Raw genomic sequence first — 238,459 nt, 5'->3', positions numbered from 1 at the left:
AAAATATTAACTTTAAATGCTCATTGGTTCTTGTTATTATGATAGTGTATATAAATCAAAGGTCTGACAGTACTTGTGTGACGATGCTTTTGAAAAGGATTGATATAAAAGCATCTATTTAAGTTTATCTACATCACCACAATTGTGTGAGTACGAAAATTTATAATTGAGCACGAAAATTTCGGATACAAAAAATATGCTAAAAAAATGCCTACGAAAAAAGATTTGGTTACGAAAAAAAATTGGGTAAGAAAAAAAATTGGGTATGAACAAAAATTTGGTAACAAGCAAAAATTAAGGTACGAAAAAAAATTGGGTACGGAAAAAATTGGGTACGAAAAATGTAGGGTACGAAAAAAAATGGGGGTACGGGGAAGTAGTACCCGTGGGGAGCTTGATCCATTCCACTATACCTGTGAGGCAGGTTACATTTTCGATTAAATATAACAAGAAATATCTTTAAAAAGATAATCGAAGTGTATTTTCTGTACCACTTATCTTTGAAAATGTTCTGTTACAGTAAAACGTTTGTGGTTTATAACATTACGTTTCAGCATATAAATTCAAAACTTGACATGCTCTTTAATTACACCATGCTCTTTAATTTCACATGTATATCATACCAAACTTTATATTTCGTTGTTTCCTTTCCTAAGTTAATGATGCTATGTGTACGGACGTGATTTCACATGCCCATGTGCATGAAATATAATTTTTCTCTTTTGATTATTTTTTTCTCTAATTCAATAAGCTTAGACATGTTTGTTCGTTAAGTATGGCAATAATTTCATGATGATTCCCGAAAGGAGAATACTTGAGTTCGCCCATGAACACATGGTAAGGTTAACTAAATCTCCGCGATATGACCTAATATGTGTTTATAACAGCAAACAATATCCAACAAACGAATGAATTATCAAACATAGTAAGTGCACTGATGTGGCTCTGTAATTTCTATTTGAAAAGTTTATTAAATATGCAAAATGAGAAAGCATGCATAAGTGCGAGTTTCACAGATATGTTACTGCTATTATGTTGTTTATATACCATAGTCGCTACAAGGTTTACAAATGGCAGGTTCAAAATAATTTGTTTTCTTTACACTCATGATCGCGTTGAAAATTAATAATTCACGTTTTAATTTGCAATTTATTTGCTGAATCTCGACAAATGTCAAATACAATAAAGAAATTGCATAGTTGTTTCATTGATCTATAAACATAAAATAGATTGAATATAGCTGATTTAAAATTAACGTTTTCAAACTATTATTAAATCTTTTTCCCAGAATATGCTGTCCTATTTATAGCTGAGCTTCTTATACCTTTATGAATGATAATCAGCGAGGTATGCTGATTGGAAAAATCGAGCTATCTCAATCGGACTGGCTCGGTCTTTTACATAGGTCGCCATTGTGAAGCATTTTTTCATGGTATGATAACTTAAACGATGCTTTGCAGCATCGTCAAAAAGGACAAGATTTCGTTTTATCATTTAATAAACATAAATTTGAGACATTGGACTTAAATAATGATATCCATTCTTTCATCTCCAACACAACCATAACATACATAAAACACAGGTTATCTTACAATACAAATACACTCAATGTGTACAAATCTTAAACGGTGTCTAGTAGTGAAATAAAATCTGGGATTTCCAATAAAACAATATCACAGTGTTCTGTTAAATACAACAAACAAGTCTAATACTGGTTGCCAAGGTGAATTACAACAACTATTCATACAATACTTATTCTGTATTCTTATGCAATAATGGATGTGACAAACACCAAGAAGTATATCAAAAGCTGTCTGTTTAAAATGCATAATAAATTTAAAAAAGGTTGGATACACTTTTCTACATATTGTAATGCGTTGGTGAGACACAAGTAAAGATGTATGTGAAGTAATCACATATATTAACCAGAACAAAGAAAATGGAATGTTAAAGCCTATATTACACCCAAACTGAAAATAGCATGCTCAATAATGATTATGTAATAAGAAAAGAGAACAAGTGTTTTCAAATCTACAGTCCTGGAAATCTGTGGCGACAACGATGCTAAACTGTAATTGAATAACAACCCCTAAAAACATTTATATAGAAGCTTTGCAAAAATATGCACTTCCTAATTTATATTATAATCTAACTTTAGTCTGAGGAGGAAACCTAATAAAACCAAAATGTCTGAAATGTACATCCATAACAAACTTAAAGACTGAGGCAATGACCATAAAAACCATGAACTGACTTTAATTACTTAGTTGCCTGTAAAGTGTTCTAGCTAGTTATGTCTTTTCTGTGGCCACAAATATGTAATATAAATACATACTATGTGAGATTAACAGCAGTTTGACATAAACCAATGAAATTACATATATGTATTAAGTTCAAAATGCAATATAAATGCATGTTGATAATAGTGAAACAAAAAAGTAAATTTGCTGCAGTAAAAGAATTACAAAATTTCAGGGACAACCAAAGGGTGTTTGCATGCACCCACTGGGGGCCCTGTTCTTAAGTAACTCGTTAATCACAGATAGAGTGAACCAATTATGGGTTAATATTTTAGCTATAACACTTGATTGCTTACTCCAGTCAATTTACTTAAAATCCCTTGTCAAATATCCTTGCAAAAAATAAAGGATATTCTCAAAAAAAATTTGCAGCTGGTTGACATTTTTTCAGTTTTTTCATGTTCCAAAACATTTGTCAGAATTTATGCAAATGCATGATTGGTTATGATGTTCTCATGAAACTAATATGGCTTCTCAGTACTAAAAAAGTTAATTAAGAAATAAAGTATAGTCAAAATGAATGCCAGAATCCCCTGGCTTTGAAAGAATGATAGATGTTCTTTGAATTGCACTTTCATGAGTTTTAAATAAATAACAAGACATGGTTGCCCTGACATTCCATTTGAGTCTCATTACTCTACTAGACTCATCTTCTGATGGTACTTATCCTTGCCAAGTCATTTCAAAATCCGGTACCCATCCTTGCCAAGTCATTTCAAAATCCATCATTACATGGACCTTGCTCTGAGGTTAACCCTTTGCATGCTGGGAAATTTGTAGTCTGCTAAAATGTTGTCTGCTGAATTTCTAAAATTAGCATTTTCTTCGATTTTTTTTCAAAGAATACTATCAGAATAGCAAACAGTTTGGATCATGATGAGACACCACGTTCTGTGGCGTCTCATCTGGATCCAAACTGTTTGCAAAGGCCTTCAAAATCTGGTTCCAGCGCTCAAAGAGGTTAAATGCATGTGGGTAAAGTGTTGTCCCAGATTAGCCTGTCCAGTCTGCACAGGCTAAGCAGGGACAACACTTTCCTCTTTTATGTTATTTTTCTTTTAAAGAAAGTCTTGTCATCGCTTATATCCAGTTTAGGTGGAAATTGTTGTCGGTGTTTAGCCTGTGCAGACTGCACAGGCTAATCTGGGACGACACTGTACGCACATGAATTAAACCCCCTTTCACAGAGCACAGCTCATATATACCGGTATTTTAAACAGCTATATGACAATTTTTCTTTTTAAAACCTAAGTGTGACCTTGACCTTTTAAGTAGGTGGACTGGTGTTGCATCTTACACATTATCTTATGATGGTTTACATTTATCACGAGCTGTTTTAAATTCCATTAATATATGACAAATTATATATTATGACAGGTATTTACAAGAATGTTATATGACCAAAGTTTAGTTATTTAACTTTTAATGTGACCTTGACCTTTGGGGTACAGAAACTGATGTTTCTGGATGGTCAAAATTTGTGCAAACTTATTTCAAAACCAATCACTATAATTATGTCAAATATATGGCTCAGATATGAATTTCGCACCAACATCCAGACACTTTAAAAGATGAACAGTGGGACTGCTATATGCTAGTTTCTTCTTTCAAGGGGGCAGGCAAATGAGATAATTTTCTTATTGTATAACAGCAAGCGCAGATAAAATGTTGTTGCGTTCCAAAAACATATTAATAAACGGGGTGTATGTGTATTAATATGAACACCAACTTATTGCTTTGTATTGAAAATAAAATTGAAATACAAAAATAAGCAAACAAATCAAAAACAAATTAAATGTAACCTTTGCATCTAAAATGCTTTTTCTAAACACATAACATTTAAACATAATAAAAAGATAACATAAAAACCTAAAATAATTAAAAATACCAGATTGCCAATCATTTCTTGATCAATTTAAATTAAAAAAAATGCAGAATATTGCACTCTATAATTTCTTTGTTAACATATTTTTGGCAAAATAAGTTGTTTTACTGTTTTTGAAAGGTTTCCTAATATAGAACAATTGTTAAACTCAAAGACAGTTTATATTTCTTATTAAAAACACAAGAGAAAAGTCCCCATTTTAGTCAGCTACGAAATTAAAAATCAAATTCTAAGCAAATATTTACGAGTTCTCTTTTTCTGACTTTGACAAAGCATAGCTATAAACCAAATAAATGCAGCTCCATGGAAGTATGATGTTTTGTCTCCAAATGGACAAACGATACTGGGTATCTAAGACGAGATAAAACCCTAGCCACCTCACTCTGACTTCCCGGTAACCCTTTACCACTTAGATACGTATTTAACCCGTTACCACTTAGATACGTATTTAACCCTTTACCAATTAGATACCTATTTTCACGCATAAGTAGTCCCTTGGAAAGTTACATTTAATTAAAGACTTTTCTAACCAGATTCAAGTTTTTAAGGTTTCATTTCCAACCCTAAGATACTGGTGAGCAGCAAACAGCATAAAACCTGAACAGACTGCGTGTTACTAGCACACTGTTCTGGGTTTATGCTGTTTGCAAACAGCCATTTTCACTTAGCATATAAGTGGTAAATGGTTAAAACCATGCACTTACAAAGAACTTTAATACCTGCAGCTATGCAGATGTATTACTTCCACAGAGTTGACAAAGCCATATGGTCTTTCTTCTCCAAAAGCATATTACAACAAGCACATTTTCTTGTAATTTAAGTTCACAAACAATATTCTGATGCTCGTCTTAATGAATTAATATAGATTTACAATTCTTGTGCTGCATACATAAGTGTTCATACTCAATCAACTATGTGTATGTACTTCAAAATTCCTCTCCAGGTAAGTGTGCACTTTCACAAGCAAAAACTTAATTGATTAAAAATATAGAAAACAAAAAATAATTATGCTTATAGAGTTCAATGTTTTCAGATTAATTTTGCATCCTATAACAAAATACAGGTAATCCTCAATGTTACCAGTGGCATCTAAAATTATGAAATGGTCAATTAAATTCAATGAAGTTTTACCACATTTGATTCAGATTTCAAATAATCTGAGCACAATATAAACTAAATAATTGTTTCCGATGTAATAACATTAACCGTACTTAACTCCATGCAGGAAAGTGGAGAATACAGTAAGTTTAAGTATATGATAAATACAAAATTATTAAATATAAAAGTAATGACAGTACCGGTATATGCACTTTTTGTAGATATGGTATAACTTCCAGCTATTTATATAATTCATAAGACTTTTTATTTCTGTGACATTCCATTATGTTTATACATATATTTGAGCGACTATGGGCAAGACAGCATTAAATATATAAAGTTAAATATAACATATTAGAAAGCTTTTTTTTAAAAGCAATGCATGGGTACACAAAAGTACTGGGAATAATTTAAAATAATAAATTGAATTCATAAATGCGTTTAATAATCTTCAACTAAAATAATTATTTATTTTACAACAAAACATACAAACACAAACAAAACAGCACACCTTTTTTTAAACAAATAACATTATTTCCTAATAACAAAATCCTGTAAACATATGCTGGTAAAGATAATATAATAATTTATATTTAAACAACAATACACCTCTGTATCATTACAAATAATAAGAATGTAATAAATGAACCATTTGCTGACTAAGTTGACTTTTTTTAACAAAAGTTGACATTCCAAATTACCAGTAAGTGGCTAAAAATCTACAAAGCTGCAAATCAACAGCATAAATTAACCATTGACTCAAAGCTAACTTCATCACCGTTTTGGGGGTGGTTTTGCTCGTGAGTTCTTGCAGTGAGGTATATGGCGTTCAGCAGCTGTCGAGTTAAACTTGCGTGTGCAATACGGGCACTGCACATAGTCCGGGTTCTCAGAGACGGGTGGGGGAGGGAGGTCGGAGAGTTTCCCTCCCTCTTTCTCGATCTGACTGCATTTCTTCGCATAGCGGATTGCCTCGATGAAACTAGCATGCTGTGACCGCCAGTTGCCCTTCTTCTTGCCCGACTAAAGTGAGGAAAAGAATCTTCTTGAATTGATGGATATTAATTAAACCAAATACTGTAGCAGACTGTTACAAACATTTTAAAGAATGTTTTGTGCTGTTTTTACAATGCTGGACTTCTCAAACTTTTAATGTGTCTTGCTCTGTGATAAAGGGGTTTCATGCATGTGTGTAAAATGTCGTCCCAGATTTGCTTGTGCAAGCTTCACAGGCTAATCAGGGACAACACTTTCCGCTTTTATGATATTTTTTGTTTAAAGGATGTCTCTTCTTAGCAAAAAATCTAGTTTAGACGGAAAGAGTCATCCCGGAACAGCCTGTGCAGACTGCACAGACTAATCTGGGACAACACTTTACGCAAATGCATTAAACCCCCTTTTCACAGAGCACAGCTCAAATTGATATTTTGTATTTAGAATTGGGAAACTATCTACACTATAGTATCGAGTATGTTAAACAAGTTATTTTTTTATGTGAACACAAAGTCAACTTATTACACATTTCAGCATCCATTCAGGGCAAATTATATTTGGTAAGCTGATTTTTTTTTTAAATAAGGCTTCAAGGCAGTAAGTTTGTGCAAAGGTGCGGAACCTTTCAAAACCTTTAAGCAGAGGACTACTTTATCAAATTCATGTTAAATTCTTTAAAATACTAACCAAAGGATTAGGACAAAACGATGTTTAGACATATTTCTATATTTAGCCATGTCTGCTATATTGTGTATTGAAGCAGAACCATAAGCACATTTTTGCAAGAGGGACATCCTAGGAACGCTATAAAAACTTCATGAAGATTGGCCTAGATTTTTTTTTTTAAGACAGGAATACAACCACCCGAAAACCCCACCAACAGAAGTCTGCTGGGTTTTTCATTATCTATAAGGTTGAATTTTTCATTCGGAAATAACGTTAAAAAGTCAAATTTGTTTGCAGCTCACCTTTTCAGATGCTTTACTCTTGCTTGCTTTTGCAACATACTGCTCCAATTCAGTGCCTCTTGTTCGCAACTTTGATGAATCCATGACTTTCCTTTTCTTGGTAATGTTCTTACATGCCTGCTCATGTTTTTCCAACCTGTCTGCCGCGAAACTGCGACCGCAATTGTAGCATGCCTTAAGGTGACCCACATTTTCAAATGCACCTTCTAGAGCAATAGCATTATCATACAGAGAAACATCGCTCTTCGGTAATGGAGGTGGACTTGGACTATTCTTCTGAGGTTGGGCACGTTTCTGAGGTACAGATTTACGAGTGTTGGCAGGTTTAGGGTGAGGTGGGGGTGTTGGTGTGTTTTCTTCATAATCCTCCCTATGGCTGTAACTGTCTTGGTGCCTGGCTTCAATGACTGACTTATTTGTCATTCTTGACAAAGGGGGGCCTGTTTTCTTCATACGCTGTTTTTCTTCCTCAATCTTGAGTCGTTTTTCATCATCGAATTGTTCCCTCATTCTCTCCTCTTCATCCTCCCTCCTTCTTCTCGCCAAATCTTCTGCCTGCTGTTTTCTTCGTTCATCATCAACCTTTCGCCGGCGTTCTTCTTCTTTTCGTTCCTGAAAAATATTTATTAGATAATTTGCATATAATGCTATGATACATTGTGTGATAATGTAAATGATTCCATGACATACCCTAGAGTCCTGGGTTCTTGACCTTTTGTTCAATTATTTTTTTGCTTATTAATTAACATATTTGTACATGTGCACAACCTCAAACCATGTTATGTTAATGCAGGTGGTGTGTAGGACAAGAGTCACCTTATTAACCCTTATAGCGCTGGAACCCAATTTTGAAGGCCTTTGCAAACAGTTTGGATCCAGATGAGACGCCACAGAATGTGGCGTCTCATCAGGATCCAAACTGTTTGCTATTCTGATAGTATTCTTTGAAAAAAAATCAAAGAAAATGCTAATTTAAGAAATTCAGCAGACAACATTTTAGCAGACGACAAATTTCCCAGCATGCAAAGGGTTAACACTTTGCCACTTAGACACGTATTTTCACGCATTTGTAGTCCCTTCGAAAGTTAATGTAAGACCTTTCTTACTAGATTCACGTTTAAAAGGATTCATCTCCAAACCATAGACACTGATCAGCAGCAAACAGCATAAAACATGAACAGGCTTGGAGTCACTCGCAGGCTGTTCTGGTTTTATGCTGTTTTCACATAGCCATTTCCACTTTGGCTCTGAGTGGGAAAGGATAAAGACCTACAGATAATAAGAATAAAAGGAGCATTTATTTTGTAGTGTCATTCACATAAAAAATGAGAATTGCATTAATGCAAGTTCTTTATTTAGAGTTATGTACATACTGATCAAAAACAAATAGTTCCTTCAATCTATTTCTAATGAAATTATTCAGGCCCTCAAAGGAAAGATAACAGACATAAGGTAATTGATAAAAAAATGTTTCCATGAACAAATATAAGTTAACAGAAGGAAAACACAGCCATTTAAGGAAAGTCCAATCAACAATATCACAATTAGGGCTATACCTGATCAACTAATGAATAATTGAAATGCAAACGGCAGATGGACAGATATGACCGGTCAGAACCACTGATTCCCACATTGATAATGCATCCCTCAAGAGAATGTTGGTTGAAGTACCTAGGTGCGTGGGCTATGATGTTTAAATTATGAACTGGTATACTTGGGGGTAGCTATACTTACAAACATGTACATTGACAATTAACAATATTTTTGTTGTATTAGATACACCTATGAAAATAGCATTCATAACATTCCCTCAATAAAATCCTGAGCAGAGCAAGTCAAATTCTTTAATGTTTAACCACAAAGGTTAATATTAAATTATATATTTATATATATATATATATATATATATATATATATATATATATATATATATATATATATATATATATATATATATATATTTCATTTATTTTATTCATGAGTGATCAGTGATACATGTATTAACATGAACACAATTTTTCAGACACTATCAAAAGTATTGATTTTCTATGATGAAAAGTGGATAAAAATTAATAATCTACCAAAGTATAAAATAAAATACTGTAACTCAATTATCAGCTCCTCCAATGTTACCTCTATTTCAGCCTGCATCCTCTCATTCCTGAGGCGATCCAATTCCCTCTGCTGTGCCTCAATCTGGGCCAGTAACTCCTGCTGTTTCCGTTTCAACTCATCGTCACCAGAATTGGTGCTGTTGTCGTCAAATCCCTCATCATCTTCCTCGTCAGAAGGTTCATATTCAAACTGATTGCGACCATGTCTATTGTTTTTCATCAATTGTTTTTGAGGCCCGACATTCTTATTGCCCTGTTGCTGCTGCTGTAACATTTTCCGTTTCTGCTGAAGGCGTGCTAGCTGTTGGGGATTGGGCGGCGGAGTTTCGTCCTCGTAATTATTCTGTGAATGATTGAACATTTCACCAGCTGGAGCACTTTTCGGAGTGAAATGGCTAACAACATGAACATTTTCCTTATTCTGAGGAGGCATTCCTTTACCCGTGTAAGTCCTTGGTCGTACAATCTGAGGTTTCTTACCAAACGGATTGCCGTCTGCATTTTGACCTCCATTTTTCTGTATTGGTGCAAGAAGGTTCGACCTATCCCTACCAGCACTTAACTTCTGCTGTGTATTTGTCCCATACCCAAACCTATTGTTAACCCTGCCTGAACTATTTGAAAACCCTGACACTTGTGACTCACTTTTCTTCTGTTGATACAGCTGCTCCATTGTTGGTGACAAGTTGTCTGTGGGGCCCATTTTTCGCCGCTGTTCAAAGAAGTCCCGCACATGGCCGCGGCCAGAATTTACTTTTTGCAAGGCCTTTTGTTGATTCTCTTCATACATGTTGATTATCTTGTTTTCCTTTTCCTTCAATATATTTTTCTGTATTTCTTGCTGCATCATTTGTAACCTTGATGGCTTCTGACCAATATCAGGCAATGGTTCTGTCCTGTAATTTGTTGAAGCCATTGTTCCTCCTGCCCCAGCAAACCTGGGTATTCTGGATCCTCCCTGCATCACTCCATTCCTGTCCATAACTCCTTAAGAATAAGTTATACAAACGTCCTCAAAAAAAAAGTTGGCCACCCTGAAATTTACAAGAAAAATACTATAACAGTGTGACAAAAAAATATATAGTTCAACATTCCTAAGCCTTTCAGATCACATTGTTACCAAAATAATAAATTACACTATTTTTAAATAGCTTCTTAACAGTTATTACTTTTCTTAAGACATAATCAGTATCTGCTTTAAATCTGAATGTCTTTGGTTTATAATGTCCTTTTTTCTATAGCTATTACTATCAAACTGTTTGTTATTCACAACTTTGCATCACTGATTATTAATACACACTGGCAAATTCACAAAACATGCAGGAAGAAGTCACATAGGAAGATTATTGTTGATAACAGCATAACTCCAAACAAAGTATTTGAGATTAAAATATGACAAGCATGTCAAACAGAATGAATACTTTTAAATACTGCAACATTGATAGAGGATCAATTGTTCAAATCGATCCTTATTTACATGGCCCAAAGCCACTGGTCTTTTAATGCACTTACATGCACAAAGTAAAAATGTTGGAAATAGATTATTACATTACATTTTCTTTCCATCAATTTTATGTATTTCATTAATTTTTATATAAAATTACATATTCTCTGACATACAATAAAAAAATTGATATTATTATATTTTAAATTATAATCATATATTCTTAGTGATGTATCATGTTATTTAAGGAAATATAAGTTTCATTTTATTAGTTTTTGTTTGGGTTTTAAATGATAAAAATGGCTGTATTTTATAAAGATACAAGTCTGTCTTGATGTATATAATGTACATATTTCATTAATTGGTCTTGTATTGATCTGTGCACATTAAATTGATTAAATACTTAAGCCACATCAAGAGCACTTTACATTAAGATATTAATGCTTACAAGAGGAAATGATATTACTTTATTGACCAATATTTTATGTATGCATACAAAGTAATGACTTGTATTGCCATAATTGACTGAATTAAATAGTAATAAACTGGATGAGTGAAACAAAAACATGGTGATAAATATATGTTGGACATTTTAACAAATAAAAGAAATTAATCTCACTATACTGTGAGCATGGGCAACAACTTATCAAATTAACCCTTTGCATGCTGGGAAATTTGTTGTCTGCTAAAATGTCGTCTGCTGAATTTGTAAAATAAGCATTTTCTTCATTTTTTTTCAAAGAATACTATCAGAATAGCAAACAGTTTGGATCCAGATGAGACGCCACGTTCTGTGGCGTCTCATCTGGATCCAAACTGTTTGCAAAGGCCTTTAAAATTCAGCTCCAGCGCTTTAAGGGTTAAGGATGATTGTTTCATTACTAATACATTTGGCATAGTTTAATAAATTTTTATCCTAGGAAACTTAAAATGCTTATAATTTATTGATACTCAAAATTAATACACAAATTAAATTTCAATCTTTGGGAATCTCCTTATTTAAATGTAAAGTTGAATACTCAGTGATTTGTTAACCCTTAAAGCGCTGGAGCTGAATTTTAAAGGCCTTTGCAAACAGTTTGGATCCAGATGAGATGCCACAGAACGTGGCGTCTCATCAGGATCCAAACTGTTTGCTATTCTGATAGTATTCTTTGAAAAAAATCGAAGAAAATGCTAATTTTAGAAATTCAGCAGACGACATTTTAGCAGATGACAAATTTCCCAGCATGCAAAGGGTTAATTGAGTAAAACATATTACCTATTTTATAAAGAAACTATGATACAACACTGTTAAATAACTATTGATTTACGATTACCATACATACAAGTAGTTTTTAGTTACAGAAATATATCGTTTTCATTAATTTATAAAATATTGTCTGAAAATCATATAGTGCAAATAAATATTTACCTGCCCAATAATGCTCATGATTGAAAGCACTAAATCTAAAGATTTTAGTAGTTTTTTTGCAAATTTTACATAAAGTTTTAGACTCTTTTAACAGCCAGCAGGCAATTTTGTTAAAGCAACATGCCCCAACATACACATATATTATTTGTGTTTTTATTATCAAGATGCAGAGTTGTATGGTCTTTACAATCAGACCTATCATTATTAGAATATTATTTCTGCTAGATTACATTTTAAATAAAGCAAGGTAAAATTGTCCACACAGCTATTTAAACTAAATGTTAAGTGACTACTCTACAATCATTCTTATTTCACCTGTTGGCAATTGGATAACGATTCATTTGTTGTTGATCTTACATGATTTTACGAAATAAATCCACGATTGATCTCCCAATTAATCCTTAAATCACATAAGTGGTAGATTGCTGTCGTCTTACAAGTTTGTATGCACCATGTGCTGGATCAAAAGTGGTATTTATAAAATCAAAGTTCCTTGTAGTAAACTGCATATAAAATATACCTGTCTTTTATTTATAATTACTTTTTACAAATAAAATGACATGTTACTACAAAAAGGCCAGATACATGTACAATTGTACAGACATTGAAAAAGAGGTTGTAAATATGAAGGCAGAGATATGACAACTTGTGCCAGATCCTATATTTATACCAATGATGTGTAGATCTAATACTCAAGTCCCCTGATTCAAAAACACAGCTTGATTATGATAACTTGATCATCTGAAAACTGCCTAAGAGTTTGTTTCTTGATACTCTTTTACAAAAGGATCTTAGAACATGTCAAATCCTTTAAATCGGGCATAACTATAGTATTCATTTGATCCACAATAAACAGGGTCATTTTGTTTTCCTATTTACAAGTATGAAGAAACTGTATGTTCAAGTTATATCATACCATATTTTATTAAACAAGTTTAGGAGGAGCCTTTGGCGAGCTTACTAACAAATTTCCTGGACGAGTTTAATCAAATATGGTATGATATGACAACGAATGTCAGATCTTTTTTATCACATGCTTATAAATGAGCAAATTAAATAAATATTTACTCAAACATAATGATAAATCCCAAATGTTGTTTACATTTCGTGACGTCATTTGACGTTGAAAGGTCATTTCAGCAAAATAACAAAATGCGAAATCTTGGTCAATCAAACAAATACTAAGCCAATGAAAACGCTTAAAAAGTATATTACACATGACTGTGTAAAATAAAAATAATCGTAATGGTTATATTACATGGGAAACAGGGTATGGCATGTGATAAAAGCTTACTCTAAAACGTTCCATCAATATGTATGACAATAATACAATGAACTTAAAAAAATTCCAGATTTAAATTCATGTGTTTGACTTTAATTCTACTTCTTTAAGTAAATATAAATAGTTGTTGTTGTTTTTATTTGACAAAAGCTAATATTTCTCAGTTCAGGAATGTTAATCAGTCATCTTAACATTTTTAAAGATTTTTTCAGATTTTCTTAAGGAATTTTTTTTTTTTTTGCTATATACACTTTTCTAGCATAAGGCAATTCATAAATAACATTAATTTACTTACAAAATCAAATATCTGTCATATATTTCCTCACTGCCTATATTTACTTATTAGATAAATTTTAAGTATTTTAAAACATATTTATTACATTTCACAAATAATAAAGGATATAAAATGACAAGAACATTATTTAGTGGAATTAATTCCATAACTTAATTGGGGAACCAGTCATTCAGTGCTCAGACATTCTTAGAATTCCAGATTTTCAAGGAAGAAATAGATTCTGAGCTAGTTTTGTACATGTATAATTCACTAAATATATTCAGTAAAAACATAATTTGAGACATTTTTACAATACCTTTTGAAGAGGTTTTCTTTATTATAAATATTTTGTTTCTTATATTGTTAAACTAAGAGTCAAAATTAATAATTCCACCAATTCAATATTCCTCATCTGAAGAGCATCCCCACCTTTCCCCCAAAAGGGGAAATAAATACCTTTGAAAAAGATAATCAGAAAAGTACAGCAGAAACCATGAATAACAAAAATAAAAAATTGTAATTGATATCCCCACACACTTAAACTTTGCTTATGGATGGGTGAAAATCCCTTGATGTAGAATATAATAAAACAAAATGAAGTATAGGGTAATTGTTTTTATGCAAGGCAATTCTCCTAATTGATATCCATGAAGTTTCATGTTGAAATCATATCTGATATATAGCCCTAAAATGGTAAAACTGGTAACTCTTATTTAAGGCAGTGTAGGGTTATGGTTCTTTGCATGTTACTTCATTGCATTGATCTCTACACACCCAAGTTTCATGTTGAAATATTGTATCTTATCTGCAATATAGCCTTGAAAAGATACATTATACAAAAACAATAAAGGGCAATAAATCTTATTAAATTAAGTGTAGGGGTATGATTTTTAAGCATGGCTATTTTGCTAATTGATATCAAAAAATAAAAATCTTTACTCATAAGTGAGATATTCAAGTTTGAAAAGGGTTGTGTTAGAAAAGTCTCCAATACACTTGCAGGTAGCCTGCAAAATGCCAAAATGCATGGTAGCGCTCCTAAATATTCATATGCTCAATACATTTTTTTAGAATCAATTTTATGTTTTCCTGGTATAACAACCCACCTAAAATAATGAAATTTTTAGATTTTAGAATATTATCGCGTTTCACCTCTCCCAAGTGCAAAAAGATGAAACCATTATACACCACGTGCTAAAGTGCCTGATTGTCATGGATAAATGATTTTATCCATACACAAACATAATAAATAATGTTTGGTTCTGATGGTAAAATAAACACAAATTTGTGGACATATTGTCACGGAATGAACTTTGTCATATAAGAAGAGAGGTTGTGTGGCGGCCCAGTTAGCTCAGTGTCCTGGGTTCAAGTTAAGGGCCAATCGTGTGGTGCTACTTGGGTATACTCTTAGGGGCAAATGGTTAATTATATACACCAGAATCAGTGTATTTGAGGAGAAATACATATTTGAGTGGGTATGTATGTCATGGTATAAACTCGGTCATATGAGAGCTGATGTTGCTTGGCTCAGCTCAGATAGGAGAGCACTTGCCCTAATAGCAAAGTGCCCTGGGTTTGATTCATGGACTGGTTGCACAACTTTCTCGCCCTGGGACAACATTATTCATTTTTCCCTGCAATGTCTTTAAGATATCCAACAACAATTGATTTATGGCTTTAAGCACATTTATAAATATAATGAGAATCCTGGTTACTTACACTTAATTTTAGGTGCTATCAACTTGTTGTAAATTGTTATTATCGTCGAGTATCCCAACATCGTGGGAGTTCTAACATCGTGGTATCCATTATTCTCGTGACCTCTCGTCGCGTGCGTTATTTTTCCGCGTGCGACTTATGTCAAAAGTGACAGCGGTTTGTTTACACAGCGTCCGAGAAGAAATTTAACGAAAATGCGATTCAAAGAGGTAAATAAGAATAAATGTATTACCACCTTTCTAAAAAAATGATATTTTACTTTTCCATGTTCATAGCACGTGAAAAATGACCGATATAACGCCCCAAAGTGTTGCCCCCATTTTTTTCGTTTACAGAGCAAACAACGTGACCTTTCCAGGGCCGCGTATGCAAATGAGTATTTAAATTTTAGGCCAAGCAATTTTTATTTTTCGGTTTAAGTGACTTGATATTTTAGCTGTTTTCTACATTTTATCAATGGTCTGCAATAAAATAGCACTGAGTTAAATGGGTTAAAGTCTCTATTTAAACGCTCAAAATCAACGATAATTTCCTAAAGTATTTCATCAAATAAAGTTAACACCTAAACAATCAGTGTTCCTTATAGCAATAGCCACAATTTCAAAGCTAGATGTGGTATGATTACTAGATTTTTGTAGATACAAAATGCTCGTTTTTATTTATTTGTGACCACAATAAATTCCATGTTAATTTCCTGCGATTATATCTATTGATACGACACATGAACACTAAAATGGTACCATGTTGAAACCATAATTAAAAACAAGCTTTTTGTATCCACAAACATCTAGTCTACCAGACCACATCTGGTGTTGAAATTTCGACAATGACCATAAGGAACAATGATTTTTAATTGTTTAGCTTTATTTTACAAAATATTGTACGAAATTTTCATTGATTTTGAGTAGTAATGTTTTACTTTATGTAAACGCAGCTAATTATATTATGTAAGGATTGGGGATCCCTTTTACTGCATTTGGCCATTGCTGGTTCCGAGGAATAAGTTCTGTTTTAATGAGACATACGTAGAAAGTGTTTTTGTTATTTTCAGTGTTCAAAAGTTAGAACTTGTTAATCCCACATAAAAAATTCTCAGCTAAATGAAAGTTAATAAGTTAAAGTTAACAATTATTTTGATTGGCCTAATGCAAAAAAAATAACATTTTGAAACCTGAAGTTGATCAATTTTGACCTGGAAGGTTTACCACGAACCTAGGATACACAGGGACCAAGACGCTGAGCAATGGGTATGCAATGAAAAGGTAGATTATGTAATATTTTGCTGCAAGTTTTTTGTTTTATCTACCGTAGTAACATTAACCGATAACCAATGTAATATTTAAGTGTTGAACCGCCAAGATCTCTTGACAGTTTACGTCGCGCAAGGCCGACATTCTTTATTACCACGATGTTAGGATACTCGAGGATAAACAGTGTAAAATCATTTTTATACATTTTTCTTGAAGGAAATTAAGTATGATATCAATTGACTGTGTTAGCACTAAATCAACAGAATCAGATTAGTGCTACCTGTTGTTTTAAACATGTTCGTTTTGTTTTATTATTTTATAATCGAAAGTAATAATACTCACAAGCAACTACCGTTGTTAAACTTTTTTATCCGAAAATATTGTCCGAAAACAAAATTAGTTTGAAAATAAAATCATTATTATACCTGATACTACAACGGTATGCAAATCACAAGCTTAAATGTCTATAATAGTCTTATCCGATTGTCTTCCATATAAACGAATCAATGAATGAAGACCGCTATCGATGATATCAATGAGAAATCAATACTTGGACCACTTTTTCTGATCAAATCTTGTTTACATGTCGCTTGACAACAAACAGACATGGCAAAGTGCGCGCAGGGAGAAGGTAGTAGTAAACTTAAATGGATACAAACCACTATATTCCAAAGAGTTTATTTAAAGGGGCGTATCGAAAAGTTTATCTTTAAATGAGATGTGCACTAACTGCAAGTTTTAAGCTGAACAATTAGAGCATGCACCTCTGTCGCAGATTTATAGACGACCCAGCTTAAAAAAAGAAGCGCTAATTTTGCTTCGGTCAAAAAACCTAACACCTTGCCTCATGCAAGGCTTGAACAGAAAAAAAGGGTGGTGATGGTGGTTGGGGGTGAAGTATCCTATATTTGATTCAGGTTGTCTTGACTACCGTCCATCAGGCATAACTTGAAAACCATTCAGAGGTATCAACAAATACCTTTATATATAATTATATCTCAATGATCCATTGCACTGCACACAAGCCATAGCTTTTGATTCCATCTTCTTCTTCTTCTAGTAATGTACAGGTCCCCTCTGGGGCAATTTCGTACATGGTGTTTATGTACAGGGACGTGTGCACGGCGCGCAACTATATACAGTGTAGTTCTGGCTACCATAACTTTAAATGTCGCTTTTTATGATTTTTTACTGGCGCGACTTTTTACAGGTATGTCAATACTATATTAACTGTACGCTAATGTTTCTTTAGCTATATACAGTGCTGATTAAAAGGTTAAAAACATCTGTTTCTCGGGTCTACCGCTGAGCCGACAGGCCCCTCTTGAAGGCCTCTATGCTCTCAGCTATAGTGTCCGGCGATGGGTGCTGGTTCCACAGTCTGATGGCCATATTTGTAGTTATTACCCTTTGGTAACTTTTAAACATTAATTGTTTCTACTTATTTTTTTATAAGTACATATATAGAAGTGTATATCAATTTATTTGTTAATTGCATATCATTAATTAATAAAGGTTAAGGTAAAACTAATTATAAAATGATGTTTGTTTTACTATTCCATTAACCCGGTACATTGTTTACATGTACAAGACACATTTTACTCTAACTATGACATTACATGGTACTAAACATGTAATAATAAGAACTTGCATTATTTGGTTCTGGAATCGTTTTAAGTGTTGACGCCATTTCTAAAACGTTCTTTAATTGTACCCGCAGGTGTCTCAACTTACCTGTGTGCTTATTTGCGTTGTATGATATTAATACTTATTTTATTTTGCACCAGCATGTGCGTAAGACACTTCCACTATACTGCAAAAAATCACCATACTGTATATTGTTTTGACTTAACTAAGTTCATATAATCACTCTATGCATCGTTTTAATCAATTTTAAAATGCTTATCCATCGCATTTGTGTCCATTCATCTCAAATTTATCATGCTTGCATACATATTTCGAAGTGAGAAAAAGAGAAAAGTACACACATTTTGTTGCACATGGTATCGTACATGTATAAAAACACCCTTTATAGTATTTAAAACTAATACAATATTAATGCTGTCACATTTAAATTGACTTTATAAAAATGCTAGAAATTATGCTTATTTGAAATAGTTTCATTCGTCAGGAGACAATGTCTTCGTGTATGATGAAGGAGAAGTGTGCTAACCTACACGTATACAGATGACAATTATTTAGTAATGTGGCTGTATTTTCACAATGGCCTCTTTATATCATCATTTTGCATAAGGTTGTTTAGGGTTAAAAGGCATTGATATTATTATTGTATATGTGGTGTATATAGAAGTAAAAATGTAGTTAAAGGCTTTTTTCCGTAACTTTGATAAACTACAGTGCCAAAACGTTATACCTTCTTCAAAATAAACTTTATTTTATTACATTTTCTGCTTTTGAGGAATGTTTAATTTTGTCTAAGTATGGTCTCATATGAATATTTACATGTCTATTCACATCAATATCACAGGGTATAGCAAAAGTACTCAGCATGTATGAGTTTCTTTTATTTTCTTGCTTGATTCAAACAAATACACACAGGATATAAACACAAGCAGTATACTATCCACTAGTATGAAAGCAATACAATTCATACCCTGTAATAGATAGAATAGCACCTAAAAATCATAAACAATCATAATATTGCATCTGTGCATACACTGGACACATATTTATTTTGATATATATGTGATTAAATACATAGCACTTAAATAAATAAAGATAATTATTAGATATGGTTACTGTATATAATACATGGTAAAATACTGACTAGCAATTCACACAAACTACATGTCTATATATGATACAGAAGCGGATAGTACATTTTAATAAAAAGTTATAAAAATGTACAAATTTGATAAAAATGGAAAAAACAATGGTCAAATCCTAACAAATTTCTAAAGTCCTTTTTTGTATATTAACATAGTTTGAATGCATTTACTCAATTCTGAATGGAACATGTTAACACTTATTGTTGAAGTATATCATGAATAACAAGAAAATAAACAATATTTTATTTAACGCCACAAGATATGCATAATTATACTCAAGCATACACATAAACACTTTAAAAAATGATACTGAACTCATTTTGCTTAGTTCCTGTACATTTCTAACAAAATAAACATCCAAGATTTATGTGTTTTTCCATCGGCAGTCTGTAATACACAAATACATTTCAAAGGCATTAAGAACCATCAATACAAAGCTCTTTTAAATCTGTACAACATAGTTTAAATCTTTAACAATCTGCAATTCACTGGACATAATAATGGATTTCATTGACTCATTTACTAATAACTTATCACAATAGCTTCATGGCAGACCTCACAACCGCCTTCGGCCATATTGCTATGAACTCTGCATAGCTTCCAAGACTGCCTTGAGCCATATGGCTACTACCATGGCTCCGGGGTCGGGCCGGGTCAAGAGGTCAGCGTTTACGTAACTGGCTCTACCCGCGTGTGCCTTCATTGTCTTGGTACTCTCCATTCCTGCCTCGCCCGCCTGTTAGGAATTGTAAGGACAAAACAATAAGCACAGGAATGATAAAATTTGTCCCAAGAGGTTGGACAAGTCATCTGCCTTGATGGTATAATGTATATGTTCTATCAGTCACAGATATAATCACCACAAAGACATATTAAAAGTTTGTTATCTCCATTAGGCATATAGTATATGTAAACTTAAAGCTGAAGATTTATATATAAAACAAGAAATGTGACCATGCCGAGAAAATAGATGTTAAACTATTTTGTTATTAAAAAGCTCATTAAATTAAGTTTGAAAGCAAGGCATGTATGTAAGCCACCTACACATTAAATAACAGCAGAATACCTCAATCCAAACATAAGTTATTTAGCAGGAATACATTTTTTTTAAGTAACAATGAAATTGACCCAGCTGAGCCAAAAAACAATCCCTACCTGGGTCTGTATGTAAGTTACCTACAAATAGACTTAAAGCACAATGCCTTCACAAACTTAAAGCCACACAACATATTTGGCATAGTAAATTTAAGTATAAATAAGAAACATATTTTATCCATGCCTATTAGATTATATCTGGTGGTTACAATTAGGTAGAAATTCGTCTTTTTTGCGCTTTAAAACTTAAAATAATTTGTCGAAATGGACATATACGTCTAGAAATCTATTACTTTCAGTTTTAAAAGCGGTACCGTTTGAAAAATAACAAGACTATTGTCAAGCAATATGGTCCCCTACCAGTGAAACTCCACCATTTGTAACATCTGAAGTAAATACAGAGATATGTAGAAGTTGAATGCAAACTTTAACTAGAAGTTTTGGAACACAAAAATGGGCATAATTCTGATAAATTGCAGGTCAGAGTTATGGAACTTGGTCAGTGATTTTGCACAATGACCACAAACACATGTGTGATGTTTCAATTGAATGCCTGCAATCAAAACAGTGATATGGCCATGTTGCATGTTAGTCTAAAACAGAGCATAACGCCAATGCCAACATTTAAGTGATTAGTATAGCATGGACTACCATATTCAGTGAATAGTGTAGCTAAATACTGGTATACAAAAGCAGATGCAGTAGATAAGGAGTACTACTGAATATGGCTTCCTTTTAAATATTATGTTTTCAGATGAAAAATTCTTACCCGAGTGCAATAATGATGTCCTATAATTAAGGATAAACAGAGACCCTGTTAAGTGAAGTTCAATAATGAAGTTTTACCTTGACTGCCTGGGCAAAAGCTTCTACTGGTGACATTGTGTCTACATGGGCCTTGTAACTGTCTCTTGCACGAATCAGGGCATCAAGCTGGAGAATACATATTTTATACATATCAGTAGTAATTACATATAAATAATCAATACATATCAATAATCAATACATATCAATAATCAATACATATCAATAATCAATTAATCAATACATATCAATAACAGTGCATATCAATAATCATGCATACATATCAATTACAGTACATGTCTCTAATGTCAATAACAGGGGTGGCAAAAACTAAAAATTAACTTGATTGCCCACGGACATCTTAATATAAATTGTCCCTTGGGTAAATCCACTTGTCTGCATATACTTAAACCTAAATGCATTTATGCATTACACATGTACAGTATTTGAAAAATCAATATAAAAGCCAAGAAGCAGTACTATTTGTTTAATGCTTAGATGTTTAATATTGTTAATACATCCATATATTTTAAGTTTGCTCAAGATTAACACACACATATGTTACAATTAACAAATATTGCTATCATTATCATGACTTTACAACCAAAGAGGACATTATATTAAACTTAGACATTTCCTAAAAACATATAATCTTATTACTTTAGAATCAGTTTTCCAATTTAAAGAAACAATATTATCCTTTAAATCATATGGAAATTATTGACTATTACACATGTTATGCTAAAATGAGTAGCCCCAAATAGTATTAATTAGGGATGGCAACGGTTAATCGGTTAACCGGTTATCCGTTTCTTAAGGAGGTTAACCGATTACAAAATTAATATTCGGTTACTCTTGCAGAAAACGCATTTTTTTGTTGAAGGAAATTAATGCTCAAATCGTAAGTTTTGTTTTTACTTCATTTCACTGTATTGGCTAATCCGCTAATCTGATCGCAAATTATCTGCAATTACCACCCCGTGATGCCCCCCTGTGGATCAAAAGCGATTAGAGTTGTAAACCATTGTGGTGCAGCGGTATCATGAGCAGGCACACGAGCACCTTCTCTGCAGTGTGTTTGTTTAGCACTTTACAGTCTATTGTGTTACAATTATTCAAATATTGATAAATTTCAATTATAAACCGACCAATTACGCTTGTCAATTAGCACATTTCAATGCGATATGTCCTATTTTTTTAATAAATAGAACATCAACGTGAATATCCAGTATAAAGTCGGTAAAGCTTGATCAGATAGCACGTATTTAAAAAGTAAAGCGACAATCTATAATCATGCCTCTATCATCGGATGCCTGGAAATTTTTCAAACGGGCTACTGACAAGAAATCAGCTACATGCATACTATGCCCAACGACACTGTCGTTGCAGTGGGGGGGTACATCCAAGCTCCGTAATCACATGAGATTAAAACAACCCGCTGAATTTCCATGTGAGCCATCTCCAGTAAAGCTGACATCACTGGACTGCTATGTAAATACTCCGAAAAAGATGACTGGCTCAGAAAGAGAGTCAATTGCAATATTTTTTTGCATGATATGATATGTCACAATTTACACGTGCCGTGAAGTATGCCAAGACAGGCGGTTAACCGGTTAACCGCTCAAATATCAAAACAGGTTAACCGGTTACGGATTTGCTTAGGTTTGCCATCCCTAGTATAAATAAATTACTCTAAAGTCTTCAAGCTAGAGCAATTATGTCGGTGACAACACAACAGTTTTTAGCGGTAAATGCATAACATAATTATCATGTGACTTATTAGAAAGGCATTACAACTGTACCTTCTAAATGTAATCATCATACATAGGGCATGAATGAATAAGAATACTGGGGGAAATTGCAAGGGTGTGAAAAAGAAAATTGAATAAATTGTTAAATCGTAAAAGCACTAAGTTTTTGTTGACTTCATAGAGTTTCAATTAAAAAAAAAATCGGTAAATATTTGTTTATTTAAATGGTGTTGGTGGACAAGTTGATGGACAAAATAAGATTCCCTAATACCAAATGTACAACTCTGACAACTCTGCAACCTGATATGCAAACCATGTAATAATCAGTACACATCAATTATCAATAAAACTTATTAACAAGAGCTCCGCGGTCAGAAACAGATGCTTCACCAAACAGGGCCTTGACACCCATCATTCAATCCTTTGATGACATATCAAACGAAAATCAATTTAGCACTTAACCCTTTAAGTGCTGGAACCGAATTGTGAAGGCCTTTGCAAACAGTTTGGATCCAGATGAGACGCCACAGAACGTGGCGTCTCATCAGGATCCAAACTGTTTGCTATTCTGATAGTATTCTTTGAAAAAAATCGAAGAAAAAGCTAATTTTAGAAATTCAGCAGACGACATTTTAGCAGACGACAAATTTCCCAGCATGCAAAGGGTTAATGTCACAGTGATCTTGACTGTTGAACTAGTGACACCAATTTCAATAGTGTTCATCTACTGTCTGAGGTCAATGCACATGGGAAGTATCAAGCCTTGTTAAATTTGTTGACACATTATTGATTGGAATATTGATTTTCACACTTATTGTGAAAGTGACCTTGACCTTTGACCTAGTGATCCCAATTTCATTAGAGATCATCTACTGTCCAAGGTTAATGCACATGTGAAGTATCCAGCCAATCGGCCAATCTATTACGTTGGCGAGTTATTGATTGGAAACAAACTGATCTTCTGACAGACAAACCGACCCACCAATCGACATCCAGCAAAACAATATACCCCCTCTTCTTCGAAGGGGGCATAAATATGAGATAATCAAATTCAAATAAAAGATACATTAACAAATAAAAGTACAGTAAATTTTATTTCACATTTAATTAAACAACCTGAATAAATTGTTATTTTTTAATGTGCACCATTATAATTTTATTGTAAGATATCTACAAAAATAAGATCCTTTACCATAGTCCTGTCACCTTGTTCTGCACCACCGTACCTGAAAGAAAAATGAGAACATCATTTACATACATTTTAACTCAAATGTATTGTAGTATGATAATATGAGCCAGCCGTGCAAAAATGGGTCTTATGTAATATGCGGCCAGCGTAGCTCCAGACCATCTTTTGCATTTGCGATGTTTAGTAAGGAGCTACCCTGTCCACTTATGAGACCACAAAACCTTGCAAAACTTTATAGCAGACAAGGAAGCTGCAAATGGAATAAGACACATTTTCTCACACTGAAGCTCATAATTAGCAGAATTGTCCACTACATGAGTCTGTGTAGTTTCATGGGATATGTACTGCATGTCACTGCATGGAATCATGTCCACTTCTGTATGGACCATGGTGGCCATAGAAAATCTGTAGTTGAGTTCCATGATGTCCCTCCAATTTTTTCAAATACTTTACTAACTAATGCCTGCAAAAATATTACTCCTTCACCACAAATAGTTTTACCATATTTCTTTGCTTGAAAGAATGGAAAATTTACTGATTTGTAAAACATGATGTTCAGGGTCATGTTATAAGGGTGTCTTCAAAAACAAATAACTTTTACCAACTGTCTGAAAGTTGTCCTATGCAATATTTGAGTCTGCTCTGTGAAAAGGGGGTTTAATGCATGTGCGTAAAGTGTCGCCCCAGATAAGCCTGTGCAGTCCACACAGGCTAATCAGGGACAACACTTTCTGCCTAAACTGGATTTTTGCTAAAAATAGATTTTCTTTAAACAGAAATTCTTTTATCATAAAAGCGGAAAGTGTCGTCCCAGATTAGCCTGTGCAGACTGCACAGGCTAATCTGGGACGACACTTTACGCACATGCATTTAACCCCCTTTCCACAGAGCACAGCTCATTTGTCTCAACCTCTATCATTAATCCAATGACAATGGGATCATAAATGTAGCAAGCATTCTGATAATCAAATCTCTAAAGATTAAACTAGGTTTAAAAAAGAGATGTGTTTCTCAGAAACACAATGCCGCCTATTGCACCACTTTGAAATAAAATTTCAATATATCATTTGGCAGGTTTAGAAATTATCTCCCTTTTAAAGCTTATTACTTCCCTTGGATTGTATTTTTTTACTTTTGACCTTGACCTTGACCTTTCACCACTCAAAATGTGCAGCTTCATGAGATACACATGCATGCCAAATATCAAGTTGCTATCTTTAATATTGCAAAAGTTATGGCCAATGTTAAAGTTTACGGACGGACACACAGACTGACGGACTGACAGACGGACTGACGGACAGTTCAACTGCTATATGCCACCCTACCGGGGGCATAAAAAGTCTATTTATCTTTAATGGTTTAAATATGTTTGCTTTATTTAAGTTAGAGACACATACCTCTGAATTGGGGCTATACCCATAGTCATTGCATCGAGCCATGCCTTGGGTGACACCTCCTTCTGTAACCCAGCGGCTGCACCCGTGAAGAACAGACTGTAAATCTGCAAGATGTCACACAATATGTGAGTACCAGTTTTACAATATATGCAAGATGTCAGACAATATGTGAGTACCAGTTTTACAATATCTGCAAGATGTCACACAATATGTGAGTACCAGTTTTACAATATATGCAAGATGTCACACAATATTTGAGTACCAGTTTTACAATATCTGCAAGATGTCACACAATATTTGAGTACAAGTTTTAAAATATCTGCAAGATGTCACACAATATGTGAGAACCAGTTTTACAATATCTGCAAGATTTCACACAATATGTGAGTACAAGTTTTACAATATCTGCAAGATGTCACACAATATGTGAGTACCAGTTTTACAATATATGCAAGATGTCACACAATATGCGAGTACTCGTTTTACAATGATGACCAATAATACTTGACAAATACCTTTTCTTATCATTTCCTACATGCATTTCTCAAATTATATTATTATATATTGTTGCATTCACTACCATTATTTGAGTAAACATCATGAACTTGAACAGTACCATTATTAATAAAAATGCAGCAAAAAATAAAAAGGGTAATGTTCCAAATAAACAAACGGTAAAATATGTAGAAACTGTAACTGGATCAGAGACAAACTTTAAAAAAAACTTTATCTTTGTAAATTCAAGACACAAACCACAATTTTATAATAAGACATTATAGGTATACATGTATCAATTACAATCTTGTACGGTAATTCTACACGTCCAGTCATCTTGCACACTTTGCTGTTTTGCAGATTTTGAAGAATATGTGTGTATTTTACTAACATCTACAAATATGTTTATTTAAAGATTTACTTAATTCTTTAACATGCAAATTAACAATTTTTATTCCTTTTCTTTACCAATTTAATGACAAATTTCCGGTATGATTGCAGTGTGACTTGTAATTTTCAGTGCAATTAGCTAACTGATATTCTTTAATGTGATCACACTCCTCTAAAGATTAAGTGACCATTTGTGCAAAACATTCCTAAACAGATACAACAGTTCCTTCTATACCTCCCCATGATCCCCTCCCCATGATCCCCACCCCATGATCCCCTACCCTGCCAGATGATCCCTTCCCCATGATCCCCTACCCCGCCAGATGATCCCCTCCCCATGATCCCCTACCCCGCCAGATGATCCCTTCCCCATGATCCCCTACCCCGCCAGATGATCCCCTCCCCATGATCCAGTCCCCATGATCCAGTCCCCATGATCCAGTCCCCATGATCGCCTCCCATGATCCCCTCCCCATGATCTCCTCCCTATGATCACCTCCCCATGATCCCCGCCTCATCCCTCCCTATGATCCCCTCCCCATGATCCCTGCCCCATCCCTCCCCATGATCCCCTCCCCATGCTTCCCTCCCCATGATCCCCTCCCCATGGTCCTCTCCCCATGATCCCCTCCCCATGATCCCTTACCCCGCCAGATGATCCTCCCATGACAGTCTCCACTATCTGTGCCAGCTCCAAAGCCAGCTGGGACGGACAGGTCACATGCATCTGAGGGTCGTCACGGCTACCAAGCTTCCCTAGGATCTCTGCAACAGTGTAGAGAAACAAATAATTAGAGACTTGTGTTCTCATTATGGTGATAAATTGTTAAGTGATGTTTTAGCTTGTTTATACTGTTTTAATGGCCTCGTCTTGTGACCAGAGACTTACATGCAAAACAATTATTTAGAATAGTAGCTACAACTAGAAAGGATTTTTGATAAAACAAAAATTCTCATCAAAGTGGAAAGTGTCGTACCTCACCTAATAGCTCAGGCTAATCTGGGATGACAGGCTACACACAAACATTAAGCCTGGTTTTCCCAGAAAGCGGCTCGTAATGAATCACTTAAAATATGTAAAAGACTCAACAAGGGCATAAAAAACAGCTTCATTTACTTAACAAGAGCACCGCATAACGGATGCCATGCTCGGCTACGGGTGCAGTTTTGAATAAATGAAAGCTTGTCAGATTTTTTTTTTTTTTTAAAGGTCACAGTGACCTTTACCTTTCACCTAGTGACCCAAAAATGGGTGTGGCGTGTAGAACTCATCAAGGTGCATCTACATATTTAGTTTCAAAGTTGTAGGTGGAAGCAATTTTATTTTAGAGCCAATGTTCAAAACCTTAACAAAATGTTAAGGTTTTAGCACGACGCGGACGGCCGACATCGGACGACACGACGAGCTGGCTATGACAATATCTCAGGTTTTCTCCGAAAACACTTAGCTAAAGATGTTTTCATCAAACAATCTTTATAATATTTTAAATATAATAAATATTATACTTTATAATATGTAAGTACAATTAATAAAGACAGAAAACCAGGGGTTAAGACACAGGAGGGAAGTTATTCATCAAGACATTTTGACAAAAATATGTAGCAACACCCAGTTTCTTTTCGAAGCTTTGGCAAACATAAACTTAAATTTACATCAAACTGTTAAGAATCATGTGTCTACTTTTAAACTCAATGACGTCCTTGGAAAAGTATAATATGAGCCTAAATTCTGGTAAAACTGGGCCTAATTCATCCCAGTATTGCTGCTAAACTGGATTTTGGTTTAGAACAGACTTCCATTAAACACAAAAATCCATAAAAGCAGAAAGTGTTGTCCCTGATTAACCTGTGTGGACTGCACAGGCTAAACTGGGGCGACACTTTATGCAAAAGCATTAAGCCCAGTTTTTCCCAGAACACAGCTCATATAGCACTAGACTGTTGTCTATCTTACCCCGCGCTCCTCGTGCCACAGTGCTGCCGGTGTCTCCGTCCCCGCTCAGGGAGTCAAGAACGTTCAACGTGTCCTCATGTTCCAGCAGACGCTTGCACACAGTCTGTAGGACGTCATAAACCAGCTCACCGTGCCCTGTGAAACAGGCCAACAAGTAAATAATGCTCAAGTATTGTACTGGTTCGTTTTTTTACTTAATTGGCATTTTAAACAAAAACTGCAAATTAAAATATGCAGTACAATGCTAGAGACATGCTAAAGACAGCTAAAGATACATTTTTTAACAAGATTATAATTTCAACAAGAAGTTTTTTATTGTGTGTTATAAGAAAACGTAAGACCCCTCTGGTTAGTCACTTAACAGCTCTTACAGGCTTGTAGTTGCGTTTACAATTTCTTAATTAGTGTGAGGGTATTGCATGTTAAGACACCTTTACATTAAAATATAAAAAACAATATACATGGCTTAAATGATTAATATTTTATCGTTTTGCAAACTGAAAACATTTGATTTTGCAAAAACATTTTACTTTAAGTTTTAATGTCTGAAAAACTTACCAGTTAGCTAAAATTTCCCAAAGAAGCTTTGTGAATAACAACCTAGGTCACTGATACACAAGGCCTAAGTGTATCTAAAGAAAATGTAAGCTTCACCTTTGGAAACGGTGACTCCCTGGGTATGCTGTACGGTAGAGCGGGTGACCTCTGCTGGGATCATGGGCTCGGGTGTGTGCCTGTCTGTGTGTCCTGGGCTCAACAACGGGGTCTGCCAGCCTGGGGCTGTGGTCGGGGCATCTGCATGGATATAATTGGGAATACAAGAGTCTCCTTAAATAACTGGAAATACACGTGTCTCCTTAAATAATTAGGAATACAAGTGTCTCCTTAAATAATTTGGAATACAAGTGTTTCCTTAAATAATTGGGAATACAAGTGTCTCTTTAAATAATTGGGAATACAAGTGTCTCCTTAAATAACTTGGAATACATGTATCTCCTAAAATAATTGGGAATACAAGTATCTCTTTAAATAATTGGGAATACAAGTGTGTCTTTAAATAATTGGGAATACAAGTGTCTCCTTAAATAATTAGGAATACAAGTGTCTCCTTAAATAATTTGCCATACAAGTGTCTCCTTAAATAATTGGGAATACAAGTGTCTCCTTAAATAATTGGGAATACAAGTGTCTCTTTAAATAATTGGGAATACAAGTGTGTCTTTAAATAATTGGGAATACAAGTGATTCCTTAAATAATTAGGAATACAAGTGTCTCCTTAAATAATTGGTAATACAAGTTTCTCCTTAAATAATTGCTATTACAAGTGTCTCCTTTACAAAAAGCATTTGTCAAAATTTGTTTCTATTCATTAAATGAGCCTTGTTCTGGGATCACTGGGCTTTATCCATGTGTGTTAAGTATAGTCCCAGATTAGCCTGTGCAATATGCAATATGCCTGTGCAGTGCTAGCCTGTGCAATATGCACAGGTTAATCAGGGACGCCGCTTTCCACCTTAACTGGATTTTTGGTAAGAAGAGACTTTATCCCACTTTTATAGCGAAATCGGTTGATTAAAGCCCCGTTTATTAAATTTCATCTATAATCAACGGCAAGGCTATAATCAATGGCACGAAATGACGTCATCAACTGCCGAACCGGGACTACTTTTTCCCACGCACCTCGTCACCTGTGTTTGCCAAGTGCATCAATAATAAAAACAATCTCAAATGTTTGTCAATCTTAATGACCTTAAAACAAAGGAAAGTAGCAAAAAACGTGTTTTTTGTCATTTATTTTTATTAAAACCTCAAGTATTAGGTAAATTTAACACTATGCAAATAGGTTCTGTTGTTGTTGCTCCCCTTTGAAGAAGTCAGTGCGAGTTGCTCCCCTTTGACCGTAGAAAACAATCGTCTGGACCAAGAAATCCTGTGTTAATTTACAAGCTGTACTCGGATATGCATCCATCTGATTTTTCTTCAAAGCATCTTTTCTACCTGGCAATACGCACACATGACACTGCATCCCGGTGATTCTTGCGTCAACAATTGCGAATTGGGTGTCAACAAGTTAGGTCAGATGCTGAAGGCCATGGCAAAAGACTCCGGCTTTCTCAAGCACAAGAGAATAACGAACCACTCAGTTCGCAAATTCCTGGTCCAAAAATTTCGAAATACAAATATCCACCCACTGAAACCATGGCAATAACAGGGCACAAAAATGTCCAGTCCTTAACCAATTATTCCAACATATCTGTTGAACAGCTGCAAAAGTGTTCATTCTTGCTCAGTCCAGTAAATGTAACAATCCAACAGTTCCTCTTGTACACCTTCACGCACCGAAACTATGGCCGAAATGCAGCCTAGACAACCACTGTCTACCGTCGAACAAGTTGATCTTGATGTTCGCCCCACCCAGTCACTTCACGGTTCACCAGCGTTCGAACAACTTTGCCTCACAATTCTTTGGTGCCACTTTCAACATTCAAAATGTTAATGTATATAATTAGCTTAAATCCAAGTAATCTTTGTTATTTCGTCACGAAATGACCACATATTATAACAAAGAAGCAAATAATGTGCACCTCGTGATCGACTCGATAGTTTGATATCGAAAGTGAATTGTGTGTGGTGTTAGGCTACGTTGTAAACAAATGTAGTTTCTTGTATATAACAACTTAATGTCATATTGATATCATAAAACTTAAAGATTTGCAATTCAATATGATTTAAATTGTAATTAATAACGCTCGACACTTTGTTACAGAACGATATTCTGATTTAAAAAAAAATGATTATTTGATCAGCGGTTATTTTTGGAACGCGGAGTAATACACTGACCTTGGTTACACTACAGTCATTATCAAAGTACGACAAACACTCGTGAAAACTTATTTTGTTTAAATAAAAAAAGTTTACTGAATAAAAAGTGGGATAAATAGAATAATAGGTCAGTGTTGATTATAGATCAGGTTTATCATGCTCGGCACGAAAACGAAAAAGCACTCGCCAAGGCTCGTGCTTTTTGTTTTCTAAGCCTCGCATGATAAACCTGATCTATAATCAACACTAACCTATTATTCTCTATTTCTATAATAAGCAAAAATTTCCATAACCAGGCAAAGTGTTGGCCTTGCTAAGCCTGCGTGGACTGCACAGGATTATCTGTGTAGACACTTCAAGCACTGCATTAAGCCCAGTTTTAGCAGACCAAGGCTCAAATATGAAGGTTATAAACAGAGAACATCCGGTATATATGACGGCTATTTTAATACTAATTACAACCATCAACAAGTAGGCATCAGTACAGACAAGGCAGGGTAACAAATTACATGTTTTAACATGAATAAACAATATTTGTGCTCCGAACAAGTGTTTTCTTGTGCAGATTCACTTCAAGTATATAAATATTTATGTCTACTTTCATACAAGAGCACCGCCTTGCGGGTGCAGACCGCTAATCTATTTTCTTTTTAAAGGTGAAGGGACTCTCATTTTCAATCACAAAGGAGGGAGGGGTGGAGTGAAGAGCGGTGCATTGTGTGGGGGTGTGGACATTTATTACATTTTCTTCCAAAAATGCGAAAAAAAGGAAAAAAAAAATCAGGGGGGGTGGGGGGGGGGGGGATTCTTGGGTGCGATGGTTGGACGGTATTTCAAACATAAAATAATAAAAATAAATATTTGTGTTTTTTAACCGTTTCAAAAAAAAAAATGGGGGGGGGTGAGGTGGGGGGGTATAGTGTGAGGGTGTGGTGGTAATTTGTGAGATGATCTTCAAAAAAAAAAAAAAAAAAAAAAATAGGGGGGGGGATTCGGGTGGGGAGAGGGGGGGTGGGGGGGGGATTCTTGGGTGCGATGGTTGGACGGTATTTCAAACATAAAATAATCAAAATAAATAGTTTTGTTTTTTAACCGTTTAAAAAAAAAATTGGGGAGGGGGTGGGGTGGGGGGGGGGGGTATAGTGTGAGGGTGTGGTGGTCATTTGTGAGATGATCTTAAAAAAAAAAAAAAAAAAAAAAAAAAAATAGGGGGCGGTTGGGGGGGGCACGGGCGATGGTTTGGGTGGAGTCTATTGTGGTATGTCAGGTAAGAGTAGTTTTGTCAAAGTATCAATCAAATCAAATCATAAATAAAGAAGTTATGGCAATTTTAGAGAAATTTAATAATTTGACCTTGAGAGTCAAGGTCATTCAAAGGTCAAGGTAAAATTCAACTTGCCAGGTACAGTAACCTCATGATAGCATGAAAGTATTTGAAGTTTGAAAGCAATAGCCTTGATACTTAAGAAGTAAAGTGGATCGAAACACAAAATTTAACCATATATTCAAAGTTACTAAGTCAAAAAAGGGCCATAATTCCGTAAAAATGACATCCAGAGTTATGCAACTTGTCCTTTTACTGTACCCTTATGATAGTTTGCGAGTGTTCCAAGTATGATAGCAATATCTATGATACTTTAGGGGTAAAGTGGACCAAAACACAAAACTTAACCAAACTTTCAATTTTCTAAGTATAAAGGGCCCATAATTCCGTCCAAATGCCAGTCAGAGTTACATAACTTTGCCTGCACAGTCCCCTTACGGTAGTTAGTAAGTGTTGCATTGATACTTAAGGAATAAAATGGACCTTAACACAAAACTTAACAAAAATTTTCAATTTTCTAAGTATAAAAAGGGCACATAATTTTGTCAAAATGCACGCCAGAGTTATCTAACTTTGCGTGCCCAGTCCCCTCATGATAGTAAGTAAGTGTACCAAGTTTGAATGCAATAGCATTGATACTTTCTGAAAAAAGTGGACCTAAACGCAAAACTTAACCAAAATTTTCAATTTTCTAAGTATAAAAAGGGCACATAATTCAGTCAAAATGCACGCCAGAGTTATCTAACTTTGCCTGCCCAGTCCCCTCATGATAGTAAGTAAGTGTACCAAGTTTGAATGCAATAGCATCGATACTTTCTGAGAAAAGTGGACCTAAACGCAAAACTTAACCGGACGACGACGCCGACGCAGACGCCGACGCCGACGCCAAGGTGATGACAATAGCTCATAATTTTTTTTTCAAAAAATAGATGAGCTAAAAACAAAGCCTGGCTCATGTTAAAGACCCTGTATATTAAATTGTTTTATACATTCTATAAAGGCATCAGTTCAAATGTAACAAAACCTATTATTGAAAATTAGTTTGTCATAAATACATTTAATTTTGAAGCACTGTACCCTAAGAACAAACTTATTTTCAAACTGGGGTTATAAAACAACCATAGAACAATGTATATCTGTCTGTCCATAACTTACATGTTAGTTTTGATGCATGAAAGTGACACAAACAAAATAGAAGCATCATGCGAAAAATAGGCATAATGTCAAATGCGGCCAGTGTAGCTACAAACCAGCCTGCGGAGTTGAGCAAGCTACCATACGCATTTCAAGTCATACAAGGTTTCGTGATCTCATTAGCCAACAGATAAGCTTCTGACCAAACTGCGTGAATCTGCGTGCTACTCTGGAGCAACTCTGCCCTCACTTGGCATAAGACTCATTTTTGCATGATGTGGCTAAAATGCTAGTGTTTATGCATGCAAGTTCATACCTAGGCATCTTGCAAACGTATCACTGAGATGCAGCAGCGTTATGGAAACACCAGCCATCTCAAGCGAGGTAACATACGTCCCACAGTATGCTCTGTCAAGATTCAAACCCAAATCAACCTCTGAAACATGACAGCAGAACTGCAACACTATACATGAATACATGTATGCTACATGTTATCACATGTACACTGTCGGTTATCTTTACACAAATGACATATTTAGTAAAAATTTGATACTGGTTAGCAACATGTAAGGAAATGTACACTATACCATCCTCACCCCTGCATTAATTAAATAACACACAGTGGAGTAAGGTATGCTACATATAAATTGTGTTAAAAAAATCAAACACGCTAAGTAATTGTAGTATTTACCTAGATACTGAACAGTTTCCTTAGCGATAATGTTCATCTCCAGGACAGACATTCCTCCCAGGTTGTTGATCATACATGCAACTCTGTCACCTGGAACATACAAGGGAAATCTGTCACCTGGAACTAACAAGGGAAATCTGTCACCTGGAACATACAAGGGACATCTGTCACCTGGAACATACAAGGGAAATCTGTCACCTGGAACATACAAGGGAAATCTGTCACCTGGAACATACAAGGGAAATCTGTCACCTGGAACTAACAAGGGAAATCTGTCACCTGGAACATACAAGGGACATCTGTCACCTGGAACATACAAGGGAAATCTGTCACCTGGAACATACAAGGGAAATCTGTCACCTGGAACATACAAGGGAAATCTGTCACCTGGAACATACAAGGGAAATCTGTCACCTGGAACATACAATGGAAATCTGTCACCTGGAACATACAAGGGAAATCTGTCACCTGGAACATACAAGGGAAATCTGTCACCTGGAACATACAAGGGAAATCTGCCACCTGGAACATACAAGGAAAATCTGTCACCTGGAACATACAAGGGAAATCTGTCACCTGGAACATACAAGGGAAATCTGTCACCTTGAACATACAAGGGAAATCTGTCACCTGGAACATACAAGGGAAATTGTGCAGTAAAATGAACATGCTTATGTGCACTGAACAAATTCTTACAAACTAACCATTTTTTTAAATAATATAAACAAAACATATATATTTTATAATACAAGTTATAATTACAATTTGCACAAAATATAAACATTATTCAACTTTCTCTTTATGCCGTATTTGTAAGCATGTTGCATTCCCTGTAGTATCAATTAAAAGGACATCATATTGGACTTTTGATTCCTCCATTAAGCTGATGTCATTCAGTAAATTTTTATGGATAAATCGACGCCAAAGTGTTTTGTTATGCTTCTTTTCAATTCAATTCAATTCAATTTTTATTTTAAGTCGGTGCATATATGGCAGTTATGGAGTTATTACCCTTGTTCACTTTAAAGGTGTGTAGAGTTCTCTGGGTTGGTCAATGTTAAATTTAGGAGTTATTACCCTTGTTCATTTTAAAGGTGTGTAGAGTTGTCTGGAATGTTCACTGTTAAATGTAGGAGTTATTACCCTTGTTCACTTTAAGATGTGAAGTTTTGTCTGCGTTGGCCAATGTTATACTTTCACTTTAAGGTGTGTAGAGTTGTCTGGGTTGGTTAATGTTAAATGTAGAAGTTATTGCCCTTGTTCACTTTAAGGTGTGTATAGTTGTCTGGGTCTGCCAATGTTAAATGTAGGAGTAATTACCCTTGTTCACTTTAAAGGTGTGTAGAGTTGTCTGGGTTGGTCAATGTTATATGTAGGAGTTATTACCCTTGTTCACTTTCAGATGTGAAGAGTTGTCCGGGTTGGTCAATGTTATATGTAGGAGTTATTACCCTTGTTCACTTTAAGATGTGTGGAGTTGTCTGGGTTGGTCAATGTTAAATGTAGAAGTTATTACCCTTGTTTACTTTAAGATGTGAAGAGTTGTCCGGGTTGGTCAATGTTATATGTAGGAGTTATGTTGGCCAATGTTAAATGTAGGAGTTATTACCCTTGTTCACTTTAAGATGTGTAGAGTTGTCTGGGTTGGTCATGTGATCAATCATCAATTTAACTGTATCTTTGGCTGACATCAGCTGAAATACAATATTGTCTAACAAATATAGTATATAACAAAGAAACAAAGTAAGATTTGTAAAATTTCAGAAATTTTGGTTTAAAAACTGTAACATTTCATATGATATAAACAAGAGTCGCTCACCTGAGATTCAAAGGAACTGACCTGTTCTGTGCAGCCCAAGATGTCATTAGAACAACATGTTCTTACCAACTTTCATGACTGTGAACACCCTGGCAGCCATGATTTTGAACAGACCAGAACCATTTTCATACACATCCAAGATATCATTTAAACAAATATACTGACAAAGTTTCATGAAGATTCATGAAACCATATAAGGAAAAATGCCCCGCCCCCTGGTGACCATGTTTTTCAAGCATCTAGAACCATGTCGAACTTGTCCAAGATATCATTGGGACAAATCTTCTGACAAAGTTTCATGATGATTGGACAATAAATATGGCTTCTAGAGTGTTAACAAGATTTTAATATAGCTATATAAGGAAAAATGCCATGCCCCCTTGGCGACCATGTTTTTCAACCAACTGGAACCATTTTCAAAGTCATCCAAGATATCATTGGTACAAATCTTGTGACCAAGTTTCATGATGATCAGACAATAAATGTGGCCTCTAGAGTGTTAATAAGGTTTTACTAAAGCAATATATAGCCATATTAGAAAAAATGCCCTGCCCCCTCGAGGCCATGTTTTTAAAGCAACGGAAACCATTTTCGAACTCATTCAAGATATCATTGGGACAAATCTACTTACCAAGTTTCATAAAGATCAGAAAATAAATGTGGCCTCTAGAGTGTTAACAAGGTTTTACTAAAACCATATAAGGAAAAATGCCCCGCCCAATGGCGGCCATATTTTTCAACCAACAGGCATCATTTTTGAACTTGTCCAAGATATTATTAGGATGAATCTTCTTACCAAGTTTCATGAAGATCGGACAATAAATGTGGTCTAGAGTGTTAACAAGATTTCACAATAGCCATATATAGCCATATAAGGAAAAATGCCCAGCCTCCTTGGCAGCCATGTTTTCAAGCAAATGTTACCATTTTCAAACTCATCCAAGATATCATTGAGACCAATCTTCTGACCAAATTTCATGAAGATTGGACAATAAATGTGGCCTCTAGAGTGTTAACAAGGTTTTACTAACGCCATATATAGCAAAATAAGGAAAAATGCCCTGCCCCCTGGTGGCCATGTTTTTAAAGCAACCAAAACCATTTTTAACTCATCCAAGATATCATTGGGACAAATCTTCTGACCAAGTTCCATGAAGATCTGAAAATAAATGTGGCTTCTAGAGGGTTAACAAGTTTTTACTATAGCCATATAAGGAAAAATGCCCCGCCCCAGGGCGGCCATGTTTTTCAAGCAAACGTTACCATTTTCGAACTCATCCAAGACATCATTGAGACCAATGAAGATTGGACAATAAATGTGGCCTCTAGAGTGTAAACAAATTTTACAAAAGCCATATATAGCCATATAAGGAAAAATGCCCCGCCCCCTGGTTGCAATGGTTTTAAAGCAACCAAAACCATATTCGAACTCATCCAAGATATCATTGGGAAAAATCTTCTGACTAAATTTCATGAAGATCAGAAAATAGATGTGGCCTCTTGAGTATTAACAAGGTTTTACTAAAGCCATATAAGGAAAAATGCCCCGTCCCCTGGCGCCATGTTTTTCAACCAACCGGCATCATTTTTTAACTAGACCAAGATATTATTGAGATGAATCTTCTGACCAAGTTTCATGAAGATCGGAAAATAAATGTGGCCTCTAGAGCGTTAACAAGATTTTACTATAGCCATATAAGGAAATATGACCGACCCCTGGCGGCAATGTTTTTCAACCAACTTGTATCATTTTCCAACTCGTCCAAGATATTATTTGGATGAATCTTCTTACCAAGTTTAATGAAGACCTGACAATAAATGTGGCCTCTAGAGTGTTAACAACGTTTTACTATAGCCGTATATAGCCATATAAGGAAAAATGCCCCGCCCCTTGGCAGCCATGTTTTTCAAGCAAACGTAACCATTTTTATACTCATCAAAGATATCATTGAGACCAATCTTCTGACCAAATTTCATGAAGATTGAACAATACCGGTAAGTGTGGCCTCTAGAGCATTAACAAGGCAAATGTTGACAGCGCACGACGCACGAGGGACAAAAGGCGACCACAAAAGCTCACCATGAGCACATTGTGCTCAGGTGAGCTAAAAATAACGATGATGTATATTTTTAATGAGCAAAGCAAAATTAAAGTTAACAAATGACCCTTATACATGCATAAATAAAGCAGAAGCCATCATTTACAAGCCACACTTTGACTCGCTATGTAAACAAGTAAGAATGCGTAATTAACACTAATGCCCCCACAAAACATGATTGGAAAATTATTCAAAAAGTTTAATTTAAACAATCCTGTTAATCTGAATATTATTTTATATTAACCATAAATACTAAAGGTTTGCATCTTTAATTAGCACTACTTATAAATGAGCTTAATTACAGTTTTCAGATAATTGGTAAACACATGCACTTATTTTTAGTTTAATCTTCCATATTCTTTATTAATTACTCAAAGAAATGATGGTTATGGTGCAATGAATTTATTGTACACCTTGGAATTGAGAGGAACAAGCTGCACTACAACAAGACTATTCTAAAATGATGTCTGACCAAAGACCTTGTAAATTAACCTTAAAACTATAAGATGACCCTGACACTGGTAACTATTCTGGTAAACTGACCATGACCATTAAATATGAACTAGTAATATGAAATGTACACTTACAGATGACATAAGTTACTGACCTTAACTCTGGTAGATAGGCTAGTAAACTTATCATAAAATCATCATACAAATGACATAGTGAACTGACCAGGCCCTTACAACTGCCGCCACCCAGGCAAACCACTTCCCAGCTGCATCTTCACATTGACCAAATGAACTTTACACTAGTAGATGTCATAGTAATCTGACTTTGACCTTTTTGACTCTTGCCTCTCCATTCAAGCCAAATAAAAGCTTGACCTTGACCCAATAAACCTAACACGAGTATGTGACATAATAAACTTACCTTGATTTTTTTTTACCTTTTTGATTCCCACCTCTCCACGGAGGCCAAGTTAACCTTCATCTTGACATTGACCCATTAACCCTGACACTAGTAGTTACCTGATATTGACCCTTGACTCCTCCGTGTCCATTAAGACTGAGTAAAAGCTCCATATTGACCTTGACACAATGAACTTGATACTAGAGGATGAAATAATATACTAACCTTGACCCTCTTGACCCCAGCCTCTCCATGGAGACCGAGTCCCAGCTCCATTTCATCCTCGGGAACCGTGAACAAGGGCCCAGTGGAGCCTGGAGTGGAACAGGGCTTCAAGGCCAACCCAATGGTTCCTGCAAGATTATTGCATCAAACAAGATGATATCAGATTAATATTGGAGTCCTTTATTATGGTTGCATGGGTGTAATGAATACAATGTCTGCCTTGTGAAAGAGAAATTTTTAGTTATAAAAATTATGAACCGGAAAATAAATTTGAATTGACAGACTCACACAGAAGCCATCCCATTCATGTATGAACAGAGCGAACATGACATAAACTTCACAGTGTTTTTTCTCTGTTATTTGTTAAGATTATATTCCGTGTGTAAAGCAAACTGTTAGTTTTATCTACATTCATAGAATAGTTCTACCCATGTTTCTCAATAAGCCTAGGGCTTTTGATGAAATCAAGCTTAACCCTTTGCATGCTGGGAAATTTGTCGTCTGCTAAAATGTCGTCTGCTTAATTTCTAAAACTAGCATTTTCTTCGATTTTTTTTCAAAGAATACTATCAGAATAACAAACAGTTTGGATCCAGATGAGACGCCACGTTCTGTGGCGTCTCATCTGGATCCAAACTGTTTGCAAAGGCCTTCAAAATTGGGTTCCCGCAATGAAAGAGTTAAATAAATGGGTCACTTTCAACAAAAGTTACCCATGCTGCGTGCTGCAAGCTGTGCCTGTTGTGTGACTTCCTCCAGTGACTTGCCTTCCTCCGACAGGGCACCTGCTATCTGCAAGGCACACAAATAAATCAGTGTGGGCATGAAAACTGGGCCAGATGCCTGTTTGGTAGTATACAATGTAAAACATGAGGAAACAACGACACTTAATTGTTATGTATGACATTTTTTTGCTTTCATTTAAATACTTCAAATATTGTTGTTGTTGCTTTTTTAACAACAAATATTTCTTAATTTGAAGACTGTAATTATTTACTTCTTACATAAATTATTGAAAGTTATAAGGAATTAAAATCCCAAACTTTAATATAATAGTTTCTCAAGATTGTTCACCCTAGCATATATTTAAAGTACCTCTAACATGTATTTTTTAACGTAAAATTTACTTGTTTTTACATTCATCTAACAAGTTTAACACCTATAGAAGTATATATGTAAATATTGTATTACTAACTGAAGGTTGTTTTAATGCTTGCAAAATATTGCTTTGTTCAAGAAATCCAAAATAAACATAACAAGAGCTGTCTCCATAGGATGACATATGCCCCCGATAAATGCTTTGATAAAAATTATGAGCATTTTTCTTAACCTAAACGCATTTTTAAAAACCTAAACGCGGACCCTAAGTTCAAGGTCAAGATCAAAGGGGTCAAAATTTGTGTTTGTATGGAAAGGCCTTGTCCATATATACATGCATACCAAATATGAATGTTACATCTGAAGCGACATAGAAGTTATGAGCATTTTACGAAACCTAAACGCAGTGTGACGGACAGACTGACGGACAGTGCGATCACTATATGCCCTCCTGCGGGGGCATTAAAATATAACAAGAGCTGTCTCCATAGGATGACATATGCCCCCGATAAACGCTTTGATAGAAATTATTAGCATTTTTCGAAACATAAAGGCAATTTTCAAAACCTAAACGCGGACACTAAGTTCAAGGTCAAAGGGGTCTAAATTTGTGTGCGTATGGAAAGGCCTTGTCCATACACACATGCATACCAAATATTAATGGTACATCTGAAGCGACATAGAAGTTATGAGCATTTTTCGAAACCTAAACGGAAATTGTGACGGAGGGACAGATGGACAGTGCGATCACTATATGCCCTCCTTCGGGGGCATAAAAATGAGTTAAGACATGTTTATGGAAAACTCTGCTTCATGCACTTTTTTCCCAGCTTTCCACAACTGCCTGATATGTTGTCTGTGCTACATCTATCCAAACCTCACATGCTTATTTAGGGTGTCACTTTATACATTCAGTAAAATTATATGTTTGAAACAGAAAAGACCAAAAAAACAACAGACAGAGTTGTCTTAAGCAAGACTGTGAGGACTGCAAAGTCTGTTGACAAATTACAGAGATGAGTACTGCAAAGTCTTTCAAATTACAAAGATGGGTACTGCAAATTCAGTCAACAAATAACCATTTAGGGGACAAGATAGTCTGTTGCAATATTACACGTGTGGGGTCCAAAAAGTCTATTAACAAATTACAAAGATGGGTACTGCTAAGTCAGAACAAAACCATTTAGAGGATTTGAAATTCTTTTGACACATTTCACATGTGGGAACAGCAAATTCTGTCGACACATTACGCGTGTGGGGTCCCAAAAGTCTGTTGACAAATTACAAGTGTGGGTTCTGCAAAGTCTGTAGACACATTACACATGTGCCAACAAATTACACACTTTTGGAAAGTAAAGTCTGTTGACAAATTTAGCATGAGGAGACTGCAAAGTCTGTTGACATATCATGCATATGCGGACTGAAAAACCTGTTGAAAATTTATACATGTACATAAGTGACTGGTGACAATTTTTCTGGCAACAAATTATTAATGTGGGGACTGTCTGTTGAAAAATTGTGTATGTGTGTCGTGGGAGTGTAGGACATTAGCCCTCTGGGACATTAGCACCTAGGACAAAAGCCCCTAGGACATTATCCCCTTTGGACATTAGCCCCCTAGGACATTTGCCCCTTAGGACATAAGCCCCTACCTATTTTTACATTCATTTTTTAGGTATTTAATTTTATCTTTTTTTTAATTAATGGAATTAATGGGTTATTAAAAAAAACAAGCAACAGCAACACAATTTGTTTCTTATGTATCTAATTGTAAGGTAATTTCAGACTTATGTATGGTGTCAGATAGCAAAATGTTTTCAAAATAAATTGAGTCCAAAGAAAGAAATAGTTAAGAAATTGTAAACAAAACACTAAAATTTACGTGTGTGGTACAAGCTATATATTGTTTGTATTTACATATGAAATTTAAAAAATGGAATAAAAATGCTTACTTTAAAAAAAGTTTTGGACGTTTCAAAACACCTGGGGGCTTATGTCCTAGCGTGCACTTTTTTGAAGGGGCTTTTGTCCTAGGGGCTTTTGTCCTAGGGGCTAATGTCCTAGGGGCTAATGTCCTAGAGGGCTAATGTTCGTACCCCGTGTCGTGGGAATGCAAAGTATGCTGACAAATGACAGTAGCAGTAATCCTTGTTATCCACAGCACATATCATTGATTTCTTTTACAGTCTAGATTCATAAGACCAATGTTTTTATAACAAATCTTAATATACTCGTCTGAAAATAGATTCGTAAGTAATTCACACCTGATGAATATCATGACATAAACTTAAATAATTGTAAATGTACAATGCACAATATGAAACACCACTGCAAAGGATTTGGAACACACCTTCTGAACTAAAATGGTGCCTGCCAACCCCCTGCGACCAGCGGTTTTATCGTGAGAAGTTAGCGCACAATCTTCCCCGACCACAACCATCTCACATTTTAAACCCTCCGCCTTCCCTCGCTCTAGGGCCAATCCGAAGTTAATACGGTCCCCAGTGTAATTTTTAATGAGCACAAGTGCACCAGCTGTCAAAAAATTGGGAAAATCGCGCTAGAAACATGCATGAAAATTATACAAAAGGCTGGTTTATTTCTAGCATTAAGGGGATTTTGGCATGAAGGAATCGGCTACTCTGGTTACAAAGGATTTAAGGAGGCCAATGGCAATAGCATAAAATCTCCAGAAGTATCTGCTTAACAACAATACTGTTAATGTTTAATTTGTTTGATTTTATAAAATATATATAATAGTCTAGCTTCATACGATGCAACACAACCATCCACATGTACCTTGCATTAACAGTATTAAATGTATCTCAAATTTTAAGTGTTGCGAAAAAAAAATTCAAGCTCACTTTTGGAAACTTCATGCTTTTTATGACCTAATGACCCAAGTAGCAAAAGTTGTCACCTTGATAACAAGGAACATGCCACATAGCCCCCTGCGACCAGCTGACCTGTCTTTGGACTGCACAGCACAATCTTCCCCGACTGTTACCGTGGTGATTTTAAGACCCTCGCTCAGGCCGCGCTCCACACCCAACCCAAAGTTTAACCGATCGCCCGTATAGCTTGGTATTATAACCAGGCAGCCACCTTACATACCAGAATCAATCATTTAGCTATGAAGTATTATTATAATTTTGAATATTACTGCTGCAATATTCTTAATATAGGTAATTTACATCAGTTGTATCCTATATATATATTATTTATAGGCAAACACATATGATTATACTGATATGCAATGATTTATTGTGTTTAAATTTAATGAAAGTATAAATGAGTTGTGTACAATACATAATATATGATTTTCAGATGCAAACTTACCAGATAATATTCAATGATAAGTTTATTTCAAGCTTAACTATTTGTGTTTATCAATTTGACAAATATTTTTCAAGATCCTTGCTTCACATTACATTTACCCTGCTAAATGTTTGACAAACACAATGATATGTTTCTGTAAATAATTCCAATGTTTCTTTTAAAAATGATATTAACAAAAATTTAAACACACACACACATAAAACCATATTATTACCAGGTTTATGAAACCCTATTCCAGGTAAGTTCTATTTTGAGATTATTTCACATAAAATAATAACTTACAAAGGTCTTCCCTTAAATACAAGACAAGTACTTGTAACAAGAATCTCCTCATAATATTCCTGCAGTTGTACAATATACAATTAAAGTTCTAATCTAGGGCAGGATCAGTAACAGCCAACAAGGTCTCAAGCCCAAAGCCTAACCTCAACAAGGCATACCTTACTGAGAACAGAAGTCAAGTTTAAGACACACACCTGGGTTGTCCTTGGCGATGGTTCTCAGCCCAGTGAGGATTGCAGCTGGGGGCGGTGAGGCAAATATGTTACCAGCCACAGCACAACTCAACATCCCCCTTCCTACATAGCCTGCAAGTACATTTAAGCGGTGCTCTGTGAAAATGGGGCTTAACGCATGTGCGTAAGTGTCGTCCCATATTAACCTGTGCAGTCTACACCTGCTAATCTGGTACGAAAATTTCGGCCTAAACTTGATTTTTATTAAGAGACTACCTTTCATAGAAAAATATCGTAAAAGCGGACAGTGTCTTCACTGATTCCTTCAAGTTCTTTTGTCAATTAATCTATAGTGTCCAGATACATTTGATTATCTAAATTTCAATATTGCACCTGCACTGTCAAAAATATCAAATCCAGTTGACTAACATAAACCTCTTGTCAAATGATGTCTAATTAAATATCAATTAATTGATCTGAAAATAAATTCTGCCAACATACTTTGTAACTCAATCTTATATATTGAGCCATGTTCTATTCTCAAATCATATTGAGAAATAATTTAATTTGGCCGTGCTCTGTGAATAGGGGGTTTCTTCTTAGAAAAAGTCTACTTAAGGCAGAAAGTGTCGTCCCTGATTAGCTTGTGCGGACAGCACAGGCTAATCTGGGACGACACTTTGCGCACATGCATTAAACCCCTTTTTCACAGAGCATGGCCAAATTTTAATTCCTGTTACAAGTGTGTGTTGCATAATACAAACATGACTTGTGTCAAATTAAATTTGTAATCAGATACCTGCATGACCAGGTTCATGCCCTGATCCTCCGCCACACAGTACGCCAACTTTGCCCTCATTTTTCATGTCCCCAATATCCGCCCTCACCACAACATGCTGGTCTTTGATCAGCCTTAGGCCCGGGTTGATGGCAACAAGGCCCTCCAAATTGTCCTCCAAACATCTCACTGAAGAGTTGATAAGCTTCTTGCTGCTCATGTTTCTAGAAAATGAAAAGGTTTAAATAGAAAATATTTTCTTTAATATTTTAACCATAAATTACTCAAGTGACATGAGTTATGTCTGATAATACTCGATGCAAGCTTTTAACCCTCATGAAACAGTGTATGTATCAATGATTGCCAATTCTATACAGTCATGTAGAGTGACAATAATTTTAAACGTCCGGTCATCTTATGCACTTCGCTGTTTGGCATATTTGTAAGATAATTCAGATTATTTAATGACATTGAAAGACATCTTTGATCATAAATCTGTCAATAGGATGGGAAAATACATCTTAAACAAGAGCTGTCTGATGAAAGCATGCTCGACAGTTATTGTTCTGGTCATAGTCTCTGGCACTTTATTTTCTAAGCCGAACTGTGTTTTTTTACTGAACCAAACTGTTTGTATAGTAGGAGTGTTATTTTAGCTATCAAATAATTTGATATTTTTCCAATTTGGAAAATATCCTATGATACCATAATTTTTTATTTTGAGTGAACCTATTTTCTATATTTACTATAGATGACTTTTACTGTTGAAATAGGCCATATGGGAATTTTAAACACGAGTTACAAAACTTGGACTATGGGGTCATTTCAATATGGGGAATCAATATGATTAGTTTGAATAATATCCCTAGCTCTAGCCATTCCTGATAATATTTTGTATATATGCAAATTTCGAAGTATAAAAACACCCTGTATTTTGACAAATATGGCCTTAAGGTCATTTTAATAAGGGGAATAAAATTGAATGTTATAGTTTTGAATGAAATTCCTTATGCCACTTTGAGAAACTAGCTGAAATAAACTTGGGGTATAATAATCATTATTTCACTCCTTTGTAAAAAAAAGGGGGAAATTGGGATTTTTTTCATATTTTTTTTTCACCATTTTGCTTTGGGAATAGGATACACCAGGAAAAGGCCTGAAGTATAATAGCTTTTTATAAGTACATGCATAGCATATTGTTGGAATGTATATTATTAAAATCCAGTATGAAGACTGTCCTATTCATGCAAATACTAATAACTAACATTTATTTTGATTTTCTGACTTCATTTCTCTTAAGTCTTCATATCTCTAAGGTTATGAATATCAGTTCTATATAATTGATTATATTTTCCACTTAAAGAGCGATATTTTGCTTGATATACATGTAAGCCCTAGAACATAGATCATATTGTGACAGTTGACTATTTCACCTGATTTTCCAAGTCGATTTTAAATTATTGATATGCCCAATGGTTGCATATTTTTAACAGATGTAAATTCATAATAAATATTTAAAGGTATTTCATCAAATATGTTTGGTTAAACTTTTAACTTCCATATGAATTTTTTACACAGGGATGTTGTTAGGAGGTTGGCTAGACGGCTAATTTTGGACTTCAGGTTGCTGATCTTTTTCCCCACAACATATGGTAAAAACAATGTAGCAGGACTGGTTTTCACCCTTCATTCAAATTATTGCCCTTTAAATGTAAATTATTTTTATATGTATTCCCTTGAGTTAATGATGTCTCAGCAGACAGCTTTCAACATTCAGATATCTGTACACTACAAAAAGCGTTGTAAGAAAAATAATTGAAACCTGCTCTATTGTAATAGATGAACGAAAATCACAACGGAAGCACACTGGTCGGGTTTCGTTTAGGGGATATTTTTTGTGCATGCCTGTGCTTTTAATATCCCCAGAGCAGATGTCACATTTCATGGCGATGAAATTTTTTAACAACTCAATTGTTTTAGTAATACTTCACTTTTAACAAATTGCTGCTGTTAACTTCAAGAAAACAAGCATTTGTAAGTATGTGACAAAGAAATTGTGTTTAAGCGTTACAATTCACTGAATAAACGTATTGTCCAGTCAATACTGCTACCCGACAAATACTCACTAACCAGTAAACAACCTCTAACACATCAGTGCATCCAACCTTAAGTAAGATAGAGTCATTGAATCAGGTCAAGATAATAATGATAAAACCGACTCGTCGTATAAATACACTAACATTGCAGTACATTTAAACATTGCAAGCATAATAAGAAGAAGCAACGCTTAATACATAAATGTACAAAGACCCTCCAATATCAAATTAAGAAACTCAAAAATGCATGACAACGCCTGATATGTGTTGTAACACTGGAGAAATGCACCCACCTCAACGTGCTAAACGGCCGAGAAGTGATAACAAATTCAAACACGGTGACTGAAATATTTTCAAACAATAATTTTAGGCGAGGTATAAAACCCGGAACTATCCGGAAATCTTTATGGTAAAACCCGGATCCGATATAAATGGTTATAACTTCATTATTATTCGTCCGATATTAATTATAATGGTACCGTTGTAAAGAAGATCCTCTACAGATTCTAACCATATCAAAATATTTTATGGCAGGGTCGTAGTCGGCCTGTAAATCGCGGACAAAGTCGGCCTGTTTTAACGTTTTTTTTTACACACGCAAATGCCGAAAAGAAAACCCGGATCCGATATAAATGGTTATAACTTCATTATTATTCGTCCGATATTAATTATAATGGTACCGTTGTAAAGAAGATCCTCTACAGATTCTAACCATATCAAAATATTTTATGGCAGGGTCGTAGTCGGCCTGTAAATCGCGGACAAAGTCGGCCTGTTTTAACGTTTTTTTTTACACACGCAAATGCCGAAAAGAAAACCCGGATCCGATATAAATGGTTATAACTTCATTATTATTCGTCCGATATTAATTATAATGGTACCGTTGTAAAGAAGATCCTCTACAGATTCTAACCATATCAAAATATTTTATGGCAGGGTCGTAGTCGGCCTGTAAATCGCGGACAAAGTCGGCCTGTTTTAACGTTTTTTTTTACACACGCAAATGCCGAAAAGAAAACCCGGAACCGATATAAATGGTTATAACTTCATTATTATTCGTCCGATATTAATTATAATGGTACCGTTGTAAAGAAGATCCTCTACAAATTCTAACCATATCAAAATATTTTATGGCAGGGTCGTAGTCGGCCTGTAAATCGCGGACAAAGTCGGCCTGTTTTAACGTTTTTTTTTACACACGCAAATGCCGAGAAGAAAACCCGGAACCGATATAAATGGTTATGACTTCATTATTATTCGTCCGATATTAATTATAATGGTACCGTTGTAAAGAAGATCCTCTACAGATTCTAACCATATCAAAATATTGTATGGCAGGGTCGTAGTCGGCCTGTAAATCGCGGACAAAGTCGGCCTGTTTTAACGGTTTTTTTTACACACGCAAATGCCGAGAAGAAAACCCGGAACCGATATAAATGGTTATAAATGCATTATTATTCGTCCGATATTAATTATAATGGTACCGTTGTAAAGAAGATCCTCTACAGATTCTAACCATATCAAAATATTGTATGGCAGGGTCGTAGTCGGCCTGTAAATCGCGGACAAAGTCGGCCTGTTTTAACGTTTTTTTTTACACACGCAAATGCCGAGAAGAAAACCCGGAACCGATATAAATGGTTATAACTTCATTATTATTCGTCCGATATTAATTATAATGGTACCGTTGTAAAGAAGATCCTCTACAGATTCTAACCATATCAAAATATTTTATGGCAGGGTCGTAGTCGGCCTGTAAATCGCGGACAAAGTCGGCCTGTTTTAACGGTTTTTTTACACACGCAAATGCCGTAAAGAAAACCCGGAACCGATATAAATGGTTATAAATGCATTATTATTCGTCCGATATTAATTATAAATTAAAGAAGATCCTCTACAGATTCTAACCATATCAAAATATTGTATGGCAGGGTCGTAGTCGGCCTGTAAATCGCGGACAAAGTCGGCCTGTTTTAACGGTTTTTTTTACACACGCAAATCTAGATGACAATATACAATATACGCACCGTGAAGAAACTAACTCACAACTTATATACAGAAAATATTTGAATTAAATCATTAAAGGCACTTCTAGCAGAAGAACCTGGAGTTCGTAAAGACTTTTATTAAAAAGTAAGGAAATGAACTTTCAATTATTACTTTAATCAGCAATTCAACAACAAACGGGCCATATTAAAGGGTTTCATGTGACCTAATGAACTGAACTGTTAGCCCAAAAACCCCGCCCAAAACAGATTGTCATCCTATTCGTTGCCATCCTTGCAACCACAATTTACCTACGAAGGTCAGATCGGGATTCGAACCCGAAACCACCCATTAGCCATCTAAATAAGATATGATTCCGGCCTGGGATGCTCTACCAATTAAGCTATTCTGACCTTTTGAAAAATATATGGGTAAACTGCAATGCTGTTGAATAGCATGATTAACTTGCTTAGAAAAACGTTTCCAAAGAATTACATGTACATTTCATTGAAATTGTTTTATGATTTAGAACGATATATTTGCAGTTTAAAAGGTCACACGAGGCAATGTTTGAAAAGCCCACAAAAGCTTCCGTTTGTAAAATGGTGATAATTTGCCGACCGTGTAGTTCATATAAACCCTTATTTTGCACAAATCGGGAAGAAACATTTATGGATCGAAAACCAACTGCAGATAAGAGCAACATAACAGTCCTTGTAACTAAGTAACTTTTTTGTTTTAAAATCGCACAAAAGCTGCTGTTTGTAAAATAGATAAAATCACCTTATGTCTGCACTCATCTGAAGTATATATGGTTCGAATACCATCTGCGGATAAGAGCAACTAAACAGTCCGGGGCAATTGCACTTTACCGGTACGCACTATAACCCAAGCCCTTATAATTAGTGTTAAGTTGCGCAAATTTCGGAATCCATGATGGCAGCGTACCGGTAAAGTGCAATATAGCCAACATAAATAAGGAGTTAAAGCGGGACTGCACGATTTGTGTCAAATATGTTAATCAGCAATTAAACAACAAACAGGCCATATTAAACGGTTTCATGTGACTAGACGAACTGATGAACTGAACGGTTAGCCCAAAACCCCGCCGAAAACAAATTGTCACACTATCCGTTTCCAGCCTTGCAACCACAAGTTTACCTACGAAGTTCAGATCGGGATTCGAACCCGAACCCACCCATGAGCCATCTAATGATACCGGCCTGGGTTGCTCTACCAATTAAGCTATCTGACCTTTTGAAAAATATGTAGGTAAACTGCAATTCTGTATTATAGCATGAATGACTTGCTCAGCAAAAGTTTACAGTTATTCGCACATCCCTGCTCATAGCAAAACACAATTGACTAACATAAAATCTTTTTCCGTAAATTTATAAATCTTTAATCGAAACATCTTCATTCATTTTCATAAGATAATGTTTTATTAATTTTGCATTGCCTTGTAGCTTTACATTTAAATTAGGAGATTTGTGACGTATATCGTGTGTGGTCATTTCAGTGACGAAAAAAACTAGTTTAACCTCAAAATATTTAACATACAGTCCACACAGGCTAAACAGGGTCGACACTCTTCGCTGTTATGACATTTTTCGTTTAAATGAAGTCTCTTCTTAGCAAAGATACCATTAAGGCGGAAAGTGTCGTCCCTCATAAGCCTGTGCGAACTGCACAGGCTAATCTGGGACGACACTGTACGCACATGCATTATGCCCAGTTTTCTCAGAATACGACACATAGTTTAAACGCATTTTCGATAGAATTAGCGACGACATATGAACGTGGTTTGTTTTTAACAGTTAATTATTTATTCAAAGCATCATCAAATGCAAAACGTATTTAGGATTGTTTGTTTGTCATGCATTATTGTAAACTTCGATAAGATTAAAAAAAGAGCAGACATGTGTATGTGGTTAAAAAAATGTAAGATAAATTGAAAGAGAGCATAATGTGGATGTGCATTTCGTTTGACTCTCTGGATTTTAATGACAAGTCGGACGTGGCATTTTAGTTAACAGTAAAATATTTGTTAAAAATTCGAACGAGCCCAAAACGCATTTTGGATCTTGTGTTTGTCATGCATACTAGAAAACTTCCATAGGCATAAAATAACTCGCTTCTACGTGATCGCGGGTTTGTAAAAAAATGGTCAGAATGGTTAGCGTTCGAAACAAACGTTATCAATAATGGTGTGGTTTAAATTAAATTGCGAAAAAGTGACTGAAGTACAAAAATGGTTGTGCATATCATTGTAAATATACCTTTAGACTTTTTTTCGTTGTATATTCGGAGTCCAATGCAATCAATGACGATTTGTCCAGTATACTTATTGAATTATCTGTCTATTTGTAAATCCAGTATGAAATTTATCAAACCCATTTTGATACTTAAAATACTTTCAAATATATATGCATTTAAATACAAGCAAAGTTCGGATTTCAATACACATATCTATACTTAGATTCTCAAAACCATACCCATATCAGTAATTTTAGTCGAAAAACTCACCCCGTATTTTCGGCACATCCCTATATACCCGTATATAGGAAGTTATCCCCCCCCCCCCTTTTTCCGGGGCTGGATGTCGAAGGCATAAATTGCATTTTATTGGACGAGATAGATTAATTTGTTATAATGGAAATGACACCATAAAAGTAACTGTACTGGAGGATATCATTACATTATATCTAAATAGATATCATATTTATAAACATTAAGATATAATTGTTGTACCATAATCACATACCTTTATCTCAGTGCTTGTTCATCTCAAATTACCATGTGCAGTATGGACACAACCATTTTTCATCTTGGTTTGTCATTGTGTACCCAACACATCTTTTGTGAAACCATCTATTCATTTTGCATCTTTTATTGTCACATTCCACCATATCGCCAACTATATCAGGCAACTTACAAGCGCAAAAAATCTTAATAGAACAACTTTTTGCTACTTTACACGGCATTTTTGGCATTTTTTCTATTTTTGGAAATTTAGCGCATTTAAATTTCAGTTGCCTCCCTTTATTTCATGTGACAGGGAAGTTGACAAAATGTAAACAGAGAAATGTTTTAAAATGTATACACTTTTCAACCTCGTCAGGCTGATAACAGTAAAGGATGATGTCAAACCGGTGACTTTTGAGTGTTTTGCTTGGAGACAACACGGGGAAACAAGTTTGTTGTCCCTTGCTTGCTCTAATGGTATGGACTAAGACCAGTCTGCACTGCACCACTAATCTGACAGGGATATTCAATGCACAGTGTAATCACTAAGCAGTTCGCCGTGTACTCGTTAGGGATTACACTTAGCATTACATACTTCGAGTAAAAGAAGTGCCATACTTAAGAACGTGTATAATTTTGTATAGAAAATGTTTATGGCTTAAAAACCTATTTTTGATTGAAAATTGGTTCCAATTGGTGTATGCATTAATTGGTTTATACATTAATATTGATTGCCTGACTAAGCTTTAGTGCTTGAGCCTATATCGTTAAAGTACCTCTTCTCGAACCTCACCTCTTTTCGAACCCTTCATTTGTTTACATTTTATTCGCATGCGCACTACATCACCGTTTTTTGTGTATAAGTAATTTATTTACGATGACTGGTATGTAGCGGCAAATCCACGAAAATGCATCAAAAACAGTTAGAATAAGTAGAATAATCATAAAACACATAAATATCATCGTATTTCTTTATGCTTTTTACATATACAAGGACTTTCCTTTAAAAAAACATGGTCTAATTTTTGTTCTCAATTTTGCCTGACAATTAACACATTTTGGCTGCTGCAATAAGTCACGTGACCATGGCCTAAACATGTGACTAATTAATTTTTAATGGTGTACGCTGAAAGGTTCGAAAGCAGGTACTCATTGTTTTGGCGGCATTGATAGTTTTACATGATATGGATGTGCTGGAAACTTGCAAAAATCTGTTATCAAAAGAGGATTTACATAGCAATTACAGTTGCCAGCCATGTAGAAAAGAGTTATTTATCAAATAGAGTACTAATTAATATGTTTCACTATTTCCAATTTTATATTTGAGTCAAATTGACGCGTAAAAAATTAGGAGGTTCGAAAGATGGTTCGTCCATGATACAATTACTTGTAAAGACTTTCACAGACATTAAAATGCATAACTAAGCTTTTAACCCTTTGCATGCTGGGTAATTTGTCTTCTGCTAAAATGTCGTCTGCTGAATTTCTAAAATAAGCATTTTCTTCATTTTTTTTTCAAAAAATACTATCAGAATAGCAAACAGTTTGGATCCAGATGAGACGTCACGTTCTGTGGTGTCTCATCTGGATCCAAACTGTTTGCAAAGGCCTTTAAAATTCAGCTCCAGCGCTTTAAGGGTTAATTCACAAAATTACTTGCATTGATCATTGTGTTTGACTTGCGGGCTTTCTTAAAATAATGATGTTTTCATCATATGTGTTTATTTATTTTAGGGTTTATTATATTGCGATACTGCAACTCTGGTTGCACCCCTGTTGTCAAGCAGTTGCCATGGCCACAGGATCATCCAATCAAATCAATGTGCTTTGATCCAACTGTCACCTGGCTACTGGTCCTGACAGATAATGGCAATATATTCATCATTCCAGCTGTGCCAATGCTGGTAACAAATTGTTCTTATTGATATATAGCATTTTAGAAGTTAACCAAGATAGCTTGATTGTGTCATTTAACTATACACAACTAGTTATGGAGAAGTACAAAAGTGTAGTTTTATATATATATTTTGTCATGCCCCTAGATCAAATGATCAGTGGTATTTTGTTTTTGGCCTGTCTGTCTGTCATTGTTTGTGTGTGTCTGTCTGTCATTGTTCGTGTGTGTCTGTCTGTCATTGTATGTGTGTGGCTGTCCCAAAACTTTAACCTTGGTCATAACTTTTGCAATATTGAAGGTAGCAACTTGATATTTGGCATGCGTGTGTATCTCATGGAGCTGCACATTTTGAGTGGTGAAAGGTCAATGTCATTCTTCAAGGTCAAAGGTCAAATATTGAAGATAGCAACTTGATATTTGGCATGCATTTGTATCTCATGGAGCTGCTTATTTTGAGTGGTGAAAGGTAAAGGTCAAGGTCCCCCTTCAAGGTCAAGGTCAAATATATGGGTGGGGGCATTGTGTTTCACAAACACAGCTCTTGTTTATTTTAGTCTAACAGACATATTTTTCAAATAGTAACTTAATGGTTGTTTACTTCTGAAGTTAGGAAAATTCAGCTTGGTTGTTGTGTATTTGGAGAGTGATCTTTTTCTTTTAAGTGTTTTGGCTTCCAATTTCTGACAAATTGTATAAAGAAACATGACATTGTTTTCTAAGGACCCCAGCATACAAGTCAACCAGTTGTGGAGTATTGACGATGTTACCATAGTAACAGTTTGGAAGCCTCGTGGGACCCCTACACACATGGTATGGTGGCAGACACTAGACGGCCGCCATATTGCCATCATAGCTACAAAGGTAAGAATAATGTACGTAGGACTGGGGGTCTGTCTTTATTTACCTTATGAAAAGCAAATCCAATTATTGAATTCCTGATTAAAGTTGTTTTTTTTTCAGGAATTTAATATTGCGTGTAGACATTTTACCAAATTACTGAGATAAAAATTAAATATATTGTGAGCCCAGGTACTGTGTAGTGAGTTTGTACTCCATATAATCTTCAAAACAATATGGTATGACTTCATGGTACATTTTCTATACCCAGTGCTACATTCAGTGGTTTCATTAAAACACATTCCAGTTAGTATAATTTATAAGTAATTGGTATAACATCACCATTCAGTGCCAATTGACTATAAATTACACATGCGCATATATTTTTTATAAATTAATATACTGATTCTATTCCAAACTGTGTTTTTGAATTAAGTAGCGAACATAATACTTTGAAAATTTCTGATTGATGATCTTGTGACTGTTAAGTATTGTCAAAAAGTATAACGAAATAAATTTATTATTTATTTAGTATTCAAATGAATAAACCTGTAGTAACACAATTTTAAGTTGCAATCTTAAGCTAACCCTTGTCACTTTCTAAACTTTCTTTGTTCAGGCAACAACTTTTTTTCTTTTTTTTTATACCACATTTATATAGCGCCCTTTTCATACTCTATATGTGCGTTCAAAGGCGCTTTACAGTTTTTCCCTTATCACTGGGTCATAAGTCGTCCGTTAACATCTTGGCGCAGTATGCAGCCACGGCACATTGGCTTATTTCCCTCACAGGTAGGGTTGTCATAAGTAACTGAATGCCAATAAAATTCACAGTTTCAAATCATCAAACAATCAATGCATTTTTCAGACACTGTGATTGGTTATATCTCACAAATGTCTGCTATTAACCTTGACAAAGCACTTTCATAAATAAATAATCAGTCCATCACAACCTTATATATGTGACACGTTCTTTGCAGCAGAAGATCTTGTTGTAATTTTAGTTGGGCGAGTTGTGCTTCATTGACCTTGAGAGGCGTGTGAAGGTCACAGAGCGGTGTGTAGATGAGCATGTCAGCTCCACTGAACTCATCCAGGATGACCAACAAACCATCACCAGCCTTCTGGTACTATATTCTCTCGTACTTGGGTGCTATGAGCATTGGACACTGAGACCATAGTCTGGAGATTGGACCTTTCACAAACTTAGGCCGACCATTAACTGTAAAAAACATTAGTACCGCCTAACTTATGCCATAAAGAGTGTCTTTTTCTCACTAAATTGTTTACAGTATTACTTGATATTTAATCTCAATTATTCACCAATTGGTTGTGTCTGATGAATGCTCGAGTGAAGGTAAACATTCAACATCTCTGTTTCTTTGTTTCTTCTTAAAAATTCAATTGAAGCTTCACACATGTGTTTGGGTGATTGTGCATGGTTACTGGCCCAGTTACTGACCCAGTTTCATAACAATGACCTTCAGAATTATGCCCCATTCTTGATATTAACATTTGGGAAAATAAATATGCAACATAATACATATCACCTTTGAAACTATACTTATGATATTTTTGTATTAGATATTCGGTGAAGGTAAACGTAAAACATCTCCATATAAAAGGTAACTGTTTCTACTACATTTAGTAAAAGAAACTTCACATTTGTGTTTGGGGTCATTGTGTTAATACCTTATGTACCAAGTTCGATAACTCTGACCTGCAATTAAGCAAAATTATGCCCCCTCTTTAGAGTTGGAAATTTGGCTTAGATGAACTTGCGACATCTTCATCACTGTTTGTACTATAATGTGTTCCGAGTCATTGTCACTGAGCAGGTTCCACTACTCTGACCTGCAATTTAGCAATATTATGCCCCCTTGTGGTATTTAGAAAACTCTGGTTAACGCTTTGCTTGCAACTACACCATATCTCTATATTTACTACAGATAGTGAAATAAAAAATTACATTATATGTGTTCAGGGTCTTTATACACAGTCATTGACCAAGACCTATAACTTTGACATTTCTTATTGATTAATCCCCCTTTTTGTACATAGACAAGTATGGTATAGGTTGGTGTGCAAGTTAAATTTTGCATGCAACAAGTATACATCTCTGTGAATACTACAGACATTCAATTGAAACAATGTTCATGTCTTTTTGAACATCATGTGAGGTCACTGTTCAAGGCCATAACTCTGAGCAGCAATTGATCAGAATCATGCCCCTTATTGTACTTTTTGTGATTTTTAAGAAACTCCAGTAAAGTATTGCGTGCATCAACTCTACTCTCTAGCTTACATGCTGACCTGACCTGGGGCTACATTTGGGGGCAGTTGGGTCAAGGTAAAGGTCTGTTGCAAAAAATAGATAAAAAGTTTAGGCTAAATAACTTCAGTGAGGATGAGATACACGTATTATGATGAAATTGTGTGTGCAGGTCGGTCAAATGAGGGATTGCATTTGGAATCAGTGAGATCAAGTTATTATAAATATAAAAGTGTTTCTGTTTTATAAGTTTAGTTTAGATGGATGTATTGTTCTGAATTTTTGGGGTAGGTAGCATACATGCAGACCGAGCCTGGTATTGCATTTTGATCCATTTGGGTCAAGGTCATTGTTACTAAAAAATGTTGTAATGGTTTCTGTTTAATAACTTGAGTTTGAATGGAGTGTATAGTCTTGTTATTTGTTTGCTGGAGCTAAGATGCAAGTATTGCTTTCAAATATAATTAAATTCATCAAAAATGATAAGCAAATATTTGAAAGTCTACTTTTTGGCATGGTAACATTTTTTGTTTTAATTTAAAAACTTTACATATATTATATAACAATACAGATATTTAGCTGTTATAATGATGTGTATTTGTGGTCATTATATCATTTTACTGACAGAAAATGTGCACATTATGTATACAAATGTGTACATTAAACTATCAAAAACGGAAGAAAAGTCAGGCTAGGACAGCTCTTGTTAACCCTTTGCATGCTGGGAAATTTGTCGTCTGCTAAAATGTCGTCTGCTGAATTTGTAAAATAAGCATTTTCTTCATTTTTTTCAAAGAATACTATCAGAATAGCAAACAGTTTGGATCCAGATGAGACGCCACGTTCTGTGGCGTCTCATCTGGATCCAAACTGTTTGCAAAGGCCTTTAAAATCCGGTTCCCGCACTGAAAGGGTTAACTAATCTTTTTAGTTATACCTGTTTTATTTGAATAGCAGATTCTTGTTGAGATCGTCTGGGCCAAACTTTGTCTTGGTCTGTACATTAAATTACCATTTATGTTTAGTCGTCTAAAAAAATATCCAGCCAAATATTACTCTAATGCATAAACATTTCAACAAAACAGCACTTCAATGTCTACATGGTCCACTGAAAATGCTTGGAATAATGGGACTTGGATATCCATTTGTTAAATATTTAAGATTACAAATCAGAATCCAATAGTCCCTGGATCTGGTCGTATCACATTTGATATGGCACATTTTGTCTTTTGTTTTTCTTATTACTTATTAATGCTCGATTGGTCATTGTCGGCTCGGGTACTACTTACATGTACCCCGGGTACTATTAAGTATACTTACATGTACCCCGTGTACGGTAAATATACTAAAACGTACCCGGGAAATTTAAAGCTTAATCGGTCGTTGTCTGCTTCTTTTTTTTTATTAAATATATTCACATTTATGTCAATTTTCTGTAAAATGGCCTCTATATTATCGAAACTCATATTCACAAAGCATGTTGACGAAACTTTTTTAAAAAGAGAAGTTTGTTTAAGATAATCGGTAGCGCGTTTTACGACATTGGATTTTAGGCGGGAACACAACTCGGGTACAGTCTAATATCGACCGGGTACGATTAAGTATATTTACCGTACCCGGGGTACATGTTAGTATACTTAAGAGTACCCGGGGTACACGTAAGTAGTACCCGAGCCGACAATGACCAATGGAGCCTTATTAATGGTATAAACAAAATCAGGGGAGTATACTTATCTTACTTTGTTGATATCTGTTAGATTAGTGTTTTAGGTTCTCATGTTACTGACTTTGTTTCCTTGTTTGTTTGTTGTTGTTTTTCCCAAAACAAAGATGACCAATAAATACATAAATGGTACCGGGGTATGCTCTCCATGAACTTGGCACTACAATAAAAACATACTCATAGTTTATGACTTCTAAAATCAGCTTGTCTTTGCCATATATCTCACCTCCTACAAAAGTGCCCTATTCTGCCCATGGAGTATTTTCCATACACCCAGAGTAATTTTCATACTACCTGAGTAATCAAGTAGTCGGTTGAGATATAATCGTTACACCATTCGTAACTGACGGTGTATGGGATATACACCCTAAGTAATTGACTACCATACTTGAGATTCGCTCTTGTATGGTATGAAATTACTGAGGGTGTATATCCCATACACCGTCAGTTACTAATGGTGTAACAAATAATACATTTATTTATTATATGATTCAATTCTTGTGTATTTTTTTTTTCAAACAAACAATAATCCAGATAGAACTATTGTATTGCACACAGTGAATCAAAAATCAGTATCCAACAGCTATAAAAAAGCATAATTTATGTAGTTGAATATTGTATATTTCAAAACGATACCATTATAACATGACAATTTCCACTCAGAGGCAAAGTGAAAATGGCTATGTGCAAACATGTTTGCTGCTCATCAGTATCTAAGGGTTGGAAATGAAGCCTTTAAATCTTGAATCTAGTTAGAAAGGTCATTAATTAAATTCAACTTTGTATGGGACTACAAATGCATTAAAATATGTATCTAAGTGGTAAAGTGTTAATGGCATGAGGCCAGTGTTGTATGTGATGACATGTCCTTGTTTACAATCCATTCAGGTAACAGGAAAGACGGGCAAGCAGTGGAAGATGTTGCTGGAGAAGAAGTGGGCTCGGTTGTCACTCCAGGAGGCAGATATGGCCCACGAGCTCGGATATGAGAACCTTGATGGACACACAATCACCTTTATCACCATCCTTGATAAGACAGGTCAGGTGTTGAAAATGTGAGCAGCATTATGGAAAAACAGGGCTTAATGTATATGCATAAAGTTTCAGCTCAAATTAGCCTGTCCGCACAGGTCAACAAAAGACGACACTTTCAGCTTTTATTGTAATTTTGGTGAAAGGAAAACTCTTCCAAGCAAAATTTTAGGCAGAAAGATTTGTGGCTGATTGATTGATTAGACAGGTAAGGTGTAAAACATGAGCTATGCTATGTGAAGAGCGGGTTGAATGCATGTGGGTAAAGTGTCGTCCTGGATTAGGGACTACACTTTCCACTTTTATGATATTTTTCGTTTTAAGACAGTCTCTTCTTAGCAAGTTATCAAGTTAAGGAGGAAAGTGTCGTCCCCTTTGTCACAGAGCACGGCCCATTTGGAAATTGGATTCCACTTAATCTAATACTATTGTTTACAGGTTTAGTCAAATGTTTTCACTTTACAATAGCTTGTATGTGTCTTAATAAATGTGTATTAATTGAAAATGTATTCTTCAACATCTCTTTGTATACAGATAAAAACCAAAAAATTCATTGCAACATCTAATAGTCTGGCATTTATAAATTCTAGTTTTAGTTGAAAACCAAGAGGACATGTTTGCCCCCGTGTTGCTGACCCAGTTCTCACGATCTGTGACCTTGAACCCTCAGTATGCCAAGGGCAGACATCTTGTCACAGCATACTGCACAAAGAATTCAACTTATGAGGTATCCAGCAGAGGGAAAGTCGTTTGTGTTTTAAATAATATTGAGGTTTTGTAATTGTTTTGTTTTACCTTTTATGATATCTGTATTTGAAACCATGTTTGTAGTACAAATATGCAATGGACAAAAATATTATTGATGAACCATATTTAATACCAGGGTTGAAAGTAATGTAGAATTTCACATATTTAATCTTGTATTACTGATTAAAAATGTGTTGTTCAAATACTAGTAGTTATATTTAACTGTGAAAAAAAAATAATTAATTTTTAGTTGTTTTAGTAAAGTAAATGAACCAAAAATGATACCAGACTCAATAATTGTTTAATGACAGTTATAATTTTGATGTTTTGACATTTATAGTTCTCTTTTTTTTCTAGTTTAACCAATTAAAAAGGTTAAAAACTGTTGAAAAGTATTAAATAAAAAAGATGATTTGTAGAATTTGTGTTTTCCTCTGTATGTACGCTGCTTGAGAAAACTGGTTTACCTCTTCTTTCAGGTATTTGCAAGTGACATGGAGCATAGCCCTTTGTTTGTGTACAAGCTGCCTATTGGATCCCTGTTCACAACGTTCACAGACAGACTGACATTTCTGGCCAGCAAACTTGCAGGGGACCAGAAACTCACAATTGTGTCCAATCAGAGGGCAGAGGTGTCAGACAGCTCTGAACATGTGAGTCGGATAAAAGCTTTAACACCAATGTATTAAAATTGTAAAAAAAAATGTATGCAAATTATTTGTTGTATCTGGGTTATTATCCACAAACGTCTATGTAACTTCTGGTGCATTCATCTGTAGGTAATAATATGCTTTAAATTGTAGATAGAAAGAATAAGCAAATAAATGTATCGACATTGTATCAAGAGTTTTGCATACTTTATGAAACTCTCTAGGGAATCACTGAAGTTGCCTACATTTTATTAATGCACATGAGAAATGTGTTGTTATATGCTTATGCCATTTTCAAACCCTATCAAGCAATATCACAAGTTATGTGAAATAAAAATGTCAAACTGTTTACATTTTTATAGGATTTCAACAAAGATTCAGTTGTTCAACAATTTGAAATCCCTCCTGATGAAAAACTTGTATCCATTCTTGCAAAACCATTTCCATTCTACTGGCATGAGAAGCTTGAAGAGGACCACCACAAGCATCTGGCTGACACTGATGATCACAAAAATGCTGAGTCATTGCCATCAGCTTACAATATAATTCTAAACTCGCACACTGTCCTTGATGGTTGCATTGTGATTACCAACAATACAGTCTATGAATGCAGACCAAGGATTTCCCCAGAAAGGCTATTTTTAGAACTGTGTATTAGCCAGTCAGATTCAAGCTTGGTGGAACAGCTTGGAATAAGCCTCGGTTTGGATTTGAACTTCCTCTTTGAAATTGCCTCAGATTATTTACTGTCTCATGGGAACTGCAAACAAGCAACTAGACTGTTCCATTTGTCAAAAGGTAGCCCTATTTCACGAATTGCAAGCTTCTCCAAGTATGGCTATGTCCATGAAATTTTGCCTTATTTACAACAATTGCTCAGGAAAGGTAACTCTGAGCTGAACTTAGATGATCATAGAAAGTTGGTGGAGCTGGGATTGTACGGACTGGTTTACAGACTCACACTTGAACCAGACAACGAAGAACTCATAAATAACTTCAAGTAAGCATACAACTTTTGTGAAGTCTTCATGTTTACTTTGCCATCTACTGGTTTATACGATGGCTTATAAGAAGCAGATTTAATATTGTTAGAAGTTAACTTTAAAATTTGAACTGCCAAATGTTATTCTTCAAGTTTTCACCAAAGGATAAAAACTATGCAAACAATGAGCATATTTTCAATGAATGGACTTTTAAAAAATATTGAAAAAAAAGGAAAATACCATTATTGATGACATCTCTATGCTTCGTTGATACAAGTAAATGACTAAATCTATTTGCTCTTGGCTAATATAGAACATTATTTGAGCTGTGCTCTGGGAACAATATTCTTTATGCATGTGCCTAACACATTGCATGCTGGGAAATTTGTCGTCTGCCAAAATGTTGTCTGCTGAATTTCAAAAATTAGCATTTTCTTCGATTTTTTTTCTAAGAATACTATAAGAATAGCAAACAGTTTGGATCCTGATGAGACGCCACGTTCTGTGGCGTCTCATCTGGATCCAAACTGTTTGCAAAGGCCTTCAAAATCCGGTTCCAGCACTGAAAAAGCTAAAGTGTTGTTCTAGATCAGCCTCTGTAGACCGCACAGGCTGATCAGAATGTGTGGTCCCTGATTAGGCTGTGCTGACTGTTCCCAGAGCAAGGTTCAATTACGTACTTTCAGGCAGTTTCTGGTTGACTATGCTGAACATGAGGACACCCAAAAGCTGACTATTCAACTTCTGACAGAAGCTGGTCTGCTCAACATTCTAATGGAGTTCACAATGGTAGAGTTTCAGTTTTAAGGTTTCAGGTTTAAATTGTGTAAATATGAATACGTCTTGATAGGAAGTTGGGCGTTATTTTGTGTTTTAATTTCCCAAATAGCATGAAGCACAATTGTGTTTGTTTTACGTTCTCATGTGTCTTGTTTTCGCCCGTACGAAAAATCCTGGGGTAAACCAGCTGGTTTTGAGGCGTAAAATAGAATTACATGTCTTTTACGCCTGTAAAGCTGGCAGACACGTAAAACATTTGCAAATCCTGGCATAAAATTGTGCAGACTAAAGAAAAAAACAGGCGGATTTTTAAAAACCAGGTGTAAAATTGAACTTAGTCTCATTTGAGTTCTGAAATCAAGAAAAACAAGGCGTAAATTGTAATTAGACCATTTTTGGATTGACTCTTTATGAAACATTCTAAAGTGGAAAGTTAATATTTCTTAATAATTGGGCAAACAACATAAATTATACTCATTTTTGTCGGTTCTGATCTTTTAAAGGCTATAAATTTGCAGGTACTATATATTTCAAATAATCTACCAAGTAGAAATAAATAATTTCATATTTATTAAAACAATATACAATATTTAATAATATAGAAATTGCAAAATGGATACGACATACATAAGTAATTGTCAAAAAAGTAGGTTCGTTGCAGATAAAACGGCAAAAGCAACGCGTGTCATTATAGATGTTCTGTTGCTAGTATCAGATGGGACCGTTGAGCGTTTTATGCATGATTGGTGATGACCTCAAATGAAACAGCTATTCAGACAGTGATTTTGATGATACCATATAAATCAATAATTTTTTGGCATTGCTGTTAAAAAAACAACGCAATTTAGGAGATAAAAATAATATTTTTAAATAATTTTATCTATTGCTGTCTTTCACACTTTCTTTTTTTTCTTTTTCATAATACCTTTGTCTGACAGCTCTTTTGTTAGATGAACAATTATGGCATAAATTTTTATATAGTAGGAAATTATATATTTGGCATGCATGTGTATCTCATGGAGCTGCACATTTCGAGTGGTCAATCACAGTCACGGTAGTGGCTTTTAATTATTTGCTACTAAAAATAGAGATTTGTTACAGACAATTATTTTCAAGGGAAGTAATTTATATAACTATAAATCTCATATTATATATTTCCTTACCATTGAATTGAAGTTCTTTTCACAGTTACTGTACAGATTTATTATTTTTATTATTTATAACTCAAATGATTGATTTGTCAAAGGTTTTTTTTTTTAATGATATAATTATAATTTCTTTGATGTCCCCCCCCCCCCCCCCCCCCCCCCCCGGCTGGATTGGACAGAATTCAAGGGAAGTAATAAGCTTTAAAGGGAGATGATTTCTATACCTGCCAAATGATAAATAGCAATTTTATTTCAAAGCGGCGCAAAAGGGGGGGGGGTGTGTTTCTGACGAACACATCAATTGATATAATTATCATTTCTTACCTGTTGTAATTTGTGAATGCTAGTTTTCATGAAATACCAGTTGACTTATGTCCATACATACATGATGAACTCTGGCTATGATCTCTTTGATAAACCACAGGCCTTGGTTGTCAGTGATGTCTGACTTGGTCATTTTTATCTGTCTACAGACCCCCCCCCCCCCAGTTGGATTGGAAAAAATCCAAGGAAAGTAATAAAGCTTTAAAGGGAGATGGTGTCTATACCTGCCAAATGATAACTAGAAATTTTATTTCAAAGTGGCGCTGTAGGGGGCATTGTGTTTCTGACAAACACATCTCTTGTTGGGTCACTAGGTCAAAGGTCAAGGTCACTGTGACCTCTAAAAAAAAAAATTCTGACAAGCTTTCGCAGCCGAGCGTGGCACCCGTTATGCGGTGCTCTTGTTGTCAATTTAGGATTGGTGAGGAAGAATGCTGGTGGAGTCACATTTGCAATCGATGACCTTAATAATGCAGTAACACTAGAAACATTTACGCCTGGATTTTTAATTTAAGCCTGGATTAATTAATTTACGCCAGGCTGTATACGCCTGGATTTTACATAATTATGCCCGCTACTTTACGCCTGGTTTTAAAAATTGACGCCTGGTTTTAAAACCAGCTCAGTTGCATAATTCGCCATATTACGCCAGGTTTACGTGTCCTTTACGCCTGGTTTATGTGTCCTATATGCCTGGTATGCAAGTCTTTTACGCCTGGTTTTCCAATCAAAGCCAGCTAGTTTTTGCTCAATTTACGCCTTAAAACCAGGCGGCTGATTGCGTACAGGTGCCATCCTTCATTAAATTCATGCAGACCTTGTTATAGAGTATGAGCTGTACAGAATCTGGTGCAAATCTGGATAAAGTTGCTTCTTGCAATCTAGCAGATTTTGGTTAAATACATACACAAGACAGTGTTGTTTTAGTTTTTTACATAAATATATTGAAATGATTAAGTTGAAAGTTTCATAAAAATAAACAAAAGTACAAGGCTCGTTGGTGAAGAATGAAGTGTTTGTCTGCTATTACTCTATCCCGATGTTTTGTTATTCCCCCAAAGGAGGGCATAGAGTGATCGCACTGTCCGTCTTTCCGTAACACTTTGCATTTAGGTTTCGAAAAATGCTCATAACTTCTATGTCGCTTCAGATGTAACATTCATATTTGGTATGCCTGTGTATATGGACAAGGCCTTTCCATACGCACACAAATTTTGACCCCTTTGACCTTGACCATGAACTTAGGGTCCGCATTTAGGTTTTGAAAAATGCGTTTAGGTTTCGAAAAATGCTCATAACTTCTATCAAGTCATTTATTGGGGGCAAACTTCATCCTATGGAGACAGCTCTTGTTTTTTATTGAGGTCTTGTTTTATATGCACTTAAAATCGTTAGGTCATAGCAATAATAGTAAATCCTCACCCAATGTTGTTTTAAATGTAGAGGGCAACCTATGTTTTGAAGCTAAAACAATAGCCAATCATTTTAACTATTTTTTCACAACTGTTGCTTCAGTACTAGTTGATAAGCTTCCTACTGCTCCAAATCTATTTAATACAGCATCTAACATTTTTAAATCGTTTTACAAAGGCAGAAATCCTGCTCACAATTCTTTTAAACTTCATACAGTTTCTGAAGATTTTGTTTACAAAGAGTTAAGCAAATTGAATTGTTCTAAAAGTACTGGGTTAGACGAAATCCCGGCCAGATTTTTGAAAGATTCTGCTCCTTATATCAAAACTCATATTAAATTTTTGATAAATAGCTCTATTGTTAACAATGTAGTTCCCACTGATTTAAAAAGTGCTAAGGTAAAACCACTGTTTAAGAAAGACAATAGGTCCGAGGTTTCTAATTATAGACCGGTTAGTATTTTGTCCATTGTTTCAAAAATATTAGAGAGAGCTGTATACAACCAGTTGGAATCCTTTTTAGTGAAGAACGGTCTGTTGTATGAGTATCAGAGTGGATTCAGGGGGAATCACTCCACTGACTCCTGTCTTATTCACCTGTCTGATCATATACGTGGACAAACCTCTAATGGCTTGTTTACTGGTATGATTATGTTAGATCTACAGAAGGCATTCAACACTGTAGATCATGACATTCTGTGTCGGAAGCTTCGTGCGATGGGAGTGGAGTCTGTGGAGTGGTTTCGCTCGTACCTAGCTGATAGGACGCAGTCTGTACATGTTAATGCCGCTAAATCGGATTTCAAATCAGTAGTGTGTGGTGTTCCCCAAGGGAGTATACTGGGTCCTCTTTTGTTCTTGACCTACGTTAATGATATGAAAACAAGTATATCATCCAACTGTAAATTAATACTCTATGCTGATGACAGTGCTATTTTGTATTCACATAAAGATCCAAGTACCATCAGTCAAGTTTTAGGCAAAGAACTCGAGTCCTGTAGTAAATGGTTAATTGACAATAAGCTATCCCTCCATCTAGGCAAAACAGAATGTATTCTTTTTGGTTCGAAACGTAAACTCACCAAGATGGACAATTTTCATATACAATGTAATGATCATGTTATAAAATCTCAGACGTATGTAAAATATCTTGGTTCTATTCTAGATGCTGATTTGTCCGGTACTTCTATTGTAAATAATATCGTCAAGAAGGTTAACTCTAGACTTAAATTTTTATATAGACAACGTGATTTTTTAAATAAAAGTCTTAGAAAAAGCTTATGTAATTCTTTAATACAATGTCATTTAGATTATGTATCCTCTTCGTGGTATTGTGGACTCACGAAACAGCTTAAGCACAAGTTACAAATAGTCCAAAATAAAATGGTTCGTTTTATTAACAATTCCCATTGTAGGACATCACTTGTTGTATCGCATTTTGAAGAACTTGGTTTATTGAACGTTGAACAAAGATGCAAGCAACTTCGGCTTAACCACATCCATAAGATTTTCTACAATAAATGTCCAAGCTATATGAAAGACAATTTTGTCAAATGTACAGATGTCCATCAGTATGGGAATAGATCCCGATTTAATTTTTATGTACCTCAAGTTGATGGCTTTACTAGTTCTTCATTTTACTACAATGGTACTACGGATTGGAATGCATTACCCGATAATATAAAGTCCATCGAATCGAAATTTACTTTTAAGAAACTTGTTAAGACACATCTATTAAATGATATGAAGGTAGACGAGAATTCCATGTATTTTTACTTTTAGATTTGTTTTATTTTTATGTAATTCATTATTTTTATGTTTTTTATTCGTGTCAGTGTATTATCATGTCAACTTTTGAAAGATTCACTTAATTCGTAGAAGAAATCATGTGTAGGATCATGTCGATTATATATTAAGAACTGAAAAAACAATATATTTATAGTCACGTATAAGATCTGTTCGACTAAATCCAGGGACCCCGTTGGAAATAAGCTTTTTCATGTTTACATGTCTAAGCTTTACGGGTTATCCTGTGTATACATCATGTCGTAATCTTATTTGGATCTGTGATAAATGGCACCATTCATGTAATGCATGTTTCTGAATATGATAATAATGCAATCTATACGTTACTTATTGCCTTGATTGCATTGAATTGTAAATTGCTTGACATGTATGCACAAATAAAACAAACAAACAAACAAACAAAAAGTCTTTGTAAATTATTTCTCTATACCACAAGCCCATGAGTTTGTTTATAAAAGTCTATGTATAGTAACTCCATCTCACAGGCTAGTGTGTTGGTGATAGAGGCATTTATAAGTTACTACTCTATCCAACAGAGTGTTATAATTAACCTTTCCCATAGACCCATGGGTTAGTGATTGAAGCATTTAAAAGCTACTAGTCTATCCAACTGGCCTTTATTAGAACTCTAGCCCATAGACCCATGGGTTAGTGATTGAAGCATTTAAAAGCTATTAGTCTATCCAACTGGCCTTTATAAGAACTCTATCCCATAGACCCATGGGTTAGTGATTGAAGCATTTAAAAGCTGCTAGTCTATCCAACTGGCCTTTATAAGAACTCTATCCCAAAGAACCATGGTTTAGCAATTGAAGCATTTTTAAGTTATTACTCTATCCAACAGGCCTTTGTGAGAACTCTATCCCATAGACCCATGAGTTAGCGATTGAAGCATTTATAAGTTATTACTCTATCCCAAAGTCCCGTGGGTTGGTGATTGAAGCATTTATAACTTAAGTTATTTCTCTATCCAACAGACCTTTATAAGAACTCTATCCCATAGACCCATGGGTAAGTGATTGAAGCATTTATAAATAACTACTCTATCCCACAGTCTGATGTAAGTACTCTATCCCATAGACCCATTGGTTAGCAATTGAAGCATTAATAAGTTATAACTCTATCCCAGAGGCCTTTATAAGAACTCTATCCCATAGACCCGTGGGTTAGTGGTTGAAGCATTTATAAGTTATTACTCTATCCCAGAGGCCTTTATAAGAACTCTATCCCATAGACATATGGGTTAGTGATTGAAGCATTTACAAGTTACTACTCTATCCAAATGACCTTTATAAGAAATCTATCCCATAGACCCATGGGTTAGTGAGTGAAGCATTTATAGGTTGCTACTCTATCCCAGAGGCCTTTATAAGAACTCTATCCCATAGACCCGTGGGTAAGTGATTGAAGCATTTACAAGTTACTACTCTATCCAAATGACCTTTATAAGAACTCTATCCCATAGACCCATGGGTTAGTGAGTGAAGCATTTATAGGTTGCTACTCTATCCCAGAGGCCTTAATAAGAACTCTATCCCATAGACCCATGGGTTAGTGATTGAAGCATTTATAAGTTACTACTCTATCCCATAGGCCCGTGGGTTGGTGATTGAGGCACTGCAGAGTCTGACAGAGAAGTTCCAGTACACACTGCCTGATCAGACTGTAGATATGCTGATAGGGCGAGGCTTTGGGGCCCACCTTGCGCAGGTTGCTTCAGGTACAGGGGATTTCATTTGATGGTGTAGTTGTTGTTGTATGAATAAGTACACAGTCATTTTGTATCATTTTGAAGTGTGATTATCTTTACAAACATTGTATTTTGTTGAAAATCATTAATGAATGATTTATGTTTATATAGGGTACACTAACTTACTAATCACAAAAATGGTTTGTTGTTTTTTCCAATGAGAAATCAATTATTCTTAGTTATTTGTTAGAAAATCAAACACATATTTGCCAGATTACTTTTTTCTTTCACCAGGTGCGTTCTTGCATGTCTTGGAGCTTCATAAAGTGATCCAGATCTTTTGTGAACGGCCTCAGCTGGTGTCAAGATTTTCTCACTTGTTGCTTAGCAACCTATGTGACCTAGATACAAAACAGTTGCTTGACCTTGCCTGTGCCCTTGACCCCTCACAACCAATTATCAGGGGCTTCATTCAGAGGAAAATGCGTTCTAGGCAACGAACCAGTTCTGTTACATCTTTGACTGGTTCTGGAGAATTCGGAGAGTCTGTTTCCAATAGAAATACTGTTACAGTAAGTGCATAATAGATATCAAGTGTGTTGATCTTTATTAAGTTATATAAAGACTGCATAAGCTAAGTTTTCAACTTTTTGTTTATGCAACAGGTTTAATGGTACCCTGTGGAGTCTATTGCTTGAGTTTCTTATAAAAGATAACTATTTAAATGTTTCACACGTTTGAATTAATTATCTGGTAATCTTTTAAGATTTAAGATTTGAAGTGCTCATATGTTTTTTTCCTGGGTGTCTTTTAAAAATTTAATGTTAAATGCTTCAATAGTGGGGATGGAATTAAGACATTACATCCAGCTCACAAGAGGGATACCATAAGAACATGCAAACGTCCTAGCAAAAGATTAACATTCAGTTGTACACACAAGAGTATGTTTCGTGATCAGAAGAAAAAGAGAAAGACAAATATTCAGATTTTGCCAATAAGAAAAAGAGGAAAAAACATATTAAGTTTGATTATGACATTTCAAAGTATAGCATGATTAATAGTACTGCTGTTTATTGGGTATATTTTCAGGGGTCTAGAAGTATGGATGCTGTCAAAATGGTGCACACATTTCTCATGGTGGTACTACATTTAAACCAAAGAAGAACAGAAAACGGGGAACCAGTCAATACTGACCTACTTTATACAGATATCCCAACACTTCTTAAACAACTGGTGATTTTATGTTACAGAAAAGGACCATGCTCTTTGAAAAGGTGGTTAATTGCATTTGTGTAAGGTGTCATCCCAGATTAGCCTGTGCAGTCTGCACAGGCTAATCAGGGACGACACTTTCCACTTTTATGGTATATGTTGTTTACAGAAAGTCCCTTCTTAGCAAAAATCCAGTTCAGGCAAAAAGTGTAGACCCTGATCAGTCTGCACAGGCTAATCTGGGACGACACTTTACCCACATGCATTTAACCCCCTTTTCACAGAGCACGGCTCATTTAATTTTTCCATTTGTGCATATGAACGTAAGAAAATCTGTACACAATTTCAAATATTAATTTTTAAAGACTACTGGTACCAGTATAATACTTGTTAGTATCTTAAAACTTGCTTTTACATGTGTGCATTAAATTGTTTAATGATTTGATTATTAATAATTTTAGCACTTGCAACTAATAAGATGGTTGTATACATAACATAGAAATCTCTCCTTAGACTTATATTCTCAAGTACTCCTAGAGGTTGTAACCTTAAACATTCAAACTTGCATGAATTGTATCTTATGGCATGAAGTTGTGTATGTGCAATTTTAATTATCCTATAGGACCAATTTCTTTAGGTATGCCCCATATGGATGCCTTCAGAGGGGGTAAAACTCACTTCAGTGCTTAGCAGTAGCTGTAAGTTTGTGTTCATTCAGCATAGAGTAGTACGGCTGTCTTGTATGCCGTAACAACTCCAGGGTTGTCTGACTGTCTAGATATTGTACTCTGCAGTCCAGTAAAAAAATCAACAAAACATAAGAATTCATTTTAATTTTTTCCTGCTAAGGCCCAGTCTGCATGTAAGGAAAAGCAGAAAGTCTCCATCAAGCCTTTGCTTGTTGGGGCGGGACAGACGCACGCAGCCGCTGTGACCAGGCATGGGGACCTGTACACTTGGGGCAGGAACTCACTGGGAAGGTTGGTTTATCAAATGGCATGAATTATTCTTACATTGCTGTAAGAATTTTTAAACAATTCACTAGAAGCAGTTCTGTTTCCTACATCACACTTTTGTTTATCAACAATCAACAACCAATGTCACAAAAGAAGTTAATCTATATATGTGAGAGCAGTAAGAGGGATTGTTAATGACTTTTATTTCTATTATTTATGGTAATTCTGACTTGTTCCCACTCTGTCTGTAGGCTAGGACATGGTGAGCAGAAAGCATCGTCACAGACCAGTGGACCATGCAAGGTTGCAACTTTCGCGACTCTGCAGATCAAGGTGTTGTCTGTGGCCTGCGGGTTGAACCACACACTGGCCCTTACACAACAAGGGGTATGCTGACATTTTGTGTGATCTGCATTGATGTGCAAATGAGCCTTATTGTGAGAAAATTGGGCTTTTATGCATGTGCATAAATTGGTGTCCCAAATAAGCCTGTGCAGTCTGCACAGGCTATTTGGGGGACAACATTTTCTGCTTTAATGGTTTAAAGAAAGTCTCTTCTTAGTAAAATCCAGCTAAGGTAGAAAATGTTGTCCCTGATTAGCCTCTGCAGACTGCACAGGCTAATCTGGGACAACAGAATGCACAGGCTAATCTGGGACAACACTTTACGCAAAACGCACATGCATTAAACCCCATTTTCTTATGGCAATGCTAATTTACAAAAGTGTGTATGAATATCGCCAGAAATATGTCAATTAGTCTGTTTTTCCACTATGGAATTTATCGACCTTAAATGTCTGTTTTCAACTCTTCTTAAACTGCTTTGTAGATTTGCTCAAACTCTTATATGTGAATGAATTGTATGTGTAGATGATAATAAAGAAAGGAATTTTCACTGCTTATGGCAAGTTGTGCCTTGTTCTTACCCACATGTTCATATTTAGTTTGTCAGTTACTATAGTAACTCGTTGTATGGTATGATGATATATGCAGGTGTATAGCTGGGGCTCCTCTGCTTATGGCCAGGTAGGACTTGGTACCACCCATGTGTACACGCGCCCCATGCTGATAGAGGAACTCTGTGGGGTCGTCTGCTCGGCCATTGACTGCGGCCAGTATCACAGCCTGGCACTGACTGACACAGCCCAGTGAGTGCACTTAAACCAGAGACCGGTAGATTTGTATTTATTTCAGCCTCACTCTGGGAAAACATCAGCCTGTGCAGACTGCGTGGGCTAATCATGGACAAAACTTTCCCGTTTGACTTAATTTTATTTTAGAAGAGACTTTCTTAAAACCAAATTTCCATACAAGCGGAAAGTGTCCTCCCTGATAAGCCCGTGTAGCCACTGTATGCCTTTAGCCCAATTTTCCCAAAGCAGGGCTCATTTTTTGTAAGTAGATCCCTTAGTTACGCTGTTATTTTATCTTTATCTTTAGGTATACTTGTGTAACTTGATCTATAATTAGCTTTCCTGAAGAGTTGGAGGACATGTCAAATAAAATATTGGACTCAAACATACAGACATAACTTTTTATTGAAGCCATTTTACTATGTGCTAAATGGCATGGTCTATTTAATGTGTAAAGATATTAAATTGATCGCTTTTTACACTTTTAATGATATTTGATGTTATGGCAATTCCAACTTATCTTCTGTCAATTTAATTCCTTTTTTTGGAAGATGTTAATAAACAAACTAGCAGACACATATGCAAAAAGCATACATGTAGCAGATGTTTAGATTATTTTATTCAGTCAGTTTGAAAATAGATAAACATGGTCTGTTATAAAGAGTTAAAAGCAAACAATAAGTAACTGTAGGAATAAAACAGGCCAGGAATCCTACATATCCAGAAATCTCCCTTATTCTGCCACTGTGGCCCATATTTATTTGGTCATAAATTCGTCATACATTTGTTGGCTTTTGTATTAATCAATTTACGGACCTACAAAACACAAATTATTGTTGTAAAGAGAGAATACTGAAATCACTTCAATTTCTTCTTCAAGAGTGTACAGCTGGGGTTGGGGTGTTCACGGCCAGCTGGGTCATGGTGACACAGAGGAGAGACTGGTTCCCCGATGTATCACTGCACTCAGCAACCAGTCTATAGTCCAGATAGCAGGAGGGTACTGTCACACTATCGTTCTCAATAATCAGGTACCCTATACTGTGCTTAACTGTGTAGACCGCACAACCATTTATCATGTGCACCGTGTTTTTTAATGCCAACATTGAGAAAAAAAGATTTTAGACAAAAAAACAGGGAATTGGACAGAAAATAGCTGCAATTTTACTATTGCCTAATCAACTTATCAAAGTCATTCAAAAGCTTTATTTTCTATTGAAGGAATAAATTGTTTTCATGATCAAGAATATAGGTTACATAGCACTTTATTTTTTAATAATTGCATTTTTTTTATGTTCTCAAGTATTAATATGTGTCTCTTATGCCCCTTGACATCTCAAATAACAAAACAAGTAATTGCACAAATAGCTCAATTAAAGCTGTCAATAACGACGTTTAAAATGATGATAAACACCTCGCTCACGATAACCATTACCGGCAATAAAGACCTTGTTCACAACATAATTTACTTTCTATCCGTTATGTCAGCAAAAGCCCATTGAAAGCAGTCAATAAAGAAGAAGTCAAACACAGTGATATTTTGCATTTTTTTATTCAAACATTTTAATGTTTGTCCAAAATATTCCTACCCCGTCCATACCAACCATTACCAGCCATTAGTTGTTTTGACAACAGCCCTAACAGCTTGTAAAATAATAGAGTGTAGGATTTTGGGGTTCAAAAATGGGCTTTTGTGATCACCTTTTGTCTGTTGTTGGTCATAAGTTGTGCCTTGTCAATATTTGCCTTGTTAACTCTCTAGAGGCCACATTTATTGTTCATTCTTCATGAATCTTTATGAAACTTGGTCAGAACCATTTTTAGCCGGATTTTTTTCGAAAAAATCTCGGCTTATAGATTGATGTTGTCGGGCGGGCGGGGGGGGGCGGGCGGGCGGGCGGGGTGGCGGCGTGCTCGAAAATGTTAAAGTTCTTATTTCATGGTATAACTTTGGTATGCTTGGACCTAGAGTCTTCAAACTTGACATGAAGGTTGGCCAGGATTAACAGATGACCACTGGTCATTTCAAGGTCATTCATTTGAAGGTCAAGGTCACTGTGACCTTCAATATAAAAAATGTTAAAGTTGTTATAACTTTGGTATGCTTGGACCTAGAGTCTTGAAACTTGACATGAAGGTTGGCCATAACTAGTTAGTAACCACTGGTCATTTCAAGGTCATTCATTTGAAGGTCAAGGTCACTGTGACCTTGAATGTAAAAATGTTAAAGTTCTTATTTCATGGTATAACTTTGGTATGCTTGGACCTAGAGTCTTCAAACTTGACATGAAGGTTGGCCAGGATTAACAGATGACCACTGGTCATTTCAAGGTCATTCATTTGAAGGTGAAGGTCACTGTGACCTTCAATATAAAAATGTTAAAGTTGTTATAACTTTGGTATGCTTGGACCTAGAGTCTTGAAACTTGACATGAAGGTTGGCCAGAACTAGTAAGTAACCACTGGACATTTCAAGGTCATTCATTTGAAGGTCAAGGTCACTGTGACCTTGAATGTAAAAATGTTAAAGTTGTTATAACTTTGGTATGCTTGGACCTAGAGTCTTGAAACTTGACATGAAGGTTGGCCAGAACTAGTAAGTAACCACTGGACATTTCAAGGTCATTCATTTGAAGGTCAAGGTCACTGTGACCTTGAATGTAAAAATGTTAAAGTTCTTATTTCATGTTATAACTTTGGTATGCTTGTACCTAGAGTCTTCAAACTTGAAATAAAGATTGGCCAGTACTAGAAGATGACCACTGGTCATTTCAATGTCATTCATTTGAAGGTCAAGGTCACTGTGACCTTAAATGTTAAAATGTTAAAATTGTTATAACTTTATAACTTTCAAAAATCCGGCTTCAATGCGGTCATCTCCGACCGCGGAACTCTTGTTTTTCTAATTATACTTTGACTGATTTCGAAAATGGTTATAGTTTGTCGAAAAATATGGCCATCAGACGGTGGGGCATTTTACCTTATATGGTTATAGTAAATCCTTTTTAACACTCTAGAAATCACATTTTTATTTCAATCTTCATGACACTTTTGTTGTGATAATATATGGGCTGAGGTCAAAAATGGTTTTTGTCTGTTGAAAAAACATGGCCACTAGAGGGCTGGCATTTTACCTTATATGGCTATAGTAAAACCTTGTTAACTCCATAGTGTATATTTTTGCCAAGTTTGAAAATGGTTTCAGAAACATTTCAAAAGTTGCTGAGAGCACTTCAGTTCCCAGAGATGGTTAGCAACCGTGGGCCTCTTGTTTTATTGTTATCAATGATCTCATAATGATTTTTTTGCAAGTACCAGTAAGCAGCAAGGAAAGTGTTTATCAATGTATTATCCGCACCAAATATTTAAATTGAAACTTGCAGGTAAAAAACTGTGCCTATTACATGGTCACCTATGGTACATATTTTGTACTTAAGAACAATATTTTCAGGGTATTGATATTGGTTTATTTTTCATAATATAAATATTACATGCAATGCCTTGTTTTCATTGAAACAAAACCATTTTGATAGATTATCTTTCACACCTGTAAGATAACTTTTTGTTCATTTGATTGGCTACATATTCCTGGACTCATCATTGGCTTGATTTTATTTTGTCGAAATTGAGTCAGTGACACAATATGATGTCAGGACTTACCTATAAGAATTTATCTACATGTTTGGGTAAATGTGTAAGCTTTTTTGCGGCATTCAATATAGATGATATTTTTTGGTACCAGTTTAAGTTTTCATATTATAAGAGGTCATATAATACACATTTTCATGTCTGGAAAAGCAGCAAGTGAAAGTATATGTTGTATATTACCACTTATGAAATAACAATAAGATCACGCACAGAACTCAATTTTTTTTTATTTCATGCATTTGTATTATGTGTTTGTATAAAGCTCAAAATTTTATTGAGCGTCATACAATTTTTAACATGTTGATATACAATCGTGACCTTGACCTTCCGAAGGTGTGATTTATGAATATAAATAGGGCAGGCGGGGGGGGGGGGGGGTCAAATGATCAACTTGAGCAATGTTAAAACATATATCTGACAAACATATTTTGGGTGTTCGGTTATTATAGCAAAACTTTCTGTCTACTTTAAGGGAGAGGTGTACACATTTGGGTGCGGCTTCTTTGGTCAGCTGGGATTGGCCACAACCAACAAACACACCACCCCTGTCAAGGTGACTTTGATCCCAGACAAGGTCATTGCCATAGCAACCAAGTACTTCCATTCTGTAAGTATTTATAGAATGCTGCTAAACAATCGGGGTTTCAGTTTGCTAAGGGCTAGCATTTATAATACTGCCTTTTTGTACCAGATAAGTGTTACTGACTTTGGAAGACTTACCAAAGATTATTCTGACCTCTACTGCCATAACCAGTATAAATTTGTATTACAAACTTGAATCTATGTTATAATCGAAAAGAAAAACAAAATATTTTCCTTATGTGCTCATACATTATGAAAAATAGTAATGATGATGTAATTATCATTAAATGTATTATATTATGGTTACATCTGGCTTATATATTTTTTTTATGTGCTACCTTGTTTGTAGATGTATACATTAGTCATTGTCATTAATAACATACACATGTTTATGTGCAAACTATATGAGGTCATATAAGAAGACCCTAAGTCTTTATATTACTCATATTACAGGGAAGTATTTCTATTTAATTTTCCATATGAATACAAATGATTGAAGCTTTTAATATAAGTTTACAAACAAATATGAACTGTGTTTTTCCTATTAACCCTTTTCAACTGAGAAGCAAAGTGAAAATGGCTATGTGCTAACTGCATAAAACCAAAACACCCTTCGAATAACTCACAGTCTGTTCAGGTTTTATGCTTTTTGCTACTCCTCAGTATCTAAGGGTTAGAACTGAAACTGTTAAAACTTGGATCTAGTAAAAAAGGCCTTCAATAAAATGTAACTTTCTGGGGGAATACAAAAATTTAATGTGTTAAAATACGTTTCTAAGTGGTAAAAGGTTAAAAGCCAATACGACAAAATCAACTTGAAATGAAGAAAGACCACAATTAATGTAAAAGATTATTCAAAGAATTGTACAAGAAACATTGTGGATACAAAGTCATGTGATATATGAGCCTGTCTCTTGGATAAGGCATGTGCATAAAGTGTTGTTCCAGATAAGAAGACTGCACAGGCTTATCAGTGCAACACTTTTCGCTGTTAACCCTTTGCATGCTGGGAAATTTGTCGTCTGCTAAAATGTCGTCTTCTGTATTTCTAAAATTATCATTTTCTTCGAATTTTTTTCAAAGAATACTATCAGAATAGCAAACAGTTTGGATCCTGATGAGACGCCACGTTCTGTGGCATCTCATCTGGATCCAAACTGTTTGCAAATGCCTTCAAAATTCGGTTCCAGCGCTGAAAGGGTTAAGGTATTTTTGTTTTAAGGGAGTGTTTTCTTTGCTAAAATCCTGTTGAGGCGGAAAATGGCCGATTGCAAAGGCTCACATACTATCATGTTCAATAATCATTATTAACCCTTTGCATGCTGGGTAATTTGTCTTCTGCTAAAATGTCGTCTGCTGAATTTCTTAAATTAGCATTTTCTTCGATTTTTTTCAAAGAATACTATCAGAATAGCAAACAGTTTGGATCCTGATGAGACGCCACGTTCTGTGGCGTCTCATCAGGATCCAAACTGTTTGCAAAGGCCTTCAAAATTCGGTTCCCGCACTGAAAGGGTTAAAACAAGCTGATGAGATATTTAGAGTGTACCAGGCAGTTGATACCGCTGGTTGCAGGTTGCAGTTACAGCTCAGAACGTGGTATACCAGTGGGGCAGTCACCCACACGGCCTCAGACATTTTGTGCACAGTCAGCGCAGGTCACGCCAAACCGGAAATGTCACTTTTGAGCAAGTGGATGTTCATCTACGTCCAATGGTGGTGGACACTTCCTATGTACATGGACGTATAAAACAGGTGTGAAGGATTTATTCTTACGCTAAAGATCTTCAGTCCAATAGTCAAATAAGACAGAACATTATGACCGGCTCTTTCGACTCCAATTTGATATTTTTATGAGTGCTTGTGTGAATGAAAATGCTTGTACAGAAATTGTCTTCCTTTCTTGTGATGAGAATGCTATTCTCGTGATGAGAAGAAACTATCTTCTGTTATTCTTTGCTAGACTGGCGAAAAGTAAAGCCCCACAAATCACTGGCTACAGAGTTTGTGTTGTAACATCTCAGCATACATGCCATACATCCCGGATTGTCCGGGACAGTCCCGTAAATGAAGAACTTGTCCCGCTGTCCCGGAAATCTGTCAAATGTCCCGGAATTTACAAAATCCATATATACATGTACCTTATCTTAGGCTTAACTGCACCTCGAATCTGTGTAAATCTGCAGCGTCTCCATGACAATGCCTACCCGAATAGGCAGACTACGCTACGTGTCAAAATCGATCAATTAACAGGGGTCCTGTTATCATATCGATTGTCTCACGTTCGCGGTCAAACTGAAACGGCGGCATTGTTTAATGTGGTTGTTAATTGACTTAAATCTACTACGTCATTATTTCCCGCTGCGTAAGGGCAAAGGATAGTTGTTCACACATCTGAAGTCCAACATCGCTGAGTAAAAAATTAAAAGCAGTTTATGTTCGCACGTTTAACCGACAAAGAAGTTGAGTAAAAAAGTAAGCATATAAAAACGTCATCCTCACTAGGTTTATTATTGTCTTGTTCTAAACCCCCGGTGAATGAATGAATAAAGGCGTATCAACAACTACGCGTTACACACTGGTCTTAATAACAATAACGCAGTGATGTCACCATCTACGTTTAGAACACTAACACTGAAAACACGTGGCTTGTATCTAGTAACGGAAGTAGTAATGTTTAATTTGATGTTAATAGATCAAGTGTATTTCGGATAGGCTTTTGAACTTTTGCAATTAACGATGCGAAACAAAAAAAAACGTACCAAAAATGCATATGTCTATAAATATAGCTACATTTTATACATGTCCCGGAAAATCGGCAAAAGTTCCGGACAATTTAACTCAATGTCCCGGAATTGGTCTGAAAAATTATGGCATGTATGCATCTCAGTGAAGTATTGTAGCACAAGCAATTACAAAAAGAGAATATCACAAGACTGTGGGCTTGGTTGATTGTGTAATGCTGTTTGCCGCAAGCCCACGGGATGCTGTCACCCGATCGATGAGCATTTATTCCACTTGAACAAAAAGACTAAAATTATACATAATAGTAATCCATTTATTATTTACCCCATCGTGGTAAAAAAATTCCAATATATTAAACAATTTTTATTTGAAATCCGTATATGTTTTCACAAGAAACACAACTCATGAAGTGCAATCATGCGCATGAATAAATCAAATAACACAATTCACTTACATTTTCTCGTTATATCTCTTAAAATATTTTGGATGTTTCCCAATTTAATAATACAAACAAGAGGGCCAAGATGGCCCTAGTTCGCTCACCTGAGAGGAGTCGGTTCATTCAATCTTAACCTAATGTCAAACATGACCTAGATATTGACCAGACAAACATCTAGTGTAGGGAGTGTTTTCGTTTTTGTAAGATTTGAAATGGTGACCTATATTTTGAGTTGACCCCCCAAACATCAAACTTTTCTTACAAGGATTTTGTATAATATAATGAAAATTTTGACAATCTAAGGGCAATAATTATGGCATTAATTATGTGATTTTGCTCATCATCAAACTTGACTGAGATCTTTCAGCAACTTTGATAAAGAATGCTTGAGAAATGTGAATGCTAGAGTGTTTACAAACCAAATGTGGACGGACGGACAGCGGACAAAGACCAATCCTAAAACCTCACCTGAGCAATCAGGTGAGCTAAAAAGTGTGTTTCACCGACCTGAGCCATTTTCCAACTTGGCCAAGAAATCAATAAAACCAATGTATTGACTAAGTTTCACGATGATTAGGCAAAAAATGTGACTTCTATACTGTTCGATCACAAGGTTTCTCTCTATATAGTCACATAAGGAAAACTGCCCCATCCCCCTGACAGCCATGTTTATTGACCCATCGGGACCATTTGCAAACTCATCTGAGATATATATATAAAACAAATCTATTCACCAAGTTTCATGATGATTGGGCAAAAAATGTGACTTCTAGAGTGTTCACCAGCTTTTTTTTACTATATAAATATAAGAAAACTGCCCCTCCCCCCCCCCCCCCCCCCCCCCGGCAGCCATGTTATTCAACTGACCGGAACCATTTTCCAACTCAACTCTCATATCAAGGAAACAAAATAATGTTCTGACCAAATTTAATGAAAATTGGGGAAACAAAAATCACTATATACATATAGAGAAAAATGCCCCGCCCACTGGCGGCCATGTTTTTTCACTGATCTGGACTATTTTTGAACTCATCCGACTTATCCATTAAACCAATGTTTTGATTAACTTTCATGATGATTGGGCAAAAAATTGTGACTTAGAGTGTTTACAAGGTTTCTCTATAGCCATATAAGGAAAACTGCCCCGCCCACTGGCGGCCATGTTTTTCAATGGACCGGAACCACTTTTTAACTCAACCAACATATCATTAGCATAGACATATAGATTAAGTTACATGAAGATTGGGCATTAAATGTGACTTCTACAGTGTTTACAAGCTTTTTCTTTTTTTTTGACCTAGTGACCTTGTTTTTGACCCAATATGACCCAGTTTCAAACTTGATCGAGATTTTATTGGGACAAATCTTCTGACCAAGTTTCATAAAGATCGGACAATAAATGTGGCCTCTAGAGTGTTTACGAACAAATGTGGACGGATGGACGACGGACAAAGACCAGTCACAAAAGCTCACCTGAGCAGTCATATACACATGCATACCAAATATGAAGGTTACATCTCAAGGGACATAGAAGTTATGAGCATTTTTCAAAACCTAAACGCAGATTTCGAAACCTAAACGCGGACCCTAAGTTCAATGTCAAGGTCACAGGGGAAAAATATTTTGAGCGTATGGAAAGGCCTTGTCCATATACACATGCATACCAAATATGAAGGTTATATCTCAAGGGACATAGAAGTAATGAGCATTTTTCGAAACCTAAACACAGATTTTGAAACCTAAACGTGGACCCTTTTTCAAGTTCAAGGTCACAGGGGTAAAAAAAATTGTGCGTATGGAAAGGCCTTGTCCATATACACATGCATACCAAATATGAAGGTTATATCTCAAGGGACATAGAAGTTATGAGCAATTTTCGAAACCTAAACGCATTTTTAGATGGAAAGACCTTGTCCATATACACATGCATACCAAATTTGAAGGTTATATCTCAAGGGACATTGAAGTTATGAGCATTTTTCAAAACCTAAACTCAGATTTTGAAACCTAAACGCGGACCCTAAGTTCAAGGTCAAGGTCACAGGGGTAAAATTGTGTGCGTATGGAAAGGCCTTGTCCATATACACATGCATACCAAATATGAAGGTTATATCTCAAGGGACATAGAAGTAATGAGCATTTTTCGAAACCTAAACACAGATTTTGAAACCTAAACGCGGACCCTATTTCAAGGTCAAGGTCACAGGGGTAAAAAAAATTGTGCGTATGGAAATGCCTTGTCCATATACACATGCATACCAAATATGAAGGATATATCTCAAGGGACATAGAAGTTATGAGCATTTTTCGAAACCTAAACGCATTTTTAGATGGAAAGACCTTGTCCATATACACATGCATACCAAATTTGAAGGTTATATCTCAAGGGACATTGAAGTTATGAGCATTTTTCAAAACCTAAACTCAGATTTTGAAACCTAAACGCGGACCCTAAGTTCAAGGTCAAGGTCACAGGGGTAAAATTGTGTGCGTATGGAAAGGCCTTGTCCATATACACATGCATACCAAATATGAAGGTTATATCTCAAGGGACATAGAAGTTATGAGCATTTTTCGAAACCTGAACGCACATTTTGAAACCTAAACGCGGACCCTAAGTTCAAGGTCAAGGTCACAGGTGTAAAAAATTGTGTGCGTATGGAAAGGCCTTGTCGATATACACATGCATACCAAAAATGGAGGTTATATCTCAAGGGACATAGAAGTTATGAGCATTTTTGAAACCTAAATGCAAAGTGTGACGGAAAGACGGACGGACAGACAGACGGACGGATGGACAGACAGTCCGATCACTATATGCCCCCTTTTCTTCGAAAGGGGGCATAAAAACATCCAACCTGGAATAACAATTAACACATAAATGAAACACAACTACACTGTATTATTATGAAAACATTAATAATCAAAAGGGAGTAACTGCTGAATTCTTAAATGCAATATTTAGAAGAGTTGTCTCATGTGTTACATGACCTTAATTCATGATTGTTTGCAAGCCTTTTTACTGTATAAATATAAGGAAAACTGCCACGTCCCCCTGGCAACCATGTTTTTCAACAGACTGGAACCATTTTCAAACTAAAGTCACGTATCTAGGAAACAAATGTTCTGACAAAATTTCATGAAAATCGGGCCCAAAAAAAAAAAAAAGTGACTTCTAGAGTGTTGACATGTTTTCACTATATACATATAGAGAAAAATGCCCCGCCCACTAGCGGCCATGTTTTTTCACCAATCTGGACCATTTTCGAACTCGTCCGAGAAATCAATAAAACCAATGTTTAGACCAACTTTGTTTTTCAACGGACCAGAACCACTTTTGAACTCAACCAACATATCATTAAGACAAACATTTTGACAAAGTTACATGAAGATTGGGCATGAAATGTGACTTCTACAGTGTTTACAAGTTTTTTCTTTTTTTTGACCTAGTGACCTAGTTTTTGACTCGGCATGACCCAGTTTCGAACTCGACCGAGATTTAATTGGGACGAAGCTTCTGACCAAGTTTCATGAAGATCAGACAATAAATGTGGCCTCTAGAGTGTTTACGAACAAATGTTAACGGAAGGACGGACGAAGGACAAAGACCGGTCACAATGTCACATTATGAAACTTGGTGAAAAGATTGGTTTTATATATATCTCAGATGAGTTCGCAAATGGTCCCGATCGGTCAAAAAACATGGCTGCCAGGGGGGGTGGGGCAGTTTTCCTTATGTAACTAGAGAGAAACCTTGTAATCGAACACTAAAGAAGTCACATTTTTTGCCTAATCATCGTGAAACTTAGTTAATACATTGGTTTTATTGATTTCTCTGACAAGTTGTAAAATGGCTCAGATCGGTGAAACACACTTTTTAGCTCACCTGATTGCTCAGGTGAGGTTTTAGGATTAGTCTTTGTCCGCCGTCCACCAGTCCACATTTGGTTTGTAAACACTCTAGCATTCACATTTCTCAAGCATTCTTTATCAAAGTTGCTGAAAGATCTCATTCAAGTTTGATAATAAAAATCACATAATTATTGCCATAATTATTGCCCTAAGATTGTCAAAATTTTCATTATATTATACAAAATCCTTGTAAACACTCCAGAGGTCACAATTTTGTTTCAGATTTTATGAATCTTGGTCATAATATTTATTTTTGTAAGCAAAGTTTTATGTTTGGTAAAGGGGGTCAACACAAAATATAGGTCACTAGGTCAAATCTTACAAAAACACCCCATATGCCAGAGTTTTGGTTCAATAATGATGAAACTTGACCAGGATGTTTGTCTGAACAATATCTAGATCAAGTTTGACGTTTGGTTAAGATTGAATGAACCGACTCCTCTCAGGTGAGCGAACTAGGGCCATCTTGGCCCTCTTGTTACTTCACTGGCTGCCTTTGTTTGTAGATGATCAGATCAGCTTGTGTTCCCCTGAAGGCTATGGTAGCCTTTGTTTGTAATAAACAGATCAACATGTTTGTCCCCTGTAGGTTTTTTGTGGCAGCTTCCACAGCGGTGTGAGGACCAAGGACGGGGAGGTGTACACCTGGGGACGCAACATGGATGGACAACTGGGCAACGGCACCAGGAGTGAATTGGTAAATGTGAGATGTTAATGTTCACCTGGGGTCGTCACATGGACAGACAGCTGGGCAATGACACCATGAGTGGACTGGTAGGTATGAGAGGTTTATGTACACCTGGAGTTGTAACATGGACGGACAGCTGGGCAATGGCACGAGGAGTGAACTGGTAGGTATGAGAGGTTTATGTACAACTGGGGACGCAACATGGATGGACAGCTGGGCAATGGCACCAGGAGTGAACTGGTAGGTATGTGAGGTTTATGTACACCTGGGGACGCAACATGGATGGACAGCTGGGCAATGGCACCAGGAGTGAACTGGTATGTGTGAGAGGTTTATGTACACCTGGGGACGCAACATGGATGGACAGCTGGGCAATGGCACCAGGAGTGAACTGGTAGGTATGAGAGGTTTATGTACACCTGGGGACGCAACATGGACGGACAGCTGGGCAATGGCACCAGGAGTGAACTGGTAGGTATGAGAGGTTTATGTACACCTGGGGTTGTAACATGGACGGACAGCTGGGCAATGGCACCATGAGTGAACTGGTAGGTATGAGAGGTTTATGTACACCTGGGGTTGTAACATGGACGGACAGCTGGGCAATGACACCAGGAGTGAACTGGTAGGTATGAGAGGTTTATGTACACCTGGGGTTGTAACATGGACGGACAGCTGGGCAATGACACCATGAGTGAACTGGTAGGTATGAGAGGTTTATGTACACCTGGGGTTGTAACATGGACAGACAGCTGGGCAATGACACCATGAGTGAACTGGTAGGTATGGGAGGTTAATGTACACCTGGGGACGCAACATGGATGGACAGCTGGGCAATGGCACCAGGAGTGAACTGGTAGGTATGAGAGGTTTATGTACACCTGGGGTTGCAACATGAACAGACATCTGGGCAATGGCGCCAGAAGTGAAATGGTAGGCATTAGGGTTTTATGTACACCTTGGGACACAATATAGACAGCCAGCTGGGCAATGGCACCAGCAGTGAACTGGTAGGTTTGAGGGTTTATGTACATCTGGGGATGTAACATAGGTGGACAGCTGGGCAAAGGCACATGGTGTGAATTGGTATGTGTGAGGGGTTAAGGCTTAATCGATGTATGTGTGTTCAGGGTCACCTTTGGGGATTTAGGTAGGAACTTTATATTTGTATTTGAGGATAGAAGGAAACACATACAATTTGGCATGCAACATGGACAGACAGCTAGGCAACAGCAGCTCAATACAAGTGGTATGGTTGATGTGCTTGGGGTATTTCCAATCACTGAAACATAGTGGATTCTTGGGCAGTTCTAAGTCACATCAACGTAATAATGTCATTGAACTGACATTGACAGCTCTATTTAATAGAAATATTCCATTTGCTTATTTCTTATTTTGTATGTGAACATTAATTGTTTATTCTAGAAGAATTATTTTATTAGAAGCTTGCATCTTTTTTACGAGATGTATTTTAGAATTACCAGTTTTGGGAAAAAAATTATTAAAATCATAATTGTGGCATTGAAAATTTTAGAACAGGTTACTAGTATTTGTTATTAGATAAGGTGTTTTAAAGGCCTGTCTAAGTCTGGAAATTATAAATGACCTCATGCAGTTAATTCTTATTAATTGTTTATTGCTATTTACTTTTCACTTTGTTAATCACATTTTAGAGACTTCCACAGATGGTAACAACAATAAATGACCGTAATATCCGACACCTGACCTCCGGTGGAGAATTCAATGTTGCAATGGATACGGAGGGTCAGCTGTTTGTCTGGGGAAGAAATGAATTCTGCCAGGTATAACCTGCGGTGTAGGAGATTATTAGTGTTATGAGAATGTATCTTATTGCATGATGTTTTGGATTCACTTATATGAAACCAAACTAGTCTGGGTCCCTGCAAAGTCCTCTACAATAATATTATTTATCCTGTTTTTGTTGCAAACAGTGACCTACACTGTAATAAAGCAGAGACCTTATAAACTAGTTGATATCCGGCAGTAGATCATGTGACAGTGATCTACCATCAGAGTTTATTCCTACGCTCAGATTAACATGTTCTAGTATTTGACCTTTTACAAATGTACATCCCAAGTCCCTTAAAAAGCATCTGACAAAACTAAATGATTCTAAAAATAATAAATATGTTTTAAATTTTAGTAAACATGTGGCAAGAAAGTAATCAACTGTGCCTTTACATTTACTTACTAATAGTTCTCGCAGTGATCTTCATCTGCATGTCATTATTTCAATGTGTGCTTTTTTAAGATGTCCGGCCAAGCTCTGCCATGTGTTATTGTTAATATTACATATGATATCATCTTATTTTGCTTCTACACTGAAATTTATCTGAAACCATGTATTCTCTATTTCAACAGTTTTTGTAGGTTTGTGAAAATAATGTCTGAAACACTACATACAGTTATTATTGGGCTGTGCTCTGTAAACAAGGGGTTCAATGCATGTGCATAAAGTGTCGTCCCAGATTAGCCTGTGCAGTCCGCACTCCATTAATAATGCAGCATCAAACACAAAAGAACCTCACACATCTCTGAACACATATAAACACAAAACTATCAATATATTTCCTCACAGCTTGGTATGCATGCCTCAGACGTGAGGCAAACAACAAAGGTCATCAAGTTCACAGGAAGTAAAAATGTGGGTCAGGACCTCACAGAGATACTTGTCCCAGCACCACTAAGTCTGAACCCCCTGTCGCCATCAGCAACTGTTGGGTCACCATGGCACCAGACAGACAGTGGCAGCTTGATGTCGGTGAGATGATTGATTGGCTTGAAATGAGAAGTTCTTGGAGAAAAGGGGGTTTAATGCATGTGCGTAAAGTTTTGTCCTTTATTAGCCTGTGCGGAATGCTTAGGCTAATCTAGGACAACACTTTACGAACCAGCATTAAACCCTCTTTTCACAGAGCGAGACTCAAATGTTTTGCTTTGTGACCACATAAGAAACCATGTCTCTTCAGTTTGGTTTTTACTAGAGTTTATTTAAGGTAAGATCTATGGAACAGAGATTGGGAGAAAATGTTGATCGCTTTGAACAAAAATTATGTTTTTGGAATATTTTAATTTTGAGTTATGAACAACTTAAAAAGTAAATTGCTTTTCAATGTAAAATTATGTCTTAGGAATTAATTACAACAAATTGAACAATGTGTAAAAAATTATTTTCTAACTCACCTATGTCTGTGAAGCAATTATATATTCTTGCTTCACAACTATATGTTGTTTACATATTAAGAACTTAGATTATCCTAGACAAAAAATGTCAAGTGCTTTTCAAAGTTATGTCCTAATAGCTAGGATGTTTTCTCATGATTAGTGGACAGAGGAGGATGCAGAGGATGAGACCAGTCTACATATTCCCAACCTGCAGGAAGTGGGTGACAGTCAGTATGGTAGACTGGTTGTACCTGTTATACTTCAGGTATGTTATGTGGTTACCAGTCTGAATATTTCCAACCTGCAGGAAGTGGGTGACAGTCAGTATGGTAGACTGGTTGTGCCTGTTATACTTCAGGTATGCGTATGTGGTTACCAGTCTGAATATTTCCAACCTGCAGGAAGTGGGTGACAGTCAGTATGGTAGACTAATGTGCCTGTTATACTTCAGGTATGTGTATGTGGTTACCAGTCTGAATATTTCCAACCTGCAGGAAGTGGGTGACAGTCAGTATGGTAGACTAATGTGCCTGTTATACTTCAGGTATGTGTATGTGGTTACCAGTCTGAATATTTCCAACCTGCAGGAAGTGGGTGACAGTACGGTAGACTGGTTGTACTTGTTATACTTCAGGTATGTTATGTGGTTACCAGTCTGAATATTTCCAACCTGCAGGAAGTTGGTGACAGTCAGTATGGTAGACTGGTTGTACCTGTTATACTTCAGGTAGGTGTATGCGGTTACCAGTCTGAATATTCTCAAGCTGTAGGAAGTAGGTGACAGTCAGAATTGTAGACTGGTTGTGCCTGTTACACTTCAGGCATGTGTATGTGGTTTCACAAACCCAACCAAATTCTTTGTTTGTTAGATATTAGGGATTCAATGGTTTATCTCAATTTTCAGCATGACAAAGCTAGTTTTAATGTTTAATTATAATCATCATTTTATATCACCAGATATTGTTGGAACGTTAATTCCATAATCTGTTGATAATCTTTGTTGGCTGTGACTGCAATCTTTTTTCTTAGAACAGACACAAGTTGTTTTTACAGGCATGGGGCTGCCATATTGGGCATTGGTATATGTCTACCTTTGAGCTAGGAACCACCAAGAAACAAGGAAGTGCAAACATTCATGCTTTTTAATGTTTAACATCTCACATTAATATTTTAATGGTATAAGAAAGTGAATTTATACTTCACAGCACCAGGTAACTATATGTAACCTATATTACCAGTATGTAAGGGTGAACAACTTCTTTATATGACATGAAAATTATAACTTGATAAGATAATTTCATGTTTTATGAGTGGTTTAGGTGGATAAACAAAAAACATTGTATAAGGTTCCATAATACTTTTTATGCCCCCCTTCGAAGAAGAGGGGGTATATTGCTTTGCACATATCGGTTTCCGGATGATAACTCAAGAACGCATGGGCCTAGGATCATGAAACTTCATAGGTACATTGATCATGACTCGCAGATGACCCATATTGATTTTGAGGTCACTAGGTCAAAGGTCAAGGTCACAGTGACCTGAAATAGTAAAATGGTTTTTGGATGATAACTCAAGAACGCATACGCGGCAAACAGGGCAAACTCTGAACAATATTACTGAAGCAACTGTGTGTGTGTTTCAGAGTTTATTTACAGGTCCTACTGGCCTCTTCACGAGGTTACGGTAGCCCGACCTGTTGAAGCAACTGGTCTGTAATCCTAAATTTATAATTATCAGTCCAATGAAACATCATCATTTGAGTTAAATAAAGTGGATCAGTAAAAATATTATCAGAATATGAGATTTTTTGTATATTTTGTATATTAAATATTGTGTTAATGTTTAATTTTGTTGATTTATATAAATATAAGCAGGACAGGGGAGGTAATACACTATTATATCTTTCTTATATACAGGGGAAACAAATGCAATAAGTTTAAATTTCATGTTTAATAAATAGAGGATATTTGTTCATGTCAGTGTGAGATAATTTGTTATTTTTTATGATCACATTGTATTATTACTTTGACAAAACAACACTTAACCTGAATACCACAATGGATTTCACCCAAACAATACCCCACGCCCCTACCAGAATTTTGTTTTAAACATCATCTAATTAATTACCACACCCTACATTATAACCCCCTCTGACCCCACCCCCCTACCTTCCCACCCCCCCCCCCCCAAATTTTTTTTATTTTTTTTAAACATCTAATTTATTACCACACACCACATTATACCCCCCTACCCCCCCCCCCAATTTTTTTTTTTTAACATCTAATAAATTACCACATCCCACATTATACCCACCTCTCCCTCCCTCCTACCCCCACCCCACCCTCAAAAAAAACATCTAATAAATTACCACAACCCACATTATACTCCCTCTTACCCCCCACCCCCCCTACCCCACCCACCCCACCCACCCCCCCAAAAAAAAAAAAAATAACAAATTAACAACTAATAAATTACCACGCCCCACATTTTACCCCCCTCTCACTCCCCCTTGCCACCCACCCCCCCACCCCCCCCCAAAAAAAAATATATGTTTTATTTTTAAACAACTTATAAATTACCACACCCCACATTATAACCCCCTCTCACCCCCAACCCCTAACCCCCCCACCCCCCCCCCAAAAAAAAAAACAACATTTTTTTAAACATCTTAAAAAATTACCACACCCCACATTATACCCCTCTCTCAATCCCCCCTACCCCCCTCCACCCCCAATTTTATTTTTTTAAACATCTAATAATTACCGACACCCCACAGTATACCGGCCCCCTCTCACGCCCCCCTACCCCCCCCCTCCGCAAAAAAAAGCTTTTTTTTTAAACCTCTTAAATTACACCACCCAAATTTTTTTTTTAAACATCTAATAAATAACCCCACCCCACATTATACCCCCCTCTTACCCCACCCCCCTATCCCCCCATCCCCCCCCCCAATTTTTTTTAAACATCTAATAAATTACCACACCCCACATTATACCCCCCTCTTACTCCCCCCTACCCCCCCCCCCCCCCATTTTTATGCCCCCCTTCGAAGAAGAGGGGGTATATTGCTTTGCACATGTCGGTCGGTCGGTCTGTCGGTCGGTCGGTCCACCAGGTGGTTTCCGGTTGATATCTCAAGAAAGCTTGGGCCTAGGATCATGAAACTTCATAGTTACATTGATCATGACTCGCAGATGACCACTATTGATTTTGAGGTCACTAGGTCAAAGGTCAAGGTCACGGTGGCCCAAAATAGTAAAATGGTTTTCAGATGATAACTCAAGAACGCGTATGCCTAGGATAATAAAACTTCATTGGTAGATTGATCATGACTTGCAGATGACCCCTATTGATTTTCAGGTCACTAGGTCAAAGGTCAAGGTCACGGTGACCCGAAATAGTAATATAGTTTTCGGATGGTAACTCAAGAACGCATACGCCTAGGATCATGAAACTTCATAGGTAGATTGATCAGACTCGCAGATGACCCCTATTGATTTTGAGGTCACAAGGTCAAAGGTCAAGGTCACAGTGACCCGAAATAGTAAAATGATTTTTGGATGATAACTCAAGAACGCAAACGCCTAGGATCATGAAACTTCATAGGAATTGATCATGACTCGCAGATGACCCCTATTGATTTTGAGGTCACAAGGTCAAAGGTCAAGGTCATGGTGACCTGAAATAGTAAAATGGTTTCAGGATGATAACTCAAGAACGCATACGCCTAGGATCATGAAACTTCATCGTTAGATAGATCATGACTCGCAGATGACCCCTATTGATTTTGAGGTCACTAGGTCAAAGGTCAAGGTCACGGTGACCCGAAATAGTAAAATGGTTTTCGAATGATAACTCAAGAACGCTTACGCCTAGGATCATGAAACTTCAAAGGTACATTGATCATGACTTGCAGATGACCCATATTGATTTTCAGGTCACTAGGTCAAAAGTCAAGGTTACAGTGACAAATAACGTATTCACACAATGGCTGCCACTACAACGGACAGCCCATATGGGGGGCATGCATGTTTAACAAACAGCCCTTGTTTTAAACAACTTATAAATTACCACACCCCACATTATACCCCCCTCTCAACCCCCTACCCCCCTTCCCCCCCCCTACCCCCCCCCCCCCCCATCAAAAACATTTTTTTTATTCCTTTTTTTATTATTGAAAGATCGTCTAATTAATTATTAAATATTAACAATTTCCCCATGATGGCTTACGTTATACTGTCAAGCATTCAAATAGTCGAGTGCGCTGTCCTCTGACAGCTCTTGTTAGGTCACAAGGTCAAAGGTCAAGGTCACAGTGACTAGAAATAGTAAAATGGTTTCCGGATGATAACCCAAGAATGCTTACGCCTAGGATCATGAAACTTCATTGATCATGACTGGCAGATGACCCCTATTGATTTTCAGGTCACTATGTCAAAGGTCGAGGTCACAGTGATTCGAAATAGTACAATGGTTTACGGATGATAACTAACATTAGGTAAAAGGTAAAGGTCACAGTGACAAAAAAGTATTCACACTACAACTGACAGCCCATATGGGGGGCATGCATGTTTTACAAACAGCCCTTGTTTAATTTAATCTAATGTTTTATTATGCTGATAAAGACCTTATTGTCACACATAGTTTATGATAAATTATTGTAGATTACCATTTAACTGGATAGTTAAGTTAAATATATTTTGTTAACAAAAGAGAGTTAATGTATTACTACAAAACTGTATTTGTCCATATCTCATTAACAACAGCACATAGTAAAGCCCTGGTATGGAACATGTATACATTTATGATGTATTTCCTGTTTCCCAGTGTGTGCCCAGTCTGACAAACTATAGCAGCCTTCTGAGACAAGCGATAGACATGAAGGACTGGGTACTGGCTGCCAGTCTAAATGCATGCACGCAGGAATACCCACAGGTTTGTAATAGTATTTTATTTAGAGGCCTAACAGGTTTTAGACATGAATTAGACACTAAGGACTTTGTAATGGCTGCCAGTCTAACTGCATGCAAGCAGGAATACCCACAGGTTTGTAGTAGTATTTTATTTAGAGGCCCAACGTGTTATAGACATGCAGTAGACATGAAGGACTTTGTACTGGCTGCCAGTCTAACTGCATGCAGGCAGGAATACGCACAGGTTTGTAGTAGTATTTTAGAATAAACTTTATTTAGAGGCCCAACATGCTTTAGACATGCAGTAGACATGAAGGACTTTGTACTGGCTGCCAGTCTAACTGCATGTAAGCAGAAATACCCACAGGTTAATATACATGCAAACACATTAGTATCCGTACCGGTCTTTTCTATAAGATTTTATAAGTCTTAAATTTTATGTTATCTTACTTTGAAGCTATGATAGAATATTACCTTAATATTCTGCTGACTTAAGACTAAATCAACAATAATAGAAAACTGCAGATAATACTCACTTCATTGTAGAAGAAGTGTGTTCATATTTCTAACATTCTATTCCATTTAACAGAGACATAGATATCTACGACTCTGCATTTAATGACATGAACTTATTATTTAAAGCGGGTATATACGATCTTGTCAAATATTTATTAGTTAAAAAAAATGTGTAGAAAACTTATTATACATATATTTCAATATAAACTAAAATAAAAGTTAAGAAGAACATGTGTCGAAAAATGCTAAATAAGCCAGATATTTAATTATGAAATCGAAATAGGCTGTACAGCCGAATTCGCCAGCATGTATATCATGCATGTACAATGTGAATCTAAATTTAGTTTAACGGTTCATTTGAAATTAATGCAGCGATATCGATTCATACGACACACGAACACTTACTAAAAAGACGAATGCATCGGTTATTGTAGGAAAATAATTACGAATCATCTTCGTCACAATCGGCTCAGGCGCTAATTTGTATTTGCTGTATTTTATGAAATTCGTCTTAAAAGTATCATTTTTCTTGCATATTGTGTGTTATTATAACATATTTGTATCAATATTTTACAATTCAGCACATATAAAAATCGTATACACCCGCTTTAATGAACAATATTCTTTTTTATTTTTCTAACATGCATTTGTTGCAGGCTTTTGGATATCATTTGATGGCAATAAGAATGAACCAATCAGCTGCTGACCCCCAAGAGATGTTGAAATCCTGTCTAAAGGCTACCAACTATTATTACAGGTATTCTACCACGGTTTACTCCCGATTGTCCCACATTTTTATTTTAAGAGTAAAATATCGATAACGGAAAATACAGGTAAGTCGCATATCTGGGGCTCGAAAAGGGGTATTTATTTCGTGTATTTATTTGATTAAATTAACAAAACATAAACACAAAAGTGTTTCTCGATAAATATTTTACTTTTATTTTCTTCCAATAGAGGGAATATAGACATACTTTATTAACATTTTATATTTAATCACCAATCGATTTAATACCTATAAAAATGAAATATGAATGTATTAAAAAATCAAACAATCTCAGGTAATTTGTTTATTTAACAATCTCCATTTAATCTTAATATTTCGATTCAAAGCATCAATCATTCAATCCGTTATTTAATCTCCCCTCTGAATAAAGATTCTGTATACTTTAATTCGAATGGCATACTAACACTACTTAGTTATAAGTAACACTGTTATAAGATCAATGAGTATACAAGTATACATATTAAAATACAAATCTGAATCCGTCAAGCAAAATGCTCATCCCTTCGTGTTTATTAGTAAATAAATAACGTGGAATTTTGAAAAAGTGAAGTTAGGTTAATTTATTGATAACGCATGGATATATATTAATGCATGTTTGAGATGTTCAACTGTTATTTAATTATATAAAATAACAGTTTTTATTTATCTTATTTTTTTTTTTAATTTAAATTGTATTTATGTTACAGCAGACAAACAATAGATAATTATCGTTTTATACTTTGATCGAAGTTAATCATAATAAATCCTAGACATGATATTTTTTATACTTGTATTACCCATCTTACGCCTCTTCACACCTATTTGTACGGTGTATTGAATTTCTAAATGTGGGACAATCGGGACGACACCTCTACCACTACAATATAGTTGCGTAGTATTGCTACATGAGTAAGATATACATGTATAATGTTAAAAGGTTAGATATTCAGGTTTTCCCATTAGACACTGGTTATTTATTACATAAACAACATAATATCTCACATCTCTGGTATTCTCTACTGGTCAACATGTTGTATTTAAGAATTTTTACTGACAATTCAAAATACATCAAAATTTAGTGAAAGGTTTAAAATGTTGTGAAGTTATGGTAAGAGATTTTTCAGATTTCAGCATGCATGGTTGTTATGCCTTGACTAACAATTCTGCAGTTTGTATGTCAATCATCTCTCCATGGCCCACCTAAAACATCTCCAATAATTCATCCCACATCAATCGCTTCGTGTTATTTGCTTGTCAATAGGTCTTAAGTGAATCAATTTGATATTCAATCATTTATTTACAATCGAAATTTCTGTGATGAATAATTACCAAATGGTCTATTGTGTCTTTCCAAGTCATTAATACATGTATCTGGATCTGCCATAGTTTTTTTGCATACCAGGACGTATCAGATTTTGTTAAAACCATATTCAACCATAGTTCTTGTTCAAACCTGGATATACCATACTTCTTTTTAATACCATGATCTACCATGGTTCTTTTTTACAACGTGATCTTCCATGGTTCTTGCTCAAACCAGGATATACAATAGTTCTAGTTATAAACATGATCTATCATATTTCTTATTCAAACCATGATGTACCTTCGTTCTTGTTCAAACCATGACCTACCATGGTTCTTGTTCAAACCATGACCTACCTGGTTCTTGTTCAAACCAGGATCTACTTTAGTTCTTTGTTAAACCATGATCTATAGTTCTTTATCAAACCATGATCTATCATCATTTTTGTTCATTTTGCCAGACTTATTGAAGAAGCGGGGATTCAAGGCAGATCCCTGGAAGAGGACAGGAGGGAGTTTCTTTACCAGGTAACATCAGGAGTGATACATTTAGCATGAATGTTACAGCAATGCCAGTCTTGTGTATACATGTAGTTTAATTCCCTAATTATGTGAGCCACGTTCAGGAAAAACTAAAGACTTCCTTCTCAAAAAAAGTCCACACAAGCTCAAAATGGCGCCACCGATTACACTGTACAGGCCAATTTACGATGACACTTTATACACGTGCATTAAGCCCAGTTTTCTCCCAAATTAGGCTCAAGATCCTGTTTCATTGGAAATGGCAATACAAGTACTTGGTGAAAGGTGTTCAAAATGCCGCCTGACTGTGGATCAGACATAGGAAGCAGGCAGCATAAACACTTTTCCTTTGCAGTCTGTTTAAGATGTTAACCCAAGCAAGGAATATAAAATAGTAATAAGTGGTCAAGTCTGTATCTTGCTGTGTTCAGTAACTGTTAAAGGTGTGCACATTCTGCATTATGCTACATTGCTTGTTATCTAATACATTGGAAACCTTCTTAACCAGATCCTCTCTATACTGGAATCTTGAAACCGGAAAAATTGTCCGGTACCATTTTGTCCCTTATAAACCATGCCTAACATATCTCCTCAAGACCGGAATCCCCTCAATTCCGAATACCGGTCATTCTTTCGATCAAAATTGGGTCATTTCATACGTAATTGTTCCTCTTTAAACCGGTAAGGACCGGTTTATCGCACCACAAACCTATAGTCAAAAACTTGTGAAAAGCGGATTAAAGAGGCGTGATATTAATAAACGTATTACAAACTGTGCAAACTGTAAAAATCGCAAAACAATTCAAAGAGACTTACCGGTTCTTATGATGAGAGATGTTTATATTGATCAATAGAAGTGATAATACTGATTGTAATTACTGATAACAAAGGGTTCTTAAGTGTGTTTTGATATAGCAAGCCGTGCTAAATTTTAATAAGCTTAATGCTATTTAATTTTGAATTGTTTATTACAATTGCTAATTTAGTGCTATATAAAATTGTGATTTGCAGAGTTCTTTAAGCAACTGCATTTAGATATTCATTTGATTTTCAAGTTGGCAATTTAAATAACTAAAAATGTCCGAACCTCCTTCTGAGCGTAGGCGCATGCAATTGTGTCTAGAAGACAAAATCAAACTGATCAAAGATTCAGATATATTGCGTAAACCTACACTCAAGATGCTGTCAGCGAAATATGGGGTAGAAAGTCGACGATCGGGGATATCGTGCGAAAAAAGTATGTGTACATGTCTAATTGGGAAAATAACGCTTCACACAACAGAAGTCGGTTTAACAAAGTGTTGCTCTTTTATGTGAATGAAATATGTGCAATATGAATGAATGTTATACATAACGAAACTATACAAATTTGCTGAAAGTGAGTTTTTTCATTACGCTATGTAATTGACCTTAAGTAAAATAGTCAATTTCTCCTCTAAACCGAAATTCCCTTTCGGTCCCGGGGATGACCGGTTAAGAGGGTTTCTACTGTATCAAAGTGGTGCAGTAATGTATTTACCAGTAACTTACTGATTTACATGATAAAATGAGGTGTATTAAGTAAGAAATCCAGGCTAAATGTATGTTCATAAAAGCATGTCTCTCATGAGCTAATCCAAGACAACACTTTCTACCTTAATTGGATTCTTGGTTGATACAGACTTCCTTTAAACAGAAAATACCATAACATGGGAAAAGTTGGCACAGGACCAACCAGTGCAAACTGCAAGGGTTGATCCAGGAAGAACATGAACACATTGCCCTGTTAAGCCCAGTGTTGCCTGCAAGGGTTGATCCAGGAAGAACATGAACACATTGCCCCATTAAGCCCAGAGTCCCCAGCAAGGGTTGATCCAGAAAGACTCTGAACACAATTTCCCCGTTAAGCCCAGTGTTGCCAGCAAGGATTGATCCAGAAAGACTCTGAACACAATTTCCCTGTTAAGCCCAGTGTTGCCATCAAGGATTGATCCAGAAAGACACTGAACACAATTTCCCCATTAAGCCCAGTGTCCCCAGCAAGGGTTGATCCAAGAAGACACTGAACACAATTTCCCAGTTAATCCCAGTGTTGCCAGCAAGGATTGATCCAGAAAGACACTGAACACAATTTCCCCGTTAAGCCCAGTGTTGCCATCAAGGATTGATCCAGAAAGACACTGAACACAATTTCCCCATTAAGCCCAGTGTCCCCAGCAAGGGTTGATCCAAGAAGACACTGAACACAATTTCCCCGTTAATCCCAGTGTTGCCAGCAAGGATTGATCCAGAAAGACACTGAACACAATTTCCCCGTTAAGCCCAGTGTTGCCATCAAGGATTGATCCAGAAAGACACTGAACACAATTTTCCTGTTAAGCCCAGTGTTGCCAGCAAGGATTGATCCAGAAAGACACTGAACACAATTTCCCTGTTAAGCCCAGTGTTCCCAGCAAGGATTGATTCAGAAAGACATTGAACACAATTTCCCCGTTAAGCCCAGTGTCCCCAGCAAGGATTGATCCAGAAAGACACTGAACACAATTTCCCCGTTAAGCCCAGTGTTCCCAGCAGGGATTGATCCAGAAAGACACTGAACACAATTTCCCCGTTAAGCCCAGTGTCCCCAGCAAGGGTTGATCCAAGAAGACACTGAACACAATTTCACCGTTAAGCCCAGTGTTGCCAGCAAGGATTGACCCAGAAAGACACTGAACACAATTTCCCCGTTAAGCCCAGTGTCCCCAGCAAGGGTTGATCCAAGAAGACACTGAACACAATTTCACCCACAATTCCCCTGTTAAGCCCAGTGTTGCCAGCAAGGATTGATCCAGAAAGACGCTGAACACAATTTCCCTGTTAAGGCCAGTGTTCCCTCAACTCATCTGAAACAAATGAGCCTCTCTCTGGGTACACAGAGTTTAACCTTTTCCCCCATAAGACGCAAAGTAAAAATGGCTTTTGAAACCAGCATAAAACCAGTAATTCGCAGTCTGTTCAGGTTTTATGCTGTTTGCTGCTCGTCAGTATCTAAGGGTTGGAAATGAAGCCTTTAAAACTTGAATCTTGTAAGAAAGGTCTTAAATTAAATCAAACTTTCTAAGGGACTACAAACACATCAAAATACGTATTTACGTGGTGAAGGGTTAATGCATGTGCGTACAGTGTCACCCAGATTAGCCAATTCAGTCCGCTCTTATAATATTTTTAGTTTAAAGAAAGCATTTTCTTTTAAAAAATCATGTTTTAGACAAAAAGTGTCATCCCTGATCAGCCCCTGATATACTAGTATTCTGTTTCTTTTAGTTGTTCTACCATTGGGAGCAGATGTCTGATTCAGTCACAGATCTGGAGCAGTTTCTGTCTGCACACCTGGATGACCTGGCCTGTCTCCTAGCAACAATACTCTTCAGGTTGGATTAGAAAAAAAATTCTGGCTATTTGTTAGTTATTGCGATGACTGGAGTTCCAATGCCCAACTGGTTTCATAACCGTTGGTTATAACTGAAATAACCAGCACTTGCTTGTAAATAATGTCGCTCTTTTATTTTTAAAACCTGTCCACGGAAAATTATTCAATACACCTTAAAAAGAATCACTTTTTATAAAAACATCTTCTATTTCACTTTAAACTATTTTGATGGTAAGCAAGGCAATTAATATGGTTTATGTTCCAACGTGCTTGATACAAATACAATGTAAATCTTATGTACACTATAATAATTACTTGATTAACTCCTGAGGCATCACATGCTAATGTGTGTACAGAAATAATACGCGCTAAAATCTGTTTTATACTACTGTTTTCGATGTGTTTTTTATTTTGGTCAGACAGATTTTCATTTCTGCAGTTTCTTTGTTTTTCTGTGTGGACTGCAACTTTAAATATCCATGTAATGTAAAAGTTATTAAGACTAATGGGTTTTTAATTATTTTACAGTACCTCAGAATCAACTGACAGTCAAGAAAAAAAGGAGCTTTATCAGCCAAGCACAGCGTTCTTATCCAAATTTTCGGCCAGATTTAAACTACAAATTTCATCAGTCCTTCTGAAGCAGATTTCATTGATTGAAAATGCTCAGTTTGCTTCATCGTCAGCCTACCAGTCCATTCAGAAACTTGGCGGCGACGCATTTGAGACCATCCCTAATGCCATGCTAGACGGGGACAAACTTCCTTATGATCAGCTGTGGTTGGACATCCTTCAAAACCTTCAGAAAGGTCAGGACACTAGAAACTACATTTATGTTACCCACAATGAGCTGGACAGGCTTCAAGATCGTGTCTCAAGTGGGGATCAAGGCCAGATAACTAGGGCAGTGTTCTTTACTTGTGGTCATTATTACACTAAGGATTTGTTCACAAATGAAATAGAACGATTTAACCTTGAGTCTTTCATTGGTGGATTCAAATTGCCAGAGACATTGTCTGTGATAAGAGAGTATTACAGCAGAAAGGAAGCCATGCCGCTTGCCTGTCCAAGATGTGTTCTGAGTGCCTTGAATACAGCTGTATAAGTTTATATGAACATGGGGCTTAATGCATGTGCACAGTCATCCCAGATTAGCCTGTTCAGTCCGCATAGGCTTAATAGGGACGACACTTTCAGCTTTTATGTCATTGTTGTTTTAAGAAGTCTCTTCTTGACCAAAATCCCGGCTACGCAGTCTTATCTGTGACAATACTTTTTGCACATACATTAAGGCTTATTTTCCCACTGCGAGAGCCATATGAAAATGTCGGTTTTTGACATTTTTTAATGCATGAAAAACATTGGTGCTCACTGCCCAATGCAAATACAAAACAGTGGCTGTTACATATCAATTAAAGTTTAACCCTTTGCATGCTGGGAAATTTGTCGTCTGCTAAAATGTTGTCTGCAGAATTTCTAAAATTAGCATTTTCTTCTATTTTTTTCAAAGAATACTATCAGAATAGCAAACAGTTTGGATCCTGATGAGACGCCACGTTCTGTGGTGTCTCATCTGGATCCAAACTGTTTGCAAAGGCCTTTAAAATTCGGTTCCCGCACTGAAAGGGTTAAAACATATTTCCATTATTTATCAGGAACCATGCAATATTATACTTAAGTCATTAACACTTTGTATTATGTGCATTCATTCTATTTGTACGAGTTAGCATTTTGTGGATTTACACAATTAAACTTATTTGTTGCATGTTAAATTCATGGATATTTAGCTCATCTGAGCACAAAGTGAAGCCTTACAAACATTGACTGCTCAGGACATTTAAGTACCTTCAAGTCTAAGGTGAGCATCTTAGGGCCTTTGGCCTACTTGTTTATAATGTCTGAATCATAGGACAGAAACGTTTGTTTAACATTTATGTCCAGGTAGTGTAGAGCGGATCCACTCAAATCCACTTAAATCAGTGTCAAACAAATAATGTTGGTTATAACTTAAAAGCCAGATCATATAGCGCCATTGCTTAGATTACTATTTTTTCATGTTGTTTTTTCCTTAGAGATTCTTAAAATCATGATCACACATTGCTATATTCGACTTGAAGTTATTTTTTCTGATCAAAGATTTATTGATTACATGTACTTTAGTGAGCATGTGTTATATTCTTGCTAACCAGATTCATAGTTTGCATAGAAGAGAATCTGTATAGCAATGCATTGTACATTTGTTGACTGCTTAATCAAAACTGAAGTTAGTCAACAGTTTACTACTTTATAATACCTTGAATCCTTGTGCAATAACTTATAGAAATGTGTGAACTGCATAATCAATTTATTGAGCATAGCTATAAATAAATGAATGCAACTTATTTGTAACACTTATGTTTGATGTACCGTAATTACTGTTGTTGTTTTTTAATTATTATTTTATTTTAATTTTTTCCAAAAATTTAGATACCAAAAATATTCCAATAGTAGGAGTGTCTGAAAATTTAGAGACAAATATGTTATGTTTGCTTGTCAATTATTATATCGAAATAAAACCAATTAATAAATGTGCAATAATTGTATTGTGTTGTACTCTCCTTTCTCTGCTTTAAATAAAATACAACTTCACTTATTTGCAATCTCTTACCTGAAATAGTACATAAAAATGTTACAAAAAACAACCCTACTGATTCCATAGGGCATCATTTCAAATGCTGTTGGTTTGATTATTACGGGTAAAGATGGTAATCTACCCAATAATGCAGTTGTAACGTTCCATTGCCCTCTGGGCATTCTATGTGAGGTTGTATGACCTTAATCCGGTTAAAAAACTCCATGATGATATGGTCCCAGATAAGCGAAAGCAGGGCAGAAATTTAGTAAAATAGCGCTGTAAAATATATTGTCAAAAAATTTGAGTCATTAATTATGGATAAAAACCTGTATGTCCAAAAATGTTGTCACGAAAATTAAATATTTTGGCTAAAAAGGGGTGTGTTCGAAAACTTAGTGTGTCAGAAAACTTAGAGTAATAACTAATAACAGTACACGTTTTGGGGCACTTTAAATGAACAAAATTGTATGTCAGTTCAGATTATACATTCGGGGTTCAATTTCCAGCAAACTAAATGAAATATCTTTAGCTTTAATAATTCCAGGAGTCCTTTGGATTGTCAGATTTTACACTTAAAAAAATCAAAATAATGGCTAAAGCTGAAGTTTCCCACTTTAAATTTTACTTTTTTCAGTTTTAAATTCACATGTCTTCTAAGAGAGGTATTTATGAATCAGAAAATGGGCATGGGTTCAATTCCATTTATATAAAAACGTGTTGCCTTTTTTTATTTACAAAATTAGTCAAGTATAAACAATGAAAATAAGGCCTAAAAAAAACATGTTTGTTTCAGGTAACAGGCTCAATTTTTTTAAATATTTTTTTTTAATGTGGGATCCGATATAAACTGGTGGAAACAGTGTGAATCAGATATGTGTAAATAACCCCATGTCACTATCAAATGATAATTTCAGGGGTTTATTGCAGTTTTATGGCTTTGTTTTACCTACATGTACCACATTAATTGGTCCGAACAGTGTACTTCTCCGCGATAAAATCATGGCAAGTTACGTAAGAGACTGACGATAGTCAACGGGTGTCATCCTCCTGGAAATTGTGCTTTTAATGCATAATATTATCAAAACATATTTTTCGACACGTAAAGCGTTTTACCAAATCAATATTTAATTCATAACAAATATAACACAATATAAAGAAGTGAAACTGTTCTGTAAAATTCCCATATGAGAATAATAATTTGTAATCCGAAACACACTTCCAATTTTTTAATGTTAACACGACGTTTACAAATGCTCCCATTATAGACATCATGTATATTTCCCAACAAAAGAGCGCGAAAATTATGCTGCAATGTACAAGGTCAAGGAAAGCATGCGGCAGCGTGTATTGACTTTTTTTAATACAAACTTTGTAGCGCAGAGAACAATGAAATCTGTTGATTTCGGTTAATCGTTTCTTTGGTATTTTTTAACACAATTATATCGCAAATAATTTTATATTTCCTCTAAATTAATTTTAAATCAAACACGCCGTATCTTTTGTTACGGTCTTTTAGTTGAGTAATTATTGAAACAGTTATCATACTGTATACTGATTCAAGAGAACATCTGGACGGAACTGGATTAAGTGTTGGGCATTATGAAAACACACATAGCATGTCTACTGACCTATTGTGTAGACTGCTGTCTGCGGTGTTTGGACAAAAGAGATTAACATGTGTGAAATTGAATGCAACTCTGCCGATTTGGTCCATAATTAGCGGTAATACATTGTTTTGAATGTAATTATTTTAATCAATACATTTGCGCTCTAAATCGCGGCCGAATAGTGTAAAACGCTTTTTTTTTTTTGATAAATAAATTGCAGTCGGGGGTAAACTGACACGGTCGGTCAGGTAACCTGAAACAAACACATTTTTTTAGGCCTAAACATTTTAAAAACACATTACTTCTTGAACACTTTATTTTATTTTTAAGATAAAATGTATGAAAAAGACAAAATCCAGTGATTATCTTTGTTCATTCCACAATAATAACAGTTTACAGGTATCATATTATAGATGTGACCATTTCTGATAAAATTTATCATAGTTATTCCCATTGTATATTCCTTTCATCTTCTGGTATGAGCGACCAGTTTGGAGAGCGTTGGTCAGCAGCCAACCAGTTAAAGTCATCAATGTCATCCCAAGTGTTCCTATTCTTGTCCAAACCAGAGACCTTGTAATGATCAATAATGTTAGGATAAGTCCAGTTGTAAGGCCCAAAGCTCACTTTTGAACAGTCTTCAATAATAGCTCTGCTGGTAACATGAATGAAGAACTTAGTTTCAGTGGTGGAGTGTATTCTTAACTGCTGGCAAGGAACAGCGAAGACACAGTTTGTGCACTCTCGAATAAATATTGATCCGGACACTGGACCTGACAAAATAGTGCAGTTGACCAGCTTATTAACATGAATTGCAGAAGGCGCTCCAAATAACTTAACAGTACATGATTTGAGATTTGCCAAAGCAACATCCTTCATATTTATTGAGCTATCCATTATTAATGTCTCGTTTTCCTTGTCTGTAAATTTGCAGTCTGCTAATTCTACCATATCAACTGAAGGTATATCAGAATTCTTTGATTCCTCAGTTTTTTGTTGTTGTGTTCCTTTTTTCTTGGATTTGAAAGCAAACTTCTTTTTAGGTAGTAATGCATCACGTTTTTCTTGTATCAGCGCTTGAAGTTTACTGAGTGCATCCTGAGTCTGACGGACATCATATGAAGACAAAAACATGGTGGATTCTGTTAGAAACCTCTGCAGTTTTTGGTGCATTACTGACAGGTTATCAAATCTATCCACCAGTTTGTCTTTCTCGAGTGAGTCACAACCTGACAGCTCCTGTTCCAGATCATTCTTATTTTTTGAGAATGTCTCAAGAAAGAATTTCGCACTTTCTTGTGCAGTTAGGTTTTCAGATCTCTCTTCTTTCTTTTTCTCCAATTCAGCTAGGCGTTCTTCATCTCTTCTCTTTAATCTGTCTCCCACAACCTGTCTCTTTTCTTCCATTATACCACTATTTACCGTAGAAACGGGACCTGTCGCATCACAGTCTGCCATTTTCGGTGTCGCTTATGTTGTTGACTGGTTTAATAGATGTTTTGCTATCAACATAACAGTTAAAAACTAAACAAAATATTTATGTGAAATAAACGTTCATTGAAACACTTATCGCCATGAGATCGCGTTAAAATAAATGCCAATAATACGTACTAGATAAGGATGTAAGCTTTGCACAATCTTACTGTTTCGTGTGATTCGCAAAGTATGTACGGCTACAAACCACACAATTAAATCATTACCGATATATTGATGCCACCAACTGTTTATTTTTTCCTTTTTTATACAAACATAAAAATGGTCTTAAACAAACCGTTAAATGCATTAATCTGCCATAACTGAGCACTTGACCATATAGCAGTTTAATATGATTATAGGTGCTACCTAATTTACGGGCAAAAGCTTTTTAAGTTTTTTTGATAACCATGTATTTTTAATAAATATATGGACATGATTGTGTTCAAATTCAAAATATGATAATTGTTGCAATAATTGAGTAATGCATCCAAAAAAAAATCAATCTTAAAACGAGTTACATGTTCCAAGCTTAAAGATCTAGCATCTTATTTTTTTTTGTTTTCTAAATTCTAGCCACAGGAATTTATAGCTGGTTCGGTGTCTGTGGTATAGTGGATGGGGTGTCTGCTAACTGGCTTAGTCACTGGGAGGTCTCTGTATTGATCCTTTAAGTGGGAGCATTCTTTAGATAACCCTAAAGACATACTATGGCGTACCATTTGGGTTGAAAGTTAAGAAGACCTACACGTTAAACAGAGAAATGTACGTCGAAGTACAATAATTGTACGTCGACATGAATATAAAATACACTTCGAAGTATATATTTGTACGTCAAAGTACAATTTGTACTTCGACGTACATGTGTGTACTTCTACGTACACATTTTCTGAACAGCCAATCAAAACACTAGTCTCTTGAGCCGCTTTTCCTTCAGATTTATTCATAATAAATGTTTAAAATCTCTTTTTTAGTTGAGGACAAAATGAATAAAAATATCAGAATGGCAAAAAAAACACACAGAAGTTTCAAGTATTTAATGCATTGAAATAGATTATATACAAATTTGAAGAAGATTCAATTGTTACCTTTTTAAAATTAAAATTATTCAGCATATTGTGTGTATGAAATGATCATGCGGGGCTGAGTATCACGACCGTCAAGCGCATTACTGAGTAGGAAATTCCCAACGGTAACCAGTTACCAAGCATTAATGGGATAAATAATGTATTATAAACTCCCTGTTGGTCGTATTTTGTGATAACCATAACTAGCATAAGTCAGAGGTTAATTCCGCCACGCCAGGTCAATAAATACGCACAATATCTATGAGTTAGCGTTCGATAGTCGCATAATTTGGTAAAAAATATAATAATAATGTTTAATAAATACGCACAATATCTATGAGTAAGCAGTCGATAGTCGCATAATTTGGTATAAATAATAATAATGTTCAATGTCAAAAATCTCTAAAAGCAACAGACGTAAGGGGTCTTCTGATTGGCTAACACTCAAGTGTCGGTGAAAATTGTACGTAAAAGTACATTTCTCGTTCTACTCAGCAGGTTTTGTACTCTTTCGACGTCATGGTACGTCATATAGACACTAAGTACTGGTCCTACCCAAGAAACAGTTTGTTTCATCAAATGTCTCAATTCAACTTGACAGCTTGCTAAAACAGTTGCATTTAGCATACAGTACACTGATTTAACATAATCAAAATCATGTGATGTGTCAAATCAATTTTGATTGACAAATTTGACAGGATTTTTTTTAATCCAATAAGTTTTAGACTGTCAAATAAACACACACTACGTATTGAAAGCCATACCTGGAGCTTTCGTCTGTATATCACTGACTTCATCAGAAGAATGATTTCTACTGTTTGGAAACGTTAACACCACTAATTGTCTTCTTATTTATTATCAATGTATAATTATGTGTAACAGCATAACAACATACTTGATTCGCAATTAAAATATTTAATAAATACAGGTATCTTGCAGGTTTCTAATTTTCTTTCCCAAACTATTGTTGAATAGTTTAAATTTTGTCGCCACTAAAAAACTAGCCATTTTGTAGCAATTCTAAAATCACAGTCTAAACTGCATACACTTAGCTCTATAGTTACAATTTGAATGCAATTATTAGAATGCATCATGTTATATCATCCATATTTTTTTTATTGAAACATTCAAATAACACATAACACAGTACATATATAAAAAGTTATGTGGTATTGTGTGGAGATACAAAACACTTCACATCATTTATTTGCACATAAAATAATAGTTACAAAATAAGTAAAACTAAAACACTGTCATCAACCTACATTTTAAGAATATTTACGTATATGAAATTACAAAGTGGTGTTATTGTATTACCTTTTACTAAATTAACATTGCTGGTTTTGTACTAGCCATAAAACATTTATCATGGATTAACAAGTAACAACCAATTTATTAATTACACAATAGAACGGAAATCATATTAATTGCATTATGCATTTACTAAACAAGCTATTTGCTACTGTTTAGAATTACACTATCTTACTAAAAATGATCATAGGTACTTAGTGCTTTTACATACTTGTGGTAAGTTTTGTATTACTAGTTTGACAATTATCGGCAGACACTTGTTGATATACAGACAAAATTTGCATGGGAACTCTCATATTTTTTCAGCATAATTGCCTTCAAATTGTTAATTTAACAACCCTTTGATATTGTTTGCATATCTGATCTTATTATACAATAGCTGATTTTTGTTTATAGATAGACATATATAGACTTTTCAAAGTTCTATAAAAGTTCACACATGTTCCATCCAAGTAAACAAACAGAACCAATAAAGATCACCACAGATAATAAAAGTGTGTATAGCTTGGAAATTTGATAGTTCAGGAATCCCTCCTTTGTTGATTTCTGTAAACCAAAACTGTCAGTTTTGCTGAATAGAATGGCTTGTATGATGCCCAGCTCTTGCCTTCACAGAACATCTTCTAAAAACGGAAAACCAACAAATATCTTAAAATTTGATCAATAATGCAGACAATTTATAAATGTCTTGTTTTTTGTTGATTTCGAATCTGGGAGATTTTTTACGTAAGATTGTGGTACGAAAATCCACCGGTATCGGATTTTGTGGTTTTAGGCCTAAACTTATTATAGTGATATGTAACCTTTCGAGGATATCGATAAAGTGCGAGCAGACGAGGTGTAAATACGTTAAAAATTAAAGCTAAAAGACTAAAAAGTTAGATCGGAATATCTTTAAATTTTGTGAATAAATGTGTTTCTGGTGGATAACAACGACAACGTGCCAGAATATTGCTCATGATCACACGTAATACTTTATTCTGAGACATTGTTAGATTGGTTACCTCCCCTTATCTATCGTTACTCTCTATATAGTAATAAACAACGTTCCGATTGGTCTTCGCGTTATCCAATTAAAATCGCCGATACATTAGCCTGTACCTGTTGTATATTATGGGAAACACTCTTTTCCATGTTTTTGATTCCATTGGCTGTTTCGATAGGCTGTTTCGGCTATGGAAAATAGTTGTATGGCCATAGACGAGAAAGACCGGTTAGTGAAGAGAAAGACCGGTTATAGAACATTTAGTTTTAGAAAGACGTCGGAGGACTAAAAGATAAAAAGTAAATAGTAACATAAATTGCATTCTAAAATACGAATGAAATTATTTGTACTGGTACTAGTCTTCTATCTGCAATGGTCAAATATAAATGTGTATGGTGTACTACACGTATGGTTTATAAGTTTAGTGTACATCGATAAAAAATATATAATCAGGCAACTTGATAGTGCGCGTGCATGTGATGAGCGCTACTGCAAGTCGACTATGGCCACAGTAAATAACTATTAAAATGACAACATTGCTCATTTCTTCAAGTCGACTATGGCCACAGTGAATGACACTAAAAATGAAACAATTTTTCGTTACTGCAAGTCAAATATAGCTACAGTAAATGAAACTTAAAATGTCACCACTGTTCATTAATGAAAGTCGACTATGACCACAGCAAATGATTCTTAAAATGACACAATTGTTCATTACTGCAAGTAGACTATGGCCACAGTTAATCACTCTTAAAATGACACCATCGTTCATTACTGAAAGTCGACTATGGCCACAGCAAATGGCTCTTAAAATGTCCCCATCGTTCATTACTTCAAGTCGACTATGGCCACAGTAAATGACTCTTAAAAAGACACCATTTTTCAGTACTGCAAGTCGACTATGGCCACAGTAATTGACTCTTTAAATGACACCTACGTCCAATACTACAAGTCGACTATGGCCACAGTAAATGAATCTTAAAATTACACCATTGTTCATTACTGTAAGTTGACTATGGCCACAGTAAATGACTCTTAAAATGTCACCACTGTTCATTACTGCAAGTCGACTATGGCCACAGTAAATGATTCTTAAAATGACACCATCGTTCATTACTGCTAGTCAACTATGGCCGCAGTAAAAGACTCTTATAATGACACCATCGTTCATTACTAAAAGTCGTCTATGGCCACAGTAAATGACTCTTAAAATGACACCATCGTTCATTACTGCAATTCGACTATGGCCACAGTAAATGACTCTTAAAATAACACCATCGTTCATTACTGCTAGTCGACTATGGCCACAGTTAATGACTCTTAAAATGACACCACCGTTCATTACTGGAAGTCGACTATGGCCACAGTAAATGACTCTTAAAATGACACCACTGTTCATTACTGCAAGTCAACTATGGCCACAGTAAATGACTCTAAAAACGACACCATCGTACACTACTGCAAGTCGACTATGGCCACAGTAAATGACTCTTAAAATGTCACCACTGTTCATTACTGCAAGTCGACTATGGCCACAGTAAATGATTCTTAAAATGACACCATCGTTCATTACTGCTAGTCGACTATGGCCACAGTAAATGACTCTTAAAATGACACCATCGTTCATTACTGCAATTCGACTATGGCCACAGTAAATGACTCTTAAAATAACACCATCGTTCATTACTGCTAGTCGACTATGGCCACAGTTAATGACTCTTAAAATGACACCACCGTTCATTACTGGAAGTCGACTATGGCCACAGTAAATGACTCTTAAAATGTCACCACTGTTCATTACTGCAGTTCGACTATGGCCACAGTAAATGACTCTTAAAATGTCACCACTGTTTATTACTGCAAATCGACTATGGCCACAGTAAATGACTCTTAAAATGTCACCACTGTTCATTACTGCAAGTCGACTATGGTCACAGTAAATGACTCTTAAAATGACACCATCGTTCATTACTGCTAGTCGACTATGGCCACAGTAAATGCCTTTTAAAATGACACCATCGTTCATTACTAAAAGTCGACTATGGCCACAGTTAATGACTCTTAAAATGACACCATCGTTCATTACTGAAAGTCGACTATGGCCACAGTAAATGACTCTTAAAATGTCACCACTGTTCATTACTGCAAGTCGACTATGGCCACAGTAAATGATTCTTAAAATGACACCATCGTTCATAACTGCTAGTCGACTATGGACACAGTAAAAGACTCTTAAAATGACACCATCGTTCATTACTAAAAGTCGACTATGGCCACAGTAAATGACTCTTAAAATAACACCATCGTTCATTACTGCAATTCGACTATGGCCACAGGAAATGACTCTTAAAATGACACCATTGTACATTACTGCAAGTCGACTATGGCCACAGTAAATGACTCTTAAAATGACACCATTGTACATTACTGGAAGTCGACTATGGCCACAGTAAAATGACTCTTAAAATGGCACCACTGTTCATTACTGCAAGTCGACTATGGCCACAGTAAATGATTCTTAAAATGACACCATCGTTCATTACTGCTAGTCAACTATGGCCGCAGTAAAAGACTCTTAAAATGACACCATCGTTCATTACTAAAAGTCGACTATGGCCACAGTAAATGACTCTTAAAATGAGACCATCGTTCATTAGTGCAAGTCGTATATGGCCACAGTAAATGACTCTAAAAACGACACCATCGTACATTACTGCAAGTCGACTATGGCCACAGTAAATGACTCTTAAAATGTCACCTCTGTTCATTACTGCAAGTCGACTATGGCCACAGTAAATGATTCTTAAAATGACACCATCGTTCATTACTGCTAGTCGACTATTGCCACAGTTAATGACTCTTAAAATGACACCACCGTTCATTACTGGAAGTCGACTATGGCCACAGTAAATGACTCTTTAAATGTCACCACTGTTCATTACTGCAGTTCGACTATGGTCACAGTAAATGACTCTTAAAATGACACCATCGTTCATTACTGCAAGTCGACAATGGCCACAGTAAAACCATCGTTCATTACTGAAAGTCGACTATGGCCACAGTAAATGACTCTTAAAGTGAGCAATGGTATCATAGGATTTCTACACGTTTAGTGGTTACAATATTGTAAAAGAAAGTCATATATATTTTACTCTTCATTGGATCACATAAGTTCATAGGAATTTGGTCGAAGTTCTATCGCCATTTCATTCCGATCTTTTTTATATATATTTCAGTGACGTTTTGTGGTTGCTTAACCATTGCAAATGTATTACAAACGTAGACGCGGCACCAAAAAGTTCCATCGGATATGGATTTTGCGTTTTCGCGTTAGAGGTATTAATTCATACATTACTCTCCGTTGCATGCCTATTGATTATCATATTCAAATATTAATGCACAATTTCATTAACGTATTGTCATACTCTTGAAACAGTGTACATGCTAAAATCATTTGGTTCATTTTTATCAGTTTTTTCCTCATGTAATTCAGGCACTGACTGTCGTGGAGAAAAACATCCAAGATACCTTTTCAGAAAACGGGTAAGTTGTAATTGTCATAAATAAGGTAGCTTTTCTGCAATTAAATTCAATGCACTGATATACTAACTTATTCAAAATGTGCGTTAATGCTTACAAAAACTGACTTTAACAGCAGAAAAGCTTTGTAAACGGCGTAGTATTCGAACTCGGTCTTGCCACCGAAACCTATGTGTGACGGTGTTGTGGAATTGGTCTTGATGCGTCTGTTACTTGCCCAAAGTCAAGAGCTACTTCGAATTCAATGAGCTCCGAACGAAATAGATAAACTCTATATGAGAAATTCGTAAAGACCAAAGTATCGCAATGATCCAGTTGCATTACGAACAGGCACTTAGTACAGTACAATGCCTAGCAATGGCAACTGTATATTGCATAAGCGCTTGGCATTCAAAATACCAATTATATTGAAAGCTATCTGTGTTCCCTTATTTATATAACCACTTTATATTTAGGATAAGAGCAGAAATATTTTTAATCAATTAACGATAAAAGTCGAGGTTCGATTGTAAAGAAAAAATATGTGTTATTCGCTTATTCACAATTTCTCCTGACAAACGGTACCATACACAATGTAAAACTTTCCCTTTCTTTGATTTCATACAAATTTCACAAAACATGGGAAATTGATTGCTTACTTAAACTGTCAATAATGACGACATTTACAGGAACCACCCTTTGGTAAAGCTCGTAGCTAACGAAAAGCTGAAATCAGCTTTCAAGAAGAACAAAAGGTATTTCGTATTATATTTTTTTTATTGAGTATTGATTTTTTTCATGAACTATTCCAGTCAGCCATAACATAATCATTGGGCCGTTTACAATGGATTTAGAAAGTGAAAAATAAACATATTATTGCATATGACCGATTTTGTAAAGGTTAAAAATTAGTATGTGGAAATATATACATCTAAGGTCGTGCTCGATCGAGACTGCCATCAACATTTGTTAAAAACTAAACTTAAACTTATAAAAATTAAAACCAATACCATTTCTATATTAAATTACAGACTAGTTTCATCGTATACAGAATCCGTCCTCGTCAAGGAAGCGTGTTCAGTGATCATGCACGAGGTATAGGGTATGGTCTTTGATTATTTTTTGTAACAAGTATTATCTTACAATAATATATACGTTTTCAAAACATGATTTTATTTATAAGAGTGCGTAACATTTTGGTCATTTTGTGCACAACCACATTTTATTCACGAAAGTATAAACTTGCGCTGTGTTTGTGTAAATTTAATTCGTTAAATGTAAATATTTTAAATGTTAATGGGAAGAACAAAGTCTTAAAATGTACAATATCTCCATATAACATGCCTGTTAGACTGTCAATAGACATAGAATCCCGTTTTATTTTTTACGCGGTTTTTAAAGGCGAGTCCGAACAATATTAATAGTAAAAGCAAAGATTTGAAGTTATATAATTAATTGAAAAAAGTATATCGGTTTCGAATGTCATACAAAAATTATTTTCTTCTTTGGTGTCAAAGTAAACTACATATTCGAACAGAAAATATTTCACAGGACATGTATGTAAAATTTGTTAAATATTCTCATAATCGTTTGTTTCAAATCATAAAACTGCAGGCGACTGGATGTAGTTATAAAGAGGCCACAGAGGCTCTGCAACGAACGGTGGCCAAAAGTTTTTTCACAGCATATAGCCTGGCAACAACTCACCGTATGTATTGTCCATATCATTAATACTACAATGATCAGTTTTGTAAAAACATATAGCAGTCATATTAGGTTTTTCTTTTCGTATAAATGTCATAGAAATTTCATTCGGATTTACGTTTTACAAAATGGTTTAAAGAGATATCTGTAACGTGTTTTGGCATAACCAAGCCATTAATACAATTACTAGTCACAGGCAATTTATGATTAGTAAAAGTTTATCGTATCATCGAAATAAAACAATTACTTATAAGTGTCTTCGTAGCCTTTGACACTTTAAAAGTTTGACTTGTTATGTAACTTGATGTGTTTTTAGTTCATTTTCACAAATATTTTGGGTTTTTTAATGCAGGCTCGAGCATAAAAGAATATTGGTCAAGCGCCCTAGCGGATAGACGTAAGTAAAACACGGAACATAAATTTTACAGATGAAATTGTAGGTGCTCATGAAGTTTCATTTAAGACATTTTTCTGGATAGTAGATGTATATTCATGTTAAAAAGCATGTTTTCTTGTAGCTTATGTCACAACTTTCATGGTACTCAAAAACTGTGTGAGAATCCTAGTCAATATGTCTTACCAGATTGGATTTTGTTGCAATCTATTTCAAAGGTAAAGCCTGGTGAACACAAAGACGCTAACATCCTGCAGAAAAGTTCAACATGGCTGACAACACCGTACGGTCGGAAGATGTGTAAGGACAAAAGTGGGATCGTTGCATTACAGACACCGGTTTACTGTTAACTGTTGAGTTATCGATTCCTACAGAACTTAAGTGTGCACCACTGCAGTATGATGACATTTAAGTTTTATAGACTTTCATGCAATAGTTACTGTCACACAGCTCCGGACATTGAAAGTGGAAGGACGGAGAACCACACAGAAACAATATCGGCGAATGATGATGTATATTTGTTTTAAGTTTCGTGAAATAGGTACTGTGAAACAGCCCCGGACGTACAACCTTCCTGAATTTCAATCTATTAAGGGGCAATAAATTAATTACGCGTGCACCGCAGTATGATTGAACACATTCATATTAAGTTTAATGAAATTTAATAAATAATTATTGATAAACACCTCCGGACATCGCCAAAATAATATTCCTTCACTGTCTTAGAGGGGTAAAAAGCCATCATAAGGGAGGTGTCATTTTGTCTACTTACAAGAGTTGGTGCATTCGGATTAAATGCGTATTCTACATGCAATAATAAATGCATGCAAAAATAAATATCTTTCTTGCAACAAGCGAAAATCTACTGCAAATCTTAGCAAAACATTTGCAAACGTATGTGCGTGTGTATAGTGACGCAATCATACGTTTTTCCATAGATAATTTGTTTCTTAATGACAATATGTTTGTATTTGATTAATAAAATACCTGGATATTATATGAATATGTCATTTTCTGTTCCGTATCGCCACCCTGCTTCTTTCTAGCAGCACCATGTACCTTTTGGGATCAAAGATCTTACCCTGTATTATACATACGTACGTGGTCCTTTATTCATGGCAGGTGATGAATTGCCAAAACAAAACGGCACAAAACGAAACAAAATACAAAAAGAGTACAATAAAGCCGGTGTCACCGCTTTGGAACGGTCAATGTTAACTACTGGGCAGGTTAAACAGGTTAATGAGCGCTCAAACTCATACGTGAATCAGGAATATTCATTATACATACAAGTGTAAAATATAGTACTCTTACATTGTATTATATTTATGGCTATATGGTTGATAAGAGCGCCTATGTCTTTTGACTAAATCTCGTTCATATTTCAGTATTTATGGCTATATGGCGAATAAGAGCGACTATGTCTTTTGAATAAATGCTTATAATGGGATAAGAGCGCCTTTGTCTTTTCATTAAATCTCGTTCTAATTTCCGTATTTATTGCCTATATGGATGATAAAAGAGACTATTTGTTTTAACAAAATGTCGTTCATATTTCCGTATTAATGCTTATCAAGGGAAAAGAGCGCCTAGGTATATTGACTAAATCTCGTTCATATTTCCGTATTAATGGCTATATGGCGGATAAGAGCGCCTATGTGGTTTGCCTAAAACTCGTTCACAATTTTGTATTAATGCTTATAATGGCATAAGAGCGCCTTTGTCTTTATACAAAATCTCATTCACATTTTCGTATTAATGCTTAAGCATAGATAATTGGGGTTATTTACTGTGGCCATAGTCGACTTTCAGTAATGAACGATGGTGTCATTTTTAAGAGTCTTTTACTGTGTCCATAGTCGACTAGCAGTTATGAACGATGGTGTTATTTTCAAGAATCATTTACTGTGGCCATAGTCGACTTGCAGTAATGAACGATGGTGTCATTTTAAGAGTCATTTACTGTGGCCATAGTCGTCTCGACTTGCAGTAATGAACGATGGTCTTATTTTAAGAGTCATATACTGTGGCCATAGTCGACTTTTAGTATTGAACGATGGTGTCATTTTAAGAGTCATTTACTGTGGCCATAGTCGACCTTTAGTAATGAACGGTGGTGTTATTTTAAGTGTCATTTACTGTGGTCATAGTCGACTTGCAGTAATGAACGATGGTGTCATTTTAAGAGTCATTTACTGTGACCATAGTCGACTTTCAGTAAAAAAAATGATGGTGTCATTTTAAGAATCATTTACTGTGGCCATAGTCGACTTTCAGTAATGAACGATGGTGTTATTTTAAGAGTCATTTACTGTGGCCATAGTCGACGTTTAGTATGGAACGATGGTGTCATTTTAAGAGTCATTTACTGTAGCCATAGTCGACTTGTAATAATAAACGATGGGTGTCATTTTAAGAGTCATTTACTGTGGCCATAGTCGACTTTTAGTAATGAACGATGGTGTCATTTTAATAGTCATTTACTGTGGCCATAGTCGACTTTGAGTAATGAACGATGGTGTTATTTTAAGAGTCATTTACTGTGGCCATAGTTGACCTCCAGTAATGAACGATGGTGTAATTTTAAGAGTCATTAACTGTTGCCATAGTCGACTTGCAGTAATGAACGATGGTTCCATTTTAAGATTCATTTACTGTGGCCATAGTCGACTTGCAGTAATGAACGATGGTCTTATTTTAAGAGTCATTTACTGTGGCCATAGTCGACTTGCAGTAATGAGCAGTGGTGACATTATAATAATCATTTACTGTGGCCATAGTCGACTTTCAGTAATGAACGATGGTGTTATTATAAGAGTCATTTACCGTGGCCATAGTCGACTTTTAGTATTGAACGATGGTGTCATTTTAAGAGTCATTTACTGTGGCCATAGTCAACCTTTAGTAATAAACGATGGTGTTATTTTAAGAGTCATTTACTGTGGCCATAGTCGACTTGCAGTAATGAACGATAGTGTCATTTTAAGAGTCATTTACTGTGGCCATAGTCGACTTGCAGTAATGAACGATGGTGTCATTTTAAGAGTCATTTGCTGTGGCCATAGTCGACTTGCAGTAATGAACGATGGTCTTATTTTAAGAGTCATATACTGTGGCCATAGTCGACTTCCAGTTATAATCGATGGTGTCTTTTTAAGTGTCATTTACTGTGGCCATAGTCGAATTTCAGTAATGAACGATGGTGTCATTTTAATAGTCGTTTGCTGTGGCCATAGTCGACATTTATTAATGAACGATGGTGTCATTTTAAGAGTCATTTACTGTGGCCATAGTCGACTTTCAGTAATGAACGATGGTGTCATTTTAAGAGTTATTTACTCTGGCCATAGTCGACTTGCAGTAATGAACGATGGTGTTATTTTAAGAGTCATTTACTGTGGCCATAGTCGACTTTTAGTATTAAACGATGGTGTAATTTTAAGAGTCATTTACTGTGGCCATAGTCAATTTGCAGTAATGAACGATGGTCTTATTTTAAGAGTCATTTACTGTGGCCATAGTCGACTTTCAGTAATGAACGATAGTGTCATTTTAAAAGTGATTTACTGTGGCCATAGTCGACATTTAGTAATGAAGGATGGTGTCATTTTAAGAGTCATTTACTGTGGCCATAGTCGACTTTCAGTAATGAACGATGGTGTCATTTTAAGAGTCATTTACTGTGGCCATAGTCGACTTGCAGTAATAAGCAGTGGTGACATTATAATAATCATTTACTGTGGCCATAGTCGACTGCCAGTAATGAACGGTGGTGTCATTTTAAGAGTCATTTACTGTGGCCATAGTCGAATTGAAGTAATGAACGATGGTGTCATTTTAAGAGTTATTTACTGTGGCCATAGTCGACTTGCAGTAATGAACGATGGTCTTATTTTTAGAGTCATTTACTGTGGCCATAGTCGAATTTCAGTAATGAACGATAGTGTTATTATAAGAGTCATTTACCGTGGCTATAGTCGACTTTTAGTATTGAACGATGGTGTCATTTTAAGAGTCATTTACTGTGGCCATAGTCAACCTTTAGTAATAAACGATGGTGTTATTTTAAGAGTCATTTACTGTGGCCATAGTCGACTTGCAGTAATGAACGATGGTGTCATTTTAAGAGTCATTTACTGTGCCCATAGTCGACTTGCAGTAATGAACGATGGTGTCATTTGAAGAGTCATTTGCTGTGGCCATAGTCGACTTGCAGTAATGAACGATGGTCTTATTTTAAGAGTCATATACTGTGGCCATAGTCGACTTCCAGTTATAATCGATGGTGTCATTTTAAGTGTCATTTACTGTGGCCATAGTCGAATTTCAGTAATGAACGATGGTGTCATTTTAAGAGTCGTTTGCTGTGGCCATAGTCGACATTTATTAATGAACGATGGTGTCATTTTAAGAGTCATTTACTGTGGCCATAGTCGACTGCCAGTAATGAACGATGGTGTCATTTTAAGAGTTATTTACTGTGACCATAGTCGACTTGCAGTAATGAACGATGGTGTTATTTTAAAAGTCATTTACTGTGGCCATAGTCGACTTTTAGTATTAAACGATGGTGTCATTTTAAGAGTCATTTACTGTGGCCATAGTCGACCTTTAGTAATGAACGGTGAATTCATTTTAAGAGTCATTTACTGTGGCCATAGGCGACTTGCAGTAATGAACGATGGTCTTATTTTAAGAGTCATATACTGTGGCCATAGTCGACTTGCAGTAATGAACGATGGTGTCATTTTAAGTGTCATTTACTGTGGCCATAGTCTACTTTCAATAATGAACGATGGTGTCATTTTAAGAGTCATTTACTGTGTCCATAGTCGACTTGCAGTAATGAGCAGTGGTGACGTTTCAATAACCATTTACTGTGGCCATAGTCGACTGCCAGTAATGAACGGTGGTGTCATTTTAAGAGTCATTTACTGTGGCCATAGTCGACTTGTAGTAATGAACGATGGGTGTCATTTTAAGAGTCATTTACTGTGGCCATAGTCGATTTGTAGTAATTAACGATGGGTGTCATTTTAAGAGTCATTTACTGCGGCCATAGTCGACTTTTAGTAATGAACGATGGTGTCATTTTAAGAGTCATTTACTGTGGCCATAGTCGACTTTGAGTAATGAACGATGGTGTTATTTTAAGAGTCATATACTGTGGCCATAGTTGACTTGCAGTAATGAACGATGGTGTCATTTTAAGAGTCATTTACTGTGGCCATATTCGACTTGCACTAATGAACGATGGTCTCATTTTAAGAGCCATTTACTGTGGCCATAGTCGACTTTCAGAAATGAACGATGGTGCGATTTTCAGTGTTATTTACTGTGGCCATATTCGAATTTTAGTAAAGACTATAGACTATTTATAGTCAAGAACAATAATTCGATTTTAAAATAATCTTTAGTGGTTAAGGATGAGGTGTGCTAACGAATGCAATTTGAAATATTATTTTCTCACGCCGTGGCTAGACTTCTAGAAGGAAAGAACTGAAAAAATAGACTTTTTGTTTTAAATGTATTAGTCCGTCGGTACCGTACATATTACGAACAAACGTATTCGCTTTTAAATGTAACTTAAATCTTTTGAACATCATGCACAAACTATTTAGCGTTGAACTGTTTTGCTGAATAAAAAAAATGTAGCGTAATTTGGTGTTTCACTGCCTTTTTGCAGACAATGGAAAAGAGACATTTCAGACAATGGAAAAGAGACGATCCCGTATATTATAGTCAACGGTTATATTCAACGGGGAACCAGTTAAAGACATTGTGTACACACCGGTCTTACTGACAATAACGAAGTGACGTCACCATCTATGTATAGAATGCTTTCTGAGAGCGAATGGAAAATGCGACACATATTCTGACAAATAAACAGTAGGGTGTCGTTATTGAAATACCGCGAGAATACTGAAAGAATAGAGATGCCAACTATAATGTTTAAAACAAATAATTTTTTAACAACCGTTTGTGATTTGTCAAGATAATAATAACAATAAGATATCGATAATCAAAGCAAATAAATTCGACAGAAATCTGAGATTCGGCAATATATTAAAGACGGGTTATGTTCACTTAAATTGTGTTTGGTAAAGACTGTCACTATATGTAGTGAACCAGTCTTCGGCTTATACCCACTGAAGAAGAGCATTCAGGGGAGATAATTTAGTAATGACTTAATTCTGGAACGGTTGCGAAGAAAAACAAATAATGTGAGAATATTTAGTGCGATTCGCTACACAATTATGATGTCATTGATATAACTTTTCCTGAGGTATGTATTTACATGTGATTTAGCATATGTCAAAGTGTTTTTGATTTGTTCAAGGTCATAAATAGCATCGCGAAAATATATGTCGCGTGGCAAATTTTTTTGAGACGTATCCATATGTGGTATTCCTATGTAATTTTATGGCTAAATTCCCATATGTATGAACGGTCAACGCCCGCTTCGCGGTCTTTTGCCCGTAATACCTGGAAATACAAATTTTAACACGTTGGTATTCATGAAACAGTGATTGCAATCCGACTTTTTAATTGCACACGTTGAAGTAAAACATATTCTGCTTAAATGATGAATTTGTGTCTTTTCATAAATATTAAGAAAACTACATTATTATTACAAAATTAATTGTTTATAAAAAAAGATTTCATCTTGTGATATACTACATGGTAAGACTTCCGCTGCCTCCTAAAGTCCTAAAACGTATAAAGCAAAGAATCTGCAATAATTGTTTTATGTATTTAAAATAATGACCGGTGAAATATATCAAAACATAAATAAGTATAAGTTATTTTCGGAAAGGTATTATGAATGTTGAGGCTTGCTTTTGACTCAAAGGAAGCCAAAATCCAAAGGTTTAACCCTTGACATAATCAATGTGGTTTTAAGAATACATGTGAACATCTCTAATATGTATTTAACTCCGCTTTATTTCACATACACAGTTTAGAAAATACACGATGGATATAACACTCATAATTGGCTCATTTTCAATTGTAACTGACATTATTCTGTTATCTATATATTTCTTTTTCATAACGAAATAATAACCAGAGTTTAAAATAAAAAGCAAATAACGATATTCTAAAGCCGTTATATAAAACGAACTTTTATATTTCGTTCAGTCTCACAAGTCCATTGACACGACCCCTTGATATAAAAACGTTATCATTCACCACAAATCCCCTATAGTGGTTGTTGCTGCTGTTTCTATCTACGCTGTACTTCTCCCTCAGTCTTACTTCCTCCTCACTGTATTCCTTCTGTGCATACGGGTCAATAATTGGTTCCCATACTCCATTCGCGGGGACGGAACCATTTGTTTTTATGGACGTTGTAGAATCAATTGCATTTACGGTGGAACCAGTTTGCGAGTCGGGATTGGAACCTGCGCGCGCAGCTGCGCTCTTTTGTAATTTTACTCTACCATAGTTTCTGAACAACTCTGAACGGACGTTACCGATATCGGTCATCTGAGGTCGCGCGCTGACGGACACACTTCCTGGTTTACGGCGGTCCGCAAATGTGACCCGGGTCTGGTTCGTCGTGTCCGTTGTTGAATTCAAGGGGCTTTCCAGCACTACCCTGGGTTTTGTGTTACGGGACTTCATTATACCGTGACCATTACCCATATGAACAACGCCTACCAGCGCATATTTGTCACGTGGCAACGTCTATGTGGATGAGTGCTGCAACAGAGAACAGAAAACATGGTTGGGGACAGTGATTGATCAAACAGTTTTGTCCACATTTACAGTATGCGAAATAAGGTATTATATGAAATGTTAACAGCGTATTTTTCGTATAAAACTTTATATATATAGATCTATATTAGATTGACCGAAGAAACTTTATCAAAATGCTTATACATGTATATACACAATTAATATTGACAAGGAAAAAGACCGTACAAATCAGCACAAAAACACTTAAGGTAAGCTTATAAAACACAATTGTGCTTCAAAGTAACATATACATAGCCATATTGTGCTTCGTTTTGTAGTGGAGTGGTGTATTTACCGATGACTTGTTCTGTTCTGTTCTATTCTGATCGTATTGATTATATACATACAACATGATTTAGAACTTGTTAGTGATAACTACACGCGGATTGGTGTCAGATGCACTTGTACTCTTAGTCATCGTATAATTGTACATCCAAAAACATCTAACATGATAAATGTTTCGTATACGTATCATTGTACATCCAAATACTGCATCATACATGATAAATGTTTCATATACGACACAGCCCTGAGATGTATCATTGTACATCCAATTCTATCATGCATGATACATGTTTCATATATACGGCACAACATTTAGATGAATGAATCTACGTGTGTACCGATACAACGATAACATACCTGTACCTTGTATTATTATCACATAAAATGGTTTGCATTTAAATAAATGTCTTTACATTATATAAACGTTACACACTAAGTTCCAATCATTTAACATCATAACCCAACCAGAATGCAATAATCATTCCAATTTCTCAAAACAACATTCAGCTTGCACAATATTTACTGTTTACTTCAATCATTTACTACTGCCAAATTTTGTTTGATCTCTCTTCGATTCAATTCAGATGTCTTTTCATCTAACTTTCAATGGTTTTTATTTAACATCAATGCTTTTCAAACATGGTTTTGAGACTTTCAATCGAATACATCGACCTATTGGACATAACTCCTCATCAACTGACTTAATGTAAGTTGCGATCTGGGAAAACGGGCCTTAATGGACCAAGCTCTGTGCAAAAGGGGTTTAATGCATTTGCGTTAAGTGTCGTCCCTGATTAGCCAGTGCGGACTGCAAGGCTAATCTGGGACACTTTCCGCCCAAACTAGAGTTTTGCTACGAAGAGACTTTCTTTAAACAAAAAATATATTAAAAGCGGAATGTGTCGTCCCTCCTGTGCAGACTGCACAGGCTAATCTGGAATGACACTTTACACACATGCATTAAATCTTCTTTTCACATAGCACGGCTCTAACGCTTGATCGTAAAGCGCCGTCACATATTAGCCGTAGCAGTCCGCATAGGCTAATAATCAAAGACGACACTTTCCGCGTTTATGGTATTTTTAGTTTCAATGCAGCCTTTTCTTTGCAACACTAGTTAAGACTGAAAGTCTCGTCTTAGATTAGTTCGTGCGGACTGCATATGTTAAAGGGGCCTTTTCACGTTTGGGTAAATTGACAACATTGAAAAAAAAAGTTGTTTCAGATTCGCAAAATTTCGTTTTAGTTATGATATTTGTGAGGAAACAGTAATATTAAACATTAACCGTGCTCTAAAATAGCCATTATATGCATCTTTTGACTATTTAAAAACCCGAAAATTATAAAGCGTTGCAACGCGAAACGAATTAATAATTTGGAGAGTTTTGTTGTTGTCGTTATATTTTGTGAAACTACAAGGATTGCTTATGAAAAGAATAAAATACGCCTGACAATTTTTTTTTATATAAATTTATTCTTGATTTTTTACTGGAGCATTTAATATCTCATGTTTAAATATATCAATATAAAGCATTTAATGACAAACTTCAAAACATGCACAAATCTGTAAAAAGGCCCCTTTAATATTGGACGACACTTAAGGCGCCTGCATTAACCCTCGTTTTCCAAGAGGGCGGTCATTTCAATTGCTTACAGAACAGATAAATATTCTTTTGGCAATTCAAGGCATCCATATAAACTGTATTTTAAACATCGCACGTATTTTACAAATACGCACGTTAATGTTTAAGTAAAACAAATTAGAGATTTGAAGGTCATATACTTAATGTCAGCGCAAACCGATATATGTTAACGTCCGTTAGAATTAAAATTTTATAAATTTATTATAAATAAAATGTGCGATGTAGGTAAGGTAAGCAACTCTTCAGTGAACAATAATAATGTAGATAAAACGACTCACTACTTATTCGCTAATGATACTGAATAAATTACTTTTAAAAAAAATTGAATTTTTCAGGCGACGTTAAAGGGACCTTTTTGACAAAATGAAAAAAAAGAAAAACAAATGTTTCGGGTTTGCAAGCTTTCGTTGTAGTTGTGTTTTGGCCAAGACCACCACACCTCTATCTCCATCGGTGGAAGACTAATCTCCAATTTGAGAATCGCTGATGACATTTACCTCATGGGTGGCACCAGCAGTGAACTTCAAAATCTCACCAACAGACTCTATCAAAGAACAGGAGCATGCGGGATGGATCGTCAGCACGGAGAAGTCGAAGATCATGGTGAAAAGCACGACCACCACCACTGCAGACATCATCATGAACGACGAAGTTAAAAGAAGTGAATAGCTTCAAGTACTTGGGCACAACCCTTACCAAGGATGGTACCAGTACCGCTGAGGTCCGAATAAGAATTGCCATGGCGACCGCAGCAATGGCTAGACTGAGCAGGCTGTGGACAAGCAGTTCCATCAGCTTCCCCACCAAGTACAGGCTCTATAAGTCCCTAGCAGTCTCCATCCTACTCTACGGATGCGAGACCTGGACGCTTCACGCATAATACAGACATTTGAACATACATGTTTACGAAGGCTGCTCCGCATCTCCTCAAAGTAACCACTTTAACGACATAACCATTGTATGTCCTTTTTTAGTGTGACAGACAGACAGAAAGACAGACAGACAGACAGACAGACATATTCCGACTTATACAAATGCACGCCGCCTAAAAAAAGCCATGTCATCATCAAATAAAAATAAAATCAACACAATATCATCTATATTCAAACCGGAGTTAATGTTATCTTGAAGGTAAATTTCAAGGTTTTCAACAAATAAAAAATGAAATCGGCGACATTACCTCCCCTTGACGCAGTCCAGCCGCATAACTTAAATAATTTGAATAAGATTATTACAACAAAACACGAATTACATGCAAAAAAAAGTATGCATGCGCATTTTCTTGCTAACACAATGCGACGTCCAGACGAAAATGGCGCGAAAAATTGTTCCGGGAGATAACGTTGTGATTTTCGTGACGTCATAACACATTTGACGTAAACAATTAATGGCGTCTTTCATGGATTAACATACTTACGCCTAATTTTTATCATTGTATTTGTGTAGCACGTTAAAACATTTACGTAAATGCTAACAGGATGGTGTTTCCAATAACCCTATCCGAAAATGTTCGAAATAAATTAGGCGTAATAATCACCTTTTTGTGTGTGACTCTTGCGGTGGCGGGCCTTTGCCTCATATGCGCTGGGATCTACATTCAAATACATATAAACAACAAACTTATTCTGCTTGAAAGCTACAATGACGGCCTGCTTCCAAACTTTCTAATCGGCGTGGGGAGCCTTATGGTTATCATCAACGCATTAACGGCCAAGTTTGCATACGACACCGCATTCGCCGTCACGAGTGACAAGTTCCGGCTGGCGCTGATGCCAGTGGTGGTGATTATGTTCCTGTTCATATGGATCGTCCTTGCGGCGAGTATCGTCAGCTTCTCCCATAGGAAGAGCGTAAGCAAGGCGCTCCACATGGGACTTATGGACGCAATGAAGCGATATAAGAAAAATATTAAAGTTAAAGGTACAGTACCTAGTTATCAATTATTATCCATTTATGATAAATATTGCAACCCATGTGAATAGCAAGCAGTTGTTAACATTTAATATTTTCAGGGGCCACTATGGTAGAAAGTACCCGATATTCGTGTTATGTTAGATTGTAAACAGTACACGTGTTATTTTATTTTTTGATGGATAAGCCTTGAGAAATTGATTTAAAAAAATAAAAGTGTCCCGGTTAATAGGCAATTCTCCAGCATATGCATTACAACATGTAAATGGAGATGCTGGAGAGAGCTGCATGTGCAATAAATTCTATGTCTGAAAAGCACGCGTATTCGTTTTTTAGTTGCATACATATTTTAAGATAAACTGGTAACAGAGCATGAATCTGCAAATGTTGTTTACAATAACTCTGATTTTTATTTCCAAAGAAGCACTTTAAATGTTCACAATGTTTTCATGTTGTATGTATTTCGCGCAAGAACATGGATTCATACGTTTAACGAGTTTAGCGGAAGTACATATGTACACGAGTCTTGTCATGGGAAAACTGGACTTACTGCGCGTAGAGGGTCGTTCAAGATTATCCTCTCCAGTCAACATGTGCGTAGAGGGTCGTTCAAGATTATCCTCTCGCGTCAACACAGTCTTATAAGGGACTATACGTTCAGCCTTAATTGGATTTGCGTTTAGAAGAGACTAACTTTGAACAATAAATCCAATACAAGCGGAAATTGTCGTCCCATATTAGCCTCTACGGACTGCGGTTTTCTAAGAGAGATGATCATATATAAGATTAGACCTACCTGTATTTACAAATCTCACAGGGGCACGGTGTTTAATCCAAATTAAATTCATCAAGACAAAAGCTCGGTAACGCTGTTAAACCAATGTAATAATACTCCATAAAATGATCTAAACACACATACGGTACTCGTATTATATTATGTTTATATTATTGCCGATGGGCCTCTTATACCGGCAATCAGTCCAAATCTAAACTTTGAATCAATAAGAAATACATGCACCCTTTGTGATATGCTTTGTGTGTACTTTCAGAGGAGCTTGACCACGTCCAGATGATGTCGCGCTGTTGCGGAAGCAACTCGTACAAGGACTGGTTTACCGTCGGCTGGATCAACATGGACTATGTGAATAGAGCAGATCCCATGTTTTCTAGGTAAGAAACCAGTTTGACAACGTGACTTGGTATTAAGCCATATAAAAGGAACGCGATTCACTCTTTTGTAAATTTAAAACATCGGTTTTTATTTACTTTAATCATAAATAATAAGTTACACTTAAATCCTCTCTTTATTTTTATATACTAGTACGCCCATTATTGCGATATTGCTGAATATTAGAGAATAGTTAATGATAAACGATGGTTAATGGTAATTATCAGAAAAAGTATCATGCATATTGGCCCATTCTCTATTCAGATATATCAGGGATGACAACATATTTCTGGAAAGCGTGCCGTTCAGTTGTTGTGACGTCAAATCGCGTCGCCCCTGCATCACTGCTGACGTACTCAACAACGGCGCCCACAAGAATTACGACGGCGTCACGTTGTACCGCCGAGGATGCACGGAAGCTTTAATGGACAAGTTTGACAAGCGCATACTAAAACCCACCGGCTCCGTTGTGTTCATTCTTTTCTGTGCTCAGGTATAGCGTTCCTATATGAGATAAACAGTACCAGAAAACACACACACACTAATCGTGCGTTTTCACCAATATTTTCCTCTTAATATATGGATCACTTGACCAATCTTGAAAACAGTGAATACCATTTACAAGATATAAATGCTTTTGAATTAAGAAACTTCCACGTTCGCCTATGTTCTTTTGGTGTGCTGTTATCTTTTTAAATTCGATGTTGACACGTCATACAGTTTATGTCGCAGGATACCAAATCAATACTTCATTATTATATGAATTGCTCATAACTTACTCCGGGATGAAACGTAAAACCCGACTTGGAAGAAATATGTTCAGTATTCTATTTTCCGTGAATTACGCGACAATTATTACATTCCTACTGATCGGAGAGAAAATGTGTTGTTTCATTGGCCAATGAGGAACCATACCTATGAAAATTATGAACCTCGCTCTGATAAAAACGGGGTTAACTGTATGTGCGTAAAGTGTTCATGTTCCCAGATAAGGTTCGTCACTTTTCACGTTTATTGTATTTTCCGTTTAAATGAAGTCTGTTCTAAGCAAACCAAGAGCAAAAAATCACTTAAGGCGGAGAGTGGTGTCTGTGATCAGCCTCTCGGACTGCCAAGCTAATCCGGAACCCCACTTTACACACGTGCATTAAGCCCCGAGTTCCCAGAGAGATACTCGTATGCATTCGTTATTTCTTCCACACATTCCTTCAGACGTTCCTGCTGATGTTGGTGCGCTACCTGCAGACGTCCGTTCAGAGCGCCTACGAGGAGGGAGATCCCGAGGGGCCGGGCAGGGGCTACGTGCTCCCGAATATCTGCGCCGCCTGCAGTACCGGAGACCCGGATAAATACGTCAAGCAGGGCGGTAATGAACCTTGACATTTTTGTTAACCATTATGAATGAGAGCAATAAATTAATCGTGTTTTCCTTGGTATTCACATGTGCTGGTTAGATTTGTAGTTTTGTTTTGTTGTTTTATTAATAAGACACTGTGATGCATTTAAATTCTAATGCGAGATACGTATTTTAATAATTAATTTCATTAGAAACCATTTTTGCTTTTTAACTGCGACTAGATCTTTGCCCCAAATGTTAAAAACCCTCTACACAGCTTTTAACATATAAAGCATCTATTATATGACGAATTTCAATTACACAGAACAAAAATATCAATGCGCATGAAGATTTTTTTATCTGTACTTCATGGTGATGACATATTTCACGTATAAGTTCAATTCACTATGGTGACAAATATTGCTAAGTTCAGTGACACATAACACAAGAACATGTGGGTAACTTCGTATGGTGATTAATATTTCAAGTTTCAATTCAATAGCTTTTAAAATATGGAAGAGTTTCGCTCGCCAAACTTGCATGTTGTGCATAAAAAATAATTAAGTTCAAGGCGCATAACTCAGGAACGTGCGGATTACCTGTATTTGGCATTGACAATAGTTTGAAAACTGTAGAAGTATTTCGCTCCACAAGGTTATAACAGTGTATGCGGTTATACCGACACACCAACTAACTATCAATTGGTCATTGTCGGCTCGGGTACTACTTACATGTACCCCAGATACTCTTAAGTATACATACGATTAAGTATATTACCGTTCCCGGGAAATTTAAAGCTAAATCGGTCGTTGTCGGCTATTTTTTAAAGTAATTATATTCACACTTATTTCAATTTTCTGTAAAAATGGCCTCTATATTATCGAAACTCATACTCAAAAAGCATGTTAATGCAGTGTTTTTTATAAAGAAAAGTTTGTATAAGATGATCGGTAGCGCGTTTTTCGACATCGGATTTGGGACAGGAATACAACTCGGGTACAGTCTAATATCGAACGGGTTCGATTTAAGTATATTTACCGTACCCGGGGTACATGTCAGTATTCTTAAGAGTACCTAGGGTACATGTTAGTAGTATCCGAGCCGACAATGGCCAATTGAGCCCAACTAACCGACCGACCTCGTGAACCAAATATACCCCCTGCCAAACTTCGCTTACGTGGGTATAATTATCGCTTTTGTCACGTATTTTTATCTGACTCTACATTTGTGCTCGTATACTTGCATAAGTCGTACAGTCCCGAGACACGAGTACGTCTACGAGACCGTTACTCACTGCACCAATTACTGTCTTTCAGCCCTGCAGAAGATGCGCGGCGAAAAACTTCCGGGCGAGGACGCGGATGACTCCGTTGATGATACGGAGACCTCTGCCTTCAGCGGTGGCGGTGACCCATACTCCATGATGGGCCAGATGCCGCCACAGATGCCACCACAGTTCGGTGGCGATGGTGGCGGTGGTGGCGGTGGTGGCGGCGGTGGCAACGACAAAAAAGACGGAAAAGGTTCCAAGAAGAATAAAGGCGGCAAGCAAAAACAGAAATCAAAATCAAAATCGAAAAGTCCAAATAAAAAGTCAAAATCACCCAAAGGTAAATCATCCAAAGGTAAATCATCCAAAGGTAAATCATCCAAAGGTAAATCATCCAAAGGTAAATCATCCAAAGGTAACTCACCGAAAGGAAAGTCAAAATCACCCAAAAAGAGCAAGTCACCAAAAAGATCGAAATCTCCCAAGAGGAAAGGAGGCGGATTCAAAAGAAAGAGATAAACTCGTGGAATAGGGAATGATAAATGAATTATATTGGTAAAAGTTGTAGCGTTTTTTTTTGCGTTCGTCTTTACACCACGCTTGCAAAGTGTTCATAAAAAGGATAGAATGTATTTTTTGTTGTTTTATATTCGACACTCAGTTTCATTGTTAGTACACTCCTGTATGTGTTCTATTGGAAGCATGACGTCCATTTTGCTTATATAAACATTTCTTGGATTGACAAGTTTAACACATTAAGTTCGTTTATATGACGTTACCATTCATACAACATGGTATAAACTAAATGAGTAACCGAAAGGCATGTGAATTATTATTTATTATGAATCCAATATGTCACAAAAAACAATATAGAATTCCTATGATAATATCAGAATGTGTTCTAAGGTCGTAATTTTACACATGCAGCATTCTAAGTGTATTTTGTATTTTTCTAAGTGTATTTTGTATTTAATGTTCTGTTTTAGGTTCCAGTCCAGCGACAAATGTTGTCGAGCAATTTGTAGAATGATATTACAGATTTTTTTAACACACACATGATAATTTTAGATCATAAAACTAGGATTACCTGGTCTACAGTGTTTCAAAGGAAAATGTAATCACAAGCCACCTTTTGATTTTAGTGCATTTTTTTTCAGTGCGGATTAAAGATTATTGTTCATTGTACTCTTTATGGCGTATAGTTTCAGCTACAATATAACACAAAGACGAACACACAGATTAATACTCTTGAACCCGATCCAATCACAATCCTAACATTTACGTGAGCGCATCCATGTTATTGTGGCCGCCTAAATGCAAAACATACACGAGTCAACTCCACCATGAAAAAGAATTAATATAAGCTTTATGCTTGTTTTCTTATCCATGAATTTATACTTTGTAACTGTTGCATTGTTGCCAACAATGTATTGATTTGTATGATTACGAAATGAATAAATACGTTTAAACTAATACTCTTGACGAAAATAACTTTACGAACGTTCACCAAGATGATTACTATGCGTCACTACGGTGGCACTAAGGTGACATCACCGCTAAAAAAAAGAAGTCGGGAAAACTCTGTTTTCCCTTCTTCAACAAAAAAAAATAACTCGGGGAACACAAAATAGGTATGTTTTCACGAGTTATTATTTTTTTGGAGACGGGAAAACAAAACTTGTGATTTCCCGACTTCTTATTTTTGGAGCGGTAATGTCACGTTAGTGCCACCGTACGTTACTGCACTGTACCCGGTTGTAGTCTTGTTATGATATATCGACAATGGAAACACCAATAAAGATATTTGATTTAAACAAAATCGATTAATCCTATTGCCTTCGTTTCAATAATGGTCGCGAAGGGGATATGAACAACAAGTGCCTCGGGCCTTGTCGATACCTCGCGTAAAGAAGAAGACTGTTAGACTAATTATATTATAATGCGTACCACCAATAATCAATAACAACAACGCCTTACCCACTTTGTTGCGAGTGCACAATCCTTTTCTTTCTGAAATGCTAGGTTCTACCATTAAGCATAGCATTGGTCAAAAGCGTGACAATGCCAAATAGTGTATCCTTATCGACCGTTTTGTTAACCCTTTCAGTGCGGGAACCGAATTTTAAAGGCCTTTGCAAACAGTTTGGATCCAGATGAGACGCCACAGAACGTGGCGTCTCATCAGGATCCAAACTGTTTGCTATTCTGATAATATTCTTTGAAAAAAATCGAAGAAAATGCTAATTTTAGAAATTCATCAGACGACATTTTAGCACACGACAAATTTCCCAGCATGCAAAGGGTTATTTAACAAAGTTTTGTCCACTTTGACAAAATGTGCAGTTCATGGGAAGCCGCGTTCTCAATATCTGCGAGTCGCAGTTTAACCCTTTGCATGCTGGGAAATTTGTCGTCTGCTAAAATGTCGTCTGCTGAATTTCTAAAATTAGCATTTTCTTCGATTTTTTTCAAAGAATATTATCAGAATATCAAACAGTTTGGATCCTGATGAGACGCCACGGTCTGTGGCGTCTCATCTGGATCCAAACTGTTTGCAAAGGCCTTCAAAATTCGGTTCCCGCACTGAAAGGGTTAATCCCGCAAGTTCTCTGCCTATAAACATAAAATTAAGAACTGTAAATGCATGTGATATAATAATAATAATTTATAATATGTCCAATCAACTGAAATAAAGCGAGTATTTAACAAAAATACACTGTATACGAAATAAAATGGATGACCTACCAACATAAAATAAAATACAATAAATAGATAACAATTATGGACTTTCTATGCTAACAAATCGTCTTCAGTGCAATAACATGCTCGGAAAATTAAAACATCAACACCATCAATCATAAAATGTGAACAAATCACAATAATATTGCCTCAGGTTTGTTTATAGCGAACAAACAATTATCAGCAAACAAATATAAACGTAAATTGCACAAAGGGTTTGTGTATCACACTCATCCTTTAACAGGACTAAGCCGATTAACATCTCGCAGCTGACATGCAAGAGCGGGCCATTGAACTTGAAAGTTTGTCTCTGTTTGGACGTCGGGTCCAGACCTGTCAGATTGGCATTGAATTCTGACCAGTTCATACGTGCGGTATGTCGATACCCTTGATGGGATTCTCTCAGGCATATCAATGCTTGGATATATAAATCAATGGCTATATACTTATTCAAGGACATTGTGATGATTGTGCATGAGCGCGTGGATAAAAGGGATTTAATGTAAATATATGCTATGCAAATACTGTGAACAGTTTACAAGCTTATATCTAATTTACATTTTAATGCAAAATTCATAAGAGATACATAGGATTTAGAAATTGTTTCGTTTAACGTGCTTTATTAAGGCATTTCTTTGTTCAAAGGATTTGGAACAAACAATAAAATAAATTGTACAAAAAGTAAACAAAATTTCGCTTGGAAAAAAAAAGAAATCTACAACAACCACCATTGAATGTGCCCGATTTGTTTTAGTGAAATATACCGTTTCCTTTGCAAATAAAAAGCTGTCGTCTTAAACAGCGAACTGGTGCTTCTGAATGGAAAACATTGGTACGGAAAACTATGCTTTTGAAGACGAAAACGTTCAAAGGAAAATGCGACCTGATGGAACCAGATTGCACAACCAGGCGCAAGAGCATCTCAGAAATAATGATATCAATACAGACGACGGCGACGTGATACATCAACACGAAAATGACGAGGGCGCCGGGATCCGTGAACATGATCAAGCTTCGGCGGAGTGTCCACCAAACGGAAAGAGCACACGAAAGAAGAAGACACGGAAGCACCTCACTCAGGCCGACCAAAATACGGTTGGCGAAATCAGCACCGACGGGTATGAAATAGTACAACGTATTCGGAAGAAGAAATCCAGATCTAAACAGAGAAAAGAAGCGAGGAATGATCGTGGAATATTTGACTCAGACTTACCGGCACAGTTGAACAATCGGGATTTTTATCAACGCGATTTGTGGCTAGACAAGACGGCTTTAAATGGAGGTCTAGACGTTATTGAAAATTGTAGTGAATTATGTAAAGAGTTGCGTTTGAGCTTAGGAAACGGTGACGTTAATGACAAACAAAGGGAACCACCGGTTCAATTGTCTGTTGATCTCTTTGCTGGGAGTGTATTTTCCCATCAAGGTTCAGACAACTATTCCTATGAAACAAGTGCGACCCAAAGTGCCAACAATACCAAAAGTGACCATCATAAAAAAAGCAAGAGCAAGAAAGCGAATTCTAAATCGAACAAAAGCAAGCAAGAGTTGACAAAAATGAACAAAATTAAGAAACACATTAACTTAAAGCAGAGATCATCGAAGGTCTTTGTTGTAACTTCCGGTTCCTCAATACACGTAATCCGCATTTCCCGGGACCTCGAGACTTCAGCCTGGATCTCAGCCAGCAAACAGGGATTCCGAGCTCGGAAAACCGGAAGTAGAAGCAGAACAGAAGTTTCCAGAGCCTCTTCGATTCTGCAAACTCCTAGCAAGATTCCCGATACTCTGTTTTAGTAAGCCTATTTCCGATCATTTGTATTTAATTTAATAATTACGGTATGAACGATTTATTTTATAACATGGATTTTTTTCGAGTTTCTAATTCCGGACACCACGACGACTTTTTTCAAAGCTATATGTTCACTTACCTGTTTGTGATATTAATTATGCAGTCTTAGAGCATGTTTCAACAAAGCAAGGTTGACTGTTCGCCTCCGGTATTCCTGACGTGAAATCAAAACCAACAACCGTGTATTTATATAATAATTATGGTATTGCAGTCGACAATAGCGAAACAATCCACACATCACTTTAAAATGATATGTAAACATTTAGAAAACCAGCATTCTGAAAAAAAAACAGCAACATTAACACCAAGTTGACTTTCAAATCTTCCGCTGCGGAACTCAGTATATTACAAAATAAAAGGGTATTTTAATGTAATATATGTTGGTTTTGTATGTTATCTTAGTTTTACGTTTTAACTTGAATAACAGTTACATAAATTTTACTGTGACAATTAAGTGTGCATTTCTTGTTAAAACGTTCTGTAAATCTTATTGGCGAGACATTACAAGCGAAATGCATACATTATATTTATTGAGTATTAATGTTTTGTAGATAATATCGAATGAGATTTGCAAACGGTCTAATAGCTATACAGTGTCTTTTCGCATTCAATAGTTTACGTGTTCTTCATCTACAGATATTTTTGTCCAATACAAGATGGAATATTGTTTAGTATGCTTAGAACACGGTATTTTTTCATGTGCACATCTCATGCCTACATATGTGAATTTACTATTGGCATTGATCTTCTGTTGGTTATATATAAGCCGTGCTCTGTGAAATAGGGGTTTAATGCATGTGAGTAAAGTGTCGTCCCAGATTAGCCTGTGCAGTCCGTGTTATCGTATCGTTCAATATAATAATGTGACAAAACCACCAACAACATATTCTTCATATATTTTATTCCGTTTACAGCGGTGCTTACCTGTTCTCCACCTGATCGTCATTGGCATCACACTGGGCCTCGTGCTCACCGGCCATGACGTATTTCCGGCCGTGTTCGATTCACTTCCGCTATATATCTACAACAGCGACCGCCTCAAGGAGTTGTCATGGAAATCAAGACAGACGTACGAAAGATTCGTATTTCGGCCTGTTTACGGACTGTCTTTCAACACAGGTTACAGAGGACGCCTTAAAGACGCGTTCGAGGTCATATTCGAGGATCCAAATGGAAATGTATTAACCAAGGATCATCTTGAGCGGATCCACCACGCCGAGGAGCGTTTGTTCAATATTGAACGATACCAAGAGCATTTCTGCCTTTGGGACATTAATTACAACTGTATGAAGCCCCAGTCAATCATACGGCTGTTCGACGGCACATACTCACATATTGATCCTGTGTTTTCAGGTCTTAATTTTTTAAACGTATGTGATGTTATGTACAAAGCTTCCATTTACAACGAAACGCGGGAATTCATGGAGCTTTTTGTGGGAAAGGATTTTATAGCAACACAATGACACATGTGGAACAGCGATCACGAGGACTTTCTTACCACTAGGCTGGCCTTTGTACGTCATAGACGGGCGTTACGGCACGGAAGAAGACGTCAACATGTTTTTGTCTGATTTCTTGAAACCAGAAACGGAGAAAGTTCGCGATTTCACACTTATTGGTATTCTGGATTTGTATTACATCAGCAAGCTTCTGTACGAACATGACCTGGTTCAACAAGCGCTCATAGACATTAAACTTGCCATAGGGAGCTTCCTGTTTATCTTCGTGTTCATGGCGATACAAACGGGATCCATTATTGTGACGTCGCTAGGAATTCTCAGTATATTGTCCAGTTTTGTTTGCACAAATCTGTTATACCGATATGCGATGCAGTATACGTACTTCGGATACTTCCACATAATGTCGATCTTTCTTATTCTTGGCATCGGTTACAGACGACCTGTTCGTGTTCTACGACACCTGGCGGTTGACAGGACACACCGAGTACCCGGATGATTCTTACCGACTTTCCGACTGTTACCGCAAAGCGGCCAAAACGACTTTTGTAAGCTCATTTACGACAGTTATCGCTTTCCTTGTTAGCGGTCTGTCGCCTTTGCTTCCCGTGCAAACATTCGGAATATTCACGGCCATTTTAGTTGCATTTAACTATGTCTGGGTGGTCGTTTACTTCCCTACAGTCATAATGCTCCATCACACCAAGACCAAATTTATTTGGCTCAAATTAACAGCAGTTGTTGCCAACACGTTCTGCGGTGCAAAACGCAAACTCTCTGACGATATAAGACGACACAGTCTTGCGATTTCTGATTCTTTGGAAACGGAAAGCATCGATGAAACAAGTAGTTCCAAAGACCTGATACCACCTTCCAGTGATGATTCACGACGTTCAATACTAAACAACAAATCAAGACACCAGAAAATCACCCCTAGAAAGACAAGTGAAACTCTAAGTTACGCACACCACATCCCTAAACCTCTGGACCTTAAAGAAATTAAGTCTGACGCACAGCTTCAAGAGTACCTGGAACGGAAACAGGTTAAACCGAAAAAGAATTTCGAGGACCGAAATAAAGTTGTCTTATTTCTTCGGAACGGATTTTTCGACTTCATGACGAAGCGAGCGGTGAAGGTCTTGTGTCCCTTATTGTTCCTTGGCGTTGGTATATTCTTCATTTATCAGGCGACTCTGATAGAACCCGATGCTGAACAGGTAAGCACATACTATATGGGTTGTTTTTACTATGTACCTGTATTTGCGCCTTCTTGTTAAAGACATGTCAATCGCGTTATCTTGCACAACCTGCGTTACTGCTAAGGGTAAAGTTCCTTTCTTTTAAACAATATAATAAATTTATTAACATACTCCGAAGTCCGGCACTTAATTGTAACTAAAAATAGAATAGAACATCACGTTTATATCACCACATAATTCACTTCTGATCCAAAGGTTCGCATATTTCGGCCTACGCACAATTACGCAAAGGCGTACAATCGCCACTACAGCGCATTCAAACGTAACCGAGATGACGAGTATCAGAGGCTCTACCTGGTCTGGGGAATGGATGAGGCGGATATCCGGGACTGCGACCGGAAGTCGGGCGAGTACTGTTTTGGAAAGCCCACCTGGGATGATCAGTTTGACATGAACACACCGGAGTCGCAGCTGGCATTCAAGGTAGGTACATAAGATTGTGAAATAAGTTGATAACACGTATTAGTCTATCGTCCTAAAATTTACACATGTTTTTACTGCACATGGTTCCACATTTCCGCTTTAAATTACATATCATTTCGCAGTTGCTTAGTCAGTTTCGTCAAAGCCTTTAGAGAAATTTCAGCAAAAGGGTCAATCTAATTTGTTTTTAAAATTTTACATTTGTTCTGCTTCAACATGCGGAGCTTTTTTTGTAAAAACATGTGTGCGTTTGTACATTAACCATTCCGTCATGCACACGTCATTATTGATTATAGTGTATCACATTAAAAAATGGAGGATTTAACATTTTTGAAACAACTTTATGAACAATTGTTTTAGAACCTCTGCGAGCGCATGGAGAACATGGACTCGGAAATGCTCGGTAAACTCCGGATCCAAAGTGATTCGGCCACAGGAAAACCCAGAATTCACTGCTTCGCTAAAGATTTCGACAACTACTTTAAGGTTTGAACTAGCATAACGATTTGAACGTTCAAATATATTAAAAGAAAAAGCATAATAAGTAAAACAAGTAAATCAGGTCGTTGGAAAGGATTTTTTGTGTCGAAAAAGTGTTCAGTATTAGTCTTCTGCACATTTGTGAAGCAGTAATACATTATACAAGATACATGCCGTATTAATTCGAAACAGATGCTCATGTATCCATGCGGCGTCAATATCTCGTTGCATGTAAGACAGAACAGAAACAATATTTTAGATCTATATGAATCAGAATTTTTTTAATCAAACTTCCCCTCAGACTTTTGAAATGCACGTATATGCGTAAAGTGTTGTCTGATATTAGCTGGCCGTCTGCACAGGCTAATCAGGGACGACACTTTCCGCTTTTATGGATAGTTTTTTAATGAGTCTCTTCTTAAGGAAGATCCGATTTATGTGGAAGTGCAATCCACGATAAGCCTGTGAGAACTGCGCAGGCTTTTCTGAGACGAAACTTTACGAACCTGCAATTAAACTCGACTTTCCCAGATCGAGGCTCGAATGTGATATTTGTTATACTTTTCTTATACGCACACTCCCGTGCTCTCTTATTTTCCCTAACTCCGATCGAATGAGCATCTTAAATAATTCATTTGTTTATCAGGCAACCAAATATTTGCCCATCTTTCATAGTTCAATCTCAAATAGGTATTACTTGTATCATAAAGTGTTTGCTATGTCAATATTTTGGGTTTTGATAGAGCCGTAACTACATTAAAATGACAGCCTTTGTATCATCTTTCAAAAGCAACTACATGCATTTTACATAAGTATTGAAGTTTATTAGATGTTTTATGTCGTTATATGTATTTTGTGTTTTCTTTCGTTTGATGGCAATTTACTTTTTGACTTTAGATAAGACATTATTTTAAATCGTTAGATCCCATGTTGTCTCGTTTTATGGCATGTTGTTGTTGTCGTTATATCCTATGTTTTAAAATAGCGTTAGATGCCGTTCTTTTTATTTCTTTAGATGCAAAATTATATTATGTCGTTTGATGCAATGCTTCTTCTTGACGCTAGATGTCATGTTATGATGCATCGCAAGATACTTTCTGTCGTTTTAAGTCATAATGTTTACGTCGTTTTATTCCATGTTGTGCTCTATCGTTACATGTTAAGTTGCTTTATTTATTTAGATGTCATGTTTTATTATGTCGTAGGATGCCAAGGATCGTCGTTAGTTGCTGTGACGCTTCTTGTAATTACTTGCCGCGTCGCTTTCTTTCGTTATCTGCCATATTATTTTCATTCAGTCTTTAGCATAGATGTCATCACACAGAATCCTTTTGTGAATATCTTTTAAACATACCGATATCGTTTCTTCTTTTTAAGGGTGAACCTAAGATATTCAACACAAGGCACAACGTTTTCTATTACGTAAATTGTTGTCACTCCGTTGGTTGTTTCGCATGTTTTCATTAATTTACCAAGTTAAGTTACAACAAAATTGTGTAACTTTCTCTAATGTACGTTTTGGATCTTTGTTCATCCCACGCCTCAATGTTTGCAGAAACTGTTGTCCACATACTACGCCGCCAATTTGGACGTCTCACTTCCGGTCAACGAGGGAAACATATCAAATCTGATGAGCTTCGTTCCCTATGTGTACAACCAGGGGCTCCCCGGCGGCTTCAAGAACTTCTTTGAGGTGCGTTCTGTGAAGACATTAACACGATCGGAATCCATCTGAGAATATGCTCTAACATTCTCTTCTCAGAGCTTTTACTGGTTGCTTTCGAACTCTAACCAAGATGTTAACGATAGGTTATCACAGCAAAACGTTTTCTCTTTCTACGTGTTTGGTCAGACTTTGTAAAGATTGAAACGATATTGGTTATTTATACAGCTTGTCGTAATGCGTTATTGTGATTACTACTGTATGTGACTATGTTTAAACTTGTATTTACGGAACTATTTTAACAATAAAAATGTGTTATGTAAGTATTGGACTCTTAGTTCTGTTTTCCAAAAATAAACATGTTTAAATTTTCAGATCGCGAGCATGTTTTGGTTGACCAATGGTTACACTATGAATCCCACCGCGGACTACATGAAGTACAACTTTCTCCTTGCCGACGAAATCATTCCCGGCGTTACCAAGGACGCGTATTATTCGCAATCGGGTAAGAGTGATCTCACTTGCTTGAAGGCTTTTAAGCATAAAAATTGTCGCCCTTGTGATAAGAAGTACTTAGTCAATATGTGAGTGTTTGTTTATATTGTTTATTAGGTGCATTCAATCACACTGTGAATGAAACAACTTCATGAATTCGTATTTTTCATTAATCAGCCTTCAACTAAGTAGCGTTATGGTATGAACAAACATAAAACATCAAACATTACATATAACATTATTTTGAATGCAGTTCATGTTTTTATTTCTCCATCATTTTAGGACTATACTACGGGACAAAAACGAAATTCCTGGCCATCGAGATCAACACGACCATGAACGTGTTCAACCTGGGCCACACGGAAGGGTCTGCCCGTGCGCGACGAATGGGAGAAATTTATCACGAGCATTGTAAGTACATCAGTCAAAGCGCCGAGATCATAGGAGCCTTGTTCTGAGAAAACTGGGCTTAATGCATGTGCGTAAATGTCATCCCAGATTAGCCTGTGCCGTCCGCACAGGCATAATCAGGGACGACACTTTCTGCCTAACCAGGTACGTGTTAATACACATACCTGCTTAACTTTGATTTTCGGTAATGAGGGACTTCCTTGAAACTTAAAATACCATACAAGCGCAAAGTGCGGACTGCACAGGCTAATCTGGGACGACACTTAAAGCACATGCATTATGCCCAGTTTTCTCAGAACACGAGGCATATGTCTGTCATGTGAATTAAATCAATAAATTTTTAAAAGACACCAACATAAGATGGTACTCGTGATTGGCATTCAAAGAAGAAATCAATATACGTTAGGATTTTAGGATTTTTTTTTTACAATTTATTATTCAAACATAATGTCTGAACACACAATTTATTTCTTTGAACCACATTTCACCTAAAGTGTTGTCAAACGCATTCGACTTGTGTGCCATCTGAGATTGGTTGTTTTAATTTTGTGATACCGCATCCACATTACGTTACTTTTGTGTGTAAAAACGTGCGCTTCTCTTCTCATTTTCAGAACGAGGGAATGCCCCCTCCTCTTCAGCGTGGAATCCAGGTTACAGAGACACTCTGGCATTGGCTCGCAGTACAAAAGGTAGTTTAAAAACATCGACAACGGTAAATACATGATCTGATTGAAACTTAAGTTAACTTTCCCTCAGTATTATTATCATATTAAAGAAAAAAAGAAAGACACATTCACGTTAATACAGCCTCTACAATTTAAAGCATATACATATATATGAACGCGTTGCTGACCAGCACAAATATATGTCTTACAAGTGAATCAAGTATACGACGGCAGAACGCAAATCATTTTGTGTTTTTATTGTCAACACACTAACTGTAGATGCTATATACTAACACGATATACCGGTAGGTAAAAAATAGTTTTTAGAGGAAAAATACTATACAATGTTTTGTTATATTTCAGACACTCTCTGACTCTGCAATTTCCGGAATTATTGTGGGATTATTGACTACGTGGCCTATACTTATTTTGACGACTATGAACGTTGTCATCGGCACCATCGCTTGCATCATTATCGGCCTAGTTACCGCGTGTGTCGTTGGAATCATACCCCTGGTGGGGTGGAAGTTAGGGGTAGGCTTGAAATCAATTGTTCATTACTTGTATATGTGGCTCAAAAGCGGATCACCAACATGTTATAATATAATGAAGTGAGCATGGCTTTCAATTGTTGCCGCTTTACTATAATTGTTGACAGGAAAGTAACTTTAAAATATTATATTTAGATATACAACTGCCATTTTGATAAAATATGAATTTATAAATGTTATTCGTTTGATAGATGTGTCTATTCGATAAATGAATGTATTTATAGCTGATTCTCGTATTTTAGGTTCTGGAGTCCATTAACCTTAGTATGATAGTCGGCCTTGCGGTAGATCATATCGTGCACTTGGCCGAGGCGTACCAGGCTTGCCCCAGCCCCCGACGGGCCGACAGAGTTCGCTACATGCTCGAGTCAATAGGTCTATCCGTGCTGTCAGGGGCAGCGACAACGCTAGGGGCCGCCGTGTTCATGTTAGGGGCGCAGATTCAGTTTTTCTTCCAGTTCGGGATTTTCATTATAACCATCATCGGGTTAGCTTTGGTGTTTTCCATGCTCGGATTTACAGCGCTCTTGTCACTTTGTGGACCGGAAGGAAATACGGGCTACATACCCGCCATGTGTAAATGGCTAGTCAAAAAATGTGCAAGAAAAAACCCAACGAACCAACGTGACCCCGATGAGAATAAGAAACCCTCAAACCCAAATGCCTTACCGGGCATTGCTATATGATAAACGTCAATAAGCGCCCTTTCTACTCAGGCCGGTCCATACAGATATCCGAGGCAGTATTCCTAGTTGATGTTTTACTTTTGCTGAACGCATTTCTGTGATAACCGACATTACCTACATTGAAGCCTATGGTTATTCCGTGCAATATGTGTCATTGTAATGCTAAGTCCTAGTCTATTAGCCATTAGTTTTGTAATCATGATCGATCTCATACCAGCATTATGAAGGATTGCGCTTTTCTATTTATCAGACCGACAAGAAACAATTAATGTTAGTTCTTAAGAATTCCGTTCTTAAATTAAATTAAAGGACCTTAATGCTATGTATTTTCGGGAAAAATGGATTGATTACAAGTGTTAGTCGTAATTTCGTTTTTAATCCAGAATGCTTTGAATTTGTGTGATATAACGGAAAATGGAATGGTTTAATGGTGCTATTGTGTTGTTCATACGATTTCGTCTTTCATGATACTATGTACATTGTGTTGTTGTGTGGTGTAAATATTTGTTTACTTTATTTATTTTTCCGATTACTAATTTTTGTTGCACACATTAATAAAGTCATGTAAACACGACTTCGTTCTTGTATTAGAAAATTCAATTTTCCCTGTATACGCTTTTATACAAATCTGAAATTCCTCTCAGTTTTTTAAAACTGTATTCAGAAAATAATATTGATTAACTTCAGACATAAATTGGCAAAGATAAAGTAATATGGTGAGCAACGATTTAAGAAAATCAACGAAATAGGAAGTATTTCAAAATAATATGATGGTGCACAATAAAGAAAAGCACAAAAATGTTGTCTAAAAAGAAGGTCTGATATAAATGCATAGCATTGGTGTATTACTCGCGAAGCTTAGGTGAGTTAAACATCATATTAATATTGGAAAATAAAACACATGGATAGTAAATATCAACAGAGCAAGTAATGTGAGGAAATCGGAAATAAATAGAACAAGAGACTTGTTTGTCAGAAACACAATGCCCCCTAATGCGCCGCTTTGATTGTTTTACCTTTGACCTTGAAGGATGATATTGACCTTGACCTTTCACCACTAAAAATGTGCAGCTACATGAGATACACATGCATGCCAAATATCAAGTTGCTATCATCAATATTGCAAAAGTTATGACCAAGGTTAAAGTTTTGGGACACATACAACGATAGACAGACAGACACATACAATGACAGACAGACAGGCAAAAAACAATATACCGTACCCCCGATCATTCGATCCGGGGGCATAAAAGTAGTATACGAGCGTAATACTGGCTGGTGATTCTGACGATAAATAACATTATCTTTGTTGAAAAAAAAGTCGCTGTTTGACGGTCGCCGTGTCACAGTGGATATGGCGCCCAGCTTGCGACTGGGAGGTCACGGGTTCGATCCTTTGTTACTCGGGGGTGGGGATGGCAGTCCTTAAATGTATTTAAAATATACTAAGAAATAGTTCTACCCAGGAAACATTCTCGTCATCGTGTCAATAGCCTTAGGCTATCGTTGCAATCAAGCTGACATAAACGGAATATGGCCGATGACATCTTTTATTGATATTTCAGTTTCAGCGTACATTTGCGATTGTATTCGAAATTTATCATTTTCACACAACCTGTTGTTTCCAAACGTATTTAAAAATATTGTTAGTCAAGGTACATTTCTTTATTTGATAAAATGTGCTTTTTTGGTGTAGACGCAGAAGAAAAATATGGGTTCCATATTTTCAATCTGTAGAAAAAAAGAAAAGCGAGGGCAAAAGGGAAACATTAAAACGAAACCATTTTTACAAAACACGAATGCGAAAAACATAAAAATTTAATAAAAAATACATGTTTAATTTAAAGACTATTCCAAATTAAATTAATATAAGGCAAACATGTGTGAATGAATTATAAATATCAATTCATAACTTAGGATCATAAAACAGCCGGTGTCAAAGAACGATGCACAGAGGAGTTGAATATCGCATAAACTAGCATTAACAGAGAAAAGCCGATTAAAATATCACATAATGGTATTGAATATCAAGGTTTATCGATGTTTGGACGTCAGGTCCGGGCCTGTCAGATTGTCGCTGAAAGGTTTGCCGGTCATGCGTGAAGAATTCGGATTCCCTTTATTGGATTTCCACCATACGAACACCTATATATCGACAATGGTTGTTTACAAAAGCGCGTGGGTAAAGGTGATTCAATGTTAGATATAGGCTTGGCAAATTTAATCGACATCTTACAAGCTTAACTTTGGTTTAAATGTCAATGCAAATTCATAACAGATGCGTTTGAATTAGCAATCGCTTCGTTGCAAGTGTTAAATTAAGGCATTGAGCTCAAAGGAGTTTCAGAAAACAATTAAATACTAACCTTTCGCAAAAATATGTAATTACAAAATATTTTAATTTATAGATATTTGCTTTTCTTTAAGAATTTTTGGCCTGGGAAAACAATATATATACAACAGACGTCCTTAAATATGGCATTTTGTGTGCCGTGCAAGAGGCAGCATCCGTCGCAATTCAGTAAGCGGGATTCTGTTATTTCATTTTGTTAAATGGAAAACATTGTTCCGAAAAATCATGGGTTGAACATGAAAACGCTCAGAGAAGCATTTCGCCTAGAAGAAAATATATCGAGCGACCAAACGCCAAAGCATCTAAAACATAATTCAATAAATGCGGATGAAGGCGATGTGAGACATCCATGAGATCCCAATATTCGCGGAAACGACCAACCTAAGATAAAGGGTCCACCTAGCGATAAGAATAACACACGCAAGAATTAGAGCCGAACGCAGCGTTCCCAGTCTACCCACAAGAACAATTCCGACTACAGCACCGTCGTGTCTGAAATGGAACAACGAATTCTGAGAAGAAATTTAGATCTACACAAAGAACAGATTAGGGAAAAACTATGGAATATCTGACTCAGACTTACCGGCCCAATTGGACGATCGGGATTTGAACACAAGCGATCTGTCGTTTAACAAAATGGTTTGCAAACAAGTTATGGCGCTGAGAAAGTAGTGGCTATCTAATTAAGCAGTTGCAATTGAGCTTTAACAATGATGACGACATGGACATTATTAACGCAAACCAAGGGTCCAAATTTGCGGACACCGGAACATATCGTCTTTTGATCGTATCACCGCACAATCTCCACGCAGAGTTAGTCGTTCCTTGCTCCCACATAAAATCTTTGCCATCACTAGAAAATCCTACCAGATTTGGTAGGATTATATATTTTTGTTTATGTATTATATTATGAAAGTAGTATCATTTTTTTATATTTTGAAAAATAGTGTTTAAGTTAAGGTTCTGTATAACATAATTAATTACCTAAATTCAAATAAAAAGTAAAAATAACAACGGTACAATTATTGTATCACGTGGCTAGGCTATCATCACGCGGTTGGGTATGAAGGCAGGAATTTGATTCAGCTATGCTGGTTCCAGTCAAATCTATGCGCGCAGGTTGATCACCGCAAGTGAATGTTCACCACGCGCTTGTAAAAACTACCTCAAACAATTAGTGCAGTCCAAGGTGACAGTAGTACCCAATGTAACCGTTATGCAAAAAACAAGAAAAGGAAAACGAACTGTACATCTCACTAATTCGCAAAAGAGGTGGCGAAAAAGGACAATATTAAGAAAACTATTAACTTAAAGCGCCACTTATCTATGGTCTCTGTAGTTTTCGACCCGACTACAACACGACATTGCAACCCCCGAGACATCGCGGCATCACGTGAAAATAGAGCGGGCGCATATGGGCGATAAGCTTGGAAAACTGGAAGTAGAGACAGAAAAGACGTTTCCGGAGCATCTGAATCTGAAACTCATAGCTAGATTCCCGATATTCTGTTTTAGTAAGCATATTTTCGGTCCATTCTGTATTACTCGAATTGATACATGTAAATAGGATAAGACGAAAAGTTCTTGTGGTGTTAAATGTAAATTTACTTTTATCATATTTTACTTCAGCTGCGTCATTCGATAATGGATTTTTTTTTGCCGTATGCAAATTGGGTAGTCTGGTCAGGAGCTTTGCCGTCTGCTTGAAAGTCACGCAAAGGTTCATGGACACGCTAGCTCACCGGAAGTGTGCGGATTCGCAGGCAGCAACACTGCACTTGTGATCGCATATGACATATGACACATTTTCGCGTGACGCGGGTTGATTATATATGCCATATTTACCATTGAGTGAGTCGATAAATTTAACATTTTATGCTTTTACTCCTATATGTTTTTACAGTATATCTTAACATGTCAACAGTTATATGTAACCAGTAACATGTTAGTACGTGAAGGAGTTGAGAACATAAAGAATCAGTGATATTATTAACCCATTTATGCCTAGTGGACTCTCCCATCCTTCTAAATTGGATCAATTTACTTCCAAAATTAGGGATGTCTAGTATATTTATTTCTATATTCAGAATATTTCTTACAGAAATTCCTTTAAGCAAACAGCGCAGACCCAGATGAGACGCCGCATCATGCGGCGTCTCATCTGGGTCTACGCTGTTTGCAAAGGCCTTTTTTCTAGACGCTAGGCATGAATGGGTTAACACAACGCCAGTATCGAGTTCCTTCCTCATGAAGCTAATGGGTTCTTTCAAGAGTTGTTTGTGTTTATAATGCGTGAAGGTACATAAATAGAAATCAAAACAGCTAGGAGTGCATAGCAGGAAAACAATCAGCGCATATCATTATATAAATGAGTGCATAGAAGCTGACACAGTTCGATCATAAACATTAATAATGTTCATCACCTGGAGAATTAATTTAAAAAAAAATCTCGTTTAAGTCATTTCCAACTCGTCTCCGAAACAGACCATAATAGTTTTCATCGACTTCTTCCAAGCATAGAATGAAATCAAGTCGATGAATGATTTAGCGCGTAATTAGTATTGATAAAGTATACATGTATACAAATGACACCGCCACTCGAATATTGTGTTCCCTACATGATGGTATATGTACATGTATTCGTAATCAAAATGCCAGGAACTTCTTCGTGCATAAATCTACTGTTAATGTGAGTTTTACTAGAGAACTAAACATATTAGTATTTTGTTTGTTAAACAAATTTTAGTTAAGCTTTATGTTTTTTTTGAGAAGTAAATGTATAATTCATGACTAATTTACTTAAGCATACTGCCATATTAACATTGTAATTTAGCCGCGTCATGCGAAAATGGGGTTAAAACCATTTGTTGTCAGCGTAGTCCTGTTGTAGTTTTAACGGGACATTTTGCAATTTCCATAATGAACGCGACTAAACGTGTTTCCTTTAAATTCATCGATTGGTTAAGCATTTTTGTACATATGTATAATGTGCACCTAGTTATGAAATTATTTACAGTGTTTTAAGTTCTTACTCAATTGGCTTATTATTATCTCAACAAATTTTTAACAACGGTATCAAGTCTTTTAAAGTACAAGCACAGATAGACATGAACGTCTCCCTTTTGTTTATACAAAGTTTATTTTATTCTGTTTATCGCGGTTCAATATTGAACGCTGATTATAGTCCATACAAGATAGCAGTTTCTCTCTCAATTTTGTCAAAACACTGAGATTAACTGGACCAAAAAAGTGCCATTAGCGTTTTAACACGCATTTTATTGACTATTGTTGTGTTTTCTATCTAAACTTTTTTTTGTAACACTGCATCAGTCGGCGAAATGTTTGTTGTCCCAAAATGAACTTTTATACAAGAACATTATTTTGTAAATGTGAATATTCGAAGATGTGAAGTCGTGTAATTTATTTTTTATAGACAAACGTGAAACGCTTGTTTTAGGAACTCTGCAAGCGCCTAGAAAATATTGACTCGGAAACGCTCGGTAAATTTCGGATTTAGCGCGACTCGGCACCCGAAAAAACGATAATTCACTGCTTTTCTAAGGATTTCGACAACTTATTTAAAGTTGGAAGCTGTTGGTTTTGTAAAACGATGTAACAATTGTAACATTGAACTAAAAGGTGACTGCGAATGACAGAAAGACATTAATTCATGCCTTAATGCTTCTTAAATACATTACGCAGCCTGTATAACAAAAGGAAATGACGTTTTACAGTTGTTTGGATATAAACAAAGATCCATATGAATAAACTTAGTGTCAAACAAACGCCTTAAGGATTATTTAATCAACTATATTGTACGTGTGTGAAGTTAGCCTATTTAGCCTATTTAGTACATAGGTTGAAACATACATCTTATTTAGCCTATTTAGCCTATTTAACAGCCTTTTCAGCCTATATAGCCTATTTAGTACATACGGTTGAAACAAACATCCTATTTAGCCTGTTTAGCCCTTTTAACAACTTTTTCAGCCTATTTAGCCTATTTAGAAAGTTTGCTACATAGGTTTAAACATACATCCTTTTTAGCCTATTTAACAGCATTGTCAGAATATTAAGCCTATTTAGAAAGTTTAGTACATACAGTTACATCCTATTTAGCCTATTTAACAGCATTTTAAGCCTATTTAGCCCATGTAGTACATAGGTTGGAAAAAAACATCCTATTAAGCCTATTTAGCCTATTCAGCCGATTTAGCCTATTTAGAAAGTTTACTACATATGTTGACACAAACATCCTATTTAGCCTATATAACAGCCTTTCCAGCCTATTCAGCCTATCTAGAAAGTATAGTACATACAGTTTAGTACATAGGTTGAAACTTACATCCTATTTAGCCTATTTTACAGCCTTTTCAGCCTATTTAGCCTATAAAGAAAAGTTAGTAAATATGTTGAAACATACATTCTAGTTCGCCTATTTTACAACCCTTTCATGCTATTTAGCCCATTTAGCAAGCTTATTGCATTCCTATTTAACAGCCTTTTCAGCCTATTTAGCCTATATAGAAAGTTAAGTACAAAGGTTGAAACATACATCCTATTTAGCCTATTTTACAGCCTTTTCAGCCTATTCAGCCTATTTAGAAAGTTTAGTGCATAGGTTGAAACAAACATCCTATTTGGTCAATTTAGCCTTTTTAGCATATTTAGCCTATTTAGAAAGTTAAGTACATAAAGTTTAGTACGTATGTTGAAACATATATCCTATTTAGCCTATTTAGCCTATTTAACAGCCTTTTCAGCCTATTTAGCATATTTAGAAAGTTGAGTACATATGCTGAAACATACATCCTAGATAGTCTTTTTTACAACCTTTTCAGGCTAGTTAGCCAATTTAGCAAGTTTAATACATTCCTATTTAGCCTATTTAACAGCCTGTTCAGCCTTTTTAGCATTTTTAGAAAGTTTAGTGCATAGGTTGAAACATACATCATATTAAGCCTATTTAGCCTATTTAACAGCCTTTTAAGCCTATTTAGCATATTTAGAAAGTTTAGTACATAGGTTGAAACATACATCCTAGTTAGCCTATTTAACAACCTTTTCAGGCTATTTAGCACATTTACCAAGTTTAATACATTCCTATTAAGCCTATTTAACAGCCTCTTTAGCCTATTTAGAAAGTGTAGTACATATGTTGAAACATAAATCCTATTTAGCCTATTTAACCGTATATTCAGCCTATTTAAAATAGTTAGAAAGTTTAGTACATATGTTGAAACATAGTACATAGGTTGAAACATACTTCCTATTTAGCCTATTTCACAACCTTTTCAGCCTATTTAGAAAGTTTAGTACATAGGTTGAAGCATACATCCTTGTTAGCCTATTTAACAGCCTTTTCAGCCTGTTTAGCATATTTAGAAAGTTTAGCACATATGTTGAAACATACGTCTTAGTTAGCCTATTTAACAACCTTTTCAGGCTATTTAGCCCATTTAGCAAGTTTAATGCATTCCTATTTAACCTATTTAACAGCCTTTTCAGCCTATTTAGAAAAGTTTAGTACAAAGGTTGAAACATTCATCCTTGTTAGCCTATTAGGCCTATTTAACAGCCTGTTCAGCCTATTTAGCATATTTAAAAAGTTTAGTACATAGGTTGAAACATACATCCTAGTTAGCCTATTTAACAACCTATTCAGGCTGTTTAGCCAATTTAGCAAGTTTAATACATTCCTATTTAGCCTATTTAACAGCCTTTTCTGCCTATTTAGTCCAGTTAGCAAGTTTAGTTCATTCCTATTTAGCCTATTCAACAGCCTTTTCAGACTATTTGGCAAGTTTAGTAAGTAGGTTGAAATATACATGATATTAAGCCAGTATTAGCCTATTAAGCATCCATTTGAACCCCTTTAGCATATTTAATAAAAATATTGAATGGGCAGAAATGTACGTGCTATTTAGCATTTTAAGCAAGTATATAAAATGAAACCTGAAACAAACATCCCAGTGAGCATATTTAGTAGCATATTCAATCTGTTCAGCCTACTTAGCAAGTTTACTAAATAGGATGAAACATTTTCCAGTGAGTGAGTATGCACCTTTAAGGGCCTCTTTAGGACAAACAATGGTTATCCACCGAATTTTCCCACACATAGCATTATTGCATTTTTAAAAACACACTCCGATTCGAAGTACTTGTGCAAACATACAACGTATGTAGCTTCTCTATGAAGAATTACAATGTCCGCCCTATTTTTTAAACCTTCGACAATACTATAATGAACGTTTTTTGTTGATTGAATAAAAAATATACCACACATAGCTTTTCAATTCGTGTCTTTTCAAACGCGCGGTTGCACTTTTTGGAAAAAATACTAAATTAATTTTACGCAAACTTAACACAGTTGTGTATTTTGACAATGACCGGGCTCTCGTCTTTGTTTTTTTGAAAATGGTTTTGAATTAATGAAGAAATTATCAAAAACGTTACCCGAAGCGATGGTTTGTTGACATCCGATTGTCCCACACATAGCTGAAAAAGTCACGTGGTACAGGCACCTTGAAACATTGACCTAATAAAGCAGGGTCGAATAAACTAGTTGATCTCCGGCAACAGTAAGTACGTATTCCTACCCGCCGATTAGCATGTTCTAATATTTGACATTATACCAAATGTACATGCGAAGTTCCTGAGAAATGTTTTCTCAAAACAAAATGATAGTAAAAATAATAAATGCGTTTTAAATTCAAGCAAAAACGTTTGCATTGGCTTAAAGGGGCCTTTTCACAGATTTTGGCATGTATTGAAGTTTGTCATTAAAAGCTTTATATTGACAAATTAAAACATTGTACCTCAAAATCGCCAGTAATAAAACAAGTATACAATTAAAGGGATCTTTTCACGCTTTGGTAAATTGACAAAATTGAAAAAAAGTTGTTTCAGATTCGCAAATTTTCGTTTTAGTTATGATATTTTTGAGGAAACAGTAATACTGAACATTTACCATGGTCTAATATAGCCATTATATGCATCTTTTGACGATTTTAAAACCTAAAAATTATAAAGCGTTGCAACGCGAAACGATTAAATAATTTGGAGAGTTCTGTTTTTGTCGTTAAATTTTGTGAAACTACGAAGATTGCTTATATAAGGTATAAAATACGTCCAGTTGGTTACTCGGCGGAATAGCTCAGTAGGCTAAAGCGTTTTTACTTCAGGAATCTGGCAGGACTCCAGGGGTCACTGGTTCGAAACCTGGTCCGGGCAATGTTCTTTTCCTTTTTTAAATTTTATTCTTGATTTTTTACTGGAGCTTTTACGATCCAATGTTTACATTTCTCGATATAAAGCATTTAATGAATAAGTTAAAAAAATGCCAAAAACTGTGAAAAGGCCCCTTTAAAGAAAATTAATCTGGGCTCGAACCATTGACCCCTGGAGTCCTGGAGTCAAAAGTCTTCCGCTTACACCACTCGGCTATCCGTACTCATACTTTCAGTTAACGTATATTTTACCTTATATAAGCAATCGTAGTAGTTTCACAAAATATAACGACAACAGAACTCTCCAAATTATTCAATCGTTTCGCGTTGCAACGCTTTATAGTTTTCAGGTTTTTTAAATAGTCAAAAGATACATATAATGGACATTGTAGAGCATGGTAAATGTTCAGTATTTTTGTTTCCTCACATATATCACAACTACAATGAAAATTTGCGAATCTGAAACATTTTTTTTATTTTGTCAATTTACCAAAACGTGAAAAGGCCCCTTTAAAGACAACGTTGACGTTGCATATTTCATGGGAGAACATACATGTATTTAAAAGGCTGCGTTGATTGTGCGTACTTTATTGAAGAAAAAACTGAAAGGACAGCGTTAATTGTGAATATTTAATTTGAAAATTTATTTTAAAGAAAAGGTTAATTTGAATATTTTACGGAAGCGAATAATCAAAAGACAACGTTGATTTTGCGTATTTCATTGGAGATTATATTAACAAGACAACGTTGATTTTGTGTTTTTAATTGGAGCATTTGTTTAAAAGACAACGTTAATTTTGCGTATTACATCGGAGCGCATATTTACAAGACAACGTTGATTTTGCGTGTTTCATCGGAGCACATATATACAAGACAACGTTGATGTTGCATCTTCCATGGGTGCACATATTTAAAAGACGGCATAAATGTTGCGCTTATGACTGGAGAACATATTTAAAAAACAAGGTTGATTAGGCTTATTTCGATTTAGAATATATTTAAAAGGCAACCTTGATTTTTCGTTTTTAATTGTAGGACACATTTAAACAAAAGGGCATGAAAGGCCAAAAGTCGCTCAGCTGAGATACAAAGGAACTGACCTGTTCTGTGCAGCCCAAGATGTCATTAGAACAAATGTTCTGACCAACTTTCACGCAGAGTGAAGAATAAATGTATTTTTAAGAGTTTTAACAAGGTTTTATTGTAGCCATATAATAATAGATTCCCCGTCTCCTGGAGGACACGTTTTCCAAAAGACCAGAGTCATTTTCGTAATATATATAGCCATTTAAAGAAAAATGCCTGTTCACGTGGTGGCAATCTTTTTCAACAAACCGGAACCATTTTCGAATTCTTCCAAGATACCATTGGGACAAATCTTCTGACCCAATTTCATGAAGATCATACAATAAATGTGGCCTCTAGTGTGTTAACAAGGCAAATGTTGACACCGCAACACGCACGACTGACAAAAGGTGATCACAAAAACTAACCATGAGCACATTGTGCTCAGGTGAGCTAAAAACTAATTCTTTTCCGTATTTTATTTAAGCACTTATTTGATAGACAACGCTGATTTTCGTATTTCATTTGAGAATATTGTTTAAAACAGCGTTTGAAATATTACCCATGAGATAAGGGGTGCGGTGAATGGAATCGTGATGGCTGACTTGATATCCGTTCTGTTGACACTTGATGCATCTTGAAAATCGAAAGCATACTTCTAATGACTGATGAATGACGAATGAATACCGAATTTACAGCTCAAAATTTAGTTCAGAGAAACTAACTTAGAAATTAACAAGGGACAAAATTGTCACAAAACCAGGTTTTCAGTTGAAAAAAAGTCTGATAAATGGAGACAATTCAAAATGTGTATATTAACCCCCTTGTGTAAAATTGACCTTGATTTCACTTAGAAAAAACAAGAGATGTGTTCGTCAGAACCACAATGCCCCCTATTGCGCCGCTTTGGAAAAAAAAGACCTTTGACCTTGAAGGATGACCTTGACCTTGAACTTCCACCACTCAAAATGTGCAGCTTCATGAGAACGCCGCTTTGAATTTTTGTTTTGACCTTTGACCTTGAAGGATGACCTTGACCTTCCACCACTCAAAATGTGCAGCTTTATGAGAATGCCGTTTGAAATTTTTTTTTGACCTTTGACCTTGAAGGATGACCTTGACCTTGAACTTCCACCACTCAAAATGTGCAGCTTTATGAGATACACATGCATGCCAAATATCAAGTTTCTATCTTCAATAATGCAAAAGTTATGGCCAACGTTAAAGTGTTTTTTTCGGACGGACGAACAGACTGACATACACACATACTGACATACTGACGGACAGTTCAACTGTTATATGCCACCCTACCGGGAGCATAAAAAGTCTGATAAAGAGAGATACTCAAAATCAAAATGTGCATTGTTACTGATTGTTAATAGTTACATAGTTGTTTCAAAATCAATCTATTTTTAGTGTGGCGACCTTGACCTTGGAGATATTGACGTGATTCTTTCGCGCGACACACCGTCTAATGATGGTGAACAAATGTGCCAAATGATTTTAAAATTTCACAATGAACGACAAAGTTATGGTCCGGACAAGCTCATTTATGGCAATTTTTGACCTTCAAACTCAAATTGTGACCTTGACCTTGGAGATATCGACGTAATTTGGCCCGGACAAGCTTGTTCAGCCCGCCAGCCAGCCCGTCCGCCCACCGACATTCGCCTATCTAATAACCAGTTTTTTCCTTCGGAAAACCTGGTTAAAAAGCGTTATTTCTTTTTCACTACAAGTTCGTCATATCCGGAAAGGTGGCAGTGCTCCCGCGTGAAGCTTAAACCTGTGCATTCACCCAGCAGGATCTCCGCCGTCGTGTACACGTACATGTCGCCTATCACGTGACCACCGAACACGTCACCACGTGCGTCACTGAAACACGCGTGCATGTGGCCACCTGCTGACACAGTGCCAACAAGGGAGACAATCTCGCAGTTTTCTTTGTACGTCTTTATCTATTAGAAAGAAACAATTATATTGTATTGTATTTATTAACTCATAGGACAGAACTTAAAGCAAGTTTAGGCATTGATATGTTGTTATGATAGTGTGCGTTAAGTCTGACCGGAAGTACATGTAAACGAGCTGAGCAGTAGTCTGCTGATGGTAATAATAATAACAATAATAATTATTTTGTTTTGAATAATTGACCTTTGGATAACAAGCACGAGAATGCGAGGACACGATACGAAGGAGTTAAATAACGCACGTGAACGCGATTGATCCGAAAGCCAGATCGAGGTCCTATGATACAAGATTGCGAGATCGCGAAATTGATATCGCGATGTCGCATCGTAAGCGCACGAACTCGCATCGTGTTTTCGCAACTTCCTTTATTTCAACGATCGGACATGCAACAGTATTCAACGATGTTGCGAGATTGCGCTGCGAAAGTCTGTGAGTTCAATGTAATATCACGAGATCAATATGTGTAATTGCGGTAATACGATTGGTAATAGTGAGATTAATTTCGCATCCTAGCTTCGTGTTTCAGCATTTTCGACCGCTTAATTTATCCGGGCGATAATGCGAATCCACGATGCAAGGAAATGTCATTGTGATAAGTTTCGAGATTTCAAATTGTGATCTCGATATCTAATATCGTATTACGCTCCTTTGCATCTTGTTCTCGCGCTCGCAATCTAGACGTCAACACTGGCAAACAACGATCGGCTCTAACGGAATACTTTATTTAAGGGCGAATCCAGGTGAAAAATTTCTCGATACGTATTTTGGATGTATTATGTTATGTACACAGCCACCTACGCACAGAAATTTGATATCTCTCATATCCTCATTCGTAACATATAACGTGATTATTATCGATTCAATGTTATAAATAGTTTCATTTGCTTATTATCTCCACCTTTTCAGCTTTGATGCTTTCTGCGAACCACCAATAAACAGTTTTAGTTAATCTTAAACTGGCACAACCAACCGGAATAAAACAATATAATAACAATTATTTTTATATAACTGTAGGACATAGATAATTCAAAAATTATACACGCAAGTATAACAAATTTTCTTTAAGAAAATTATAAATCTTATATTAAAAGCCCTCTATATTCAATAAATACGATATATTACTGTTGTGCTGTCCGCCATTCTCAAGGTCACGCGAGACACGCTTCCCACGCATGTCAGAATGCTCACGGCCCCAAGGTTGTTGTCCTCCACAAAGCGGTGCAGGGTGGAGACGATCTCCTCCCCTGGCTTCAGTCGTAATGCGTACGTCACCATGGTAGAACCAAGGCACGGATGGGAAACAACGGCATCGCTTAACATCTAGAAAGTCCAGAGTATAGGAAATCACATTAACTTTTTCATATCATATGATCTCAAATAACCAAACTTGCTTTTGAAAATAAAAAGGAGAGAGAGGCTGGTATGATGTCAATATTGTTAATGTTCATATACCTGGTCATATTCATCTGGTTTTTAGCTTTGATTTTATTTCCCGGCTGTTTAACTATACATACAAGGCGGCGTGAGGCCATTTCGTTGTAATAAACATTGCCCCTTTAAGCGGAAAATATAGTTGACGGTTATTTCGAATAATTTGGTAAATCAAATTGCACCGTAAATTTGTAGATGAATGTAAAATTGTACCAACAGCTTAGAAACGAAATAGAACTAAGTCAAACCATTAAATGAACGTGTTTGAATAATGTCTGAACCTAAAATCCACCTAGAACGCCCTATGAGCATAGGACAAAAATCATATTCGCATAAAAGACGAGGACGGAGCCAGTGTTTTACCGACCGATATGGTGATTGTGTTAACTATCGAATTCAATGTAAGCATTTATTAGTTCGCGACTGATAAAAATATTCGCATTTACTTGGATGTTAAGAAAGGTCACTGCTGGGTTAAACAAACATATCAAAACACGTATGACACACATGACACCACGATAGCATTATCTGTGTATTTATATTACGATGTAACAAATAGAAAATATCAAAATTCCAAGTGCTGTTCTCAAAGCGATATGATCACACACAGACAACCATATAATTATGTTAAAACGTAAAATAAACACTGGATCGCACAATGAAAACATACCCAATCTTACTTGTAAAACTGTCAGTTTATAAGCAACGTGGTTTTGGAGCGATGAATATAGTACTTCCGGTGACACGATCAATGGTTAAAACAGGAGGTTAACTTCTACCTTATACGTTTTCGTCGACATTAAAATGTTACTTATTCCCATTGGATTCATAAGAGTATATAAATAATTAATGAAAATGAGAGCGTATTTTCGTGCGTGATCGCGCATATAATCCAAACAATTATCACACATGTGAGTGTGAATAAATGTTATTTGACACAATCTAATAGCAAATTGACTGAATATAAATTCATTTTTAATACATTGTATGAAAAGCAATGGAAACAAATATGCAATCTTGTATTACAAGTTATAAAGTTGTTTAGTATTGTGACAAGTGTACAAACATAAATGGAAAGCACCGAATTAAAGTATAGCACGATAACATCCGGCCTTGTGAACCTTTACTTAACCAAAACTTCGCACACGAACATAAATTGCATACACCTAAGCAATAAGTGTGAGAGAAACACAAAAGCCAACATAAAACGTGTATTTTCAAATATTTGTTTTCTTTTAACCCTTTCAGTGCGGGAACCGAATTTTAAAAGCCTTTGCAAACAGTTTGGATCCAGATGAGACTACACAGAACGTGGCGTCTCATCAGGATCCAAACTGTTTGCTATTCTGATAGTATTCTTTAAAAAAAATCGAAGAAAATGCTAATTTAAGAAATTCAGAAGACGACATTTAAGCAGACGACAAATTTACCAGCATGCAAAGGTTTAATCTGAAACGCATGTCCACACAATTTGGCAGGATTGATGGATCGACATTAAATGTTCTAATTTGTAGCGAGCATCCATAGAAGCATCCGTAATATATATCTTTATATTCTGAGTTTATATGTAGTCTTTGTCTAGATAAATAGTAAAATAAACATGTTTTCCGTCTTAGACTGACCCTGTCTCGCAGAAGACACACCGGTCTACATTCTTTCGTTCACTGATAACCCAACAAACCGACCTGCTTTAATCTGTCTGGTCAGCCACCTGACAAGGACTTGTTTAAAGAGGGGAAAACATACATGTATCTAAAAACAAAACAAAAAAAAAAAACAAACAACAACAATAGTTTCTAGTGTTTTAAAGTATTTTCCCCCCGAAAGTATTTTTTCCGTCATTTTTGTTTGTTATACTTTTAATTACGTATTCAATAGTAATTATCACCGCCACGTGCAACCCACATATGATGATAGTGCACTTATGCTATAAGTGCTCGTGTTTACAGTCCCGGATTATTCATTAGGAAACTGCCTTTGAGGCCCGCGACTTTTAGGGGCCCCATGAGACCGTGTCGAAATAATTAAATACGCAAATGTACAGGCCAGCTTGAGTGTTTTCTTAAATTCTTAATCTAATACCTATAATGTCATTACGGTATTGTAATGATATTGTATCCCTATACAAAGACATTGGCATCACAGTGTATGTATTGCCAGCCTTGGCATAAGTTTGCTCATTTAAACGAGTGAAATCGACTTAGCACTGGCGTTCTAGTAGGCACTAAGCCGTCAAGGGGCATGGGAGTGGAACCGAACTGTTTCACTGCCTATGGGCCTCTCCGTTCTTATCCGGCACTGCGTGTTAAGCACTTATCGGCCCGACCCACGCGTTCATGACGGAAAGTGCATGCTACATAAGGGTTACTTAACTTTAGTACCGAGTGTTAAAGGTCAGTGAATCGATAACATGGACGCTTATCACATTCCGGCTCACGAAAACCGATTACAACTATGTATTTAAAGTCATCTTTGGACAAACCGTAAGCAAATACCTTTTTTCGAAAACAGAAACAAATTAAAAAGTAACATTTAAAACTTTTTTCTACTAAATTCTTGAAGTGCTTGTCGTGAAAATAATGCTGTCTTACGTTACAGTTGCGTTTACCTGCTTTGCAGTAGTTAATTCATTTGTCATCCGAGGTAAAACACTTAAATTGACGTTTTGAAATTGAATATGTTGATGATTTCGTATTCGTTTGTTGTTAATTTCTCTCAATATAATTTTATATGTCCTGTCAATAATACCCGCAATGGGGAGTTAGACAGTATAAATAGATAGTTTGGTGACCGTATATTTCAGATGCGGACACGGACAGTGAAGATGCGAATTTCGGAACCTTCGATCCGAACAGTCTATATCAGACACAAGTCAAGCAAACTGAGCAGTACATGAGCTCCCAGCAGGCAGGCTCCGGCTCGTCTACTTCCGGTGGCTCTCAATCAGGCACAGGAGGCAGTTCATCCTCAGGTAGCGCGCCCCAGTCTGGTTCCGGCACCCAGGGAGGCTCCAGTAGCGCCTCGTTTGACCCTAACGCCATGTACCAATCCCAATCCCAGAATGCCATGCAGAGTATGAGCTCTTCAATGCAGGGAACCGGCTCCAACTTCAACGCTAACAATGTCAACCAATTCCAGTCTAGCTTCACAGACCCAACTAGCGCACAGCTGGGTACCAGTAATGGCGGAGGTGCAGGGTTCGACCCGGACCAGTACAACAGCATGAAGTTCAACCTCTTCCAGCCGTCCGGTCAGTCCGGATCCCCTAGTGCCACCAGCAGCCCTTAGAGTAATTCTACGACTTCCGGTATGTATATTAGTAATATGGCGTATAGTTTAAATATTGTTTTTTGTTGTTGAGTTTTTTTTAAATGTTTAGACCGATTTGGTAGTTCATTTAATAAGTTTAAGTTAATATATAAAGCACTAAAACAATAAACATTCATGTTCTGTTAAGAGAAATAGTATTATTTTCTTTTTGAGGTTTTGAAGGTAAAGTAACTGATACAGATATTTAAGAATAAAAATGCATTGTAAATTTAAAAAAAAAACCCCAGAAATTTTGTGTCTGTATATATTAAAACCAAACACAAAAAGTCAAGTTGTTTGAAACCTCTATTTGAGCCTCTGTGTGGAAAAACAGGGCTTAATGATTGTGCGTAAAGTGCGGTCCCGGATTAGCCTGTGCATTCCCTGAGCACGGCTCATTCACAGTGAGACAGATTGTAAATATAGGACAATGTTCTCATTTTACAGGAGCACACAAGATACAAGAAGGGAAAAGACTTCACCTCAACCAAGGCGTCTTTCCATGAATTAAAAGTACATTGTAAAAAAATAAAATAAAAATAGCAAACTTTCATGTTATTGTAATCATTATTATAAAACAATATTATTTGATCACTGATAACACAAACATAGGTTTTAAATATGTCATGTTTGTACAAGTTTAATGCATTGAGTACATGTAATTAAATGATTTATTTTTATACATGACTTACCAGTCATTTAAAAATGGTCACATAAACCATGTGGTTAGTTAAAACTTTTAGTGTTTATTCAAACAAAACACCCCTTTTACTTTATGCATGCTTGCGAGTACACATATGGACCATACTATGTGAAAAGGGGGTTAAATGCATGTGCATAAAGTGTTGTCCCAGATAATCCTCTGCAGTCTGCACAGGCTAATCAGGGACGACACTTTCCGTTTTTATGATATTTGTCTTACAAAGAAAGTCTCTTCTTAGCAAAAAATGCAGTTTAGGCGAAGTGTTGTTCCTGATTAGCCTGTGTGGACTGCACAGGCTGATCTAGGATAATACTTTACACACATGCATTAAACCCCATTTTCACAGAGCTCAGCTCATATAGTGATTGGCCTGTGTTGCACTTGAAAAGGCCTTGCCTCAGTGTGAGCTCCTTAGAAAATCAGAAATGTTGTACACTTCACATGATGGGGCCACAGTTTTAATCCCCATACCCTAGGTGAGCTATTATCTGTTTAACAGTGTTTTAAAGAAGCATCTTCAAATGTTATAAATTTTAAGTACCCACATAATGCTCAGACTACACTAGACTTGAAATTGAATTCAGAAGCATAAAGAGGATAAAGTAAATGAAACCAGGCCCGTAGCCAGAGTTTTGAAAAGGGGGGGCAAATTTTCCCATCAAAAATTGTCATTGAGCAACAAAGTGGCGTAACGGTAGGTGGGGGAGGGGTTGTCCCCTTCCTGTAATCGGGTGTTTGGAGGTTCCCCCGCTATAAAATTTTGAAAATGAAAAGTAAAATCCTGCATTTTGGTGGTTTTTTATCTGAATTCAGAGACTAAAGTTATAGAGCATTTTGATATGAAAATTCACATTCATTGACTATACTCAGTGACTGATCGACATGAATATAATATAACATACATGTTTTCCCCACTGCCGTTTTTCAATAACCACCTTTTTTGATCAGTCACGTAAATACATCATTTTATACCCGAAGCTAGTATGCGCGCACACACTTTGTTAACATATGCAACAACATATTGATAGAATATAAAATCAACAATAAGAAGAGTATACAATATCAATATTTATTGGATTCTTGATGTATTTTACCATTCCAAAATTCTACCATTCCTAAATCAAGCAAATTAAAAGGAAAATTTTGACTTTTTTCAAAACAACTGTTTGTCTGCTACCATGAATAGTACCCGAGGCCTAGCATTGCTCTAAACGTGCTAATAGTGTATTGTACAACAAACACTGAATAACAAAACTGGGTCTTCTCTAATCTGCATCAATACTTAACATTAATAACAAGATGCGTTTGTGAAACACAATGTCCCCCTATATGACGTTTGACCTTGGAGGATGACCTTGACCTTGTGAAGGATGACCTTGACCTTTCACCACTCAAAATGTGCAGCTCCATGAGATACACATGCATGCCAAATATCAAGTTGCTATCTTCAATATTGCAAAAGTATTCATAAAATAAGCGATTTGGGCCACATATATTTGACCTTGATGGATGACCTTGACCTTGTTCTTTCACCACTGAAAATGCGCAGCTCCATGAGATACACATGCATGCCAAATATTAAGTTGAAACCGGATATAAATACCCGTGTTTGTGTCGAATAAAGTTCAGTGCATCTAATAGTTCAACAATTTTTGATTACTCATCAAAAAACATTGGTTGCGAACGCACCCAACGCATCCCCCCTGGCTACGGGTATGGAAACCAAAAAATTTTATTTTGAAAAAACAACAACACTTTCTTAAATACAGAATAATTTATTAAAACAAACAACCCAAACATGACTTAATACCTTTTATTTCTATTACCACATATGTATATAAAAATGTAACATTGAAACATCATCTTCTAAAAATCAGTTTTATTTAAAATTAATAATACCTTTAAATAACCATATATTATCAACATAATCTAATAAAGAACTACAGTAATGTAAATTAATAAAGCATCATCAATGGCATAATGAAACATAACCTTTAGATACAGCTTTAAGCATAAACAAATTGCATTGTGTGACTTGAATATGGTATCAATTTGAAAATGTCCACATTTTCCTGTAAGACAACGTTTATGACAAGGCAGAACAATCTTGCACAAAAATATATCTGGGGTGGAATAGAAATGTACAAATATTTAATAGACTTACAAAACATTCATTAATTGACACATAATAAAGAACAAATAAACAATATATTTGAAAAATATTATATAAACATTCTAGGCACTTATAATTAATACTTTATTATAACAAGTACCCTAACACTACATTCTACAAAAGCATACCCTACATGAGTAGAGAAGAATACTATTGAATATCGTGAAAACAAGAGGGAATAGCTATCAAATGTTACCATACAAAGATCAGTTCATGAAATAACACTTATCTCATGTCAAAACTAGAGCTTTGTCACAGACATGACGAATACCCCCACATGCGGCATTGACACATAATATTTTGCATGTCGTCTTCACAAAAAACAGCGGACACCATGCTCAATTTTTTAAGCGCACTAAGTGACCTTGTTTTTTACCCAGAAAGGCCCATGTTCTAACTTGGCCTTAAGATCATCTCCATAAAACTTCTGACCAAGTTTGGTGAAGATCGGATGTAAACTACTTGAATTAGAGAGCGGACACCATGCTGAATGTTAAAAAACGCACTAAGTGACCCTGTGACCTAGTTTTAGGCCCGGAATGGCCCATGTTCAAACTTGTCCTAGAGATCATTTAGATAAAACTTGTGACCAAGTTTGGTGAGGAATGGATGAAAATGGCCAATGTTAAAGTTTTCGGACGGACAGACGCCATATATTTGACATTTGATCTCGAAGGATGACCTTGATCACCACCTTTCACTACTCAAAATGTTCAGCTCCATGCGATACACATGCATGCCAAATATCAAGTTCCTATCTTCAATATTGAAAAAGTTATGGCCAATGTAAAAGTTTTTTTCGGACGGACGAACAGACTGACTGACGGACAGTTCAACTGCTATATTCCACCCTACCGGGGGCATGATTTTTTTTGGGTGGGGTGGGGTGGGGGTAATCTAATCATAAATAAAGAAGTTATGGCAATTTTAGCAAAATTTAATAATTTGACCTTGAGAGTCAAGGTCATTCAAAGGTAAAAGTAAAATTAAACTTGCCAGGTACAGTACCCTCATGATAGCATGAAAGTATTTGAAGTTTAAAAGCAATAGCCTTGATACTTTAGAAGTAAAGTGGATCTAAACACAAAATGTAACCATATATTCAAAGTTACTAAGTCAAAAAAGGGCCATAATTCCGTTAAAATGACAACCAGAGTTATGCAACTTGTCCTTTACTGTCCACTTATGATAGTTTGCGAGTGTTCCAAGTATGAAAGCAATATCTATGATACTTTAGAGGTACAGTGGACCAAAACACAAAACTTAACCAAATTTTCAAGTATAAAGGGCCCATAATTCCGTCAAAATGCCAGTCAGAGTTACATAACTTTGCCTGCAATAGCTTTGATACTTTAGGAAAAAAGTGGACCTAAACACAAAACTTAACAAAATTTTCAATTTTCTAAGTATAAAAAGGGCACATAATTATGTCAAATTGCAAGCCAGAGCTATATAACTTTGCCTGCCTAGTCCCCTCATGATAATAAGTAAGTGTACCAAGTTTGAATGCAATAGCATTGATACTTTATGAGAAAAAAAGACCTAAACGCAAAACTTAACCGGACGCCGACGCCAAGGTGATGACAATAGCTCATAATTTTTTTCAAAAAATAGATGAGCTAATAAGAGAGAGGACACCATGCTGAATGTTAAAAAACGCACTTAGTGACCCCGTGACCTAGTTTTTGACCAGGAAAGGCCCATGTTCAAACTTGGCCTTAAGATCATCTAGATACAACTTCTGACCAAGTTTGGTGAAGATCGGATGAAAACTACTTGAATTAGAGAGCGGACACTTAATTATGGACCGACAGACAGACCGACTGACCGACAGACAAGTTCACTCCTATATACCCCCCTAAACTTTGTTTGTGGGGGCATAACAATTGCGATACAATTGCATCTCACAATTTATGTCCAAAAAGGTGACAACTAGAATATACATATTATCATATAATAGTTATATTAAAGATAGCAAGCTACAAAGCCTGTGCTGAAGATATAGCGGCGGTCTTCATGAGCTGTTGAAGTCTGTGCTCTCAGGTCAGTAAATGAGAACTATGTTTAACTAGGCTGGGCTCTAGTTCGGGACTACTTTCTACATGATAATTAAGTAGTATTACACCATCAAGATGCAGCGGCGTTCTTCATGAGCTGCTGCCGTCTGTACTCCCAGATCAGTATGGCCCCAGACACATGCACATTGAGGGACCTCACCACCCCTTGCTGGGGAATCTCCACACAGACATCCAGCAGAGATATCAGCTCTACTGGGATACCTTCCTTCTCATTCCTGCAAAGCCATGAACATTTATTTCTTTCACTCACGTCTAATTCTAGGATACTTTTACTTTTTTTACTATAAATGGCTTATCCCTTTACCACTCCGATACACACTTTTACACATTTGAAGTCCCTTAGCAAATCAAGTTAAAGTAAAAACCTTTTTTAGTAGATTCCAAAAGATTTAAAAGTTTTAAAGGCTTCATTTTCAACTCTAAGATACTGATGAGCGGAAAAAAGCATAACACCAGAACAGACTGTGAGTCACTCGCAGGCTGGTCTGGTTTTATGCTGGTTTCATACGGTCATTTTTACTCATGTAATAAAAGTAAAGAGGCGAATTATGAAAAGGGTTATTTGATTTAATAAAACAGCCAGTTGTTCCTTGTTATTTAAAAAAAAAGCAAACACTGTGTTTTATACATTTACAAAGTAATTTCCAATATACCAGTACCACGCTCTGAGAAACTAAGCTAACTCTTTCAGTGCCGGAACCGAATTTTGAAGGCCTTTGCAAACAGTTTGGATCCAGATGAGACGCCACAGAACGTGGCGTCTCATCTGGATCCAAACTGTTTGCTATTCTGATAGTATTTTTTTTTTTAATCGAAGAAATGCTAATTGTAGAAATTCAGCAGACGACATTTTAGCAGATGATATATTTCCCAGCATACAAAGGGTTAAAGTGTTGTTCCAGATTAGTCTGAGCTAAGGCTCATCAGGGAAGCAACTTTCCCCAAAAACTTGATTTTTGTTAATAAGAGGCTTTATTTCAACAGAAGATGCCACAAAAGTGGAAAGTGTTTTCCCTGATAAGCCGGAGAAGACTGCACAGGCTAATCAGGCCCCATGTTCACACAAAAATTTTGCAATCAAAAATCGATTTTGCTTGTCATTGAAAATGTATTTCCATTTTAGTTGATATGCAAAAATAAAAATCGATGTCAGTTAAAATCCATATTTGATTGCAAAATTGTTTTGTGAACACGGGGCCTGGGTACATGATACACATGAATGAAGCCTTGTTTTCCCAGAGAAAGGCTCAACAAATGTACAAACCCCAGAAGTAGAAGGGTCTTAGTGGGGAAGGTGTACTCTGTCAGACACACACTGTGTGCCGTCTGCTCAACGCCCACCAGGGTGTACCCTTCCAGTCTCTTATGCTGCAGATAGTCCGATAGCTTGTCCTCATGAACCTGGCAAATTAACAAACAAGACTATTGTCAAGCAATATAAGTCCCCTACCGGCTCCACCATTATCAGAAATTCCAGATTTTTTATATATATATTTGTTGCCATAGCAACCAATTTTTTTTATTTAGGAACAAAATGAAATGACGTGCATAATGTCCATATTGCCATCTATCCATGTTTTAAGTTTCATGAAAAAATATTAAGAACTTTAAAAGTTATTGCAGGATCCAGAAAACCACCATTTTCAGCAGTATTTCTAGTCTATTTGTTGCAATAGCAACCATAATTTTTGACGTCGGAACGCAATGAAATGACGTGCATTATGTCCATATTGCCATCTATCCATGTTTCAAGTTACATGAAAAAATATTAAGAACTTTAAAAGTTATCAGAGGATCCAGAAAAACCACCATTTTCAGCAGTATTTCTAGTCTATTTGTTGCCATAGCAACCATAACTTTTGAAGTATGAACAAAATGAAATAACGTGCATAATGTCCATATTGCCATCTATCCATGTTCCAAGTTTCATGAAAAAATATTAAGAACTTTTAAAGTTATCGCAGGATCCAGAAAAGTGTGATGGACGGACGGACAGATGGAGACAAAACCATAAGTCCCCTTCGGTGAAACCGGTAGGGGTATAATAAGGTGAACAGCTGGTATGCAGCCATGCCCTGCATTCAACAAAGTACCGTACCACACAAACTGTACAAAGACAGAAAAACTTATTCCATAATATGTAATTAACAAGAATACCAGCTTTACAAACACCACTCATAATTGTTTATGCAATTGTGTACACACTAAAAGAGTCAAATGAATGCCCTCCTCCATCATTAATGATGGGGGCGTAAACTTATTTTTAAAAAATTTACTTTCGTTCTAGAAAATCTGGGCTTAGTGCATATGTCCCAGATTAGCCTATGTATACTGCCCATGATATAATGGAAGAGCACATGCATTATGCCAAGATTTGCTCTCTACCTCTGTGATGGGTATCCATTTGTGAGCAGTGACACTGAGTCCCTGGAAAGCCTTGTCTTCTGCGTACTGAAGCTTGCCCAGCACGTACTCCGACACTCCGAAGATCTCACTGGTACGACACAGGCCTGTAACATAGATGGAGCAGAGGTGTCTGGGATTTATTTAAATCCCATTTATGCCAAGTGGACTCTCCCATCGTTCTAAATTGGATAAAATAATTTCCAAAATTAGGGATGTCTGGTATATTTATTTCTATATTTAGAATATTTCTTACAGAAATTCCCTTAAGCAAACAGCGCAGACCCTGATGAGGCGCCGCATTATGGGTCTGCGCTGTTTGCCAATGCCTTTTTTCTAGACGCTAGGCATAAATGGTTTAAGAGACGAACGCATGGTAAATCAATACGCAAACTGGGATATGAAGGGGGCCTTTTGAAAGTGAAACACAATAAAACATAGATATACAAAAATTGGTCTTATGCCATACAGTAAACAAAAGCTATGTTACAATGGGTTTTATTCCATATGAAGAGAAGCTGCAGCCCAGCCTATATATCCACATAGTCTGGTAGAAGCTACCTTTGTCTGCTTATGAGACCACAAACCCATACATGACTTTGTTACAGACAGGTTTGCTACTGACCAAAAAACATGCAGGTCCCATATGGCATAAGACCCATTTGCACTTGAAAGGGCTCATATGTCAACCAGATGAATTGGAAGCACAGGAAATTATTTGGCTTTCTATCGACACTGAACCGTGCATTTACAATACATTTAAATTAAACCTCATTTAATCAAATAACATCATAAAAGAAGACGCTGGAAGATGTATCTATATGAGCAGTGCTCTGTGAAAAGGGGGTTTAATGCAAGTGCATCAAGTGTCTTCCCAGATTAGCCTGTGCTCTTCACTTTCAGACTAAATCTAAGTTTTGCTAAAAAGAGACTTTCGTTAACGAAAAATATCAAATAAGCAGAAAGTGTCGTCCCTGATTAGCCTATGCAGACATGCATTAAAACCCATTTCAGAGCATGCCCCATATATTTTCAAGACTGCCTAGAGACAACACTTAAAGTACATGCAAGTAGTACAGTTTTCTGCCCTACGACCACATGTTTACAATCGATGTCAATGATAGTTCTGAACCCTGCATACTGTAACAAGAACTTGTAAGTGTAGCGACATATACTGTCCTTGTTTTCAATAAGCTTAAAACATAAGTGAACATTTGACAGAATTAGCTGTATCATAATAATTGACAACATAATAATTTGTCAACGATGGATTCTACTGCATCAAACCAATAAATGTAAAAGCAGATTGCACAGTTCTGCACTCAAACATTCTTAATAAGCTGCAATCTGGGAAACCTGGGCTTTATGCATGTGCATAAAGTGTAATCCCAGATAAGCCTGTACAGGCTAATCAGTGACAACACTTTCCGCCTTCACTGGATATCAGTTTACAAGATTCTTCCTTTTAACACAAAATTCCATAAAAGCAGAAAAAGTTGTCCCTGAATCGCCTGAGCAAACTGCACAGGCTAACCTGTGACAACACTTTACGCAATTGCATTAAGCTAAGTTTTACCAGAGCGCGGTTTATAGCGTGGTTCATGAGCCAGTTCACAAATTTTATCAACACCTACCACCCAGGTTTGGAACTTTATTGATTAGAGATGTGACCACGACGAGACCGGCGCCGACCGGTGGCTTGACACCATGCTCCACCTCGGCAACCACGTCCTCCTCCAGCGCCATCTGTTGCCATGGCATTATCTTTTTCTGCACGTCACCACCACCACCGCCATCTATGTCTTCCACGTCTTCAAAGTTCCTCATAGCTGTTGTTTGTTTGGAAGGACAATCCAACATCTTTTTTATTACATTCTAATCAATAACTTCTGTGTCTTACCAGTTTCGCATTGATGTCATTTGTTTAGAATTTTCATTCAACATTTTTCAAATTAAATTCTAATAAGTATATATTTATTCCATGGAGGTGTGATTGTACAATTTGCTGATTTCTGGATTATCTAGAATACTAATTGTTCAGGAGTTTATTTTAAGGTAATGGGTGTTGTTCAAAATATGTATGCAGTGAATTATTATCCAACTGTAAAGCAAGCGTATATCGTATTTATTTAACAAACATAACTAAGCAAGCCACAAAAGTTTTGGCCTGTGCAAATTCTGCAGTAAAAGTTAATTAAATGAACATTGTGTAACATAGAGTTCAAATTAATTAATCCATTAATCCATTTTAAATGGTTCTTCATCATGTCTGAAGTTGTAAATATAATGAAGTGTGCGATTGATCATGCCTCTTTAAAGATAAATTATGATTTTACATGAAATGTAGCCCTTACTAAGGTATCTCCACTGGGCAGGGTCACACTCCTTAAACTTGTTTCTTTCATTCTCGACGCCAATGAATTTTGGAGGTCCACCTTCAGTCCAGTGGGGATTTTCAAGGGTAAACAACTTTGGATGAATCCAGTCCTCTTCTGTCAATGCAGTCATCTTTGGCATGATATAGTACAGTGTCTGAAAAGTGTTCAAAACTCATCAAAACTGTCAAATTTTTCACAAATCATGAATGAGTTGCCCTCATGGAAAACCAGGCTTGATGTATGTGCATACAGTATGCTCCTAGATAAGAAAGAGCAGGCTGATCAGGGATGACACTTTTCTTTTTTATGAAAATTATTCATTACAAAAGGCATCTCTTGTAAACAAAAATACAGTCTATGCCAAAAGTGTCGTCCCTGATTACCGGTAACCTGTGCGTTCTGCAAAGACTTATCTGTATCAACACTTTATAAACGTGCATTTGGACCCCTTTTACAGAGGACTGGCTCAAATTGATCAGCATTTTAAAATATTTAAGATCAGTTAAGTATCTTTTCAGTTTTTAGTACATATAGTATAGAAACATCTAATTATAAGCCATATGGTTTCATCCATTTTGTCATATAAACAAAAACAAGCAATATCTGGGAAAGAGAGCCGACTGGGTATTTTTATTGACCTATCAATCTAACTAGTATCCTGTGTCATCATGTGTATCCTGTTTGTCAAATCAATGGTTTCCTATGTCAATACACATGCCAAAATAGCATACACATTTCAAAGAAGAAGTCATCTCATTTTACAAGATTTGCATTTTAACAGTGAAAAAAATTAAATAAATACTGTCAGCTTAAATGAAAGGTAATTACCCCCCCCCCCCAAAAAAAAAACAAACAAACAAACAACAACACTATAAGACACAAGCTAAAATACATACAAATTTAAGGTTATTTTCTTCAGAGAAATTGTACATGTTGTGCATTCAATCCAAATATAAATGGGCTTGTTTCATATATAACTTTTTGAGGTTTGTTTTTATGAAATTATTTGCATTTATCATCAAAATTTGCTTTTAAAATTGGAGCTTTTTTGTGATTACCAATATTCTGAATTGTGTGAGAAGTTGTGTACTGAGTTATCAATACAGTATACTGTTAAGTTCACACTCATTGGGGAACATGTGGAAGAATGTGTACTTTAAACCCTTTACCACTTAGATACTTATTTTAACGCATTTGTAGTCCCTTAGAAAGTTACATTTTAATTTAAAGCCTTTTTTTACTAAATTCAACTTTCAAAGGCTTTTTTTCCATCCCTTGGTTACTGATGAGCAGCAAACAGCATACAACCTTAACAGACTGCGAGTTACTCACAGGCTGTTCTGGTTTTATGCTGGTTGCAAAAGCTAATGTTCACATTGCTTCTTATGTGGGAAAGGGTCAACACAATACTTTTTCAAAAAGTGTATATATATCTCAAGTGAAAATCTTATTTTGAGCACTGAAAATAGCAGTGTACCTCTAGCATGAAGTCTTTTTTGAAGTCAAGAAACTTGAAGAAGAAACTGTCCAGAAGCCTCTTAACATTCTTGGTTGAGTTACTGAAATCATGATTTACACATTTACACAAATGATTATTTTCACATTTACAGACAAAATAATTAACACTTGCGCATATACTGAATTAATGATTTACACATATACTGAAGTAATGATTTACACATATACTGAAGTAATGATTTACACATATACTGAAGAATTGATTTAAACATATACTGAAGTAATGATTTACACATATACTGAAGTAATGATTTACACATATACTGAAGTAATGATTTACACATATACTGAAGTAATGATTTACACATATACTGAAGTAATGATTTACACATATACTGAAGTAATGATTTACACATATACTGAAGTAATTATTGATACATATACTGAGATGATGATTTACACATACACTGAAATAAGGTTTTGCACATTTCCTGAATAATAATTACAAATTTACTGGAATAAAGATTAACACATACACATTTACTAAGATGATGATTTTCACATTTACCGAAATAATGATTTACACATTTATTAAGAGTATGATTAAAACATTCTAAAATGCTGTTTAGTTTGTTTGTCCCATACATCTAGAGAATGACATTGATTAAGTATATATCTGTTGTTCTTTTCTGTTCAGTTTTAACTAACTCAGTTTGAAACACACCTCATAACAGACATTATGGTTTGCTTTCTGAGGGATAAAAACTGTCATAATGAGACAATTTGTCAAAGAAAAAAGAAAAGAAATTTCATCTTTGTGACTGCTTTGTTTTGGATGGAATCTGTTTAACACTTAACCCCACAAAAGCAAAGTGTAAATGGCTATATTCAAACAGCATAAAACCAGAACAGTAACTTGCAGGCTGTTCAGGTTTGATGCCGATTTCTGCCAGGAAATGTTTAGAAATGAACCATTTAAGACTAAGAATCTATCCAGAAAAATCGTTTGTTTACTTTCATTTTCTAAGGCACTACAAACTGGTCAAAGTGAGCATCTGAGTTTTAAAGGCTTAATGAAACTTCTACAGATTTCATTAAAAAACAAACACATTGTTTCCCTACCAGTTTGACTGGTTAAAGTCCACCATGGTCTGCAGTATGGGGTTGCGTGTGTGAATCTGGTGCAGCCCCAGCTGGGCACTCTGTTCCCACAGCTTGACCAGCACCGCCTGGCTGTAGATGCGGGTCTGGAAGTGGTGCGCCATGCACCAGGGCAGGATGTGCTGCATGGACCTGCTGTAATACTCCTCCTGCAAAACAAGAGTTGTACAGTTGAGCCTGGCAATGGGAAAACAGAGTTTAATACATCTAGGTAAAGTGTGCAGTTCTCACAGGCTTATCAGGAACAACACTTTCCACTTTAACCCTTTGCATGCTGGGAAACTTGTCGTCTGCTAAAATGTCGTCTGCTGAATTTATAAAATTCGCATTTTCTTCGAATTTTTTCAAAGAATACTATCAGAATAGCAAACAGTTTGGATCCCGATGAGACGCCACGTTCTGTGGCATCTCATCTGGATCCAAACTGTTTGCAAAGGCCTTAAAAATTCGGTTCCCGCATTGTAAGGGTTAAAGGAATTTTCTGTTTAAAAGATGTCTACTGGTATTCTTATCCTAAATCCAGTATAGATGGAAAGTGTTGTCCCTGATTGGCCTGTGAAGACAGCACAGGCTTATCTGAGAATGCACTTTACTCACATGCAATAAGCCCCAAGTCTGACTAAATTGACTCAAGGAAATATTCATGATGCAAAAAACAGATGTATGTAAGTCGGTATGAATGCAATTCACACCAAAACAAGAGATGATTGTAAGACATGTATTGCCATCCCTTCATCCAACTTATAATTACTTTTAAATTATTTCAATCCATCTCAGATAAAAATGAGCAAGAAATAAAAATTGCTATATGGCTTATGAAACAAGGTCTGTTTGTAAAACATGCATGCCCCCCTATATGGGCTATAAGTTGTAGTAGCAGCCATTGTGTGAATACGTTTTTTGTCACTGTGAATGGTGGTGGTGGTGGTGGTGGTAGCAGAAGAAATAGTAGTAGTAGTAGTAGTAGTAGTAGAAGTAGTAGTAGTAGTAGTAGTAGTAGAAGAAGTAGTAGTAGTAGTAGTAGTAGTAGTAGCAGTAGTAGTAGTAGTAGTAGTAGAGCAGTAGTAGAAGTAGTAGTAGTAGTAGTAGTAGTAGTAGTAGTAGTAAAAGTAGTAGTAGTAGTAGTAGTAGTAGTAGTAGTAGTAGTAGTAGTAGTAGTAGTAGTAGTAATAGAGTAGTAGTAGTAGTAGGTGGTGGTGGTGGTAGCAGAAGAAATAGTAGTAGTAGTAGTACTAGTAGTAGTAGTAGAAGTAGAAGTAGTAGTAGGAGTAGAAGTAGTAGTAGTACTAGTAGTAGTAGTAGTAGTAGTAGTAGTAGTAGTAGTAGTAGTAGTAGTAGTAGTAGAAGTAGAGAAGTTAGTAGTAGTAGTAGTAGTAGTAGTAGAAGTAGTAGTAGTAGTAGTAGTAGTAGTAGAAGTCGTAGTAGTAGTAGTAGTAGTAGTAGAAGTAGAGAAGTAGTAGTAGTAGTAGTAGTAGTAGAAGTAGTAGCAGTAGAAGTAGTAGTAGTAGTAGTAGTAGTAGTAGTAGTAGTAGTAGTAGTAGTAGTAGTAGTAGTAGTAGTAGTAGGTAGATTAGTAGTAGTAGTAAGAAGAAGAAGTAGTAAGTAGTAGTAGTAGTAGTAGTAGTAGTAGTAGTAGTAGTAGTAGTAGTAGTAGTAGTAGTAGTAGTAGTAGTAATAGAGTAGTAGTAGTAGGTGGTGGTGGTGGTAGCAGAAGAAATAGTAGTAGTAGTAGTAGTAGAAGTAGAAGTAGTAGTAGTAGTAGTAGTAGTAGTAGTAGGAGTAGAAGTAGTAGTAGTACTAGTAGTAGTAGTAGTAGTAGTAGTAGTAGTAGTAGTAGTAGTAGTAGTAGTAGTAGTAGTAGTAGTAGTAGAGCAGTAGTAGAAGTAGTAGTAGTAGTAGTAGTAGTAGTATCCGCTGTATTTTACTAAAAGGATGATGTTTCATTGGACTGATAATTATAGATTTAGGATTACAGACCAGTTGCTTCAGTAATTTAGTTTAGAGTGTGCCCTGTTGGCCGTGTATGCATTCTTGAATTATCATTCAAAAAACCACTTTACTATTTCGAGTCACCATGACCTTGACCTTTGACCTAGTGACCTCAAAATCAATAGGGGTCATCTGCGAGTCATGATCAATGTACCTATGAAGTTTCATGATCCTAGGCCCAAGCGTTCTTGAGTTATCGTATGACAACCACCTGGTGGACGGACCGACCGACAGACCGACATGAGCAAAGCAATATACCCCCTCTTCTTTGAAGGGGGGCATAACTATATGGATCAATTATTTTCTTTTAAAGTCATTAATAGCTGTAAGTACCATAATCTATGTAATAATCAGAGAATTGAATCATGTACAGATGGTGTCTCAAATGGTGATCACAGTATAACATCTGCTTAAGGGATGTTTTTCACTGGTATAAGCTAAGGACCGCATAGATCATCAAAGTTGGTATAAGATTATTTGCTTTTTCATTCAAGACAATATTCAAATGTTCAGATTAATTTTTTAAACAACTTGTAACTTTCCGACCTGGACACACATTTTGTATTGAAGTACCACATGTTAAATGTTTTAGTAATAACAATAAAAAATTGTGCTTTGTGATTAATTGAATATAAATAAAATATAACAATTAAAGATTAATTTTACTTAACTAGTAAATAAAAAAAAAAAAATGCCTTTAAACTGAAGAAAAATGCTCTCTATGAATATAAAAATATTGGGTTAAAAAATAAATAACAAGAGATGTTGAAGCCATAAATTTGACCTTTGACCTTGAAGGATGACCTTGACCTTTCATAACTGAAAATGTGCAGCTCCATGAGATACACATGCATGCCAAATATCAAGTTGCTATTTTCAATATTGCAAAAGTTATGGGCAATGTTAAAGTTTTCGGACGCACGCACAGACTGACAGACAGACGGACTGACAGACAGTTCAACTGCTACAGGGGGCAGACAAATTTGCTAACATGCAAATAACTTTGCAACTCTTCACAAGTCCTTTATTCATTCAAATAATTTTGCCTTCCTTATCATTAACCGTTCTGAAAATGACTACACGTTTGTACTTGATATGATATTTTTACCTTTTTAGTGTTACAAGCTCCTTTGACCTTGACCTTTAACCTCAACATTTATTAGCTTATTTCTTTCCTCCCATGTGACTATCATATCAATTTGCATGGTTGTATGTCAAAGGTTTTATAAATATGCAGAATGCAATTGTCAACGGACCGATCTACTGACAAAGACTTCAACAGACCAAAGCAAAGCCAAAGCCATAATCCTTTTCCCTTCTTTGAAGGGAGTCATAAGTCAAGAAAAGCCACCCTAACATTTGAGCTGCGACTATATATTTTCTCAGAAAACTCCTATGTCCTCTCTGCAAGAAGAGGCAAAACTTCAGAGGTCAGTAATTTTACACAAGATTACAAACCAGTCAATCATGACAGTTGCAATTCTGAAATGGTTAAACTTACAACAGGAAAATAAATATAGAATTTCATACTACGCATAGCCACAAAAGTAAATTGAAATTTTCTAATACATCCATTAAGTTTGAACTCATTCATCATTCATAGTTCAAAGATTTCTTGCAAAGCATATACATGTATATGAAATTTCTGCAGATATTCCACATATCTGTTTTGAAAAGTCAAAACAATTTTCAAAGGGATTATGTGCAATATCTTTGTCATCAAATCATTTAAATATACTATGTTGCCATAATAACCTGTTCGTCAGCAGGCAGGTGGGGACCCAGGTGGATCACAATTCCAAGCAAGGAGCACATGGTGAGGTTCTTGGTATCATGGAACTGAAATCAGAAGAGCATACTTCAATTCATTGATAATCTAGTATCCAGCATAAATCTTGAATTTCACATAAATTTTATAATAAATAAATAAATAAGTTTAATAAATAAATTTAATTAAGCTGTAGTCAAGCAACAACATCGTTTTAAAATATGTATACAACGAAGCCGTTAGATATTGTGAAAAGGGTTGTAAAAATTGGGTATATAATGTTAAAAAGATGTTGAATGATTATGGTTTTCCAGATGTATTCGAAAATGCGCATGCTTTTGATATGAAATCATTTTTGTTTGTATTTAAATGTAGAATTGTTGACTCTTTTAAACTTAAACTGTACAATGCTGGGAACGAAAGCTCTATGATGGATATGTATAGGCAGTTTAAAAAATCTCTAGTATATGAACCATATCTAAATATTCTACCTCAATCATTTAGAGCATATGTTAGTAGATTACGTTTATCTGTACACCCTTTGAGAATTCAAATGGGTAGATACGCTAGAAATGTAGATGATCTGTAAGATACTGCATGTTCTGTGATTTAAATGACATTGAGGATGAATATCATTTTATTTGTGTATGCCCTACGTATAATGATTTTAGAAAAAAATACATAAACAACAACTATTATATCCAACCATCTGTTTATAAATATTTGAATTTGTTAAAAACAGTAATAAAATGGAACTTATTAATCTGTCACTGTTTGTCAAAAACGCGCTATCTATATGATCGAGACTGATAAATGATATGTCATCATACGTTTATCTCCTGTATACTTATGATGAACGTAATATATTTCCAACTGCATTTGTAAAAATCTTATTTATAAAAACACGAGTTGTTTTGTGTGTATCTAACTCATTTTTTCTTCTTATTTATTTTTTGCTTAAAATCATGTAACAATATACTGGTATATGTGCGATTGTATATATATAGACGATGTACTTTGTATAAGTCTCGAATAAAAAAATCTGTCTGTCTGTCTGTCATAAATAATTTCCTTCCCAAAATTAATGACTAAAGTTATAAAAAATTTCTATGTGTTCATTTATAAAATAAAAAACAAAGTGTCAGAAAAAAAGAAAAACAAGAGGGCCTGAAAGGCCCAAAGTCGCTCACCTGAGAGGAAAGGAACTGACCTGTTCTGTGCAGCACAAGATGTCATTAGAACAAAATATTCTTACCAACTTTCATGACTAGTGAACACCCTGGCAGCCATGTTTTTCAACAGACCACAACCATTTTCATACACATCCAAGATATCATTTAAACAAATATTCTGAAGATTCATGAATTCATATAAGGAAAAATGCCCCGCCCCCTGGTGGCCATGTTTTTCGAGCAACTTGAACCATTTTCGACCTTGTCCAACATATCATTGGGACAAATCTTCTGACAAAGTTTCATGATGATCGGACAATAAATATGGGTTCTAGAGCGTTAACAAGGTTTTACTATAGCTATATAAGGAAAAATGCCACGCCCCCTTGGTGGCCATGTTTTTCTACCAACCGGAACCATTTTCGAACTCATCAGAGATATAATTGGTACAAATCTTGTGACAAAGTTTCATCATGATCGGACAATAAATGTGGTCTCTAGAGTGTTAATAAGGTTTTACTAAAGATATATAGCCATATAAGGAAAATGCCCGGCCCCCTGGTGACCATGTTTTTAAAGCAACTGAAACCATTTTCAAACTCATCCAAGATATCATTGGGACAAATCGTCTGACCATGTTTCATGAAGATCGGAAAATTTATGTGGCCTCTAAAGTGTTAACAAGGTTTTAGTATAGCCATAAAGGGAAAAATACCCCGCCCCCTGGCGGCCATGTTTTAACACACCTGCATCATTTTTGAACTCGTCCAAGATATTATTGGGATGAATCTTCTGACCAATTTTCAAGAAGATCGGACAATAAATGTGGACTCTAGAGTGTTAACAAGATTTTACTATAGCCATATAAGGAAAAATGCCCCGCCCCTTGGCAGCCATGTTTTTCAAGCAAACGTAACCATTTTCAAACTTATACTAGATATCATTAACACCAATCTTCTGACCAAATTTCATGAAGATTGGACAATACATGTGGCCTCTAGTGTGTTAACAAGGTTTTACTAAAGCCATATATAGCCATATAAGGAAATATGCCCCGCTCCCTGGTGGCCATGTTTTTAAAGCAACCGAAACCATTTTTGAACTCATCCAAGATATCATTGGGACAAATCTTCTGACCGAGTTTCATGAAGATCTGAAAATAAATGTGGCCTCTAGAGTGTTAACAAGGTTTTACTAAAGCTATATAAGGAAAAATGCCCCGCCCCCTGGTGGCCATGTTTTTCAACCACCGACATCATTTTTGAACTCGTCCAAAATATCATTGGGATGAATCATCTGACCAAGTTTCATGAAGATCGGACAATAAATGTGGTCTCTAGAGTGTTTACAAGATTTAACTATAGCCATATATAGCCATTTAAGGAAAAATGCCCCGCCCCCTGGTGGCCCTGTTTTAAAAGCAACCGAAACCATTTTCGAACTCATCCAAGATATCATTGGGACCATTCTTCTGACAAAATTTCATGAAGATCGAAAAATAAATGTGGCCTCTAGAGTGTTAACAAGGTTTTACTATAGCCATATAAGAAAAAATGCCCCGCCCCCTGGCGGCCATGTTTTCAACTAACCGGCACCATTTTCGAACTCCTCCAATATATTATTGGGATGAATTTTCTGACCAAGTTTCATGAAGATTGGACAATAAATGTGGCCTCTAGAGTGTTAACAAGATTTTACTATAGCCATATAAAGGAACAAGGGACAAAATTGTCACAAAACCAGGTTTTCATTGTGAAAAAAAAATCTGATAAAGGGAGAAAACTCAAACTGAACTTTTGAAATGAACAAACAAAATTAACCCAATTTTAAGTTTGTTTAAAAAAAAATCTATTTTAGTCGTGGCGACCTTGACATTGGAGATATTGGCGTGATTCTTTCGTGCGACACAATGTCCCATGATGGTGAACAAATCTGCCAAATGATTTTAAAATCTCACAATGAATGACATGGTTATGGCCAGGACAAGCTCATTTATGGCCATTTTTGACCTTTGAACTCAAAGTGTGACCTTGACCTTGGAGATATCGACGTAATTATTTCGCGCGACACACCGTCCAATGATGGTGAACAAATGTGCCAAATGATTTTAAAATCTGACAATGAACGACATAGTTATGGCCCGGACAAGCTTGTTCCGCCCGCCCGCCAGCCAGCCAGCCAGCCCGCCCGCATTCGCCAATCTAATAACCAGTTTTTTCCTTCGGAAAACCTGGTTAAAAATGATCCGCCCCTTGGCAGCCATGTTTTTCAAGCAAAGGTTACCATTTTTGAACTCATCCAAGATATCATTGGGACAAATCTTCTGAGCAAGTTTCATGAAGATCGAAAAATAAATGTGGCCTCTTGAGTGTTAACAAGGTTTTATTATAGCAATATATGGAAAAATGCCACGCCCCCTGGTGGCCATGTTTTTCAACCAATCGGCATCATTTTCGAACTCGTCCAAGATATTATTTGAATGAATCAGAACGTATAAGATATTATTGGAATGAATCTTCTGACCAAGTTTCATGAAGATCAGACAATAACTGTGGCCTCTAGAGTGTTAACAAGATTTTTCTATAGCCATATAAGGAAAAATTCCCCGCCCCTTGGCAGCCATGTTTTTCAAGCAAACATAACCATTTTCGACCTCATCCAAGATATCATTGAGACCAATCTTCTGACCAAATTTCATGAAGATTGGACAATAAATGTGGCCTCTAGAGTGTTAACAAGGCAAATGTTGACGCCGGATGACAGATGACACACGACGGACAAAAGGGGATCACAAAAGCTCACCATGAGCACGTTGTGCTCAGGTGAGCTAAAAAGTGTCATTTTGCACTAATAAGCTGTTTACCATTTAAATTTTATAAAGATACTTCATATCATTGTCAAGATACGCACTTAAATAATGTGAGCAGGAAAATTAACAAAGAGCAATGAATGCTACATGAATTCAAATTGATACTTATAGTATTGTACTTTTTTGTATATACCCAAAATAAAAAAAACAACAACCATGGACTACACTTACCGCTATTATGGAATTTTTTGTTAACAGTATTTCCTTTCTAAACAAAAATTAAATGTAGGCGGAAAGTGTTGCCCATATTGACTGCACAGGCTAATCTGGGGAGACACTTTATGCACATGCATTAAGCCCAATTTTTTCAGAACGCGGCTCCACTAATAGTCCATACCTTCTCAAAGAGGGCCCATATCTTGTGTCGGAGGTGCTTGTGTCTGTACATGGCCCACACAATGAGCCACTCCAGCATGTGTCTGATCGAGGGCTGCGTCTCAACCTCCAGGCTCGACCAGGAAAACTCCCACAGAGGCTCTACACTCTCCTGCCATGGCAACACTATATTTGATACACATTTTACAACCTCAATACAATGCTTGTGATCAGGATGTCTGTTGATTAATTTTGGGGTAAACTGATTTACTTGAATTATTTTACGGGCAATACTAGTAAGACCAAAATCATTATATGTTTTTGCAGTAATGAATAATTATAATACCGGCTGTTTTTTTATAGCAAAGAATGATTACTTGAGCTTAGTTACAAGAGTTAACAAGAGCTTGTCACAGAAGTGCCAAATCCCCGCCAAAATGTGTTTGCTTGTATGACAACATTTGTTTTAAAGAGTAGAATAATATTTGTAAAAACAAATAAAGGGAGATAATTCATTATGCTCCGGACAAAAATTGCCTTTGAAATTAAATAAAGGGATATAATTCAAACACTAAGGTAGATAGAGTTATGGTTCTTAGTCACTGCACTTCTCCTACTTGCCATCTGTTTAAGTTTGAAGCTTCAAGTAAATCCCTTCAGTAGATTTAGAGTTATGCTCCGGACAAAAATTTACTTTTAAATTATATAAAAGGGGTGAAAATAAAAAAATAAGGTAGATAGAGTTATGGTTCTTGGTCACTGCACTTCTCCTAGTTGCCATATGTTTATATTTCAAGTTTCAAGTAAATCCCTTTAGTAGATTTAGAGTTATGCTCTGGACAAAATTTACTTTAAAGTTATATGAAAGGGGATATAATTAAAAAATTAAGGTAGATAGAGTTATGGTTCTTGGTCACTGCACTTTTCCTACTTGCCATCTGTTTAAATTTCAAGTTTCAAGTAAATCCCTTTAGTAGATTTAGAGTTATGCTCCGGACAAAAATTTACTTTAAAATTATATAAAAGGGGAGATAATTAAAAAACTAAGGTAGATAGAGTTATGGTTTTTGGTCACTGCACTTCTCCTAGTTTTCATCTGTTTTTATTTCAAGTTTCAAGTAAATCCGTTCAGTAGATTTAGAGTTATGCTCCGGACAAAAAATTACTTTAAAATTATATAAAAGGGGGATAATTAAAAACTTAAGGTAGATAGAGTTGTGGTTCTTGGTCACTGCACTTCTCCTTGTTGCCATCTGTTTAAATTTCAAGTTTCAAGTAAATCCCTTTAGTAGATTTAGAGTTATGCTCCAGACAAAAATCATATAATATAGATAATTCAAAAACTAAGGTAAATAGAGTTGTGGTTCTTGGTCACTGCACTTCTCCTAGTTGCCATCTGTTTATATTTCAAGTTTCAAGTAAATCCCTTCAGTAGATTTAGAGTTATGCTCCAGACAAAAATTTACTTTAAAGTTATATAAAAGGGGAGATAATTCAAAAACTAAGGTAGATAGAGTTATGGATCTTGGTCACTGCACTTCTCCTAGTTGCCATCTGTTTATATTCTAAGTTTAAAGTAAATCCATTGAATAGATTTGGAGTTATGCTCCGGACAAAGTTTCAGCCGGACGGACAGACGGACGGACAGATGGACAGGACCAATTACTATATCCCCTCCGATTTTTTTTTCGGCGGGGATAAAAAGAGACCCCTGCACTGGTTGGATAAAGGAATTTTAAGGGAAAGACAATTCAGTCAAATGTGGTCCACTACGCATGAATACTGTGTATTGCAGACCTACACTTCAAGGTGGTGACATATTTTAAGTTTCAATTAAATCGCTTGAGAAATGTATCAAATGTTTACATTTTATGCTTCTGCCATACAAGTTACTTAGTTCAAGGGGACATAATGTGTGGATCGCTGGGCATGGAATAAGCTGTCTTGCACATCTAAACTCCGTGCTGATGACATTTGTATATATTTTGCTCCATAATCAACATAAAAACCAACCAATGGACCAACTGACAGAGTGACTCCTACATGTTCCCTTTCAAACTTAGTTTGCGGGGGTATCACACATGTTCATAATTTAAGACTCAGTTTTAAAGATCGAGATTCAAGATTATATTGAGCTTAAAAATTTCAAGTCAAAGGACCAAAGAAAACTAAATTACCATGGTAACAAGCTCTTGCAGCAGAAGCACAGTCTGGATAAGCCTATGTCTCTGTCGGTGTACAAGGCTGTTAGCAAACCGATTGGTCGACCCATCTGCAACCTTAACGTACTGGGCGCAGCACAATTGGACAACCTCAGTTGCTAGGCAACAATGGGTACTGTCCGCAGGGTCCAGGTGGCAGAGCAGTGAAGTGACCTTGATCTTCACTTGAATATCCTCATTGATAATGCTGTTGATATTGAACAAGAGTTTTTCCATGTTTTTGTGTGTTCATTTTAGAGGAAAATTCTGAACCAAATTAGTTCCTTAGTAACCAGAAAAATATAGCATTGTTAAATCTTTTTTTTAGAAAATATCACAAATATGAACTCATTTTGAACTAAAACTAGAAATTATAAACCCATGATAAGTTTTTTATGGTGAAATATTAATAAACACGTTTGATCATCATTCTTTTCGCATTCATATATATTAATATATCTTTTAAAACTTAATAATGAGAAATAAAGTACGGTAGAAGAAGCGTGTTTTCTGGACAATCCTCTCCTGCTTCTTTCAATGCAGCACAGATCTCATACACTTGTCTGCAGAGAAAAAACATACAAGCCAGGTTGTGTGAAGTGGATTGTATACGATATGCTTCCAGCGTAGCACTAGACCAGCATGTGCATTCAAACAGTCTGGCCAGGAGCTACCCTGTGAGCTTATGAGACCACTAACCTTGCATGACTTAATAGTTAACAGGGTAGCTCATGACAAGACTGCGCAAATGCGCATAAACGCGTCAACATGTGTATCATAGTGGTAAAGCGTTAACTATGCATTAACTTTTCAGCATGTAGAAAATCAACGCACCTGACACCTCTCCGGACCAAACCCCCAAACATGCAAAGATCTATGATGAGCCCTACAAACTTCCCAGCATGCCGTATCATGTCTGGTGGAAACAGTGCCCTGTAGATCTGGTTGGCCAGGACGTTCACCACACCATTCTTGTCTACACCCTGCTCTATCAGCTTATCTGCATACTGAATAGAAAACACAAACTACAGCTAGTGACAGCAGTGGCCAATACCTACCAAGCACAATAAACACAAACAACAGCAAGTAACAACAGTTCCCCGCTCCCACTGAAGATGCTCTGTGCAATATGTAGCAAATTGTAACATGGTATAGAAATTTTCAGATAAACTAGAAATTTATCACAGAGGCTGATGCCACCAGGACACATGACTGTACACAGACAAAGCCACTGTACATGTATATTCTTAAGTAGACAAATAGACAAGGGTCATAGTTCTGCCAAAACTGGTTGTCACTGGTCAACATATTTTAATTGACAATTTGATGTTTCTTTTTAAGGTAAAAATATATGGAAATCTGACGGCTTCGGCCACCTTGTAATTTGTAACCTGTCATTTTGTTGCATGCGAATGCATGAATAGCATTTAGTCTATTATTGATCTTAAAAATATTTGTAAAAATTCATTCGACCAGCTTATGATGAGAGCCCAGAAAGTAGCAATGGTTTTAAACGGAGCAATCAACATACAACATAAGACTTCAAACAAGATCAGATCACATGTCTTGCTTGTAAAAGATTTAAGGTCTCACTGTTACTTGATCTAAACCTGAATTGTATTTTCATTAAAACAATAATTTCCAGCAACTCAGTTGGTAACTATGTATACACAACAATCTTAAGGGGCATTTTAACTTGTTTACACTATTATAGTTAAAGCCTATAATTTGTTTTCATATGGGTAAACAAACAAATATCTAAGGTATATTTACTAATTTTGAACATTTTAAAATAAAGAACACAATAAATACAATATGCAATGGGTACATACATGCATATTTAATATGGTACTCACATTCCGCAGATTTTGAATGACCAGAGAATCTTTGGGAAAAGAGAGCAGACAAGGGAGGTAAGCGACCTGCACAAATGCTTCTAAAACATTCCAAAACGAGGGGATTCTGCGAGCTTCCTGCACACACGCCCAGGAGCTTTCGAGAATCTGACATAAACTTGCATCTGGACAGCTCCCTTCTGATACAACCTTCAGAAAAAAAATTCAGAAGATGAATGTGCAGAAATATCTTAAATGAAGAAATAGAGGATATTTGTTGGATTCGATGGAATATCGATTTTATTTCACGAGTGATCATATAAAATAATATTTTTGCGAGTGGCCCAGCCAAGAGTAAAAATATTTATTTTTTATGATCACTCTTTAATTAACATCGATATTCCATCAAATCCAACAAATTTTCGTTTTATTTTATGCTTTTTTCACCTTTTACTTACATTGTCAAAGAGTATAACTGGATAATTTCACTGGATTTATGACATCATTACATCGAAAAAATGACATCATTTCACAGTAAAACGGATTTTGAAAAAATATTTTTCACCGTTATTTTTAACTGTTTAAAACAGTAAAATATCAGTTTTATTTCACTGATATTTCTCTATAAACCACCAGAAAGCATAAAATAAATATTAATATAGAAACTGCTTAAGGTTATTTTCTGAATTGACTGTTCCTTGTCAGAATTACTAAAGCTGACTTCACTTTGCTTGTAATACACCAACATTAATGTTCAGTGACATGATGTTTGTAAATTATAGCTTGTAAAAATAAGAAACCATAACACTTGGTAGAGTAAATAGATTACCACTAGTTTGCTTATATACAATTCATATTTACCTTGGGTATTATCTGTATCAAACACTTTAGCACAACAATGGCTGTCTCTTCTACACCCACGGACAGTGTTTCAATGGCAAGGGGCAGTAACTCAGTCAGAGCACACCAAGGGGCTCCACCTTTAACTATGGTTACCATGACAACCTGCCACTGGTTCTGAAGAAACTGGGAGGCCAGCTTGCCCCATTCTTGCTGGCTAAGGCTGGTAAAAAGAGCACATTGATGGCTGAGTTTATAGCGTATGTATCCCATGTTTAGCAGCTAAACATTAATTTCAAACTAAACTCGCACAATTTATAAGTTTGCATGTTTTTAAGTGAAAAAGGGGAAAATAGCTCAATAAATAACAAGATATGAGTCATAGGAAACAGGTGCCCCCAAATTACAAAAACAAAAAGATGTGTTTGTGAAACACTATGTCCCTATATATTTGACCTTTGACCTTGAAGGATGACCTTGACCTTTCACCACTCAAAATGTGCAGCTCCATGAGATACACATGCATGCCAAATATCAAGTTTCTATCTTCAATATTGCAAAAGTGTACATTAAATGAGCGATTTTGACCCATATATTTGACCTTTGACCTTGAAGGATGGCCTTGACCTTGACCTTTCACCACTCAAAATGTGCAGCTCCATGAGATACACATGCATGCCAAATATGAAGTTGCTATCTTCAATTTTGCAAAAGTTATGGCAAATGTTAAAGTTTGACGCAAACAAACAAACAAGCACACGAAGCAACAAACCAACAGACAGGGCAAAAACAATATGTCCCCCACTATAGTGGTGGGGAACATACAAAACAAACAAGATATGCAACACAGAGGCCACCAAGTTCCACTTTTGACAAATAAAAGCTGTTTTATAGTGAAATTTGACTTGTGTCCTCTTAGTGTGGAATTGACTTTAAATGAAAGGAAACAGGTGTTACACGCTGCACTTATACTAGTTGACATTAGCACGTTATTTACAAATCCATCAATAAATGGCAAACTTATAGCAGAGACAGGAACTTTCACAAAGACGCAAAGACCCATGAACATTGCAACTTCTTTGAAGAGGAGCATTTTTTTGTCACTTTAATATCTTGACCTGTATTTTATGATGCATTTACTAAATATTTAAATATGCAGAGTCATTCTTAAGTTATCATAAGAATAACATGACAACCAACTGACACATAGGATCACTCCTATAACCACCCCCTTCACTTCGCTTGAAGGAGAACAGTTGAACACCACTATGTCAAACATCGCAATTTAAAATAAATAAATCTTAAAAACTTTTTTCCTACTCTCGATTTATTCCTTCCTGTGTTAAATTAAAATTTACATTGTTTCTTCCAATGTCCATCATGAAATTAATGTCCATTTTAAACCAAAACTCTGGCCCCAAGAAGGGCTATCACACCTAGTCATCAGTGTAAATTTCAAAGTTGCAAATACAATATGAACCTTCATATCTATGTAAACATTATAATGTACTAACCAATATAATATAATAACAAGCAAATTTGTTGAATTGATATCCCCCAGCAAATATATTTTGTTTATGGATGGGGTAAAATCCCTTGATTTATGTTAAAATCCTAACAAGAGGGCCTGAAAGGCCCAAAGTCGCTCACCTGAGATAACAAGATATTATTTGGACAAATCTTCTGACCAAGTTTCATGGAGATCGGAAAATAAATGTGGCCTCTAGAGTGTTAACAAGGTTTTACTCTAGCCATATAAGGAAAAAGTTCCCCGCCCCCTGGCAGCCAGGTTTTTCAACCAACCAGCATCATTTTTTAACTCTTCCAAGATATTATAGCAGGGCTCGCGCTAGGGTGCAACGTGAGTGACTAAGTCGCTTTCTTACGCCAAACGTCGCCTAAAATTTAAGAAATTGTAGATAAAAAGCGACTTCAGTCTCCCTCTTATCGGAATTTGTTTACATCCGGTTTTCTCGATGTCAAGGTCTGACTCAATTTTCCAATACACACTGTCGCAGCCCGGAGCGTGTCGCAATTGAGCGACAGGTAATTTGAGGTAAACCCCGCCCCGATTCTCCCAACCTCCGAACTTATCTACTGGTAATCGGCGATCGATATTGGTCAAGACAGCATTCAAGTCACATGGTAGCTGTCCAATCAACATTGAGTTCGCTCACACATAATATTGGGTCATTCATGCGCAGACACTGTATACTTGGAAATACACAGTTGATATTGTCGTCTGCCAACACTATAGCGGCTGTTGGCAAACGTTGTATTTTAAAGATATATAAATAAAAAGGAGCCTAACAATTAAAAAATTATTTCTAAGTTGATCACTTTACATTTCTACCGACTATCGATCTAAATTAACAAAAGGATGATAATTAAATAATTAGATCTATGTCGATGATGTTACACCTTTCTGCCAATTATCGTTTGAAATTAAAAGGTGATAATTAAGTTGTTTTTTACCCATAAACTATGCTATTGTAAAGCAATATGTCAATTAAATTATATATTAATTACGTATTTGCTAGGTTTCCGATTTTCATTTTTTTGCTGTCAAACGATATGCACAATTTGTTTCATGTGCGTAACGCGTACAATTTTTCGGACCGTCGTTTTCGGATACATTATATTTTCATCGATTATATTTTAATTTCGAAGTTCTTTAAAGAAGAAATAGAATGAAGAATACAGATGGGATGATGCCGACGGTGTGGTTTATCATATTTCGAATTGTATTCACATGAAATTGCAATTGGAAAGACTATAAAAAATAACAAATAATTATTAAATAAGCATATGTTAAATGTCATATTTCAAACATAAATATTTATCTGGTCTGACAGTTTTATTAAGCTTATGTTATCTACTGCTTCATAAACATATTATCTTTGAAATACTTTAGTCTGTATAATATGATATTTACATCAAAATGGATTGAATATAGAGCTAGTAAAATTTTAGTTATTTATCTGTCGTGTCTATTATTACTTGGTTAATTAGAACTGCTGGAAAAATAAAGATACACAAAAGAAATATAATTATGTGTACTACAGTGGTATACTTCAATAATGTGATACACATATATGTGTGTTGTAATGCCCTACATGCAAACCCTTGTGTCCGAGTCTCTCCACTTCTCCATAGAGTCTCCTCACTTCTCCCTAAATCAGTGTCCAGGGAGAAGTCACTTCTCCCTTAAATTTGAGCCCAGCGTGAGCCCTGTATAGGTATGAATCTTCTGACCAAGTTTCATGAAGATCGGACAATAAATGTGGCCTTTAGAATTGTAACAAGATTTTACTAAAGCCATATAAGGAAAAATTTCCCCGCCCCCTGGCAGCCAGGTTTTTCAACCAACCAGCATCATTTTTTAACTCTTGCAAGATATTATAGCAGGGCTTGCGCTGGGGTGCAACGTGAGTGACTAAGTCGCTTTCTTACGCCAAACGTCGCCTAAAATTTAAGAAATTGTAGATAAAAAGCGACTTCCAGTCTCCCTCTTATCGGAATTTGTTTACATCCGGTTTTCTCGATGTCAAGGTCTGACTCAATTTTCCAATACACACTGTCGAAGCCCGGAGCGTGTCGCAATTGAGCGACAGGTAATTTGAGGTAAACCCCGCCCCGATTCTCCCAACCTCCGAACTTATCTACTGGTAATCGGCGATCGATATTGGTCAAGACAGCATTCAAGTCACATGGTAGCTGTCCAATCAACATTGAGTTCGCTCACACATAATATTGGGTCATTCATGCGCAGACACCCTATACTTGGAAATACACAGTTGATATTGTCGTCTGCCAACACTATAGCGGCTGTTGGCAAACGTTGTATTTTAAAGATATATAAATAAAAAGGAGCCTAACAATTAAAAAATTATTTCTAAGTTGATCACTTTACATTTCTACCAACTATCGATCTGAATTAACAAAAGGATGATAATTAAATAATTAGAACTATGTCGATGATGTTACACCTTTCTGAAATTAAAAGGTGATAATTAAGTTGTTTTTTACCCATAAACTATGCTATTGTAAAGCAATATGTCAATTAAATTATATATTAATTACGTATTTGCTAGGTTTCCGATTTTCATTTTTTTGCTGTCAAACGATATGCACAATTTGTTTCATGTGCGTAACGCGTACAATTTTTCGGACCGTCGTTTTCGGATACATTATATTTTCATCGATTATATTTTAATTTCGAAGTTCTTTAAAGAAGAAATAGAATGAAGAATACAGATGGGGTGATGCCGACGGTGTGGTTCATCATATTTCGAATTGTATTCACATGAAATTGCAAGTTGGAAAGACTATAAAAAATAACAAATAATTATTAAATAAGCATATGTTAAATGTCATATTTCAAACATAAATATTTATCTGGTCTGACAGTTTTATTAAGCTTATGTTATCTACTGCTTCATAAACATATTATCTTTGAAATACTTTAGTCTGTATAATATGATATTTACATCAAAATGGATTGAATATAGAGCTAGTAAAATTTTAGTTATTTATCTGTCGTGTCTATTATTACTTGGTTAATTATAGAACTGCTTGAAAAATAAAGATACACAAAAGAAATATAATTATGTGTACTACAGTGGTATACTTCAATAATGTGATACACATATATGTGTGTTGTAACGCCCTACATGCAAACCCTTGTGTCCGAGTCTCTCCACTTCTCCCTAGAGTCTCCTCACTTCTCCCTAAATCAGTGTCCAGGGAGAAGTCACTTCTCCCTTAAATTTGAGCCCAGCGTGAGCCCTGTATAGGTATGAATCTTCTGACTAAGTTTCATGAAGATCGGACAATAAATGTGGCCTTTAGAATTGTAACAAGATTTTACTAAAGCCATATAAGGAAAAATGCCCCGCCCCTTGGAAGCTATGTTTTTCAAGCAAACATAATTATTTTCGAACTCATCCAAGATATCATTGAGACCAATCTTCTGACCAAATTTCATTAAGATTGGACAATAAATGTGGCCTCTAGTGTGTTAACAAGGTTTTTCTAAAGCCATATATAGCCATATAAGGAAAAATGCCTCGCCCCAGGTGGCCATGTTTTTAAAGCAACCAAAATCATTTTCAAACTCATCCAAGATATCATTGGGACAAATCTTCTGACCAAATTTCATGGTGATCGGAAAATAAATGTGACCTCTAGAGTGTTAACAAGGTTTTACCATAGCCATATAAGGAAAAATGCCCCACCCCGTGGTGGCCATGTTTTTCAACCAACCGGCATCATTTTTGAACTCGTCCAAGATATTATTGGGATGAATCTTCTGACCAAGTTTCATGAAAATCGGACTATAAATGTGGCCTCTAGAGTATTAACAAGATTTTGCTATAGCAATATATATCCATATAAGGAATAAGAGGGCCTGAAAGGCCCAAAGTCGCTCACCTGAGATAACAACATACTATTGGGACAAAACTTCTGACCAAGTTTCATGAAGATTGAAAATAAATGTGGCCTCTAGAGTGTTAACAAGGTTTTACTATAGCCATATGAGGAAAAATGCCCAGCCCCCTGGCAGCCATGTTTTTCAACCAACCGGCATCATTTTTTAATTTGTCCGAGATACTATAGGGATGACCAAGTTTCATGAAGATAGGACAGTAAATGTGGCCTCTAGAGTGTTAACACGATTTTACTATAGCCATATAAGGAAAAATGCCCCGCCCCTTGGAAGCAATGTTTTTCAAGCAAACATAATTATTTTCGAATTCATCCAAGGTATCATTGAGACCAATCTTCTGACCAAATTTCATGAAGATTGGACAATAAATGTGGCTGCTAGAGTGTTAACAAGGTTTAACTATAGCCATATATAGCCATATAAGGAAAAATGCCTCGCCCCTGGTGGCCATGTTTTTAAAGCAACCAAAACCATTTTCGAACTCATCTAAGATACCATTGGGACAAATCTTCTGACCAAGTTTCATGATGATTGGAAAATAAATGTGGTCTCTAGAGTGTTAACAAGGTTTAACTATAGCCATTTAAGGAAAAATGCCCCGCCCCCTGGCTGCCATGTTTTTCAACCAACCGGCATCATTTTCGAACTCGTCCACGATATTATTGGGATGAATCTTCTGACCAAGTTTCATGAAGATCAGAAAATAAATGTGGCCTCTAGAGTGTTAACAAGATTTTACTATAGCCATATAAGGAAAAATGCCCCGCCCCTTGGCAGCCATGTTTTTCAAGCAAACGTAACCATTTTCGAACTCATTCAAGATATCATTGAGACCAATCTTCTGACCAAATTTCATGAAGATTGGACAATAAATGTGGCCTCTAGAGAGTAACAAGGCAAATGTTGACGGCGCACGACGGACGACGCACAAAAAGCGATCACAAAAGCTCACCATGAGCACGTTGTGCTCAGGTGAGTTAAAAATAAATAAATAAGTGGAGGGTAATTGTGTTCATGCATTGCAATTCTCCTCATACGTATCTTTGCATTAAGAAAGTTAAATCTTGAAATCTTATAGCGTATCTGAGATATAGCTCTGAAAACTATCATCATAGAAACAACAACAAAGTGAAGGGTTATGGTTCTTGAGCAAGGTAATTCTCCTGATTGATATCTATACTTCCATGAAGTTTCATGTTGAAATTTTGTATCATATCTGAGATATAGCCATGAAATGTTACATCATACAAAAACAACAACAAAATGGTTTTTTATTTAAGAAAGTACAAGTTATGGTTCTTGTGCATGGCATTTCTTCTCATTGATTTCTACATACCCATGAAGTTTCATGTTGAATTCTTGTACACAGTATCTGACAAATAACCTTGAGAAGTTACATCATATGAAAACAACAAATGGCAATAACTCTTATTTAATCAAGTGTAGGGTTATGGTTCTTGTGCATGGCACTTCTCCACATTGATATCTAAACAGAAGGGTTTAAATGCATTTATTGGCAAATGACCACACAACTTGCATATTTATGAATGAATGAGCTCAGAATTCATAATTCCAATCCGTTTATAACGCTGTCTTGTGACTTGGACCCAGTCATCCACGTTATATTTGAGTTACAGTGTACACCCATGAAGTTTCATGTTGATGTCTCATATAGTTTCTGAGATAAAGCCCTGAAAAGTTTGTGACAGATGGACGAACAGACTGATGGACTGACCGACATGGCCAAATCTATTTCCCTCCATCTTGGGAAGGGATAATAACAATATAATAATATTGCATACTTATTTTACTGTAAGATACATCACCACAACATACAATTGTTTTTTTCCTGTTTTCTATTTCAAACAATTTTGGATGATCCCAATGACTGCAAACTAGTGGTCTTGAACTGTATAATAAAACTTCAAAACATATTAAAAAAATATGTTAATGTGAAATATAACATATAGTAAACATATACAAACCTTTTTTCTGCTGTAGGTTTTGAAAAACTTGTCATTATTGTCCACTTTTGAAGGAACTCCTTAAACTGACCAATCACTGACAAGTACCTCTGATTTGCTGTGTCACATGACAGGAAATTGGCAACAGCACCCATAATGCTCATACAGCTTAATTGTTGCAACTTTCTGTGCAATGTTAAACTCTGGAATGGCAAAAAATAATTAATTTGTTTGGAATAGTAACAAGATTCAACACAGGCTTCAAAACTAGTCTGAAACACTGTAAATTTTCAACAGGGCTTGCACCAATTCTCTATTGTCAATGTAAATGGGACTTGATAAGCCTCATTGTAAATTTTAAATACTGCAAACATAAATTGCATCATTAATAAGTCATTGCAAAACATGTGTGATAAAAATGGAACATTAACTTGACATTAATTTTAAAGTAATATTTGTGAAGAAAAATAAAACTAACAGCATCATATTGTACTTTGTTTATCAGAAAACAAGGGCTGTTTGTAAAACATGCATGCATCCCATATGGGCTCTCCGTTGTAGTGACAGCCATTGTGTGAATATGTTTTTTGTCACTGTGACCTTGACCTTTGACCTAGTGACCTGAAAATCAATAGGGGTCATCTGCCAGTCATGATCAATGTACCTATGAAGTTTCATGATCGTAGCCATTAGCGTTCTTGAGTTATCATCCAGAAACCATTTTCCTATTTCAGGTCACCGTGACCTTTACCTTTGATATAGTGACCTGAAAATCAATAGGGGTCAACTGCGAGTCATGATCAATCTACCTATCAAGTTTCATGATCCTAGGCATAAGCGTTCTTGAGTTATCATCCGGAAACCATTTTACTATTTCGGGTCACCGTGACCTTGACCTTTGACCTAGTGACCTGAAAATCAATAGGGGTCAACTTTGAGTCATGATCAATCTACCTATCAAGTTTCATGATCCTAGACATAAGCTTTCTTGAGTTATCATCCGGAAACCATTTTACTTTTTCGGGTCACTGTTACCTTGACCTTTGACCTAGTGACCTGAAAATCAATAGGGGTCATCTGTGAGTCATTTTCAATCTACCTATCAAGTTTCATGATCCTAGGCCTAAGCGTTCTTGAGTTATCCGGAAACCATTTTACTATTTCGGGTCACTGTGACCTTGACCTTTGACCTAGTGATCGAAAATCAATAGAAGTCATCTGCGAGTCATGATCAATCTACCTATTAAGTTTCATGATCCTAGGCCTAAGCGTTCTTGAGTTATCATCCGGAAACCATTTTACTATTTCGGGTCACCGTGACGTAGACCTTTGACCTAGTGACCTCAAAATCAATAGGGGTCATCTGCGAGTCATGATCAATGTACCTATGAAGTTTCATGATCCTAGGCCCAAGCGTTCTTGAGTTATCATCCAGAAACCACCTGGTGGACGGACCGACAGACCGACATGTGCAAAGCAATATACCCCCTCTTCTTCGAAGGGGAGCATAACAACAACACAGAAACAAGTCCATTAGGGTACACAATGATACCTGTTCCACTGCCAATCTTGACAGGCAAGTTGTGCATGTGTTTACAAGGTTTGTAAACTTCACTGGCGACAGAGTAGCTGCCCTTGCTACCATATCAATACTGTCCATATAGAGGTCCAACAAAGGGACGTCATCCATCTAGGGGAATAAAGCATATTTTATCAAGGATTGCTTGATCACACAGAGTAATGAAGACCACTAATGTTGGAATAACAGTTTTAATTTTGTTGATATGAAAAACAAAGTCATCATTGCATTGTTTTTAATTTGTTGCAAATGAGAAACAAAATCAACATTGAAGTTGGTTTTAATTTTGATGATAATAAAACACAAACAATTTACAAACAAGAGGGATATGAATCATGGTCCACAGTTTGTAAACAGGCTGCACTCTTCTGCAATTTAATAAATTGTATACTTTACCCATAAAAGCTTGACTGTTTTTTTTCCCCAGATTCTCACTGGATTTTTTTCCCGTGTTAAATTGTATTTCCAATTATGCCATGTGCATAAAATGTAAGAATTGGTGCTCCTTTAAAAACATGCTCAAACTTAATAGTGAGAACACATCCATAATATCATCCATGGTTGGCGAAATCTCAAAAAAAAATACTTGTCCACGGACAACCATTTAGGAAATTTAACTTACCCGTTGCTGAACTACACTTGTCCGTTAATGTTTATATAAATTATAAACGCATTTATTGATAAATGTTAAATAATGTGGAATATATCAAAATGAGTATGATTTGCTTGTTTTGTTTATAATTGTATTTCAATGGTACATTCATTATAGCAGTATATTATTAACAATATAAAGACTTTCTCAAACTTTAAATCTTGCGAAGCTAGTGTTGTTAAAACATGTGCTGAACATAAGTACATTGTAATCTTAACAAAGTAAACTAGTCCAATATGTGGACCTCATCAGACTGAGGCTCTGCTACTGGTAGCAATTTGATTATATAAACTGGTAACCATTGAAAATCGGTTACCAAGTTTCTTGAAAAGTTCTGGTGCGTTTACTTAGATCATATTTTTTATCATGATCTTTCTTAGTTTTTTGGGAGGTGGGCTGCTCATAGCTTCGGGTTTCTGCTCCGTTGTTGAAGATTAAAAAACAAGATGTGTTTGTGAAACACAATGTCCCCCTATATGATGTTTGACCTTGAAGGATGACCTTGACCTTGTGAAGGATGACCTTGACCTCTCACCACTCAAAATGTGCAGCTCCATGAGATACACATGCATGCCAAATATCAAGTTGCTATCTTCAATACTGCATAAGTATTCATAAAATAAGCAATTTGGGCCACATATATTTGACCTCTGACCTTGAAGGATGACCTTGACCTTTCACCACTCAAAATGTGCAGCTCCATGAGATGCACATGCATGCCAAATATCAAGTTTCTATATTCAATATTGCAAAAGTATTTATAAAATAAGCGATTTGGGCCACATATATTTGACCTCTGACCTTGAAGGATGACCTTGACCTTTCACCACTCAAAATGTGCAGCTCCATGAGATACACATGCATGCCAAATATCAAGTTGCTATCTTCAATATTGCAAAAGTACTCTTAAAATGAGCGATTTTGGCCACATATATTTGACCTCTGACCTTGAAGGATGACCTTGACCTTGACCTTTCACCACTCAAAATGTGCAGCTCAATGAGATACACTTGCATGCCAAATATCAAGTTGCTATCTTGAATATTAAAATACTGCAAAAGTGTACATTAAATTAGCGATTTTGACCCATATATTTGACCTTTGACCTTTAAGGATGGCCTTGAGCTTTCACCACTCAAAATGTGCAGCTCCATGAGATACATATGCATGCCAAATATCAAGTTGCTATCTTCAATATTGCAAAAGTTATTGCAAATGTTAAAGTTGGCGCAAACAGACAGACAGACAGACAGACATACAGACAGACAGACAGACAGACAGACAGACAGACAGACAGACAGACAGACAGACAGACAGACAGACAGACAGACAGACAGACAGACAGACAGACCAACCAACAGACAGACCAACCAACAGACAGGGCAAAAACAATATGTCCCCCATAGTGGGGGACATAAAAAGTTTCATCTTTACCATTAAAGTCGTCTTAAATAACAAGGTAGACCGTGTTTTGATTTTCTTAGATTGATACTTTTTATTTCCGTCTGATTGTAAAAATAAAGAAACCAGTCTGTACACTGTCTAACAGTCGGGCCGAATGTTGAAAATGCGGCATGCTCCCGGTCTCATATAGAATAAGGGAGATCACTGCGCAGGAAAGTGCACGTATTTTAGCTTGATTGCTCCGCAGATAGCACTGACAATGTAATCGCATGTCAACATCCGGTTTTGTAAAACTTAATTACGGCTTTAATACAATGTATTTTTGTATACCTGGACGCGACTTTTAAAAAACGTGTTGTCCACGGACAACTTAATTGAAAAAAGTTAGTTGTCAGACAATAAAATGTACGACTCGGGCAACTCAGCGGTTGATTTCGCCACCCCTGCCATCTACCTCTTTCAAGTCCTCCAAAGTTCGTCTGCTGATATACACCAGCAGTTCATCTCGACAAGTTGTGACAGTGTCCTGAATCACCAAGGATGCCGGATCCATCTTGTCCATTCCTAAAATGGTCAGAATTGTGATAATGTGCTTGAAATTGATAGGATAGCAGAGTATGGGCTGAATGACTTAAACAAAATCTCAATCTCAAATAAGTCTAAATTGAAATTATTGACAAATCACAATGTTTGTTTCATATGCATCAAAATATTGACAATTGTAAATGCTGGTTACTTATCAGCATTGGTTTTTATTGGTAAATTTTTTGTGATTAAGACTAAGGTTCAGTTTTAAATGAACAGTAGTGGGAAAACGTCTCAACAATATAGAAACAAAAAAAAGAATAAAGAAACAGAACACACATTGAAGCAGTTAAATGAATTTAAAAATATAAAGATTCTTCAGATTAACTAAAAAGCGAAATTTTAGTTGTTTTTTCTATGTGAAATTCAATGATTGCTTTCATTTCAAACATGCAAAATACTTAATTGTGAAACATTTTTAACCTGTACAAAGAAATGCATTGTTTAACTACCCATACATGATATAGAGAATTATGCAAATGGATGACCATATTAAATACACATATTATCACCTTTGTCAAAACATTAGCTGTTCCTACAAATACAATTAAACCAAATGTATTCCAAAAATGAATACTTGTAAAGAGGAATATATATACAATACAATGCAAATATGAACTACATTGCTTTGTGTAAACTGCTTTTTGTACCAATAAGACCCATTTCCAGTCTAAGCAAGTGAAGTAACAAGATGGCCTTGTCCGCCTTGTGTTGAGACATGTACACATGGTTGTTGATGGCGTTTACAATCCCTGCAATCTTCTGGCAGGCCTGCCTCAGGGTGGCACAGGGGCATTCATCTCTGAGTTTGGTTGCCATAGATTCGTTGGCAGTGAGCATGAGTAACCTAGCAACCGTTAGTGCAGGTATGTGGTCAGCAGAGCTATATCTGGAATCTAAAGTAAGAAAACTAATCCTATTTATTGTATGATTTCCATGATTTATACAAAATGTTCTGTAATTTATTGTGGGTATTATTTTGAAGGTCTGATGTTATTTGTATCTGCACTAACTTACATAATAAATATTTTTCAATGAATACAGTTTAACCACTTCAGGAAGTGCAGATGCAACTAATGATGTATTTATTATACGAGTCCCGTTTTTAGAAAACTGGACATAATGCATGTGCGTAAAGTGTCGTCCCAGATTAGCCTGTGCAGTCCGCACAGGCTAATCAGGGACGACACTTTCCGCTTTTACTAGATTTTCAGTAAAAAGGGACTTCCTTTAAAAGAAAAATACCATTAAAGCGGAAAGTTTCGTCCCTGATTAGCCTGTGCGGACTGCCAAGGCTAATCTGGGACGACACTTTACGCACATGCATTATGCCCGGTTTTCTCAGAACACTACTCATATATATATGCCCACCTAGTTCAGTGTCCAGATATTTGGTCAGCCCCTGTTCCAAGATTGCCTTTACTCCTGGACCAGTCCAGCTGGAGGCGGGGCCAATGTCTGTACCCATTGCTTCATAGGCCACACCCTTGGAGTTGGGGTCAGAGATTTCCTCCCCTGCCAAGAAGTCCACAGTCTCCTGCCAAATCTTTGTGCCCTTGAGGAAGCATTCATCTCGCTTCACCAGTGTTAGAATCTGAAGAAAGTCTTCTAAAGGCACCTTGTTCTGTGATGGAAGAAAATCATTTGTTATCATTTGGAAACAGCTAATAAAAAAATAATTCAACCTCTCTGTTTTCATTCAAAAAATATAATTAAAAAAGATCAAGTAGTTTACAACTATCTGTAAGGCAATCCTGGTTTTCAAAACATGGAAGGAGTCAGGTGAATCCAGATCATTAAATTCTCACATAAATAAATAGCAATGTAATGTTTTTTATTAAATAAATGAATATGTAAAACTAGCGATTACAAGGTGATTCGGATCAATTCTGAGATGCAGCACATTCCAGCAATGACCTACTTTATCAATTCTGAGATGCAGCACATTCCAGCAATGACCTACTTTATCAATCAGCTTCAGCAGGATTCGGACTGTATAGACTTGAATGATTCCTCTGAAATAGGTTTCCACAGCAACCAGATATCCTGTGAGAAGCTTCCTTAAACAAGAAATGTTCAGCTGATTTCAAAATGACATAGATTTTATAAAATTACAATTTGTATTGGCAAGTTTATGCAAATGTTGGGGTACAGACATTAGCCCTCAAGGACATTAGCCCCTAGGACATTAGCCCCTAGCACATTAGCCCCTAGGACATTAGCCCCTAGGACATTAGCCCCTAGGACATTAGCCCCTAGGACATTAGCCCCTAGGACATTAGCCCCTAGGACATTAGCCCTCTAGGACAAAAGCCCTCTAGGACATTAGCCCCTAGGACATTAGCCCCTAGGACAAAAGCCCCTTCAAAAAGTGCATGCTAGGACATTAGCCCCCAGGTTTTACATGTAAAACGTTCAACATTTTTTTATTTAAAGTAAGCATTTTTATTCCATTTCTTTAATTTCATATGTAAATACAAACAATATATAGCTTGTACCACACGCGTACATTTCAGTGATTTTTTTACAATTTCTTTACTATTTTTTTCTTTGAACTCTATTTATTTTGCAAACATTTTGCTATCTGACACCATCCAGAAGTCTAAAATTACCTTACAATTAGATACATAAGTAACATATTGTGTTGTTGTTGCTGTTTTAGAAAAAATAACCCATTAAAAAAGTTCCATTAATTAAAAAAAAAGATGAAATTAAATACCTAACAAGAGCACCGCCTTGCGGGTGCAGACCGCTCATCTATTTTCTTTTTAAAGGTGAAGGGACTCTCATTTTCAATCACAAAGGAGGGAGGGGTGGAGTGAAGAGGGATGCATTGTGTGGGGGTGTGGACATTTATTACATTATCTTCCAAAAATGCGAAAAAAGGGAAAAAAAAATCGGGGGGGGGGGGGGGGGGGGGGGGGGGAAATTCTTGGGTGCGATGGTTGGACGGTATTTCAAACATAAAATAATAAAAATAAATATTTGTGTTTTTTAACCGTTTCAAAAAAAATTGAGGGGGGATGAGGTGGGGGGGGGGGGTATAGTGTGAGGGTGGGGGGGGAGGGAAATTTGTGAGTTGATCTTAAAAAAAAAAAAAAAAAAATTAGGGGGGGGGGGGATTCGGGTGGGGTGAGGGGGGTGGGGGGGATTCTTGGGTGTGATGGTTGGACGGTATTTCAAACATGAAATAATAAAAATAAATAGTTTTGTTTTTTAACCGTTTATATGTGTATAGTGTGAGGGTGTGGTGGTCATTTGTGAGATGATCTTAAAAACAAAAAAAAATAAAAAAAAATTTTTAAATAGGGAAGGGGGGGGGGATTCGGGGGGGGGGGGGGGGGGGGGGGGATTCGGGGGGGGGGGGGAAGGGGGGGGGCGATGGTTTGGGTGGAGTCTATTGTGGTATGTCAGGTAAGAGTCGTTTTGTCAAAGTATCAATCAAATCTAATCATAAATAAAGAAGTTATGGCAATTTTAGCAAAATTTAATAATTTGACCTTGAGAGTCAAGGTCATTCAAAGGTCAAGGTAAAATTCAACTTGCCAGCTACAGTAACCTCATGATAGCATGAAAGTATTTAAGTTTGAAAGCAATAGCATTGATACTTAAGAAGTAAAGTGGATCGAAACACAAAATTTAACCATATATTCAAAGTTACTAAGTCAAAAAAGGGCCATAATTCCGTAAAAATGACATCCAGAGTTATGCAACTTGTCCTTTTACTGTACCCTTATGATAGTTTGTGAGTGTTCCAAGTATGAAAGCAATATCTATGATACTTAAGGGGACCAAAACACAAAACTTAACCAAACTTTCAATTTTCTAAGTATAAAGGGCCCATAATTCCGTCCAAATGCCAGTCAGAGTTACATAACTTTGCCTGCACAGTCCCCTTACGATAGTTAATAAGTATTGCAAGTATGAAAGCAATAGCTTTGATACTGTAGGAATAAAGTGGACCTTAACACAAAACATAACCAAATTTTCAATTTTCTAAGTATAAAAAGGGCACATAATTCTGTCAAAATGCCAGTCAGAGTTACATTACTTTGCCTGCACAGTCCCCTTATGATAGTTAGTAAGTGTTGCAAGTATGAAAGCAATAGCTTTGATACTGAAGGAATAAAATGGACCTAAACACAAAACTTAACCAAACTTTCAATTTTCTAAGTATAAAGGGCCCATAATTCCGTCCAAATGCCAGTCAGAGTTACATAACTTTGCCTGCACAGTCCCCTTACGATAGTTAATAAGTATTGCAAGTATGAAAGCAATAGCTTTGATACTGTAGGAATAAAGTGGACCTTAACACAAAACATAACCAAATTTTCAATTTTCTAAGTATAAAAAGGGCACATAATTCTGTCAAAATGCACGCCAGAGTTATCTAACTTTGCCTGCCCAGTCCCCTCATGATAGTAAGTAAGTGTACCAAGTTTGAATGCAATAGCATTGATACTTTCTGAGAAAAGTGGACCTAAACGTAAAACTTAACCGGACGCCGACGCCGACACAGACTCCAAGGTGATGACAATAGCTCATAATTTTTTTTCAAAAAATAGATGAGCTAAAAATGAATGTATAAGAATGTAGGGGCTAATGTCCTAAGGGGCAAATGTCCTATGGGGCTAATGTCCAAAGGGGCTAATGTCCTAGGGGCTTTTGTCCTATGGGCTAATGTCCCAGAGGGCTAATGTCCTACACTCACAAATGTCAAATCATAAGACTCTAACATCCTATACAACACATTTTTACAAACAATAATCTAATTTGTGCGTCATATTTTTATTTGCATTCTGACTGCATTTGGTTTATATGCAAAACAGTCTTTGTACCCACAAATTCAAACTTATTACTTACATTCAAGTTAAGCAAAAATAAACTTGATGAGCAAGAATATGTGTGTTTTAAATTCTAAAACAACATTTCATATGCATATTCTAATGTTAGATCTCATAAACAATTCCATATTTTTCGTAGTGACACACATAGGCCCCTGCCACTAGGTGTTTAAAGAACAAATTCATATGAGCCTTGGTGTGGGAAAACAGGGTTTAATGCATGTGCTTATTTATAGAGTTTTCTCCCAGATTAGCCTATGTGGTCTGCACAGGCTCATCAGGGACAACACTTTATTTGCTACAGAGACATTTCCAAGTAGTGAGAAAAACGATAAAAGCGGAAGGTGTTGTCCATGATCAGCCAGTGTGGAATGCATATGCTTATCTGGGACTACACTGTACCCAGTGTAGAATGCATATGCTAATCTGGGACTACACTGTACCCTGATGCATTAAAGTCTGTTTTCCAGACCATTGCTCCAATTAAATTGTATGTATGCATTATGACCCCATATATCTAGTATAACAACATATATCCAGCAGTTCTGCTTACCTGGTGGCAAGGACAGTTGTTTTATCAAGGCAAGGTGCTGCTGGGAGACTGGCGAGCCCTCGACAGATGAACACCAGGGGGATGGGACCCCACTCCCCTTCACAGACATTCTGAATGGTCCTGCAGAAATAGGCACCTGCAATACAAGTACAAGATGTTAAGTATGGCAGAAATAGGCACCTGCAATACGGGTACAAGATGTTAAGTATGGCAGAAATAGGCACCTGAAATACATGTACAAGATGTTAAGTATGGCAGAAATAGGCACCTGCAATACAAGTACAAGATGTTAAGTATGGCAGAAATAGGCACCTGCAATACAGGTACAAGATGTTAAGTATGGTAGGAATAGGAGCCAAAAATACAGGTGTGACTAAAATATGTCATACCAAAAACATTTGCATAAAAATACAGGTACAAGATGTTAAGTATGGCAAAAAAAGTAACAAAAAATACAGGTGCAAGTCAAAAATGTTATGGCAAAAACTGTAGATGGAAATACAGGTACAAGCGTGTTTGGCAAATATAGATCACTAAGACACAAATTCAGGTGCAGGTATAATATACTAAAATATGTTAAGTCAAAAATTCGCAATCGAAATACAGGAACAAGCCACATATGTTATGGAAGGTACAAGTTAATCATGTTATGGCAACAATTGGAAACTAAAATACAGGTACAAGTCAATCATGTTAAGGCAGCAATATGCAATTAAAATACAGGTACAAGTCAAACATATTAGGGCAAAATAGGTAACTAAATACAGGTGTTAGTCAAACATGCTATTGCAAAAATGCAGGTAAAATATGGATGCAAGTCAAACATGTTATGGCAAAATTTCACAACTGAAAAACATGCACTAAACAAATATGTTATGGCAAAATTATGCACTTGGAATACAGGTAAAATTGACAATCAGACACATGCACCCCCACCCACCCAAATAAAATGCCACCTGTATGTTTTAGCCAAACCATACATATGTGCCTCCCTTAGCTTCCAGGGACATATGATGCTCCTCTTATTTATGATAAAGACACTGACCCGACCAAACACTGACCGTCTCAAAATACTGTTCATACAAACTAGTGGTATCATTAATTATCAAAGCAAAAGAACATCTTAAGGTAGCCTTGAATGTGCCAAAAAAAAAGAGTCTTTTATTAATAAATTGTTAAATGCAGGTATTATTCAAAACAAACTATTTTAAACAAACTATCATTTGTAAGAACCATTAAAAAAATGATTGCCTGAAATCTGAACCTATCACTATAATTCTGATTTGTGTGGTCAAAATATTCATCTGAAATTACATATCATATTTTTCGAAATGGTCTAGCAAATATATTGAAGCATCAAATACTGGTATCATTTACAATTGCACATGAAACATTGTTCTGATGCTGCGTTGTGCAGCAAGCATACTTTAAAATATGGATAGTCTCAACTTAGCTTTAAGTATCCAAATCATAAGTACTCATTCAAGTTTGATGGACACTGGCCAACAAGTCCCAAGAACTGTTCTTGCCAATCAAAACCATGCAGCCATCCAGAGCAACAATGAGAAACTAATTCACAGGGAGAGAGAATGCATCTCATTCACAGCCTTGTTTTCTATAAATATAATAAATAAACTTTAATTAATATATTACTTTTTCTTTGGATATATGCTTTTTTATAACCCTGAAAATGTATTGCCAAGCACATACATTACACAAAATTGTATTCTCACTGCAAGCCCACAACTGGCCCATCAAAGAAATTCACTAATTAACAACTAATCAGGATCAATCAGAATCAATCACTTTTAATCTAAACAAATTAACAAATGCAAAAAAAATCAGTTTGCAATGTTAGGTACCAGGTTTGCAGATCACTACAGACTGCCAAGTATCTGGGTTAAAGGTGTGAACAGCATTACCATTGTCAAAGACCACTTCAAAGATGACTACTTTGACAGTTTGGACACTTTTCTTATGCAATGTTGCATGTAAGGCAAAAAGCCATGGCAGACTTACCATAGCATTTCAGATCAACTGAGAAAAAATGCAGCACATATAAACTCCAGTATTTGATAGTTTGCCACAAACTCTTGACAGAATCTAGACAAGCATATGCATGCAATTATTTATTCAGTAAAAACTTAACATTTTTAAATTATCATTAAAAAAGGCTCATTGAAAAAAAAATTAATTTGTTCCAAAACTGACTGTTGTATAGTAAAGTAAGACAACTGAAAGATAGCTTGCATCCTACTCATAGTTGCAATCACAAGACAGCAACACTCGTGAATCATGCTGGACTTTATTGCGTCTGCTAAGAACCTTCGGAACCTTTTGGTTCTACACAACTGGGTAGCAGTACAGATCAGATTGCTGGGTAAGTCTGCAGTGGGAAATAGTGTTTTAAACAAATACACTGTCTTGTAAAATTCTGAAGTGTATAACCTGTTTTAAGTTTCAAAGATTCAAATACTTTTGACATGATAAATAACTCACAAAAGACTATATATTTTATGTTAAAATATAATGCTTGTAGCATTTTTGGCTGCAGTGTAATCTGTTTTCCACTATTAACCTTCCTTTAAACAATATTAAAATCATCATTTTCTAAAATGTTTAATACAAATTATTGGCATATATAGGATTGGTGAAAAACAACTGAATGTGTGTTTGACATATATCAGAGAGATATAACATCAGTATTTATCAAAACATTAGTATATCATAACTTAAAAACGCAATAGTTGACATGTATTCCTCTGTTTCAAAAGACAACCATGCAGAAGCCATTACTCGCAGGATTTTCAAACACGATCTCCAAAGGCACAGCTCAGACATGTCAACCAACTTCCTGCGACTCTCGTTAACCAATGGCGTCCGGGAAATGCTTGAACAACTAAGGAAAAGTGTAGTCAAGAAAGTACAAAAACTGGCCAGGGAGGTACTTATACACATGAACGATGAAGGCAGGTCGAGTCAAGAGCATATGACTGAGGACGACGAAGATGTTCCCACAATGCCCATGGATTCAGCTGCCGGGGAGTTCACCTCCATAACAGGGCTGACATTGCGTGGGGAATAAATATTGAGTGAGTCTGTTGGACTTATAAAACACATGGGGCTGGCATTGCCTGGGGAATAAATATTGAATGAGTCTGTTGGACTTTCAAAACACACGAGGCTGGCATTGCCTGGGGAATAAATATTGTGTGAGTCTGTTGGACTTTCAAAACACACAGGGCTGGCATTGCGTGGGGAATAAATTTTGAGTGAGTCTGTTGGACTTTCAAAACGAATGGCTTATTTCATCCAAAACAAGGACTGTAACTTATTACTTTATGTGTGAATTTCTCTGCATTATATTTGTGTAATTTTGACAGTGTTTAATCTAAGTAGTCTTAGTGTCACCAATAAAACGAAGAAAATGGAGTTAAAAATATATAATTCTATGGAGCAAAAGTGGAAAGTGATTTATTAATGCAATGTCTTGCTGATTATATATCGAGGGGTGAACGGAAGACTGTTGTAACTCATATTAAATAAAGAAGGAGATACTGCAGTTCTGTTCAGCCCTCGATACATTCCAAGCTGTTAATATATATGTATACATGTTTGCAAAATGTATGTACTTATGGTGCTATCATGGAATCTTATGCAATAATCATCATCATCATTCATTATCATCATTCATTTACATCATTCATTATCATCATTCATTATCAATCATGTGCTAATTTAAATTGGTCTAATTTGTATAATTATTATTTCTTGTTATATTTAAACAAGTAAGAATTTAAATGGAATCTTTTGCAATTGTCTATAACATTATGAGAATGTTCCATGAGTTTAATGATGCTGTAATAAAGAAACAAAATAAACAAAGATGAATGTTATAATTGTGCTTGATGACTACATACCCTGCCCATTAAAACCACATTAAATGTGCAATAAAATAAGAGTGATTTTTTTCTGAATTTTACTTGTAATAAAAGCTTATCTTTTTACTAATATCTACTTCAATAGAATAAAACTAACTAGAGCTTTGTCACAGACGTGACGTATACCCCCACATGCTGCATTGACACAGAATATTTTGCACGCTGTCTTCACAAAACAAGAGAAGCTAATTTATGGCGATTTTTAAGAATTATTATGCCATTATCATTTATGGCCATTTTGACCTTTGAACACTTGAATTCTTTCGCATGACACGCTGTCCAATGACTGTGAACAAAATTGATGTACAGTGTCATTTTGAAATCTCACAATGAATGGCATAGTTATGGCCCTGACAAGCTCATTTATGGCCATTTTTTGAAATTTGAACTCCAAGTGTGACCTTGACCTTGGAGATATCAAAGTAATTCTTTCGCATGACACACCGTCCAATGATTCTTAACAAATGTACCGAGTATTTTTAAAATCTCACTATGAATGACATAGTTATGGCCTGGAAAAGATCATTTATGGCCATTTTTGAACTTTGAACTCATAATGTGACCTTGACCATAAAGATATCGACGTAATTCTTTCGCACTACACACCGTCCAATGATGGTGAACAAATGTACCCAGTAATTAAAAAAAATCTCACACTGAATGACATAGTCATGGCCCGGACAAGATCATTTATGGTCATTTTTGACCTTTGAACTCAAAGTGTGACCTTGATGTTGCAGATATCGACGTAATTCTTTTGCATGACACACCGTCCAATGATGGTGAACAAATGTGCCAAATGATTTTAAAATCTCACAATGAATCACAAAGTCATGGCCCAGACAAGCTCATTTTTGGCCATTTTTGATCTTTGAACTCTTAGTGTGACCTTGACCTTGGAGATATCGACGTAATTCTTTCTCATGACACACCGTCAAATGATGGTGAACATATGTGCCAAATGATTTAAAAATCTCACAATGAACGACATAGTAATGGCCCGGACAAGCTCATTTATGGCAATTTTTGACCTTTGAACTCAAATAGTGACCTTGACCTTGGAGATATCGACGCAATTCTTTTTCATGACACACTGTCCAATGATGGTGAACAAATGTGCAAAAATGATTTTAAAGTCTCACAATAAATGAAAAGTTATGGCCTGGACAAGCTCATTTATGGGCAACTCCAAGTGTGACCTTGGAGATATCTACGTACTTTTTTTGCATGACACACGTCCCATGATGGTGAACAAATGTACCAAGATTTAGTTTTTTTTACCTTTGACCTTGAAGAATGACCTTGACCTTTCACCACTCAAAATGTGCAGCTCCATTAGATACACATGCATGCCAAATATCAAGTTGCTATCTTCAATTTTGCAAAAGTTATTCAATATTGCAAAACTTTAACCAAGGTGAGAGTTGTCCACAGAATGACAGACAGACAGACAGGCCAAAAACAATATACCCCCGATCATTCGATCCGGGGGCATAAAAATGATTGCTGTGAAATCAGAACCTATCACTATACATGTAATTATGATTTGTCTGGTCAAAATATTCATCTGGAATTACATATCATATTTGTTTTAAAATGGTCTGGCAAAATACGTTGAACTTGAGGCATCAAATACTAGTATCATTTACAATTGCACATGAAAGATTGGTCTGATGCTGCCTTTTTGCAGCAAGCATACTTTAAAATATGGATAGTCTCAACTTTAGCCTTCAGTATGCAAATAGTAAGTTGTCATTCAAGTTTAATGGACACTGACCAACAAGTCCCAAGAACTGTTCTTGCCATTCGAAATCATGCAGCCATCCAGAGCAACAACTAGAAACTAATTCACACAGGAAGAGAATCCATCTCATACATTCACAGCCTTATTTTCTATAAATAAAATAACTAAACTGTAATAAATATATTATTTTTTCTTTGAATAAATGCTTTTTATAACCCTGAACATGTATTGCCAAGCACATACATTACAACAAGAGGGCCAAGATGGCCCTAGTTCGCTCACCTGAGTAGAGTGTGTTCATTGAATTTTTACCAAATGTATTGGGCTGTTTGTAAAACATGCATGCCTGAATATGGGCTGTCAGTTGTAATGGCAGCCATTGTGTGAATATGAATATATTAGTCATTGTGACTTTGACTTTTGACCTTGGTTTCTTGAGTTGTCATCTGGACACCATTTTACAGTGTTGAGTCATTGTTATTAAGACGTTTGACCTAGTGACTTGAACATTATGTTGGTCATCTGCCAGTCATGATCAATGTAACTATGAAGATCATGAATCTAGGCGTAAGCATTCAGGGGTTTTTCTGCCTGTTTTGGGAAAAGGAGTCTGACCAAATTGGGAATTTTTTATCGACAAAATTGTCCATTTTGGGAATTTTAGCTTCGATGAAACGGCTCATTATGGGAAAACATTGTGAATTTATCATGCTTAAGTAAGTCAGTGGTTTAACAAATAAATTTGTTTTCATTTGTTATTTTGTCTTCTTTATATAAACACATGCAATATTGGGCATGTTCAACGTTTATTCAAGTACTGCAATTGTGTTTTTCAGTTACAGTTACTCTCTGAGATAAGAACTGTACAGTCAAAAACTTATAGAAGATATTTTTGACCAAAACAAACACTGGTTAGTCACACAAGTTACAGCATAATTTTTCTCTGATTTCTGTTTTTGAAAGCATCAAACAGCTCCTCCAATGTTTTGTCATTCAGGTGCAGGTCAGCATCAGATGAGTACGTTTGCTTTGTGTGAATGTGCTGCGTAATGGGGAGCACAGCGGGTTCATGATGCTAAATCCTTGCTCAACCACAGCAGTGCTTTTTGAAATGATACACATCAGCTGGACAAGATGGAACATTAATAATCTAATAATCATTAGTCAAAAGACACTTCTTTCTAAAAAAAAAGAAAATATTTTTTTATTTTTTTTGGGGGGGGGGGGGGGAAATTGGGAAAAAAAAAAAATTTCGGTTTGGGATCAGGTCCATTCGCTTTGGGAATGCCTCCGTTTTCCGGAGGCGCAGGCAGTGCTGAAAAACCCCTGGCATTGTCAGTAAATATCAAGAAACAATTTTTTTGTTTTGAGTCACTGTGATGTTGATCTTTGATGTAATGATTTGAAATTCAAAAGGGGTATTTTTATAATCATGATCAATGTACCTATGAAGTCTTTATCCTAGGTGAAAGTGTTTTTGAGTTATCATTTGAAAACCAATTTTTGTATTTTGAATCACTGTGACTGTCACCTTTGACCTAGTAACGAGAAGATCAATAGGGGTCATTGGTGAGTCATGATCAATGTAGCCAACAGTTAGCAATTTACATACCAAACCTAAACTTGGTACATGTAGCTGTATATTTTAGAACCCTTTATCAGCAGTAGCATATATCCATTGTTAATGTCTTCTTTAAACACAGCCTGTTGACCAGAGCTCACACACCAACAAATTACAGAACAAGGGACAAAATTGTCACAAAACCAGGTTTTCATTGTGAAAAAAAATCTGATAAAGGGAGAAAACTCAAACTGAACTTTTGAAATGAACAAACAAAATTAACCCCCTTTGTAAGTTTTTTTTTAAAAAATCTATTTTTAGTCGTGGCGACCTTGACATTGGAGATATTGACGTGATTCTTTCGTGCGACACACCGTCCCATGATGGTGAACAAATGTGCCAAATGATTTTAAAATCTCACAATGAATGACATAGTTATGGCCAGGACAAGCTCATTTATGGCCATTTTTGACCTTTGAACTTAAAGTGTGACCTTGACCTTGGAGATATCGACGTAATTATTTCGCGCGACACACCGTCCAATGATGGTGAACAAATGTGCCAAATGATTTTAAAATCTGACAATGAACGACATAGTTATGGCCCAGACAAGCTTGTTCCGCCCGCCCGCCCGCCAGCCAGCCAGCCCGCCCGCATTCGCCAATCTAATAATCAGTTTTTTCCTTCGGAAAACCTGGTTAAAAATGTTATTCCTGATCCCATACATTAACTTCATAAACAATCAATGTGTGTATCCTTCAGCATGACTTATTCCTTCCTCTCTCTCATAATCAATGTTAGGCATCAATAGATTAATATCAAATTGAGTTGTGTGTGTTTGTTCTTGTGTACTTGTAGATTTTAGAGCACATATGAACTGAAGTGTCCTAGTCTGATAAAAAAATAATAATTGTATAGTGTTTTCATAGTTGACATGTTAAGATTTTAAATTACAAAACAAACAAATGAATTACATTCCATCTTGCATCGTTTCAAGGTCAGCCCACTGTTAGTCTGTCTGAAAATTGTCAATTTAGTGCTTTGTGTTTAATTACCAAAACCAAAAAAAAAATTAAACCACAAATATCTGAAAAAAAGATGCAATGATTATAATGCACACATGTCAGATGGATAACAAAGTTATAAGATGTTCAAAACATCTACATGATAAATTCCATTTTTGATTGATTTAATAAGAAAATTCTATCAACTTGACCATTATATTGTTTCATGATCCTAGGCGTAAGCTTTCTTGAGTTATCATCCAAAAACAATTTTACTGTGTCAAGTAACCGTGACCTTGACCTAGTGACCTGAAAGTCAATACGGGTCATCTGCAAGTCATGATCAATGAACCTATGAAGTTTCATGATCCTAGGCATGGGCCTTCTTGAGTTATCATCTGGAAACCATTTTTCTAAGTTGAAACACCGTGACCTTGACCTTTGACCTAGTGACCTGAAAATCAATAGGGGTCGTCTGCGAGTCATGATCAATGTACCTATGAAGTTTCATCATCCTAGGCATAAGCGTTCTCGAGTAAAACAATTTTACTTTTTTGGGTCACCTCAATGTACCTATGAAGTTTCATGATCCTAGGCGTAAGCCTTCTTGAGTTATCATCCGGAAACCATTTTTCTAAGTTGAGTCACCGTGACATTGACATTTGACCTAGTGACCGGAAAAACAATAGGGCCATCTGCAAGTCATGATCAATGTACCTAGGAAGTTTCATGATCCTAAGCATAAGCGTTCTTGAGTTATCATCCGGAAACCATTTTACTATTTCGGGTCACCTTGACCTTGACCTTTGACCTAGTGACCTGAAAATCAATAGGGGTCATCTGCAAGTCAGGATCAATGTACCTATAAACTTTCATGATCTTAAGCATAAGCGTTCTTTAGCTTTCATCCAGAAACCATTTTACTGTTTCGGGTCACTGTTACCTTGACCTTTCTTCTAGTGACCTGAAAATCAATAGGGGGTCATCTTTGAGTCATGATCAATGTACCTATGAAGTTTCATGATCCTAGGCATAAGCGTTCTTGAGTTATCATCCAGAAACCATTTTACTATTTCGGGTCACCGAGACCTTGACCTTTGACCTAGTGACCTCATAATCAATAGGGGTCATCTGTGAGTCATGATCAATGTACCAATGAAGTTTCATGATCCTAGGCGTAAGCGTTCTTGAGTTATCATCCAGAAACCATTTTACTATTTCGGGTCACCGTGACCTTGACCTTTGACCTAGTGACCTCAAAATCATAAGGGGTCATATGCGAGTCATGATCAATGTACCAATGAAGTTTCATGATCCTAGGCCTAAGCCTTCTTGACTTAGAATTCAGAAACCATCTGGTGGACAGACATACGGACCGACATGAGCAAAACAATATACCCCCTCTTCTTCGAAGGGGGGCATAAAATGTGACTTCCATAGTGTTTGATCACAAGGTTTGACCGAAACCATTTTTGAACTCAACTCTTGTATAAAAAAAACAACGTTCTGACCAAATTTCATGAAAATTGGGCCAAAAATGTGACTTCAAGAGTGTTAACGTTTTCACTATATACATTAGGAAAAAAATGCCCCGCCCACTGGCGGCCATGTTTTTTCACAGATCCGAACCATTGTCGAACTCGTCCAAGATATCAATAAAACCAATGTTTTGACCAACTTTAATGATGATTGGGCAAAAATTGTGACTTTTAGAGTGTTTACAAGGTTTCTCTATAGCCAAATAGGGAAAACTGCCACTATATACATATAAAGAAAAATGCCCCACCCACTGGCAGCCATGTTTTTTCATCGATCTGGACCATTTTCAAACTCGTCCGAGATATCAATAAAACCAATGTTTTGACCAACTTTCATGATGATTGGACAAAAATTGTGACTTCTAGAGTGTTTACAAGGTTTCTCTATAGCTAAATAAGGAAAACTGCCACTATATACATATAGAGAAAAATGCCCCGCCCACTGGTGGCCATGTTTTTTCACCGATCTGAACCATTTTCGAACTTGTCCCCGATATCAATTAAATCAATGTTTTGACCACCTTTCATGATGATTGGGCAAACATTGTGACTTCTAGAGTGTTTACAAGGTTTCTCTATAGCCAAATAAGGAAAACTGCCCCGCCCACTGGTGGCCATTTTTTTCAATAGACCCGAACCACTTTTGAACTCAATCAAGATATCATTAAGACAAACATTTTGACAAAGTTACATGAAGATTGAACATAAAATGTGACTTCTACAGTGTTTACAAGGTTTTTCTTTTTTTTTGACCTAGTGACCTAGTTTTTGACCCGGCACAACCCAGTTTCGAACTCGGCCGAGATTTTATTGGGGCAAAACTTCTGACCAAGTTTCATGAAGATGGGACAAAAAATGTGGCCTCTAGTGTGTTTACGAGCAAATGTTAACGGACGGACGGACGAACGCAATCAGGTGAGCTAAACAAGAGCACCGCCTTGCGGGTGCAGACCGCTCATCTATTTTCTTTTTAAAGGTGTAGGGACTCTCATTTTCAATCACAAAGGAGGGAGGGGTGGAGTGAAGAGGGGTGTATAGTGTGGGGGTGTGGACATTTATTACATTATCTTCCAAAAATGCGAAAAAAATGCAAAAAAAAAAAAAAATCGGGGGTGGGGGGGGGGTGTTGATTCTTTGGTGCGATGGTTGGACGGTATTTCAAACATAAAATAATAATAATAAATATTTGTGTTTTTTAACCGTTTAAAAAAAAAATAAATTGGGGGGGGGGGTGAGGTGGGGGGGGGGGGGCTGGTATAGTGTGAGGGTGTGGTGGTAATTTGTGAGATGATCTTAAAAAAAAAAAAATTAGGGGGGGGGGGGGGGGGTGGGATTCGGGTGGGGGGGAGGGGGGGGGGTGTGGGGGGGATTCTTGGGTGCGATGGTTGGACGGTATTTCAAACATAAAATAATAAAAATAAATAGTTGTGTTTTTTAACCGTTTAAAAAAAAAATTGGGGGGGGGGGGTGGGGTGGGGGTGTAAATGGTGAGGGTGTGGTGGTCATTTGTGAGATGATCTTAAAAAAAAAAAAAAAATTGGGGGGGGGGGGGGGGGGGGGGAGATTCGGGGGGGGGGGGGGGGGTGATGGTTTGGGTGGAGTCTATTGTGGTATGTCCTGTTAGAGTAGTTTTGTCAAAGTATCAATCAAATCTAATCATAAATAAAGAAGTTATGGCAATTTTAGCTAAATTTAATAATTTGACCTTGAGAGTCAAGGTCATTTAAAGGTCAAGGTAAAATTCAACTTGCCAGGTACAGTAACCTCATGATAGCATGAAAGTATTTGAAGTTTGAAAGCAATAGCCTTGATACTTAAGAAGTAAAGTGGATCGAAACACAAAATTTTATCATATATTCAAAGTTACTAAGTCAAAAATGGCCATAATTCCGTAAAAATGACATCCAGAGTTATGCAACTTGTCCTTTTACTGTACCCTTATGATAGTTTGCGAGTGTTCCAAGTATGAAAGCAATATCTATGATACTTTAGGGGTAAAGTGGACCAAAACACAAAACTTAACCAAACTTTCAATTTTCTAAGTATAAAGGGCCCATAATTCCGTCCAAATGCCGGTCAGAGTTACATAACTTTGCCTGCACAGTCCCCTTATGATAGTTAATAAGTGTTGCAAGTATGAAAGCAATAGCTTTGATACTGTAGGAATAAAGTGGACATAAACACAAAACTTAACCAAATTTTCAATTTTCTAAGTATAAAAAGGGCGAATTATTCTGTCAAAATGCCAGTCAGAGTTACATTACTTTGCCTGCACAGTCCCCTTATGATAGTTAGTAAGTGTTGCAAGTATGAAATCAATAGCTTTGATACTTAAGGAATAAAATGGACCTAAACACAAAACTTAACCAAAATTTTCAATTATCTAAGTACAAAAAGGGCACATAATTCTGTCAAAATGCACGCCAGAGTTACCTAACTTTGCCTGCCCAGTCCCCTCATGATAGTAAGTAAGTGTACCAAGTTTGAATGCAATAGCATTGATACTTTCTGAAACAAGGGCTGTTTGTAAAACATGCATGCCCCCCTATATGGGCTATAAGTTGTAGTAGCAGCCATTGTGTGAATATGTTTTTTGTCACTTTGAACAACGGCGGCGGCGGTGGTGGTGGTGGTGGTGGTGGTGGTGGTGGTGTTAGTAGTAGTAGTAGTAGTAGTAGTAGAAGTAGAAGTAGTAGTAGTAGCAGCAGTAGCAGTAGCAGTAGCAGTAGCAGCAGTAGCAGCAGCATTACAATAACAATACTTAAGAATGATCAAATGGGAAAAGGTAACCTAGCACTGGCAGTAAAAATGGGGCTAATTTACAGTTCAGATTTGGAATCTCTGCTGTAAAATGAGATTTTAAATTAATTTAAGGGAGGCAAATGCTGTAATAAAAAGAACATGCATAAACGGTAGTTGTTTCCCTTGTTTGAACCATGCTAAATCCTTAAAATGCCTATTTCCAGTAACTGTGACCTTCACCTGTGACCTTGACCTTTGACCTAGTGACCTCAAAATCAATAGGGGTCATCTGCCAGTCATGATCAATGTACCTATGAAGTTTCATGATCCTAGCCCCAAGCGTTCTTGAGTTATCATCCGGAAACTACCTGGTGGACGGACCGACAGACAGACAGACTTAAAATGCCTATTTCCAGTAACTGTGACCTTCACCTGTGACCTTGACCTTTGACCTAGTGACCTCAAAATCAATAGGGGTCATCTGCGAGTCATGATCAATGTACCTATGAAGTTTCATGATCCTAGCCCCAAGCGTTCTTGAGTTATCATCCGGAAACCACCTGGTGGACGGACCGACAGACAACCTGGTGGACAGACCGACAGACAGACCGACATGAGCAAAGCAATATACCCCCTCTTCTTTGAAGGGGGGCATAAAAAGTGGACCTAAACGCAAAACTTAACCAAAATTTTCAATTTTCTAAGTATAAAAAGGGCACTTAATTCAGTCAAAATGCACGCCAGAGTTATCTAACTTTGCCTGCCCAGTCCCCTCATGATAGTAAGAAAGTGAACCAAGTTTGAATGCAGTAGCATTGATACTTTCTGAGAAAAGTGGACCTAAACGCAAAACTTAACCGGACGCCGACGCCAAGGTGATGACAAAAGCTCTTTTTTTTTTTCAAAAAATAGATGAGCTAAAAATTATAATCTAACTGCAAGCCCACAACTGGCCCATCAAAGAACTTCACTAATTAACAACTAATCAGGATCAATCAGAATCAATCACTTTTAATCTAAACAAATTAACAAATGCAAAAAAAATCAGTTTACAGTTTGCGTTGTACCAGGTTTGCAGATCACTACAGACTGCCAAGTATCTGGGTTAAAGGTGTGAACAGCATTACCATTGTCAAAGACCACTTCAAAGATGACTACTTTGACAGTTTGGACACTTTTGCCAAGCACATACATTACACAAAATTATATTCTCACTGCAAGCCCACAACTGGCCCATCAAAGAAATTCACTAATAAACAACTAATCAGGATCAATCAGAATCAATCACTTTTAATCAAAACAAATTAACAAATGCAAAAAAAATCAGTTTGCAATGTTAGGTACCAGGTTTGCAGATCACAACAGACTGGAAAGGTGTAAACTATACAGCCAAGTATCTGGGTCAAAGGTGTGAACAAAATTACCATTGTCAAAAAGCACTTCAAAGATGACTATTTTGACAGTTTGCAAACTTTTTTTATGCAATATTGCCATGGCAGACAAACCATAGCATTTCAGATAAACTGAGAAAATTGAAGCACATATAAACGCCAGTATTTGAAAGTGTGCCACAAACTCTTGACAGAATCTAGACGAGTATAATATTATGCAAGCAATTATTTATTCAGTAAAAACTTAACATTTTAAAATCATCATTAAAAGAGGCTAATTGAACAGAAATTTGATCTGTTTCAAAATTGACTGTTGTAAAGTAAAGTAAGACAACCAGAAGATAGCTTGTATCCTACTCATAGTTGCAATCACAAACAGCTACACTCGTGAATCATGCTGGATTTTATTGCGTCTGCTAAGAACCTTCGGAACCTTTTGGTTCTACACAACTGGGTAGCAGTACAGATCAGATTGCTGGGTAAGTACTCTTTGGGAAATAGTGTTTTAAACAAATACACTGTCTTATAAAATTCTGAAGTGTATAACCTTTTTTAAGTTTCAAAGATTCAAATATTTTTCACATGATGAATAACTCACAAAAGACTATATATTTTAAGGTTAAATATAATGCTTGTAGCATTGTTTGGCTGCAGTGTAAACTGTTTTCCACTATTAACCTTCCTTTAAACAATATGAAAATCATCATTTTCTAAAATGTTTAATACAAATTATTGGCATATATATTATTGGTGAAAACAACTGAATATGTGTGTGTCATATATCAGAGAGATATAACATCTGATTGAGTATTTATCAAAACATTAGTACATCTACACTAAAAAACGCAATAGTTGACATGTATTCCTCTGTTCCAAAAGACAACCACGCAGAAGCCATTACTCACAGGATTTTCAAACACGACCTCCTAAGGCACAGCTCAGACATGTCAACCAACTTCCTGCGACTCTCGTTAACCAATGGCGTCCGAGAAATGCTTGAACAACTAAGGAAAAGTGTAGTCAAGAAAGTACAAAATCTGGCAAGGGAGGTACTAATACACATGAATGATGAAAGCAGGTCGAGTCAAGGGCACATCACTGAGGACGATGAAGATGTTCCCACAATGCCCATGGATTCAGCTGCCGGGGAATTCACCTCCATAACAGGGCTGACATTGCGTGGGGAATAAATAGTGAGCGAGTCAGTTGGACTTTTAAAACACACATAGCGTGGGGAATAAATAGTGAGTGAGTCTGTTGGACTTTCAAAACACACGGGGCTGACATAGCGTGGGGAATAAATAGTGAGTGAGTCTGTTGGACTTTCAAAACAAATGGCTTATTTCATGCTAAACAAGGACTGTAACTTATAATGTTATGTGTGAATTTCTCTGCATTTTATTTGTGCAATTTTGACAGTGTTTAATCTAAGTAGTCTTATTATTAGTATCAGCAAATGAGCAATAACACAATGAAAGGGAGTTAAACAAATTATTTCTAAGGAGCAAAAGTGGAAAGTGCTTCCTTGCTACAATGTCTTGCTGACTTTGCATTCCAAGCTGTTTATATATATGTGTAAATGTTTTTGCAATGTATGTACTAAAGGTGCTATCAGGAAATCTTATGCAAATCATCATCATCATCATCATCATCATCATCATAATCATCATCATCATCATGTGCTAATATACATTGGTTTGATATGTATAATAATTATTTCTTGAACAAGTAAGAATTTAGATGGAATCTTTGCCAATTGTCCATAACATTATAAGAATGCTAAGTTGAATAAACCTAAGGGATATTAAATAATTATAACTGACCATACATGCCATACGTCCCGGATTGTCCGGGACAGTCCCAGAAATTTTTACAAAATCCATATATACATGTACCTTATCTTAGGCTTAACTGCACCTCGAATCTGTGTATATCTGCAGCGTTTCCATGACAATGCCTACCCGAACAGGCAGACTACGATACGTGTCAAAATCGATCAATTAACAGGGGTCCTGTTATCATATCGATTGTCTCACGTTCGCGGTCAAACTGAAAAGGCGGCATTGTTTAATGTGGTTGTTAATTGACTATAATCTACTTCGTCATTATTTCCCGCTGCGTAAGGGCAAAGGATAGTTGTTCACACATCTGACTGTCCGGATTTTAAGTTGACGATCTACCGGTACTGTTTTGTTGTATTTGTTTTATTGTGATTGGTTGTATGTATTGTGAATTGATTTGAGTTGACGATCTAATGGTACTGTATTGTTGTATTTTTTATTATATAAATGAACAAAGGCGTATCAACAACTACGCGTTACACACCTGTCTTAATAACAATAACGCAGTGACGTCACCATCTACGTTTAGAACGCTTACACTGAAAACACGTGGCTTGTATCTAGTAAAGGAAGTAGTAATGTTTAATTTGATGTTAATAGATCAAGTGTATTTCGGATAGGCTTTCGAACTTTTGCAATAAACGATGCGAAACAAAAAAAAACGTACCAAAATGCATATGTCTATAAATATCGCTACATTTTATACATGTCCCGGAAAATCGGCAAAAGTCCCGGACAATTTAACTCAATGTCCCGGAATTGGTCTGAAAAATTATGGCATGTATGATAACTCTCTTTATAATTACAACTTCTGTCACTTTCATATGAATGTTGCATTCTGATTGGATAATTTGTTCACATGACCTGTTTTTCATTTTCCGATGAACCCACTTCGTATGCAAATTTAAACATGAATATTCATTGCGCTACTTTCTGGTCATAAACAAGTTGCCAAAATGACGTTATGTTTTGCTGTGGTCAATAGCATGTTATATGTTTTGCGCGAATCTGAAAATAGATTCATACACTACATTAAAAAGGACTTTTATGACCCTTACCACGATAGAATTTCAGCTTTACGATCATTTTGTGTTGTAATAAGAATTGAATAGCATTTTTCTGCATTTCATCGGTGTATGAACTGTCGGGAAAATTACGCCTAATTTGCATAAACACCGACTAAATCAAAAGAATGGAATTTATATATTAACTACATTTTTACGTCTTTTGACTGCACAATTTAAAAAACAAAGAAAATGTTTTTAAACGTAAAATGACGTTGTACATGATGACTTCATAAATGACGTTATATAAAACGGCGCCCAAAATTGTAAAAATTCGCCAAAAATGAAATGACTTTAAATACTTATATGTACTTAACATATAAATTCCATTGTTTTGATAAAGGCATTATGCTGAAACGTCAATTAAAGGAGTATAATCAGAGAGTTATGAGAATGTTCAAGGAGTTTTAAAATGCTGTAAAAAAGAAACAAAAGATAATGTTATAACTGTGTTTGATGGCTACATTAAAATACAGTCAAACCTGAGAACAGCGGTCAGTCAAGGCAAATTACCAAAGTGACTGTTGTCCACAGGTGACCGTTGAATTCGGATCACAATTTTAAGATGGTTTGTCAGTTGGTATTATTGCTATGTCGTTACCCCACCCAGTCGTTTGCATACAGTGTAAAACAGAGGCTCATTGCCGTTAAGTAAGCATAATAACAGAAATAACTTACGTGTGTACATTGAATAATACAGAATAATATCTTATAGATTGATTTAATTTCATCTTATTAAACTAAAGCAATGACTTTATCAACGCTGGTATAATTGTTAACTTATGCATCTGGTTCAGTAAATAAAGTTTGTCATGTGCCGTTGACGTCATCCCGTACAAGTCTAAAAAGCGGATTTGCTGTCATATACCGATAGTACGGTGTAATTGTACCGTTGAAAGAACCATGTACTAGTTAGCGGTCATTTGATAAGCGATAATTACTTTTGATGTGTCACAAACTCTGACATATTTTCTTTTGAAGATACCCCCACAATTATCCCCAGAAAACAAACCATCTCAACACCTTTTTATCTGTTTACTCGCAGGGGGCTGCTTTTATAATATCAAAGACGATTACCGCTTTCAGACGCTTTAACCGCAAAAAAGATGGACAAATGATGTGCTGTGTTTTTTATTTTCGCGACTCGAGAAGCGTCGCATTACCGTTGATTTCAGGTTAAACATGAATTTCGGAGTGGAATATAGTGGCCGTTGGCCATTATGGACAGGTGGCCGTTAAATTCAAGTGTAATATAGTGTTTTTCGTCGGGGGGATTCCAGACTGACCGTTGTCTGCAGGTGACCGGTAAATTCAGGTGGCCGTTAGGTCAGTTTCGACTGTATGTTTTCACCGTGCACATAAAAACCATAGTCAATGTGCAATAGAATAAGAATGAGTTTTTTTCAATTTTACTTCTAGTAATAGCGTATATTTTGACTAAAATCTACTTCAATAGAATAATACTAATTACTTTTCAATATTATAGGTAATAACATGCTGATCTTTTACTAGCATCCACTAAAATAGGAAGTAAGAATGATTATTGCAATTAAAGATAGTAATATTTTCTTTTAATAATATCTTCTACAGTAATACTGTTTTTTTCTGAATTCTACAAGTAATAATAGCTTATCATTTTACCAATATCTACTACAATAGGAAGTAAGTTTTTTTTTCAATTGTACCGTCACAGAAACTCATCTGTTAAATAATATTTACTACAATAGAATACGACCATTAAATATCTATATTTCTGGGTAAAAATATCTTTTCAAAAATATCTACTACAACAGGAAGTAAGATTGATTTTTTATTTACTTTATGGGTACTGATTATAATTGCTTGCTATTTTTTAATAATATTAACTACAAAAGAATAAGAATCGTTTTCAATTTTATATGTTATACTAGCTTTATACTATTATGTACTACAATAGGAAGTAAGACTGATATCTTTTAATTTTGAAGGTAACAAAAGCTTATCTACTACAAAAGGAATTGTGAATATGCCAAAAACTAAAAATATGCCAGTAAAAATCATTTATAAGTTTTATTATCATATATATATTCGACTATGAGTCCCAGGGAAAATCTATGAGTCCCAGGGAAAATCTATGAGTCCCAGGGAAAATCTATGAGTCCCAGGGAAAATCTATGAGTCTCAGGGAAAATCTATGAGTCCCAGGGAAAATCTGAGTCCAAGGAAAAATCTATGAGTCCCAGGGAAAATCTATGAGTCCCAGGGAAAATTTATGAGTCCCAGGGAAAATCTATGAGTCCCAAGGAAAATCTATGAGTCCCAGGGAAAATCTATGAGTCCCAGGGATTATCTATGATTCCCAGGGATTATCTTTGAGTCCCAAACTCAATTAATGAGTCCTGTAGTGCTTAACGATGAAACTGAAGAAAATAGCACTCAGAAAAAGTTGTCTTTTCTGATTCAGAGGGGGTTAGCACTTGATAGTCAAGATGGCGACGTCCATACAGAGACGTTTTTTTTGCCATTTTATACCCTTTATTTCTTCTGTTTATTTTTTAAATGACGCTCACTTTCCAGCCATATCAATAAAAAGACGATTAGCGTTTATTTTGTATTTAAATTCACTTTATATCTCGACTTTACTCCCCGCAATTTTTCTTAGTGGAGCCCTAATTAGGTCATCCCGCTTAGAAATTTCGCAAGGAGTAAAGTAGAGATATAAAGCGAATATTACTATGAAATAAAAGCCAGTAACTTTCTTCCTAATATGGCTGGAAAGTGAGCGCACATTTTTTTTTATACAAGAATACAGGGTATAAAACGACGAAAAATACCTGCCTCGGCATGGACGTCGCCATCTTGTTTGTCACGTGATTACCCCCCTCTGTGATTACTTATATCCGTTCTTTCATCAGTCAATACTGTCACAAATTCCAATTTCTTCAATTTCTCAGTAACTTCATTCCAGGATTCTTCTGCCAAGCAATTAAGGAAATTATAGACTGATTCTGGCGACACATAGTTTATTTTACTTTTGGTTAATATTTCTAAGTCCTTAACATTGAAATCATAAATTAAATGAACAAGTGACTGAAATTTTGACAAAGGTAGGTCCTCCTTAATCAGCTATACAAGAGTCTTAAACAGGACTTCTATGGCTTCATATTGCTCAGAAGAGCCCTTTTGCAATGCCACAGCCAGGTTTTGTTTCATTTGGGGTACAACACGTATATAGCATTGACTTGATCTGGGTGACTGGCATGTCCCAACAGAGTTGTGTTTTGGTAGTTTCTATTCCACATGGTTTTAACCATACTGTGTATACAACTATTCTTTCACAAATAGAACAGTACATAAAATTGTCTTGTACGTACGTTTTGTCGATAAACTTTAGCCACTAGTACATAGTGAGCCATTTAGGCAAAAACTAAAGTTTGTTTTTCTTTCTTTAATTGGCCTGACTCCTGCTCGGTTTAGGTCTATTATCATCCAAGATTTCTTTGTCCGTGATTGTTTCCAAGACCTCATGTTCGAAAGAATTGCTGCGCCAAAGCTGACCAAGCGTCTTGTTTTTTTATCTAACTTGATGACTTTCTTTTGTGGCAAGAAATTTGCCAAGTCCATCTATATTAGATTAAAGGTCAGAGCTTGCCAAGGTTATTTTTTTTAGCCAAAGTAAAGTACAAGTTTGACAGGTTTGTGATACTTTTGCCCTTTGACAGCGAAACGGCAAACTTTCACTCACAAATTGTTACAGTTCTAGCATGAATTACAACTTTCAACACAATAAACAAGTTCGCCTGAATCTGACCTCTGTGTTCTGGTGAAAGCGAGGCCCAGCAGCCCTTGAAGAACTGCACCAGTTTGTCAGCAATTGGTGGCATGCAGCCTACAGGACTTCCTGGCTCCCTGCAACAAATTATTCGTTTAAATTTCAAATAAAATTGTGTGTATGAAGATTGAACAGTAAAATTGGACTGACATTTTTTTAATTCTAATATAAATATGCTAATTATTAATTTTAAGTCAGAATTTTGATCCTCTAATTGTCAAACTAATCTTTCTTGATTACTCTTCATTAATTGTTTCAAATTTCATTTATTGGCAAATATATATATTTAGAGGGGAAGCTATGCTTCCAAGGTGGAGATCACTGATAGCTGGGGATGATCGTGTCAACTGCGTCTAATTGATAATTGAGATGACATGTTTCATAACAGGCAATAATTGGCCTTAGGAGAAACAAACAAAGATACACAGAGTTTGTATAATTTCCCCAGAGAGTTGACTGCATTTCCAAGATGATCTGGGATAAATGGGATGAATGACGATGAAAACTAAAAGCAGTCCATAATCCCCACATTTCTGTTTATTATGATAAAAACTTTCTGCAAAGTACTCAGTAGATTTTAAGTTATTGCTCCAGTTTTTCAGTCATATGAGCTTTCAGTCCCATAGTCAAAGGGCAAACCTACTATCAAACAAGAGATGTGTTTGTCAGAAACACTATGCCCCCTAATGCGCCGCTTTGATTTATTATATTTTTTTATCATTTTGTAGGTTCAGATAATTTTTACAAGGGAAGTAATATTTTTTAAAGGGATATAATAAAAATATTACTTTCCTTGTAAAATGATCTGTACCTGCCAAATGATAAATAGAAATTATCTTCCTTTAAAGCTTATTACTTTCCTGTGATTTGTTTTTTTTACCTTTCACCTTGAAAGATGACCTTGACCTTTCACTACTCAAAATGTGCAGCTCCATGGCATACACATGCATGCCAAATATCAAGTTGCTATCTTCAATATTGCAAAAGTTGTGGCCAATGTTAGAGTTTTCGGACGGACAGACTGACGGACAAACAGTTCAACAGCTATATGCCACCCTTCCGGGGGCATAAAAATGGACAGACTGAAGGTAAGACAGTACAAAACTTTTGTCCAATCCAGTGAAGCACTGACAGACATTAAGACAGACAGAGGGCAGACACAGGGCAAACCTTTTGTCCCTTCCAATGAAGCATTGGTTGACATAAAGACAGTAAGAACCTTTTGCCCCATATGGAAAGATTCAGGGTAAGACAGACTTAGGGCAAACCTATTGTCCGAACTAGTGAGAAGCTGACAATTAATTGCAAATCACATTGAAATGTATCTGCTGTGCAATTATATATACAAATCTATCATAAACAAAATTTAAAATATTTGTATGAAAGAAAACGTTTATGTGGATTTCTTAATTTCCATTTCATCAACTATAATCTGGACAAATTTCCCAACTAGCATGAACTTAAAAGCAACTGACCTGTGTATCAAATTAAGTTAAACAAGGGACAAAATTGTCACAAAACCAGGTTTTCAATTTGAAAAAAAGTCTAATAAAGAGAGACAACTCAAACTGAAGTGATTGTTTATAATTAACCCCCTTTGTTTCAAAATAAATATATTTTTAGTCGTCGCGACCTTGACCTTGGAGATATTGACGTAATTCTTTCGTGCGACACTCCGTGCAATGATGGTGAACAAATGTGCCAAATGATTTAAAAATCTCACAATGAATGACATAGTTATGGCCCGCACAAGCTTATTTATAGCCATTTTTGACCACAAAGTGTGACCTTGAACATGGAGATATTGACGTAATTCTTATGCACGACACACTGTCTAATGATGGTGAACAAATGTGCCAAATGCTTTTTAAATCTCAGAATGAACGACAAAGTTATGGCCCGGACAAGCTTGTTCCACCCGCCCGGCAGCCCACCGACATTTGCCAATCTAATAACCAGTTTTTTCCTTCGGAAAACCTGATTAATAAAAGCCATACATCAACTACCACTGCATATTCTTACCTAACATACAACTTGGCTTCCCTCAATGAAAACAGCATTTCTCCTGTCAGGTACTGTAATAATGAATGCAGTAAACACAAAACAAACTTGCATGCCCCCCCCCCCCCCCCCCCCCCCCCCCCCCCCCCCCCCGTAGATGAAGCATTTTCAGTATCGGTACATTGGCAAATTTGGAAAAGAAAGTCGTAACACTTGCCCATTTAAATAAGGTTAAAAGAGGGTAAATGTCAAGGTTAAAATGAGATCAGGTGATCTGGATGTGTTGAGAGTTTTCATTGATAATATCCATGCTACTTGCAAGTATCTAAGTATTGTACTAATCTGTATTCAGGCTTTTTAAGTTCAAAAGAAAAAAAATGTGCCAGTAGGTATAGCAAGGGTTTGTACATTGGCCATGAAACATAATTGTTGCATGCTTTTGATCAGGAGAAAGAATGTTACCTGTAAGCATGGGCAAGTCATATGGCAACCATACAGAACTTACTATTTGATTAAAGCTTTTGAATTCTCTTTTATAGGTTGGTCAGATTGATAAAGATATTCATGTTAGAAATGAGTTGGTTTTCACAATGGACATAGCTGTTTTCTCTCAATGATATTCCACTTGTCAGTGGACAATTTGATCGGAAAAAACAACTTATTCCATGGTCAAATTACCACTGTTGGGCCAGTCAGGCATACAAGTAGGAATTCCACACCTTTAATGAATTCTTAAAATCAATTTTGAAATTATAAAACTGTTCTCATGAAAAAGAAGTGATAGTAGGGCTTTTTCAAGAAAAATTAGGGAAAGCAAAAAAAAGTAGGGAAAAGAACAAAAACAATGACCAGCTGTAGAGTGTTGGTATTGATTTTATACAAAACAAGTCATTTGGGTAAATCAATAATATGGACTTTCTGAATAAGTCTCAATATTCAAAAGTAGGGCATTGTCAAAAAGAAAATGGGGTCAGGTGATGCATGTGTGTTGATGCTGTTCAAAGATGTCATCAATTAAAGTATTAAAGCTTTGACAGAAAGATTGATGATGTAACGTGCCATTTTGGGTTAATCTCGTACCGACATAAGAACTAAAGAATGAATGCAAAAGGCCAATCGCTATATCCCTCCCAAAAACTGTGGATGCAGGGGAACAAATAACCAAGCACCTTAGCTTTACACTTTATCACTAATTGGATAAAGTTTAAAAGACCACTTTAAGCTAAAAGATAAAGTTTAAAAGACCAATTTAAGCTAATATATCAACACAAATAATATACAGACTGTGTATTTTCAAAATACTTCAAAATAATATATTCTCAGCATATTCCATATACAGCCAATCAAAAAGTGATCATCAAAATGTGTTTTGATGTTTCAAAGCTTTTTGCTTTTTTTTTTAATTATGATAATTAATATAAAGTTTTTCACATACCCTGAGAAACATTTTGATAAAAAAAACATAAGTTATGACATTCAGTGTTAATGTAAACTTGATATGTTAGCAAAGAACCTACACAATTACACAAAATATTACAAGACTAAAAAACAAATAGTTTGTTATCTGAAAACTGGGCTTAATGGACATAAGTGTCTCCCAAGATAAGCCTGTGAAGTCTGCGCAGGCTAATCAGTAATGACACTTTCCGCTTTTATTGTATGTTTTGTTCAAACAGTTCAGTTCAGCGGGAAAGAATCTTTCCTGATTTGCCTGCGCAGAGTGCACAGGCTGATCTGGGATGACTGTTTACCCACATCATGTGGGCCACATGCATTTAACCCGGTTTTGATAGAGTGGGGCTCAAATTCTTAAATACCTCATCCAGGCCTTGCTCCAGCACAGGACATTGTTTCAGGTCAAGGGAGAGCACTGTGTCAGAGGCCCAACGCATTATCTGCAGACTCTCGTGTCTCGAGCTTCTATACAGCACTGATTTCAACCAGGAGGTGTGCAACAATGGATGACCTGAGAATGGGGGGAGGATTTACATGTCAGAAATCACCCAGCACTGCTTGGTACGCTGGGTACACTACACAGTTGCAAATAATGCTGCTGAAAATACTAAAAGAGCTTTAACAAATGCTTACATACATGTATAAGAAATATAAAAAAATTAATACGGTTGAGCAGTGACAAAACCCTAAACTACAAGTAACCATCATCTGTAAAATCACACAAAAAATGACTTAAATATCAATGTTTTTTTTGTGTTTTTTTTAATTTTTTTTTACAATTTTGGTTTGGTCTTCGGTCTGTTTTACAGCCTATTTTACATAAAAAAACTGCAATATCACTAATTTCTTCACAAAGATTTGTGTATACATCTATACACTTATAAGTTTTGATTAATTGACCTCAGTTCAATGCAAGGAGACAGGCTACTCACCACCATTGTCTGGCAGTTCACACGCCTTTACCAGGTTCTTCACTCTAGGCAGAAGTGGTCGGATGACATGTACCTGACGTTATGGCAAATAAAAAGCTTCAAATGTACATGTAGATTCAATGCAATTTTCAATGAACTTTTATTGATATAAATTACTTTACCTAATTAATGAAGCCTTTGCCACCTTCATTAAAACAATATAGGACCAAGGTAGTATTCAATGATGCTTCTATGCATGTTATTCATTGATCAATATAGAAATCTAAATAAACCAACACATTTCTGTACAAAATACTTTTTATATCACATTATGCACCAAAACCAACAACACTTTACCCATAACCAGTTCAGAAGCAAAGTGAAAAGGGCTATTTGAAAACAGCATAAAACAAGAGCTGTCTTCATAGGAGGACATTTGCCCCCGAGAAACGCTTTGATAGAAATTATGAGTATTTTTCGAAACCTAAACGCATTTTTCGAAACCTAAACGCATTTTTCCAAACCTAAACGCACACCCTAAGTTCAAGGTCAAGGTCAAAGGGGTCACAATTTGTGTGCGTATGGAAAGGCCTTGTCCATATACACATGCATACCAAATATGAATGTTACATCTGAAGCGACATATAAGTTATGAGCATTTTTCGAAACCTAAAGGCAAAGTGTGACGGGCAGACAGACAGACGGACAGTGCGATCACTGTATGCCCTCCTTCGGTGGCATAACAAGAACAGCTTGTAAGCAACTCTGTTTGCTTCTTATTAGTATCTTAGGGTTGGAAATGAAGCCTTTAAAACTTGAATCAATTAAGAAATGTCTTAAATTTCATTTGATTTTCTAAGGGACTATAAACTCAACAAAGTGGGTATATGAGTGGGAAAGTGTAAAGGCAAGTACAGAACATAAACAAGAACTACAACTACCAACCTGTTTCTCCTCCAAGACCTCAGCAATTAGCATGAAGTCCTCCCAGACCTTGGCAAGCGCCACACCCTTGCTGGGGTGCCACCAGAACACTGGGAAATGAGCCGCACTAGTGACCCCCTTCTCTACATCATCAATGGAATCTTCACTTTTCTTGTCTAATGTATTAAATACTTTAAACTGGTCCTCCAATCCAGCTATGCCTTTATCAGACACAACTCCATGGCGTTCAATATGTTTCTCATTGCTGCCAAGCTCTAAACTTTCAGGATCTGTTTCTACATTGGCACCAATGCTTTCGCAGATGTCCACAATCCTCTTGAGTAAATACAAGGCCCTCTTTCTGTTCACAGAGTCTTTACTTTGAAGGCCATTCTGTAGAATATTCCAAAAGAGAACCTTTCTTCTGATATCATATCCAGAACAGTTCCCACTCGTGGGAAAGAAATGATTGGCAAATCCACACAGAATGAGATACTGCTTGCGATCATCATCATGGCTTGAGAAATACACAACCTGACCCCAAATGACCACCAGGAAAGCCTCTACAGCTTCAATACTCACTTTTAAGCACCTTATAAGCACTGAGATAGCCACACTACCTATCAAATCAACACTCAGGAAATCTAATGCCTTTGCAATTTGAAAAAATATTGTTTTTGTCAGCTCAGACACTTGCTTGTCTTTTTCACAAACAGAAACATGAACCATAGATAAAACTGTTCTTAACACTTCAAGTAGTGTGTGAATATCCACAAGGGAGCTATCTTTTTCCAGATCAAAGCATGTAGGCCTTTCTTTCAGGTATGTGTCAATGTGTGCAGAAATCTTTGTGAGAAGAACGGTCAATGTGCTGGGATCCAGTCTAGAACACTCTGCTAAGATGTGCCCAACATGTCCCAACAATACCAGAAAATCAGGCCTTGCATCCAGTGAGATATGTATCAGTGCCGTGACTGGAAGACACACCTTAGATACAATGTTTGAAATAACTTCTGACAACTGCTCAGTTGTACTCCCTGCAAACTCGTCACAATTACAGACTCCTAGTAGCTCCTTCACAGTTTGAAATTTCTCACATAAGTTACCAATACAGTGGTATGTCAATTCTGTTTGCAGTGATGTTTCCAAGTCAGATACAAGTCCTGACAGTGTTTTAAATATGTTCAATCCAGAGTGACATAACAGTGTTTTCACAACCTGACTCTGATCCATCTTTGTTCTCCAACTTCAAGATTTCCACAAAAGGAGCCCAAGGGAGCTCTTCCTTATTTCCCGATGATCCTGAAAAAGATAATTGCATATACAGACTAAACAGTATTTAATGAACATATGTAATATTCATGCCAATTATGAATTGTACGCATTGATATACAATTTACTGTCTTTGTCCTTATGAACTTCCCAAGCCACATTATTATGGTAAAGATATTACCACGGGACCACTCGCCCCAACAATAATGCACAATACATGCTTAGGAATATTTGTTTTCATATTTATTAACAATTGGATACTCAACACAAAAATTATTTTTATTAAAAACATACAAAGCATCAATAGCATTTTATATGGAATAAATAAATAAATTTATGAAAAGAAATATATATGCAATATGTTTGTTGAGTCCCGGGCAATTTTCATTAAGTTGTTACATCACAAATATTCTATAAATACATGACTATGAATCATTTTAAACATAATTGTGAACCATTGGTCTTAATATGTGTACATTATCAAATGTAAATCGTCTGTAATAGTAATAAATAATCGATTATGTTGATGGTGTCAAGCCGCCATCTTAAAAATAGGTTCAGGGCCCCCAATTTATCAAATCTGTAGCCTAATTTTGGCCACAGTCCCCCACCTGAAAAGTATACTTTTTCCCCTTTTAGGTTGAAAAATTCCCCCTGATTTAAAAAGATTGTTTTTTTTTAGAAGATGTGTCTCATGATTATTATATCTCAATTATATTTCAATATAATCTTGTCAAACATACTTATTTATAAAAAAAAATGAATATAGTGCAAACGTGTACATGTACAAATGTAATAATGAGAGAGTAAGAAAAAAAAATTGCCAAAACGGGAAACGCAGCGAAAATTCCCCCTCATGAGGTTAGCGACCCGCTCCCTAAAATGGATTGAGGACCCTGAGGTTCTTATTGAGCCGTGCGATCCTATTGGCTATTCCAATTTCAAGATATGCATACTAAAAATAGCCTTAAAACTGACATTGCAGGTTAACTTCTCGTGAAAAAATGCCAACAGACTTACTATTCAGAAATGACAGAGGCACACTAGGGGGTGGAGTATTTGTATTAGTCCATGAGGACCTCATCGCTGAGGAGAAAGCCGAGCTTGTGACAAACTGTAAAGTTGGATGGGTACAGAGTAAAATGGAAGGCAAGAAAGACCTCCTAGTATCTTCTTTCTATATGCCACATAGAAACATGTCTGACATCCAGGAACTTCGCAAATCACTTGAACTGGCTACACTCAACCATAACCGTCAAATGTTCGTAGCGGGGCATTTCAATTGCCCTGACATCGACTGGGAGAACCTAGCTGTAAGGAACAGTTCCCAAGACAAAGATGTCCAACAAGCTCTCCTAGACCTATCGGCTGACTTCAATCTTACTCAAGTCAACGACAAACCCGCCAGGGAGAATACCCTTCTAGATCTAATTATACAACAAACACTTCTCTCATCAAATCGACATCAAACGCTCCTGGGATTTCAGACCATGATATAGTCGTTGCAGGCTCAGACACTAAACCGTTCTACACAAAAAGGTCGCCCAGACATTGTTACCTGTTTTCTAAAGCCAACTGGGATCTCTTAAAGGTGAAAGCCAACGAAATATCAGGAAACATTACCACCATGTTCAAAAACAACTCCTCAGTCCATGAACTTTGGGATACTTTCAAATCGTATCTTATTGCTGCCATCAACGCAAACATCCCTTCAAAAATGAAAACAACTAAAACTCAACTCCATGGATCACAAGGAAAGTAAAATCAGTAATAAAGAAGAAAGCACACCTCTATAAAAAAGCTAGAACCTCAAAAATTTGGACAAACTATAGAAAATTCCAAAAGGAAAGTAAGAAAAGAATCCGCCACGCTGAATGGGAACATGTAAACAGAATAATCAACGAAGGTATTCAGACCAACAATACAAAGCCATTCTGGTCATACGTCAAACTAAAGAAACAGGATAACATCGGTATTGCACCTCTATGCTCCAATGGTCACCTAGTCACCGACTCCAAAAGCAGAGCTGAAATCTTACTAAACCAGTTTAAACCAGTTTTCACCAAGGATGATGGCTCACAACAGAAAACAGTACTCTCAGGCTATGTTAATGAAAACATCCCTACACTTTTGATCGGTCAAAAAGGCGTACACAAACTACTAAAGAATCATAAGGTCAACAAAGCTGTAGGCCCTGACGATGTACCCAACAAAGTCTTCCAGACCTGTGCGTCGGAGCTAGCCCCAGCTATAACCGCTATCTTCCAGCAATCAATCAACACTGGAGAACTGCCGAAAGATTGGAGAGATGCAAACATAGCACCAGTCTACAAGAAGGGAGACCGCCATGCGGCTGAAAATTACCTCCCTGTATCCCTTACCAGTGTCACCTCCAAACTTCTCGAACATATCATCTGCCACCACATTCTAAACCGTCTTGACAAACACAAAGTTCTCACCTCCTTGAATCACGGCTTTCGCTCTGGATACTCCTGTGAAACTCAACTAGTTGTAACAACAAACGATCAACTTAACTTCTATGACCAAAATAAACAAGTCGATACCATCATCCTGGACTTCAGTAAGGCCTTCGACAAGGTCCCACACCAACGCCTACTACTGAAACTTGAAAACTACGGAATCCGAGGCAACCTCTTGTCCTGGATCTCGAACTTCTTCACCCGCAGAGAAATGTGTGTGGTCGTTGAAGGGGAGAAATCACACCAAGCACCAGTGGGTTCCGGATTTCCTCAAAGGACAGTGCTAGGACCGTTGCTATTTTTGTGTCATATCAACGACCTGCCAGAGAGAGTGAGTCCCAAATTCGACTTTTCGCAGATGACTGTCTCCTCTACAGACCTATAAACACATTTAAAGATCATGAAATTCTGCAAAATTACCTAGATAACCTTCACAAATGGGCCAACTAGTGGGGGATGGAATTTAACGGCAAGAAATGTTACCTTCTAAGCTCAAAACACAAATCCAGCTACTTCTACAATATTAACAAAGAAATCCTCAAAAGAGTTCAAGAAAATTCCTACCTTGGAATCACCTTATCTGAAGACATGGAATGGAAAACTTATATCACCAACATAACAAAGCGAGCTAACTCCAACCTTGGATTCCTAAGAAGAAACCTCAATCACTGCCCTTTAGAATTCCGCAAAAATACCTGCCTAGCACTAGTCTGCTCCAAACTAGAATATGCCAGTGTTGTATGGGACCCATTCCACCAAACAGACATTGACTGCCTAGAGGGTGTCCAGCGATCAGCCGCAAGGTTCATCACCAGAGACTACCGCTCCAGACAGCCTGGCTGCGTCACAGAAATGCTCCACAAATTGGAACTCCCTCCACTCCAGGACAGACGGCGCGCCCAAAGGTTGACGCTATTGTACAAGGTGGTGAAAGGGCACGTACCGGCCATTCCCATTGAATGCTACCTTAAGCCACTAAGGCCTAAACGCACCATAAGGTCTCAACAATACGAGGACTATATCCATCATAACATAGTGTGTAACCTTGTGAACAATAACTCCAAGTGCTTTGAAACTATCCCAGCAAAAACTGTCCTCTTTAAAAATTCATTCTTTGTTAAAACAGTTTTAGATTGGAATAAACTAAGTTATGACTTTGTGAACTCTTCAACAATTGACATTTTCAAAGACAGTGTATTAAAACAGCAATAGTGTTACAATCGCGCACTCCAACACCGTCAAGTAAAAGCCAGAATTTGTCTCTTCGACGTAACCATCCAGATCCAGATCCTATGTAGTATGAAAAGTACTCATAAATAAACAATTTTGTGTAACTTAGGAACACAATATGAGTAAAGGAGGAAATATTTGATGAATTACAATATATTGGTTTGTTTTGTCGCCTTTTCGATCAACAAAATGATGGTGACTGTGTCAAAACATTTTCCCTAACAAACTGCATCATATGCAAACGTTCTATTAAGGGATTTTATGCAAACCCCACACCCATGAAAAAGAAAAGTGAACACAACCAATTTCCCAAATGTATTCAAACTGACGCGACTTTTCCAAATGCAAAGGGACCCCATTCCCAAAATTGTGAGAAAAATACACTGGAAAAATTGGAAGAAGAAAGGATGCAAAGTCTAGTCCCTTAAGTTAAGGATATACATGTAGTAAAGCCTTTAGGGACCTACAAGAACAGACGTCTATGCTCAATCAATTATACATCAGTACGAGGGTATGAATGATGACGAACAATTTATTAAAACAGTACCTCGAGAATAACAGATTGCTGAAAACTTGACAAAACAAACTGACAGCAAACACGCGTAGCACTTTCCTTCGATATCTCCATTCAGAAGAGCTTATTTGAGCGGAAAGTGAAATGAACATTACACAATAGTCCGGTTTCCGTCCGTTTCATAGTTTTCACATTTTTTGTTAAGCAAAGATATATTAATAGATCTTTTACTAAAGGTTGTGAATTATAAAATGCAACGAATAGTGAACAATAGTTTCATGTTATGTGGTGAATGGATTAGGGAATAAACGGCCCATGGACCATACGGCCCAGATCATACGGCCCAGATTCTCGGACAATACGGCCCAAATTATCGGACTATACGGCCCAGATTTGCGGACCATACGGCCCAGATTTACAAAGCATACGGACCATGTCTTAATTAATATTTCTTTTGCGTTCCTTCAATATTGTATGAATAAATTTAAGAAAATATTAAAATTGTAGTATTTCATGTTCATTCAAGCATGTTTTATATTATTTCATCGTGTAAGGATTATCGGACTATACGGCCCAGATTTGCGGACTATACGGCCCAAATTTGCGGACCATACGGCCCAGATTTGCGGACCATACGGCCCAGATTTGCAAAGCATACGGACCATATCTTAATTAATATTTCTTAAGTGTTCCTTTAAATATTGTACGAATAAATTTAAGAACATAATAAAATTATAGTATTTCATTTTCATCCAAGCATATTTTATATTATTTCATCGTGTAAGGACACAACTATGGATACTCTAGTAAATTCCTTTATTGTTTGTTAATATAATATCGACATCAAAATACACAACAAAAACTAATTTATGTACAACAAATAACAAGAAATATCTTTAAAAAAGATATACGGCGTTGATTGTGGTCGATGTTTATGAACGATCAAAAGTTATCTCTATGACATAAAAAGTAGCGGATTCCTTTTTTCTGCGCAGTTCTTAGCTACATCACAAGGAAATCAATTACGGGGTGTTGCGCCAGATTTCGTGGCTTATTTTGCTTTATGTGATATTATTACTCAGATATCTATATTTACAGAATAGAAAAACACATGAACCATGAAAATAAATGAGTGCATATAGGTCAGCCGGCAATACTCGAATCTAATTTAATTGCATTATAATAGTATAGTGAATTATTGTGCTCATGCTTAATAAACTGGTCTAAATGGATAAATATTTCTAATTAATTATATCAAAATTGGTCCTTAGCATGCAAATGTTGAAAACATATTAAAAATCGATGATTGACATACCACAATAATATCGCCGAATATCTTTATTTAGTATCTTTCTGATCAAAACAGACTTCAAGTGCACAAAGTTTACGAGACGGCGTTTATATAAAGATTTCTGCAACTGACCGCAAACTGACCTTGATACCTTGCGGATTGGAATGCAATGCATTAAAGTTAGGTAACAATTCTGCTGCTGAATTGTCGGCTTGTTTAAAGCTTTAAACATTTTCTTGTTTAACGGTTAATTTAGAAAAACAATTTTTAATATGTTCGTCAAAGCGTATATCAGGTTACTTAACAACGATTCTTATATGATCTAAAAATTTTGAGTGCACAGAATGCAATATCGTAGTAATTACCAAATATGGGTCGTATACAAAGGTCAGGCTAAGGTGAAAAGCTGGCGTATACAGCTAACGCCGAAAAAAACAATTTCAGGCACATATATATATATATATATATATATATATATATATATATATATATATATATATATATATATATATATATATATATATATAGAACACTTCTAAACAAATACATATATATGTACAACAAAAAACAACATTAATAGCAATTTTGTGAAATGTGATCAAACAAATGTACAAAAACAAAGTTGTATTACATACATACAATCAAACAAGAATATTTTATATTCAATAACAAACAGATATATACATTTTCACTCAATCGTTCACACTGGCAAACAAACAAACACACGTACACATTTACACAGGTCCATACAGTCTACAGCACTCTTTCAGAGAAGGTCACTCGTACTAATTTCTTTTTTCCCGTACCGGTCCCAAGCCGCGCACAAACGCCCTTGTGTGGCACGTGTTTGCCGACTCTGATGCCGCTGCAATTTCTTTTCCTTGATGAGTTTGCACTGCATAGGTACTTCATTCGCATTCACATACGAAACGCAGTTCATCCTGATTACGAACCGCTTCGTCATATACCTCATCCGATATTCCAGTGTTTCCACATCGGATATAGTGCCAACGTTGGCACTTGTCACAAGTGATCGCTCTTGAGTTGGAGTAAATTCTCCTTAAACAAAATAAACATGGAGGCGCAGGCATTTTTCATCGTCGAATATGGTACGACCATGTCCATACTTGATATTTATCTTGTCTTCAATTATAACGATTGTCACACTTTACCTTTAATTAGTAATTAAAGACATGCTCACTCTATTAGCATTAGTGTAATTATCAACATCAATCAATATTTATGTTATAAATAGCGCACCAGATGTGCAAACATAAGCCGTTGTTGTATACAATTATAACGATTATCACACTTTACCTTTAATTGGTACTTACAGACGTGTTAATCCATAAGGGTCTATTATCAATTACTGTAATAGATAAGATCAATCAGTAGATGCCATAAATAGGGCGTATCCAATATACAAACGTACGAGTCACTTATTCGAGTGTCATACCCCTATTGCAATTATAATATATTTCATCACGCGGCATGTATTAAATTTAATAATTATGTTATAAATTTTAATTACCGTTTTCACTACGCGGCATGTATTAAATTCAATAATTATGTTATACATTTTTATTGCCGTTTTCACCACGCGGCATGTATTAAATTTAATAATTATGTTAAAAATGTTTATTACTGTTTTCACCACGCGGCATGTATTAAATTTAATAATTATGTTATACATTTTTATTACCGTTTTCACCACGCGGCATGTATTAAATTTAATAATTATGTTACAATTTTTTATTTACCGTTTTCACCACGCGGCATGTATTAAATTTATCAATTATGTTATAAATTTTTATTACTGTTTTCACCACGCGGCATGTTTTAAATTTAATAAGTATTAATTTACAACTTTATTAAAATATATTCTGTCGATTAAAGTGAATGTTTGCGTGATGTGTACTGCTTACATAAATAGTTGATGACAACATTAAAATGAATTTAAAATCTGAGAGAAATAATAACTATTTCATTTCCCGTGTTATTTATTAACAAAAGCGAAACACATACTAGCATGTATTTATTTTTAACACATTCATGGTACAATGGTAGCACAGTATTGTAGTGTATTCGTGTTTTAGAATAATGTACATGACGTAAAGAAACATGCGGGCCGTATGGTCCGCAAATCTGGGCCGTATGGTCCGCTAATCTGGGCCGTATAGTCCGCTAATCTGGGCCGTATATTCTGGGCCGTATGGTCCATGGGCCGTATTTTCCGTATACCCGGTGAATGACTAGCGAATACCAATGAACAATCTCCACGCAGAGTTGTCGTTCCTTGCTCTCACATACAACTCTGCATAAGGCTCAGCACGCCATTTTGTCTACCAAATAGCTAAAACCGAACAAACGCATACAATGTATATTTGAGTGGATATTTAAGATTGCATGCATTTAATTAAGAAATATGACTTTTAAATGTACGATAAATCGTGCAAAAACTTGTGAGTTTTAATGCAACTCTTTGGAACTATTTTATTGCCCATTTACACAGATGTAATCATTCCACGCACTTCACAAATGTAAACAATTGTACATATTTTTTATTGAGTGACGTTAGGCATTGCTTCGACGTATTTATGTATGTCGGTTTCTTAACATAAAAAAACATATCAATTTTATAATAATTAATAAAGACTGATATAAGATATCATGGGAATGAGATGGTTTTCTTTAATGCAATGTAACCGTCGTGCAAGAGATTGTTTAGTATACTGTAACCTCACTGATGAACGCTTGGAATGATCATGACATGAATGAGACGCTTTCATAACAATAGTCCGTTCTGAGCCCAACACAGAGGTGAATGTAATGTGACCGTCGTGCAAGTGATTGACCAATGAATGGTAACTCGATCCAGGTACGAGCGTTATGACTAGATACCGAAAACAGTACTGTTTTCGCGAAAACAGTAAAATGTACCGAAAACAGTGTTTTATTATATGAAAACATTGAATATTAACACGAAAACATCGCTTTTTCCTATGCCTGGTTTAAAAAAGAATAGTTGTTTAAAGATTTTTCAACATATATGTTAAAACTTTTTTATAAAATTTATTTTAATAAAAATAATCCACATTCAGTTTTTTTCATATACGAAAACAGTATTTAAAATGTACGCCCGAAAACAGTGAACAAATATACGAAAAAAGTATGTATTCAATATGATAGTAACAAAGAGCTATCGATAATACATAACCAATTATATTTTATTAATTTGTATAGAAGTCTATTTATTCAAGAATCATGAAACAAATAAATACTACCGAAAACAGGTACCAAAAACAGTTACCGAAAACAGTTACCAAAAACAGTAAGCAAATGGGTGTCATAATTGAAAGCCTTAATATAAAATTTTGCAAAGTCGGCAATGTTTGATTAACGTACTGGTTCGTGTGTTCTTACTTTATTTGCATTTTGTTAGAAATATTTTCCCATGATTTATTCTTGTAAAGAAAGTTACTATAAAATAAACAAAATATGCAAACTATGAATTCTTTGTTTGTTCGTCAGTCGATGTCTAACACCTTCGATTGTTTGTATAAGGATATGCGTGCATTACAATTTTGGAGTGTAAAGTATTTGTCATAGGTGTGAAACCATTGTTTAATACCGGCATACATGGGGTTTAACTTTTAACCCAATTACGCAAATGTCAGGGGCCATAGACATAAGGGATTCATCTGCCAGGTTTTATTACTTTAATCCGGTCATGAAAATGCATGATCTAAGTGACACAAGATAAGTGAAAATAGGGAAGAAATCTGGTTAAATAGCGCTGTAAAATGTACTGTCCGAAAATTGAGAGTAATAATTTATGGACGAACACCCGTATGTCCGAAAATGAAGAATCACAAAAAAGAATTAACCAAAAACTTAGAGTAATTATGGTATGCTTCAGGCTTGTATTTATCCTTTTCCATTATAAAAACACATTCAGAAGTGTTTTTTCATTCTTTCAGGTATGCCATACCTGGAGTCATTTAAAACACCGGAGTA

At 36.1% G+C, this 238,459-nt stretch overlaps 9 protein-coding genes and 2 long non-coding RNA genes across 27 annotated transcripts; 5 read left to right on the top strand and 6 right to left on the bottom strand.

The window, feature by feature from the left end:
• Positions 1 to 1,480: 1,480 nt before the first annotated feature.
• LOC127873267 (zinc finger C2HC domain-containing protein 1C-like) lies at positions 1,481 to 17,342 on the bottom strand. Of its 4 annotated transcripts, none has more exons than XM_052417045.1 (4): positions 17,087 to 17,342; positions 9,378 to 10,392; positions 7,245 to 7,856; positions 1,481 to 6,306 (listed from the first exon to the last, which is right to left on the bottom strand). In XM_052417045.1, exons 2-4 carry the CDS (start codon positions 10,338 to 10,340, stop codon positions 6,058 to 6,060), a joined length of 1,824 nt encoding a protein of 607 aa, XP_052273005.1. In that variant the 5' UTR covers positions 10,341 to 10,392; positions 17,087 to 17,342; the 3' UTR covers positions 1,481 to 6,057. The 4 variants fall into 4 exon arrangements, with proteins under 4 accessions (XP_052273005.1, XP_052273002.1, XP_052273003.1 ...); XM_052417042.1 differs by having other exon boundaries at positions 17,170 to 17,342; XM_052417043.1 differs by lacking the exon at positions 17,087 to 17,342 and adding an exon at positions 10,528 to 10,667.
• Positions 17,343 to 19,256: 1,914 nt separating this feature from the next.
• On the bottom strand, positions 19,257 to 47,687 carry LOC127873014 (triokinase/FMN cyclase-like). Of its 4 annotated transcripts, none has more exons than XM_052416556.1 (16): positions 47,636 to 47,687; positions 45,268 to 45,470; positions 44,490 to 44,600; positions 43,025 to 43,209; positions 40,290 to 40,368; positions 39,577 to 39,704; positions 36,191 to 36,275; positions 34,582 to 34,671; positions 34,207 to 34,326; positions 29,263 to 29,403; positions 28,609 to 28,743; positions 27,301 to 27,419; positions 25,770 to 25,873; positions 24,376 to 24,409; positions 21,475 to 21,561; positions 19,257 to 20,269 (listed from the first exon to the last, which is right to left on the bottom strand). In XM_052416556.1, the coding sequence occupies exons 2-16, from the start codon at positions 45,464 to 45,466 to the stop codon at positions 20,114 to 20,116; spliced, it is 1,773 nt and encodes a 590-aa protein (XP_052272516.1). In that variant the 5' UTR covers positions 45,467 to 45,470; positions 47,636 to 47,687; the 3' UTR covers positions 19,257 to 20,113. The 4 variants fall into 4 exon arrangements, with proteins under 4 accessions (XP_052272516.1, XP_052272517.1, XP_052272515.1 ...); XM_052416557.1 differs by lacking the exons at positions 43,025 to 43,209; positions 47,636 to 47,687 and adding exons at positions 43,595 to 43,779; positions 47,377 to 47,477; XM_052416555.1 differs by lacking the exon at positions 47,636 to 47,687 and adding an exon at positions 47,377 to 47,473.
• Positions 47,688 to 52,359: 4,672 nt separating this feature from the next.
• LOC127873013 (uncharacterized) lies at positions 52,360 to 101,867 on the top strand. Of its 8 annotated transcripts, XM_052416548.1 has the most exons (27): positions 52,360 to 52,550; positions 53,808 to 53,977; positions 54,691 to 54,831; positions 55,812 to 55,934; positions 59,691 to 59,841; positions 60,425 to 60,561; positions 61,061 to 61,234; positions 61,594 to 62,231; positions 62,901 to 63,003; positions 69,278 to 69,404; positions 69,669 to 69,946; positions 70,464 to 70,607; positions 71,436 to 71,566; positions 71,794 to 71,929; positions 72,536 to 72,690; positions 73,556 to 73,706; positions 76,796 to 76,930; positions 78,481 to 78,660; positions 84,591 to 84,698; positions 86,363 to 86,491; positions 87,289 to 87,471; positions 88,036 to 88,140; positions 92,703 to 92,810; positions 93,961 to 94,061; positions 95,834 to 95,900; positions 99,180 to 99,286; positions 99,814 to 101,867. In XM_052416548.1, exons 1-27 carry the CDS (start codon positions 52,424 to 52,426, stop codon positions 100,388 to 100,390), a joined length of 4,686 nt encoding a protein of 1,561 aa, XP_052272508.1. In that variant the 5' UTR covers positions 52,360 to 52,423; the 3' UTR covers positions 100,391 to 101,867. The 8 variants fall into 8 exon arrangements, 6 of the variants coding, with proteins under 6 accessions (XP_052272508.1, XP_052272511.1, XP_052272514.1 ...); XR_008045892.1 differs by lacking the exons at positions 92,703 to 92,810; positions 93,961 to 94,061; positions 95,834 to 95,900; positions 99,180 to 99,286; positions 99,814 to 101,867 and adding exons at positions 88,327 to 88,456; positions 88,546 to 88,657; XR_008045891.1 differs by lacking the exons at positions 92,703 to 92,810; positions 93,961 to 94,061; positions 95,834 to 95,900; positions 99,180 to 99,286; positions 99,814 to 101,867 and adding exons at positions 88,327 to 88,456; positions 88,546 to 88,657 and having other exon boundaries at positions 88,036 to 88,233.
• A 1,941-nt stretch (positions 101,868 to 103,808) lies between these two features.
• Positions 103,809 to 105,156, bottom strand: LOC127873016 (tubulin-specific chaperone C-like). Its single transcript, XM_052416561.1, has one exon. The coding sequence runs from the start codon at positions 104,962 to 104,964 to the stop codon at positions 103,951 to 103,953; it is 1,014 nt and encodes a 337-aa protein (XP_052272521.1). The 5' UTR covers positions 104,965 to 105,156; the 3' UTR covers positions 103,809 to 103,950.
• A 3,347-nt stretch (positions 105,157 to 108,503) lies between these two features.
• Positions 108,504 to 114,810, top strand: LOC127873020 (uncharacterized). 3 transcript variants are annotated; one of them, XR_008045896.1, is made up of 7 exons: positions 108,504 to 108,570; positions 111,836 to 111,885; positions 112,551 to 112,616; positions 112,893 to 112,956; positions 113,476 to 113,569; positions 113,918 to 113,962; positions 114,178 to 114,810. It is a non-coding gene; the product is annotated as an uncharacterized LOC127873020 (long non-coding RNA). The 3 variants fall into 3 exon arrangements; XR_008045895.1 differs by lacking the exon at positions 108,504 to 108,570 and adding an exon at positions 111,488 to 111,678; XR_008045894.1 differs by lacking the exon at positions 108,504 to 108,570 and having other exon boundaries at positions 111,687 to 111,885.
• A 6,074-nt stretch (positions 114,811 to 120,884) lies between these two features.
• On the bottom strand, positions 120,885 to 124,988 carry LOC127873019 (uncharacterized). The gene is made up of 2 exons (XR_008045893.1): positions 124,808 to 124,988; positions 120,885 to 121,663 (listed from the first exon to the last, which is right to left on the bottom strand). It is a non-coding gene; the product is annotated as an uncharacterized LOC127873019 (long non-coding RNA).
• Positions 124,978 to 130,785, top strand: LOC127873015 (photoreceptor outer segment membrane glycoprotein 2-like). The gene is made up of 5 exons (XM_052416560.1): positions 124,978 to 125,547; positions 126,588 to 126,708; positions 126,971 to 127,199; positions 127,919 to 128,072; positions 129,359 to 130,785. Exons 1-5 carry the CDS (start codon positions 125,106 to 125,108, stop codon positions 129,829 to 129,831), a joined length of 1,419 nt encoding a protein of 472 aa, XP_052272520.1. The 5' UTR covers positions 124,978 to 125,105; the 3' UTR covers positions 129,832 to 130,785.
• Positions 130,786 to 132,927: 2,142 nt separating this feature from the next.
• On the top strand, positions 132,928 to 141,996 carry LOC127871309 (protein dispatched homolog 1-like). The gene is given in 13 exon segments (XM_052414089.1): positions 132,928 to 133,146; positions 134,818 to 135,187; positions 135,429 to 135,793; positions 135,795 to 136,299; positions 136,411 to 136,577; positions 136,815 to 137,042; positions 137,403 to 137,528; positions 139,078 to 139,215; positions 139,561 to 139,690; positions 139,963 to 140,055; positions 140,752 to 140,783; positions 141,123 to 141,293; positions 141,553 to 141,996. Coding segments are annotated over 13 exon segments (2,988 nt in total).
• A 10,593-nt stretch (positions 141,997 to 152,589) lies between these two features.
• On the bottom strand, positions 152,590 to 156,831 carry LOC127873018 (bifunctional protein GlmU-like). 2 transcript variants are annotated; one of them, XM_052416563.1, is made up of 3 exons: positions 156,726 to 156,831; positions 155,737 to 155,934; positions 152,590 to 154,601 (listed from the first exon to the last, which is right to left on the bottom strand). In XM_052416563.1, the coding sequence occupies exons 2-3, from the start codon at positions 155,932 to 155,934 to the stop codon at positions 154,362 to 154,364; spliced, it is 438 nt and encodes a 145-aa protein (XP_052272523.1). In that variant the 5' UTR covers positions 156,726 to 156,831; the 3' UTR covers positions 152,590 to 154,361. The 2 variants fall into 2 exon arrangements, with proteins under 2 accessions (XP_052272523.1, XP_052272524.1); XM_052416564.1 differs by having other exon boundaries at positions 156,716 to 156,819.
• Positions 156,832 to 158,519: 1,688 nt separating this feature from the next.
• Positions 158,520 to 159,905, top strand: LOC127873017 (uncharacterized). Its single transcript, XM_052416562.1, has 3 exons — positions 158,520 to 158,688; positions 158,849 to 159,352; positions 159,802 to 159,905. Exons 1-2 carry the CDS (start codon positions 158,625 to 158,627, stop codon positions 159,331 to 159,333), a joined length of 549 nt encoding a protein of 182 aa, XP_052272522.1. The 5' UTR covers positions 158,520 to 158,624; the 3' UTR covers positions 159,334 to 159,352; positions 159,802 to 159,905.
• Positions 159,906 to 161,856: 1,951 nt separating this feature from the next.
• LOC127873012 (probable methyltransferase TARBP1) lies at positions 161,857 to 233,448 on the bottom strand. Its single transcript, XM_052416547.1, has 27 exons — positions 233,185 to 233,448; positions 227,677 to 228,957; positions 226,753 to 226,825; positions 226,183 to 226,331; positions 224,387 to 224,439; positions 222,344 to 222,441; positions 201,728 to 201,863; positions 198,294 to 198,390; positions 197,702 to 197,954; positions 196,981 to 197,226; positions 196,200 to 196,309; positions 193,663 to 193,800; positions 192,132 to 192,313; positions 184,719 to 184,920; positions 183,879 to 184,067; positions 182,857 to 183,029; positions 182,514 to 182,585; positions 181,999 to 182,230; positions 179,844 to 179,993; positions 175,453 to 175,536; positions 171,670 to 171,857; positions 170,567 to 170,648; positions 169,066 to 169,243; positions 168,346 to 168,540; positions 166,694 to 166,818; positions 165,573 to 165,709; positions 161,857 to 164,523 (listed from the first exon to the last, which is right to left on the bottom strand). The coding sequence occupies exons 2-27, from the start codon at positions 228,886 to 228,888 to the stop codon at positions 164,358 to 164,360; spliced, it is 4,920 nt and encodes a 1,639-aa protein (XP_052272507.1). The 5' UTR covers positions 228,889 to 228,957; positions 233,185 to 233,448; the 3' UTR covers positions 161,857 to 164,357.
• Positions 233,449 to 238,459: the final 5,011 nt, after the last annotated feature.

Source organism: Dreissena polymorpha, chromosome 3, assembly GCF_020536995.1.
Source record: "Dreissena polymorpha isolate Duluth1 chromosome 3, UMN_Dpol_1.0, whole genome shotgun sequence".
NCBI classification, from domain to species: Eukaryota; Metazoa; Mollusca; class Bivalvia; order Myida; family Dreissenidae; genus Dreissena; species Dreissena polymorpha.
Note: the sequence above shows the minus strand (reverse complement) of the source record. Positions and strands in the feature narration are given on the sequence as shown.

Bases quoted from the DNA above. Each gene is read 5' to 3' on its own strand.
- LOC127873015 (XM_052416560.1), top strand. From the start codon at position 125,106: ATGGTGTTTCCAATAACCCTATCCGAAAATGTTCGAAATAAATTAGGC. The intron at 125,548-126,587 runs GTACAGTACCTA...GTGTACTTTCAG, and splicing joins GAAAAATATTAAAGTTAAAG to AGGAGCTTGACCACGTCCAG. The intron at 127,200-127,918 runs GTATAGCGTTCC...ACATTCCTTCAG, and splicing joins TCATTCTTTTCTGTGCTCAG to ACGTTCCTGCTGATGTTGGT.
- LOC127873014 (XM_052416556.1), bottom strand. From the start codon at position 45,466: ATGAGCAGCAAGAAGCTTATCAACTCTTCAGTGAGATGTTTGGAGGAC. The intron at 44,601-45,267 runs GTATCTGATTAC...ATGTACTTGCAG, and splicing joins GCATGAACCTGGTCATGCAG to GCTATGTAGGAAGGGGGATG. The intron at 24,410-25,769 runs GTATGTGTCTCT...TTTTTCTTTCAG, and splicing joins GGTATAGCCCCAATTCAGAG to GTACGGTGGTGCAGAACAAG.
- LOC127873013 (XM_052416548.1), top strand. From the start codon at position 52,424: ATGTATACACTTTTCAACCTCGTCAGGCTGATAACAGTAAAGGATGAT. The intron at 86,492-87,288 runs GTATAACCTGCG...ATTTCCTCACAG, and splicing joins GAAGAAATGAATTCTGCCAG to CTTGGTATGCATGCCTCAGA. The intron at 94,062-95,833 runs GTATTCTACCAC...TCATTTTGCCAG, and splicing joins GCTACCAACTATTATTACAG to ACTTATTGAAGAAGCGGGGA.
- LOC127873016 (XM_052416561.1), bottom strand. From the start codon at position 104,964: ATGGCAGACTGTGATGCGACAGGTCCCGTTTCTACGGTAAATAGTGGT.
- LOC127873267 (XM_052417045.1), bottom strand. From the start codon at position 10,340: ATGGACAGGAATGGAGTGATGCAGGGAGGATCCAGAATACCCAGGTTT. The intron at 7,857-9,377 runs GTAACATTGGAG...AATATTTTTCAG, and splicing joins GGATGCAGGCTGAAATAGAG to GAACGAAAAGAAGAAGAACG. The intron at 6,307-7,244 runs GTGAGCTGCAAA...TCCTCACTTTAG, and splicing joins AGAGTAAAGCATCTGAAAAG to TCGGGCAAGAAGAAGGGCAA.
- LOC127873012 (XM_052416547.1), bottom strand. From the start codon at position 228,888: ATGGATCAGAGTCAGGTTGTGAAAACACTGTTATGTCACTCTGGATTG. The intron at 226,826-227,676 runs GTTGGTAGTTGT...CCATAACGTCAG, and splicing joins AGGTCTTGGAGGAGAAACAG to GTACATGTCATCCGACCACT. The intron at 193,801-196,199 runs GTAGATGGCAGG...TTATTCCCCTAG, and splicing joins CTTTGGAGGACTTGAAAGAG to ATGGATGACGTCCCTTTGTT.
- LOC127873018 (XM_052416563.1), bottom strand. From the start codon at position 155,934: ATGTTAAGCGATGCCGTTGTTTCCCATCCGTGCCTTGGTTCTACCATG. The intron at 154,602-155,736 runs GTAATATATCGT...TCTTTCTAATAG, and splicing joins GAATGGCGGACAGCACAACA to ATAAAGACGTACAAAGAAAA.
- LOC127873017 (XM_052416562.1), top strand. From the start codon at position 158,625: ATGCTGTCTTACGTTACAGTTGCGTTTACCTGCTTTGCAGTAGTTAAT. The intron at 158,689-158,848 runs GTAAAACACTTA...CGTATATTTCAG, and splicing joins TAATTCATTTGTCATCCGAG to ATGCGGACACGGACAGTGAA.